Below are 236,137 nucleotides of genomic sequence, written 5' to 3'. Positions count from 1 at the left end.
ATTATTGTTATTATTAATAATAAAATTAAGATCAGTAAATATGCAATAATAATAATAAAAATATTATTTACAGATTATATTTGGTTTTTTTAATATTATATAGTGTTTAAGTATATCATAACTACTCGGTTCTTTCAATATAATATGTACAATACAATTTTTTTAATGAAAATTCTAATTTAAATATTGATTATTTAACATTGATTTGCCTAGAAATTTAAGAGATACCTAACTAATAGTTGAAAATATATAATATTGGAACGAATACAGTTTAACTACTAAGCGATTTTTGTGATTTTTTTTGTTAATTTGATTTTTTTTCCTTTAAATCATTAAATTTTGATAAAATCAGAAATTATCCATAGTATTTACTTTTTATTGTATTGTTAATAATATTGTTAGATGAAAAAACGCGCGGGAAGGAATATGCATACTTTTTTTTCTTTAATATAATCTTAAAAGGTTTCAGCACACATGGTGCTATTAAAAGTAATAATTTTTAACAAGGGATTAAAATTATACATGCATTTTTAACATAGAAACAGTTGAGTAATTAAAGTTATATATAATATGAGTGTAAGTGTATTCTTCTAATATGCATACTTGAGGACTTAAAAAGGTTATAACTTTAAAACTAAGTCCTATCTACAAATTTTAATCGTACTATAACTAATTGAAATACATAGATTTCGGAAAAAATTGTAAAAATCGCTTAGGATCTAAACTGCATTTATTCCACAACAATTGTAATTTCATACATTAAATTTTAAGAAATAACTTTTTTTAACGGGTGGCATTATATGTTGGCACGGGTGTCAAAATGTCCAAATATGACCCTGAATAAGGAATTTTATTTTGTTGTTATTATTATATTAATATATAATACATATATCAAATGAAATTCTATTATTATGAGTAGCACGTCAACAAACAACAAAATATATTGATTTTTAATTTGTATAATAATTATTTAAAATGTTTAAACATATTATATAATGATATATTTTATTATATTATCTAAAAAAAAAAAAAAAAAAAAAGATGTGTGATTATTATATACTATGTTATGTACGGTTTCGTATTTTAAAAATAAATGGCTGATATTATTACTACATAAATAATTTTCCAATTTCCTTAATCGCACTATAATAGAAGTTCTTGTCGTCCTTCATTAATTAATGTGTGCATCTATTTTCTACTTTGTTTTCCTTGTCCATCATTTTTACGAGAGTTGGTTTATTTTTCAACAATTTTTTTTTTATTATTTTGTACAATAAAAGTACAATAAGTATATATGATATTATAATAGTAACATGAATATTTTGAATTAAGAAATTGCACATTGGTGACGCTTTGCTGGGAATTAACGCTTTCTAGAGTCTAGAACTTGGTTGTTTTTTTAAATTGTTTTTATTATATTTTTATTTATAACAAGTCACGGCACCAGTTCTTTTTTAAACGACGCCCGGGGTTTCCCGATATGGTTTGAGTGTAGAGGTTCTTTATCAATGGATTTTGGTGAGTTTGTAGGTGATTATGAAAGCGTTTGTAGAAATCTACAACTTCTTCTGTCACATTTTACATTGTGAGGTCTTTATGTGGGGTATAATTAGACACAAAAGGTGGAGCATTTGTAATTTTTTTAAGAGCAATATTCTGGAACTATTGGCTTTGTTGTTTAATTGTTATTTATTGATTTTCATCAATTTAAAATATTCAGCCATACCTAATACCTATGTGGTATAATTCTGAGATAGAGAAGGATTTCATACATCTTAGAATATGCATCAACTTACAAGTGTTGAATGAAATTTGAGTATCTGCAAATAGGGTTCATTATTTCGTAAAATTAAAAAGGTTACATTAAGCTAGGGAACTTAATATGAAAAATAACTATTCTCAAAATAAAACAAAAAAAATAATTTCACTAGAATACACGATAGATACATGTGATACATACTTTAAATTGATAATATAACATATTAAGCCGTTTAGGATATGAAAATTATATTTTTGTTTGATAAAAAAATATAATATAAGATCGTGATTTTCTTTTATTGATTGTTTACGGCATCAACAACGAGGTTATTAGCCGGGTTGTTAAATTTTTTTGAATTTACATTAATTGCTTACATACATTGCTTAATTGCTACTTATTATCTATATTTACGTATGTAAATTTTTACCTTAAGTTCTAATTATTTAAATCAGTTGACTCAGTTCTGTTGAGTTGACAAAATTAAAAAGCCTTTTGCCCGTTTTGGAAGTGGGTGCTTCTCGTGATCGGGGATTTTATATAATATAACATGTAATACTGATCAAAAGAATAAATATTAGTTTATTAGTTAAGTAAAAAATCACATTTTAAATTTAAATTAAATGTTCTTGTACTATCGTCATATACTCATATTGTGCTAAATCCTATAAAGATTATATATCTTACGAAAAAAAATTATGTAATACAATATATTTTTTAGCGATCTCTAATTATTTTGTTTTTCCTTTGGTAAGCATACGAACATTTTAATCTACTACCTATTTCAAATTAACTTATTGGTACAATATCAAAAATTGTGTACATTGATTATAATTACCTACATAATATATTATGTTATTGATTCTACGTAAGTATTTTAAGGTATTTATTAGGTTAAATTGAGATAGGTACGCCGTCAATGGTTTATAAATCATGATAAACGCTAACAACTTTGGCAAATTTATAATTTATTGAAGAACAAGCAACAAAATAAATGTGTATCTATATTCTTTACAGCAGTGTGTAGTTGAATTTGAAATTGTTTATGAACAAAATTGAATAAAATATCATAAACCAGTTCAATTGTTAATTTGTGTTTTTTAATGGTATTTTACAATTCAAATTGGAATACACAAATTTACTGCTCAACATAAATAGATACGTTAAAACAGTTATGCCATAATAATAAAATAACATGTTTGCCCTTAAAACTTTTAAATACATAAAAAAGCTATAATATTTTATAAATTGAAAACAAATAATATTATATAAAAATAATATATTTGTATCTACGTCTTTTTAAAGATTGATAATATGTAAAATATAACAACTCTAATTATACGTTTTTGATTAGATTTATGATTGAATAAAAAATAAGTAATTATTTTTATCATTGAAAATGTTTAGTAAATGTTACACAGTAATTATAAAACTAAGTGTCAAACAATTATAGTAACTGCAGCTATTAGTAAAAAATGTATGTTACATAATTTTACATTACTGTATCATCTTGTATTTTATTTTTTTAAATATAAATTTTAAAAGGGTTTTAAATTTAATCGAAAACTGCAGATTTTCAAATAAAATATATAAAAAATATTGATGCAATTAAGTGTCAAATATAAAAGTTATATTGCAAATTATAAGATTCACTGTGCACTTGTTCGACACGATAGGGTATTTTGTTGCTTTTATAAATAACAATAAAACCTTTTGTTTTTGTGATATAAAAATCGCAATAACACAAACACTACAGTGCACACAGATTAAATCTATATACAATTCGGTGGTAATAATATTTTATTTACGAGTTCAGTGTTTTATGATTCTAGTATATTTATTTTGTCAAAATGGTCGGCCTCAGTGTTCATCTCAGTGGGACTCAAAGCGATATTTCATAAGGCAATAACAATATTATAATAATATATAATTTATTTTTTGTTATTTGATTACTGGAATATATTAAAATGAAAAATCTTTTCATAAAAACCCCGTCCTAATTATTATTATTTAACAACGTGACACGTCCATTGAGAAAAACCGGCATTATAGATGGACTGTGAATTATAATGGCGTTGTGTATGTAAATATAATTTAATAATTAATAATAAATCACGATGCAGACGATGCAGTAAACGGTCGATATTCGTCCGCTGCACCATATGTATATAATATATTGTTTATCACTCGGCTGGAGGTTATACAATAATGTCTTAGACCACAATCGTTTAAATACACCCACTGCCTCGGCAATTGCTGTTATTCATCTGCACACGTCGGTCAAGTCGAGTTCAGCGATTCAACTTTACTGCATCCCGTACCCAAGGCGATTCACACTGCACCGCACGATGGCTTTTCATGTGCTTTTCGCTACCACAGTTCTGTGTCTAACAGCACTGTTCATTTCTGGTGACGCCTGTAAGTACAGACTATGGTATTATTAATAATTTCCATTATAGTTATTTTTTTTTATTATTATTATTATTAAAATATTCACGTCATTAGGTACGGCTTATAATACTTAAGACGTATAATAATAATTTATAATAATCAACGACAGTGGTCTTGTGTGAAAATCACGACTCGTCTGCAGTTAAATTATACTTACGCGTTTTTGCACGAAATGATATATCGACATTATTAATTTTTACTCGACCCGTTTACGATTATTATAACACTTTCGAGGCTTTAGTCGAAATCTCTACAATAACCGATTTGTCATGGTATGATGTTGAACAAAGTTAGATTTTTTTTACTTATGACTAAGACTTACGTCTTAAGATAGTTAAAATAAAATACGACCATTATTTTTATCATTGTAAATAGAGGTTATAGAAATTAATATGATAGCATTTCGGATTTTGTTTAACAATTAACTATTTTTACTATTTTTTGAAGGAAAATAAAATATTTTGTACATTACGAATCTTTGGCAATATTGTAAAATAATTAAATTTTTTCTAATGTTTTATTAGAATATTATTACTAACTATTATTTACTTTTGAATAAAAATAAAATTATAATATTAAATATTTATTTAATTATTTAATTTAATTTAATTATTTATTAGGTAAATATAAATTTGGAATGAAATTAAAATTAATTTTTGCTATATTATAATTTACATTACATATTTTAAGCACATAATAGGTATTTTTCGAGTCTTAAAATTATTTCCTCTGTGAAATAGTCAACTAGTTAAAAAATATGAAGAAAAAAATTTGAATATTAAAAAAACGTACTTTAGTAATTTTTTTTTCAAATAAATAACACAACAAACAGTTGATTATAATAATTACGATATGATATGTACATAATACATATAATATATTAAGTTAAATTGAAACATGCATAATATTTTTATAACTACCTATTTGGGCATACTCGCTATGATTTGTATTTTAAACGTTAAATCTGATGATAAATAAGTCGTTTAGTCGACAAGTCGGTTTTGAATAGTGCTTGTTGGTTACTACTCAAAAAAATTACCAAGGTAATAGTAAAACCACTCGTTAAAAAATATTCATAAGATATAGTTTTTCTTTTTAATTTTTCACTGTTTTCTCCAAAACCACTCGGAATAACATGCATGAAACTTTAAGAGCTTTTTTTTAGAACCCAAAAACCATGCAGTAACACACATCATTGTAAAATCAATATCTAAGTCCTTTGTTCCGGTCTGAGTCTAATAGGATTTAATAATACTACAAAGTAAATTTGAAAAAAGCGCGCGAAGTGATACCGTATTGGTTATTTTTCTTATTCATTCAAGCAATTCAGGGAACGAGTACAGACAAAATTATTCATACATTATCAATCGGTACTATTGTAAATGTAGGTATTTCACCATAACGTATTTTGTCGTGTATACGATGTTAATATGCTAATGAAAATAACACAAACATGTTTTATAAAAATATATCGTGAAACTCGATCGCATTAATTGTGTTGTGTTATTTTTCTTTCTTTTGCATCGAATAAAGTCGATTGTAATACGGACGTCGTAAAATAATAAAATTATATTTACAAATATTAAATTATTTTGCAGCTTCTCAACATGGTGTTCAAATGCATCAGGTGACCGAGGCTTGTTTGGGATGCCTTTGCGAATCCATCGGCGAGTGTTCGCCGCACATTAAGTGTAGCGGAGAGGTTTGCGGTATGTTCGGTATCACATGGCCATATTGGTCTGATTCTGGAAAACCGGTTATACAAGGAAGTCATCCAAACGACTCAGACGGTAAGACATCAGATTAGGAGTCCTATACGTTTCTATTTTTATGGGTGATCTATTATTATGTACACGCCGCAGATTACACTTTTTTACGACCACGAAATGATTATTGGACGTACATTCTCAACTGTTCATATTTTTTTTCTAATAATGAATTCCGTTGAATAAGTAGAAAATATTGCATTGCATCATAGGTAATGGCAGGGCAGGATTGGTTAGGCGAGCTACCGAGAAAATCTCGGTGGGCCGCTTAAAGTTAGGGCCGGTAGTGTCAGAGTGTGGGTGAAAATAAATACATGTTAAGATAAGTAAATAAGTTCGTAACGATTTTAGACGTAATAAACCAATACAAAATAATAGACCCAAATTCCGGGCCAGTGAATATGTAAACGGGCCGCTTAGAAGTGAAAATCTCGATGGGCTGATATATACCAATCCGGCCCTGGGTAATGGTCATACAATGTGCTTATATATACGACGTCAGAACTCACGAATAGGTTTTTTTTCGCACATCGACATGGGAATTATCCTTGTATTTATTTTCATTGGGTTTCTGTACACTTTTGTCAGATTTTATAGAATATTGTGTCCTGCTCACAATATTATAAAATCACAATAATTGTTAGAGGACCTATAAAATGATACGAGTCGAGACCCTGCAAAATGCTGACAGTGCCGGACACTATTACCAAACAGAATATTATAGCCGTGTCCCAAATTATTTTGGGTAGGTACCTACGACGATATGTAGAAAATAATGATCTAGGTATGCATATTATATTTACATCATATCGCAACATTAAGATTTAATTCAATTGAATTAATCTTGACAATTAAATATAAACACTAAAATAATTAATTTAATTAAATAAATACTTATATGATATAGTATGATATTATGCATATTAATTCAAAACGTCACGTTTGTAGATTTAAGAAGACTAAAATTAATCATAAACTCTTAGCTATTAAATATGATCACTTACTAAATCAATCATTGAAGATAAGTATGATGAAAACTTTAATAAAAATACCTATGCAATCACTACGCCAATAATTATTGAAATTGTATAACATCTAGAGTCTATACTATAAAATATTCTATAGCTGGTAATCCATCCCGCACAACAAACAAACAGCGCTCAGTCTACCATGCACTGTCATACTTTTTAAATATGTACGATGCATCTAATGATATATTCAGAATAGATATTGGAATCCTTGAAAAATTACTTTTAGAATATAATATATTGTTCTTGCTTGTTTACGCCTGCAGTCTTAGAATGGTGGGGAATTACCGTGTTTAAACAGTAAAGTTAATACATCAACATATCAAATAAATACTGTAATAATGATATTGAAACAATAGGGAGCTAGGGACTATAATTAAAACTGGATTGTACTTAAAATATTCACATTTGAACTATGTAATAAACTGTCATAAACTAAATATGATAAATAAATAATTATTATTACATATACATTATGGAAAATCAACAATTAGAAAAATAATAAATTGTTGACTGAGAATACGAGTATTGTTAAATTAATTTTTATTTAATACCCGAAGGACGACAATATCGTAGTAAAAATTTTTATATAAGTACACAAATGAAAAAAAAAATATTTAATATATTATATTATTAATTACTAAAAATCAAAGTTTAAACACGAAATTAAAAGTTACAGATTTATTAATAATTATTTTGTTATTCTCATTAATAAGTACAAACTTGCATGTAAACAAGGTAATCATAGAATGATATTTAATAATTAATTAATTATGTTAACATTTAAGTAATTAGTATATTATAAAATAATATTAAGTGTTTTTACCCTAAACCGTTAATATTATGATGTGCCAACTTAATATTTTTCACTGATTAATAAATTTAAAATTAGTAGACTAGACTCCTACAAACAAGCATTGCTTCAATGGCATTGAACCCATAAGATGTATGCCGTATGGTATCAACTCTGGTATATTTTTTACGTAATACATATAATATATTGTAGTAAGAAATTTCACTAAATTATTCTGTGTTAAATAAATATAATAACACAAATACAAACAAGCATTTTTATAATGCAATGAAAATAATTATTATTATGGCAACCAATTATATACAAATGATTAACTGATTTAAAAAATTCCTATAAAAAACCTAATTGGTGCACTGCGGAATGATTATTATCACGAACTGAGTTCATGATTATTATATATATCGTCACAATTATTATGATGTTATAAGTTACTCATTTAATAGTTATGTTTTAATATTATTTGATAAAGCACCTAATTTTTTTGTGTCACACGTCTTCCTATGCGGTCATTATTTCTATATGTAAATCTTTGTGGCACCTACACAAATCGCATTTTAAAGTGTAAAACAACTTTCGGAATAGTTAAAAATAAAAAATAACTATTGTCATTGCTAGTATAATATACGAACACATAATACTCCAGTAATGGCTTTCATTGTATTTTAAAATGCCTTAAGCATTTCGCATTTATCGTGTATGGTACAAAAATTAAAACATATAGTTTCAGAGTTGACATTTACGTATATTAAATATCGTACACGAAGGATAGTCGCAACACATGAAGATATACTTTATAACATTTTTGAAAATAATATATGATTCGGCAATTTGTTGTTTTTTTTTTACATGTAGCGTTTAAAAGTAGTGCTATGGATACCAAGCGCCGCATTATACTCTAAAAACGACGGTATTAAAAGAAACCAAAGTCAATTCTGCAACTGTCACGCACAGGATATTATTATTATTATGTGTCCGATGCGGTTGAATGATATTTTCGTTAACTACTAAAGTTTTGTTTGATAAATCGGCTTTTCTATGTACCTATTCATTGACATCCCTAGGGATGTGAATCGTTTTCGTTGCAGCATAATATATAATAATATATTATAGCATTATTCATATTATTAATATAGTAACGTCGATTAATATAAGGACCCAAGTTCGTTTGGTCGAAAACAGTCATTAATAATATAATAATATCGTTAATGGGTACTTCTGCAGGACGTACGATGTAAAAAATATACATACGCCGTGTGATAACTGCAAATATGATGATTAAAATATTATTTTACGTATATACTAACCACAACAAAGTTTTCGTCGTTTGATAATGATATTGTTATTGTTGTTTGTTTTCAGCATACCAAAAATGTGCCAACGACCCTACGTGCGCCAAACAGTCAGTAATAAGTTACATGCACAGATTCGCTCAGGTAAACCGTTAGATTAACCGTAATAATTATTTGTTGTATTTACGCCGTGGGTGTGATATCAGATTTTCCATTTACGGTGGCGTCTGTCAGCAGTTAAATTTTTTTTACTTTTTACGTATTTATGTTTTATTATTTTGATCTTATTCCCATTATTGACTATGTATACAGGACTGCAACAACGACGGAGTCATTGATTGCTACGATTTCGCAGCCATCCACAAGCTTGGAGGTTTCGGATGCAAAGGAAACCTGCCCCATGATTTCAAAACACGATTCTTGTCTTGTCAAAATACTGTTAAAAATCTATCGGGATAGGCTGTCGTCACAATAATAAATATTATTATGATTTCTGCCGACGATCCACAATCCAGACTTGTCATATTATATATGCTCAACAGCGAGAAGCTGAACTGCAGTGATGGGACGAAATCCCGCCTATACCTACACTATCTCCAATATTCTTGTGAAACGTATTTATAATATTTACCACTATTATAATAATAGTTGGATTGTATGTTTTTAAAAATAATAAAAACTTAGTTTAACTATTTTGAATTTTTGTGTTTTCAAAATGTTGGTATAATAATTATAATACTCGTAAATAAATAATTTGTTAATAACATAAGAATAACGGGTGTTTGAGGATTATTATTAATTCTTTGGGACACATTGATACAACTCGTTGATCAACTTTATATTATTATCTTAACCCTAAGTCATGGTTAGCATTTAGAACACTAACTTAACCTAAAAAAAGTCTCGTACGCCTGCAACAATTTTTTTTTTTAATCCAAACAAATCTAATGCGAGTCTGGGAGCATAATGAGGCCTATGAGGAAACCTTGTTTAATAATAATTTTCTGCAACGATAAATTTAATTTTATAATATTTTCTTAATACGTTATTTTGTATTTTAATAACTTTATAATATTATCATATTTTATAATTATTCGGTACTGGAAATATTTGTAAGGCTTAAACCTTTATAATCTCCCATTATTGTATAATCTTGTTTGTTTATTAATCTCACCGATTGAACAAAAACTTGACACGCCTTGTGTACCTGTAACGTAATATTAGAATATGTGTAAAACAATGACAGCAGAACTAAAGGCTCTGATAAATCCTTGATTGCATTTGCTGTCGATAACTAATGTGAAGAGTGTTATTGTGTGAGCTGTGAGCACTATATCCTTTTGTCTTATTTCATTCAGTCCTTGCATCATGATGTTTTTTTTACAATTGTAATTGATTGCGTATACAGGTCAACATGACCTACAAAATATAGATAATAATAATATTCTATTTGCAACCGGAAAAATATACGGTCATCATGCGGCTGATGATGATTTTATTTTTCTAGTTTAGCATCTTTAATTTTAATTTTTAAGACCAAGTAATTTCACTGAAGGACAAAACGAATAACGATATGTAACAGTATTATGGTCATAATATTTTTAAAATCTTAAAAATGGTTGTTGAAAACCATCCGGTGTTTGATAAACGCTATAATCATGTAACACTAACGGTTATCGTTTTATCTTTTTAAATTTATATTTTTGAACTATAGCTTGAGCTACTGAAACTTGTTGTTATTAATAGACCACATAATATTAAGATCATACATACAATAAATCAATGTTTGTCATTTTATTTTTTTATTGATTCATTATATTTCTATGGAAGCAATATTGAACGTTTTTAAGAGTCCTATAAACTCTACTCGTACAGTATACCACGAGTTCAACTAGAAATAGTTTTTCGTATGCGATTATATATCATTGCTGCCGTCATTTACAATGACACAATATATATATATATATATATATATATATATATATATATACTTATTATATGTATAATGTATATAATACCTATATAAACAACACTACATTGCGCCAAACCGAGTGAAAGAAAAGGACTTAAGGATACGAGTACCATATACTACCATACCCCATCTCTGTATCCTGTTCGTCTTTTATTTCGTTTCATTATCTGTTACAAACATAATATTTTGTTTGTACGTTTAAGTATTGTCAGTATCATACTATGATGCAAAAGATTATATATTGTAAACATTTTCTGTTGACGGATGCGACCACGGTCACTGAAACATAACTATTATACTGTTTATAAAGATCATAAATATATTTATATTTTATGTTTAAATACAAACAATATTACAAATAATATAAATAATAATAGTACACATAATGTTTATATTTGATTTTTTAAATACTAGTTGTTATCGGATATTCTTTTAGGGGATGATTTTTCCAAATACTACTTTTCCCTCGAAAATTTGAACGTACAATAGTTCCAGCACAATATATCCGTTTTAATAAATATATATTATTACCTACTACATAATAATGATAAATAATATAAAGATCATTCGACATATTTTCTTCAAAATATTTAGACCACAATAATAGTATTATTGTTTAAATCAGAATAATTATCAACTAATCGTCGTCTTGTTTGTCGGACAATTGTTTTCATTTTTTGTGCGTGATTTTACAAAAGGTCTACCATACGCTCTTAAATAAGGCTTGTAAGATCCGATGGATAATCGATAACGAGGCCAATTAATTTTCAAAATACATAGTATTACCAACAGTTTCTTTAGTATTATTTCTAAATCAATAATTGAAATACTAGACACAACAATAGTATGTCGTTTAAGTACTATATTGAAACCTGTTGTGGCTGTGGCTGGATCATTTCAGTGAATAATTAATACCACATTTTTCACCGTGGAAATCGAATTTTTTTCGTAGGACTTAGAAAAAACTTAAATACCTAATACCTTTTAAAGGCGAATGACTAAGTGGATTTAGTAGAAAAAATAAGCCAACAACACATCATACACATAATAATATAACATATGTTATAACTTACAAAGATCCGTGAAATTTAAATATTTAAGGTTATGACGTGTCCAAACATGTATTCTCTTTTTGCCTACTGTAAAAACATAATAATTATGCAACAGCAGTATAATATGTATAAGGAGACGGACAATGAGTCAAATGTAATGCTCATTATTTATACGCGGGTTTTTGTGTATAAAAAATAAACCACAGGAGGCCCTAGAAATGATTTGAGTATTGTAAAGGTGGGGACATTTTGAGAACACCTAGGCCAGGCCACTTTAGTATCAACTTGCGAGCAATAGCCGCTATAGCTATCTTCTACCCCGTGTGATCTATACGACACTCATTGTGCAAAAATCCGTCGAACCAGTTAGATGTCATGGGCGCGCTACTTCAATTTCTGTTAACGACTGTGTTCGTTGCGTTGGTTTTCTCTCAAAACGATTTACAAGGTAATTGTGGTGTTTTGTTATACATAAAAAATTATTTTCGCCTGTATTACTATAACTTTAAAACCTATTCATACCAAAATATTAAAAGGATTAATAATAATAATACTCATTATAATAAAAAACGAAATGTTCCTTTTGAATTTATTTGTTCATAAGCGTAGGTAACTTATTTATTATATTTATGTATTACATAGGTATTACCTATTGTTTTAATTTATTTTAAACTATACTTAACTTCCTGTACACATATGTTTTATTTTATATTTTAACTTAAATAAGTATTGTAAAGTTTCGTTTGCACAGTTTCGCGATAATTATTTAAACTTAAAAACTGTAATATTACAAAGACATGATATTAATATGTTCAACAAATTATCTATAAAAATTAAACAACTTATGTAATATCAGTAAAAAAATGTGAGATTCAAGGATTTGGATGACTGGTATATTTATGTCCTGTTTTTAAACAATATAATTTGTTATTTGGTACTAGTAAAATTAATACGAAGCAAATATAAGACGGCAACAACGAATTCCGGGAAGTATAGACTATAGATATCGACTTAGAAACGAATATTAAAATATCCATCTGAAAATTCGTAACATGAAAATAATAATGAATAATATACTGTAAAACTATTGATCAAAATTAGTAACATTTTTTATGCATTAGTTTCCAGTTTCGCCCATACACATAATTTATACCATTCATCAGTTCTGATACATGTTAAAATATGTATTATTAATAGCACAAAAATAAATGGAATTTGTTTTATTTTAAAAATTTCTACATATTTGTGTTATAATTATTTCAAATTTGGTTAAATATAAATCGTGAAATTCAAACATATACCTCTACTATATTTCGACTCAATACTATTATTATTGAAATTTTTAGATTTTTGGATCAGGTACGTCTATATGCATACGTATTTATTACTCATTTATCCATAATATTATACATGGGCTATAATTATATGTATTGTTGTATTATAATAACTTTGATTGACGGTCATAAAATGAATTGCATAAGTTTGGAATACCGTAAAATATTAAGTAATGACAAAATTATTAGTTGTCACAAAAGTTGCTCTAGTATAATAATAATACAGCAATAATCATAATAATAATATGATATAAATTATAATATACCCCACGCTACAATTTTCAAAGTATATTCATTTTTTAATTGCATTAACTTTAAATTATTTAGTTTAAAAAATGTGAATAATTAATTATGTTTTGCTCCAATAAATATTTTAAGCGTTGATAGACAGGGACTGAATAATATTTACAACTATTAAGTGTATATAATATAGACTATAGTAAAATTTAATAATATATGAATCAACAGTGTATGGAAATTCATTTTCACCATTATTTTTAAGGAAATATTTATAAAACTATGGTACAAAAACTTTTAAAAATATGTCCACGTATGAGACATTAAAGGTACCTACATCGCTTAGTTTTAATTATACATTTGAAGCGATAGGTATATATATATATTATTTTGTTTTAAAAATTATCAGAAATTATTCAAAAACTATTTGTGACCGATTTCGTAATGTTACGGTTAAACTCTGCGTCTGTTTTTTGTCAACTATTCGTACCTAATTGGAATATATTATTATTCCATTAAATACAATTATAATATATGCGGGTTTCATTAATGGTCAAGTCGTTATAGATACCTACGTACGCCTATGCGATTCAAGTAAACAACAACTGTGTAATACCTTCGATAATACTGGCACCGGCATTCAATAATTAATGTAATAACACGTCGTGGGACGCTTTCGATTATAAAACAACATTACACTCGAATTATGGTCTTCATATTTTGACATAAAAAATGAGCATAACAATTTCATACACCCGCAGAAAATTTATATTAATATATTGTATACCTAGTGCTTCTGTCTAGGTAACCACTATACCTACCACGCCGGTATAGGCGTGTATCGAAACAGCGATATCGAATCCGACATTGACGTGCGTGTACCGAATAAAAAAAAATGGGTAAGCAATATTTGTTAACTCCACAAATGTGTGCACCCAAGACCTGCAACGCTTATTCGCTGATTTTGTATTCAATCTCTGTGCCATTTACTTAGAGTCGTACTACAAAGCATATCATTATAATGTAACAAAGTTGGCAATGATATAGTTTGTCCACTTCTACCGTTTGTTCGGTATGTTGTTCTCGCGCGTTGGGTATTTCCATCCAGTCAAGAGCGTAGGCTGGGTTTTGGTCACTCAATACCTTTTAAGTTCAGTTGTAATGATTCGATGGCCTCGATTTCTCGGTAGGTAACACACATCGCATTAAAACAGTGTCCAGGTAATTTATTTTAAACAATTTTACTGTTATTTGGCGTAGTTAATGTGGTTGTTGAGCGTACGGTGTTTTTTTCTTGTTAATTTGAATTAATATTATCATCAATGCATAAATTATGTTTATCGAAAATTATCGGTCTCGTTATGATCATTGCAAAGTTATGCGACTTCGATAAGATGGCCAGGTAGAGACAATTTTGATAACAAGTCCAACTAAAATGACACTATAAAGAGATAAGTAGGTAGATGTAATGTTATAAAATATTATGTTTAATCGTTTTTCAGTTTCAGTGTTTTCTTGTTATATTTTTTTAGAGATTAAAAACATTTTGTATTAATCTCATTTTTATTTGAAATTAAGACAATAATAAATAACAATGATAAAGACATAAAAAAATAACTTTTTCCACTTAGAATCAAAAACTCATTAGGATTTACATAATGTAAATAACTTTACGAAATAAAATTAAAAATAGACATCATAAATAATGCAATTACAGTAACAGTATAATATATATTTAAAAAATAAATTATGCATCAAATGTTTTTCATGTATATAACAACTATACCTAGGTATAAAAACAACTTTATAGGTATAATTTTTTAACAATAACTCAAGACATTCAACTATTGTATAAATGATTTTAAAACTTAAACCATTAAAAAAAAACACATAAAATGTGTCATAGGTACATGTTATCATGATTCAAATTAACTTACGCCCGAAGCATTATAAAAAAAAGTGCAGTAAAAAAAAAAACAAAAAATTTCTGAGATATACCACACTATAAATAAAAACAATAAAAAAAATTCTAACAATTTATATCGAATTCATACCAACATTTTATTGTATTTAATTAATTGTATTATATCGAGAACATAATACAGGTCATCTTTTCAAAATCTAAATTGACGATAAATATTATTATAATAAACAATTACAAATCACCATCCATATTATCACTACAGAAATAATATAATCTTATAGTTATCACCTTCCTTAGAACTTCCAAGGAATGTTAATAATAGTTTCAAGAACTAGTATTTTATTTGCTAAATTAGTAAACTGTAATAAAATATATAAATTATATTCTATATTTTCAAAAATCAAATAATACACACTTATAGGTATTAACTTTTATCAACGCAGTAAGTTGTTGTTCGATAATCTATTTTCTTTATTATAAAATAGCATGCTTGTTAACATTTATTTTGGATTTTTTAACGTGACTTTTAAGTATCTATGTTAATTCCACGAATTACATTATCAGATTATAATATCACTATAATAGTTGTGTTCACGCAAAGAACTGATTGCCTTTTACAAATTAATAGTATTCAGTTTATTTAAACAATTTAAAGCGCTTAATATAATTACCTAATCAACATTCATAATGAAATTAAACGATGGATTTATACAGTAAGTGAGAAACAAGCAAAGTTGGATGGGTGCCTGGAACAGGTGTGCCTAGCTTTTAAATTTGAAAGCGAAGATCAATCGATTAATAATTTTTAAAAAAATGTTACGTGTGATCGTTTCAAATTTTCTTAAAAAAAAACAAATGAAAATACATATTAGGGAATTAGAAATATTGCCTCTTTTAACTTTAATTTTTATAGAGTACTACCCACGGTATTAAATTACATGATCATAGAGGTAGAACTATTTAAAAATGTTTAAAAACAAAAAAAAATCATGTACTGTTATGTTAAATTTGATCTGAATCTCTAGTCTATACTATATTATATTCAAAACACAAACAAACTATAATATAATGATGATTGATGAATAATAAAATGTAAATTATGGATTTATTTATGAATTATGAAAATATGAAAAGTAAGTTATATTGTTTGATAATCTAAATTCTGAATATATTATTTATTTTTTATTTTTACATTTATAATTTTTATTTGATATTATAATTTTATATTGAAGTTTCAAGAGATGTTTTTGTCAATAATAGATTAACTTCAACGCACTTCAGAAATTCAATGCAAGTGGCTTCCGGGCTCAAATTTATAGTATACCATTAAGTTAACGACATCATACAACCCTCTACCTTTTATTCGTAGTTTATTGATTGGTCCCAACTAACTCAAAAGGTAGCAGTTTCTTTTACTTCATATGAAAATGTCCTAGTAGCATTCATAGTATATATTACATATAAAAGAGGCTCTGAAAAAAAAGCCAAATTGTATAGGTTCTTGGTTGTAATATATACATTCTAAGTGTTGAATTATTATTATTATAGTATTCGATAAAATATAATTTTAACGGTATATAAAAAGAGTTCAATATGAATTATTAAAATTTTAATAATAATGAATTATAAACGTGAATCTTTTCAACTTTTACCGATAAGTGCATATATGTTTAATATACTATAAGTATGTAATAAAATCATAATGTCTATCTAACCTAATGTTGTTTCGTGTATACAGTGTAAGTGCACGTGTATTAATTGAAAAATAATGTCACTTGCAGAAGAATTTCCACCCGGATGGACGGAAAAATGTATTGGATGCATGTGCGAAGCGTCTTCTGGGTGCAATCAAACACTCGAATGCATAGAACAAAATGATGTTAAATATTGCGGTGTGTTCTTGTTGAGTGATATTTATTGGCAAGATGCTGGTACGCCCGTGCTTCAAGGAGATGATCCTAACCGAATTGGAGGTACTGTGTCGTATACTAATCAATGTTTTAAAAAACAATATGATGCATATATTTTTTAAGCGATTATTTATCCTATTGACACACTATATATAATTATTTACGTGTCATTACATGTTGGGAAACTTTTCGTTTCAGCGTTCGAAAGATGTGTCAGAGATCCGTATTGCGCAGCGAGAGCCGTAAATCAGTACATTCAAAGATACGCAAAGGTATTGGATTTTATGAGATGAGAGCAACATAATAACTGTTTTATGTAAAAATACAATTTTTTAATAATTTTTTCGTCCTGCTCGAGTTACAAATCTATAATACACAACTATATTTTTAATACGCGTGCGATATTCGATCAACAGACCTATCATAGAGAAAGACCCACACGTGGTCTAACGCATTAATTATACTTTTCAGAACCATTATACCCAATATCATTATGATATTATCGTTTTTATTATAGGTATCTCGTCCCACTCATACTATATTTATCATTGTTCAAACATTTTTCGGTTCAATTTTTGTAGTTGAGTTATTGTGTTGTTTTGAAACGCCCAATTATAAAAAAAAAAACATTGTCAATATACCTTTTAATCGTATAAATAATGAGTATAACATATATTTTCTGGTGTATAACAGTGTATTAGCATTTTCTATAATATCTACAACATAACAGTTGTATAACGTATTATTAAGTGCGTTTAATTAAAATTATTTCCTTAGACGTTGTTCCTCAATTTATCCGCAATTCGCACAACATATACACATTCTATATCAGATGCTTGTGTATATATTGCAGACTTATATTTATATCAGGCAATGTTTTTAAAAGAGCTTCCTGTTTATAAAAACGTTGATTTTTATTAATAGAAATGTAGTGTGCGTATTTATAATACAATATTAAAATACAATTTCATTCAAAATACTTATAATATTACAGATGAAATTATTTAAAATTGTAAATCGTGTTTAATGCATATTTTGCTTCTCAGTTTTAGGTGTGCTTTTCAAACGCGCAATGTCTAAACCTAGACACTGTCTGCTAAAATTATATTTCTATATATTGTCACGTACTCACTCTGATAGTGGATATACTCACAATTTCGTCAATATTTTCAAATAATCGATAATCACACTTTTATATCCACTACAGGGTATATTATATTGTCACAGCTTATGAGGTACCTAAATAACTTCCTATCAAATGAAACGTTTGCACAAAATATAACTTTTTATGTGTTTCTTTAATTATTATTATAATTATATTTATTGCATGGAATGCTACGCTTTATAATTAACATAATCATTAAATTGTGTACAGATTAATATAAATAATTCTTAAATATTATTTCTAATCTGTCATAAAAAAAACACGTAGTTACATGATTATATCTAAATATATGATTTAATTACAAATTCTTGTTAATTAACACAATTTAAGAATTTTAATTTAACTTAACGCTGTGAGATATTTATCAAAAAAATTATCTACATACCTACTTAAGTATTTAGTGTAACCTTATTTTATAAGTCACGTTATCGTTTTTCTTACTAGAAATTCTTTTTAAATGTATTAATTGTTTTAACTCATATTATACTCAGAGACAACTTAATAGCATTCACCTATATAATAAAATATAAGTACGTATATATTTTCGATTCGCATAAATTTATAAGTAAATTAAAATTTGGTACATAAAAAAAATCATAATACTTAAAAAAAAAATTACCCAACTAAATTTTGTTCATTGAATTTTGTCAAATGAAATAAAATAAACTAAATTAAAATAAATTAAAATGATTACATTTAACTATTAAATTATCATCGTATCTGTCAACATCGAGTCCTTGCCACTTATTCATTCTCTAATATTTTATCTCAAAGGAAGTTGTGCATCTTGCATTCAACACTTACCTTATATCCCGCTATTTTCTTCATAATATTTCATTCACAATTATTAGTTACTTTTCCAAATTATCCTGTTTCGATCGTTAAAATCTTATAATTTTAAAATTAATATTATGTTTACTATAATACATATCAACAAATTCATAAATAAATATTAAATATAAATAATTACAGATATTAAAAAACGCAAAACTAATAATTATGTTCTGTTCGTAAAGAAATTAACGACTAATAACTCTTCAATTATTTATACCTACTGAATATTGAATATTTTCAGGATTGCAATAATGATCGCATCCTGTCATGTGATGATTATGTCCGATTACATTATTTCGGAGAGGCAAATTGTGAAAGACCGATCACATCACTTCCATACTATAGAGTTTTTAGAAATTGTATTTCGTCTTAGTTTAAATATTATTAAAACACTGTTTTATTTTATATAGAATATATTTTTAAATAAATATTTAGCAATAAGAATATTATATTGTATTTGTATTATATTATTATCAATTGATACATGTGATTTATTAAAAATTTCTTTTTATTTTAATATTATGTTAAATAATCGCCTAGAAACAATTTCGTAGTCATCAATAAATAATGTTCAAAGTAACTATAAAATATTCAATAAACAAATGTGATTTACTTATTAATACTAATCATATATAGTTAATATCAGTATTTTAAATTGTGCAAAAAAATAATGTCATACCACTATGACGAAAATGAGTTTCTTAGAGCCCTAGGGGTATCTTCAGATGGTCTGGTAAATCCATCAAGATTTTGATATTTCATTCATTTGAGTATAATTTAATTTGCAAATATATATAATATTTTGAATTTTCTTAGCAAGAAAAATTTTCTAATCCAAACCTATGTAAAAAAAAGAAGACAGCAACGGCACATGAAAATTGCATTAAAATGTGTCGAAGAATTCGTTTAGAATTGTTGAGTAGACCTATATGTCGGAAATTGCGACCATGGCCAAATCCAAAATTCGAGGTCGATTATGATTACCTAATAAATAAAACTGTAAATATCTTTATAATGGAATGTGTAGGGACCTTTTGTGATTTCTCGTGCCGCTCTTAAAGCCAAACTTACAGATAGATTGAAATATTTAGCAAAACCTAAAATAGAAAATGATAGTTGTAAAAGCTATTACTCTCCAACTAAGTCACCAGGAAACAAAATAAAAATAATTAGCGATCGATTAATGACACTGTCCCAGCCAAGACCGTTCATAGATGATATGTAATATAAGTATAAGACAAATAATTATGAATATTATATTTTTGTTTTATGATTCAAAGGGATGAAAAAATTGTCTCAACACGTTTTAAAAGCGAAATTGAGTGGCTCACTTATTTGAAAAAACTCAAAATATTTGGTGCACCCAGACGACCACCACCAAGCCCCCTGGCTCCAGTAATATATATGTAGACTGATTAATAGGTTTGTAAACTATGATTTATCTTATAATATGCTTAGAAAAGAGAGAAAAAACCATTAAAAACAATTATGGCACATATAGAACCGTTGTCACAACCCGCCAATCGTCCCCCAAACATGAATGAAAAGACATTCGAAGAATTATACACGGTAACATATACCAGACATGTTGTCTGTCGTGTGACTTATTTAATTGTATTTAGTAACGAAATGGTTTTAGATTAAAAGTGCAGTTCTGAAATGTAAGGCCAGCGAAAGAACTAAAAATTTGGCTGTTGCTAAGCAATTAAATGAACAAACTTTGATGGACATAAATTACGATCCACGAGATAAACTTATTAATGCGAAAAAATACATTGGTAATTAATGTCATGATATGAAAATCTCGAAAGTATAATTATTTATGTAAAATAGGTTAAAAAGTTAACATGACAGATAAGTAGTTATTTACTTTTATGTATTTCACTTAATACAATTTTTTTTTAAGTTGTTTTTTTATAAAATTAAACATAATTTAAGTATTGATTTCGAACGAAACTTATTTAGTACGTTAAAGCATAAACTAACAATAAAACAAAATATTATATATTACAATGAAATAATATTATTATTTTATATTTTTATTTGTTTTTTATTTCATATTATAATATATACATTTATAAACGTCTGTACAATAGTAAGTGAGAAGACAATATTTTTTAAATTAAATAAAATACATTTGATAGGATAAAAATATATAAATCTAAAAATTATGATACTATGTATTTAAAATATTATGGACCAGTGAGTGGTTTTTTTTTTTTTTTTGTAAAGAATATATTATTCATATTATGTATATCAATTATGTGTATACAAACCCGTATTTAACTATTAAAAATCAAAATTTAAACATTTAATAATAGCAATTGAAACCGGTAGCTATTTTTTATTCAAATTACGTCAGCCTTGAATTAGATCTCATACAATATATAGTGACTATTTATAGTTATTACTGTTCTCAATATTCCTTTCTTTATACTTGTTCCAAAGTTTAATGTTTCCTTGAAAAATCTTTTAATTTCAAATACAGTAGAAATACAGAAATGCCTACTTCTTATTCCCTCTTGCCGTTATAATTCCCTAAATATCAAATGTCTTTACTTAAAAGATAATGTTAATTAGTTAAGATTAACATTTGTCAAAAGCTACCTACACTTTAAAGTTTTTTATTACTTCGGAAATCATGAGATCACTAAAACTCTAGACGCATAAGTTTAGTAGTATTTTTTTTCATAACTCTGTGTCAGATATTCAAAATATTATTATACATATTGTATGTCTTATAATATGGTTTTATACACATAATGCACGTGTGTATATTGTGTAACATAGCAATACTGAGCAAGTGTTCTTTTTCGGCTGCTAATACCGATATTGATAAATATATATATATATATTATATATTAATACATTAGTTTAACGTAAATATACAGTATTATTATACACCTAAAAAAGTATTATTTCTAAGCTCAAAAAGATCTTTAGTAGACATCTGACAATAAACTGTATAAAAATATCTTTTATTTTTTTCTATTTATATGTTCAGCTACCGATAGGATCAAAGAATTGTCAACACCAAAAATCAGAGAAACTCCAAAAACGACTGATGTTAAAGCAAACGCCTTTACAGTCAATCCGAAAGCATTAAAAGCTTGGTGCTCGCCGAGAATAAAACAACTAGCCAAACCCATCGTAAGAGATTAAGAAACTAAACAAGTATATAGGTACAGCTAATGTTTTTTCTTCTAATATAATAAATTACACAAACACAAGACTTTGTTAGTATCTCAATATTATTCCTATTGCCTTGCAAAATGTAAAGAAATAGTTCATAAAATAATATTTTAAAATTACATAAAGGTTGTAACAAAAATAACTAATAACTTTAATTAAATTATTATATATGTGACTATAATATGATAACATGATTACCTATATTAGTAATAATATTGTATTAACAAAAGAAATTAATAGTACTGTAAGAACAAAAGTAATCACATAGTTAGTAAATTACATAATAAATATCTGTTATTTCTAACATTTTGTATAGATACATGTGTTAAAAATGTAGATGTTGTATTATGTATATATGCTACATTTGTCGATACTCCACAATATTTTATGCTACTTATATTAAACCGATAACCAATATATATATTATATATAAATTTAAAAAAATTATTTCTTACTTAAAACCATTACCGAGACACTATAATAGCAGCATTGATTATTATTTAATTACTTAAAACAGTTATAAACTATAATAACTAAAATAGTTTTTGAGTAAAAAATTCAAAGTAAATGAAATTAAAAAAAAAAAAAACTATTAAGACCAATACAATTGAAAATTAAAAACTGTTTAAAATTGAAACATAATTTTCTGGGTATTTAAAGAAAAATTTCCAAACTACTAAACACCAAAGTGATAATAAATGTGTTTAGGTACCGTATCCATTTTATCTATTAGCATTGATTATAAACAGTATTGTAATAGTGTTTAAATGTTAGGCAATGCTATTAGCCTAATAATATTAGGTATAACATGCTATATTAATATTTATGTTAAAATAAATATTATTATAATGAGTATATGTATGTGTGTGTGTGTATTATAATATACAAAGTACCTATGTACGTGTATAATATAATGACTTGGAATTACATTTATTTTAGTTTATTACTATTATCGATTGTATGACAAAATATATGACAATCACATATGAAATATTGTGGCAAATTCAAACTGTCGTGCCATACACTGCTCTCAGCCTTTTCAATAAACTATTGGATCTGTTGGTTTTTTACGATATCGGTTATTAAATTAAAAAAATTCGACACCAATAAGTCCGATACCTGCACCCTGATATTATTGAGAGTTGTAGTGTTGAATCGCCCGTATTGTGGAAATCGTACCCAGTCACGTTAAAATCGATCGATCATAAATCATAGATCGTAAGTAGTTACTTGAAAAGCGACAAAAAAGAAGTATGATAAATAATTTTTAACGTCTAGATAAAATGTTGTGTGCATATTCTCTCGATTGTCCACCCTCATAGGTCATAACACTTTAAGTTAGGATAATCGTTTTGTTAAGGGTGAACATGTTCCTTAGGGTCCTCGCAATCTGTAACCGACGGATAAATACGGGTAAACCAAAGTTGTCACACTTGACCCAAATACAGTATTCTGCTGGTCTTGGCATTAGATGCGCTTAAATCCGATTGTATTCCCGAGTGGCACAGTGGCCATATCATATTGGCCTCGAATACAGTAAAGCTGGAATGGCTACATAGTTACATTATAACTATAAAATGTATCAATGTGCTTTATATAGATAACAATTTATTATCAATATACGTCAATCATAAATGGATTACCAATGCTTCTCTACTTTTTGTAACACGATAATGGCTATAAGATATAATCTTTCTCAAATTCATATTATTTATTAATCAACCGATTTGGAGATTTCCGTTGGTTTTGATCCAATTGGAAGTAATGGCAACGTATTTCTAAAACACCGTCGATTTATTCTAATAAATAATAATATATTATTATTATATTTTATGATTGCCTATCTAATAGATTTTAATATTTATGTGAAATTGAAATGTTTTCCTAGACTTACATTAGTTTTTGAAAGTTACTTTTGATTTGAAACTGTTTAACGAAAATTAAACACAGACATTACTGAATTGTGAAATTTTAAGTTTTAAGGCAATCAGTCAATGTCAACCGAGTGTCAGTGCATTTTACAACCCAAACCCAAAACTATGGTTGTTACTAGAAGTGATACATCATTAAAAATAAATAAATTGTATTTATCTTCCATAGAGTCAGAAAAACTGTTGTATGGTTTAAATTTTAAATTTTTACAAAAGTTCGAAAAGTTAAATATTAATTTACGGTCAAAAGTTTATTTATGTATTTCAGAATGTAATGGATACCGTACATAATATATATTTTGATTTTTTTACGATAGGTATTTTATTTTTTTATACGGTTTGTGAAAATTATTAAATTTAGTTTAATCAAATTTGAACGAAGTATACAGATACACGTATTAAAATTAAAAAAAAAAGTTATTGTTACAAAACATTTTAATGAATTGATTTTTCAATTGCCAATGTTAATGTACACATATTTATTTCACACATGTGATTCAAATACAGTTTAGTTTAACATACAAAGTGGAATTTCAAGAATGAAATACGTACATTAATCGGACACTGAATATTTTTTAATTGTACAAACATAAAAATATACTATTTTATTTTATATATTTTTAAATCTTTAATCATACCTATTACGTTCAAAATATCATGAATAAATATTAATTATTGTAGGTAATATCATAATAATATAGTGTTATGGTATTTTTTACAATAACGATTTTAAATTGAATAACATGTTCACACTTGATATTATTGTGTTCATTCTATTGTGAACTTTTGGAATCTGTTGCGTCAAGATATATATGGTCAACACTTAATTTTGGTAAATGGACTTAAGTTATAATTTTTGTATAGTATTATTAAAATAATCAATCAAATAACAAAAGCTTATTATATCTTAACATTAAATTTTGAAAGAGCATCAGCTCTAAATCGTTGAATTGATCAGACATTCCTGTGCATTATTCAGTATTACATTTATTGTAGTTCACTAATATTATAAATAATTTTGAAAATCATGAAATATATTTCTACCAATAGCTTACATTGAACCGAATCATATTCAATTTAGTTATATTTTTCATAGTCCAAATTGTTCAAATGTCCAATTAGTACTCCAGAAAACGAAATTCAAATTTTAAGACTTAAATATTAAATTAAAATGTTCAATAACGTAGTTTAAAAACAAAAAACAAACTTTACTTTTTAATAGGCTAATTATCTCCAATGATGACAATCCATTTAAAGTATTTTAAACACTATTTTGTATAGGTACGTCTTAAACTTTCATCAGTCTTCATTCAAATTACTTGTTAAAATATTTTCGATTCATACATATTTTAAAACCATGTGATTCATATATTGGTTGTACTTCTAAATCAAAATGTAAGTCATTTTTTCAAAAAGTTTAGAATTCTCAACTACAAAACATTGTAGACGTAGGAAATACTGGTACAAATAATATGTATTTATTTATTTAATTAAAAGATTATGAAAGTCACACGTTTCTGTGTATAATTATATAACTTTTTGTTCGAGGTCTTGAAAGCTGTGTGTTAATTATTTCATACTAAAAGCTTGACATAGACTCTTCTGCGGTTTGGTTTTCATCTCTGATATCAGCTTGAATCAACAACCACTTACCTAGGTATTTGAATGGGTCATGACGGTACCTCTTTGACACAATGTACAAACCCTCAACCAAAAGTTTTCCCAGTGATGCTTTGGTTTCTTCGAATAACAGATCCATGACTTCTGTGAATGCCGACTCGTTACTCATTTGCTTTTTAGTCATGTAGTTACCTAGATAATTCACGACGACGATAAACATTTGTTAATACTAATAATATGAGAGTGTAATATGTACGTGATTTGTTTTGACGAATTATTCGAGTCATGACATTAGTGTTTAATGACCCCGTGGGCGACTGATCAACTATTTCAGAGCCGTCTATAAAACACAATATTAAATTCATCGACTGTACAAATATTGAAATGTTGTAACTTATTACAGCTGTCACTAAAATTATCAAAATTAAAATACTGCATCAAAGCCTCGTCTTCAAGTGTTTCATCAGATGAAAAGTTGGGAGTGGGCACCATGTATTTATGTTTCGGTGAAGTTTCTTGTTCTTCACAACATTCTCTGTATCCAAATCAAATTAAATAATATTATTAATGTTTAAGAACGGCTTTCATCACAATATATATTTTTTTTCCTACTAATAATATAACTTTATAGGTATACCTAATATTAAATTAAATAAAATTATTATTATTGATAATAATATAATTTTTTTATTATTATATTATTGAGTAATATTTTGAATAATCCATCCTGCTAAGCTTATTTAAAATCAAATAATAATAAATTAATTTAAAAAAATAACAAGGAAAGTACGATTTTGTTAATTATTATTAGTACAATATTATGTCGTTTGTACCTATAAGAATAGCATTCATGCTCGACGCCAGTTTGATTTTCATATATGTCATCTTCATTGGAAACGCAGTAGCTCTTATCAACTACTTCTTTTAATGATTTTTCAGATGTTTTGACATTAGGGGCTATATACGATGGCTGCAATTCGGAACCGTTGGCTTTATTATTATCAGGTGTTTGAAAAGATAAGTCATATTCGTGCTCAACAATTTTACTATTTAAACTGGATACCTCGAACGATTCTATACTATTTCGATTCTCTGCTACTGTGCTTTCAGTTATACTTTCCTGTATATTACTGTTTTCTAATTCTTTCTCTTCTGTTTCTTCAATTTGTCGGACACTTTTGAACGATTCGTTTGCTGAAAGGAGTACGGTTCTTTTTTCTTCAACGTAATCGTCCTCTTCGGTTTCATGGTCGGTAATTTCTTGGATAGTATCTAGATATCCCATCGATTCTGCTTCATTATAAGTCTTACTCAATACTTTTTCCAACTCCGTATGAACTGACGGAATGTGATCATCGTTAACCATTGAGTTAACAATAGTATTAGACGATTTATGAAATGTTTTTCCCAACCATTCCGGTGATGTAAAAATTTTCATTATTTCTAAGTCCTGCCTTGAATGATTTCTATTGTTTATAATATTCTCGTGTTCTTTTTTCTTTGTTATTTCAGCGGGATTTTGTGGTGATGTTGTAGCAGACATAATCTTTTTGTGCTCTTTAGTACTTAATTCTTTGTAATCATTTGGTACTTTCTTCGAACCCGATGTCGAGTAGTATACGTTTTTGTTGATTTTTTTCTGATTCGAACGATCTCGTTCGAAATTATTATCTGGATTTGATAATGTAGATTTATATAATAGGTGTTTTCGTATTGTTTTTTGAGACATGGTTTGTTCAAATTACAAATTTTACCTCAGCAAAATATTATGTAGAAAACAAAGCTGAAAATGTAGTGTTCAATACAAATACGAGAGTATCCTAGCAATAAAATATTATGTTGCTTTTTAGTTAGTTTTTAATATTACGTATAGGTAGTTTTAATCAACATAATACCAAACATATCCCGCCATATTGTTTCTCTGACATGAACAATTACTTTCAGGTCGATTATCATTCATTGAACGTCTTTAAGTCCGGCGCGTATGAGGTTTGCATTCGATATTATTTTAATGCATTTCTTTCGTCAAAAAAGTGAAAGTTATAAAAGTGTATACATATTTCGGATATAAAATATGTATTATTCAGCTGTGTAAATCCTACATTTTATTCACATATTATTACATATGAATTATAGTTACTTTGAGCTTGGGGTATATTACGCCATCCGGATAATCAAAAGATGTGGAGAATCATAATATTATGTAAGTTAGACACTATAATTCAATATCCAAACGATTACAATATTTATAAAATAATCATGTCAGGGGATATCTACACCTATAGCTAGGAATGAAATAGATATTCATATTGATAATAATACTTCAAAACAACTATTTTACACCATATAATAATAATTAATGATCTAAATATGATAAACTGAAATCTAGACGTTTCCTGTATGCCTTAATAAAATTATAATTCTGTAATCCAATCACTTTAGTTTCAATCTTCAACAAAATTTGCATTACATTTTAATTGGAATTCAATAATATTCATAAAAAAAACTAGACAATAACCTTGGTTGTTGTCATAAATACGATATATTTGTGAAAAATTTAATATAATATATATTATATTGTATAACATACTCGTACGTATGAAATAGTTTATTTCATCTATCATAATTAATCATTAAGGTACATTTAAAGTGTACATATTATTATTATACATTAATACTACATACCTATTACATTGGTAAAATGGTTAACGTATTACAGTTGTAGTTATCTGTAAAATATTTAAGTTAAGAAAAAAAAAAACTATTTCAGTTTATAAGTTTACGTGTAAGAATAGAATTCAAATATATAACTGTTTTAAAATTATTCTTATTATAATGAAAATAAATATATTATTTAGAATTATCTATTATTGTGTTTATTTATTGAATTACGATTAACGAGAAAATATTATAACCTGAAGTAATCTCCATATTTGTGGTTAAATCGAAATAGAATTGTTTTATTCATGAAAGTAAATTACTTGAATTTCAAAAACATAAATTACCACATTTTTTTCTTCGCATAATTTAGTATTAAATTTATAGCTGTAAACTTTAAACAAACATATTTAAATCTATTTATATAAGTCGAATTTATATTTATACGAATTAATTTCAAATAAATGATCGGTTAGTAGACGAAAATATCGTTTTTAATGTTTATTTATGCCGTGGAACAGTTCATGACTTATATAATATTAAATACTCTTTGGTAGTTTAATTATTATTATGGAAAAATATAATGCATTGAAGAAGCGTTGAAAACTGTGTGCATCCAACTCTCCATTGGGCACGTAATTCGTTATAGTCATTATTTATTTTATATTCGTTTTGTAAGATACCTATATTATTTGAAACAGAATCTTTGTGCTCATACCTATTATAAATAGTGCAAGTAACGTATACTCTTATACAAATAATTAATTATTAATTATATAACACACGCTCATTCTTGGTGTACATTTGTTTTTAATTCGCTCAAGGCTAACGTAAACTCGAGTATAGATTAATGAAATACCTCCCTCGTGTCTACCTACGTCCACTACGTGTTACGACGTCATTTTTAACAACAAAAAATAATAATAATAATAATGATAAAAAAACGAGTTAGTGTTCGATCGATAGAGGTCGTATCATATTTTTTTGCGATGGACAATGGGTGGAGAAAACGTACGGTAGCTATTTAACCACGAATCAATTCCGTTCCATTGCCGATGAAGACGTTCAACTTGGTCGTACGCACATCAAATATACGAAGAGACACGACCACAACGATGAACCACTTCAGAGTATTCACTGTGAGTATATAAATATATATATATATAATATATATATTATATAAGCATATTTTAGACCATATAGTAACCGATTTATACCTCACTCGCCGAGTAAATAGAACGAATTTATTGTTTTTTTGATAATAATATGATTTATTAAAAACAACGAAAATATCAATTTGATTCCGTCTCATTTAAATGTATATCGAACGAACACTTTTTTTTTAAGTGCACCTTGTGTCAAGGCTTTTGAACTTTCTTCGTTTCGAAGGTTACTTATATTACATGAATATTTTTAGTGACTCTTAATCTTAATATGTATTATTCATATTAAATCTCTGCGGTATTTATTGTTCTCAGTCCTCAGACGTTGTTAGTGGGTACCTATATATAGAAATACATATTTTGTTACGAGTATTGTATATGTAACGAGATCGTTATATATTTGATATGATACCTCTTAATATTAAAATATTCGACGTTTTTATTTTGCGTAGGTACTAGTATTTTTATTCAATTTCTGTAGATTTTGAATATTTAAGCACAAAATATATAAGTAGGTACCTATAATATTTACGTAAGTACGAGTTTATATACTTATTATGCACCAATACACAGTGTTATAAGTCGTAGAAAAATAATATCGATGAATGATGATACCTACTATATCAATAATTACAACTATCGATTTATTTATCTCGTTTGCGATTTTTACATCGGTCGTCCGCGTCGCGAATAAACAGATGAGACTTATCTTAACACAGACGACACTGCGATAGTCGTAGGCCTATTTCGATTACTCTAAACACCATACGCGTTTTTTATTTTCGTCATTTTTCATATACACTTTTGGGTTCAGTACATCAAACACCCAGTGGACTTTTTAATTCGTATGCAATAATATGATCGTACACAATATAATAACATAATATGTATGACCAGCAGATATCAACGTCGAAACCATCAACTGCATATAATAACATTATTGTCGCATCATCGAAAAAGTCTAAGCTTTGATCAAATTTTTAAAATATTATTCATGTGAAGTATCGAATTTAAAAAAAAAATTACAAAAATTGTAGTATCGAAATTTCGCGATAAATTGAAACAATTTTACCGTCGTGTTTAAGTCTTATGTTTCGGGATCGTATTTAGGAATTTTCTGACTATAGGGGTAGCAAACAGTTTATGATAAAATTAACTCAGAATATGCTCAAAATGTACATTCGTGATAATTTATGGTTCCAGTTAGATCACTTTTGATGTTCAATAAGGCATTTTACACTTGACATAGGTAACGATAATAGTATACATTATGGCCAAAAAATAAAATATAAAAATATAACATTAATATTTTAGGAAATAAATGAATGGAGTTATATGAGAGGAATGACAAAATTAGCCACCCCCTCGAAATCAGCCACCCGGAGTTGTTGTCTACCTGAATACGTCGTTGATTATGATTACGAATTCGCATTTCATACTAACAACCCGGCCTATAACGAACTGCGTATTGCACGCACGAAAATAGAACCACAACACACGCACAACCGTGGTTACGATAATAATTAATACTCCACGTGTTTTTTTTTTTTTTTTTGAAATAAATCGTTTGGTATTGCGACGAGACCCGTCATCGTTTTTATACGTCATGACGATATATAACAAAAAATAAAAGAACGAACTATTTCTGAGGAGAATTTTTTTTTTATCGCGAGGTTTTCATTAATTTTGATTTTATTTTTTGATTTCACCTTTACCCCCCATACGCTTGGATAAACATGAATACATTCAATTATGATGCGGTGCCCTCGGAAAACTATTTTTGAATTATTCCTCGTTGCCATCCAAAAACATTGATTAGGTTTGCCCGCAAACACACCTACGTGCGTATAGTCACACCCACATTATGATCTCATTTTTTCATTCTTCTAACCACCCTATACGCGGTAGCACATCACCACCCACACTGCAGCACATCCATTTCACGTGTTTGATTTTGATGTGTTCACAGGCACTAGCGGCATTCTGCGCGTGCGGCGCCCTGGCCGCACCGGCCGGTCAGCAGCACACGATCGTACCGATTCTAAAACAGGTGAACCGACAGAACGAGGACGGTTCGTACAGTTACGGTTACGAGAACGCTGACGGAACATACAAGATCGAGACCAAGTACCCGTCGGGCGAGGTGTACGGCAAGTACGGTTACGTGGACGAGAGTGGCAAACTGAGGACGGTCGAGTACGGCGCGTCAGCTCGCGGCTTCGAGCCTGTTGGCACCGACATCACTGTTCCTCCACCTGTTCTCGGTGTGGACACCAACGACCTGCACAGGGAACAGTCTTCGAGGTCGCAGGACGACTACGATGACGGACAGTACCGCGAGGACCCGAGCATATACTACAAGACGTCATCGTCTTCTTCGTCGTCGTCGTCGTCGTCAGACAACCATCACCAGCAGCAACTGAACCACCACCAGCAGCAACTCCAGCACCACCAGCAGCTTCAGCAACAGCAATTGCGATCGCTGCAACAGCAGGCACCCGTAGCCGCCAGACAACAGCAGTGGTTCTCCGCGGGCCCGCAACAGAAGATCAGGCCCGACCTCGACCAGTTCCAATCTCATCCTGCGGTGCACAACTTCGACCCCGCGTCCGGATCGTTCTCCATCTCGTACACGGGGAAGTGACCGATAACGTCAAATAGAGTATCATAATCATTTGTACTCATTTTTACTATTATTAATTTTTGTACGATTTTTTCCCTTTGCTATTATAATATTGTATTGTAAGTTTTATCTTTTATAAATCAATAAAAAAAATCTCTGTTTTCTTATTTGCGAGCTTCATATTTTATTATACTTGCAGTGTGCCCGATCGTCTTACCGTACATTACCATGGTAACTCGACGGCCATTTAGTCCGCGGTATGCGACGACCTAGGTACTATTATTGTACTACTACTACGAAATCGCGCATAATATTATACGCAACGAAATAAAAATGATTACCAAGCCGGGGTTATATATAATGTACCTGCACGTATTGTATGCGCCTGGACACGCGTAGTTAGTTCAAACAAAATGTCGGTAACGCGTCGAATAATTTTAAATTTGTTCATTCACTCTACACGCGGTGGCGTTTACCTACCCGACTTAACTATCTGCGCGCGCACAATCCTACAGCTCAGACACATCCACATTGCGCTCGCTGGCTCGACCAGGAACTGATGCGGGCGCGCGCATTAAAGGCGTAGTCGATTTTCGATCCGTTTAGTCGTTTGCCTTGGTAAGCCTTGTTCGGCGAATTAAGCATATCGATATCAATAGAACAAAATATGCAAAAAACCAAATAAATAAATATCTTTAATCACATCATGAACCGAATGCCATTTTCCCCAGGGCGTGTTTCGGCATTGAAACTAAAGCGCGGACAACACCCATCTCCTTGACATTCGCCTCGAACGATTTAAAACTCCATCTGGCATATTATGCTATATTATTATTATCATATCATCATCATCATCATCATTATTATATATATATATTTTTTTTTTAATCGATTGGATTTCAAGCGGCATTCATACAATATTATAATTGTGTTGTAATTGAATTTTCGCGTTAAACGTTATACATATAGGTAGTCGTTCTCGGAGAAGACGATAAAAACTCGTTTGGTTGGGGGGTTGCATCGGTGAAAGGCGAAAAACAAAAAATCACCACATTAACTACATTATTATGCGACGACGTCCGTCGTCGGCCTTGGCGTTACCCTTTCGTTACCATGGAGGGGTTTTACGATTTTAAGGCCTTTTAAGTGCAGACAAAATATTTATTCGTCAGTTTATTGTCTGAGAACAACCAGAACCATGATGCTAGTCAGATCAGCGGTAAGTACCATATGTAAATATTATACTTCACAGTGTACTGCAAATGCCGAGTAACATTAAATCGATTTATAACTACTTGTTTTATTCACACATATACCTGCACGTGATATTGATTTTAATATTTTTTACAGTATGAAACGACATAATTGTATTATCTAAATTTAATAATATTACAAAGGTAGTCCATACGTGACGTATACCCACAAATCGTCGTTTCGTTTATTATTTTCGACGGTTCGTAACGGATCACAAAGAAAAAACAACTAATCCCATTTATATTGTATTTTTGAAATTTTTATATATAGGTAGGTATTGTTTGCGAAGTTTTTTTCCACATTCGCTTCAGCGGCACCGGTGTGCCATCGATGCACGTTTTACTGATATTTCAGTTTGTGCTCATACTTTTGATCTTTACGTGTATGCGTGTTTGTGTGTGTACTATGATGGATTCAAATCGGGAAAAAGAAAAGCCGCGACCACCTAAACGTATATATAGCGGCACGTGATTATAAACAAAATCGTGAGACAGAATAAACCTATCAATCATCAAATAAAAATCTAACAATTTCGTGAGCGTTACTGGAAAACTCGGAAAAGTCATCGTTATATCGATGGTGATTACTGTATTATAATATATTAATATGTTACAGTAGATAGGTAGGCACTAATGCTTTTCCGACACGCGTCTCGAGATCGAATTTGACAAAAAAAAAAATATTTCGTCCTAAGGCCCTGGTCGTGGGTTATCTACCTCGGTAGTCATTGTTTTGAAAATCCCAGCGGTGTGTGACCTCGCCATCATCCAATTCTCACGATCAGACAATTGTGAAATTAATCAACAGGTGTGTGGACGCGCACGGGAGGTCCGATCTGGCGCCTGTCAACGGCTGCAGTCGCCGTATTATGATAATATTATTATAATAATGATAATATAATATAGATGCACATCGCATCCTTTTGTATAGGAAATAATGAACGCGCACTTGCTATAGTATTTTTTTATTTTTTTTTTTAAACTAATTTTTTTCTCGACTTGCAGATTGTTGTGCTGTTGGGCTTATGCACATGCTACGGCCAAAATGCCGAAGACTACAACGAGAGTAATAACTACAAATCAGCGGTAGTGTCGGCGCGAAAAAATCAAGACGTATCTATACTCAAACAAATCCACAGGTAATCGCGTGTGCTTAACATGATTTTATTAAAATATACAAATTAGCGATTACGGGTGTGATGTTTTTTTTTTTTTTTTTTTTTTTTTTAATTACGTACAGGGAAATAAGATATAATTCAAATTTAAACGTGCGACGATGCGTAATTTTTATTATTCGTATTATTGCGTAATAATATATATTGTATATTATATATGTCAATGAAAATAATAATATTTTGAATTAACACACACAATATATTACATAGGCATATAAGAACTCGTTTCCCGCGTAGCTTACGTAGATATTTCACTTGGTGTGAAATAAGATGAATAATTATAATTTAACGTTTTTCAACGATTTTTCTCTTCTAACAATCAGATTTTTTCATACATAAATTTTATTCGTTCGGTATTCCGAGGAAAAAGAATTATATAACAATAATTGGTTTTATATACTGTGTAAATGAGCAAAGTTGCGTTTTAATTGTTAAAAACTGAATTTAAAAAAAAACTACGAACGAGATGTCTATTCGACTGTAAAATGATATATTTTTTAGTAGTTACGATAAAATAACTGTCTACTTTTGTAAATGTTTTTAAATACAATTTTATTACTTGGATTTAAATTATATATAAAACTATCTACCTATATCATAGGCTATATGTGTCTGTTTTGACAGAAAACTAGGGCGTTGTAATAAATATATTCGTATTTTTCATTATAATTTCTACAAATATGATAAGTATAGTTTATAATTTATAAAGTAAAAGGTTTTAAAATCTTTAACATACTGTCTATGGATTACATAAATTAATATAATTTTTAACCTTGTATTTAATTTAATGGTGCAGTATACAATTTTTATAACTCTACAAGGTGATAACTTATTACTACCTACCTTCTACTTGCATGCATCGTTATTTATTTCACTTAAACACTCTAATCACTATTTAAAACATGACATTTGTTATATGACGTTCATTATACAAAGTAATTGGCTTACTTATTTATTACATAATAATTAGTTTAACTTTCCTAAGTTTTCTAAACGAAGCAGAAATCGTGAGTTTTCGTTTACGGCAATAGTAATATTCATGACTTGTTTTGTTTTGGATAAGTAACGAAGAAGACAACTTCGTCGCCTATTAAAGTGCATTTATATCATGAAATAATTATTTTTTTTTTTTAAATAACACCATTCATTATCACATAACGGAAAAATTTTCAGATCTCAACTTTTTTTTGTTCATCGAGGTCAAGTTTTTGGAAACATTATGCATGAATCAATTCTCATAATGTATCAAATAATTCAAATATTATGGTCAATTACGTTTTGTTAAAATCTAAATTACTAAATATGCAATATCCAGATATTTATATTCTGAAGATTCCATATTTTCCCATATTTTTTAGTTTACAATATTATGTATTAAACAAAAGTAAATAAATAAATAAAAGCCGAATTTATAGAGCACACAACAATTAGAGAAAAATAAAGCAAATCACCGAAAACCAAACTATTTTTGCTCGTTATCATTATAAAAATACTACCATCATTCCTTGACGTTATAACCGAGGTTAAATGCACCGCAAATCGCAATAATAATCTGTTTATTCACAGTGCTTGTTGTGTCGTTAAAATAATAATATTTTTATTGCGTTAATACATTTTTCTTCTCGAGATTAACCATAATATTATCATAAATTACACCACGTCCTCCTTACAGGACGATGACGTAATACGTATTATTATTATTTTGTTAATATTTCAAAGTATAAATAAGTACCTACATATTTATATAAAACCGTTGGCAACTAATTTTCGATTTTCATCTGAGACTTCACGTCAATACGATCGTTATAGACGCCGACGTTAAGTCTCACGATCCAAATAGCAATGACCTATTGGATATTATTATCGTCCAAAACCGTCACTGTATAGACACACTCGATAGGTACCCGCGAAATTGCGCAACGCAAAAACGGATCACATACGTCCACATAATACACGAAACGATTTAAAACGTTTCCTGTACGGAAATGATAACCCAGCTGGGAATCCCAGAACAATGCGATTTTTATGTAAAAGTTATGGGACGAGTGGCGGCGACGGTCGTAGACAAAGTTTCACCGCACACACGCAAATACTGCTACAAACACGCAATAACAATATATAATAATACAATGATAAATAATAATGATGATTATACAACAAATTAATTATTATGTCGTGTGTTTTTCTGTCTAATTTTATGATCACCGCGAGATCTACTCACCAGAATAAAATAATTAAACTATGGATACTATAATCTAGAGCTAGCTATTATGTTAGTATTTGTTTTTGGTTCAAGCGTAAATTTAAAAATATTAATTAGAGGCTAACATCACACGTACCTACAGCATCATGATAATTTGCCTAAATATATTTAGGACGAGACGGGTATTAAGTGCAGTTGTGGATAAAACGTGAAAAACCTCAACCCCCCCCCCCTCAAAAAAAAAAATTTGACTCATGATTCACCGCAAACCTTAACAACAACCAATGATTTTGTTTATTTGATTACGCTTGCAGACACAATGAAGACGGATCGTACACTTACGGGTACGAAGGATCCGACGGATCTTTCAAGATCGAAACCAAGACGGTGACGGGTGAGGTGAGTGGAAAATATGGTTACGTGGACGACTCGGGCAAGTTGCGCGTCGTCGAGTACGGCGCCAACAAGTACGGGTTCCAGCCGTCAGGCGAGGGTATAACCGTACCGTCGCCCACGCTGGTGGAGTTGCGGCCGGAAGAGAACGAACAGGACGAGGAACCTGCACCAGTACCGGTCAAAAGACCGTCACCCTCGAAACCGACGAAACCACTTTTCAAGAACAACAACAACAGGCCTGAATCGGTCGTCTCCGATTTTGATGACGGTGAATGGACAGCACAGCCAGCGAGCCGACCACAACAGCCCGTGCCGTCTCACCGAACGGCGCCACGTCTGAACAAGTTGACTCCACCGGTTTCCGGCTCGTTCAGGGCGGTTCCGGTAGAACAGTCATCGGACTCGGGTCCCTCCGCGTCGTTCGAATCGATCCAGGACTTTGGCGGTAGGCGGTCGACCGAAAACGAACGTGCGAACCATGCTGCTTCCGTAGACCACTCGTACCAAACGTTCGAAGAACACCAAGAACCACTGACCGAACCACCGACGTTTTACCAGCCGGTCGCCAAACCCAAGGCCAGGCGTACCGGATCCGCATCGTACGCATCCAGACCCGCAGCCGCTCAGCTGTCTGCCAACTACCGCACGGTGCCCAGACAGATGCGCACCAGCGGAGTTCTCGACCAACTGGCCGAACAGTACGCGCTGCCCGAATCTCGATCACCTGTGTCCCACGACTTTTCGTTTGGATCCGACTCTTGAGTGTGACTGATTTCCGTTTAGTTAGGCTTGTGTAAATATTTGTGTATATTTAATATGACATTTTTTTTTTTTTTTTTTTAATTGAAAATAAATGACGTTTTTGAGTATATAATGTATATCATAATTATTATTGGTTGCAGTACCTATGAATTATGGGTTTTGGGTCTGAAAAAATATTCAAGTTTCTGTTATCATCGTGACTTGACACAAAGGAATATTATATTACATTTCAAGTCTTATATAAAATATACAACCACAATATAATGTGCATACATTTGCCGAACAATGTAGTACAGTATAGTATATTAATGTACATTATCATTGCAAATGCAAATTATATATGCAATATAAAAAATCAACTCATAAAAACTTTGTATATAATCGTATTAAAAATTTTAATTAACGACGACCATAATAGAATGATAATTTTATTACCTTTAAGATTATTATAGAATTATCTAATTTAAAAAGTTATTTTAATATTCATAGTAATCAAAAGTTTCAACTTGCACGTTGTGCATATTTACATATATATAAGTGTGCTTAATTTAACTTACTTATTTATGTTACTGGTCTGCAGATTAAATCATTTATGAATAATATAATATATTATTATATCAATGATTTTGCAGTTGGGAAATATTAAATTATGGTTAATCAATTTATGATTGTCATTTATTATAATACGAATCCATTGTTGTAATGTTGTTATTAACTGCGTGTTTATTTAAAACTAAATTTAAAAAAAAAAGTATTTTTAAGAATCATATTACTAAAGGCCGCGTTATTATTATTATCGCGAAATGCGTTTTGTTTGACATATATGTTGTCCTATGTCCTGTCTCATCTTACATAAAGGTTTTGCACAATTTATTAGCTCTGGAGTTCGTTTCAGAGGGATTTCGAAATTACTGATGGACAAATGTCCAGTGTCCGAACTAATGCCGGATATTGGCTTGCCTTATCCGTTCTTTGGGTTGAAATGTGTAGGTACTTCAATTCTATCCGAAAACACCCGGAGGCAATTCGAGTAAAAAAGGTCACCTACTTAGATTTAGAAGGCAATTTGAGAGTGCTTGCCAAACTGTATCATCCGGATTCTATACACCTCAATTCCATTATCGATGTGGGTTGGATATCAAATAAATCAAACATTTTTTTTTTTTATTCCTATCACATTTTTTTAATTTATTTATAATATAGTATGTAATGTTATGATATAGTTTAGTTGTAATAGTTTAAAGTGGACATGTGGTTATTTCTTTATCTTTATACAACGGTTGGTAGTAATTTTCTGATATTAGAACCTGCGATTGGTTGTTACACTATAATATTACTTATAAACATATTTTTTATATTTCATTAATAATACATTTATTCTAGTTCTTGGATTCCTTTTAAAAGCTATCCTAGTTCATTAACAATTAGCAATCAATTAATTAGGAGGTAAAATAGGTTCCAGAATTAATTCCATACCATTGACTTGATTTTAAATCTATAATTTTATTTTATAACTGCACAAGTTTAAGTTACGAATGGAATACCCGAATATCAAACGTATATACTACGTAAATATAATATTATTAATAACGATGAATTAATACGTTGGATAATGAAGGATTTTAAATATGTCATACAATTGACAATTTATGTTTTCATTAATTTAATAACGACAATTAGTGTTAGATAGTTACATATCACTTATACAAAACAATTCTACAATAATATTACAATACTATATTGTATTATTGTTCTTACAATTTGAATAAAACAGTGAGACTCGAAATCAAAATATGATTGTCTATAATTGGGAAGAGAATACTATTGATTATTCGATGGAATAATTTAATATTTAGAAAATGTTTAAAAAATATAACAATTAATGTTGATAGCAGCTCTGTTATAACGTATAATATGGTAGATATAATTCAAGGTATAATCAATTTGTACAGCTGAATAATATCTGGTTATTTTTCGTCGATTAAAACAATAGATTATGTAGGTGTAAATTAAATAATAATAATTTGAAAAATTGTATCCCATTTTTTAACTAGTTTCAATTTTGCTCGCTTCTGCAATCATATTTTTATTTATCGCTATTATTGTTATTATGAATGTAGGCATATAGCCATTATTCCATATAGGTAAGTTATAACAATGTACATAATAGATCATACAGTAATTATTGCTTTACGGTAAATACTATACTTGAATGATGAATGACATAATCGTAAGATTAGAGTTGTTAAATGTGTAAAATAAATATAACTTACTATAGGTAATGCACCTGCAACGAACATACTTTTCGTAATATTAATAATTATCATATTAACTTCAACCACATTATATTATATTATACTTGCGTAGAACATACCTACACCTTTGTCCAATAATAAAATAATGATCGTATAAATTAAATTATATACTATTTACAACGGAAAAGTTTTATTATATTCTTATTTACATTTAATAAGTGTACATAATTTTTTTACACTTATCTATAAAATCTTTTTTGTTTTCCATAAAATTAATAAATGGTTTAATAATTTAATATATTATTCAAATACATATTGTATATATAATATATATTAGTTATTATTCATGAGAAAATGTTTGTAAAATATTTTTATATCAAAAGCAACATAATAATATGATGATATTGCGTGATAACAATAAAATTTTACACTATGTATTTTTATATAATTATAATTATTATTTATTCCTCTTTCGCTACCTAATTGCGAACGATCTTAATTATATAATTTGATTAACTTAATTAAAAATGAGTTTTTCAATTATCTACCAGCTTTATGAGAAATTTTAGATTAGTAAATTAAAAATGGACTATCCAATAATTGCCATAACTGTGAGATCATAGCGTCATAAAGAAAAAAATTAAACACAATTAATAATAATTTTAAAAAATATTTTTCATTTTACAATTCAGTGGTCGCAAATGTAAGTGGATTGGTATGTATAATATTAGGTCAATCAACCTAAAAGGCTATTAAAACTATTCATCTCAAAATATTAATATATTTGTAATATCTGCAATATCATGTAATACACTCAGGTTTAAATATTTAAATAGACATGTTTAAAATAGATAAATTTTTTAAATTATTTATCCATTTATGCATCATACTGTTTGTAAAATTCATTTTTAAAAGTTGAATATCAAACATTGAATTTATATTATATTATAATCCATTGATGTGAAAATTAACTGGGAAGGAATGAGATAATTAGTAAAAAATATCATATTTAAATTATTTTGTATGCGAGTTTTTTAATTAGTTTTAGTTTTTTTTAACCTTTGTTTTGATTTCTAATCATTAATTATTAACCTTATAATATTAAAAGCTTTAGTCATTATAACTTTTCTCTAAGTATTATTTTTCATTTTTTTTAAAGATTGTATTTACTTGTATTATACACGTCATTTATTATAAGCTAAACATGTATATATTTATAATTATAGATTAAAAAGAAATATTTACGCATACCGACTCACTCATCCTTGAAAGTCATAACTTCAGACATATAGTGTACATTTTTATCTGTTTACCTAGCTTCTCTATTTACAATATTGTAACTGTTTGTTAATTTATAATTATTAACATCGTGATTATCTATCGTTCTCGGCCTCACTTTAGAGTGACTGCTGATAAAACATCAAATAAATAATACTAAAATATAAAAATAGTACTTTTAAAAACTCTGTTTAAATAGATGTATATCAACATTATATTAAGAATTATCAATTAAATTATATGATTAAACATGATATAGTTAAAATAATTTTTATCGTTATTATTATTATTGATATTGATATGTTGATCCACGCATTTCATACATAAAATATAATGTAATAATATAATTTTAATTAACTAATTGCAACAAACGAAATATATACGTTTAAGTAGGTAAAACAATTAATGTTTTCACCTAACATCCCCTACGTCTACATCTGCAGACATCAATAGTGATGTACATAGGCGTGTCTACTGGTCATGCCTGTCATTTGTAAGTTACTGATTTCGTATTAAGTTTTTTAATTTTTATCACGTGAACTGCTTGATGATAATTTATACTTTCCTTGTTACAATTGATGATAGAATTAAGTAATTACTAACAAAAATACGGGGGTGCAGTAACCCCTTTCCTAGATATGCCACTGTTTTGCATGACCTGAGGATGGGGTCTGGACACGCCTATGGTGATGTATGTTCAGCAACTATTGTTGTAAATAAACGAAATAATAATAATTCACATAATATTACATACAGTATCGGTGTTGGCGTGTGTGCGTACGAAATCTTCTATATAATAACAATATTTATGTATATCGTATCAATAAAACGAATCGATCGTTGTCGAGTAAATATTATAAATTATAATTACATTAAATTTATATTAGTATAGCTATCCCGCCCACCGCAGCCCATGTCAAAGATGATTATTATTATTATTTTTTTTTTTAATATATTTGTAAGTATGTATGTATTAATATATCTGTTAGTTTTACTAGTCATAATAATAGAATTATTTATTTATTGTTATTATTATTATTATATATATTAGTTACCTATGTGGGTTTAAAAAATAAAATATTGCAAGTTTCGTGAAATAACTTTTTATTGAAAGCGGTCCAGTAGTTGTCGAGTATTTAACTTCAGATAAACCAACGTGACAAAAACAATAGTGACCAAATATCAAAATTTTACTGTAAGTTAAAACTATTAAATACGATCAATTATATTATATTATTATGCAACTTGTGGCAATCATTTATATAGAAAAAATAACATTTCTACTGATTCGCTACTACTATTTCTACTACCATATTATCAAATTACAATAATATATTATTAATATGTAAATTATTTCCAATGGCATCCATTTAAATACAAAAATATCATGGAAAAAAGACCTTCTAGTTTTTTTCTCTCTGTAAAAACCTCATATAAACTATTACAAATATATGTATATAAATATTTTAAATAAATGAACAAATCTGTCCAACCATTCTCAAATTATGTGGTTAATAATAACGGCAGCATTTAATTGTTATTATATATGTAGATTACACGTGCATCATATTATGATCCGCAGTACTTTGCGTATACAAACATGTGTTTTTACGGCGACTAAAATACTACTTCAATGATAATAATAATTATTATTATTAATAATTAATAAATCGTTGGCTGTGCGTGTGATTCCAATTCGTAACGCCTGAATCGACGAGATACCGCAGCCAACTCGACTCGCATTCGACACAAACGGCGCACTACAATAATAAATTATTATTATATGATTAGTGATTACGGATGTTTGATTATCGGGGCTGATGATATTATTAAATTTTTTTCGCGGTCTCTGACCTCTCGTGTCTACATAATAATAATACTATAGGTACTTATATCATACTGCGTATAACAATATGCGTGATTCAACAAATTATTTCCCAACGATTTGTAACAATGTGACTAAGTCGCTATTGCAGGTTTGCCATATAATAACATTTGAATAAGTTTTTCTTCGGGACTCGTAACATAGTTTTCGTCGTTTTCAGAATCACTATATTTGATATAATATTCTATTTTAAAGTTTAAACTCACAATTTCGTCAGCGATAAACTGCAGTGGTCCACTAACTACTTAGGTAATCACGACGTCCAAGCAATCATTCTTTTCTAAACATCATATCAATTTATCTATTACTCTAAAATACTCAAATATTATAATTTATTTTGACTTTCAAATGTTACGGGAGTTTTGTTTTGAGAGGAATATAAAAATTCTAGTTTTTAAGTTTTTCGAGATATTGCGACTCGACTTTAATGTGTTGAGTGTGAATTCTAGGTATGCTACAGATGAGAGATGGACGAACACCATCGTGGAATTTTATTCGCTCCCCTCCCCCCTGAAAAATACCAACTGTCAACGAAATGTATTTATTTTACTAATCGTAAAATGTTATACGAGTACCCTTCAATTAGTTGCATGCATACTAATTGTCTCTGTCATGGTTAAATGCAATGATTCAGTGTACTTAATCGAATTATGTCAATACTTCAGAATAGAATGGAACCAGACACATTGATATATAAAATAGAATAAGTTTCGGAAACGAAAAGACCCATCTCAAGAGTTCATCAAAGATGCAATCGATTTTTACATAATAAAAAATTTAGTCTCGTTAGATTAATTTAAAAAAAATGTATAAGTATTATAATAATAATAATCTGTAAAACATAAATAACATTTTTTAGTTAAAATATGTATATTATGATATAATATGACACATTTTATGTATTAAATGTCAGATGTACTCAATCAATTTTAATAAATACGTAGTAAATAAAATTTACATTATAGTACTAAAATGAACGACAGTTGAAAAAACACAACTAGCCTGCCAGAAAAATTTCCTGAATCCAACAATGAACATAATATGGTGGTGCATGTATAATATTGGCTAATTAATAATAATACTATTTGAAAAAAAAATTATGTAGTTTTTCAAAAAGTATTTGGAGAAAGTGCTTCAGTAACATACGAACTATGTTTACTCTTAATACTGTTAAATATTGTGTGTAGTATTTGTATTTTAAGCTTTCAAATTATTCATCAATTTTTTTAAACATTTTAATAAAATTTGATATTTTGAATTTTTGATATTTCAAACGAAATTCCTCTTCCGCTTGAGAAATAACGAAAATCTATTATTAATAATATATATAGGCTAATAATTTCAGCTTGCAGATTTACGGTCTGACGTTAGGCCGCGCGGCTCCAACATCGTTGTTGTGAAATATATTACCGACACGATGACTTGACTGCGTATTTCCCTCCGACTCAATGTGTGTGTGCCTTGTTGGATGATATATGAATAAACATGATAATATATTATTATTATCGCGTATATGTCGTGGTGCAACAGTTTGAAAACGGCCCGCGATCGGTGAAAACCGAAACAATGCGAACATTAACCATTCCGGCCCCGCTGCAATCGTGATGTCTAAACTGCCTGATGAAATCGCGACCACGGCCAGTCGTGTCCAGAGTTACCCATCAGTATTCCCAAACGGTATAGATTATTATTAGTATTATTGTTGTTGTTGTTATTATTATTATTATTATATTTTGATAAGCGACGTCCAAATCTTCGCGTGTTCACCTGAAAAAATTGTGACGAAGTTCAAGGCCGCGCCAATTGGCACTGACGATGCTTGACGTTGTGTAGCGATTCCTCACCGGATCTGGGCTTCGCTTTTTTTAGAAATCGTTTTAAATTTCTTTAATACGTTTTGCGCAAGTAATTTCTACGCACGATATGTCAGTCAAATAACTGAAATAACGATCGAGCAGAACCCAAAACTACGGGGAATAATCATTTTATGTAATAACAAAAAACACTGTATAATAATACTATAAGTAGGTACCTTTTTTTTTACTTTTGTATCGAGAGCCATAGAAGGAACTGCGTTAGCATTACTTCTCCTCTGACTCTCATCGTTTATTTATTACAATAACATCAACAATTATTAGCGGTGGGACATATAAGTAAGGTACCTAATTTACTGCCTTTTGAATTATATTCATGATCGAATTTCAATATAACCATAGGTATAGTTTACACTATACGTGATCAACACGCTAATTAATTATTATTCCGACCGATTTATATTATAAGATCTCATACCTATTAAATATATTGTGCTTGAGTAAAGGTTAAACATGTATAACTTCAATAATAAACATAATAATTCACAACTAAAAAAAATAAAACCTAGGTAGCTGTCAGTATACCTAATGATTAATGAATATATCAAGATGCGATGGTAGGTACCTACTAAAAACCAAACAATTAGCCAATTAGCATACTGCATACCGTTTGTTATTGACAAACTCAAACTTGACAAATATACTTATACAAATTATTGTAATAATAATTATTGTATTAACATAACATTATTGCCAATTAAATTTAATAAATAATATATTAATATCTATCGTCCTAAACGAATACTAATTATATTATACACCTTAACTATGTTGACTCATCTTAATAATATACCTACTATCTACCAATCCATAATATTATAAATTTCCTAAAAAAATTATATCATAATATCCATAGAAATTATGTCGCATACACCTTTATAAGAGTTTCGTAATATTTTTAAACTCGAAAATCGACACTGTCGTTTTCAATACAAATAATGATAATATATGTATAATGCTGATAAACGTATATTTTATTTCTCACGCCCAAATGGTGCGAGATTTAAAAATAAATTATTGCGAAATATACGAATTACAGTTGACAGATTAGTGAAGTTAACTGAAGACAAATTTTCAGGTTCACGAAATGCAATTGGGTCAACAATTCCTGTTGAAACAACCAAGGCCAAAAATAAATCACAAACAACCCGTATAACCTTTGTTTAATACAATGAGATTCTGACTGAAAAAGAACAGAAAGGTGTAGAGTAAAGTATCTAGTCATTTAGTAGAAGTTTATTTCTTACGCTAAAAGTATTGCACGCGTAATGGAACGAATAAAATGTGTTACAGAACAATTTAAACGAAGTGGTGTAAAGATGCATGAGAAAAAAGAATTTTTTTTTTAAATTAAAATTAAATATGTTCACATTATAAAAAACATTAACAACTTACAGTTTTCTTAAGCGTGAAAGATTATTGTTATTTAAAAAGTATACAGTGAATGTATTACGTAAAATCTTTAGAACTGCTCTCTTATACATTTTCTCAGAATATTAAACTAACATCATTAATATTAGTATTAAAATATGTATTGTTTGTTTAATTTTTAATTTTAATTAATTATTTTAAATAAAAAGTTTTACTTTTTTACGATATTATGACACAGTTAATTAGGTACCTACTTTTGATTATCATGATGATACACATGAATATTATTGCATATTACATATTATCATTCTGCGTAGGTGTAAATTTAAATTAAGTACAGTTGACAATGTTATAATAACGATTGTTTAGTTTTAGTAGGTAGGTGCCTACTTATATATCATTGATGCCTATCATAACGATAACGCGATATTACTTTTCATGTAATGAAAATAGATAAATCAAACGTTTAATCTAATCCTCGTGTTATATAATAAATATCATAATATGTAATATATACCGTGTAGGTAATAAATCGTTATCTTTCATTGTGTTAAAGTTTCTAATGCTAAACTAACGGCGGACGTCTCATATTTTTTTATCCAATGTTCATCATTGGGTATTTAATTTCTCTGAAGTGAAAATTTATAAAATTTTAATTTCACCCATGAGACGCTGCAGTTCAATAATATAGTGGAAATCAAAGTACCTATTCGAATCCGTGCAACTGACAATAATATTATTGTAATAATTTATGAGTAGGTATTAAGCACAAATGTTTCGTTATATCTAGCTCATAAGCAATAATGGACATCTGAAAATTATTATAATCGGTAATTTGTTTATTTTGTTCTATTAAAAGGATATTTAATACCAATTTAATGCCTACAAGTTGCCTATAAATGCCTCAGACTACCTATATAATATAAGCTATGATGTTATGGTCTGCACTAATCTAATCGTTATTAATTTTTCGAGTTTTATATAATACTCGTGAACAATGACTAAACGGTGGTTCGTGTAATGAATAATTCGAAAAATTAGTCACCGTTTTAACATTAAAATTTTACTGACTAGTTGGTGTAACGTTATAAACATATTATAAGACATTAATTATTTATTTAACTTAAACATAATTTTAATAGGTTAGTCTTATTATTATGTGAGTTGGTTGTAAATAGTAATAGTATTAAAATACGTTTATATACATTTAGATACTTTCATTAATGGCCAAGCATTTTAGGTATACCTACCTCAACCAATTTACGAATGGAAATGATAAATATTATTTTAGCTCAAAATTTTGTATTGTCATTAAAAATCCATTGAAAAATAAAATATGTAATTACACAATATGTACTTATAATGTCAACAAATCAACGGTATTTTGAACAACAAAATTGCTCAACGCCCAAACCGCTCTATTCTGAATAAAATGTAAACGTAAAAACTTACGGGTGACTTAATAAGTTTATAATATTCGTATTGTTATAAAAGTTATGTAATTTGGCGTGGTATAAGTGAAATACCATAATGGTATTTTCCAATGAGCTTATAAGTAATATTACCACATTTTAAACGGCCATTAATTGTATTTTTGATTTTAAAATAGTTTTTCCATAATAATATATTATGTTATTATAGGACAATTTTCTATATATATTATATTAAAATTTAAAATGGGAACATTGTAAAGGTGATAAATGTGATTAGACGTTTTATAATCAAAATATTTTCGAACTTGGATGGGTACCTAGCTATAGAATTAAAATACACGCATTTATAACTAAGTATTTCAGATACTGTTACAATACCTATACTTAGTGTGGATCAGTGGCGTGGCAAACTTCATTATGTTATAAGGCACAGTTATATTGTCAGACCAACCACTCACTCCACCCATCACAAAAAACATTAAAAAAATTTTTTAAGATGAAATATATTTAATCATAATAATGCTTTTTTAACACATCAGATGATCTTTGAGGACACCCACCACCCCTCAAACTGAGGCACGTGCTTCAAATATAGTCCTTCGTCACGCCACTGGTGTAGATAATATTCAGTAATACGTAATATTGCATAACAAATAAATATTGTTATGTAGATCGCCATCCGGATGAGATAGGTAGGTACGACCAGCCATAATATTCGCCGCATTCGTGTTAAGACCCTCGGGGCAGTGCCGGAGTGCCGCAACCGCAACCATAATATTACTCGTATTTCTATAGACTCAATGATTATAATTATTGACCGGTGCGTCATAACTCAATTTAGCCTTTTCCTGTATTATTTTCCGTCCAACAGACCATAAATCGGCGTGGGACCTTTATAATATTTTTTCGCGCGACAGTTTTACTATATGCGTGATAGGTAGTAAATATATAAAACGGCGTTGTCTATCTCTGGTATATCTGCGTTGTATATTGTATATACATACTTGTATCAGTGAGGCAGTGACAAATTAACACCAAACGGGAGTTGAATATTTTAGACATGATACCAAGAGTTATATCGAGTACAATGATTATTATTTTTTAACGGATATCGAAATAAAATGATATAATTATGTAATATATTAATTTACAATGTACTCTATCGATTACCTGTGGTAGCAATATACACATATGATGAAACGAGGCGATTTGTGCATACGTATGTGTAGCAGGTCGAATAATAAATTCATTATTATTACCTATGCATTTTTAAATTTTGTAAAGTAATCACAAATAGTTTTATCCATACTGTATATAGCGTGGGACTCTGCAATATTACAAACCGAACGCGCAAGGTGACACATATGTAAGTCTGCAGGGATTATCTACATAAAAATTAATGTTTGTTTGTTTGTTTGTTCCCGATAGACTCAATAACTACTGGACTGTTTTCAATAAAAATTATATCGATATACATAGGTTCCTTGAGACTCGGAGGATGTTTATAGCTTATTGTTTCAACCCCTATATTGGTTGCTATAAGATGGCTTTAGTTATAGATGGATTTAATTTTGTATAACGACATTCAAATATTTTATTTTTTTAATTAAAAGGTTATTGAAAATTATAATTATTAATTACACCATTGTACGGTGAAACCTCTAGATACCGGACACTGGGTAGGTAAAGTTTTTCCTGTTATTCTGCAGAGGGTTCAGTTTGTTCATATAGTATTTTGTAATTTTTTCCCAAAAAACCATCCGCTATTCAGAGGTGTTCATTATTGAAGGTTTTACTGTAAATTGCGCATATTATTATATACTTATTCTATCAAAAAATCATCATAAGTATATAAAATCTGCATTGTTTAAGTATTCTTATATTTCAACAAGTTACATTTAAAACTGGTATATATTTAATTATATAACTATGTGTCTCCTCCTCTCTTCCTCAATTTTTGCATTTTGAATACGCATCATCATTTCAAATTTATATTGTTATATTTATTTCATTGTTTGTGAAAATAATAATTGTATTACTAATATAAGTACGCGTAATTATCTGCTAGAACTCGACTTTTACCGTAAAATATCGACTTCAAACAAACGATTTTTCAACTTACAACCTATATATGTACGCCAACGGTGCGTTATAACAGAATGATTTAATATTCTATATTATAATAAATTATATTATTATAGAGAATGTTTCATCGTCACACAAGACCTAAAATCGTAGGTTTTGTACGGCACTATGACAGCAAGAACTATCCAAATTATTACAATAATTTCCTAAGTCCATCGTGATAGTATATTTTTAAATTATACCATCTTGGACTGCGTCATCGGGCCTAATGATATTTCTATAATATAATAATATTATTATATTATCGTCTGCAGCAGACAAATTCGGTCGCTCACATAATATCAATTCAGCTGCAGCGACTTGGTGCAACGTGTAAATTATATTTTTGATATTTATTGTGGTGAAGTTGAACAATGCGTATAAGAGGTTCACTATACTCATGTGTAAAATAAAAACGACGAAAACAATGTATCTTATTGATGCGGACAAAAGACTGCGAGCAACAATAAATCGACGTTAAATGAACTTTAAAATGTTCGAACCCGTTACTGGGTCTAAACGTCATCCCGCGGGCAATCGGTATTATTCACCTATAACATACTGCCTGTAAGATATTATATTATATTATTATAGTCATTAGGTATGTGTATGAGCCCAGCACAGTACAATAAAAATAATAATCAAAGGTGCGGTAAATAATAAGCGATGATGCGTTTTCGCCTGATACATTATGATATTATTATTTAGTATTATTAGGTATATATTATTCTAATATTATTTTGTTTCAGAGATCAGTTATATATGAGTGGAGTCAGTGGAGATTTTAACAAATATTAATTGGAAGACTTAATGCTTAAATATTTGATAATAGGGCTCCATGTCCAAAACAATTTACCTGATAATCATATTATTGATAAATAACAGTTCCTAATGGATACAATTTGGATTTTGTTTATAAAGACTGTATATCGATATATCGATGTGTAACGTATACCTAAAATTATACAGCATTTGAGATTATTTAAAAATAGATATATTTATATAGCCAAATCAGCAAAAAACTAAAATTGACAAACATTTTTTAGCTTATGTTTCTTTTGGTGGAAACAGGAATCGTATATCTTGAGGGGAAACAGTCAATATTATTCTTTCAATTTTCAGGTTTATGTGTCACGAAAAGATTACCTATTATATACTATCGTGATCTAATGATGGTCAAAGGATATATATATAATATACAACGTTTTATCTAACTACCGGTTTCGGTCGTACAATATATCAATTAATCTGTACGGCATCGCATTACAAACGTTCGACATTTATATATAAGTAAGTAGGTATATACACATCTAATGTCCGTGTTGCGCAAACAACTTCAGACACGTATTGCGACTGTTACGCGACTCGGAGGAGGTGCTCTATCTAAATGTGGCTCAGGAGAGATTCGCTGGATCTACAGGAGATTCGGCAGTAGTAGTACCCGTACACAATAAATGACGTACCCACGACATCGATGACGATGACGACGATGATATTGCGGTTGCGATGTCGACGATGTGTGCGAGAGAGGCGCGGATTCGGCCCCGAGACTACGCGGCGGCGGCGGGGGAAAGTTATAAAACCCACTCTGCACCCGCTCGGCCGGTCAGTGTACGCCACTGAATAAGACGATCGTTTAAGGACCATTCGCGGACCTCTTGCCGCAGTGTCTTCCACAGTGCTGCAACGCGCGTATTATTTGCTCCAGAGTTGGTTGGTTTTTAAAAATTATTTTTTCTTTTTGATTTTTTGACACAGTTTTAAAGACAAAAATAATTTTACAGCGTTTTCACTCGAAGCGAATAAGTATATACTATTTAACGAGCTACACGGTGCCGCCGACACGATGAAGTACACGACCTACCTCTTGGTGAGTAAACCCATCTTATAATATAAGAATAACATAACATATGTGTGTTTTATCATCAACTGAAAATCGTTTCGGCATCATACAAACTATAATAATATTTTTATCAGTTACTTTTTTTGAGTAGAGTGTATCACCAATATATTAAAAATAAACGATCAGTTATTATTTCAATTTTTACATCGGTTAAACTCTATTACAATATTTTGACGCACGTCTTTGTAAAATATATAAATATTTTTTTCTGAAAGAAACGAACACGTCTGTGTTGAACATTGGTATTTTAATTTCACATTAAATCACTTTATTGTACCTATGAGATGCAACTTTCCTTCCAATGGGATTACGGATGCATGACGACGTATGATATTATATCTGCTTACTACTTTTTTCGGGTGATTTGGTATTCTGTATACGTCATACTTCTCGGTGTAATGCTTTTTCTCAACTCTATTCTCAAGCGATGTTATCGTATCCAGTGTAAATATTATACACGTTATATTTAACTTGTCACTCGGTATACGTTTTGGTGTAGTTGTACGGATGATAAGAACTTACGAGGTAGGCTGAAAGAGACACAGTAATACAGCAATAATAAAAATATATAACATTGCACCGGAGTTTACGTACGAGATAACAATAAAAACAAATGGTTTTGTTTTCGATTCGAAGCAAAGATCGATATGACTTGCATTAGCTAGGCTATTCCTTAGACGTCATAATATTATCTTATACTGACATGTAAGACCTTGATACATCATCATCCACGTGTATCGCGTTCCATGGGTTCAGATTACCCTGCCAGGTTGTCAATTAGGTACATAATATTATCTGACCAGATAGTTACTCAGCATGTTCCTTTCATGCCGTTTATCTTCGAAGCAAAGAATAATAATAATACCATCGTTACAAACCTTGAGATGAAAACGAAAATCTATTTTATTTTTATTATTTTCCCAACCGCGGAGAAATACAAGTACGTGCTTTATTATACACACACGATCGTATGTTTATTATGATTATTATTATTATAAAATATTTTTTTTCGAATACTCGTCGACAGCCCATTTTAAATTGTTCGGGGGTCATTGCGCAATTACCGACCTAGACACCCGTAGGTACAATAATATAATAACGTTATAGTATTACGCGGAACTCTATAATAATAATAATATACATGTATATTGTACAATAACATAATAACATATAGATGTATTTAGCATTCCTTTTTTTTCGAAATTTATTTTATAATATCTCAACTCATAATAAATAATAATGATTTCGGAGTAGTAGTGCGCCTATTCTGTGCAGTTATGGGTATACCGCTTCTATACCTATCCAGCGGGGGGAGGGGAATTATTGAATAATGTATAACACAATTATTTTTTCGAAAATCGAATTAACATAATATCGAACGTTTAATTGTCGACGGACCGGAACACAATAATAATAAGTACAGTGCATAAAGTGTGTGCAACTTTCACTAATCGTTATCTAGGCTTATATTATGTTGTTTTTTTTTTCATTTTACGTTTGCTACTATCTACGTTCGTCATCTCGCACATATAAGAAACACATAGAGTTATACAACACCATCGATAATAATAATAATAACGATAGCGGTAATTGTAATACGATAACAATAATTATTATTATATTACAAAACAACGGTCCGTGACGTTACTGGCGCTACTCTGTCAAGCGGTCGACGGAAACGTCTTTGTGACTATCCGTTTTTTTTACATGCATTAGAGATGCATATTGTATTATTTTTTTTTACCAGTAAAATTTTACTATTGTAAATACAATATACATATATAGTTAATTTTTCCGACTTTTTCATACCACTCTAAACAGTGTTACGTAGTTACGTTACCAATTTAAAATTAAAATATTTTAATCGATTATGGCTTATAAAGTTATAACAATCGAAAATGAACTATATAGCCCGAAAATCGTTCGATGTTCAATGCACTTTTATAAAGATTAATTTCTTCTGTAATAATTACCATCATACGTATTATTATTGCACCCTTCCACAATATTACTAATATTTGTTATTTGTGATAAAGGTATATTTCGGACATTCCGATGACAGTTTTTACCTTTTCTGTTCTTATATTGTTATACACCGAGGAAATAGTAAGACGAGTTATAACACGTCAATAGCCACAGCTAATCCACCGCATTTGTTTACCAATATACTGCGATTTATTTTTACGCAAATATACTACAATATACGCATGTATAATACGTGTGAGGGATTTTCGTGAAACCGATTTCGTCATAATACCGTCCGATCGTTTGACCTGTGGCCCTCAGCGTATTTCTCAAAATACACAAGTCTGACACCTATGTACACATTATAATAGATCGTGACATCTATAATACCGTATATACGGCGTCCTTGACGTTTCGCGTACACGGGTCACACGCGGTTCACCGTGGGAATAATGTTCTCGTGGTTCGAACCGCCACCGTTGGTTTTCCGACACATATAATATAATATTGTGTTAGTACTCGCGTTATATATATATATATATATATATATATATAAATGACGTGATTTATAGCCTGCGAGCGTTATTATTATTATTACTATTACAAGTAGGTTTTTTTTTATTTACGTCCTCTCGGGAGACGTTGCGACACGAATATAATAATAATATCATTATTGCAGCGAGCTGCAGTGGTCCTCACATCTGTGATGGTCGCGGACGTGAAAAGACTTGTAAGTCATACCCTTGACTAATTCAAAAATAAAGTAAACGAAAACTCGCGTTCGACATTGGTCGCACCGGGAACTATATAGGCAGACGATTATAATCAAGACTTATAATATATGATATTATTAAGTTATTATCGTAAGACCTCGCCGTAAAACTTTTTATGTTTAGTTAATTTTGATCGTATTTTTGCGTATCTGACGAAATACGGTTGTATATCATTGAAATTCGAAAAAATGTCAGACGTGTTTTTTAGGGTGGAGGGGGTGGACTGTATACCTATGAAATATTACGTTATAAATATTTTATAACCATGCTTTTGACTACTCGCCCCTTGGCATCCATTTATTAACTTTACACACAGTTCTTAAATTCCAAAAATTCTTGCGCTATAAACAATTTAAATACTATCTCTAGCTCGGAAACCAGATCAAAGTAAGTAAATGGCCACCTAAAGAGGTACTAAATTCTCTTAGAGAGTAAAATACATAATAAATCCGTCTTTTCTATAGAAATAAAAAAATCGTCCCGTGTTACGTATCTCATATTATTACAATAAAAATATGCGTTATTCCTATCATCGTATTGATTTTTAATCGATTGGAAAATATTCTGTTTCTAAAATAATAACGTTGTTCTTTGGTGTTCGCAGGCCGCGTTATTATTGGTAACGCTGTGGTCAACAGATGTAGACAGCAGACGAGTGAACCTGAAACCGGCGGCTGCTGACGAAGGTGAACAAGAAGACGCGCAGGCCTCTGCCGACGATGAGGTGCGCCAGCAACAGTTCAAGCCAGTGTTGATCGCACGCAGGCCTTTGCAACAAAGGCCACAGACGGATGTCGAAACCGAACGGCAACCAGTGGTTGTGATCAGACAATCTCCCAGGGTGTTGCAGCAGCGAGCCCGCGAACAGCAACAAGAAGCTGCCGCCGATGAAGAAGACGAACAGCCGGAGGTGATCATCAGACAGCAGCCAACGAGAGCAGGTCCGAGGTCACAGTCACCACAGGCCCAGCATATCGTCCAGCAGCGACTCAAGCAACAGGAACAGCCGCAGCAGCAAAAGGAACCGACCGCGCAGACCATCCGAAACTTCAACAAACTGAACGATGACGGTTCGTTCACGTTCGGTTACGAGGCTGACGATGGTAGCTTTAAAGAGGAGACCAGGGGAACGGACTGTGTGGTCAGGGGCAAGTACGGTTACGTAGACCCGGACGGTAACAAACGGGAGTTCACGTACGTGCAAGGCAACCCGTGCGACCCGAACGCGGTTGCGGCGGAAGAAGACGATGACCAACCAGGGAAACCGGGTGAAGAGGAGAACGTTCCCTCCAACAATCCCGTGAACGCTGGCAAGCCCAAGCCCAAGAAGAACCGTCCGACCACCACACTGTTCCAGCAGACGTTCGGCGATTTCGAACCACAGCCGCAATCACAGCCGTCCACGACTCCACGCCCACCGGGTAGACAGCAGCTACAGCCGATGTTCCAGGAAAGTCCCAGAAGACCACCCCCACAGATATTGTCACCAACCACGGCAGCGCCGCCACCATCACCACAATTCCTATCAGCCGCCGGAAACTTGGAGTCGGCCATCCGAAACTTGCCGCAACCATCATCGCCATCGGGCAAGGTGCAGCTTCAATCGCCCGCCGGGCCCAACTCTCCACTGTACACGACCGAACTGGTTTTCGACCCGGCCACCGGTCAATACAACACGGTAATATTCCAACAGGTACCCAAACAGGAGGCCGCCATCAACATCAACCAGCGTCTGCCCTTGCAGGGAGCAACGGCTCCGACTAGACAACAGCCCCTACTGCAACAGCAGTTCCGACCCCAAGCCCCACCACAATTCCAACAACCACAACCACAATTCCGACCGGCGATCCAACCGTTCCAGTCGCCGTTCCAGCCTCAGAGACCGGTCGAATTTGACTTCCAGCGGCCTTCCGCAGGATTCCCTGGAGCTCCGGGGCCACAACAGCAATTGGTGCAGCAGCAGCAAGCCACGGCTTTCCAACAGTCCCAAAACCTATTCAGACAACAGCAGCAGAAACAGCAACAGCAACAGCAATCGTTCCAACCGCAATCATCGCCGCAGTTCTTCCCTCCGCCATCACAGCGTTTTGAACCGGCGTCGCAGTTCACGCCAAAACAGCCACAGCGATTCGAACAGCAACCGGATGCGCACCAACAGCAATTCGTACTCGTCCAACCTGGCCGAACACCCGGACAACAAAGCTTGGCCGCCGGCCAGATCGACGCGTTTCTAAGAGGCCATAACGTGCAATTCTAGACGGAATAATTCAATAATATTTCCATTTGTAAATAACATATTAATAATAATAATAGTATAGACATTGCGTACAGCGACTCATACTATACATTTTCGCTATACGCCATTCATTATATAGGTGTGATAACTATATAATATACATACATTATACATAATATTATATTTTGTATATTTTAAGTAATATTAATGATAAAAATAATTTTTTTTTTAAACTAAATTAATGATGTGCAACACGTTATAAAGGTATAATATACATATATACATATGTAATTATAATATTTTTTCTATGAATTTTTTACGTAGAAACTATATAAATATATGTATATATTTATAGTCACACCCGTTTGACCAAGAGGTTTCACCTGACGGAGGTGAAAGCCATATATAACTTACTGTATGTTTAGCACTTTGCTAAATGCTAGTTTTTATAATTTTTTTTTTTTTTTGTAACATTAAATACTCGTAAACTATTATTATATATTTTAATGTTCCAAAAAACAATATGTGCTCAAAATATACCAACTCCCAATGTTTGTAAATAAATAAACTTTATATATTACCTACATGTTGTGTTATTATTATGTATAATTATATTTTTAATAATTATTATAAGTTGTCCAAGAAAAAAACGACAGTTTGTTTTCACTTTCCGTTATTATAATATATACCTACTACATAATATTATACAAAAATATATGTATCACTTTCCTGTACATATGTGTATCACTTCCGCACCGAACCCGGTTTGCTCTATATCATGATGTAACCGGCGTGGTTTCTTCACGTCTTTAATTATTGATATCTGACCCAAATCGTAGCTGCATTCCATAAGAAATGCTATAACAGACGAAAATGAGTTCGGACACAACTGCAGGCGTGGTGGCCGTAGGTCGCAGTAACTTATTGCAACAATACCCATTGGGCATCGGGTAAGAACTAAAATAATGTTATTAATTATTATTTTAACATTATTATGACACAATAACCCGTAGGCTCCTCCTACACGGTAAAAGCATTAGACAAGTTTGATATTTTACTTTTTTCAATTTTTTTTTTTTTTTACCGATAAATACCCGGCCTTACGGTGCCTTCTAAACAGAACAAAGATGTCATGATTATAGAATAAATAATAATAATAAGACGACTTGTGATGGTGTGAAGGTTAAAGAAAAAAATAATACACCTAACATGGCTAGCACATTATGACAGTCATGAATATGGCTATCAATTTATATAATAATGATAATAATAATATTATTATTATATATCTACCATACGCCTACCATATATGTAGGTATTACGTTCGTCTGGTCGTGTGCTGTTGAACGGAGTTACTCAGCCGGAGCAATAAAATAACAATGAAAGCAAAGCTATTGGAATAAGAGTATGTACTGACACGCTTTGCTTCTTGGCTATAATGAAATGGCCGTCACCATGAATATGATGGTGAACGTGGGCTGCAATATTAAATGTAAAAACAAATCCATTATTACAGCTGATACCGCATCAATTGATTTATATTTTTATTTCACGTAGGTAAGAGAGATTTTTAGTGGGTGAATAGAAATATTATTTTAAATTAGAAAATTTAAGTTTTGCACAATATTAAATTAATTATTAATGTCCATTATACATTATAATAATTTAATAATAATTTTCTGGGTGCTATCATTAGGTACAATTTTTTATAAAATTTTATTTTAAACTTTAATTATTAAGAAAATCACATTTTAAATCAAAAGTATTCCCTGACAGTAGGTAATCATTGAATGCAAATAAATAACAGTCGTAAAAAAGGAGGTAAGTCGTGGGATGTCTTTCTGTTGTACAATAGGTTACAAGTGGGTTACTGTAATGGATGGAATTATATTTGAATCCAATGATATAATATATCATTGTATACAAAAAACGATTCTGAGCGGAGACGGTTTTTTATATTGATTATTAAAAATTTTTAAATCTTAGATATAAAAGGAAAAATTTCTATGAATTTCTAACTTAAAAGAATTTACGAATTTTCGTGATTTTTACGTATGTTGTCAAAATTCAAACTTTGAATGCTTGTAAAAAAAATTGTGATTATGTATTTATTTTATTTTTCAACTACTATTGTAACAATATGTTAGGAGCCTTGTATTAAATTTCCAAGCTTTTCTACTAAACAAATAAATTTAAAAACTAATAATGCATATGCCTATAAATACTTCAACTTAATTCGAAATTGCATGGTGTATAGAAAATTCTTATATAACCTTTCGTTGAAAATTTCATGTATCGATGGTTAGGTTACATCAAAAACCAAAATCGATTTTGTCAAAAATTGATTGTGCGTAAAAATTCCCGTTTTTTCCTTAGTGTTTAGATTATTTATCCCAATTATTAAGAAAAATATTGGGAATTTTTATCTTTTGACTTCCCAAAGTACCAACTAGATTCACTTTCTGATCGAACGAGGTACTGAAGTCGAAAATCGAAGCATTTTTACTGCCCCAAAACATGATGACAGACACAAAAAGAAACACACACACATCATGGTAAAATCAATACATTCCTTGCTCTGCTCAGAATCTAAAATAAATGTATTTTATATTTTCATCATAAATAATATTATTTTAATCCCTGATGAGTCGATAACAATGAAATACTAAATATGTAATGAAAAATGTTAAAACAGGATACCGAGACGTTTGAGAATTATCTCACTTAGCATGATTTCAATAAAATAGCTATACTGTTATTACCTGCTGTTTTTAAATATTTAGATATATACGTAATAAAAACGTTCTTATTTATATAGATAAAGCAATATATATATTAAATATATAAACATCACATTGTAAACCGATTTTGAGTGAGAACTCAGTTAACGTTTATTTTATATTACTCTCATCATGTGTTCATAAAAACAAAGTACCGCAATGACACTTAGTTTTAATACTGTAGTGAACCTGGTATAGATCAATATGCGGAGAGTCCATAAAAATCCTATTTAAAATATAAAAGCGCTGTTTCCGTTTTATTATTAAAAAAATTGTGTTGATACATTTTACGTAAAAATACAAATAAAAAAACAGAATTTAAAATCGGGGACATAATACATAATATTATATCCATCCGTTTTTCGAAAGATGCAATCGTCTTATTTTATATCTATGACAACTGGTATTCCCAAATAAGTTTACAATCTCACTATCTATTCTGACGAACATGGAATAATAATATATTTGTTGAAATGTCATTTTCTATAAGCTATTTGGATGTAACATAATTTTACCATTTCTTCTATCCTAGTTCCATGTAGTACAACGCGTATGGGTATATCATAAATTCAGAACAATAAATAATGGAAATAATAGATATTGAATGTTTTTTTAACTCAAAATATAATCAAATAATACAAAAATCAATACCTAAAAATTGTGTTTTTATATTTATTTGAGTAAAAAAAAAAAAAATTAATTATTTGAACAGTAAATGTAGTAAATGGTTAATTTTTCTAAAATATATTTTATACTATTATAATAGCTTACTAATATATTTTACTAGGTAGGTATACAATATTAGTTAAATGATACTAAAAACAATAATTTAATATTTAAAAAATCCGACTTTAAAATTTTTTACATCAAATTATTGATAAATAAGTTTGATGTACGCTAAAAAAAACTAAATTTACTAGGCTCTACATATAGGTTTTTTCCAGAAATTCATTTTTTTCATGCATTCAGTTTTATTTAGTCAAAAATTTTCGATTAAAATATTAATTTAAACTTTCTAAACCATTAGGTAAGTAAGATTTTTAAAGCGTGAAAAAATTATATTTTAATAGAATTAAAATTTAACCCACATACTGTATATTACTTTGCTAAAATAACTTTACAACAATTAAACATAACTAGAATGTTTTAATATTGTTTTATATACAGACATACAGTTGATTATTTTTAACATCACATCAAACACTAATTAAATTGAAAATTTTCTAAACATTTTTGAAATATTCTTATTGAAAATACATAATATAATAATAAAATCTCCAATTATAATACATTTATTTTTATGTTGTTTATGTGGTTAGGTTATTTATGTCCTTTTTTCATATATATTTTTATTTTATTTGTTATGAAACTGCTATCAATATTTACGAAAGTGTCATCGGTGGGAGGCTTCTTCATTCAAAATTTTCAATTTTCCTTTTGTCAATTAGCTTAATATACTCTTATTGTTCCGATTGTGTATATTATTAATAAAGAAAAAAACTATTAATATTCAAATATTATAAGATGACAACCTATAATAAGTTATTTTTATTTTTGTATAGCGCAATATTAACTATTATATTGATGTATCAGATATTAAGGAGAAGTGTTTGATAAAATGGATTAAAAGTTTACATGAGTTGTGACCCCGAATTGGAAAGATGTAACCCTTGTCACTTGTCAATATAGACTAACTTAAAAACTTTAAAATAAGAACAATATAATATATATACAAAAATATATTCAAAACAAAAACGAGAGTACGATATTTGTTATATCAAGAAAATCACCCTTCATTCTTTACATCGAGTTTTTGGTATTTACTTATTTAACTTTTTCAGCTGATGAACTTTTCATTATTATTATTATTATTATTATTATGCTTGTAAAAAAAAACTGAGATTGAGTAGAGCGACAGTGAGTGATGAGTGATTATGACGACCCCACAGCGTAATTCTGCAATTTCCTTGTCGACACAATAATTGTTATATTCTATAATTAAAAAAAACTCTTCGCAATGTTCATAATTATAAAAATTGTTTAACAATTAAATTCGAAAATGAAAAAAGTTGTGTGATGGATGAAAACATAATTTTTGATATTACCAATTCTTTCACATCAGACACAAGCTATTTATAAGTAGGTACATGGCAAATCCCAAATTTCTAAATCAACTAAATAATATTATCATGTGCAGTTAATTGCAGCTCATCGATCGTTCCTAAATAAGTTTAATAAATGAATACAAATATTTAGATTAATTAAATAATTATTACGAATTGAATTGACGATATTATACTGACTGTTATAGTGTATGAGTATGTCGAGTATTTATAATTTTTTATTGAAAACGTATTTTATTATTATTTTTGTTTCAACTATAGTGGATCGCTGAATAACATTATTTTCTATATTAATAATAATTATTAACCTAAAATATAGACAAAACTTAGTTTTATTTTTGTACCAAACAACAATAATATTATGTAAGAAGGTACCTAAATGTATTTATTAAAATTTATTTTCTGGTAGGTAGTAATTCTAAGCGTGGTAGTAATCTCAACAACATATTTGTATGTATACATGTTTTCTAAACAACTATATTTTAAAGAACAAACGTTAACTTAAACATTGTTTTGAATTCAAATAAGTAGGTATACATAATTATGCAAATAAATTAAAATTATTACCAATAGCAGAGAAAAAACACAATTTTACAATATAAGTCGATAAAAAACATTAAGATATTTAAATCATTGGAGTTCGCAATTTTTTTATATATTATAAATATATATTTTTCATATTATAATATAACCTAAACCTCAATAATTGTATTCTAAAGTACATTTTTTCTTATCTCACTTTCAATGAAAATCGATTTATTATTTATCAATCGCATTTTTATTTTTGATACCGCTAATTATTACTTTAATTGATATTCGTAGATTATTCTCATAGATTGCCTGCAGAATATTAGTCTCTATTTATTCGCAGTTGCCGGCGTACCATAAAAGTTGCGTAAATAAATGTGTTATATATATTTATATCACTTAGATGTAATATTGTATGTATAATAATTGAACCAGTTTTCAATACCTGGGTAAGCAAGACACACCCATTTGTACGTGGAATGAGGATATTCGATAACCGCTCTACTGGGTATCTCAGCTTTCTCCGTCTCGTGCTTCGGAAGTTGACAGAATGCGACCAAATATTAAAATCTGGTATGGTCACTTCGATAACATCATAGTGTAGACGAAATCGATCCATCGCGTGCAGATTGCATCATACCAAAATGTAGTTCGGAATTTGGACTAATACCACACTGCAACACATTCAACTTATGACGTATTATAATAATATAGATATAACCAATTTGATATTAAATCCTATGCGTTAGGTTACATATATTATAATTCCTTATAATAGCACATGAAATAACTTAAAAATAACTTATTTTTCAATTGTTATATATATACTGTATAATATATTATAGGTACGAAATGGCTTGACGAGATATTTTTAGGGAATTCGAATTATAAGCTGTTATTATAACGATTTTATAAATAATATATCATTATTATATTATTATATATTATTTAAAATTAACTTTCATCAAAATTAACCAATGTTCATTTATAAATGTAAAAAAAGATACTATACACAACCCTTGTGAAGAAAACTTTCAGTGAACTCTTATTCTGTCCCTCGAGATTTTTTTTCAAATTAATTTGTAGAAGTCTTCTCTACCCTATACAAGTTAAACTTACCGAAAAAAGATTTCCAATAATAACATAGTAAAATAATACAATTTATCCCGATGTAGTAAATATTTGTAATATAAAATACCTTAAATGAAAATATTTTATTATTTTATTAAAAAAAAAAAAAAATGCGCATATAACTGTACACGGTTATGTCAAAGTATTTATAATTTATTATAATGAAATTTATTATTTATCACAATTTCATAAACCTATGGTGAAATTATTAAAATACATAATGCATATAAATAAAATATAGCAAACGCCATAAAAAATATTTGTATGAGAGAAACGTAATCTTCATGAAAAAAATAAATAAAACAGATACCAAGGTTTTATCACTATAGAAATAATAATATGAGAATTGTCTAAACAATTTTGTCATATTGAGGGCTGCGTTTCAAATTTAAACTAGTTTAGTCCTTGATAAGCTAATGATGTATTCAATATGGATCTATACTTAATTTATCGCAGTTCGATTACTTCAGTATATTATATTTTACTTAAGTAGATATAGGTATATGTATGGAGGGAAGGGTATACATCGAGGTTTTGTTTTAACAATATCTTCTTAGCGACAAAGAGGCGAGTTTATTAGATTGTTAATTTTTTTAAGCAGAATATCAATAGTTATTTTTTTAAATCTATTGTTTTTTGTGTATGTTTTTTTTAAGAGGTAATATGAACTCATTGTGTGCCTTTTGAGTACAATATTGCGAGGTTGTCAGCAAACTCCCTAAGACGCTATTTTGATTAATGATAGTGAATAATTTTAAAACTTTATTAGTTATTACATACTACGCGGGTATATAATAATATGTATGAAATTTTCAAGTTAATGCAACAAACTATCACAGAATGTCAACTAAATTATTATATTCACTTAATATTATATCTTGATGCTATAGCTAATATTTATATTATTTAATGACGAATAACCACTAGCTAATCGTTAATACTTATCACAAATAATTCATAATCACAACAATAATTGGAATAGGTATAAATTAATAAAAATCAATTTAACTACCTTACAAGAAAATAATATGTGGATAACTGTAGGTGTTAAATAAAATAATACAATCGTTACAATATCAAATATTTTTTAAACGTTCCACCATGACTTTCTAATGTATGTAATATTCTTTCGAAATCTAATACCTAATTTTCTCAAGCGCCCTTCGTTATCGTACCATATTGTTTCATACTTAATCAAGTGTTTGTTTTATTATTGAAATACTAATCATATATTACGATATATATTATAATATGTAAATTATTCTGTAATGTAATTAGCACAATGAAAAGATACTTTTTAGGAATAATATAATACGTGTATTTGAATATAATATAGTATGTATAATCAGAATTGGGTAGTATTTGGAATAAAATTACATTTTAAAAAGACAATACAAGTTTAACAAGTACCTAATATGAAATAAATTATTTCACATTTATTAACAATATAACTTATTTTGTATATAAATATACATATCTTAAAGATAATGACTATAACAATACAAGTTACTTTTATATTATATTGTATAAAATAGTTAAATTATTTAATGCTTTTTCATTTATTAATAATTAATAATTAAAATTTGTAAGACAATTTAATAATTTATTAAATTTAAATAAGAACTATGTACATCTAAAATCTAAATGTAACTTAAGACCAAATTGTAACATTCCTGTTATTTAAATTTAAAAATCTTCTATGATATCTAGTTAAAAAATGTAATCTATATGTAACTAATACATTATTATTATATTTAGACGTTATGTAAAATACAATTTTGGAAACTTTGATCATTTATATTTAAAATATGAATCACTACGAAACTTACGATTATGACTAAGTCCTAGAATTATTATAGTTTGTAATCATAAATTCTTATAACTTTTGAGGTTAAAATATTATTATAAACAACAAATAACCGACCAATTTGTATCAGTCATCGAATTTTCAATTGCTATGTTTTAAAAATATATCATGATACATTCATTTTATTTATGAAAGTATAAAATATTATTATTGAGTCTGAACAAACTATCTATTCATATTATACATCGTAATTAAATAAAAAAAAATTCTATAGAAATATTCATAAACATGTTTTAGTTTATCATGAGGTATAGAAATATCAGCTTATTTTGTTCATATATTTTATTGTTTCATCGTATTTAAATTTGTATATATTTTTTACCACTTTAATTACTTAATCATAACTATATAATTATATAATTTTATATTCATTAAAAAATCAATATTATCATTTTTATACTATAAAATAATTCATAAATACCAATAATAATACGCATGCTATCTAATTTATTAAATCAAAAAATAAAAATGTTTATAAAAAAGTTTTTCCGAGATAATACATTCTAAATCATTAAAAATCGGAAAAAAATCTCAAATTCCTGAAGGAGATCTGAAGTATATCCACACAGTTGAATTCAATGAAATTACTGAAGTATGAGAAAATATAATTGCTCCGTACAAAAATCAAACATTAAGTATACAATAATAAATCAGAGAAAACTATATAGAGCATCTTTGACGCTACTTCCTGTAATTATTTAAGTGCAATTTAAAGTGAAATCTACGGGTTATATAATAATAATTAATATACATAACATCATGATTTTAGCACAAATGAAACGCATGAAATACCTAAATATTATGTTTTTTCTCTGTGAATGATACGTATGGTTCGGCGTATGTGATATGCAATAACAAGACACACATGATTAATACATTTCGCGAATCGTTCACATACGGCACTTTTTAATTTTATATATTAAATTAAAATATGAACGCATATTATGTTTCCACTGTAGATCCATCTAAAATAAAAATTTACTTAAAAGACAATTTTTTCTTGTAAATATCACGCAGTACGCATACATTTTCAAGCTAAGTTTCAAAATTTTCGAAGCACTTCTTTTTACCTCAAAATTAAAATGACATGTAGGGGACAAGGGCACTTCTTTCCATAATTTCTTTGTAAAAATGTATATTTCCGAATTTTTTTATGAATCCTTACCATACCATTCCTTGTAAACTTCCAAGCTAAATTTTGGAATTCGGTGTGCATTCATTTTCCACAAAATCAAAAGTACATAAACTAAAAAGCGAGTATTAAGACACATGCTGACCCGTCGAAAGTAAAAATTAACCTTTTTGAAAAAAAAATGTTTGTAAATATTTACTTCGTCGTATTCATAAATTTTCAAGCTATGCCTTAAAATTCTCTCAATAATTCTTCCCCCCCCCCCCCATAAAAATCAAAAATACGTAAGCTATACGGAGTGGCACATCAACTCACTCTTTATCAAAAATTAATAATTTTTTTAAAATTTTTTTTATCGCTAATATTTAATATATTTATTACCATACATGTAAATTTAATAACAATAATAATTAAATATAGGTACATCATTTGAGTATCAATATTATATCTTAACTATATAAAATATTCTTAAAAATAACAGAGCCTCTGCAGTTTTTAATAGAGTACCTATCGTTTATCATAATACGAGTATATGAAACTAATTTATAGTTGAAAGTACTTGAAACACAAAATTGTATAACATCCATTAGAGTGATCAGTGATTTACTCGATGAAGAAATACCTAGACTCAAAGCTTACTACACAGCAGTGTAATTTTCACGTTTTTTTTACTTATAATGTTATGTATCTTCGTAAATCGTTATTGGTTCTCAAAAAAATAATACAAAATATAATATTTATTATACGTTTGCTTATATATACGTATTTTAACTTAATAAGAATAACATTTTTTACGTAATACTTTGTTTATTGCTATAGAAATTTAAATCAAAAAAAAAAAAATGTGACACACTTTGTCGCGCGGATAATATTTATGAACACCTTTAGTAGGGTAGTAAAAGGCACGGGTCATCAGTCAACGTCGCGTCGGAAACAATTCAATAATTACCGCGTTGTAAAATAATATACTGATACAGTGATACCTAATCACATCAGTGTATTATTCAATGTTTAATTTCCATCAATTAAATAAATATATATTCAATATACAGTCCACTGTTATTTTTTTGAATTTGTTCAAATTATAAACTGAGCCGAAACACTACTATAGAAGATATTTGTTCACAACAATATACCCACTAACATATCTATAATTCATAAATAATAATTTTTCCTAGAAGAGGAAAAATATCCAGTAGCATACTATTTCGTATAATATAATAATATATGAACGGCATTTATTTATTTTAAACTTATTTTGGTTATATTCATGAACACACACAAGGGAGTGCTAGGGGAGGTGACATGGCCCTTCCACTATTTAATTTTTATTTTATTTTTATCCCTAAATAAATAAATAGTATGTGCAATATTATCAAAAATTGTTGATTTTGCCTTCCCACGAGGTTTATATTTCTGCGGGCGCCCTTGGTTATATTAAACTATACACACAAGTGTACTTATGATGTGTATGTACAAATACTAAGCGGAGAATTCATATACCAACAAGGTACATGTATTATTCTGATAAAAATTAAACATACTAATTAATACTTTATAGAGTGTCATAGTGGCCAGGTACTTACCTATAAATTTGTACTTACTTCATAATATAAAGATTTATTTTTAATTAAAATATATATTCATATATAATAAGTTTAACTAAAAGTATTATTATAATATAATTGCTATTATAATATAATATTTTATATACATAGTAAAATATAATCCACAACAAATAGTTGACCACTTACATTAATAAAAATAAATATTTATTTTTGTTATTTAGAATTTGATAATTTTTAACTCCAGCTGCTTTCCCTTAAATACATACCATACACAAATAATTTTCTCGAAAGAAAACAATTTTCTTTCTCTTTCAAACAATACAGTTCTGAATAATAATGTAATAATGCCGTGAATTTTTCACATACCATCCTATAATGTGTGCTGTTATTGTAATATTAAATTAACGTACCTATGTATTGGGCAAAAAAATGACGTAATTTCACCACAGTTAAATTTATAACCGTCGATTTCATTAATAAATTATATGGTTAAAATATATAATAATTATTTGTAATTTAGTAAAAAATAGTTATTAATTCATATCTTAATATTTATAATAATTTAATAGTAATAAATAAATAAATAAAAACGGTATTTTTGGTGCAATGTATTTCATCTATATTATATTGTTATATTTATACTATTGATGTACTGCAAGGTTATTGTATTGAAAGTAAACACTAGAAAAGTTTTGACGTTTTTAGAAATATATTATTTTTATAATATTAGGTAATTATAAAAAAACATTTTGTATCATTACCATTTTATATTGTTTTATTATATAGGGTTGATAAATGGAGTGAAATTATCCTACAAAAGTTTAGTCCACTACACCACTCATTTGCATATCAAATACTATTATAACTAATTAATTTTATATAATAAAAACTTATTAAATATATAATCATAAATTTAAATTTTTCTGCTTCAGAGTAGGAAATAAAAATGTATGATTTCATTTTAAATAAGTATAAACTTGATATATTAACTTGATAACTCGATAAATGATAACGATAAAAATTATAAGTAATTTTAAATTTTAAAAATCATTTTGTTATTACGTACATATCAGCTACTTCAAATTATCTAGTCAAAACTTTTAAACAAAATGAGTGTTAAAAACAATCACTGCTAAACTTTTTTTTTTTTAATTACCCTGTTCATTGTATCTTTTTAATAACTATAAATCAAAGCATCATGTTGATGCAATAAATCGAATTTGAACAAACAACGATACATTATCATGCGTAATATTTTGTTGTATGTACCTATCATAATATTATGTACAATGAAAACCACTTAACCACTAACCAGACATGCACTTTCATTTTCCCCCCTAAATTATACATCTGTTCTTACGTTTTGTTTACATATATTTCGGACATAAATTCAAGTGCAGGGTCAATGAGTATAAATAATCCAAACACAACGATTATGAAGTAATACTCTACTACCTATATACTATGTGTTTGCATACTTTAAAATAAAAAATAGAAGCAAATATCACTGTGGATTTTTTTTTAATTTTACTCAAATTATATTTTATAGTATTAACGCTTATACTAAATACATTTACATTAAGGCTATAAAATAATTATACGATTTTATTGAAATACACTTCTTATCGGTTTTGTATACCTTGATTATGTAATGAATCAATTTTAATAATATATTAGGAACAATATATATTATTTAATTACGCATCAACTATATTTTATGAAAATTTATAATCATGATGACGTTTTTGTTTAGAATAATATTTTATATAGATAATAATATTATGTACCAATAATACAAAAATAGCTACATGTTCTGACTCATTGAGGGCCTTGACTAATCTGTAATCTAAAATACTAACTGAGCCATTGGCTCTAAAAATTAGTTATTTTCTCTCCTCATCAAACAAAGACATTAGAATCATTTGGACCCCAGGTCATTACAACATAAAAGGAAATGAGGAGGAAGATAAAGCAGTAAGAAATGCATTAAATAGTCCCACCAGTGAAATAATTACTTTTTCATCACTTGTTGATATAAAAAGAAATTTAAACAAATATTGCATTGATTTTTGGAACACCAAATGGCACACTACGACGGAAAATAAGTTAAGAGAAATTGAAGGGTCCAGTGCAACAACCTGGTATGTCCACTTTTTCAAAAAAAATTTTTACCGTGGTTTCTTTATGAAGAAATAAATCTATACAATTCGGTGTAACAAACCGGTATGTCCGATTATTAGTTACGGAGATATAAGCAAAATGGACTTACCAGGTTATTTCATTTCAGAGCAAGAACCTGGTATGTCCGGACATACAAGGTTTTTGCTCCGAAATTAATTATGTTGGTTATACTGATAAATGATAAAAATCAATTTTATGAGCAAGAACCTGGTAAGTCCATAAATTTATCCTATTATAAGGTCATAACTTTTTTTGTGTTATTATAATTGTAATTTTAATTCATATTATTGATTCATAATAATGAATGCTATATGTTTTCAAAATAAATATAAAAAATACCACACATATTAACGATATAATAAATTGTATATCTTACTAAAAATGAAAAAAACCTAATTTCAGAGCAAGAAACCTGGTAAGTCCATAAATTTATCTTATTTATAAGTCATAACATTTTTTTGTGTTAATATAATTATAATTTGAATACATAATATCAATAAAGAAAAAGTGTTTTCTATATAAACATAAAGTGTATGACAAATATTAAAGAATTTAAATGTTTTTTTCTTCTCCTGAACAATTTCCAAAAGTGGACATACCAGGTTGTTGCACTGGACCCTTCAATTAAGCACTCTGTTGAACTCTGGTCTAAATATACTGACTTTAAAAGAAAAAAATGAGGTAATTCTTAATCCACTTAGAATAGGCTACACACAATTCACACATGGACATCTTATTTCTTATGACAAAGACAGGTCCACTCCTATACCCAACATTCAATGAAAACTACTCCATCAAACACATCTCGTCCACTGCCCAAACTTCAATGAAGCTAGGAAAAATTTCAACATCTCTGACAACCTGTACAAAGCAATCGGTCTATTTTCGAACTATCAAAACATAATTTTATATCTAAAAAAAATTGAATTGTACAATAACATATAATAATAATAATATGATACGTTTGTTAAAGCTAATAACCTATGTAGTTGATGCTTAATCAATTAAAAATAAATAAAAATATTATATAGTTTAATCATATCTAAAAGGCAATGTTTTTCAATTTAATATTGTTTAGCCATTATTTTCAATTATTATTATTATTATTTTTTTAAATAATTTATAAATATATAAGTTGTATCATCTGTTATGTTGATATGTAAATAAGTTTGGTTTTAACATTTGATAAAATTAAAATGACCTTTCAATGATTTTAACAAGCCCAAACAAAATATGAAAACCTCAAATTTCAAAACAAAAATATATATGTGACTCCGTTGCTGTTCGCTTAAAATATTCAGTCAGTTACCTATAACAAATAGAAAAATACTGTACTTTATTGGTATTCTAATCTTATTTTTCTAATCAAACCGAGATTTTAGAACTAGCGGAGATCTGCGTCAATGCAATATAACACCGGACAGTTTAGCAATTTTTTGAAATGAACAGAGTGGCCTGTGAACAGTATAGTATTGTATAATGAATAGGTACACATTTATTTAGAATTATTATAGACATAAATCGTCAGCATTTACCGAAATATTTGTTACCTACCATTGGGCAACCGGATGACTGTTTAATGAAACCTAATAATAATTTTCCCACAGATATTCGTATGATATATACTTTTATAATGTAAGTATAAAAATATAATATTACAATAAAATTATAAAACAATATCGCGGTTAACACGCGCAAGAACGGGGTCACGAAGCTGCCATTCTCACTGTTGTGGCCCAACTACTGTTGTTTATAATATTATATACCTAGTGTACCTACGCGCTCGTTTGCCGTTCGTAAACATATTCGTCCGAGTGCAAAGTATTATATGATTTATATATACATATGTGTGTAGAATATTATTATAGTTTCTTTTGCAGCATAATAATTGCACACGACACACGCGACATTGTGTTCGACGGGTCATTGCTCGGACTGGCACAGGTGGTTGTTAACTATATTGTATTTTCATTTTTTACACAAACATAGTATTATGTTACCTATCCACAACTTACTGTCACATTGCAAATAATCAAATACAGTTGTTTGTTGTTTCACTTTCGCACTCGGTGCGACCTGTACATCCGTCGTCGCCCGTCGGGTGCACTAATGGAACATATTATTATTATTGTTTTCAATAAAACACGATACTTAAACGTAGCTACGAATTATGTGCACGATTCATTATTATAATATTTGTATTGATACAGGTTCAGCGTGTTGTTAATATACCGAATATTAATATAATTATATAAGGCATATTATATTGTGGCACTAGTTGACTGCGTCAACAGACGTCGAAGATATTATAATTATTATAAACCTTGGCGGCTGGTCGATTTGTCTATTTACGTCGATTGTCGTCTGAAACGCCATGTTTACGTTGGTGTATAATATATATGTAGGAAGCCGCCAGGTACCTATACCTAGCTACCGGTAGCACAAGCACTACGAGTCTATACCTCGATGATTATTCATGAGTCATGACATTGGTAGTAAATAGTAATATTATTATCGTGGTTCTGCGAGATGATAGGCGAAGCATTATAGGTATACTATATGGTTAATTAATATCTTAGTATTGAGAGGAATTTATTGATTTAATGATTTATAATATACCTTACAAAATCATACATCACATACTTATATCATCATAATATTAGATTAAAACTCATTAGATGTATACACATTTTATATATTACAGTAAAAGCAAGAAAAATCGCAATATTGTTGACGTATTCATAATATTATGCGCATTTGTTAATTTATATACGAATTTAAAATCCATATTAACTACTTTTCAGGAAGAACAAAATATATCTCATTCGTTAAACAACATTATTTTTGATTTTAGATACAAACAATATTATTATATTTCATTTTATATCAAAAATTCATAATATTTTAACATTTTTTGATAAATAATATTTTATCAAAATATATCGAAAACGACAGTACTTTTTTCTTTCTGAAATCAGGGTCTAAAGTAACCAACGGTAATTGCAAATTTGAAATTAGGCCCACAATATAATATAATATATATTAAAAATATCAATATTGATTTCTGTATGTAATTTATTGTTATCGAAAACAGATGAACTATGCATACTAGACGTATGCGTTTCGTCAAAATCCTATAGCGAGCCGATACTATATAATCTTACTCGTTTTTATTTGACGGCAGATAAATATTATGCAATAAACAAATACATTCTATTCGCGCGAAGGTCGATCGAATATTCACGTTACGGAAACGCAGTACTTAAATCGTTCTGCTATATTTATGTACATAATTATATTTTTACGTTAATGGAATCTGTGTATATATAAAAACAATAAAAATATAACGATAATACATATTATCATCAGTACCAAAATATTATTGTAATAATATGCGCTGCGGACTAGTCTTTTAATACTATGGTAAAATGACAAAATACGTACAAGCTTAGAAAAGAAAGTTAACCTTCGTCGACCTTGGTCATTTTGACTTCACAGCGTTGAGGTCTATTTGACTTACCAGGGCTCCAATTTTTGACGGAAAAATCTGTCGAAACTTGCAATATGCGATTCTCACACGCGGTTACTTCATACACCGTGAGAATTTTCCATCACTTTCGCACGCGGACTCACCGCCTGACCGAAGTCTATTTAGTAGACCCACAACGCACCAGCAATTGTCAATACACCCGGAGCAATGGTCTCGTTCACAACCGTCTTGCAGGTATCTATCTATCTATCGGCCTGTCCGTGAGTATGTCTGTCTGTCTGTCCACCTACCCGTATTTCTGTATTTTCTATCTGTCAGTCTGTCTGTCCGCGTGCATATCTGTTTGTGTCTATTAATCTCTGTATAACTACGTTACATGTTCCTAGGTACTGTTTCTGGCGTGTGTCGTGGCGTCCGGCGTACCGCCGGGAGCGGAAACCGACGCCAAGCGATCCGAACCAGTGTCGGTGGCCGCCACTGATGACGGCTCCGGTCAACGCGTAACCACGCCAACTCCGCCGGTCACACAGCCCAAAGACGTAACTATCCTCAAACAGATAAATAAGGTGAACGACGATGGTTCGTACACGTTTGGATACGAAGCCTCGGACGGCAGCTTCAAAGTGGAGACCCGTGACGTGGCGGGCAACGTTAAGGGAATGTTTGGGTTCATGGATGACTCTGGGCGGCTGAAGCGAGTGTCGTATTCAGCCAGCAACTCGTCCGGTTTCCAAGCGGCCGGAAGTGAATCTCCGAGGCCGTCACCGGACCCGACGGCCCCTTCCGGGGTGCAGACGATCGACGGTCGAAAAAATAAAAAGGACGACGGCGGCAACGAGTCGGACGGCGTCAAGTCGACAGCAGTTGGAGTGAAAAAAGTATTGGTGTCCAAGCGACCCGTCGTGGTGGCCACAGTTCCAGATTTGAGGACGGAGACGGAGAATGACGTGGACGATCGGCACCGGCGTGGTGGAAACGACCTGCGCAGACAGTTGCCCAGGAACGACGACGGAGATGCGCCCGACGTGTACGGCGTGCACGGCCGGTCCAGCATGCAGGAGTCGGGACCTGTGTCTCCCGTTGTGTCGGCGCTCATGTCCGAGCTGATGCCAGTCAGATCGTACGGTCGTCCGACAGGGCCACCGCCGCCACCAACACCCATCGGACACGATGATGTCGTCAGCAGCAGACGAGCAGCGCAAGAGCTCCAAGAAGATGAATACGAAGACGGACAACAATACGGTGGCCCAACAACGGGTCAGTACCGCGGTAGGCGTCCCTCCACCGCGCTGTACCAGCAGCGAGCCTCGTACCCGACGATGGCTGCGGCGGCAGCGTACCAACAACAGCGGCCGGTCGCGTACCTCGCACCACTGCCTCAACGTGGTCCCAGTCTGGTGGCTCTACGGGACGAACTCATGGAGCTCATACTGTCGTTCGTGCAGGCGCGCGTTTCTCAACTCGTTTCTGTCGCTTCTTACCCCGCGCCCGTTCCATACCCAATGCCTTATCAGCAACCCAACTACTACGTTCCCAATTACTATCAGGGGCCCCGGATGCCCAGTCCAACGACGGAACAGTCCCAAGAATCGTCGCCGATAGTCACGCAAACGCTTAAGGACGGACTAATCCGGATGCTATTGTCCACCAGCCCACGATACGATTCAGATAGGATCAGCGAGCGTTCGACGACTAGGCTGGCGTACCGTAGTACTACCACGCAACCAACGCCCATCAGGAGCGTGCAGATCATTAGTAGTGGCAGTGGTGACGACGACGACGATCGGGTGACGGATAACAGACCGGTGACAACCGAAACTCCAGACTAGGCTGCTGCCTTATTATTAAAGTAATTGCTAGCGAATTGAAGTGAAAAAAATACAGTTAATTATTATAATATTTTATAGTGTTGTTATCATTATCATTACTATTATTATTATTATTATTATTATTATTAGGTACTTAGGTATAATTTCTACTATGAGCATTATTATTACTATTATAAATGTTTTATTTATAAATTAAATCACTTTAAAAACCATTTAGAAATGAACAGAGTTGTTCTATCATGATATTAAGATAATTAGATATTGTTTTAATAACAACTTGAAGGCCAGTCTGCTACAACTATCTACAAATCCAATGGGGTATGATATGGCATTTATCTCAATAGACTATGATACTAGAATACTTAGGGAGGTAATAAAATGAATAATGTGCGTGAAGAATAAATTGTTTACTGAACAATCAAATTATGTTTTTGTATTTTGATTCTAAAGAAACGATAAGAACATTTTTTTGTTAGAAAAAAGATTTGTACATTTAATGTATTATGGATTTATTTATTTTAGTGTAATTCCTTCGTTTATAACGATCTTATTCTTAAGCTACAAACTAAATGACTCCAAACACAAATAACGCTCCAACCTATATTGTAAGAATAGGTACTGACATTTCGGGTGGCCATGCATTCATATAGCCATGCACCTTAGGCCGCCACTGTTCTCGGCTCCACTGGATTCCATCTTGCTTACCTATATTGTAAAATACATTTATATCTAACACCTAAACCTATACGAGACTCGGGTGATTTACCCTGCCAAAATTTAATCAGTTAAACCGTATCTGCTTAGCAACGAATACTGCAATGGACATTGTTTAACCTAATAAATGTGTATAAATCGTACAAAAATGTGTAATTAAAATTAAACCTTAAATCATTTATTTGTACATTCCAAAACGGTCTGTGTATTTCATTTTTTTCAACAATAATTAAACACGAATCGTACTCAATTATGTATCTAATATCTATACACTGTTTGAATTTAATTAATTCAAAGAAAATTAATGATTTGACCATTATTACTGCATATAGTTATTAAAATTAATCACAGAGATGGCAATATTATATTAATGAAATGAATGCGAATAAATTTCAATTTCTGTTGTGTTTTGTTCAAAAATAAAATATTTTTATTATATACATTAATATATTCATGTACCACACATAATATTATAGCATAATAAATTGTTCTGTATTAAATGTAATATATAACTGAATATTATATAAAATATAGGTACCTAGTTAATTTATTTAGTATATATAATGTGAGTATACCCATAGCTACATGATATATAATTAATATTTAGTTAATCAATTTTCTAGTTTCTGGTTATTAATTATATATAATATATTATATTGATATGGTCAAATAATTATACAATAATAATAAAAACATTAAAAATGTTGGTATTTATATTGTGTACAAAAACAATTTGTCAAACGCACATCGTACATGAACAATAAAAATCGTACAATTACAATACTTCACTTGCTCTATGCGTATTATATATTAAATATTGGACAAAATATGATTTGATTTTACATTTTCCTCAAAAACTGGAACATTCGAGACGTTTTAATAAATTTTAATAATTTGTTATAAATAATGTGTTTTCGCATCACAATTAACCTAACTTGACCTTACAATATATGCTTAACCGAAATGAAGAAATATAGTATTTTTTAATAAATATACAATACACTTTATATAATATGATGTATCATGTTTGCAGATTGTAACCATACTACGTAGCACTTAAAGTGTGTGTTTTTTTTATTTGATGATTACCTTTTCAATAAGTTTATGATTTTAGTTTGATAGGTCATTACAATTTATTTTAATAGATGATTTAGTAGATGTTAATTGATGGATAGGGTTAAAAAATTTTGTATTTAATGGTATTTATGATGTTAAATTTTGAGTAAAAGTATTTGATGATTAATAACTACCTATCTACATAACTTTAAATGAAATTAACAATACAGTAAATCTTGTGTTTAAATGTTGATTCCCATATTTTCTTTGATTTTTATTAAAAATATTTGAACATAAAAAGTCTTAAATTACATAAAAATTTGAGATGAATACGGATCACCAGTCGGAAACTACTATTAGTTCGACCAACTGCCAAGCATTAAATTGCGTAGCTCTTTTTGTTTTATAATTTAATGTACGAGTATATATTTCATTGGCGTGCGCCGAACATTTTTGCTGAGGGTGCACAGTACAAACAGATTGAACATTTTAGTATGTTACCTAGCCACATAACAAGGCAGGACAGGATTAATAAAAAAAAAAAATTAATAATCATTTTAATAATTGTATTTCTCTTAAAACCCCCCGTGTGCCACCTATCGCAATAATTATAGGTATCTCTTCATTAAAAAATCACCAAAAAAAAAAATTCAACGTATTATTAACCAAAACTGTATTCTATAAATTAAGATATATTTATCGCATACATATTATATTGTGAAGAAAATGTGTACTAACTAAACGCGTGTCAATATTATTTATATAATATTTGCTATATAATTATATTTGAGGTAGGATCATTAATTGTTGTCTATTATATTATAGCTGAATTATAAATTATTTACTTTGGTAATTATTGTTGTAATTAGTATGATCTAACTTTGATAATGTAATTACCCATTTTAATAAACAAGATGACAAGGTCAACATGTCAAATAATATATTAGAAAAATTATAAATAAATAACGAAGATAATTCTATCATTAAATATGTATACCTAACTAGTAAGTCTTACAGTCATTACAGATATCATGATATGTGAAACTCTTAGAATCTATCTTATATTTTTCTATATAAGAAAGTATTATAAATACTTACTACTAAATATATGATTCAAAAATCATAAACCAATACATTTTTCGTTAGTCATTTAGTTTAGAATCTTAATAATAATTGATATAATTATGATAAAAATAAAAAAATAAAAAGCAACAGTATCTACTTAATTTTTTTTTTGTTTAAGACAAATGTATTTGTTTTTGTAAATAAATGTATAAACATACATGTAGTTCATCAATGTTTAGTAGTCAAATATATGGTGTATTAAAAAATACTGTTTCGTATCAAAGTGATTTTAAAGTATCATAATATTTAGTTATGCCAGATACATTGACACCTAAAAGCTACTGTAAAGCTAAAAAGGTACATAAAAAGTAAACTACTTCTCTCCCCCCTCCCCCCAAAAAAAAACTTGCACCGCTCTCGATTCGATATTATGTAATCTAAAATATTAGGAGCATGCTGAAGATACATTTGTAATATGGGATAAATTACTATTTTATACGATATAAAAAAATATGGTCCTAACTCCTAAGTGATTAATGAGTATATTATAGAAAAATCTCCATCACCATCACTGTGTGTATAATAATCGTTATTTACCATTAAACACTATGAATGACGTTTAGAAGGGAGAAATGTGATTAGTTACTATACATATAAATTAGGTACTATATATTAGGTACTATATCTATTCGTATTAAGATATGACCTCGCGAAACGATTTATTGGGCATCGTTATACTCGTGCAGTTATGTTCAAACATAAATATATACCTGGATTTCTAGTTGCCCATCTCATTTCAGTAAAACAAAATTAACCAAGATATATCATAATAAGACGTATAATTGGTTCACGGAAGGAAAAAAATCTCAACTTCGTAGATATCGTAAAACCATAATTATAGATATACGTAGTATTTTACCGGTGATTCTTTAATATTTGCAAAATTCTTATTATTTAAAAAAAATTATGGATGTTTTTGAAAAAATAAAATTTACTTGGTTTTCTATCGTCGTTGAAAAACAGTATTTTTATGTTTTTATAGTTTTTACTTTTTTTAATGACAACATACTGTTATAATAAATAAATTAAATTTTATAATTTAAACAATTATTTATAATTATATAAATTATTATAATTTTAATTTTAAACTTTTTCGTGTGTATACTAATAAATTATCTGCAGTATAAAAATAAATACCTATTATATTAAAAATTAAATTCCCTTGTTAAATTATTTCAAACATAATATGACACACAAGTAAATAATATTCAAGAATATTTAAATATGTATTGAAATTTAAATTTACTTGTTGAAATTAGTTACAAACGTATGATCCACCTTCACGGATTTTGAGTTACAACTGTCATGGTAAAAATGCTTCTGAACAAAAATTATTTATTTAATTTTTATCGATTTATGATACTCGTTTTAACTCAATATTAGTAAAAAATTGATATTATTATTATTTATTATTATTAACAAAAACCAGTAGCAGCCAGCAGGTCGCATAATGTTTGCTTACATTATAAATTACTTACCTGCACTTTTATTATAATTTATCATAAAAATGTAAAGCCTTATGAACTATATTGATAAATCGTTATTAGTTAAAAAAAATATATTATCACTATAGTGTACCTACGTAGTAGATACTTACAAAAATATACATATATATATATATATATATATATACCATTATACCTGCAATATTCTAACTAACCGCTTACCACTATACATATCCCCACTAAAATTTCACATTGGATTATGTTTTGTGAAACGTATAGGAAAACCGCTCAGTCGCCGATTTCGTTGACGTTCAACTACATACGTGCAAATACTCGCTAATCCTACAGTGGTTTAAAAATAAATCGTAGTGTTTAAAGTCACGTGAATTCGTTAGCATGGACAAGGAACAGTCAAAAAAGCTTCACATACCTTATCCTACAGGTGTGATTTTTTTACTATAATTTATGTTTTATTTCTAATAACATAGATACAATCATTAGTTGGAAAATTATTTCAAATGAGCTATGTATTTCCAATCACTAGGATAATTATTATTATGTTGGTTTGAATTAAACCACTGGATTATGACAAAAATAATCACTGTGGGTCATTGTAAGTTTTATTTAGATACTCACAGAGTAATAAAATACTTATAATATTTTGTTGCGGAATCGTAAAAAACAATCGTTCAAATTTCTAATGTTTACAATTTTATACTTTTATGATTGATTCATAAAATATATAAACTATGTTAATTTTAAATTTATATGTAATGAATTAATTTTTAAATATTTATTCAATGTAATTATACTAATTTATATATTCAATATATTTTCCGCTTTGACACCGATATCATTAATTCATAATGTATAAAGTATAAACAATTGAAATTGAAAAAACATTTAATAAACATAATATTTTCTTTTAATAGGTAATATAATTTATTAATTCATCTTGTATATTTCTAAAAGTTGGAAAAAACTTTTGAATTTGTAAAGCTGGTTTTATTTATTTTTTAACGTCGAGTAATTATTAACAGATAAGTATAACTATAAACCCTAGTTCAAAATGAATAAATGCACCCCAGAAATAGGTAGTATCAATGATACTACTTAGCTAGTGGAATAAATAAAACATACAACATAATGAAACACATGATGCTTAAGATATCGTATACGAAATACAAATAAATAATATGGGAAAAAATGGTACGAAAATAGTTATTCACAAGATATACTCATCCAATTAACTATAAAATACTTCATAAGTTATAAACTCATCAACTTCACGATTCAACAATATTTCTTCTTACATTTTTAGCTTAAGTAACTACTTAATTATTACGTGTACAAAAAACAATTATATTTTGTTTTAGTTAATTTATCAAATTTTCCCCTCTCTTGTTGGTATTCTTAAATCACCTAATCTCATAAAAGTTACAAAAAAGTCATACTTAAGCACTTCCACTATTTTCATTATTTAAAATTGACATTTTTTATCCATTCTAAAAACAACCTTGATACCTCACTAAATTCAATATTAATATAATTTAAATCTTAGTTTATATTATGGCAATGTAAATTTAATACAAAATTTTAAAGTTTTTTTATTTCCGTGTATATATTTTCCGCACTGTTGAACGTGTTTCAATCGTAAACACTACTACAATGAGTAGGCATATAACATTATACTTATATAATGCATTGTGTAATACTATACTTACATATTTTATATTTAAAACATTATTTTTACATCAGGCAGTAGATTAAAAAAAATGTAATCCTTTGTTTCATGTATGTACATTTAGTATATTGTTATCTATCTATATGCATGGAGTAAGCTAGTTTTAGTCGAACGTTTAAAATATTTAATCATCACATTATTTTATTTTTTTTATCACAAAACTCTCATCTTTTGTACAAATTAAAATTTAAGCTTAAAAATAGGAAATTCCATGATTTTTCCAACATTTTTCCAAATGCAAATGAAATACTGAGTGTTATTATAATACAGCCCGATAAATGAAAATATTAAACCCATTAGTATACGGGTTGTTTTTACTTTTTCATATACTTAGCCTATAATAATAGCTACAATTGGCTTACAATGTATATCTGTTATAAACACATTTATTTTAAACATTTAATAGCTTTCAAATGATACACGCACTGTATGGTAACTTCATAAGTGCATTCTTTTTTTAAAGCAAAAATAGTTTACTGATCGCATTTCTTACCTTTAGTAACCAAGGTCAATAATAAATAAACCCGATACAATATCTGGTTTGACGAGTTCTTATGCTTCCGTAAACCATTATCGTCAATTTGCAATTTGCATAAAAAAATTTACACAAACAAATATATATATACATTGGTAATTACATTATATTCAACGAACATTATTAATTTCTGTTTTTCCCTAAATTAGTGAAAAAATATTATTAAGTGCATAAAATGTATCAAAATAGTTTTTAAAATAATTTCAGAAATAGATAAATTGCTTAGGTTTCTATGAGTTGAATTAATTTTGACGCATTTTTATCGGTCATATCCTTAATTAATTTTCATGTTTGCCTAGTAATTTTTAAAAGTCTTAATGTATCTGCAAATAGTTTTGACCTAAAGTTTTCTATAAAAGATAATTATTTTTTTAAATTTAATTATAGGGTTGTGTTTAATTAGTTTCGATAATTTTATTTGTAAATAATTGAAACAGCAAAACCACTGGTTACCATAGTATTATTAAAAGTAATATACATTTAATTCATTTTTGGAAAAAAGAATGTGTGTATTAATTTTTTTTATGGAGGGAGGTAGTAATTATTGATAAATGATAAAATATACGATTGTAAATTTATTTATCATATTATATTAACTATGACATAACTTACACTGTTCTAGGTCCACATGCAACAGGATGTATGGAATTGATGACAGAATATTCCAAAGAAGGATGTTTTGCAAGGGTATTTTACCCGACTAATATTCCATCTGATCAATTGGATGTAAGTATACATTTTTAATTTCTTTTAAATACCATATTACTATAATATAATATACCTAACATACATTTCACATTATATTTATATAACAATAACATCATTAAATATTTATTAAATATAACAGTGTTTTTTATTCACTTTTACTGCAACATAAATTAGACAGTCCATTGACATACTTAATGGGGGCTTCGTTTAATCATATTAAACTATCTGTAATTATAGTACCTAAATCAGTGTCAAAGCTCAAAGGTATCTCGGTCATCTTTTGATATACTTTAATCAGTATATAAACAATGTTTAGTGTTTATTAAACATTAAACGAATAATATGCGATACATTAAACATACTTACTTAATTCCTAATTTCATGCAAAAAATAATATGTTATTAAAATGTGTTAGAACTTATATAGGACTTTGAATTTGGTATGCTGCGTGCCGAATGCCTGATGTACATTTAATAAACGAGATTAAAAAGCACTATTTTGAAATATATCATAATAAAAGTAAATATTGCATACAATTATTATTTGATATCAATAAAATGTATCCATCCAATCTAATCATGAAAATCAAACCAATCAATATTTAATATCTATGTATTTAAATTCAATGTCAGTTTATTTAATAGGTATCTATTATACTACAAAGTACAAACATGTTCAATTGAACTATTGAACTACTGAACTAGATACTAGTTAAAACTAAACACAATTATTATTATAATTTTTAATGAATAGGTATACTGTATCTTATTAGTTACTAACAATTATCAACTTCACGCTATCATTTAATTAGATAATCAACTTTAGATGAATTAAATACATGTAGGTAACTTGACTTACTAACACAGTTTGAATTTAAATTAAAAAATCTAATTTTGTTATTGTTAAATTTCTACGTTTTAGACATTTTATACTTTCAATACTTGTAATTTATTATTTAACTTCATATTTAACATTCCGATATTACATAGTTTTGTGTATAGATTATTGTGATTCAGTTATTATTGACGTAAAGCTAATATTATTAAGGCGTATCCTAAATATCATAAATGGACGTGACAAAATAATTATGTTGTTTCTATAACAGTTGTGCAATGAATAAAAATTTATTACGTTTCAGTCAACCTAATCTGAGGTCTGTGGGTTCTACACTAATGCTTGAACAATATTTATAATTTATTGAGCTATTATCAAACCAAGCAATTCAAATATACCTACTATTCGCATAAGGAAACTTATTTAATCGATTTTTTTAATTTTAAACAGTATGTACACATTTCAAATGTTGTCAATTTTTTTACTGTATAGGTACCACTGTGTGAATTACAAAAATAACTACTGATTTTACCTACATTAATTTTATAACTAAAACAATCATGTTAAGAGAAATGCCCACATACAGACATACAATATTGCCTTGCAAACTTATAATTTACTAAATTAAACAGAATCTATTTTGTGTTTTTAGTCTCTATTTAAAGATGACAATATATTTTTGCGAACCTACTTTCGTTAGTTTAAAAAAAAAATATATATTTTTTTTTTTTTATTGGAATGTATAACAATATAAACACTTTATATCTCGCTTTATACAGTTAAAATATAATATAAAAACTATGAACAGAAAACACAAATAATATTCTGACCTTTAAATTTGTTAGTTAATCAATTAACAGTGTTGTCCACCACACTGCACTGACTGCACCAATGCTTATTTTTATGTTCCTTCGCAAGTTAATGAGCACTGAGTGAACTTTTTTATGTTTCACCTAAATGCACTACGCCTGTTTTTTGAAACCCAGTGCAACGATAAGTATCATTAGCATGATAAGTACCACAATACCCATTAAATATTTTATTATCTTTATACATCAGTGGTAACTGGTAAGTATAGATTTTATGTTTCATCGACACTAATTGCACCACTCTGCATTAAAACGATTATCAGTGAACTGTATCAGAGCCATCTTGTTACAATAGTGTGGTATAGTGGAAAACGCTATAACACGAATACAAAAAATAAAAAACAATAAAATATAGACTCTCGAACGCAAACTTATCCACGCTATGCAATGGTAAAACAAAATCAACAAACAAGGCTACGACGTCATCTTAGCTAAAAATATAATATATTTTTCAGCTTAAAAATGACTGTATTAGTTGTATTAATCAAAACCTTATGTTTTATCCATACTATTCTATTGTTTATTACAGAAATATTCCGATAAATGGGTTCCGTGGATTCCAAATGAAATGTATTTAAAAGCATTTGCCAATTGTCTTCGTTTACCTTATTTCATATTCAAATATTTTCCACCACTCATTGGCCAAGGTAATTATTTACATTTAAATGTCTATAATTATAATTGTATTACCTAATAAATGATGAAATAAAAATTTACTAATTTCAAACTAAAATAATTATAATAACTAATAACTATATTGAAATATCAACTTACATGTAGGTACCTATTTCTTTTAATTTTTTTAATCGTTAATAATTACTTTTTTACAATCTGTGTATGCTACAAGTCAATTTGATATCTATTACTCAAATGATAATCAAACGCTGGGTATATTACCAAGTCATATATAATAATATGTTGCTACGGTTTAGGAGCCGGCTAGGATTATATAATCGAAGAATAGTTAAAAAGTTGGGTAAGCCTATTATACCTCTCCTAAATTGTATATTTATTGTATAATATATTTCTATCTATTATAATTTATAATGTTATTAATCATAGGTAATAGATATTAATATTTTATATACTCGTGTAATATACGAGAAAAATACAATAAAGACGGATGTAGATATGCGTGATATGTAAAATCCAAAAACTATTAATAAGTAGCAACTAGTGTATATACCTATAGATTACCATTTGAAGATGTATTCTCATGTTTCATGTAGGTGCCTACCTAATGTACAATTGCTAATGGTATTCTTAAAAATTTCACCACTAATTTGTTTCATAATTATGAGTTACAAAATATTACAGTCAAATCCAATTTATTTACATGCGTTAACTACGTATTTGTCAAAGTATAGGTATCTAAGTATCATGGCGTACGATAAGTACGTGTATATTGTAATATGTAACATAAGGTAATACTCTAATACGCAATATTCTCAAGATTATTATTTAATACAGTCGATTAAGTACCTATTTAGAGGAAGTCTAGGGAAGAAAATAGGTAGGCCAACATTTTTTTTTATGCCATGCCATTATTACCTGACTCTGCCCGGGGTACCAATTGATTCTTTTATAATAACGTCGTTGAATTATGTTTGTTCTTCAATATTAAGTATTTTAAAATTCGTTTACATGTAAAGTGATAAATATACCTAACCTAACCGACAGCACTAATTTCAAATTGAACTTGTTCATGCATGTAATATATTATTACATTATATCGAGGCCCTCCTGTAAATAACTACTGTCGAATTGTAAAAATCTACCATACAGTTACATTCTAACAGTTCCATATTGTCTTGTAAATATATAAAATAATATTTCTATTTATTCATCGCTAGATTTTTTTTCTGATAAAAATATTCTTAGAACCTGGCCCTTGTATTATAATCTAACCTTTTAATATTATAATAAAGTGAGTGATTTCATACGAAAAAAATTTAAAAACATTGCTTTAAACACAGCCACATGACAGGACATAGTTTCATAGATATAAATATAAAAAAAGATTTAAAAACATAGCGCCACTGATAAATTCCTATTTTACCGCAGTTTTCCAGGAACAAGAATTGGAGATAGCTTTGGTACCCCTTAGTCCTTCTTTGAAAAATGATCTGCCATAAACAAAAACCTTATGTTAAGTAGTTTTGGGGATAACCACGATGTATTCACACACACACACACACACACACACACATACAGAGAGAGAGAGAGAGAATCTAATAATTATTTATCACTTTTATCCTAGCTAGTTCATTTTAATATTGGTAGAGTTAAAGCGTATAATACAGAGAACCTTAAAACTATATTGTAAATAATTGCTAAACATATCTTAATATCTTAATATCTTACCATGACCTGCTCCCTTGGCTGGAAATGATGATGCTTGTAATAACTAATAACAAAATTCATATCTTTCATCGCACTTCACATCTACGCGCCATTCTATATTAAGACGCACTCACAGACTATACGAAAATAGTTTGATCGATAAATTAATGGCAAGATGAACACGGAGTAAAAGGTTGGAAAAATGGCAATAACCATATTTTTAAAAACTTACTGACAAAAGACGGAAAATATTTCAGTTATCCGCTCGTGAATGTACCATAAACAACATAGACCGTGGTCGAAATGTTAGTATTTATACCGTGGTCTAAACAACCACTGCCCAGAGGTACTTGAAACCGCGATATATTCTCTGTTGGTATAACTGCCAACGGCTACCGTTTATTCGGCATCAGCATCCAGTGTGCAGTCTGCTCCTCAACTTCTCAAAGGTTAAGCATAATTAACCTAAACCGTCATTTCGTTACTGTTTGCCGGTGCGAAAAGTGTTATGGTTATACATTGTATAATATACATTGGTATAATTTAAGCGATTGCGACATTCCAATAGAACAAGTCTTGTATAAATGTTATGAACATTTTCACTTCTTGTATAACGAAACGCGTGACGCGTTTCCCAAGGATTACAAGCCGAGGGTAATGCTCTAGTGCGTCAAGGTAGGATGCACATCAGTCACCTATAAATATTATTAACAAAGTGCAAGAACACTTCTAACTACCGATATTAAGAATTTATTTTAATTGCACAAATATAGTTTAAAGGTTTTTAGTCCTGATTTATCAAAATGCAGTTGTCAGTTTCGCAATACAAAATATGGATTTAACAAGTGATGATAAGTTGTACAAATATTTTAATTGTAGTAGCAAATTATATATCAATAATGTTACTAGTGTGGTTTTTGAGATAAATGTCAAACATGCACCGGTGTTCAACTATTGTTGACTATTTCAAAAAATCATGTTAAAATAATATTATTACTTTTGACTTTACAGCACCCTATTACATACCAACCATTAGTGATGCACCATTATCGGATAAAGAGGAATCGTATCCCTTTATGATATTTTCACACGGTTATGCAGCGACAAGATTCGTTTGCTCGGAATTTTGTAACACTTTAGCGTCGTACGGATTTATAGTCGCTGCCATTGAACACAGGTTAGTTATAATAATTTTAATAACGTATTGTTTATATGAAAAATAACTTAGTCATACGCAATATGAAAAAACGGGTAAGTGGATGTCGTTCAGCTGTACAGTAAGTACAAGTGGGTCACTGTACCTAATTGATGGTATTTAATTTGAATTCAATGACATAATATCATTTTATACGAAAAACGATTCTGAGTGGAGACAATTTGTCAGTTTAGAATATATTATACTACATATATAAATTAAATTGTTATTATTAAAAAAATATATAAATAGGTTTTGCGTGAAAATTCTGGTTTTTCTTCAATTTTTTTTTTTTTGTTTTTCCGGGTGCTTTTGAAATCCACTGGGAATTTAAAAATTTGACCTCTCCAATGCACCAACTAGATTCACTTTCCAACCAGAAAAGCTACTAAATTTGAAAATCTAAACACTATTTCAATAACTTATCATGTACACAGTCACACAAAAAAAACTATATATATAAAACAAATATCATTATAAAATCAATCCATTCATCGCTCCGCTCAGAATCTAAAAATTGGTAAATAGGTATTCAATTTAATATCCAGTAGCGCTCTCAAGCGTCAATAACATTCTTCACAAGTGAGATCCTTCGGTTTTTGTGGAGATTTATTTAACAGTTTTTTAAGTATAAAAAGTCAAGAGCACCGATATTTTTATATATTATCTTTAATTTTTTTCAAAATTGCTTGTTATAACATATTGTATTTAACATTGTTATATTTTATTTTGGGTTAGAGACAAATCATCACCTATTACGTATTACTATGATTCTCCTGAAAACGCAGAGAAAGACAATCCCACGTGGGTCAACCATCGACATTTCCATAAAACCTACAACACGGATAATTATCTTCTAAAAAATAGCCAAGTAATATTATATTATAAAATTTAAATCTAGTGCATTTCAATAATGTAAAAACAACCCCGTCGATGTGTTAATTTAGTTGAAAGTTCGGCATAGAGAATGCACCAAACTTCTGGATACATTTTTAGACATAAATTCAGGCGGTTCAGTGAAGAACGTACTCAAGTCATCGTTTGATCTGAATCAATTCAATGTAAGTACTTTATTATTAGGCCACGGGTACCTACTCGCCATCGCTAACCTATGGTACACACAGTACATTTCTATCTAACAGATTTATAACAGCAGAAGCTATATGTATGCCCATAGCGTAACTAAGAGGAGGCTAAGAAGGCTCAGCCTCCCTGTATTGGCATTTATACCCCCTATAAAGTTTAAAGTTTTACTTTTTAGCAAATTTTCGGCCTCATCGTTATTAAAATCAAAATCCTTACAAACCAAAAATATATGTAAAAGTATAACTATTAGTTAATAGAATATTATATCGATATTGTGGATGTACCTGCAAGTGTAAATATATCATATATAATTATTTTGGTATTGGTTCTAGTTTTTGCAGAAGAAATGTATTGTATGGATACATTACAATAAAAATTATTAGATTGGTATTGGTTTACATATGACTGAAAGTGGAATATTGAATAATATTAATTTAATATTGCTTATCAATTCATAGGCAAATATTACACAAAGTATTCATGTTTGTATCGTGTATTTGTGTTGATACTAGTTTTTCCGAGTAGTTAATTTCAATAAAAAATGTATTGATGTGTATGCTTAGGCTTCAGGACTGAGTCCCGAACGCATCTATATTATGGGTTATTAATATTTTATTTTCATGTATGAGAAAAATTATAATATTAGATTTATAGCGTTTTCCACCACATTGCAATGATTGCACCAGTGCATATTTTTATGTTCCATCGGCAAATTAATGTGCACTGAGCGGACTTTTTTATGTTTCACCTAAATGCACTACTCCAGTTTTTTGTACCCAGTGTAATGATAATCGCACGATCATTATCATGATAAGTACCACAATACCCATTAAATATTATATTATCTTTATATATCAGTGATAAGTATAGATTTTATATTTCATCTACACTTGCACCAGCCCTCACTAGGACAATTATTATCAGTGAAGTATACCAGTGCCACCTTGGTGCAATAGTGCGGTATAATGAAAACGCTATTAAATCCAAAATAAATTTTAGTGATCTATCTAAAATTATTGATACAATATACACTTATTCTATAATTAACATTTTGTTTTTGATTACAAGGCCATACTTTGGTTGTATGGTTTATTATTAATTTTGATTTTGACGCTAAAACGGGGGATGTGGAGATTATTTAGTACTTAGGTTTTCTAAGACTCTAGTCCCTGTAACCTTTCAATCCTAGTTACGCCTACTATTATAGTACCTATCTGGCTATCTAGGTGCAGAATAATGCATTTATAAACACAAATTTATACCTAAATAATTATTTTTATTTTAAGTGTGTATATAATTTTTTATTATCTAACTGTCATTTTTGTGTAATTAGGGGAAGATTAACGTTAACAAAATAATAACATCTGGATTTTCATTTGGTGGAGCAACCGCCATGTATAATGCATGTTATGACAATCGTTATCAGTAAGTGTATTATTTTATACTATCTATTTTACTTACTACTGTAGTAAATACCTATTATATGAGTATACATTACTACACAAAGAAAATCATCATTCAATTTTATTTATTTATGAATATTATTATTATATTATTATTAAAATAATTTATAATCGTCATAATATATAATATAGGTATATAGGTACACACGGGCCCGTCGCTAGGACCCAAGCAAGTTATGCGTTGCTTTAGGGAAGCACACAATTTTAATGAATTTGAAGGTGGTTACATTAAATGCATATCGGCAAAGAACAGCGACATTAAAATTTTCGCTGTAAGTTAAATAATTCATTTTACTCCGACAATGGCGCGTTTCCCTCGCCAGTATGACGCGTATGAATTTAACTACCTATAATGTAAACTGAAAACGGGCACGTACAATACGTTGCGTATAATACATGTCCAGATGAAACGGGCCTTAGGGTGGAAAATATCTAACGGCTGGGCCAACAGGGTCATACTTAAAAAATTAATATTTATTAATAAGTTGAGTTCTCATTAGTTCTTACTTCTCAAAACAATTATAGTGGTAAACTGGTAACTAAACTAACTCAAACAAATTATGAAGTATAAAAATGATCAATATTATAGCAATAAACATTTTTAAATCCTAATACCTATATTATACCATAATATTATAAAGTAAATTAAATTATAATTTATTTAAAACATTTTAGACATAACTCAAAATTAGGTTTAGGTAGGTATATGCACTATGCACTATATGCACCTATATATTCCACTTAATTACGTATAGTGTTATTTTAGTTTCACAAATATAAGTCTAAATTACTTGTTTAAATATAGTGTTGCAATAATTATCGACGGTTGGATGTTTCCATTAAAATCAGAGCCATTTATGAACATTCAACAACCAATGTTGTTCATCAACACACACACATTCCACTTACCAGCCAATTTAAGATTGATTCGCCAATACTTCTGTTCCAAAGGTATTCGGAAAATATACACATTGAAGCATACCACTCATGAAAGTCCGACAGATACAGCATACATACATGGTTATTGGTTAGACTTGCAGATGCTTAAGAAGTTGGATGCTAAAACTGCATTAAATCTACAGAGTAGTCTAGTAGTGCATTTTTTACGAGACACAATCGGTGCGTGTATTCACGTGCATAGCTATTTAAAATATTTTTTATTTATACGTATGTACCTAGCCTATATATTTTGTTTTGTGCAGGTTTCCCGACAAATACTGACAATGCAAAAATATTTATAAAGGATCATTCCGATGACTTAGTAGAAGACGTAATCACTTATACAAAAAGAGTTAAACGAAAGATTGGAATTTATCCATGGTGAAAATTATAAGTTTATAGAAGAAAGATACAAATTAACTGTACAAAATAAAAATCACATTTTTTCAACAAATTTCCTAAATACCTATAATAAATAATATATTACCAAATTGTATACAATTAAATTTGAATTAGATCTTGAGGTAATATTTTAATAAAATACTCTTAAAATTAAAATTGTTTGTAAGCTTTTCCTATTCGATGAATACCATTTAGATGCTATTCTCAGATATATATAGCGAGTGAACTCGACGATTCAACGTTTCCTCACAACAATCTAACGAGATCAGTTTCATTGAGAACTGATTTTCATCGGACCATAGCATGTTCTGTTGCTGAACAGAGTTTAGTTTTACATTGCAAATCTCATATATACGTAAAAAATTATAAACAGTGTATAAAACTAATATTTAAATTACCTATACACCTCTAATAATGCGAATGGTACTATTATCTTTTTTTCACTATTGTATAGGTACTATACTTTAGTTGATATCTTTAGTTTTATTTAAAATACAGTTTAGTTCATTTATATTATAAGCCAGTGTATCTTGCGATGAAATAGCCCTGCTACCAGTAAATAGTAATACTTCCAGGTATGTGTACCCGGTGATTTAGTAGGTTTTAAAATACATTTTAGACATGGTTATGAGTCATTAAAAAATGATATAAATGCATCAAGTTCCAGGCGTTAGTTGTGACCTTATGGGTTCATGCAATGGTGAAACTTCCAATCTAGAGTCATCGGTTGTCAATTTTATGTATTAATATTATGAACAGTTGTAACACACACACTTTTAATTAAATGTGACGTAATTAGGAATTTGGTTGGGGGGAAGGAGATTATAAGTGTTTAGCGAAATCTGTAATCCTTATACAGTAATCTACGTCTTACCACTCCTACCCCACCAAATATAAAACGTTAGCAGTAAAATTAAAGTTTTGAGAGTGGACTATCCCCCTCATCAACTCATTAATATTATGCCTCTGTTTCTATTAACAGGCTAGCATTGGAATGTTATATATGATGATAACTGAAACGATAGAGTTGTCACTTGTCAACCTGCAGAGACCGACACCGAATCGGGATGCCTGGATTTATTAGTATACCTTTTACATAAAAATGTATATAGGAAATAAAATAATAAAAAACATATGAGGTGATTGTTTAAAGTACTTTATAAAAAAAATTGGAGTTATAACGAAGAATAACTTCACCTTTGCGAAACAATAAAAACTTGTTGAGAACAGAAATGAAATAATAAAAGTACTTAGTCGACTACGACAAAAAGGCATTGTCATAGACTAGAGAGACTACAGTGAATAAATCAATGTATAATAAAATGCATGATATATCCACGTATTTTATTCATTAATAATAATTTTTTTTTTACTATTCTATAGTTTACTGTGTATTGTATTTGCATTTATAAACTAAAATTTAAAATGTTAACATAAAATTGGTGATTGGAGTTTATAAAGAAACAAGTTGTTATGTCTTAAATATACGTTAACGATTAACGTATCTTAACACCATATAAGTAACTGATAATAAGTATAATGACTGATTAGTATATTGTACGATACTACAGGTGCCCGACCGCCGCATTAAAATATGTTACCTATCCATAAATTATATAATATATTTAAGCATTTTCTTATAAACAGTCCATCACTAAGTACTTTAGCACGTGCAACTTATCGTGTAGAAACTCCGAACAGAAGGAGAACAGTTTGTGGACAAAATAAAAGAACCGTTATAATATACGTTCGAGTACGACAAATGGGCCTCATAACGTGCCTAACCTCGTCGATCCGAACAAAAACATGACTGACCCGGCTCAGGTCGGTGGGCACGAACGTAGTGCTCTGAGTATCGTGGTTCGTACCCTGGGGTGTATTGGAGCTGTCTAGCCGGGGACTTATCGATTCCGCCAATGTAGCATTGATTCCATCAGTATCGACTCCGCCAGTTCAGGTAGTCTAAAAACAACTTATCGATTCCACCACCTTCCAAGTTTTACCTCAGCCTAGCAAATGCTTAAAAAAAATAATTAAATAATTAATTTTAAAATAAATTAATTTAGTCAAATATATTGTTTACAATATGATGATGAAAAACTAATGCAATGTGAATTTATATATATATATATATATATATAATAATAAAATATAGTTAAATAAATAAAATGTTACAATAATAATAATATAGCTATCTACAAAATAATTCAATAATTAATTTAAATATAAATTAACTTAGTCAAATGTAGTTTTAAGTTATACAATGGTATTGTTATAATATGATGATGCAAAACTAATGCAATGTGAATTAATATAATATATATAAAATAATACATAGTTAAATAAATAAAATCGGTAGGTTGTTTTTAGATTACATGCACTGGCAGAATCAATGCTGGCGGAATCGATAAACCTTATCCCTTATAAATATAAATAATCTTATAAGTATAAAAATGTCTGGCGGAATCGATGAAACCCCGTCTCGCCGAGTCTCGCAGCTACCAACTCGGGCGGTCGGGGTTCGGGTTGAGCGGGGTGAAAGTAGGTACTCGCCTGATGGGAGTCTGAACGTGGTGCCATACTGCCATATACCAACTCTGCTGAAGCTTGTTCGATGGCTACTTTGACTGTGTTGCGCAGCGCGCATAGTACGATAAGCAGCTGGGCTGACCTGCACTGCGGCGATCTGTGCGCGTGCTGTGAAAACGTTTTACCATCTCGTTGGCTTGAGGGTGATACAGCGATGTTCGAATGTGCTGAATGCCGAAGGTGATAGAAAGTGATTTTAACAGATCCTACTCGAACTGTAGCCTGTAGGCCTTGGTCGGTGATGATGATGACGTCGGGCACACCGAACCGTGCTATCCAGTCCGTTGTTCAGAGCAGCGCGGTGAATGTGACCGAAGCGTCGCTCAGTGTGATACTGGACGTTGTGCGTTTGTGTACTTTGACGAGTTGGCACGGTAGCAATACCGCAATTTGATGAGATGAAGGGTAGCGCGGCGACCACCGTGGGCTTGGCCCGTTGGCCGATAAATTCCGGTATGAACGTGCGCGCGCTGCCCGTGCCCCGTAAAATAATCCAAATACAGCACTTCGTTTGGAGGGATGCTCACCTGCAGGCTGCAGCAACAAACTTAAGTTAGGTTATCAGCGATAATACAGCTGTGGATCGTTAGCTTGGTCGATGCCCACTTCCGTAAGTCCGGACTACATTAATATCTCAGCGATTTCAAGTGTCGACAGCGCGTCGGGGATGATATTGCCCTTGCCAAAATGTGTTCGACGTCGTGTATGTATATAAATTGAGACAGAAATTAAATTTGTCGTGCGACTGTCGGTCAATAATCTTTTTCGCATTTAGTGTAAACATGTTGGTGAGCGGTTTGTGATCCTTGTGAAACGCCATGCAAAAACGCGGCGTGAAGTTCTCCGTCATACGTGTTGTATCTTTGTTCGGCGGGAGATAACTTTTTCGATAAAATAACCCAGCAGCTACTGACCGCTGACGTTCTCTGTTCGAGGACGGATCCCACGGCGTCGGTAATGAAGCGTAGAGTGGCGCCCCGGGCTCAGGTGCTGTATCGGCGAGCGCTCGTTGACAGGCACCGAAACTGGCTTGCACGCGCGGTCGCCGTCCACAGTAGTGCACCGTCCTGTTTGTTGATCTCGGCTGCCATGTCGGGACTTGTAGTTCAGCCACGTTGGAAATAAAACAATGATAGAAGTTCAGTGAATTAAAAAAGCGTTGAATCTGCAGACGGCACTTGTATCTTTAATTTGAAAACAAAATTATAGGCTTAAAAATTACAAATCATAAAATGAGATGAAGGCGCGGGGCCCAAACAGCTGCCCCTTCTCCTTTCCCTTCCACCGGCGGTAGTATAACATGAAAATTAAATTACTTTAGCATACAAGATGACAAGACGCATTAATAATAATAATCATTATAAAATGAACATCGAATAAATTATAATATTAATTGTTATAAATAAATAATGAAGGTTGCTTATTGGGGTAGGTATGTAAATTCAATAAGGTTTCCTTAATTTTGATCCTCGGCATCAACAATTTGTTATTACAAGATATTATTACAGTTAAGTGTAAAACTTATATTTCTTTATATTTACTAAATGTATTAGGTTTTTATTTTATAGTTAGATCACAATTTATATCAAAATAAGATAAGAGATGTTTTATTGTATGTTGTAAGGTTTTCAATAAGTTTCTTTGTTTTTATATTCATGCTTGACATGCACAACTATTATAGATACCTACCTACCTAGTTGTTTTATAATCAACGACATCAACAAGTTATGGAAACTAATTAAGTAATAAAATATAGATGGATACTTAATTTTAACGATATTATTCAAATACAATCTCATTAACGAGGGTTTATATTTATTATTGCAATACATTTGAGAGAAATATTTTATTATAGTTAGGCGTGTTACCTGCAGGCTATGGAAAATAATAATTAGCCATTTAACACATATTTTATAGTTTTTATTCAGATATATATAAATAATTTTATAAGTAATAAATTATGAAAAATGTTATCAAGACTGATGCGAAGCAAATCTATAATAGAAAAATCAAGATTTGTAATATTTTAGTGATTAAATGATTTAAACAATAAATCATAAATCATAATAATACAAATAATTTATTATATGTCAATCAACATATTTAATATTTATTTATTTTACTCGATAAATAGCATTATTATTATCTCATACATCATAGAATTTTAAAATTTTTAATAAACAATGTTGTGTGAACACTTTTTTAGCATCAATAAAATAATTACATGGATAAATAAAGAAATAATGAAAATACTGTAGACGTATAAAACGAAAATAAAAAGCAATAGTTTTATTTATTTTTAAAAGAAAATAGTTTGTTTTTGTAAATACATGTATAAAAGTAAAAATGACAATAAAAAAAATTGTTTTATTGTCATATATGTGGTATGATAATATTGAACCAAACCAAATATTTAATTGCAGAGATGCAGCCCATTTAGCATAATATATACATATAGTGTAATGCAGCATGGAAGTGTGTGTATTATCTATTATGAAATTTAAATTATTTTTAGAATCTACTAATAGTTTAACTATATATTTTACTTTTTATTTCATTATTAAATACCTACTATTATAATCAATATTTAGAGTTTCATTTCCAGTAAAGATTGGTTCATTTAGATTATAAGCCACTAGCCAAAATATCTTAAGATAAACTAGCACTAACCGAGCCTTATACTTCCAAGTGTAAAATTATGAAAAATGGCAAAAAATTATAAATTATTCATATATTTAGTAAACAAACATCATACATAAAAAATAAATTATAGAATATTATTAAGAATATAAAGTAGTTTTTTAAGGATTTCTAATTATCTATTAACCGAAGTAAAATATTTGTGGCATCGAAGCATTGAAACAAATTCTAATATGCTTGCTTTCTCTCTCTCTTCATTTTTAGGTTTGCCATTAAAACACATAATAAAAATTATTTTTAAGTCCACTCTCATTAACATATAAGTAACCTGAAAAAAAAAGTGAAAATTTTCTTGTTAATAAATTATGACATAAATCAGTGTATTGATTCAATTAATGTTAAAAAGTGTAAATGCATTATAAATTTAAAAAAAAATTGATATTTATTTAGACATATAGATATTTACTTTGTGATTTTATAAAAATTATATTTTAAATTCTTATAAAAAGTAAGAAACTATTGGTATATAAATGGTATATAAATATATTTTATTTTATTGACAAATAATATATTTTATTGACTTAAACTTTTAATTGCGTATAATACTAATTGAAAATAAATTATATTTTGAACTTATCTCTTACATTTTAGGGTTAGGTGATTTATATTCACTTTAAAATGTAAAATAATAAATAATAAAACAACATTTGATTAATGTGTTTGACCTGATGATAAACATCCTATCAATTATACTTTGTAACAAAATAGTTACATGGAATAATTTATTTGACTTATTATATTAGCCATTAGGTACCTATTTATAAATCATATGTAAGGAACATTATTGAAGAACTCAAAAACTTACATTTTCATCTATAATCATTTCAATTTTATTAACTGAGTTTTCTTCATCATTAGTTCTTATCTTTTCTACAACATCAAATTTAACAGGGACCTAAAATAAATATTTAGCATTAACTAATAATTCAATTTACAATTAAACATATTAATTTTAATACCTTTGGATAACTAATTATAACTTTATACTTAAAATATGGATCCATTTTAGTTATAGCTGGAGTAGGGGAACTCTCATTACAAGAGTCATTATCAGAAGGAAAATCAGGGGTTTCGTACACTAATATTGCAGATAAAGCCTCTGCCTTCTGTTTTAGTTGTTGCATCCTATAAGCAAACATAGCATACACAAAATAGACAGTAATATCATTTATTTATTCTTAAATTTTAATTAAAATATAATTATACACAATTATTTAAATCTTGGTTAAACCAAAAATAATGAAAAAATTAGTATATTTAAAGTATACCTACTTAGTGAAAAAATTTAAATTTTTGGATTCACTTGTATTCTTCATTTCTCGCAATGATGATTGTCGTAAAAGTATTCCATAAAAATACAACATAAATTTAGAAATAGTCATGTGTTTGAATCTTTTGAACCATAAAAGCAATGGAGGTAAAGTACTTTTGCTTGTAAACAATGAGTTAAATCTCCAACGCTAAAAATCAAAATTACATGGCAAGGCTCATAAAATATTAACTATAATATGAATATAATAATTAAAATATACCTAAATGTGTTACAATAAAATAATTGTATGTAATCATTTCAAATTTTAATTTTTAATTAATGATATAAATTATTAACTATGCATCAGTGGATGGTAATGATGGTAGGCCTCAACTGATTGGTAGGTTGTGATATTCATTTAATAATTAAGATTATAAACAAGTATATATTTCATTAAATTGTATAAATACTGTAGAAGACCACTAATATATTATATTATATATATACGTTATACATGTCACCCTCACCTAGCCCATAAACACACAACTATAAATTTTAAATATATGTACATAGGCGTATGCCAACTTCACAATTTACTATTTAGTGCCTTCCCTCTAAATAGCCAAAAAAAGTGCAGTAATAAAATCAATTTATTTAAATTCATTAATATTTTTTTTTTTTGTATATACATAAAACTTTTTATGAAAAAATTAAGTCAAAATTTTACCAACATGAGATTTTTAAAATAATTGAACTAATAAGTTAAACTTGTTCAATGTCTATTTCTAAAGACAATTTATTGAAAACAAAATTTTAAATTTATTGATATTGATTTATTAAAAAAAAAAAATACATACTGTACATATATTTTACATTTCACCAATCAATTTCAACAAATCAAGTTCACAACACTTTATGATGGCGAAGCTGTATCGTTTTTAGAATCATATCGTTCATCCATTCTCGATAAAATTGGTATGATTAATCTGGTTTTAACTTATCAAAACTCAAAATTTAACAGTCAAATCAATTAAATTTGAAATCTCTTTTAAATTTTTTATTCATCTTATGCCAACTACTAAGTACTTATATTTTATTAAAATAACTGCATAGCATTAAAACTAGGCTATTTCAATGAAATAAAGAAAACTAAAATTTTTCATGAGTAACGGTTATAAAAATAGTACATTTCTATAATTCTTCTTATGACAACATTAAGAAGACACTACTCATATATTTGTTGTCTCCATCTTACAAATGAGTAACATAACAAATTTATGCTTAGCAGATCATGTTTAGCTCCATTAGTTTAAAAATTAGATTAAATTGACCTATTGTGAAACTTGATAGTAAGAACATGATCTGTTTGTATGTGGGTTTTTTATGATGATTTAGTTTTAAAATATGCATAACTTATAACAAAATTGAACTATCATAAAAAAACCCACATACAAACACAGATAATGTTCTTACCATCATGTTTCATAATAGGTTAATTTACTCTAATTTTTAAACTAACAAAGTTAAACGTGATCTGCTAAATGTAAATTTGTTATGTTACGCACTTATAAGATTAAGACAACAAATATTTGTGTAGCATCTTCTTAAGTCACTATTTTGTTCCACAGACATTATCAAATTTTACCCTAACCTACCCGAATTAAACATTTCCAATGTTAGAATTCCCTTCAAGAGCACATATATGGGCTTTCCTTACATAACCCCAGAGCACACTCTTATGCATTTGTATTATTTATGATTAATATTAGATTATTACCTCTTGGTTTTGATAACATTTTTCCCAAACAATAAATGCATCACTACTTTCCTTTAAGCTAATTAATGAATTAAAATATGACCAATCCCCTAAATGTTCATGACACTTGAATAAATGTTGAATGCAATTTAGCTCATTACTGTAAAAATATATTTTATATTAATAGATTAAGTGGTTATTCGAAGGATATTAGAAGTTAGAACAATATATTTATAGTCAAATATTTCTATTAAAGTTGTTTATATACATAATATATATATATATATAATATATATATATATATATATATAACAGTCATTCATATTTCAGACTTTATGACAATATGGTTAAATTGTAATCATTATCATAATATAAATAGAATACTTATATAATATGTTGAGCTGATATCTGCTCAACTTTATCCCTATATTTATCATTAAATGTTTATTTACCGTACAATTCTTAAAACTTGATCAACAGGTGAAAAACTGCTTAGATCATTCTGAATATTTTCAACAGTTTCAGATAGCTCACTAAAATTAATCCAACTGTTCGAAGTTCCGATTTCATACAATTTATCATATAGTTCAAGAAGTTGGAGTCTCACAGATATAAATTGTAGAAGCGAAGTCATAAATTTTATAACATAATTATCATCAACCTCAGTTTGGAGTTTTTCAAGGTCTTGAAACAAGGTCTTATACACAAAGTCCAGATAGTTCTGCAATAAAAAAGAGATGAAAAACTCAATAAGTCAATCATCATGTCATATTATTGCAAATAGGTACCTCGTCTTCTTTTCGCTCAAGCATTTTAATTCTTGAAGGCTCAAAATTGGTATCATAGTAATTCTTTTCAGCCAAAGCAAAATCACATAGAATATCAAACATTGACTTGGGCCAAGCATTTTTCAAATAAACTAAACGTTGTTTTTCCTAAAAAATAAATTATTAAGAAGTATTTATAGTAAACCTAACAAAAAATTATTTTTATTGCAAAATTACCATAAACACTTTAGCATCATCATAACTAGATTTTGATAGATAATTAAAAAATATCCGAACAATTTCTTCTTGAGACTTAGCCATGTTTATGTAATTATTATAATATAATAGTGAGTTTTATTACATGTGATGTTTAAAATGTCTTACTATCATTAAATAAATAATTGAGCTCCAATATTAATCGTAATAATAAAACGTTCATCAGGTTAAAAAAAATAATTTAGGTACATTTAAACAAACAGGTAATCAATATTCATGTCATCATGAAATCATTACAATTAAATTTGATTTGCATTTTTTATTAGTTTATTACAGTATCACATATGTTTTTGGAACTGTTAAGTGATTATATAATCTGATAACCTGTGCTAAGCTCATTTCTATGGTTCTAGATCACGATCTCAGATACTATCTTAAATCGTGGTCCATATCATGCCCATTTAAAAATTTAACCTTGAATCACAGAATATTTAGATATATAATATATATAATCTGTGTTTAGATCATCTAGAAAAAAATTATACTATTATCACAGATTATATAATTAAAATATATAATAATAATTATAATATTATAATTTTATATAATCTGTGCTATTATTATAAATTATTTAGGTATTTATTTGTTATCTATATCTGTGCCTAGATGATAAGCAATGATAATACATTAATTTTTGATAACATTGTCCATGATTAGAGTGTGCTTAATGTGCTTGGATTTTCGATTTTTACAACAAATTAATAATCCACCTATTTCTTATTGTTTTCATGAGTGGTTATATAGTTTTTAAATTTTAGAAAGATTTTTAATTCAGCACTAAATACTTTGATGTGATTGTTTAATATAAATGTATTAAAACTATGTTTTTTAGACGCTTAAAACTATCCCATACGCGATGTTTTTTACCGGCGTTTTTCTTGAATAAAAATGAACACGATGTAGAAGGAACTGGAGTATTAGGTTTAAAAAAAGTTGGTGGTTGGCAAGGTGTTGTGAACGCGTTTTCCACCGAGTAGGAATACATTTCTAATAAATTATAATTGGATCATTTAGTTTTATTACAATTTTATAATTGTTTTCAGCGAAGATGGTAATCCCTCTCCAGATGTAAGAGCTATATTTTCAACAATATGTTACAGCAGTTTAATGGGTGGTGTGTATGGAAGTATATCATACAGTAAACGGGCTTATGAGGATTTTTTTCTTAAGAACCAATCAACACTGTTTCAAAATCAGTTTGAAGCCAAAGTATAAAATTCAAAGTCATATTATATACTATCATCTAAATCCATTCTGTGAAATCAAATATTTATTTCCATTAAATTTTTAGGCTAAACTACAATCTCAAGTAACACTGGCAATGGCAAGAGGCGTCTTTAAATGGGGAACCAGGATAGCACTATTCTGTGGATCATTTACGTATGTTTTTAATTTAAATAATATTATACTATATCTTAAAATTATTGGGAAAAAAAATGTCTGAACTTGTCCTACTTTTTCATGTGTTTGAATTGTATTACTTGAATAGTAAGAAAAGATGATAATAAGACATTTTCCAAACATGATAAATTTTTTTTTTAAATAATGCCGAGTGTATTCTACCTTAAACATAATTTTTATTTTATACTAGCTAAACTAGTAGCTTAACTTAACTAAACTTCATAGCCTGTTAAAATCCTACCTCTTATATGCCTCAAACTGTTTGTTAAATTTGTTACCTGTTTTTATACATATAGCTAGATCACGGTTAGAATATACCAAGTAATAACTAATAATCTTACAACAATATTCAATTTAGTTTATCATTATGTAATTTTATTTGTTTTATCGAATACATATTTTATATAAAAGTAATATTTTGATACACTTGTGATGCCTAATACCAATGTTCATAATGGTTCAGGTGATATATGTAATTCTGTAATTTTACTTTCCGCCAGAACTGCATATACCTGATGCCTCATTCTCAAATTTGAATACTCTACAATATATACATAATTTATCCATTTTTCCAATAACTTCACTTGGATGAATGCTGTAATTATAATTAATATTGAAATAGAATGCACTGAGATTCAAATCTGTGTGAATGATTGGTACTTGTTTGTTATCGCCCCGCCAGTACACCGTATAAAATTTATCGCCCCGCCACTCTTGTTTGTTATCGCCCCTCCATAAATAAAAAAAAATATTTCAATGTATAATATTATGTTATTTTATTTTAATAGTGTTAAATATATAAATGTATAGTATAAAATTTAAATTCAAAAATGTAGAAAATATAAAATATGTAGAAAAATGTAGAAAATATATTATGAATATATAGTTATAATGGAGGCCAGAATTTGGAAATATCTTTGAGGATAGTTTCAAATGCGTATTGTTTTCCGAGACGTGTTCTCCACATAAACTCTGCCAAATATGATTCTAGAAAATTTCTGTTAGTCCCACGACGATTTTTATTGCCCCATTTAGCAAAACCCCACAACCTCTCAATATGTTGGGTGTGAGCCCCTGTGTCCGGATCGACAAAATTATACGTGTGGTTTACAGTATTATGTTTGAATCCCACTTGTTGCAAATTATTGTAACGAACTAATCGAAAATTATCATAAAAATGATAAAATTTAGTTTTCTCATTTTCTAAAATATATCACAAACGATTAGCAATAGCGATAAATTGTATGCGATGTACTGGAGGGGCGATAACAAACAAGAGTGGCGGGGCAATAAATTTTATTCGGTGTATTGGCGGGGCGATAACAAACAAGTACCGAATGATTTGTCCGTAACAAGCTTAAAATTGTCTATCGATTTTCAATTATGCATCTCGTTGCTCAGGTTGTTTCAGATAAACGCACTTGTGCGTGAAGTTGCTGTCCGTTTCCAACCTTGCAAATCTTTGCTCGATTGTTTCTGAAGCTCGTATTGCCATTTTCTTTCGTGCTAACCAATCAATCCTTTTTTGGAAGGCATAATTTTAGAGGTAGAATTTTTTACGGACTATGAAGTGCAAAGTTAACGATAATTCAGGGATATATGTTATAAGCTTATAACAATAATTTAATAATAATAAACAACCATCACTAATAGCAAGTATCTATAAATAAACAAAAATTTTCATAATATACCTCTGTACTAAATTCCGTCGCAATTGGTGCAGCCATTTAGGAATGCATAAAGGACAAACAGACAGAAATCCATTTTTATATATTATATAAATATATTAATCGTTATAAATGTTTAAAATATATTTATACTATTATATTTTATTACTGAAATACAAATTAATATTATAAATAATTATTACGTTTATACATTTTGTTGTTTAGATAGTGTAAAAACAAAAAAACAAAAAAATATAATTATATTTGTACATTTTTTCATTATTTTCATTTTTAGAACTGTAGTAACTGTCGTAAATGCCTATACACAAAAGGTTACTGTATTTAGTTATGCTGCAGCTGGTCTTGTAGTTGGTGGAATTGCAAGAATAAGTTTTGGTTTGAAAGGTTTTATTGTTGGATCCACATTGGGTATGTATTAATAATATGAATACAAATACATATAAAACATTTAGGACTTTGCTTGTTACATGCACCTCTAGTCTATATATTTGTAACACAATTTTATTAAGAGGATGTCAGCACAATATTTGTTTTCTCTCTATACTACACACAACATAACAGGTTTATGTTCTACAGAAACCAACTCTGTGTTGTTATTTTGGATTTGTATGATACTTTAATTTTTTTTTAAATTTATAAGCATGTTTAAATTGTAATAATTTACACGCTCAAAATTTACATAAAAATAAAATAACATAAAAACTAAAAAAACTTAGTTTATATTTTGTATAAATAAAAAAATCTATATTAAACTTTTTGTATTTTATACGTAAAGCCAAATCAATTAATTTTTTTAATTAAATATTTAAAGTTCAAAAAAATATTTCACCCTAAATCTATATATGTTTATATTTTCAGGAGCTTTCTTAGGTGTTATTGTTGGATGTTGTACATTATTAATATTAAAGTTTTCTTCATTCACTATGGATGAAGTAAAAGAATGGCAGAACCAAAGTCAAATAGAGAGAGATTTGTAAGTATAAATAAATAAATATAAATATAAATTTAAAAAAATGTTAGTCAACCAAATTTGTATTCGTTATAGATATTTTGTGAAGGAACAAAAAACATCTCGGATATTCAAGTATGATAAACCACCTGAACTAGAAGAACATGAAAAAAGATTACAAAAATCAGAACAATTTCCGAATAAAGAATAACTGTTATGATTTATGGTAAACATCTATTTTATTAATGTTCATGTTACAATACGTCATGTGTTATTATTTTTCACAACAATTAAAATAATTTAACAAAGAATTATATTTTATTATCACTATAATATGGCTAATGACACTGTATTGGTTGGCCTCCATATGGTATATTGGACTACAATGATCCGTGTCACAATGAAAACCCTTGTATCAGTACTGTTAACAGATTCCACGGTCTCGCTGTCGTTTAACACACTATTCCTATTAATCTTACAAAATATCAGTAGATATATTATTATTCATATAACATTATTCTGAAGTTCGTAACACACAAGACGGTAAGCTAAAAGTTTAAATATCATATATTATGTTATATCTAATTCTGATACAGTGAAACTGTCGATGAAATCTTATCTTTTTTCAGCGCCATCAATTGCTTTAACTATTGTTTCATGAAATTAGAAACAAACTATAAATAATATTTTTTAACTGTGCATTATATTTATAATTTCAGAATGAAGTGTATTGTCATGTATTCAGGGTACTTGGGTTACTTGTTAGTTGTTACTAACTTAGTCATACGGCAAAATTGATTCTTCATATGCATTGCGCCCTTGCTGCCTTGGTGAACCATTCATTGCAGTCCAATAATCCTCTAAATTGCATTCAATTATTTCCAACATTAATTGTTGCTTCTTCCACAGAATTTCAATGTTCACTAGCATAACTTACAAATTAATCAACCAGTAACATGTAAATATTGTTAGTAATTTGTGTTGAAGTATATAGTGTTATTATTTTAGTATATCATATTACATGTAACTTAATTATTCCCTTACTACTGATTGACCATTGTATCCATCTGTTACAACGTTCATATGAATGATTCATATCATCACTTAATTCATATTGGACGATTTAGAAAACCAGAGTTAATCTACCTTAATCTGTATTGTTTACCTGGATAAAAAAAACCTGATTTTAGTATTGTTACATGGTAGTAACTACAAAATGTTGTCTATCTCTGATGCAATGTATCAGGAGCATAATTTAGTATACTATATTACTTTGCCAATATAGAGTAACCAATAGAATGAATGCAGTTTAGTTCTCAAGTGATAATTGAAAATTTTTTTAATATATATGTATGTCTACCTTGATTAACATTATGATGCTTACTTTCAAAAAAAGTCGGTCAAATTTTCTGAAAGATATGTTCAAATAATTTAAAAATTGTGTTTTTAAGTTAAAAATACCAAAAATAATATTTTAATAAACGTGAGTATTTTACCCTCGACATTTTTGGTGAAATCAAAAATGTCTTATCGTACTTGCTATAATAACATAAATTTTAATAGAGTAATTACTATTTATTTCTCTCTCGATGGTGTGTCGGACGGATGGGAAATGGTAATACGCAAAACGCAAACTTTAAAAAGTTATAACTTTGAAACTAATTCCGATCGACAAATTCTGATTGCTCAATAATTGTTCTTAACTCGTTGAAATATAGAAAAAAAAAATCGTTTTAGCAGCTACTTAATACACTGCATTTATGCTTCAGCGTTAAATCGAGAATGATGCCCTATGCCCTACGGTTATTGAGGTCTTGGTGAAGTTAAAACAAATTAGTGATGACTCGTATGCCATTTATACGCTTCATTTAAATCAGTAGCGCGACATTCAGTTAACAATGAAGATCAATATCTATAAGATATGTAGGTTTGATTAAAACTGGACAATTCATAATTCAATTATATAATAACAAAATGAATCTGAAAATAATTTTACGTAAGTACCCTATATGTTGTTCAGAACAGTGTAAAGAATACAACAATAGAAGAGAAGTAAGTGTAGATAGTAATAAGTTTAATGTAATCCCCTAACAATCGGTTTTAAATAGTTTCCCGAATGAAGCGAAAGATGTTGAAATGATAATGCGATAGCCGATAGACTAAAATACTCATACAATTTAAAATGCTAAATGCTCTGTATTAGAGAAACATATTATCTATATAATATACTTATATTACATTATTTGGGGTGGGGAATTTACAGATCTTTAGTTAGAAAGAAAGAAACACAACTAATACACTAATAGGTATCCAGGATCTTGTAAATTTGGAAATATCTGATTCCAGCAAAGAATAAATATCCTAAAATAATTGTAGGTACACACCCACAACTGAATACAGATACGGAAGAGTTCAAAATTGAAAATATCCTCATGGCCCAACAAAAATATTGACGAATACTTAGCTCCATTGTTATTCAACATTTTTATATTAGATACTATAATACTATAATCAAGGTGGATTTTTAAAATCTACCTTGGATTATCCAAGGTGGATATCAATAATATTGTGCACAGTAATTTTATTATGCATTACCTATCACCTATCGGCTTTCAATATGTGTACAATCAAGTATAGATACAAACAATATGAAAACAAATTGATCACTCGGTGAGTACCTATCTATTTTGTATTCGTAGCTCATACAATAGATTAATGATTATAGTAGGTACCTAGATATATTATGCTGTATGTATGTGTGCCTATAAGCTATGTATGACATATTATCACAAATCTACTTTACTACGTCGGTATAATATAGGTATTAGATAGCTAGGTAGCCAAGCAAGTATTGACTTTAAGTTAATAACAGTTATTAATATTATTTGAAGTAATATTAAAATAATTGTATCATATAGATAGGTATCCTATGATTCCTATGCGATTAGTTTTGGCCAAAATTTAGTTGAACCATGTGTAGGTACTAATAAAAAATAAATAAGGTTTAACAATATACCTACTATAGAAAAATATGAATTGACAGACTATTTTCACTCAGAATCGTTTTTCATTGTACACTACAGTGTTTTGATTCAAATTAAACTCATTAATTATATTGACTACACCTACTCAATAAAGAGATATAGGTACTACACTCTACAGTCAGTACCTACTATTAACAGCAAAGTGAGGATTTACCTTCTCACTGTAACCGCCACAGTGTAGCCTGTACGGCTGTACTGCCTGTAGGTAGACACCTACACATGTACCTACCTAAAAGACAAAATTTAATGTATACTAATTTGATTCCATTGGTATTGTAGGACAGCAGGTATAACTGCAGATGAAAAAATATAAATTGAAAAATCATCTTAATATTGTTCAGGTAATTTATTTTACAGCCAATTTAATATTTATTAATGAAAAAATGTTATCAGTTATGAAACCAAATTCGCAAATGTTTTGAGAATTAAGTAGGCAGATATACCTAGTAGGAGCTAATTATAGCAACTAATCAATATAATAATCGGCTATCTCAAATAAATAAAGGCTACATTTTTGATATCAGCAATTATTTACGTTAGATTTTCAACAATAGAACATAATACTATATAGGTATATTTTAAAAACTCGTTCACTTAAATAGGTACAAATTAACATTCTTAAAAAATAATGTTAGAAATTCATTGGTACATAAAAATTTCACGAATCACTCAATTTTTAAATACAATACTACTTATTATAACGTTATAGCTAGTTATATTGTTGGGCATGGACTTGACACCATACAATCTCGACAGAATTAAAATTCGAATAGGTTCTATACTTGCGTATAAGTAAAGGACTACTAAAGATACTAAGAATGATAAAAAAATTTTAGTACCCATGTTTCTTTTTATTATGGATTTAAACTTCTATCATATATTTATAATCAATTTATGTTCCTAAATCAAAATTCTAATATGAAATATCAGTGGCGTAGCCAGGGGGAGGGCTGAGGGGGCTGCAGCCCCCCCCCCCCGAAATGTTAATACAATTTAAAAATTATTTCAATGGTCTACAATATTCACTCAAAAAGTCTTAAATTGTATTTTACTAATTTTAAATTGTCATCTTTATTTTGTTAGTTTTCTATAGCTTTGGCCGTGCTAATAGGTATTTAATGCACCGCTGTGTAAAAAATTGATTAGCCCCCCCCCCCCCCCCCCGAAAAAAAATCCTGGCTACGCCAATGTGAAATATTTATTTTAAGAACTATTGTTAATATGGACGATAGTTGGAATTTTAACGTTATTAAACTGTAAAAAAACGTATAAACGAGAAACGACTTTTCATATTGTAATTAGAAGGTACCTACCTACCAATCAAACTTGAATAAGAAATCATAATTATCAAAGCAAACATTTATTTTATTCATAATATTATAATATAATATGTACATATCACAATTCACAATACATTTATTAAATATACAATTATAACTATAAATTTTATAATACACAATTCAATAAACAATGAGCGTAGGTATTATTTATTTTAACTATATACGTCATTCAATAACTAAAAAGCTTATCACAATACACAATAAAATTGAGAAGTACGATGAGTTGATACTAGCAGCAGATGCTACATAAGGATGCGCACCTCCGACGAACGGCCACCATTTACCTAATGTAGATATCATATTAGTACGACTTTCGATATCTACGTCATCAAAATCATCATGCTGCCTAGATCCATTAATGATCGGGTACACCGAATCCATGTCTTCTGGATTCAGTATTGACACTAATCCTTTTCCGTTATAGTTTCCACATTTCGGAAAACCCGGAGGTGATGGTGGCATTTCCCAGTCTTCACCGATTTTGAACACAGTTGCCATGCCCACTTCAACGTGGAATTCAATATGACAATGAAATAACCAATAACCTATTATATAAATTCATTAGATATTTAGGTATTTTCGATTTTTGAAGTTTTCAAAAAGTAATCTATCTTGCATTAATAACTTACCAGGATTGTCGGCTAAGAATCTTAATATTGTAAATCCACCATCTGGTACTGTCACGGTGTCTTTAAGAGGTGCAGTCCGTAGATTTCTAACAATGCGCCCATCTCTGTCCATTTGCTCTATCTCCTCTACAGTAGTATGGTTTCCAACTCTTTCCATCGCTACTACTCTAAACGGATGTCCGTGCAAATGGAATGGATGATTTGCGTTGTAGGTCACACCTTAAAATTAATAGTTAAGTATTTAGTTAATTACTTGTACCCTTACGTTCTAATTTTTCTCCAATATTTTTATTTACCTTTGTCAATAAGAAATAGTTCAACGATTGACCCCAGAGGAACTCTTATAATGTTTGTACACTCACAAAATTCGTTTGAGCAATCCTTCTTTATATGATCACAACTCATCCAAGGTTCTATCATATTCCTTTGAGATAATAATGGAAATGATGGAAGCTTGAAAGACATTTTGTTAATTTGTGGTGTGTACACACGTTCAGACCTGTGAGTCACTATAACATATAAATACAAAAATATTTAATCATTAAATCGATTTCACTAAAGCAATCGTGTTTTATTAATTCTTAAAACTTAATTATTATTATTAACCTTGTTTGAATCCATATAACATAGGTTTGTGGAAATGTGGATTATCTAAAGAATAAAAATCATATGACATAAATAATGTTACATCTGGTTTCTTCTCTAAACGAAGGTCGTTTTTCGGTGGTGTTGCGTCTTCTAATTCTGATACAGTGGCCGTGTCCATTAACCCAGATCCTTTATTCAGTGCATTCAATTGCTGTAACCATTGTGCATTTAAACGCATTAGTAACACATATAATTCAATAAAACATTTAGAAAAAACTATTGACATTATCTTATAATTGTGCAATATATTTACAATTCCGGAATGAAGTGTATTGTCATATGTTGGTGTGCCCTCTGGTTCCTCGTCAGCAGCTCCGCCATAATGCAAAATCGCTACTTCAAAGGCCTTGGTAAACCGTTCATCGCAGTCCATCAATCCTCTAAAACGCATCCAATAATTGGCAACATTAGCTGTTGCTTCCACTACAAAATCCCAGCGTTCACCAGCATAACTTACAAATGAATCGACTGTAAACGTGTAGGTATGTCATATTATTATCGGTGTCTTGGTTATTTGAGCGAATCGAATAGCGTTATTGTTTTAAAACATTTTTTAAGTCTAACTAGATTATTCACCTACTACTGGTTGAATGTTATATCCATCTGTTGCAATCATCGTAACTGTATGATTATCGATACTCATAGAAATTGGACAATTTAGGAATCCAGCATTGATCAGTCTAAACCTATATCGTTTCCCCTAAACAAGATAAAAATATTAAGACATTTAACATTGAAGTTAATTTCAATTGATTTCTATTTTTCTATAGTACCTAAAGTTTAAACATCGATTTACGATTTAATATATCGTATACTTGTATTTAATACCATTATATATTAAACTACCAACTTAGTGTTTTATGCAAAATAGAGAATCATACTAATTGCTAATTATTAAAAAATACACGTATAATAATATGCTATACCCACAAATCGTGTTTATATTGATTATAATATAGTTATTACACGTCTGCAAGTAGAAGAACCTACCTAATCAGATTTTGGTGAAATAAAATTATAATATACTATAATATACTAATATACTGTTTATACCTACATATTTTAACTAATTCACATACTTTATCAAACATCAATTTATTATAAGTGCGATATCAATCCCTATCATTGCGAGTAAGCACTTGATTTTTCGGGACGCAGACATTCTTTATTATATTTTATTGACATTTAATCTGAATGTGTGCATTAAATCAAATTTTTTGAGATTCAAGTACTCGATATTTATTATGAGCGATGATGGGATGACGGAACAATGGGTTAAGTAACATATAGCAAAACAAATAAATCTACCGATTTAGAGTTACATGTGAACTTAAATACATAAACTCATATATTATACAATACAATATTGATAAAATGCGTGCAACCCTCCCAAGAGACTGCAGTCAATAAACGTGATCGCTCGATAAACATAGGCGTAGAATGGTGGGACTAAGGGGGTTACTGACCCCTCCCTCCCCGAAAATATGTTTATCCCCTTGTGTAAAATTTTACTGTTTTGTACGTCCATATATGAAAGCTGAAAACATTTTCTATCATTTATTTTGATATCCGAAGAAAATTTTAGTTGATAATTCAAATTTTAAATTATTCATTTATTTTTATACATTACATCATATTATTGTTCTGTACCTCTGCATCTGAATCATTATACCTTTTATGCGATGTAATTCGCAGAAGTTGTGGTATCGTCGTAGATACCACAAAAAAGGTTATCGCCCCCTACCTCCTCCCACCACAAAAAAAAAATCATAACGCTACACTTGTGTTGATTAAGTTCATACTGCATAGTGATTATAGCGATGTTTATATTTATAAAATATAGCAGCAAGTGGTCAGTTTGATACTCACTCTGGTCACGTTGAACTGAGTCAGAGGCGTTCGGTAACCACCGTCAAAGACTTTGTAACGGCCACGGCCATTGACCAGAATGGACTCGGGCTTATTGTTGCCCGAACCGTGGTAATGGGCGAGGAACTTGCGGATGCCCAGTTCATGCAGCCAATCGGTGACCGTGATGATGTGAACGTCCTCGTCGTACATGTCGCGGTGCACGTCCCGTGACTTCGGGGACCGCACGATGAACGAACCGAACGCTCCGTCACCCCGCTGGCAGCCAGAATGCGAGTGCCAGAAGTGCGTGCCTTCGTTGTCGGCCAAGTACACGTACCTAAAAGAACTGTGGGGTGGAACCGGACACTGCGTCACGTACGGCACGCCGTCCATGTACGGTGAGTTGCGTTGGTGGTGCCCGTGCCAGTGGACGGACGTCGACTCCTCCATCATGGCGTTCTCCACGTCCACCATGACTGTATCGCCCAAGCACACCTGTGGAACGTGTCACGCTATCGTCAGTATTGGTTCAACAGACAAGAGTTGGAGATATAGAGTTTTACTATGTGGATTGTGCAATAGTATTTAAAGGGATAAGTAACTGCAATTTAGTTCGAGACATAGAGTCATGATATTGTAATATACTAATATGTATTAAAGGGACACGCGGTATCTGCATTATGGTTCGAGATGTCGTAAAATTCGAGATTTTGGCAATTGACATACTAAAAATGTGTATTGTATCTTTAGTCACATGTATTATGAAACATACAAATTGATTTATATTCCTTATACGTTGTGTGGTATATATAAGGGGTAACAGAACTGATCTTTGGAATAACTTTTGTTGACATACGCTACGTGTATAGGCTGTGTACGAGTTGATTCCCGGGTACCTGTTTACCTGTACCGATACCGTTGAGTTGATTCACAGGTGATTGAGAAATGAGAGGTAAGTACGAGAGTTGATTCCCGGATCATTATATATTTTTTTCAATGTTTAATAAAATATTTAGCCTATTAGCATAACTCAAGAAACACTATCACGAAGAGGTTGGCTGACAAGTTTCTCAAAAATTATGTTTTTTTTTTGTTTTTTCGTTTTTTGAAAATCATTCAAATTTATTTATAAATTATCTTTTGTATATTATATTTATTATTTATTAAAAAAATTATTAAAAACATTTAGTAATTACTAATTAGGTAAAAAAAAAATACAAAAAATTTAGTAATTTTGTAAAAATGTCTATCGCATTGTTTTTATAAATTGCAGGTATCTGCAGGTAATGCGAGGTTATACAACAATAGGGAATCAATCCATACCTACCTCTTAATGACCCGGGAATTAACTAATACATAAAATAGGTTCACCTATCGTGCATATTGTACAACACATTTTTTATGTTTATTTTTTAGTATTGAAAATAAAAAAATTTAATTTAGTAAAAAAAAATTTAGATAAATTCAAAATAGCCTATTATTTGTGAATCTAATCATAAGAAAAATGTTGATGGTAAAAATATGTATCTAAGTCAAGAAGTTAATTTTAGAATTTTTTTAAATTCAATATTTTTTTGGTTAAATTAATTTGGAACGTAATAACTTTTTTTAAAAACATGATTTTTGAGAATTTGCTGACATGAGTATATTTCTGAAATTATTTACTTATCATATAATATTAACAATTTTTATCATACGTTTAATTAGCAATTTTTTTTTGTCAGGTCTTTCTGTTACATCCTGTGCGCTGGAATAATATTTTTTATCTTATCGACGCCCATATTTCACCTATATAGTGAAGTAAATTGGGTAGGTACTCGTTTTCACGAATTTTTTAACGAATACGTAGGTTACCTATATGTTTTTTCTTGGGGAAGAAATTTAATTTCTATAGATACATACCAATTTTTATTTAACTCCTCTTTGAGAACTTTTTTTCGATTCAACAAAAACATATTCAAAATTGAGTTTTAAAAAAAAAGTTTAACCATAGATAACTGTTTAAACGTAACTAAAAATTTTCAAACATTATGCCATGTCTGGTCTCCATTTAATTTATTCTGATTTCTTGCGAGTCTAATTTTATTATTGTTTGTATAGAAATGGGCATGTATGCCTAATATTAAAACTGTATTTTCGCAAATAAAAGAAAATCAACGATTACATATTAATATATTATTGTGTATTTAAAGAAAACAGTTTTATATTACTTTTTTAATTACATTGTAAATATTATACAGCGGTGATTGAAGAGAGATAGTGATTAATAGAGATCATACTCAAGAGTAATTCTACAGCTGATGTCTGGTCAGTATAGCATGATGTGGAATGTGCTTTAAATTGCAATAATTTATTATTCATCATTGGGAAAAAGCGTTTCGTTTTGTTTTCCCCATTCGTGAAATACGGAATTTGTGTCTATGCTCTATGTTCTCGGTAGGTATATATATACATATATAGTTACCTGCGTCACTTGTCTCATATTTCTACACAAGTTAAGTCAATACATCGCTGTTTCGTTAACATGACTTTACTTTACTAGCCTATATGGTACACAATATATCGTTGTACCTGTAATAAAGTGTACATAAAACATATATAAATATAATTGTGCAAACGAACGGCGTAGGTAGATACACGTGTATTTAATTACAAACATAATGTGTTATATATATAATATTATGTTGCAATAGTATTGGAAATCGTAAATGAAAATTAAAAATAATCACTATTTCGTCATCACAATTCTCGAATAGCCATCCGTGTAAATCGGTTTGTAAGTATTCAGAAATAATAATATGTTAAATATTATATGGTTTCGATATTTTGCTACTTAAATCGTTTGAAATTATTAAATGTTTTTTCCATATTTAAACATATAAATAGTAAAATACATGTTTAAAATAGTAATTTTTGAGCAAATCGTCCATGCACAAATAGTAATACCTAATAATACAGTGCAATACAATGATTAACGCTAAAAAATATAATTTTAAATATGCATGGATTATTTGGCCATTAGTCGCTTCCAAGAACTAGTGCGCGTCTCTGTACATAATATATATTATAATAATACAGGTATATAACTGTAGTTTGGAAATCAAATATCGACAGTGCACAATTAACGAGCACCTATCAAGTATATTATGATTGGTAAAATGTTACAACGTTGACCTAGAAAACACGATTAAATTGTTTATCTAAATATTATTAATTATAATACGTAAATGACGATCTGCAGTTATAACGAGAACCAATATTTTTTACTATACATTGTTAGGCAAATTATTATTTTTGAAAATATTGATCTATAAGATTTGAATATTAGTTTCTCGGATTTGTTAAAATGTACCTATATATTACGGATAATAATAATAATAATAACAATAAAAATAATAGCCTTTAAAATGGTTTTACAAAAATATAAAATATATATAATATTGGTCATTGGATAATGTATTTGGAATATTTATAATTTTAATGATGCTAAGAAAATATTTTAAAAATCATAAAACGTTGATAGATATAACAAAGGCAAAAAGGTAAAAAGGAGAATTTTTATCTAGGACTAAGAGGAACATTCTTGGTAAATACATTATAATGACTCGGAAAGTCATAAATCACTAATCTATTTAGACCATCGTTTCTTAAACTTTTTTATCCATGGAACCTTTTTTGATGTCCACTTTTATCGTGGATCCCCTACTTTTTTAGCTTTCTACCTTTTTTTAGGATTATTTGCAAATTAATTATAATATTAAGTAGAAAAGTATAGATTATTGAATATAGAGTTAGTTGATAAATTATTCCATATGGCTTATATATTATTCTTTAATATACAAGTATTATTTTCCACAATGGATATTTTAAAGTAATTTTCTCGAACATTTAAAAAAAATTACTTAAGCTTCACGGAACCCCGAAGTGATGTACGCGGAACACAGTTTAAGAAACACTGATTTAGACCAATTTTTTGCTTAACAGCTTACACTCTTACAGTATAGTTACAGTAATAAAGAACGGTTTTTGTTTGAAAAAACGAAGTTTGTGTCGCCGCTAGTCACTACACTACGTAAATGATATAAAAGTTCAAAATATTTATTATGTAAGGAATCCTAGTATGGAATGTGCGAAAATAAAACGCGTTTAAAATATAATTTTCTTCAACTCCATTGCAGACTCCTCGCGTAGGTATAATATATAATAATGGTTTTTTTGACCGACAGTAATATGATTATATCGCGTATATGCCTACTCATAACAATCGGAAAATATAATATCATAATTATTTATAATACTACTTTTATGACCAGCCTGCTCGACATAATGTAATATAACAATATTATATATCTGCAGGCGGCGGCGGCCCAAGGACGCGTACTCGTAAATCTTTTCTTCTCTCGTCGTTTTTTCCGCTAGATGTGACGACGAGGTCCCCGAAAGAAAAAAATTCCCCATTACTACATCCATTGTGAAAATTGAAAACAGCGGACGACTGCCAACTACGACTGTTGTACATCGTGCGTCGTGCACGCAGCACGTTTTTGGCCGCGCGAATTCACCTAACCCACAACCGTATACTATATACTTTTCTGCCGCTTATTGGAGGGCGAGCGCGTGAACAATATAAAAAACGTATACCTTTATTATAATATGTCTTCTGTACATAATGATAATATCATTTCAAGTACGGCGCGGGCCGGGAAAGTAAGTTCGGGAGGGTACTCAATGCATAATCATTGAATAACGACATTATCATTATTATATATTATGCGCATAATGTAATTTTGATAATGGCGCAGGTCAGGTTTACTATATTTTTATATCGGATTATAATATGACATTATTATTATTATTATTATCATTACTTGTATGGAAGGTCCCGGCAGACTTCTATTGATGACGATAATGGGCTTCGCTACGCCGTCGGCCGGCACACAGTCTGGTCTGTAACAATCGGTAATGTTGTACGGACAGTCGTAGCACGCCTTGCTCATTGTGTAGTACCATTCCACTTTGAAACGGTACTCGCACGTTTTGGGCGGTTCGCCTACGTGACATTCTCTCTGGCAAGGATGGACGGCGTAGTCCTGTGCGCGTTCGTGATGCGCTTTTGCGGCGCTCGTCAGACGCAGGACCGCGGTCGTAAAGCACCAGTAGTAAAACAGTACGATGGTGGTGCACTGTGCTCTCATTTTTCTTCCGTTTTCATCTCATGTGCAAAAAAAAATATTTCACCGGTAAAACGGCGACGTATGAACGATAAACTCCTCAGGATAGGATTTTATGCGTCTGAAAAACATAAACATACATATATTATTATTATTTACACTGCATATATGAGTAGGCGGGTCATTATGATATTATATATAGGGACACGGATATTAGTTTATAATATATATTATTATTTATTTATTTACAGTCAGTATAGGTACTTGTGTATAATAATAATAATATTATATAGGTACATAGACATATACAGTACCTATTGACATAGTCATGCGACTGTGTGCTGCTGTTTCAGCGGTGTCGAGAATAACATTGTATTGTATTTTTGTTTAGCCAAGTGGGAACTGGATTTTTAAAATGCCAACATTTACCACCGTAGAAGTTGCAGTTTTCCCCCACCCTCTCACACATTGTTGGGCACTAGAACTTCAAACCACGGGTATTGGAATAAATTTCGGGGGATTTACCCTTGACTGTTTAATTTTTTCTCGACATTATTTAATGGCATTGTAATCGTTTAGAGTTCATATACCAAAACTCAAAGCACTTAGCAGATACAATAACAACATAATATATCAATACAATTAATCAGCTTTATATGTAATATACATATATATATATCAAATATAATCTTCAATGATGCAGTACGCATTCAGAAGTACGCCTATTGAATTTTTTTATTTTTTTTTCAACGAAATCTATGATCTATACAATGTACAAAAAGTAGACAATAATAAGGGTGATACAAAATAATGTACGACAGTGGATTACTTAAATATTGGGAGATAGCCCACTAGCTCAGTGGTAACACGCGTGTTATGTATTAAAACATGCTGAAGTAGAAGTACTACTACCTGAACCATTTTTTTTTAAATATTGAATTAACTAATTATATTGATACTTTTAAAAAACACACAATTCTTACGTATGATGCATAATTTATACGACATTTTAATTATAATTTACATTTTACTCATTTCAATTTTATAGGAAATACAATGTCGACGTATGCAAAAAATTATAGTAGTACCTAATCCGCATACAATCATATGCAAACAGGTTCTACAAACACGAATTTTACGGAAATCAACCTATTGTTGCAATTATAGTTACATACTTAAATAGAAATTAATTTAAACAAGGAACCATCGTCATTAGCTACATTTATTTTTTTTATTTTTTTCGTAAAAAAGGGCTTCTAATTTTTTTAATTGGATCTAGTGTGTGCTCAATAGTATATATTATATCACATTATATGTAGACTGCACTATACATGGCTATAGGTGCAATTTGAAACGCTTGTAAATATACTTTGCTTCACTAAAAAGTGACCTGAACATTTTATACATGAATAATGAAGTACTTAAGTTTAGAAAATAAATCGATGATTGTGCAATCGATCAAGTAATTTTAAAATTAAAATTCCATTGAATCACCATTGGAATTTTATATTTTTTGGAGCTACATTATAATTATAAGATATTATTTATGCATATCGTTATCAAAGTAGTTATATTATAATTATTGATAAAGGTAATGCAATTATAGTAACTTATAGGTAAAAAATGTCTATGTGTAAAACCGCACATCTGTCCATCGCATCGTAGCCATTTTTATAGTTGAAAATACATTAACTCTAGCACGGATTTCAATTATCTAACTTGTCTTATTAAATATTAATTTTCCTTTGTTTATTTAATAATTTTAAAAATTACGTGTTTTTTCAATTTATACTCCTTAAATAATTAGGTATATATATTATAAATTATTATACTATCTTGGTCTATCAAAAAGTTTTTTCTATTACCTACAATCGTTGAAAATTTTAATGAAAAAAAAAATACACGAAGAAGGACGTAAGGTCATAATATTTTATAAACAAAAAATAGTTATGACCTACGAATATGTTTAATTTATCTTTATGGTTGAACTATCTAACAAATTAGTAAATTATAATAACGAGTACCTAGTTAAAACCTAGGTAGTTAAAATAAAATTATACAATTTTCACTCAAGTACAATGGATGTTCAATATATGACCTCTCAAATAAAATGTTTTTCTCATTAGAATCTGACTGTAACTTAAATATACCGACCTATTAAATGTTAGTTACATTGAGGTCGAAACAAACCCATGTTTTTTAATATCTTCTATAGTAAACGTTATATTTCCATACATAGGAATTTAAAACTTAACATACCTTTTAATCAGATAATTAAAGTTGATTAAATATACTTAAAAAATATTTCTAAATTAGATACAGATACAAATTAATCTTAAGTTTAATACCACCCGGCACCCACAATATTTCGATCAAATAAACCACTATAATACGCGATAATACACAACAGGTACGCGTTTGTAAGACCTGACTGCCTTAAATTATCATTTAATTTTTTTTCAATAGGTTTTATATACATACAATATGGTATTAAATATTAAATTGTTTTATCATAATAAATTTACAATTATGAATAAAATAATGTGTTTGAAATTGCACCAAAGCAGTCGGTATGACCAAAATGCGACAATTGGTGTATTAAGTACCTACATAATTAAATATTTAGTTCTGGAAATTAATTAATGATTAGTTTAAGCACTATGAATTTTCCTAAACTAGATTAAGGGCGAGAAGGAAAACTCTGATTTTTCATATAAAATAATTATAGGAAAACAAACTTAGGTATAGGTGCCGTTAAAAGGTTTGAGCAATTTTCACCTCGCATACGACCAAGAGACTTATATACAGATGTTATATTCAATTTGCACCAATAATTATTTATTAACGATCATCCTTGAATTATTCGAGTAAAGATTCCTGTTCACTTTTCGATAGTATTAGTAATAATAATATTATAAATAACAATAAATGGATGTTTTATTTCACTAAAGCTATATAGAGCTTGAAGGTCTTTGAAATTAATCAACGATCCCGTGAGCACGCATATAAGGTCTCGAAGTACATATTTTGAGAGGTTAATAATAAAATTATCGTAACGTATGGCAGCGGTACACTGCTATAAAGTGTGGCATCCCATTATAATAACACGGGAATAGCCTATCTAAATATATAGCTACCTATATAATATTAACTATGTGATATGCTTTAGAATGAGCAATTAATTTTAATGGACTATTGATGAAACAAAAAACGACGAAATAATAATATTAAATGCGTATACTTTCGGACTGTACAAATATTATCTCTCCACAATACTGCAGATCGAAAACGAACGAGCGTTAATTATAATATTATTTTGTAACTATAATAATTCAGTATCGAATATATAAGAATTATAATAATATTATTATTATCGCGTATTTCGTAATTATGAAATTGCTCTTTGTAAATAAAAAAATTGTCGTCGACACGAAAATACCTACCTACCCTAAGGGCTACTATACTATAGGAAGGCATGCGGATCATCGTTAAAATAATGATAACATAATTGGTGACTGGTGTTGCAAAGTTGCGTAATAATGATATTTATATTTATTATAATCACTATAACTGTATAATATTGTTATTATTGTTGTGATTTACCTGCCACCTGTTGCTGTGCGATAAAGGTGCGTGCGGTCGTCCTGCGGCGGTTATCCGGCGAAGTCGAACTTTCAAAAACACGCGGCGCACACGGCGTAGTGTATGCTATTATTGATACACGCGGACGGAGGACCAAGCGATGTACCTCACGACGACGAGCCGGTCAACGATCAACGATTATCGTTTTCGGAATACGCGATACGCGCACGGTCTCGCCAGATACTATATGCTGTTATAGGGATGCCCTTGACGCAAGTGTACCTGTTAAATGAGAAAAAAACCAAACATAATATATAGGTAGGTGGTACATGTACACGCACACACACACACGCACACACACACATACACACACACACACACACACATATATATATATGAATGTATACAGTACCTATAGGTTATTGAAACGTCCCCGTCTCCCCGTGTGTGTATACGTGTTTTACTATAATTTTTGTTATTTTTAGGGGAAGGGGAAATCATTATACATTACTACAGTCTCGGGTGGGTATAAATACGGTCTTGTGACGTAGGCACACGTTGAAATTAGCATAATATCTAACGTGCCATTATATTGTTATTAATATTATATTATCTTCTGTAAAGATAAATCACTATATACTCCGCGTTATTACTGTATAGGTAGATGTATCTGGTGTACATGCATACTATATTTTTATACTACCACAAAATGTACACACACACTCACACATATATGTATATACGCGCCCGGTCTACGTGCAAACTATATCATTATTATGTACCTATTATATTATTTCAACGTCATCATATGAAGAAGACAATCCTTATGGCCCACAATAAGTCGACAGTGTTGATGTTTATAAAATCGTAGTATGTAATACCTATACTGAAATAATTGATTTTCAGTCCATCACATCTTATATTCCTTTGCATAGTTATGATAACATATAATAGTATAATCTATTATATTCTTATGTACTCACTATCGTTAGGAAATCACATTCCTCGCGCGTGTTACGACTAATAACTTGCAAAACTATAAAAACAATATCATTTTAATAATGATTTGAAATAAAATATGACTAATACCTATATAGATATTGTATAATTATTACACTTGTTATGAAATTTAAAAATAAACTCAATATTAATTTGAACAGTTAATTAGACATAACTTTACTACCTACATGTTTCTGAATTTGAAACATTTTCTGTCGTTTTTAATAAACACGATTAATGTATTTTTAACGAGTGCCGGGTAAAATGTATTAAATATTTTTAAATAATACTTTGGATACCAACTTTTAAAAATTTATTATTATTATTATTTATTATTTATTATTTGTTATTGTTATTTATTAGACGTTTTCTTTATTTCAATATTTACTATTTTTTCTTTTTGAGATAGCTACATAGCCATGTAGGTCTTAAGTAGTTCCTATGTATATTAACTATTAACTTAACACAAAAAATGTTATATCGTATTTCATTTTCATACATAAATCGGCATTCAAATCGTAACAATATCATAATAATATCAACTATTAAATATTGATTGAAAATAATATTATCGTTGTTATCATTTATATTATTATATATTTTTTATGATATAAATTATGTTATAATTGGTAATTTGTGTCGATTTTTAATTTTCAATACTCGAGGATACCCCCTAATTACAAGCTTAACCTTAATGAGCTCACGTATTCTGTTTTCAAACTGTGTTGCATCTAACAATATTACATAAATTGACATAAGTAGGTACTGCGTTCTTAGTTTATTAATATTACTAATAAGAAGAAACAGAAGAATAAATTGAATATAGTATTAATCATTATAATATAGGGCATAGGTAGTAGATACCTATTTTAGTAGGTGACACATTAAGTAAATTATCATTTTTCATTAAAACCCAAACACGGCTAGACAAGTATATAATTGTAAAAACGTCATTATACATGAGTAGTTAATACTTATACCTACTTATATAGTCATTATATAAAATTGTGAATCTTTTCCCTTTCACTGCTATTTTATTTTGTCAACTGTTTGTGAATATAGAAATATGATTGGTATATATTATTCTACGTATTAAATTACAATTATAACAGTCTTACAATGATGGACGAAACAAAACGTGTTTTTATACACTGCAGTTTCATAGTTTCGAGATTCTGTCATTAAACAAAGATACATAATATTCACGACCACGCTAAAATTATTGAGACCATGACATTTTTTTAACGTTTATTATTAATTATAATGTTTTTTATACTTTTTTTTAAATATTTTTCCGAATGGATTTTGAAAATACTCGAGGACGTCAACAACCGAGCTTCAAATGAACTCTTCGACGAGTATAATAAAATTCCCTGTAAACTATGATGAATAAAACACACACATGCACTACGGGTGTTATAAACATCATAAATAAAAAATGCAATACTATATACATAATATACCAACAAAACCTGATGTCAACGCGTGTCGGAACAACGGCAATGAGAGTCTGTCTTGGGTTTTTCAAGGGTAATCGTTACATTCCCCGTGCAGTTAGTCACGTGGTTCTGTTTGGCCATTAATAATAATAATAATAATACCTATTTGATATATATATATATATATATATTACGTATGAGTATGTGTGAATATGTATAAATATTATAATCGGATAGACGAGAGTATTTACACGAATATAATATGAATTGACTATATTGAATGTAATTATTTTGACGCCAAACAATTAGCAGCTGGTAAACGATAATTACAGACTATAATATTATATCCCATAGACTCTATATACGTATTGTTGTGTTTGCGCATTGATTTATTAAGTTTTCGTCTATAGCGCGCGATGTAAATTAATTATATTGTTCCGCATTTAAACGGCAGTGCAGGAAGTGTATAATATTAATGTGAATAGCCATAGATTCTGAGAATTACTGCAGTTTACTGTTTAGAGTATAAAATATGAATCATTGCGATTTGGCCACTGCGGCAGTATCGGAACATACTTTATTCTGCGCTTCCTACCTTTCGATACTAATTTTTAGAAATACGTTTGCCTGGAGCAATATTATATTATATACAACTTGAATAGATCAACAGAGAAACTTCAACATACCGTTCAATATAATTATCATTCTTGAGTATAAAAAATATTTAACGATTAATTAATTTATGCATATTATTATTATAATATTACTAGAACACAATAACTTCAGTTCAATAATTATCACGCGTCTAGATAACCTAACCTGAACCAATTTATTATTCATCTTAAATGGTATAAGTACAATATGTACATCATAGAAACATTATTCGTTTTAATTTATGAATCAAATCGAAATAATCAGATAATATACGTTTAGGTATAGTAACTATGGTCGCATATAAGGAACTTGGTAATTCAAAATCTTGAAAGCGCCATGGTGGTACCCAATGGCCGACACAACATCTCTCCATCTTTCTTTATCGAAAAATAGCTCTTAAAAACGGAATTCATTTGATTAATACTGCTTAATGGTTATTGATTCCCGGTAATCCACGTATGTCGTAGACACCTAAAGCGTATAAATGGATTCGTGATCTCTTACAATAATAAATATATACATAATAGAAAGTGTCATCAATGGATGTGCTTCTTTCATCACACTTTTCTAAATTTTTTCCTGTCATGATTTTTTATTTACTTATCACATAATATATTATGCTCATAATGTAAATTTGTTACATAGACTGCGTATAATTATGTATACATATATATATATATATATATATATATATATATATATATATATATATATATATATTAAATCATTAAGCTTTGTATTCTAAGATAATAGTGCATAATATACCAACTAGGTACATAATAATTATTTTACATAAAATATAAAAATAATATTATAGGTATTTAATCGATTAGTTATTATTTTAACACATTTTTAACAAAATATAGGAGTACTAATATATTTGTATTAGTTATTAGAACTATAATTTTAAAACCATCATGATGTGCATTTTATTTAAACCTGTATCATAGACAATACTTTAGTATATAAAGTATAATAATTTAGTAACTACTCGTTTTTTAATTTAAACAAATCAAAATCACTTAAAAAATAAACCATTAATTATTAATGATATAACAAAGAACTGTTTTGAAAAAGGTAAGTATAATTTAAAAAAAATAAGTTTGTGTCGCCAAAGACTGCACTCCTTACGTTATACATAAAAAATTGTAAACACTAAAATATTAAAACATGTTCTTTAAGATGGTATACTAAAAATCAGAATTTGAATAAAGTCATTATTAAAGAGAACATATCTGGTAATATTGGTAAATCACCAATAATCATTCACTATACAAATAAATAAATATACATACATATTAAAAAAAAATATATTTCTATTTTTTTTTCAAAATTTTTAATTTTTAAATTATGTTTAGCCCTTTCATTATTAAAAGATATTTCAATTATTAGATTTAAAGTTACGACATTGATGGCCATTTATCTATTCGACCAATAATTACATTGCATCACATGCAGAAATGATATTATCTTTAAAATATATACCAGCAAATTACCCATATAGATATTGTTATATACCTATCTAGTTTAAATAGTATAATAAAAGTTTACTCAGAATCGGTGAGTATTATAATTGAAACGATTGGAAATTTAAACAGAATTTAGATTTTAATCAGTTTTTTTTTAATTTCACAACGTACAATATATATTATATACAATCTCTAATAAATAATTCAAGACACATCTATCTGTATAGATATACCCTGCGTACATTTTGTAATGAACATTTATTTTAGTTTAGTTCAGGGACATTTGTTGTTCTAGTGGGCTATAAACAATAATATGTGAGCGTTTTAAACATGTTATTATTGTAAACATTATTGTTTTGAGACCAATAAATCCAATTAAAAAAAATAAAACATTTTAATTAATTCTTAAAATCTGATAGCCATCACACGTATAATATGTAGGTAATAATGGTAATATAACTAACTGTGCTTTTATATAGGCAAGTCACTAGATATTACAAGTTATTAAATTATTTGCATATATTATTACAGAATTGGTGAAATTACATCTATTCACTGACATTATAGTAATAAAATAATACTGTCTAATATACACTAGGTAATATACACTAGGTATTCAGAAAATTTGATAGAACGATTAACTGTTGTTAAAAAAAATATAAAATCATTTAATCCTAGCGAATTTCTGTATAATTTAACAATTCTTTAAATCCTGTAAACATGATCTCTATATTATTATATAAAAATAATTTTATATCATAATTGAAAACTATTAAAACATCAGTTGAGTTTATAAATATGAAAATGAATACAGTTATATTTAAAAAAATATGAAAACCATTTCAGATAAACCATCCTTGGGGGTTGTCAAAATGTATTAGGGGTTGGCGAGTAGAAAGATCAGAATTAGTTATTGAAAGTTACGGGTATTGCCTTATTATTGTATTTAGCATTTAGAAAACATATTAGAATATGACGTTAAAGGTAGTACTTGTACTATATAGTACACATTTGTTAAAAATACGCTGTAAAAACTGAGGGTAATAAAAGTCCATAAAACCTACGTAATATATCGTTTTTCGTAATTTATAATAATGCAGCACGTCGATTTCCTTCAAAGAACGACGTTCATGGCGGTTAAGTTTTTATCGGTTCTATAAAATTTAAATAATAATATGTTCAAACATGCTTAGCGTATTCTCGTAGCTCATCAAACGATGCGATTTTTTTTTAAATACTAATAATATTAATACTATCACATAATATCTATCTATCTATATATATATATATATATAGGTTAGGTTATATGTATACAATATACACTAATAAAGCGTATACTATATACGCGAAGATAGTACAAAATAATAATAATATATTATAATGTATTAATGTAGTCTGTCAGTTTACCTAATACCTATTCGTTAATAGGAAAGGAATGAAAAAAGCATAAAAAAAACCCAAAAACTCGGATTATCCAAATACGTAGGTAGGTAGACTTGTACACGAATCGTCGCTGTCTCTATAAGTAATAACAAACTGGTAACACGGTAAATATCCGCTTAGTATTTACACCGTATTACTGCACTCATACTCGGTCGCATCGCACCGATTTGAGTAAATAATCGACGTCGGCAAACATAGATTGGCACTACATAACATAATATTATACGTGACATACCTAGCTACACATTATATAGGAAATGCCGTTTGAATAAATTAATATTATATCGTTTTGACTTTTGGCAGCGAACGTTATTATTGCAGTATATTGGTAATCATCGCGTGTATTTATAATGGTATAAAATGTTATAAACCACTACCGCGGTAATAAACTTATTATGATATATTCACACGGATATATTATTTTAGCGAAAATATTAATAATAGTACACAACCGCGAAGGTTAATGCGCTCAAATAACTATAGGTACGTGATTCACAATCGGTCCGTCGACGATGACCGGCGAGTATCTACATATAAAGTACCCGTCCCGATAATAATAATAATATAATAATTGTTATTATATAATAATATTTAATATATAGAAAACAATAACGGTACTGACGAATATAATGTCATAATGAAAATAATAATATTATTAGTATATTACATTACAAAAACAATAATTCCATTGAATGACTATATATGTTATTACAACAGAACAGCACAAGGTGATCCATCGAAGTGCCTGCATTCATTATTTCAAATATATTTTAAACTTAAATTTGTAGAGTATAATGACACAAGGGTGTATGTATAATATCCCGCAAAATGTTGGTCAATTACTCCGCCCATCTCACTTCAGTCTGACAGTCTTGAACCTACTAATAAATTATAACTAATATTAACTACTCGTTCAAAATTCCATTCGTATGTGTCTTAAAGTACTCCGTAAATATTCTGATTCAACTTGTCATGAAATGCGTTGTCATTGAAAAGAGTAAAAGCTCAATAAATTATAACGATGAACAATTATTATTATAAAAATGATAATTTTTTTTTTTTTTAATGTTGTTTTACTTGTACATCGAACCAGGCAAAGATAATATTTTGCGAAAAGTAAAAACTTTTGAAATAAGGAATTTAGTTAATATAGATCACCTTGTATAGTCCTAAATTCTATATTATAAGAATCTCGTTATACAACAAAAATAATAAAATAATTTTTTTATTGAATTTGCGTTAGATAGGGTAGGTACATATATTTAATTACATTTTTTCCCTATTCGGTGTGTACAAATTATAAAAATAGTATGAAAACATTGTTGATTATAGTTTTAATATTTATAAATGCAATTGGTTGATTTTAAAGTAATAAATTATTTTATAGCAATGTAGTAAAAGACAGTTAAATTTTCTTTTGAATGTTAATGGGGCTTTGGACCCAATCATGAACTAGACCAGATCATGGAAGTATAGATAGTTCCTACATATTTCGCAATAATAAAGAACTATTTTATCAGCTATGAAAATTTAAAATTATTAAAACAAATGTGCCTTTCCCCCTTCAAAAATGATAATATTATTTATATTATAATAATATGATGATGATAAATTGATAACCAACATCTATACTCAATGCTAACACATTTAAATTATAATTTAGGTCGATATTATTCTAATATGTTACATATTAACAATATTTGCTTACGCAAACCCGCGAGCGGCTCGATAATGTTATTATTATACAAATTCATTATTTATAAAAGTTTGTTGAATTTGTAAACAATCAGTAGATTATGATATTGTTATTTTATTATGCGATTCGTCGCGTAAAACAATATTAGTTATTATTATACGCCTAGTGCGGATTCATTATATAATACGATAAATAGTAATAATAATAATTCAACAATCGTGCGATACATCATCATCGCGTTATATGACGTGCCGCCGCGGACGCCCCCGCCGCTGAAGAATACTCGTCACTGTCTACCAGCCGCGGTGGTTCGACGACGTCACGGCGATGACGGCGTTCGGTAACGCCGCCGTCGACGACGACGGCCGATTACTACAACTCTCGTACGTCACCGAGTTGGACGGCGGCACGTTCGGCACCGTTTACCAGGCGGTGTTGACGGCCGGCGGCGGGACTGCACGAGTGGTGGCCGTCAAGTGCATTCGGTCGCCGGGCGGCGGCCGTCACGAACTGGACGCGCACAGACGGCTCCGGCACCCGAACGTCGTCAGACTGCTGTTCCACTTTTATTCCGGTAACGAAAAATTGTATAGGTACTGTGGTGATGTGCGCGCGCTCGTCATTTTATCACGCACCGTGTAGGCACAGGCGCGAATAGGCTTATCTCTTCAAGGTGGACTTGGGATACTCAATAAATAGATTTTCAAAAACACTACTAGAACCTCCTCACCTCCTCACCAAACTAAACGGTCATGAGTGCAAAAAAAAAAACCTTTAGAGGGAGCAACGATTGGGTTTAGTGAGGGCAACACCTCCTCTTGCCCCCCTCTCAATAGCTACGATCCTGTACCTACTATGACTTATCCTATACCTACCTATATTTGTGGTAACATATATGTAATAGCGTCTGTTTGTATATTATTCTCTTACCCCTAATTTTCTATAGAAAAAAAAACAATTCTTATATAGTCCTCCGTATTAATTGCACTCATCGAAAATACTGAGCAAAAACAAAATTTTATTATTTATTATCTTTAATTTTTTTTTTCAATAATCACATTTACAGCGTGTCCGAATTCAAAATTTTAGAAAATATTCAAAACAATGATTCTCACTTGGTACCTATTCAAACATTTTGTAAAATCTTTACGTAAGAATAAATAACTATGACGTCTATAGTTATTATCCATCTATTAGTGACGTTATCGGACCGACGCTTATCGATTAATATAATATAATATAAATATTAAATAACGCATAAACAACGTATATATATATATATATATATATATATATATATATATATATATGTATAAAATTCCTACATCACCACGAGAAACGTTTTAAATCGACCAAAAACAATGCATATATGCTTTTTACATAATATAATATGTAACTCTAACTATATATTATTTTTAGTTAGCGCCGTTAAAAAGTATTAATTACAATACGCGCATGACAATAAAAATATAATATTAATAAGTTACTATAAGTTATATCCAACACGAGATTATCGCTTATTCGATTTGGTGCGTTCAATTCGCCTGCTGTTTTTATTCGCGTTTATTAGCTGTATATCCGTACACCGATTTACATCAAAAATGACAGGCACTGGTTTTAAGAACCATTTTCGAAACGAGTTAAATTAAAGATGAAGTCCGGCGTTGTGGAAACAATCGGTTGTTAGTCTCCTGCACTTAATATATTAATATCATACTAATGAGAGTATATGAAACGTACAATCGACCGTCACTCAAAATTCCTCAACACAAACAATATAAAAGCAATACTTTCACGAATCAATAATCACCGTTCAATTCGTTTACAAAATGATCTAAAAAAATATCTAAACTCAAATAGGAATATGTGTTGTGTTGTAATGAAATGTATGTATAGGTATAATATGTAATGTAAATAACATTTTCCTTGACTTTGAAAATACTTACTAAATAATATGTTTGATTTGTGTAATATTGTTAAAATAATTGTATATGATTCACCAAACATGGACCGAGATCATGACACTGAATGTTTGTAAAGGAATTCGTGCAATTTGCAAACTAGCTTATAAGATACTGTTAAAAAATATGTACAGGTAATATAATATCGTGTAGCAAAATGCGTACTATAACCTTAAACGGAATGACTGTATGCTAAGTATCAACCCAATTACAGTTAATACAAAAAAAAAAAAAAAAAATAGTAATAATAATAAATAGCAGCACGCAACCTATTACAATATAATACGTAACATAATCTAACGTAGAATCGATGAACGAAAAATCGAAATACACATAGCTTAATAAATATGCGTACCCTCGAGGCGTGTTGACTCCGGATTACCAACGCATAAAATACTCATGCAGTGAATTTTGCGTTAAGGAGAATAATTAATTTTACTCTGTTATTTTTATAATATTACAAAATATCATTGCACTAAGTCAGTATTTTATGAATTTTAAAATCGTCTAATATAATACCTATATATGGTTTAAAAACTCAATAAATTATATGTACCTATTGAAAATCAATTATTATTCAATTTATTATTATTCCATTCTTAACGTAAAGTTGCTACGCGTTATCTGTCAGGGAAAAGGGAATAACTACACGACACCAGGGTCTAATTGGTGGGGGGGGGTGCTTAGGGCTGTCACTGTCCCCCGTATTATTAATAATAGAAAATTAGGTATAGTTTATGGTTAAGCCTCCAGTGGGCCGTGGATGTGATGGCGTAGCATTTATGAGGTACACTTGTTAACGGGTTTACCGCGATTTCGCGTTATAATAACTATATAGGTATATAACAGGAGTGGCCACTAACCTTAACTTTGGGAGCCGCAAATTTATAAAGTTAATTCGAGATGAGCCACACATTGTAAAGCAATGTTTATAAAATAAAGATACGATTTTCAATTTTCATTTTAAAATAAATGAAGGAATATTTATTTACTTTTAATTTTAGTCTAAGTTTGGTTCAAGAGGCTCACGAAATTGATTTAAGAGCCGCATGTGGCTCGCGAGCCTCGTTGTGGCCACCCCTGGTATATAATAAACACCTTAGGACCATTATACACAAACTATAGCATCCACAGATCCACCATGAAAAAAACCCTAGATCCGCCATTGCACGACACGTTCGAGATTTTCAAGAAGAAAAATTCGTTTCGTATCGATACGGAGTATGTATAGTTATGGTAGTCTTATCGGAGTTGGTGTCCTAAGGGGGTCGCGATACGTCTCTCTACGTATACCAAACACACACACACTGCACGTCATGTAACTATTTTCGAACGCCCAACGTTCAACCGATACGTAGCGATACATTCCGATAATTTCCTTCTCGGTGACGGCGCCACAACGTATACAGTTTTATGTGTGCGGTGCAGGGTGGAACGGCATCACAGACGAAGACGGCGGCGCCGGTCGGCTGAACTTGGTAATGGAATTGGCGCCGACCAACTTGGACCGCGCGATCCGGCGACTGGCCGCGGCCGGCCGGACGGCGAGCACGGGTCATGGCAAGCTGTACGCATACCAGATGTTCAGGGGCTTGGGGTACGTGCACGAGACGGCCGGGCTGTGCCATCGAGACGTGAAGCCCAGTAACCTTTTGCTGTACCCGGTCACGGGCGTGCTCAAACTGTGCGACTTCGGCAGCGCCAAGGACCTGTTGGACGGCCGGCCGAACACCCGGTACGCCTGTTCCCGCCGCTACCGAGCGCCAGAGCTGTTGTTCGACCAACCACCGGACGCGCCCGACTACACAGCCGCGGTGGACGTGTGGAGCGCCGGTTGCGTGTACGCCGAACTAATGGCGGGCGCTCCCCTGTTCCCGGGTACCAGCGTAACGCACCAGCGAGCGTTGGTCGCGCGCCCTCCGTCGTTTCCGAGATGGGCCCCGTCCGACGCGATCCGGCTGGTAGCGGCCACGCTCAGGTTCGACCCAGCCGCCAGGCCGACGGCGTCGGAAGCGTGCGATCACGGGTGTTTTGACGCGATCAGACGACCGGGTGGCCATCGTCTGCCACCGCTGTTCGAGTTCGACGACCACGACTATGCCGATGACAATGACAACTATTATGACGACTACGACGGATACACATCATCACGAGTCTGAGGATATTTTGAGGAAAATAACGAGTGTGGGTTATAGACACGTCTGGTTTTTAATAAAAAAAAACTTTAATATTAGGTATCATTTAAGTTTCATATAAATATTATTTTTTCATTTATGGCAAATGACGATGCGTAAACAACTTTTGCGGCTGCACTGCTGCAGAGTTCCCTACTAAAATGTTCTAAGTTAAATAAAATATAATGTATTGTAATTTATTTATTAATTATTCACCAAGTTTTTTTTTTTTTTTTAAATAACACAACATCTGAACTTGAATTGAAATTTAATATTTGGGTCAAGGTTGATTTGGTTGTTTCAATCACGTGTATCTGTGGCAAGGATATGCCACTAACAACCCGGGTGGTTACCCATCGAGAAAATAGTGGCACCGACTGGTGCTGTCACCCAGAAAATATCAATGACAGAATAAGCCAGACGCCGACACATACTAAGTCAAAATTATAATATTATCAGTGCCATGGCGTGCAGAAACTTTGTGCCGCAAACACAAAAATTAAATTATTAAATAGTGACTGTAAAAAAGATTTGAATGCTATTTAAATCTAATAAAATTAAATAACAATTAAAAACATATTTAAAACAACTAAATTGGGTAGTTACTTAAAAAGGTGGCCAAGTGGTTAATGCTCTACTATATAATATAAGGCATATGTATGAATTACAGTCTCTGTAATGGATGTGTTAAATTTGATTTCAATGATGGGGTATACGAAAATAAACGATTCAGAGTGAAGACGGTCTATATTACTAAAAGTATATTTCATTATATAATTTCTATTAAATCATTTATTTTACTATTAGTATTATATTAGGTAGTATTAAAATACGTTAACTTGAATATTTGTTATTTGCCAAAAATATTTCATTTCAATATGTCAATGCGTGTAAAAAATATAATGATATTAAAAATATTAAAAGAAAAACTGTGTTTACCTAGCTATACATATTTATATTTTTTAGAACTTATTATGAGTAACATTCCAATTTCAAATATCCACATATATTATATAGCTTAAAAATGATCAAACTATTTTGAAAACGTTATTATAAACATCAAAAGATTATAGAAACATTCCATATAGGTTATGGTTTATTTGTTTTTTTTTTTAAATTACATCAACAATTTGGCAAGATTTGCCACAAGTTATGTTGCATAAACATTCCCGTTTTATCTCATTTTTTCTTTTAATTTTCCGGGTGATTAAAAAAATTATTTAATGAAAATTTTTCAATTTTAACCTCTTTAATGTATCAACTAGATCCAACTTCTTATCACTAACCATCTTCTAATCGAAACATTTCTCGTAGTATTTTTTTTTTTATTCGTGTATGAAGACACAAATAAAAATTAATAAAAACACGCACATCGACCTTGTAAAAATAAATCACTTAGCTCAGAATCTAAAACTATCATAATGATAAAAGCACCCTTTCAATACAGATACACCTGAGGGCCTGTTCCAAATACACCCTGAATATCGTCGTAATAAGTATTATTATAATAAACTCCAGTGAGTAGATATACACATGACACATAATATAATATAACACTTGACTTACCTCAACAAATTGACTGCGACGGTGTGTGATGATAGTATTAAAAGTGTTTGTTGTGCATGAACGTAGTCTGTGCAGTAAACTAAACGTTTCAGACCGATGTCGGTGAATAAACGGCGTGCAAATGTGCGAAAAGGACCTATTTATATGCGTGCCGTCGGATATGACGTAAACGAGGCATTTTTCGGAGCTATACCGCGATTATTATCGCAAAATATTATTTAATTGAATCGCGTGTTAAGTGCTATTAGTTAACACATATTATTATTATGGCGTTGATTATGTTGTTATAAATATTTTCTAACACAATTCGGTAGTCTATATGATAATAATATTACCATAACTCATAAGTATATTAGGTAAAATTGTTGTCTGTTTTTGACTTAATCGATGACGCTTCAATCGACGAACCCGCCCGAGATATCGCAGAACTAATGCGTCACAATAAGCGACGTCGAGGTCCTCTACATAATATTATAATGTTATTATTGGTCCGAGTGTAATAACTAATAGTATTAACAATAATCATTATTCATTATTGTTGGCCGGATATTGTGCATGATATATTATATTATAAAACGTCGTACATATATATATATATATATCAATATATGGGCTATAATATGGGTAACCTTCAAAGGGCGATCTCCCGCAGGTGTACCGGAGAACACTCTTGACAATAAAACGATAATTCTTAGCACTTTCGATTGATTAATAATGCGTTTAATTTCCGTTTTAAAAACAAAACATATCATTACAACCATAATATAAATTAGCCTAGTTATTTCCTATAACATTTTTCCTATAATATTTGCATTAATATAATACCTAAACTCGTTTATTAATAATTTTAAACAAATAAAAAAAGAAATTCATCAGTTTATTGCTTGATAAACATCTTCTTGATAAGTAGATTATAATAGCATTTAAATATGCTTTAGTGGCTTAGTCCTAGGTGGTGGCGGTACAGGTGGTATAGGTATTTGTAAATGGAATTTCAGATTTCTAAATGTTCTTTGATCGTTTTCTATACAACTCGAGTACTTTAAAACCTACATAACTTTCTAATTACAGTTATAAGTACCTATGATTATTTGAAAATCGTTTAAGCCAAAAAATCATCTAAAACAATATTCTACATATTATCGCATACACATGAAATTCTATTATAAGTATAAAATACAATGTTAGTAATTTACTTAATAATTGTTATTTATATTGTTCACCGTACTGATTCCATTATTTTATATTCTATTATGTTTACAAAATGTTTAATTAAATTGTTGAGTTTTGTACGATTCGGTATCTCAGTGTGATATACTGATATGTATAAGATGAAATTAAAAATATTAAATGATTGATACAAATATTTTAAAATATAACGTTAGTTAATGGTTATATCTTACTGACATACATTAAACAAATAATTTTATAATTAATTAGATTGGCTAATACGGAAAATAGGCAAGTACTAGTTTAAAAAAAAAACCAGTGAGGAACAATATTAATAGATAATATTATGTAGATAGGTAGGTATATCTCCTAATAATGATTTAAATGTGCTAATGAGCATCTAACTCTGATATTATGACAGTATAATAATATAATATGTAGGTATTACGTTTGTAGCTAGACGTACGTATATAAGTTTTTTAATACAATAATCATGAACCAATAACAATGATCAATAATAATTTTTCATACGAATACAATATAATGTTTTGTATTTATTGTAATATTCACGACTATTCGTGTTCAAAATGCGATTTTTGAGCCATAATTACCATATTATACCTAGTTAAATTATAAATTACACATTTTATCGGGTAGATTAACCTATAATTGAGCAATATTAATTGATATGTGTCTAATAAGTATTGAAATGCACTAATAAGCATTTACATTTTTAACCCCGATATGGCATTATGTTATACATACAACCATACATGATACATATTATATGATATAAGATGTCTTTAAATTAAAATGAAATCAAAGTATAATAACTAATAATAGTATAATACAATGATAAACAATAATTTTTCATACGACCAATGTATTATAATATTATGTATTAATTACGATGTTAACGACTCTTGTTGTAAAAAGTGTTTTTTAAGTGATAATTTATTATATATTGTGTTCAAAATCATAATGCTAGTGCAGTTGAATAGGTATAACGTGATTTTTAATTAATAATTAGTAATTACTTTAAAGTAAAATTGTAAATTGAAATATTCTATTCTATTGGGTATAGACTTAGTTTAAAGTCCACACTGTCGATCAATTATCATCGATAATCTATATTTAGATTGTATAATAATGTATATGCTTATTTTGTTTAGAGAGAAATGTATTCGTACTATTATTGCTATATTATTTATCAATTATAATGCTGTATAATAAAAATTATAAGAGATACACACATCTATTCTACTCGTCATTAAAACGTTTCAGCTTATCAAGCTTTATAATTAGACGCCGCGCGCCGTGTAGAAAAAGGAGTCGTCTCTTATTATTGGTTAAATAAAAATAAAATATATCTGATTAACAATAATTAATGAATATCCAGGAGAATCACTTGATATACAATACGATAGACGTCGATGTCTACGGCACGGCGTTCTTGTATTATTATATTATGATCTTTTGTCGTAGAGATTTTTTTCTCAGATTAAATAACTATTATTATTCGATTCAAGGTCGACGTCTTCCAACGGCGGTTATTTTCAAATCATGAATTATGTCCGTTCTTTTGCAGCTAATTTCTCAATGCTAATATTATATATTATATGTTTAACACACGCCGGACCTTGTATACGTCATCGCCGTATTATTATGTTATCGGTCCTCGTAATATTTAAGCATCGCATAGGTAATTACGGCGACACGATCGTTCCAATATTACATATTTTTTTCGTAGACGATGGGCCCCTCGCATCGTTTTCGACGGCCGATCAATAGAATATTGAATATTATCATACGAATGCCTGCTGTGCGAATCTATTTTTATCAGGCATAGGCGTAATAATAACAATAATAATAATAATAATAATAATATGTAAATATCAATATATCATTGCAATCTGGTCATTGTGATCACTGATCATACTATTTGCCTACCTATGTGCGTATACTTACAACGATTCTATAGGGTCATCGTCGGAGTATAACACGCGCACAGAGTTCGGCGGCAACGATTTATTCCGGTTTTTGGTTCACGGTTGCTGAACATTGAGGACAGTACAGAACCTACATTGCGTATCAAAAGTAATAACAGCGATGGTAAAGAGAAAAAATATGTGCATAATGTATTATAATAAATAAAATAGACACAAGGCTGTGTACTTCTATCTGATGACCCTACCTAACGTAACTTTAATAAATAAATGATAATAATAACATAAAAAAAAAAAATTAAAAAAAACTTTAAAAGAACATATTAACGTTTATATACGTCTACAATAGAGCACACAAGGTTCGAATTTAATTGTTGCGTTTCTTTTTTCGTAAAATTAGGTTAGTTGGTAAATTGCACTTAAAACATCCGTTTTCAAAGTTTTTATACGGACAAAGTGATGTTAGGTATATAGTTATATAAATATGGACAACTGCGCTATAGCTACCAACACGCATAGGATATCAAATTTCAAATGCTTTCCAATGTAAATATGTCACCACACATGACGTGTACGACTTACAAATTACCCTATGTTAATAATAAAAATAATAATATATTATACATGTTTTATCCGAACATGATTGTTTTGTGTGAATAAATAATAAGGTCAAAATGGATAAAATCGTACCTATGTGGAAATTCTCGAGTGATTCTGCTAAAACGTCTGTTTTATATTATTTGCAATTTAAAATTTAAAAAATGCGTATATATATATATATATATATATATATATATATATATATATATATATATATCAATATAATTGAATTATTAATTTACTCGTGTTTGAAAAAAAAAAAATTATATTAATAACAGGCAGTCGTTCGGTATAGGTACACACAATATTATAATACAACAACATCCGTTATTAGAAAATCGAAGTTAGAGTTTCTTGACTCGGTTAATTAGGTAAACCATGAATTTATAATATTATCGGCTCTAACAACCTGTTGATGTAAAATATCAAAGTACGTGCGATATATTATTTAAATTTAAATCAACGCATCCAATTATAATAATAATTATTACGCTGTACAAATTATGTATTATACTGTACTGTATGACCGGCGGTAGATAGTCTGTAAGGTTGTATGTATACTTATCCGTCCAATCTAACTTCGTTATAAATTTATAATATATATTAAAATGATATGTGTACGCACTACGCATAATATGATATGTCTAGAGTATCAAAAGTACATATTTTGAAACTATAGTGTGAAACATTTGAGATTTCCCGTGCGTTTTCGGCAGTTGAAATATTACGTATTATTAATTATTATTAATTTTTTTTTGTTTTAATTTGTCAGTTATAGACTAATTGCTCTATGAACGGTTCATAAAAAGTAAAGTTCAAGTTCTTAATTACCAAACCATGAAGGTTTCTAATTAAATTTAATATCTCTGCATATTTGTGTACGATGTGCAAATTTAAAAATGGCGATTAACATAATAACAGCATAACATTTTATTATTATCGCACCAGGTGTAGTATACATCTAATTAAGCTAATTAACGTCCGATGTTATCAAATCGACTACGGATATTCCGATAACGCGATATTATACAAAAATGTAATTAGAGTTATACATTTATATTACAATTAATAGTTAATAATGAATGGCATTATATTTTTATTTTTTTTTTTTTTTTACTTAAAATTAATTATATTAAGGTTAAGTAAGTATTATAAAACAATTTAGTGTAAATGATTAGGTCTTAATTTTTTTTTTCAAACTATATCTTTCTTTTTTATTCTTACCGATCTTCTATTTCACAGTTTAGAATATCTATAATTGTAATTTTTATATTTATTGCATCAAAACAAATAATCAATAAAGTATTTTAATAATTTAACCTTCCGTTATCTCCTTCATCTTTAATATTTTATCGTAAACACATTATGCTTCTCAATATAAGCTATCCACTATAATACATATTTTGTTATTTCCTAGATTTTGTCAATATTAATTAAGTTACAGGTAGCTTGAAGAATTTTGTGTGAGTACATCAATAATTTGATAGACTAAGCATAGATAAATGAACTGCAATATAATAAAAGCTGTATAAAGAAAAAAACTCGAAAAGCCAATAAACTATGGTGTTAAAAAAAAATATATGTTTATGATTATGAAAATAGTTTTGTAACGTATTACCTATATTCATTTTAATAATATTATATATTTAACATTGCTATATGAATAGTTCTGTATATCTATGTCGCAATGGGTGTAACAATTATTAAACGATGTTTAATTCGTATGCTGTACCTGTTTATTTAAAACATTGAAGACGCAATTTTGTCATAAAATAAATCATGGGCACTTAATTCGTATTCAATGAATTTTATATAGGTTACCCTTGAAATAAATATATAATTAACAATCAAAAAAGAAATTACTTGTTTTTTTATATATACTGAATTGATAAATGAACTATACAAAAAAATAATAACATGCATATTGTATTAAATGTGTTTATCATACTTAGATTTATCGTATATGTAATGACTAATGATATGCATAAAACATCACATTCTTAGTTTAATACAGTAATATTACAATAATATAATATTCACTCATATTAGAGTATACCTACATCTTTCAATTATTATAGCCACCATCATTGTTATCTACATCATTATTATTGTCAGAATCGTTCAATAAGAGGTACAATATTGTTTTGCACTTCAAAGCACATTGGGAAAACAATTAACAAAAAAATAAAAACAAATGATTTTTACCGTTAAGAATAAAGACCAATCCTATATACAATTATTAAAATAATCAATTTCATAATCATAATCTACTTAATCATAAACTGGTTGAATTATTAATCTTGTCAGTGGTACCGGATTACAGAAGTACAATATTTAATCACGTATCGATTTGTTTGCAGTGTATTGAGTGCATAAATAAATTAAATATTTTATTACATGGACGCAAATCGTCTATAAACCTCCAGTGGCGTAACGTCCCTATATAAGCACTGTACTGCTGATCAACGTACAGCCATCAAACACTTACGCCTATATTTATTTAAATGATATATTGCTTTCGATTTTCGAGGAAATTGAAGTAAGTAAATACCTATTAATTAATTTTATTCAAAACGTTTACGGTCAACTAGTGGCGCCGAAGCATATAAACAACAATATTAATATTGTGGTAGGAGGTGAAAGTCACTTCCGAAAACAAAAATTTAACATTTTTACTAGAGTATAATTAATCCTCCTTATTTCTTTTGTAAAGTTTGTACAATCATAATAAAAATGTATAAACGTATTTACTTTGAAACCTTTTTTTAATGATGACAATTTTTTATTGTAAATTAGTCATTTTTGTTACGACAGGCCAGTTTCCAAAGTTTTGATAGTATGCATCCCCAACAGCGATACATTTTTTTAAAAACTTTCTTTAGGTTTATATTTTCACAATGATTATTTTTTTAAATAAGATACAAAATTGCTCTCAAAACAGTTTGTTAATGAATTTAAAAATATTTTTAATATTATTGCGGCATTTTCTTAGGTCATTAAATTATATTATTTTCTTTTAGGACATTTTTATTATTATTTTTATGGCATTAATGTCCTTGCTTTAGAAACAGCTAGAATATTAATTATTGATATTGTAAGTGGTTTTTTTTTAAGTTTTAGTTTTATCATGTCTTAAATCCAAAAAAAAATTCTCCTTAAATATCTTGTTATACCTATACCTTTACCTATGCCTTTTTTGTTTCCAGCTAGTGTTCCTTCCATAACTTTTTGATGATTCAATGAATAGCCTAAACAATTTCAACCAAGTATATAATATAATACAATGTATATAATACGTGTGCATATACCTACTATAATTTATCCTGTGATAATAATTATTGATTGAGACATAAATTATTATATGTCTATAGGGTATTTACTTGTATTTATATAGCTCACATAGTACAATATAGGTTTAGGAACTGTATAATATTATGAATAATGGTAGGTAGAGTTACTGGGTAGGTACATACAAATATAAAAACAAAAACAAAAGAATGGTAATATTATTTGTATACCTATATTGGTTTTTTGAATTCGATATTAGTTTTGGGTATGCATCTGATTTGTTTTGAAGGTCACGGATATTCATTCATCCGCGTTTGCACACGATACTCCGACAAAAACAGTATCAACATTTTTCATATGTTAATTATAATTTCTTACATATTCGATAATTTCAATGCCATGACTATTATATTATTGTATACACGAATGGAAATAAGTGATGCAATAAATATTGCAAGTATTATTTTTTTCTTACGTAAGTTTTTCAGAGATCATCCTACAGCTACAAGCAAGTTTAAGGTCTAGGTTATTATTGTTATAATTTTTTTTCTCCAGGTTTACGAATCCAATCCAATTTATTGAAGGCAATCGCGTTTCGATCGAACTGCCGTCCATACCGTTGATCTATTGTATCCCCTCTCGACATATCATCATTACTATTATAATATTATATAGACGGTATTTTTAAAAATAACATAAAAAATAAAACCATTTACGTTGCAATTAATAATTAGCTAAGCTCATTTATAAACGTAAAACGCATTCACACTGTGTAATACTTTAATAATAATACATATACGTTTATTATTTATAATATTTAATAACTTAAGTAACTGAGAAGTGAACTAATTATTATTATTATTATTATTATTATTATAGCCTCTACTGCGTATACCAATATACACCTTGTAAAGTTGTACAGTATAACAACAAAATAAAATTAAAATTTACAAATCACGACTAAAAACTTAATGGATAAAAATGAAAATAAAAATAATCTGTAGTTAAGTAACTAACAACCTAACCTACCTATAATATTATATTTAAAATAATTTAATTCGTAAATAAAAACGCAGAGATATCATACATAACGTTCATAAAATACGTTATCATCACAATGTGTTGATTATTGATGTATTGACAATATTTAGCTGCAAAAACTATAAATTATTGCATCACACTGCAAATAATTCACAACTTAACATATTGTATTTTGAATTTTTTTTATCATGCGTTCGTTTTGAGATTTTATTTCGAATTCATAAATTTATAGTTTACAATACCTATAATAATATAATAGAATATCTATACACGTATAGCTGATGTAGACATAACATAATATAATATATAATATAGGATAATATCGTCAAACCTATAATGTTAACATTTGTGAAACTTAACTAAAATAAGATTTAATTGAGTTTGATTGCGTAACATTTAACTCTTTTATAACTACAAGAACTTTTCAATAAGCATATTCAGTCCTTAACCTAAAATAGCTTTGCACGTAACGTAAATGCATTCAACACGGTGTTGATATATTATTATAATTACCTTCCGCGATTTTCTCATAGAATAGTATAATGTAGTCAGTGATTCCGTTTTAGCAATAATGTTTAAATTGGTCCTCGTTACGAACGGTTTGTTATGTTATTTGAAAAATTTAAATGCTATTTATTATTATAACTCAAATGGTCAAAATCAAAATATTTCACAATGTTCGAGTAGCAATTGTAATTTTTAGGTACCTCTATTTATAATACTGAAACCTAATTATACGGGAATCGAAGAAAGCACGTGCGATACAATTCGTAATTGGAAATATTTCTAAAGGATCTTATAATTTTGTAACATAATATATGCATATATAGATATTTAAAACCGGACTAAAAAGGCCTTGGGAATTAAAATACCACAAAAATATCGTACACGTGTATAAATAATTTGTAGTTTTATAATTTTTAATTTGTTTTTTTTAATCTTTTTTATTATTATTAACCTCTTGACGACGGTGTACTAATAGAGCAATCCACCACTCGAATGCGAAACGGAATGTAAAACTTTCACAGTTCCCGGCAGAAGTACCAGCTGACAAGTCCAACCCCCCGTGTATGCATATATAACAGTGTGCTCGCTGACCGCTTGGCATATTATAATATAATATCTTGTGCAACTATATATGAAGAATAAAATAAATAATTATTATTATTGTATATATATATACATAAATACGTTTAGGTATATTACCCACCCATAACATATTTTTGCAGTGCACATATTATGTAGGCAGGTATATCGGTTCGCCTGAAAGCTTATATTATATATTCCGAGTTTGCGATCGTGTTTATCTCACAATACGTGACTAGGGGTCATGTGCCGGGCAATGCGCAGAGTATATTTAATTTTTAATGGACATTATTTTATTGTGATCGCGATTATGCAACGGCGTTGGCAACTGGACGTACGACGTCCTTGGAGGTCATTTTATTATTATTATTGTTGTTGTAACTATTATTTGTGTTTTTTTTTTTTTTTAAAGATGTTTCACTTTCACTATCAACGATGACCATCAACCATGACCGAACAAACTGGAGCTTTGTCAGGCTATTCACGAAAAGCCGCCGCAATTAAGAAACGCAATTACCGTGTAAACCACCAGTAGGTACTTGATGTTTTGGTTATTATTCCCATTGATGGGTACCTGCAGCGCGGTAAACTCGTTATGCGTGAGAATACCTAATAATAGTATAATATATTAAGATATAAAACCGAATAAATCGTTGCCTATTATTTTCCATAAGACGGCGTTTCGTGTATGCAATTTTAAGGTAACGTTAAAGTCGTCACAAAAAAAACTAAACAACAACAATAATAATGTAGTTTTTATTTAGTTTAATAAATATGTTATTAATGTGTGGCTACAATAACATTGCAGTATAGCAGCAGTTTGAGTGCTCAATTAAAATTGTAGATTAAAAAACATATTTTTTTTTTGACAGATTCGCACTATATACTATACGTAATACTTATATGTATTAAAATACTATAATATGAACGATATATTATGTTTGTATTTAAAACCTGTTCGATACGATCGAACTTCAAATATAATAACGCTTGACACCTATACATTCTAAATTAAACCCAATTGCATTATTACATGCATGTATAATTATAAAACTAGAAACCTTGAAATCCTATAGTTACGAATTTGACAGTCGTAACAACTAGTGTTGACCGCCTAGCACAGTAGTATAATACAGTAAACACGCATTAACAAATATTTGTGTAATAGTGATAAAGACATGTTGGTTTAACGGGCACTTGATTCGTATTAATTAGAAAAGAGGTATTTTTATAAACATATAATGTCATATGAAATAGGTTGTTGCCTCGGATTATTGCGAAGGACGATGTTGTTTATTAAAATGTATTCCTCAAATCGTAAATCATTTTCCACGTTTATAATGTTTCAAATTTCAATGAGTACTTGTTTATGAATATTTACATATGTAACGACTATGAAGAGAGTATAATTGTTTTGATAAAATTTTTTGAAAACAAATTAGTACCTCGTCTAATTCGTAAGTAAATTAAAAAAAGTCAATATCAAATTCAACGTGTACAACAATTTGATTGAATAATATAAATACATTTATATCTTAAAAATAAAGAAGTTATATGTTGCATAGTGTATGCAATAAATATTACGTGAGCAAAACATATAAATGTGGAATAGGTACCTATAACAATAATTAAAGAATCTAGTCTTGTTCGAATACCTCTACTGAAAATGGCAATTTAAAATTCTAGACATCAAAATAATATTGGCCTAAACATAAATTATACGTACAAGTGCATAACTATCCAGATTTCACTTATTGCTCAATTTTTATTTTTAAAATCATACCCAGGATTGGTATATTGTGTTTATAATTATTTTAATATTGTTTTAATATCTATTTTAAAATTTAAATAAGTATTTGGTACCATACGGGTGCGTATAAGAGAAAATTCTCTCGAATAAAAACAAAATATTTAAAAATTCACTTACCCTTAATGAAAATGTCACTATTTCTGATGACTTCTGCAAACTCGCGCTGATACCGTCGGTACACTAATATAGTAATAAACATGTTGGGTGCTTCTATACTTTCGTCAAGGTTGTTTTGCCCTACCTCTCTCATCCCTATACTAAGATCATACAGTTACGTAAAGATATCTCGTTGGACAATGATTGTCCTTGGATAAATTATAATATCTAGTTCGGTATGATGAACAATTAATAACGTTATATTTAAAAAGATCCTCCGATTGTTTTACCGTTTGACATCACTGGTCTAAGATATCCTGATCGAGAAATATTATAAGAAACATATATATAGCTTGTTTTATAAACAATAAATAAAAATATATACATAATTGTTTAATAGAAAATAATCGTACACAAAAATTAAGAAAAATATATCGAAATATTAATATTGGGGTTTTTAAATAATGTTTATGTTCATAAATATGTTTCATAAATTATTTGTAAGTTTTTATAATCTATACTTATGATACAATAATAATAATATTATATGTTTAGATACGTTATAGACGAACCAAAAAACATTTGAAAATACCCCCCTCCCCATGAACACAAAAAAATATGGGCAATTTCATACATTAATTTCAAACTGTTCTACATTATTTAGGTATATTACCAGATAGTTGACACTTCAATAAAAACAGTTTTGAGGTCATATTGAATTAATATTAAATAAACCAATGAGCAATTCATTTTAAAATTTAATCGTACAAAATATACACATGTAATTTTCTATATTTTAATAATTAACTATTAATCTTAAATGTTAAATTACATTAATTACAACAACTCTTTTAAATAATAATAATATGTTTTAAGCATTACTTATATGTATAAACAGAATGTAAAAATTAAGTTAACGGTCAATGAAATCATGAGGAATATAAAAAAATATGTATAAAATCCTAATATGATATTCTGAATTGACATACAAGAAAAATGCAAAAATAATTAAAATCTTGTTTTCAATAATATTGCATAGATTATATTATTATTTTTATAAATTTAATTATAACAAAACAAATTCAATACATCAACTAATTGGCAGGAAAAAATATTTTAGTGTACCTATATAAATTATAAAACTATCAACATAAATATACTCGTTCATGATAAATGCAACGATTCCAAAACTATCTTCGCTAAAAAGACTTATTATCAAAATACTATATTTTTTATAGGTGGTGTTTGATCTAAAAAAATATGACTGTATATTTCACGAGGTCGTTGGGAAATCAGCCCATTTGTTCAGGTTTAATGAAGGAATAATTCCGCTACGACATGGTACCCGAGGATTTCTGTAAAAGACACGTTAATTAAAATAATGTTTACATATTTATTATTTAATGAAACGATATACAGATTATAAACTGATCAAGTATTAAATTGTATTTACTTGCGCATATTATTATGTTATTCGAAATTTGTTTCAAAAATAAATTTGTGTTGCAAAATCGATTAAATCCGATTATTTGTTAATAATTTTGATTTAACTATAGTTGATATAATTTTAAAGTGGTCAAGTACTTTAATTTTTTCAACTGAACAGGATTACATAATTTTTAAATATTTGCAAACTGAGAGGAATCAGAGAAATATTTCTAGTTTAACTTTTATTTAAATTTAAATTATTAATGTGTTAAACTAATTAATAACAGTATTGAAGGTCACTTTTACAATAATTTTTCTAACATAAAGTTAAAAACATACAGATATCAAATAATACCTAATGTTTTCAACACTAAACGAATAACTTGTTGATATTTTTTTTTATACTTTAAAATGTAAATATAGATATTCATCACGTATAAATTTATTTGTTATCCTTATCACAGAATAAAAAATTTCAAACCTTATGTAACTTAATTTCTAAATGAAATATTTAATTATACCTACAATGTTATTCAATTTAAAAACAAAACATTTTATTTGTAATGCACAATAATGAAGTTAATTTTTTTTAAATATATTTATTTAAATCGTTTAAGACCAAATTATGTTATATGCTTTTTGTATAAAATGTTTTTAAAAAGTTGCATTAAACTTTATCTTAATATAAATAACTTAATATTATGGATGATAACAAGAAAATTTAAAATATGAGGGTAGGGTATTGAAATATTTCTTACATTTCATGATCAGGAAGAACAATTGGCCACAGTTGAATAGTGTCGATCAAATCGGTATTATCACATAAAACTCTGGCTAATCTTGTTTTTCTGATTTCGTGTAGTTGATCTAAACATTATTTAAAATTACATTTTTACTCTTTGATTGTTTATATATTATAATATGTATTGTTTGACTTGAGTACCTGGAGTAAAAGAAGATGGTTGATTAGGTAGTTCGTACCAAAAACGATCACCTCTTTTGGCATAGCTAAATTGGGTAGCCAAAATACACGAAAATACCGGACCTGCCATACTTCCTGGTAATGGTTTTTCGGATACACCACCAGACCAGAGATCTACATCTTCTGGAGAGCTGTAAGAATAAAATTTAACTAAAATAATTATGATCTTAAGCTTCTGGATTCTAACTTACTCGTATATGGTCGAATATCGATGAATAGTGGAGTTGTGCATGTCTCCGGATAAATCTTGAAATAAGTCTGACGATGGTAAGCCGCAAAACTTTCTAAAAGAAATAACATTTTCATCATTAATTACAATAAAAATTGTAAATACTTCTTACAGCATAAAAGTTAAGTGTAAAACTAAATTTAGTAGCCCAATTAGTACTCGTATAATTGAAAACAATTATTAAGTTACAAACAAAAAATATGACAGTAAAACTCCACATAACATAATATATAATAAAGGAAACACTACAATCAAACCTACAATATAGTATAAACATTATTAACATCTTAAGAGAAAAAATAATATACGCCTTAATTTAAGTTGTATATTTTGTATATTATATTGCAAATAAATTGTAAACAATATAACGCAATTATATAACTAATGCCATAAAGTTGCATTATAAATTGATTAACTTAATGTTTCATTAATGAACTAATATATAATATGGACTATTAAATCATGTTTATAAGGGACGAATTATGACGATGTTGTCATGTTGTATACATTATGATTTGCGATTACCAATCAGAGCTGCACTGCTATAACTATATTTAATAAGGTATATAATCAACTACAACGATCTCCCACTCTTGCTGTTAGGGCCTACTTGATATAGGTTCGAGTTGTGTAATGACACAAAGCCCCACGCATTGAAAGGCCACGGAGGGGCAAAAAAAATGTATCGAATCCTTAGTTCATACATTCATCTAACAATTCAAATTTATTGATAGGCTTACAATCTTACACTGTCTTCCTGGCCCCAAGTTAATATCTAACACACACTGAATAGGTTATGTAAAACATTTTTACATAGTCCTGATATTCACAAAACCATGTTTTTAAACTGAATGATATGATTTTAAACAGTTATCGTTCAGACGTCAGACTTATGTAAGAGAACAATATTAATTAACTCATTATTATTTAAAAATAAGATAATACCCAAATAATTTTATTTTTAATTAATGAAGTATTATAACACATTATATTATAATTATTTGTAAAAATAAATAATATTACACTAATCGTCAAACAATATTTTACCTGTATTCCATGTATCCGGGTAATCCAAAATCTCTGCCTCTTTGGATATTAAATGACACTAAATCCACTCCAAACCTATGGCCCGGTTTTTTCAACAACATGTTCGTAACCTCCTGTGTTACTGAATCGTCCATAGCCTGAGCAACTTGATTAGTCAAACCCATTATATACTCATCGAGAACTCCAGCTCTATATAAATCATATGGACGGCGGATAAGGTCGGATAATTTTTTAGAAGCTAAATGAACATTAATGTAAAATTATTTAATAATTGTACTTATATTTTAATGTACTATTAAAACTATTTATGTATTAGTGTTGATTCATTATTATTTACCTATAAATTTATGAGCTTTGCTCCATCTCTCAATCGAAGTAGGCAAAAATGTGTGACCAATCCTAAAAGCTGCTGCAGAAAACTCCGAGAGAATGTTGGGGTTAACATTCGGGTCATAACCGTCCCAATAGCTCTAAATAATATCTTACGTATATTAACATGTTTTGTTACATATTTTATAAATATTAATTATGATGATAAATTATGGTTCAATGAGTTTTGTTTTTATATAAGCTAGGTAAAATAACTGGTCATTCATTTTAAAATATAAAAATATTTAAAATTAAATATAATTACAGTAATTGTACAGAGATTTTTATAAATATAAAAATCATTTATAAAAACAACAAAAATATTTACCAAAGATAAATACTCAAATTGAATAAAAATATCAATAAGAATGTTAGAACGAGTACATTTACATAATATTATTACCGCTAGATAGATGTACAAAATGTAATACATTTTTACAATATAGGGATAACGGTTTATTTTTTAATATTTTAAAATTTAAAATTTATGTGATAAATATAGTTTTTTTTTTTTTGATCAAATTTTAAGTTTTTAAGGGATATTAAATATATTAACGCTTACAGTTTCATTTAAAATATATTATTTTTATTATGTGTACAGTACTTTAATATGATAATCCATCGTGATTTTAGTGAAAATCATGTATCATAATACATTATAAACTGTTTGTATTACTTCTTTTTGTAATAGCAGTCCAAATTTTTCCATCACTCCTTTCCCAAGCAATGTTGGCAAAAACTCGTTATAAGCTATGTGCTGAATTTCTGCTATAACGATCCGCCTTGCTTCTTGGAAAAGAATTTCATCATCCCAATGTGGATTGATTTTACCAAATTCTTTCGCTATTCTATTATGTTCTCTTGCCCATATAGTATGCATAGTAGCAAGTACGAGTTGTTCATTTACTCGAACTTCTCCTGCAAATAAATAAAATATATAGGTATAATTATATGCAGTAAATATAAATATAATTTAAAATACCGGCATCAAAACAATACTGTGAACGATTTAGTCTAGTACATCCTTCGTCGGGATCTTTAAGTCTCAAAGGCAACAAATCTTTTAGTCCGTAATCCATAAACGCAGGGTTCATGCGAAGTAAACCAGCATAGCCAGTTCTTAAATGTCTATATATAAAAAAAAAAGATGGTTATAAATTATTTAATAATAATAGCTTATACTTTTTTAGGGTATAACTTATGAAGTACAAACGAATTAAACTTTGTCTTAAAATGTTGGATAATATTTTTATTGTTTTATTAAATTAAATTTTTCTATGGTCCTTATCTTTATTCTTCGGATTCCTCTATAGGATAAATCGTCTTTTTAAACAATAAAAGTAGTTAAAAGTATGTATAAATTATTCATTAACTTATCTATTTTTATAAAAACTTCATATTTTTATTTTTATTCTGTATATTTTTCATAGTTTAATCTTTTTTTTTTTTATGAATAAGCAATTTTGTCTAGTATTTATATATTATATTATTATTTAGGTGTTGATTGAGATTTCCGCTTAATACACTTATTAGTTATTTGTTTTAAAATCTTTTTAGAATTTAAATAGTTTAACTTTTCACAATTTATAATAATATTTTAAATTTATAACAAATTAACTCTTTTGGAAAAAATCTATATTATTATAAGTCATAAACTTATACCTAATACCTATTATTACGAGTCGTACCTAAATATTCAAAATTTAAATAAAACTATAGTTAAATTAAATCAAGATATATTTAATTTTTTGGTATAGACAGACACATTTTCTCCTCCAGGATAAGGTTTTAATTTAATAAATGAATAAATAAAAATTAAAAAAAAAAAAAGTGTAACGTTTATTTCAAAATCCTAAAAAATTTGTGAAAAATATCTATACCTAGCGTAATCTTCTGTCACACCGTAAACTGTATTCGCGTCTATTACTCCTGTCAACGTGTTGAACGGTACTCTTGAACCTAAAAAATCACAAAATATATTTTTAAATTTGGTAATTGTTTAAGTATGATTAACCATTTATTTTATGCAGAAATAATAAAACATAATAACTCAGTAGAATTCAATAAGCATAATGAATTAAAATGTTAAATGTCTAATTACCGTCGCGCTTATTTATTATTTGACTAATCAAATATTATGTTAGATTCTATACAAACCAAAAAAATGTATAGCTTTTATTATTTTTTAGTAGGTACCTGTAGAAAAAGTACTACGAAAGATTAAATTATTCAATTTTTTACTGCCTGACTATATATAAATATACCTACTTGATGTGCTATTTATATGTACTGCACAAGTAAAACTGTAAACAATCCCTCTTACCTAAGCGACATCCTGGTCTAACTGATGGAAAAGCTCTTACGAAATCTATACATTTAACATTGAATTTACTATAAAAGTAATCATCATCAGGAACAGGTATTTCGTTGCAGTAAGGATTTTTTAAATTTGGAGGTCGACTGCAGCATTCTTCTGGTTCATTCTTGGTTATTGGGTCTGTAAAAACACAGTTTTCGTTCAAATTTGGCTATTTATTATAACATTATTTAAAAAAAAAATGTTGTCCTTGTTGTTAAGTATTATACGATATACTTAAGATATGCCTAATCAGGTTGTACTCAAATTTAATATAATTTTAAAAAAAAACCTAAAATTATTATTAATTATATGGTAAGCCAAGCAAGACTTACCGGCAGGCGTTCCCATAAGTGTGAAATCGTGGTCCATAAATTGACCAAATGCAACTAACAACATAGTAGCCGCGTGTTCGTGGTACCCCTCGTCGGGATGCATCGTTCTGGAGACCACTCTGGCTAAAGGTAGTTCTCGATCGTTGAGGCTGCTTACTTTTGGTGCACTAATGCCGTCAGAAAATAACGGTCCGACCAACCTGGAAAAAGGCGTATTGGCACCGCCCCATGTCGGATGCTTGACATTGTTACACAGACCATCATATCTTCTGTACTTGCCCGGTCTGCACTCGACGTTGGACAAGAAAGCCGGACATACCTCTCTGATCAAAGTTTTCGAAGTATCTATCTGAGGCAATCCTTTCTCTACTTCTTCGTACGAAAGTCCATAACTGTAATTTGTATAAGCGTAATTATTATGATTACATTAATCCACTGCAATGCATGTTCGAACACATTTTTTCGGTACACCTTACTTTTTAGTTAACTGTATGGATATGTCCAACAATAGTTCCCCGACGGATGCCAACTCCTGGGGCGTCCACTTGTCAGTATTTGCTTGTGCCACATCTGAAATAATCAGATGTTTATATAAATCGTCCTTCCAAATAACTAATTTATAACACAATTGACTGTGATTTATGATTATTAATATTTGAGAGGCTAGACGTTTATCTGGCTAAAAGAAAATCAAAGCTCACGTATAACAACTTTGGAGACAACATCTTTGAAGGAAAACTGACCACATTTTTTTTCTGATGATGTAACACTCGTTTAGCACAATAGTATTTAAACATGTATATAAACGCGTAGTATACATATACAATTTTTATTTAAGTTATTGATGATTAGACAAGTTAAAATCGTAAGTTTTGAGCATGAATAAAAATTATAAAACCGAGAGCGCGTTATGTTGAAAATGATAACAATAAACCGGAATTCGAAATCAAGGAAATAAAATTTGACTTAAAATTGTTTCAATTATAATACATATTATTTATATTATCATATTAATAATTATTATAAAAATATTAGCGTAATACGTTTCTCGCGTATTTTAATTCATTTATATGTGTATGTAATATAATATAATATTCTATATAATATGTGTTACATGTAGAATAATGAATAATACTTAGTCATATATGGTTTGTATAGATACTTATTCTTAATAAATGGTGAGTATAATATACTTCTAAACTTCTTTAATTTTAATTTCCATACGTCGTGTCTTGTATTATGGACATCTACAGTCTTTAAATTCCTAAATGTTGCGTATGAATATTGAACAGTTAAAAATGCCCAACAGTGTCCGCTGATTTTAAAAACTTGAACAATAAGTAACTATATATTTTTTCAAGTTTTAAAAATGCAGTATTTTTTATTTCTCCTACATAGTTTAATGAATAATTGTATAATTATTAAGACTTAGAATATTTTGTTGTTTCGTTCGACATGTTTCTTACCAATGGCCAATGGGAGAGTTTATTCAAGGTTGAATTGAATTATTCTAAAAATGTTACTGCATTTCCGTCTATTTTTGGCTATGGGTTAAACACCTATTTATCGGGCCGTACCAATGTACCATATTGCAATATTTAAGCCTAAGCGAATGTAAATAAATAAATAATAATCAGATTCCTCAACTGTAAATATCCACAGTCGAGTCAAACCGGTTGTGAAAACTGCATGCACCTTTCACTAGCAATGCTGGCAATGGTGAATAGAGTTCATACACGTATATTCTGCTCAGAGAATTTTACTATAATCTGAAGTTTTCTAACAATATATTCCTGTAAAAAACTTTAACTGTATTAATCAAATTTGCCAAAGAAAAAAAATTATGAATTAAAAAATATGCAACATTCATATTTCGATTTGAGTGTAATCACTTCATGGGCCAATTGGTTTAACAATTTTAGGTGTACATGCGCCGTCTCAAATGAACTTAACCTTACAACAAATTTAAATTACACTAATTTTCACCACGGTCTATATTTAGTGGAACATTGTAATCTTTTTTTTCTAAATATCACTGAAAAACAGAAAAGATTTTTTTCTTCTGTATAACCAACGACAACCATATTATTAAGTGAGCAAAAAAATTAAATTAATCGTTTGTATTTTAAGGACAATATTTATATGTGCATCGAAATTTAGGTGTTGGATGTTGGATTTCAGGATAAAAATTAGTTACTATAATACTATATTATGTTACTGGTTGCAGAATCTTCTACCTGTCAGTTAAAACCACGTAAAACCACCCATTACGAATATTATTCCGTACAGACAGAAAAATTACAGTATTTCATAAATATTGGATAGGACAAAAATTAAACTAATATTTGTGGTCTTTAAGGTTAAGTTATTATTGTTGACTTAGTTGTATCATATTTATTTATTTTTTTTTTTTTTAACTTGTCAGTTTTGAATCTATTTATAACGTATTAGTATACACCATACTGAGTTTTAGTAGTTTGTTTCTTAATACATTTTTTAAATTCAATTACTTACTAATTCTTTTTCTTGCATCTACGTATGCTTGGTTGACTGCTTCATAAGTTATACATTGACCCGTTTGACCCATACCTCTATCAAATAAAAAATAATAAATATGCAATAATACAATAATACAATATTAGCATGCCTTTAACCATGTTAATATTATAATACATGTAGTTAATTTTTCTGTGTCTATAAATACCCACGGTAGGTATAGTTTTTATACATTACTATTACAGTACAATAAGTAACAACACATTCATAATTTTTAATACAATTAGCATTTAATAAATGTTTTGTTCTTTTGTCTTTGAATTTGTATCATAATAATTATGAATAATATTTAAAAACTTACAAAAATACAAATTATGAAAAATGTAAAATGAAAAACGTAGATACTTACAGTGGACCACCTCTCAAAGTGTTACTATTAAAATCAAAAAAACTAGTCCTCCCTGGACCAGTTAGATGTAATGCACATTCGCCATCTAAAGATTGAGCTGTTCCAAAAATAGATATTGCCAGTACTGAGCTGACAGTTAGAAATATTCGGTAGCAAATCATCATGACAATTTCAAGTACTAAAACATGTTTAAAATATTAAATGATTAAAAATGTATTAGTAACATATTAATAAACGATATATTTAACTTGATAGTATATCCCAAAAATGTTTTAACGTTATTTTTCACAAGAACAATTTATTAAGAATAACATCTTTATGAATAGTTAATTATTATTCTAAATACTCTTGAGGATACCTGCGCATAATATAATCTAGGCTAATCCATAACGCAATATTATATAGGACTCTCTAAGAATATTTTAAGGCGATAAAACCACAATCAAGTATTGATTAATTCGCTTTTATTTTTCAAATAATTTACAGTAGCTTCGATGTGTAATAAATATATGTTAAAAGGTATATTTTAATAACGATGTTTATATCTTTAACATACTTCATCTGCACTTATAAACACAATTTATTACATAGGTACCTTGTTATTCTGATAACTTTCATTTATTCTATAATTATAATGATTACTGTATTTGTATAGTGGAATTTGTAAGTAATACATTTTTAATTTACGTATGTATATAATTACGTATTTTTTAGTATCCTAGTATAATTTTTATTTATAAATTAAATTTTATAATATTCATATTTCATTTATTTATTTGGATGCGTATATACAAAATGCAGTATTAGATTTTCATAATTAAAAAAATAACTCAATATACAATGACAAGCTTATAACAACCACGATATTGTCTAAAATATAAAAGTATGAATTTAATTTCAAACATTTTTTTAACAAACTATAGAAGATTATACAACAAAGAATATTTTTGGTATCAAAAAATAACAATTTTAAATAGTTTTCTAAAATACTTAAATAAATTAAATCATAAATTATACATAATTTAAATTTCCATATTATATGTTGTATGTATTCATCTAATTTATACACCGTAATGATGTTAAGTTTAACAATTTTTTAGTAAGAATCTATAGCTTGAATAGAAACCCAAGTGCGGATCTTCAAATTAACTTTATTAAAGCATATGTAACAACATATGTATAATACTTATACATGTATGTACACAATAATACATATTATATTTTTTTTTAATCACCTTATATTTTCTGCGTATCAACTACCAAGAACTCATATTATTACAAACCTATTACATGCTGAATTATTCAGAATATCAACATCTAGTAAGTACCAGATGAACTCTATGACCTATTCTTTGTTAACAATCTCATAGTAATCGGTAATTTTACGAACATTCGTGTTATAATTAATATACATGTATACACATTTTCAGTAACTATACTAATGGTATAACAAAAACTACGCTTCATATAATTCATCGATACAAAAACAAAGCTAATTTTCGGGCATAATATACATATACAGACATTTTAAATTAATATCATGATTCATGGCGCATAATATTATACAATCGATGGCATATTTTACTTCTACCATTAATAAAATATGTATTTATTAGTAATTTAATAAGTTTTTAATATTTTTTTCACAAATTATCAATACGTAAATATTTTTATGTTGCATCCTTGTCTATGTCTTAATCTATAAGAATGTTTCATCTATTATAAGTACCTACCGTGATTTAGGCTCACTCACACGTTCACCAACATCCTTATCAGAAAAACATCATAGGTATTATGATTGTAATTACTTTATTTAAATACCATAGCCTCAAATCATTTTAATCGGTTACATAGCTTAAGTTTCCTTAGATATTTCTAATTTCCTTGGAATTTATCCTACAAATTTCGAAATGTTGAACTGGGTAAAACTATAATTTAGCTAAGGGGACGCCACATTCGCATGTGCTGTATCCATCTTACAAACGTACCTACAGCATAGCAAACACTATTGCGAAGGATAAGACTTAAGTTAGATAGATTTAAGCTATAGTCTAAGCTAAACAACCACATTTCACATTATAACAAAGAGAACATTTACTGTGCAACATTGTTTTTATTTTTTTAACATCACAAATAAGCGAAAAAAGTTATTTAAGATTGAAATAATTAATTTTTTAAGTATGAGAACTTTTTTTGGCATTTGTGATATTGAAAAAATAAAAACGATGCCACACAGTAAATATTCTCTTCTTTATAGTATGAAAATTAGGTTGCTTTGTATGGACTATAGTCTGAGTGGTTCTATTCCACGCAAAACAGTTTTTGCTATGTTGCACAATTGTAAGATGGAGATAACACATACTGCAGGTGTAGCGTGTAGCATAGAGTATTAATCTATGGGATGTAGCGTCCTCTTAAGTACGTATAGGTATTGGATAGTAGTTAGGTTAGGTTTCTTAGATGTTCAAGGTTACGATGGATGTGGATTAATAACTCAATATTGTTAATTATTATTAAGTCATTATATATAGATATAAAGTATACCAGCACAGTTTCACATATTTAAATACTAAAGTATAATGCAGTTTATAATGCTTAATGTTTAACCTGGCTAAAATTAAATTAACTTGGCGTTAGTTAAAAAATAATGAAATTCACTAAAACATACTCTACATTATCCTTAAAATAATTACATAATTTTGGTGACTTCTAATGAATAAACAAAGCATAAGTACCTACATGTCTTTTGATTTAAAAATTAATATTATACTATATTATGAAATGAAACGCCTGTATAAAATTAGTGATATAATAGGTTGTTTTATTTGGATCACTTATTCTATAACATATGTTATAATTGTAAAATTGTTTTATTTATATTTTTGGCCTTTCGTTTAGTTCCGTACATATGAGAAGTAATGAATGATTAATTATGTATCCACAAATAATGTCTGTAGTTCTGTAGATAGCAGAAGTTTTTTTTTTTTTTTTTATTAGCTTTCAGTCTAACTATTACAGCTCAACAATTATATGAAAGACATAACAAGATACAGTACTATAGAATACAATATTAAAAAAAAAAAAAAAAAGAAAGAAAATGTATAGATGATTGATAACAATAGCAGAAGTTATAGTGCTAAAAAGAGATTAATAGGAAGTAATAATATGAATTTCATTAATTGGGCATTCACATTACATAACACGAATAACGAAAAATCAAATGCAAAAATATCAGTTTAGCAAATAATTCATTAAGTATACGACATGTGTACCAAAATTAAAGTATTATTACTGAAATATTTTTTAAAACTATTTTATGCGTAAACGCGCGGTACATAATTGAATACTGAGATACGGGTTACAACATATAAAAATTATGCACTATGATAAACACTTCATAGTGTTATCTGAATCACTGGGAGGAGTAAATTTAGTTAGGTAGGTGGCAGATAAAACCTTTGACAAGATCAGTTTGTAATTAACTCCAATGCCACTGCTAATTAATATTTAATAATATTGTAATGATGACTTTAAATGTTTTAAAGAGAATTGTATTTAAATTTTGAGTGTGGAGTGTTAACGAAAAAAAAAATAAAAACTAAAAGGTTGTTAATTTTCAAAATAATGAATTAATTAATTATTACATAACAAATAAAACAATCCAGAACAGAAAATAATATTTAAATATTTTGATTCTTATAAGCTATCTCTTCTAAACAATGATATAATACCTAACTAGTATAATGTATTTCCATTGTCCTTTCAATTTTTTTTAATACTCACAAACTTGGGCTGTCTTAAATCTTGTATTTTTAAAAATGTTATTACCATTCTAAATTTATACGCGACTAAAATTACACAATCTACAATACACATAAAAATATAATTCTAAGAATATGTCTGTATAGGAGATGCCATATACCAGAAATTACCATTATTCTAAATTTCAATTTAATTTTCAAATATAATAATATAATATTGTTATAATATACGTAAGTAATTGATCATCTCCAGAGAAAGTAGGCACCAATAAAGAAATAATAATGTTTACCATTATATATACTGGGTATAAATAATCACACAGTAATGGTGAATTATGTTTTTCTATTATACCTATTACTGTAATTCCTTTTATAAACTTAAATGTTTATTAAAAAAGTAACACAATTTGTTGAGAAAAAATAATAATGATAAAAGTAAACAAGTGTCCATTAATTATAATTTATAACGACACTTTACTTTCAGTATATTAATAATTTTCTAAAACTAGTCACGACTCATGACACCAATTGGCAATAATTATGCTTTAACGTATAGCAGGAATTGTCTGGAAAACGTTTTGATAGAACACTATGTGATGATGACAACTCCTTTCTTCCTCCTGTATTGCATTAGAGAAAGACCATTATGGAGCATGACATTCGAAATTCAATAATAAAATGTGTAGTTTCTGTGTAATGCAATATCCTAACAATGTGAATTTTAAATTTTATTTAACCAGATAATTTAACTTAAGTATAATAATATGCAGCTTTGAAAAATGAAAATCAATTCCTTATAGATGAGTTTACGAGTATAAATGGTTTATAAGTAATAAGTATACAATATAATATAAATAAATATTTATATAATGATTATAATGTCATAGTTATCAAATGGATTTTTTTACATCTAAATCGTACAACGATTATTTATGAAAATAACTTATGAGATAAATATAAATTCGAAATACAATTTTGGCAATGATTGTCTGCACATAAAAGACAACATTTTAATCATCTTAATAGTTTTTATAAAATGATTTTAATTCGGTGGTATACACATACGCCAGTTAATAATCTGTATCGGTGAATAGCACAAACAAGTAGTGTATCGATAGCAATGGTGGGCATTAACTTAACTAGTTAATTATTTTTGTTTTCAACTTATTAACTTATTCAGTTAAATTTTTATCGTTTTAAATTAACTTTTTAAAGTTAATTATCATTATGGTGCAGTTAAGTTAATTTTAATTTTTTTTTTATATATCACGTGGAACCAACAGAAAACTTATTCTTTCGATTTTGGTAATTTATTTTTCTGATGTTATAATATTATCAATTCATAATAATCAGATTATATTTTAATCTTCACTAGGAAATAGTATTAATATTAGAATACTGATAAGCGTCTTGGTAAATATTTGTATAAATTTAAATACTAGGGCAATTTATGACTTATGATTATTGTGACTTGAAGAAAAAAAAATTATTTTTTTTTAAACTGATTTAAGTTAATTTTATTTTCTATCTTAACTTTTAACTTATCTAGTTAATTTTTTTTTAGTAACTTTTAACTTAACTGAAGGCAATTTTATTGAATTAACTTACCAAAGTTAATTTTTTCCATTAATTTGCCCACCTTTGATCGATATAGTGTGTGCAATAAAAAAAAAAAATAAAAATAAAAATAAAAGAATTGCATGAGAATTATATACACTTATATTTCAAAAAATTATATAAAATACTCCCTACTTCATAAATTCTATCTGGTCGATCAAAGCAGGACATTTTTATGATTTGTGCCTCTTGTTAATTTATTATTTTTGATTTGATTTTTAATATTTTTGTATAAGATATTAAACATTATTACTCTCGCGTAGAATTTGTAATATTATACTATTAGTAAAAAATTATAGCCAAAACTTACCTGTCCATCAAAGTCTTCACATACATCACACAACAAACGCGAATGTATTCACTGTAGTTGTCTGTTACGTTTCAGATAACCGTGTGCGCGGACAAAGAGACAATCTCAAAGACCAACATCTTTCCTACGAAAATCTTCCACCACCTGTTTTTTTTATATGACAAAAAAATAAAATGCCTTTCACTATTCGCCAAGAACAACTCGGAAAATGAATGACATAAAATCAGCAGTGTGTACTAGTATACATAATCCGAGAGAAAATATACAACCCAAATAGTATTATTAAAATTAGTACCTTTATAAATGATAACATATTAATTATATTCAAGATTATCGTTATTTCAAATAACCGGTATGGAACACTACCCGTATACTTTGTATTGTTAATTTAATTAGTATACCAAAACAAAATAATTAATTCATATAATAATAAATTGTGATAATTCTAAGGGAGACATGCTAAGGGTATGGTTTGAACATTCACTATGTACAGTAATATAAATAAAGTGGTACAATTCAATAAATATAATGATTCAATATGGTGTTTGAAAATAAAATTATTGCTTGTTGAGAACTGTTATTACTCGTTTCGTTGAAATAATAATACCTATGTTTTAAATTATTTTCTGAATGATATTAAAAACGTATAATACGATATAATTAGCAATCTGTGAAAAACATGTTCACGTTATGTGCGTTTTATTATACTTTGTCAAAATATTTAAATTACAAAAATTAACGTCCAGCTCATTGTATACATTTTTGGGTCCGTGTGACAACTCTAAGAGCTCATTAAAAGCCGTCTCAGTATTTGCGTTTTGGTTTAACGATATCAATATTCAATAATGCACTAATTGTATATGATATTATAAAAGTTACGTATACCTACCTCTAATACTCGTGTAAAATATTGATATTTAAAATTGGTATTATCTAAGAGTATAAAATACTATTATTTATTGTAAAGAGTTGTAGATTATGATTTCAGTTAAAAAAAAAATTAAAATTCTGTTCATCCTAATATTGTGGATATATTTTTAAATATTTTAAAAGTATGAAGATAGTAAATAATTGACAAAATAATGTAAAATATATTTTCTGTACTAAAATGATGATAACACGGCGTTCAGGATAGGCTATTTCGCTACATTTCTGTCATGAGTCTATTTTTTCGTCCTCTCATAAATTTTAATATGAACATCTATAGTATTTGTCAAAATACATAAGTAGGGACAGGAAACATAGGTGTATTCTGCTATTATAAGTAAAAAGTGAAATAAGACGTATATTGCGCGATGATTCTGATAAACAATTTTAAACTAACTTACTTGTACATTTTTTATGCAGTTTGCGTGTTTTATTTTTTCCAGGTGCTCTTTCATTTATCAGATCCTGTTAGAAATTTGAATTCAGGCATTTTAAATGACTGTTTACGATAGATTAAATATCGGTTATATTTTTAGACACGATATTTTGTTATTTTATTTTTATAATGTAAAGAAACTAAACAAAGTTGTCTTGTGTGTACGTTTCATTTTTAATGTAGTTAAGCTAAAAAAAAAATATATCAAATGAAAATAATAAATATCAATTATTAGGTATTTTATTTTATCACATACATTTTTGACTTTTTCATTATAACTTACTATTTTTTTTTTCATTTGTACACACTAAATGCATAATAATATAAAATTTCTTAGAAATATAATCTGCAATAAATAATCATTTTAAATAAAATATATATCATATTTAATTGTAAGAAAACAATTGTACAAAAATAAAAAACAATGGTATTTACACTTCGCGCTTTGATTGGTTAACTTATTATCAGTGAAGTTAACATGGAGTGAAAAAAAACAAGGAACTCGACAGTTAAAAATTTATTAAAATACTTGTTAAGTACTTTTTAAATAATGTAGCGCTCGAATTAAGTTTAGTTAAAATGAATTCTTTCGGATTTAACACTTATTTATGTAGTAAAAAATAACAACAATATTATAGAAAAAAATGATTGATTGTGTGTTTATAAAATTACCAATATATTATACAGTAAATGAATCACTGTAATCGGTGTAATTTGACATACAATTTTAAAAATCAATCATTAGTAACATTCTGTTTATAATATAATAGGTAGAATTTGATCAGAAGTGAACGAACTCATGTTTTATGACGTCGGAAAATCAGCCCATTTGTGTAGATTTAGTGATGGAATAATTCCACTGCGGCATGGTACTCGAGGGTTTCTAAACAAACAATGTTCTTAATTTAATTAAAATAATTGTTATTTTCTATGTATAGTGTACATGATAATATTCATCAAACATTCTTCAATAAATCATTCATCTAAAAGCTTCATTAATGAATTACAGTACATTAATTTATGTTTAAACAATTTGTAGTGAACGTCAGATACCTAAACTAATAAAAGTATTTATCTTATAATATAATGTATACTGCATTTCTTACATTTCATGATCTGGAAGAACAATTGGCCACAATTGAATAGTGTCGATCAAATCGGTATTGTCACATAACACTCGAGCTAATCTAGTTTTTCGGATTTCACGAAGTTGATCTAAATAATATTAATCCATGTCTTAAAAGATGATTTTTTAAATTCTTAATCGACTACATCATTTATTATATAGATTTTTTTAAATACCTGGAGTAAACGAAGATGGTTGATTTGGCAGTTCGTACCAAAACCGATCACCTCTTCTTGCATAACTAAATTGAGTAGCTAAAATACAAGAGAATACTGGACCTGCCATACTTCCGGGTAAAGGTTTTTCGGATACACCACCAGACCATAAATCTACATCTTCTGGAGAGCTGTAAAAACAAATTTAATTTAATAAATTATAACGTTAAACTTCTTTTTTAGATTCACGCTTACTCATAAATGGTCGAATATCGGTGAATAGTGGAGTTAGGCATATCTCCGGATAAACTTTGAAATAAGTCTGATGAAGGAAGTCCACAGAATTTTCTAATACAAACATATAATTGCAATGGTTAGTGTTTAAAAAAAAAAAAACCGAAGACTTCACTCTGCTGTATATAATTATTTTTGAAGTACTTTCTCATTGATAAGGACACCTAGTCTGATATTATATTATTTATATTGAATTTGAATTAAATAATAAATCATTGTACACATAACAAGGTTTTAAGTATAGAACTAAGACTATACTTCTAAAGATATTTTATAATTTATATATGGGTCTATTAAGTACCTAGCTGCATAATAAAGAAACTTAGTTGAACTAATTTGTGAAAAATTCTTAGAAAGTGTTGTAAAGTAATTAAAAAATTATTGTAATTGACAACAATCAATGATGTATCCGTATTTTTAGAACATTTAGTAATATTATATCAACTACCACTGACCTAATAATCAAATATTTGTTCAAATAAAATTTTAAATGGCATAAATTAAAGTTATTTTAAAATAAATACAGTGTTAATATAACTTTAATGTAAGATCTCACCTGTACTCCATTAACCCGGGTAATCCAAAATCTCTGCCTCTTTGGATATTAAATGATACTAAATCCACTCCAAACCTATGGCCCGGTTTTTTTAACAACATGTTCGTAACCTCCTGTGTTACTGAATCGTCCATAGCCTGAGCAACTTGATTAGTCAAACCCATTATATACTCATCGAGAACTCCAGCTCTATATAAATCATATGGACGGCGGATAAGGTCGGATAATTTTTTAGAAGCTAAATGAACATTAATTAAAAATTATTTAATAATTGTACTTATATTTTAATGTACTATTAAAACTATTTATGTATTAATGTTGATTCATTATTATTTACCTATAAATTTATGAGCTTTGCTCCATCTCTCAATCGAAGTAGGCAAAAATGTGTGACCAATCCTAAAAGCTGCTGCAGAAAACTCCGAGAGAATGTTGGGGTTAACATTCGGGTCATAACCGTCCCAATAACCCTAAATAATAATTAATATTCCCATTTTTAATCGCTTAAAAACTATAGGTACATTGTATTTAAATTATAGTTATTGATAAATTATTAAAATATGTAAATAATATTTTAATGAATTACATATTCATATTATTAACTACTGATAAAGCAGTAACTTAATTTTCTACTAGAAACACTCAATGAAGTATAAACATATCTAAAACTAAATATTATTACAATAAATTAAATAAGTAATAAACATATAAATAAATATCAACCTAATATTAATACATATAATTAATAGGTTTTCCAAGCATTTGGATGCTGAGCAAAATGCTGCATTATATAGAGTATCAATAAGATAACTCAACTTTCAAGTTCAACTTTATAGAATATTTTAATTACTTCTTTTTGTAAAAGCAATCCAAATTTTTCCATCACTCCTTTCCCAAGTAATGTCGGTAGAAACTCGTTGTAAGTTACGTGCTGGATTTCTGCTATAACGATCCGTCTTGCTTCTTGGAAAAGAGTTTCGTCATCCCAATGCGGATTTATTTTACCTAATTCTTTCGCTATTCTATTATGTTCTCTTGCCCATATAGTATGCATAGTAGCAAGTACGAGTTGTTCATTTACTCGAACTTCTCCTGCAAATAAATAAAATATATAGGTATAATAGTATATAGTAAATATTAATATAATTTAAAATACCGGCATCAAAACAATATTGTGAACGGTTCACTCTAGTACATCCTTCATCGGGGTCTTTAAGTCTCAAAGGCAACAAATCTTTTAATCCTTGATCGATAAATGCTGGGTTCATGCGAAGTAAACCAGCATAACCAGTTCTTAAATGTCTATACGTAATCAAATATTATATAGTTAGAGATATTTGTCAAAAATAATCAAATTTAAAATATAGTGTTTCAATATTATAATATTGTAATTTTACATTAGTTTTTATAGCTGTATAAATACTAACAAATTTTTTCCTAAATGGAAACAAAATGTGTGTGTCAATATTTAAAATTGTTTATGTTATTTTTTAACTTTTTATTATTTTTAAATACCTGGCATAATCTTCAGTTACGCTGTAAACCGTATTTGCATCAATTACACCTGTCAGCGTGTTAAATGGTACTCTTGAACCTAAAATAATATAATACATAATTATATGATTATAATCAGTAACTGAACCAACAAAATTATGTGAAAAAAGAAGTTATTAATTTAGAAAATTGTCTTAAACACAATAAAATAAGTATTGTTTTTGTAAAATATTTCTTATGAATGTATGAGCATATTGCGATTTTATTCCCAACTGAAGTTATTTTTTAAAAATAGCATAGATTATTCTAATTATTTTTTAAATAATTTATTAGTTATTATTAATACATTTTGGTTTTTTTTTTATTTAAACCTAAAATAACATAGATATCAATAAAATTGTAATGACTCAATAACTACCATACCTAAGCGACATCCTGGTCTTACAGATGGAAAAGCTCTTACAAAATCGATACATTTCACATTGAATTTACTGTAGAAGTAATCATCGTCAGGAACAGGAATTTCGTTACAGTACGGATGTTTTAAGTGTGGAGGTCGATTACAGCATTCTTCTGGTTCATTCTTGGAAATTGGATCTAAAAAAATAATGTTTTATTTTAATAAGCCTTCATTTTGAAATTCCAGTAAATTCATCATAATATGTTAAACTCTGCCCAAAACTTCCAATTCATATGTATAAAAATCATTAGATTCACTTATAATGCTACCTTTCCAGCTTTCCAACGCTGTTTTAATACTGGTGGCTGTCGATTTTATTTTATTTTAAAATTTCACTCATAGACTAATCATAAAATTAAATTTATAATTATTATTATTATAAAATTATGTAGGTATAATTTATAATTATTATTATCATTATTCATTATTTTACCACAATATTAGAGCCAGTGACGTCGATGCCGCCGAAGTCCTAAAAATCTAGTTGGGCGAATAATATTTCAAGAGGCCCAATATCTTAACATCGGAAAAAATAGCATACCGTGGAGAGGAAATTTGTTAATATGAAGCGGCCCTATCTTAAATTTTCAAAATATGTCGGGCCATGGCCCGACCTTAACATAGAGTTGGGCGCCACTATATTAGCCTATACTATTATTATAATTAGTAAAACATATAATTATTTTTGTGTAACTTAAATTATTATGTCCATAATTTTTTACTAAATTAAAAAAAAAATTAAAGTTAAATCGATAGTTGATGACTAATATAAATCATGAATATCTGGTTTTAAACGATCCGAACATTTAGGTAAATATACCAATACCACAACCCAATATCTTTGTAAAATATACCACATAACTACTTTAGTTCAATTTTATCATAATTGAATATCCTTTATCTAAAATATTTTTAAGCCAAGATTTACCTGCGGGCGTTCCCATGAGTGTGAAATCATGGTCCATAAACTGACCAAAAGCCACCAACATCACTGTAGCCGCGTGTTCGTGGTACCCTTCGTCGGGATGCATCGTCCTAGAGACCACTCTGGCTAATGGTAGTTCTCGGTTGTTGAGGCTGCTCACTTTTGGTGCGCTCATACCATCGGAAAATAATGGTCCTACTAGTCTGGAAAAGGGTGTATTGGTAGCACCCCATGTAGGATGCTTGACATTGTTACACAGACCATCATATCTTCTGTACTTGCCCGGTCTGCACTCGACGTTGGACAAGAAAGCCGGACATACTTCTCTGATCAAAGTTCTCGAAGTATCTATCTGAGGCAATCCTTTCTCTACTTCTTCGTACGAAAGTCCATAACTGTAATTTGTAAGCGTAATGATTATAATATTACATTAGTCTACTGAAATCAGTAGCGGATCTGAAGATTATTCGAAGAAGGGGTTAGTATCATAGATTGATAGTTACTAACACAGAATTAACTGAATACACATCTCCAACTTTCATATTAAAAAAAAAAAATACCCTTTTTATATTATTTGTTTATAAGTTTGAAGTTGTAGTTATGACTTATGAATTTTATACTCATTTTATCATAAGGCGCATAATTCAAGTAAAAAAAGCCCTAGTGAATAGTGATGGGTAATTGTCACGCCCCCCCCCCCCCCCATCAAATCTGCCACTGGCTGCAATGCATGTTCACGTACTTTTTATAAGTATACCTTACTTTTTAGTTAACTGTATGGAAATGTCCAACAATAATTCCCCGACAGATGCCAACTCTTGAGCCGTCCACTTCTCTTTATTTGTTTGTGCCACATCTGAAATAATCAAATGTTTATTTAATTCGTCCTTCGGAATGATTGTAATTATATTGAAATGTAATTTGTGATTGTATTTATATTAGAGGTTACGGAACGCAAACATTATTTATCTATTATTTTATCTCCTTTCTACAATCAATACCTAGTATATATTTACTATTTTGCAATATTTAAATGGATACAAAAAGTATTCGGATCCTCCGACAACAATGATCCAGTAAAACCGGTTGTGAAAACTGTAAATCCTTTCACCGATACTGATTATCATCTATCTGCATTGGTAAATTATTTCAGTTTTTTTTGCATTTTTACTTAAATTAATATTTACGAATAGTACATTTTTTTTTTTTTTTTTATAAGAAATTTACAATATGTTCTTAACTAGAACAATAAGCAAATGTGCATAGGGTATTTACATATGAATTTTTTGAGGAAAGAAGCCACCCATTGGTGACACTACCTATTTTGTGTTCTTAAATTTTTAAGTTACTGTTGTTATTCTTAGATCGTTATGGAGCGTAACATTGGATACAAAGGTAGGGGCATTTGTGATTTTTCTTAGGGCAATGTTTTAAAAAGCTTGAATTTTTTGTATATTTGATTTTTTTGCAATCGTACATTTAAAATATATTAAACCAATTCACATGACACCTGGTAAAATTAAATACAAATTGAGTTTCATACGTTTTTAGGAACTTCTAAACAATTATTGTTTTGAAAATATAATTTATCGCACTAATATAAATCAATATTCCGATTATCCGATTAAAGGTATTTAAACTGAGTTTAGACATTGATTGTGTTTATACTTACTTATTCTTTTTCTCGCATCTATATATGCTTGGTTTACTGCTTCGTACGTGATACATTGACCTGGTAGACCAAAACCACTTGAATATTAAAAAAACAAAAGTGGATTTAAAATCATTAATTTGTGTTCAATTTTATATTTCGTACTTATATTATAATAAATTTATAATGTTCATTTTTTTTTATTATTATTTAAATTTTTCTTGACATAATGCATTGATGAAAACTTTAAGAACACGTTAGCTTTTTGATTTTTCATATGACTTTTGAAACTATATTGTTTTTATCGTTGATTTATTTTAATCATTTTTATTAAATGATTATTAATTAATTGTAAATTTATGAACGGAATTTGTGATACAGCGGCTATATGTTATCTTAAATTGTATTAATTGTTTGTAATAATATATGCACTATATACATTATACCCTAAAATATAGGTGCTTCGTACAAACATAATTCTTTCGATGAGTACTTATTATATTTATTTTAAATATACATGGTATTAATTATTACCAATTAATAGAAATCATCATTATTTAAAATTTAATATATGTTTTAGTTATACATTTAATATTTAGTATCTATACGACATACATATACCTACTTTATATTTTATATATTAAGACCATAATCATTTTTTTCGTTCTTTGATGTTTGTAACATAATATAAATAATGATGGTGTAATTAAATTATATAATTGTACACAATATTCTAACTTTTAGGTGAGTTACACAAGTATTCAGATTTATATTGATTCTAATTTCCTTATGGAATATAAAATAGGCAGAATACATAATATTATGTAGATTTAACTTGACTAATAATTGATTAACATATTTTAATATTTAAAAAGTCATAAATAATTTTTACACTTACAGTGGACCACCCCTCAAAGTGTTAGTATTAAAATCAAAGAAACTAGTCCTTCCTGAACCAGTTAATTGAAGTGCGCATTCGCCATCCACAGATTGAGTTTTTCCGAAAGTGCATATTGTCAGTATTGAACTGACAATTATAAATACTCTGAAATAAATTTGAAAAATTAAAATTGTTTTACTATCATTCCTGTACAATAAAAATAACTACTTTTATATGTGTACCAATTTTACATATTATGGAATATGGAATATACATGTTTATAATTTAAAATATAGAACTGTTTATAGTCTTATAAGTCATTTTAATTTTTATGTAATTAATACTAATTTATTAAAATAATTTATACTCTAAAAGTAAGATTGACAAACATGTTTGAAATCCAAAATGTCACAATTGAGAGTTGCCTGAATATTAAATTTTTATAATTCAAAGAATGACCAGTGACCTTTACGGTTTATAATTAAAAAGATAATATAATAATAATATAATATGTTATATTATATTCATGGTTCAGTATAATTGTACTTTCAACTAATGTAATCCTAATTATTTTATTTGAACCAGCCATTTTAATTTTCTTCGATGGCGTAAGTTACATAACCATAGTGAATGAGAGAAAATTTTTTTTTGAAATTAATACATCTTGTTTTATTCATTTTCTAAAATATTCAGCTTATTTTTAGCTAAAAATTAATTATAGGTATATTAAACATAAAATTCCTACATACTCATACGTGATACTCCATATCTTAGTATTTAATTAATTCATCCGAATAACCAATACAATAATTAAAATTATACATTAAAACTTCTAAAAAATGTTCATTATATAAGTATAGAAATAACATTTAATAATTATAGAAATAATTGTATAGTTCATTATTATTTTTATATGATGCATATTTGTGTTATATTGTATATTATTACTTACATGCCTATTTTTTTTTTATTTCTAGTGTATCAATTAGTTTCGTCCGCAATTTGTCTTTAATTTATAACACAATTCAACTATATGTATAATGTATATATGTAACTGCTAATCTTTGACAGTTAGTTTTCACCAATTCAAGATTTCACAAAAATAGATAAAATAGGCGTTTAAAAATTATCGAATAGTTTAATTTAAAAATATTTATTAAAATATTTCAAAGGTTTTCAATATGAAGAAAATGTTTTCATAGATTTTAATCCATTGACACTTGTCGTGCTAACGTGCCTTAATAGATAATGTTATATTTATTATATTAATTAATTGGTATACCTTACACGTTTTCCGGTACTAATTAGGTATGTACGTCGTCATCCAAAAGGTTAGGTTAGATGTTTTAGATTTTAATCGTCTAACGGTAGATATACCTAGTTTGAATAAATGGTTTTAGAGAAAACTTCAAGCCAAGAATTACATAAATGATTAGATTAAATTTTCTATCAAGATTTTATACAACCGATTTACGTAGCAAGAATATATTATTAACGCGAACCATTATATTGTGTTTTTGGCTCACCCACACTTTCACTGACATCTGAACAATATTAATATTATATTTGCCATCATGCGGGGCTTCATTTAAATATCATGGTCACAATTTCTATAGTGTATAATTTCATGTGCATTAAGCATTTAATGAGGAGTAATTTAATAATAAATAATTTAAATGTTTTACATCAAATAATATACAAACAAATTGAATATTGAAATGTTAGGTGCTAGATTTAGCAAAAATACAATTCTAATGCAGTGAATGTGATTATGTATATACCTACTAAAAAACCATTAAAGCATTATCAATATTAATTTCCATAAAAAATGATTACACTAAATACTTATTACATAATAGTAAAAAATAAATATGAAGAAATGATTGACAAAAGGATTTCTTAATTATTACTAGAAAAATCACGACATAGGTAGGTACATTATATGTTTCTGATAATTTGTAATGATTCGTTAAATTATTAATAATACACCTTCACATTTTTTACGGCATTGGTGAAACATTAAAAAAAAAATTGCTAAAAAATAACGATCTTGTATACTATTATAAGTCTTGAGTGTTTAAATATTTGAATCAATAGATAAATACAGATTTTAAATGTATTAGTATAAAAATAATAACACACAATGCCATGCCAAATATAATTGACCATCAGCAGAGAAAGTAGACACCCAATAGAAATTATGTTTTTTTATTATCAAAGAGTCATATGGTGAAATACTTTATTCTATATCATATTGTCAGGTATGTATATTCTTTTAATAATATACCTTCTTTTAGCTTTCCTGAAATTCGTTTTCACACGAAATCCCATCGTATTATGTCAATTGGTAAATGATTATAACATAATATTACTTACTAACATAATTCTCCCAAACATTTCAATTTTTTAACTTTATAATATTATATTAATACATTCTGGTACTTAATACTCACACATTTAATTACTGAATTTTGTCAATTAATACAGATATCCCTATTGAAAAATGTGCTCATAACAGGTAAATGTTTTTCAAACCAAAAATAACTGTTACTCTTTTTGGTATATTTTCTATTTCATAGTAAATTAACTTTTAAATAATAGTGTTCAAGGTAATATAGAGTACTCAATAAACATGAGGTAGAGGTAGTAGGATGGTTTGCTAATATTAAACAAAATACGTAAAGGCTGTAATAACAATAATAATAACATACCTACCTAATGTTTATAATTTCAAATATTCAATTTTTTTTTTTAAATAAGTGCACAAAAATACAATTTGAAGCTTTCTTGATTCCCCGTAATGTATTTATAACATTTGGCATTTAATTTCATTGAATAAATAATAATTTTAAATCACATAAACACGATTATCGTAGTATTATCATTATATTTTATCTAAATTGTATTGAGTTCAGCATTAAGATTGTAAGTTTTATTGGAAATCGTCTGATACTCGTAACTGCGATATAAATACAAATTTAAGTATAGGTACTAAACGAATTAACATAGATGAGGAGAATAGTGACGTATTTTAAATTATATTATAGGTAAACTTAAATCTAGGTTTTTTTCAATTCATGGTATATCTTCAACTGCTAAGGTTATTAGCTTGCAACAAAAATGAAGGTATTTAATTACATATAAATGATATAACAGTTTCTTAAATTAATTTTACATATAAATTAATCTAGGTTTTACAATAATTTTTTATAAACATTTCTAACTATATTTTTACTTCAATTTACACATTAGTAAAAAATCACGTACGATTAATTTTTTTTTTTAAATTTAATTTAAACAACCTAGTTAACAAACAAATTTATCCAAAAATAAGTTTACTTTAAAACCGAAGAAGTGATTAAGAAAAATTAACTTCAAAAATTTCAAAAATAATCGTTATACAATTATCTGATTTTATTTTATAAAAATTAAATACTTTAATTACTTTAATTTTGAACTGTATGTTCCACGGTGTTTCATTATTGTTTTATTATTACAAATTTAGCACTTAAATAACTTACCTATCCATTAAAGCGATTTCCTACTGCACTGTGCACGTGTATTTACTATTACGCATAAGAAACATGTGAGTACAGTACTAGAAACAGTCTCGATGACCCCTTTTTTCACAAAAATTCCCCCTACCCAATTTACATATAAGACGGTAAAAATACAAGATGCCTTTCACTATAGTCAAGGACAATTCGGAAAATGTATGGCGTCACACCGGTAAAGTGCATAATCTGAGTAAAAAAATCACACTCGGAAATCGCATCAGCCTAGCAGATTGTTCCATATACACCCATTATATAGGTACACGTCTTATTTCAAACCATAGATTGGCACTAACACAAAACATAAATCTTATAATTGCTATTCTTTAAATATGGACAGATGGTATACTAGATCATCTATTATAAAATATGGTTTTGAAATAAAGTCTAACTGCAAATATTATCGTACTCGAATTTATATTTGGAGAAAAACATAACTTGATGTGATAAATCACACATACTTAACGAATGTTACGACTTTACGAGGTTTTAATTACCTATTAATAATTAGTACCTATCGTTTAAAAACATATTCTCACATCACTCAAATATTGGAAAACAAATATACCAATATATTATATATTATATAGATACTAGATAGGTACTTAATTATATTTTTAACAATAAAAATAGGTTCATTGTTCGATGGGTGCATAGTAATATAGAATAATATTATATTGCTATTCAATTAGTAGTCAGTGGAGAAAGTAAATAATTTTTTTCTTCTTCTGGTTATCCAGTTATATAGCGAATAACGTTATTATACTATTACACAATACACTCTCTTAACCTCTACTAAAATCTCTGAAACCATATTTAGCAGCGATATAAATATATTGTTTATGACTAAAAATAAAAGATGCCTTTCACAGTATGCACTGCGGTCGGAGACGATATTCTGAAAATGTATGATTTAGCGCATCATCAGTACACTGTTTAAGTAGGTATAAGTAATATTATAATTCCTGATGAAAAATATTCAAAAAAAGTGATGCGTAACACGTGGCATGTGATGGGATCAGTATTTAAGTATATATTTTATTATAAACATATATACTCGGTGAAAAAATCACTATGATGTTTGTTGTGTATTATAGTAAATAACGATTAGTAATTTTTCCACAAAAAAAAAAACAATATGCAACTATAAATTATTGCAATAATATTAAAAGGATAGTAAGTTTTCAATAATTAATAATTATTATATAAAATATTGATACTATAGATTTAATATTTAAACATATTATGTTTCGAAAAAAAATGTATGTAACATTTTACAGTAATTAATATTATTTAAAACTTAGAAGCTTATGAACTATTATTTTTGTGTACAAATATAATATTTTGCTGGTATGGCTTTGACAATAATATAAAATATAAATCAAAACATGACAGACGGATCGTTAATGATTAAACTATAAAAAACGAATTTTAAAATAATTTAATGTTAAACTCGTAATTTACTAAAATAACAATTTTTTTTTTTTGGTCATTTGATTTATATAAACTATTTCAACTTTCTCCGCATATTACATAATATTATAATAATATAATATTTAAGTACATCGTGCATTATGAGTTTTTCTATTGTTTCAAAGATGTATCAATTAAAATACTATGTAACAGTGCTTACCAAATTTTCATGAAAAATAAATGCAATTACTTATATTATGAATACGAAATATGCATAAATGCAACTGTAGATATGAAAATGTAAAAGTGATGCTAAAACTATGACGTATAACTAGACTTTGCTGCATTCACGCCAAACAATCGCCATATACACGTGCTGTTATTAATGTATATGCATATTGACTTACAGTGGGCTTTTTCGAAAGGAAGGGGATATTCAGATTTGACTTGTCACAGACCCGTGGGGGACTTCGCCCTCCATACACCCTTCCACTGGATTTATATTTTAATTTACGTTATCCCCCTGAACAACTTAGAATAAACATTTTAATCTTCAACTTTAAACTTCAAACTTTTTAATAAATTTAGACTTTCAAATTGAAATATTAATCAATAAATGTTTCCCATTCGTAAATACATAATGTATGTACATGTAAGTTTAATATATTATTTTAACTATATAATATTTACTGTATACCTATTAACTATATCATTTTTATTAACTAAAGGAAAATTTCTATTTTCCTTGGCTTCTTGGCCATCTCATCTAACACTCCGTTTAGGAATTAGGAATGGGTAATGAGGTACAAATCACAATGTTATATTTTATAAATAATACAGGTAACATATTATTCAAAATTAACATTTTATAAAATGTTACTTAACATAATTATACAATAATAGACCTTATACTAGTGCCTTAGTATATACTAGTATCTAGGTCTATGAATTATACATACTTTATAATAATATGCATGACAAAATAATTGTTTATTTTGTCATGATAATATGTATGATAATATTTAACATCACTAAAAAATTTAATTAAATTAAAACTAATTATGTAGGTACACATTACACACTACATTTTTTTTCTGAGTAAACCAAAACTATCGAAGAACTATAAATTACGCATAAAAATAGTTCATGGGGGGGATATGACACCCTTATCCCCCCCACCCTATGATTGAATATAATAAGAATATGTCGTATTTTATGTCGGATGATTATGAAGCGATGGACAAAACCAGTTAATATATTATATATGACGTGTATATAATAATATAATTACATTATAACGAATTCTTTATCATTTTACTGTCAATATATTAATATATTAAATAATCAAGTATAATAATTCACCTGTATTGCGTTCTGTCATTCGAATCTCAATAGACAAATATCTATGTACGAAAAAGGACTGTTGATAAATTGGGGTGGTAATTACCAACTTAAGAAGATTTACTTGGGTAGGATGCTCTATAGAGCGCTAAAGCACTAACTAATACCATGTAATAAACTTTTATTGTTAGATTAATTTAGTCAATTTAAACATTATAATATGATTATTTTTAACTATAGTATATATATTATATTTAAATGTATATTTATAAGAACAAAAACCTACATGTTTTATCAATTACACTTGTCAGCCATTTCGGTTACACCAATAAGGCAATACATTTTATATAGACGTAGCTGGCACAATCGACGGTAGGGGAATGTCTGTACCTTTTACCTTATCGTGATATATTACGAAGAAGTTTAGAAGTAATTTCGTTTTATAAAATGTAATAAACTATAGCTTAGAACTTAAAAGTAAATTTTACTTCAGTATTCATGATAACTACTAATGATTTTACTGGTTAATAATATATTTTGTTCATAAACATTAAACATAATATTATTACCTATATTGTGATTATAAGTACTAAATTCTATAACTAAACTGAATTTTATATCAGTTATTTGCATATTATTGTAATTCATAAGTGCTACAGTGAAGTCTTTAATTAGGTAGGTATTTATTATTTACATATTTAAAGATATTGTAGCCAATTAATGATTGATGAAAGAATTTATAAATTTATCAGAACTTTTATGAAAAACAAATAAAGAAAAGTTAAAAATCAGTTGTGAATAAAAAAAACTTTATCACGCTACTCGATATTTTTCATCTACAATGAAAATCTATGAACCATAAATATATATTTGCTAATAAGTAACCACGACAACTAAAATCTTACGAAAAATCGGTCAGAAATAAAAATCTTCTATCCAGTCCAAAAACAGAATATTTATGTTAAAAATTAGCTTATAGCATATTTTAATTAATCCTAAAATGTTATTAATATTTGTTTAATGACGTATTAAATGGTTATCCTATTTATGTTTACAGATAACAAAACATGCCTATTTGTGTTCCTCTGTCATAAACCTATTATGTGTTTGTGAATTTCATAAAATTGATTTATCTATAGACTACAGTTTCGCCTATTTCAAATTATTCGATTAAAAATGTATAAATTTGTCATTTAAAAGTTCAAAGTTGAGATTGCGATTTGCAAATAACGTGGTTAAACGGTTTAACCATGATAAAAATATACGCTTTAAAATCAAAACAGTTTAAATTTATTACTAACTTTAGTAACTTCGATACTTAAACATAGACCTTATCGAACTAGAAAAGAACTGTGTCTGTGTAGTATGTAATGTGTATTACCTACTAAAAAACAATAAAATTAACAACGAAAACATCTCGCAGTGATGTAGGCTATCTTATCGAAAAAATACAGTAATGTAGCCTGTCTTGACGACAAAATACAATAATCTATAAATATAAAATAATAAGTATTAAGTATTATAAGGTCTATGGTTTCTAATATTTACCAATTAGAGAGCCTAGATGATAATTATTATCTGGTTCTCAAATACGAACTTACCAGATGTCCAAATACTTAGGTAATGTAATTTAATCATAACATAAAATTGGTGACAAGAAACCCATTTCAACTAAGGTTACCACGACCTGTACTGGGCAATCCTATAATAAAGTTCGTATAGGTATAATTTTGTCAACATTATCCATCAAAATCGGTCAATAGTATAATTTCCGGGCAATGTACCTACACATTATGCCTACTTATCCATCGAAAGATCCGTTACCACATTTATGCCTACCAAAGTACCAACTCACACAAAACACATTATCTATAAAAAAAAAAAAAAAAAACGAAATATCTTCAATTAGTTCTGGATAATTGTTGAAAAAATACATGATGTGTCTATACATATTAAGTATAACTAATTTTGTTATTCACGTATTCAAAGCAGTAGGTAGTATACCGTTTGTTAAAAAGAAAAAAAGAATCTGATCGAACATTATTAACGGGTTCTAGACAAATTGCTTATACGAAAATAATTCTCATTATTTTTTAGTGATCGTACCTACATGTCAACTAGCAATGATGAATGAATAAAGTGTTCAAAAAACTGTACTGTAGTATTATAGTATTTGATATGCTGATGTTCGATATAATATATATATATACGATAGGTAACTATGAACTTACGCATTTAATTAATTTAATCTTTAAATAGTATAGGTATTGATTGGATAGGATAACTTTAAAATCGAAATAATATTTTCTTGTGTCGATTTATTTTAAGATTAATTATTTTACCCAACAATAAAGATTCATAGAAAAAGCATATCGAACTTTGTTCGAAAAATTAAAAAGCGTTTCCCAGCCTTTTTCCCTCGCGGCACCCTAATCCCAACCCATCATATTTAGCCGCGGCACACTTGTCACTGACTTATAATATAATATTTATACATATTTTTTTATACCAGACTTTCATAGATATTAAATATTATTACCAAAGTTGTTGTATATCACTATATCAGTATAATATTACTAGATAACAGTTTAAAATGGAAAAAATATTAATATAATTATCCTAAATATTTAATTTATTGAAATGTAAAAACAAGATACATTACAATCACACTCATCACAGCAGACAACAAACGACTAACTGACTAATATTTTAAATTATTTAATAAGAAATAGTGAACATATCCCCGATAAGAGAATCATTAAAACTATTTTAACCAATTACTGAAATGTTACGTAAACGTTTATTAATAGTCATGAAATTTCGCGGCACACCAATATGGGCCTCGCGGCACACCGGTTGGGAAACCCTGAATTATAAACCAATAACCGTAGACCAACACCAACGCATAAAATAATTTAATTTCAATCTTTAAAAATACCTTCCCGAATCCCGATTCCCAGGTAAACCATTAACTGGATTGTCTGGATCACTATAAGTTGACTTAAGTTTTAAGCCTATGTATTATTTTTTTTTACGACACTTGACTTATTCATGATGACATGACGTAATGTCGATAAGGTATATTGTGATTTTTTGAATATTAAGTCACGATAATGGACCTAAATTGCCTACCTAACGCGCCGTGGTAAATATTGATGAAAGCATTAATTTATTAATTGTTCTTAATTGTTTTTGTTTTGAATAATTTTTATTCGTGGTTTTATTCTGTGATGTAAATCCTATGATTTACTTGCAAATTTTAATTATTTATGTTCGTTATGGCGTACATCTTACTAATTCTTTTTTCTTACACAATACATTTGATTTCTCTTTGCTCAGCGCAGTGTGCACATTAAAATATTTTATTTAGTAGATAAATTACTCTCAAAAACAGAAATTGTAGAAAAGTTGCGAGCCTAACTGCAGTCAATGAACACATTTAATATTTTCCACGTTAATTTGAATGCCGAACATTTGTTATCATCTATATTTGTACGTAGTGTCAGTCTGTGTATGTGGTATATTAGAAATTTAGAACCACCGCTGTTCATCGGATTATATAATATAATATATATTAAATTAATTACTAATTATTCAATAATAAATTTGATCCTTAAAAATTAATGTGTTGTACCTACTACTTATACACCAGATTTTATAAAGGAACCTCAATTAAATCATAATTCTTACATCACTATCCTCGTATTTTCAAGTTTAATGAAAAGCTCATATAAACAGTCAGTTCAAACTCGGACAAGATAAAAATGTATTACTTTAGAATTTATTACGATACATTACTAATAAATAAAATATATTTTGAGTAATTCATTAGGTAGATGATAAGTATTACCTTTAATAAATTAATTTTATTAAAATGGATTAACTTCGACATCATAAAATATCCATGAAGTTGATTGACTAGATTTTAAATATTATGAACTGTTACTAAATTAAGTAAGTTCAATATGTTATGTACAGAATAACATAATATGGGTTTTGAAAATAATGAAATCATAAAAAAGGAATTGCAAGTTTTTTTATTGTATGCAATATCAGTATAATTATGTTATAAATAGCCTTATTACTATATATGCCATAAAGCACAAATTACAAACATTTTTTTAATAAAACAATCAAAATAAATGATTAATTTAATAGTTTTGATTCTTGCAGTAGGTATAAATGGGAAACAAAATTTAGATATTACTATTCAATAATAATTATTAATTTCAAGAAATAAAAAATCATGAATTATTGAGAATTGTTTTAATTTTAAGACCATTAAACAATAAAATATATATGTTTATGTACAATATATTATATTTTGTGTATGGATAAATTAACAAAATAATTTTTGAATATAATTAATTGTACAAAAATTGTTGTTTATTTTGTTATTAAAAATAAATAAAAAACAAACACGGGATGATTAGTTATAAAAAAAATTGACAAACGTAAAACAGTAAGGAAGAAATGTATAAAATAAATATAAACTTAAAAACATATTGAGCCATTTCTTCATATATTAGTGAGTAAATTGTCAAACAACACATCTCTAGTCTTTGGTCTAGGATTATCTTTCAACTTTGTTTTCACAGCACCAGTTTGACCCAACATCCACTCAAACTCTGAAATGAATAAAATGCAATTCAATAAAAAAAAAATATTATATTATCTAGGATTAATATGAGAAAATTATTATAAAATATAAATACATTTTTATTTACAAGTAAATAATTTTTTTTTATTATTATTATTAATTACACAATATAATTGAGTGCATTAAATGGACAAAACTAGTTTGGTTAGTAAAAATATGATTAATTAATTATTCTGTTAATGTCTACACAAGTATATAATTGGAATGATCAATTAACGAAGTATTTAAACATGCACATAATATTACTTAAACTTCATAAAATAAATAGAAAAATGGCATTAATAACATATTAGTCCAAAAAAGGTATGAAACAATTGATAATTCACCACATACTTAGTGTCCTATTATCATAGGGTAATGCAATTATTAATTCTGAATCGTTGTATTATTTTAATACTTTAGTATACATAATACATATTGAATTTTTTTAGAATGGTTAGGGGGGCAATTAATGTAAGCCAAACTTTTTAAGAATTCTAGGGTTTATAATAATATGTATCAAAATTGTACATTGTAAAATTCAATCTGGATTGCTAAATTTGAACCCGGGTAATCTTAATTATTTTATCGTTTTGTTAACACTAGTATACATCTTTATAACAATTAAGAAGTAGATGGCGAAGGAAGGGACAAAATAATATAAAAGCCTCACCTAATCCTAAATAAGTATCAATAATATTTAACATGTTGTACACATACAAATACGCATAAATAAATAATAATTTAATGACAATTTATTTTTTTGACTATTTAATGGTCAATATATGATGTCATTCAATGAGTAATTTAGATATCAAACAAATTAATTTTTAAACAGCTAAGTATTGTTTGCCTTAGTAGTTTAACCTACTCTACACAAGTACTGCATATGAAACAGCCAGACAGGTCTACAATATTGTTTTGCTTTAGTTGATATAAGGGAATAATGTTATGAGAAGACACAATATAAACTTGATTATAGGCTATAAATTTAAAATACTTAGTTTATAATGCCTGCAGTTATTTTTTTATTATTTATTTGTTTCTCAATTTTTATTTTTATCGAAATGTATCTACTATAAAATATTTGAATTATGCATATTTAAATATAGGTTTATTAATCTTATGCCTTCATTAATGAATACTAAATTAATTCATTATTGTTAAAAGTATAACACTTACCATCTTGAGTAGTTGTTAATGAAAATATTCTTGGTCCCACAAATTGTTGTTTTAGGTCTCCTTCATAATAAATGAAAATAGTTGGCAAATTACTATCAGGATAATTTGGAATACAAGTTGTTGAAATGCTTTTAACAAATTTTGTAGCAGGAAATTTTCTTGCTAAATGATTTAAATATTCACTCAGCAATGCACAAATTGGAATGCTGTAAAAAGAAATAAATAGCATAAATAGTTAATAAAATTAAAGAAAAAAAACCTAAATAAATAATTTATATCATTACCCTGATTTATGTAATAATAAGACCACCCATATTCCAGACCCTGCTTTATTGATTTGACTCACAAAATCTTGACCACTTATTTCTATCACTTCACCAAAAACATCTTTTCGTGCTTGTTCTTTTAACTCTGCTATTCTTCGTCTACGATAATCTTCTAGAACTCTTTCATCTTCATCATCTTCTAACTCATCCAGTTCATCCAATGACATATCAACCATATCTTTTTTTTCTCCTGAGTAGAGTAAAAAAAAATTAAAATCATTGATGAACATATTGTATTTTAATAAAATTAATAATAATTTAAATGAATTTAAATATTAGCTTATGATAATATTAAAAGGTGATGAATTTCTACCATATAAGAGGATTGGGAACGCATTGACCCACATACAATTTATACGGTTAAATATAATAGCTCAATTTTGAAATAGATATTATTTTACATAATAAAATTCCAAGATTAATTTTAAGGTCAAAATCTATGAATTTTAAAGACACTTACATATATTATACATAAATATATAAGAACATTAAAAACCTCTAAAAACATAATATTTAAAATTTTAAAATTTAAAAAGCAGACGGTGTACTCTGACTATTGTTTATTAATATATAATAAAATTGAAATAACTCAAATTATAAATTTTAATAAATAGTAATAAATAATTATTTACTACTAAATCAAATATTATAAAATCTAAAGATCTAAATGTCAAAAATAAAATTTAAGGAATTAATTTCAAATTCACCATTTTGTTTTTCGCGGACTGTCTGTTCTACAAGATTAATGACATCTTCTTCTGTTATTTCTTTTTCTTTTTTAGGTGGAAGTATTCCTTTTGAACGCAATATATCGTTCCATTCAGTGTCTTCATTGGGGTTCTGAAATCAGTAACAAGTAGTATCAATTTGAAAACATATTTAGTTTTCTGAAAATAAGAAATAATAACATCCTTTTTACCTGCATTTTTTATTTCGAGTTCGGTAGGCTGCAACAATTTCAAGTAAACTAGTAGGCTATTGCTGTTTGCTACTTATTCCATAAAAGGGGTGAAAGACTAAAAGATTTAAGTATTATCTTAACTACGAAAATACTATTTACTATTTAGGTATGGGAAATGAAAATAGTAGTATCAAATTATAGATGTTTGAGGTTATAATGTTAACTTTTCTGGATATCAAATATCCTGTGATAATAACATAGACATATCAATCTGTAGATAACCGTGATTTAAATTTCTAAGTATTATTTAAATAATTATTTGGTTACGCATTGTTGCATTACGCTTGAAGTCTCGTATTGAAGTACTGAAGTACATACTAAGTATATATATAGTATATATATATATATATATATATATAAGTATATACTTCATTAAATATTTGGCCATGTGCTTCATGCGATGTACTTTATTGTTATTATTGTTAATATAGTTTTAAAAAATTTAATTTAATTTTCTTTTTTTACTTGTCATTTGAAAACCGCAAGCTATAAAATGATCTTACAGACTTTATTTATTCGTCAAACAAATCTAAAAAAAATCATCAACTGTCGACTTTTTAGCTATTATATGAAAAGACCAGATCCATGTTCATCACTTTGTAGTAAACATAACACCTATATTCTACATTCATCAAATAGAAGTGTCGCATCAGACTCCTCAGTCACATTTCCTTCGTGGTTTATGGCATTATCAAACAGTACACCGGTAGCTTATGCACAACAATTTATAATATCATTTCATGAATTTACTGGCACTCCTTGGTGGGCTACAATAATGCTAAGTGCAGTAGCTCTGAGATTAGTCATTACTCTACCATTGACAGTGTTCCAAGTAGGCAAAATTCCGTTAAATCTTATTCCTAAAAATTTAAGAGATTTATTTACACACAAACTTGAATATTATTAAATCAATGTTTTAATACAAATCGTACCTATAAAAAGTGTTGAAAAACTCAGTATTTAAGTGATAATACATCTTTGTATGGCCAAATTTATTAATCATTAATATTTCAATATTAGTATAAATAATATCAGCTTTGTGTTTAAAAATAAAAATCAATTTTTAAATTGAAATATTATATATTTTATGATAAGTGATATTTACCTAAAAAATATTTTTATTTTCAATTCAGCATTATAATAATTCAAAATTGGAAAATCTTTCTATTGAATTTCAACCAACAGTAGTAGAGATACAAAAAGAAGTAGTGAAGGCAGTCAAATTGAATAGATGGCCTGAAAATAAAGCTAAACGTGTTTATAACAAAGCTGTAAGTGTATACATATTGTAATTTTTTTTTTTTTAAATAAGCAGTTAGGTTATTCTTGCTAGAATACAATTAATAGTTCTATAAATAATATGTTTATTATTTAATGTAGGTAAAAAAGTATTGGAATGAATTGATAGTAAATGAAAACTGTCATCCTGCAAAGTCATCAATAGTTGTATGGGTGCAATTACCATTATGGATTTGTATGTCGGTAGCAACTCGTAATCTCACATTAATGTTGCCTCCAAGTGAAGATGGTAATATTTATGAATTTAATAATATGCCATAATTCATGTTTTGTTATATAAGATATACACTTTCAAAAGCTGTTATTAGGTTTTACGAACTAACTGAAGGTGGAATTTTGTGGTTTACAAACTTAACTGCCATAGACTCAACTATGTGTTTACCTATAATTATGTGTCTATCAAATCTTTTAATTATTGAGGTAATTTAATTTAAATAAGTAAATTAGTACTGTTTGTTTATATTTATAAAAAATGTATTTGTTTAAGTATTAACTATATACATTTTATTTAATATTTGTAGGTTCAAACTCAATCACGAAACAAAGAACCAACCCGTAATCAAAAAATCATAGCAAACGTCTTCCGAGGTCTTACTATTATCATGATGCCACTTTCATGTTTTCTGCCATCAGTATGTATAATATTTTGTTATAAAAGGTAATCAAACTAAATTTTTTATTTTTTTTTTTTTTTAGGGTGTGAGCTTATATTGGACTGCATCAAGTATTTATGGTCTATCTCAAAACTTATTCTTATTGTCTCCACATGTACGTAAATGTTTTGGTATACCAAAAACACCTTACAATAATGAATATCCATACAAATATATATTGGATAAGACTAAATCTAAGTTAAGAATTTCTTGATTGCTGTTATTGTAATTATTTTCTGGAAATAAAATTGTTATTTATTAGTAATTATTATTGTTTTAATGTAAATAAATATTTTCTATTGTGAATTGTGGATCAAGAAAGGGTTATCTAACCGGATACTTTAGCAAGGTGATATTTTACTTGTATTGTATACAGATAAGCCTATAGAATAGCCTTGTTTTTCTGTAAATGTTTTTTTGACCTTTGATCTCTTGGACCTTAGATAAGTATCAAAAAAATCAAGTAAAATGATAATATTTTCAGTTTAAATGTACACATCAACATGAAAGGTTGCACCATTTTTGTAATTCTACTATTTTTGCATAATGAAGCATTGTGTGTAAGTATTTTAGATTTAAAATAAGTAGTTAAAATTAGCTGATCATTTTTGTAAATTTGATTATCAGATTATTCGCTACACGGATGCAGTTACTAGACCATCACTTACCGAGGAGCAATTGAATTGGAATGCATTTAATGGAAATACTAACACTGGAGTAAAAAATGGCGGTCTCAGAGAAAACAAAGGATCTGAAAACAAACCTATTGCTTCATCAATTTATAAACCACAGACAAAGAGTCCCCAAGATATAAATAATGAGGTAAGAAATTTATTTATATTTATAACTTCATGCAACAAAGATGACGTTTTCATTTTTTATTTTCTTGGTGTAGAATAATGTAATTTTATCCGATGGAAAAAATTGTCCAACGAAAACAACTGGCTTATTCCCTATTCAATCAGATTGTCAAAAATTTTTAAATTGCTTTAAAGGACGTGGGTATGTCCAGTCATGTGGACCAGGGACTTTATTTAATCCCAATAGTTTGGAATGTGATTTTCCCGCTAAAGTACAATGTCTAGATGGAAATCCATCAAAAATCGATTCATCATTCATAAATAGAAATCCTATTCAGAATTTTGATTTAAATGCTGAGACTTCTAATCAAGATCGTGTATTTATTAGCAACACCAATAAGTACCAAGATCAACCTCAATCTACTAATCAATATCATCCTCCTTCAACTAACCAATTCCAGCCTCAATCAACCAATCAATACCAACCTCAATCTACTAATCAATATCAGCCTCAATCAACCAATCAATATCAGCCTCAATCAACCAATCAATATCAGCCTCAATCAAATAATCCTTTAGTTGGATCACAATTTATTGTTGAAGGTCAAAATTTCAACACCGATACTTCTCAAAATTTTGGTTCAGCCGTAACAACTGATTATGGTTTACAAACTGGAGAGTCTAAACCACTTTATGGATCTAGTTTAGTAGTCAATGGATATTCACAACAAAACACTGAAGTACAATCACAGCAGTTTTATCCAGATGAACAAAATCATAATTTTGCACCACAAAATACACTAGGGGGACAAGAATTTATACCGAGGCACCCTCCAAAATCAGAACCAGCTAATAGTAACACAAATTATCCAGGACAAATTCAACAGCAATTCCCTAACAGGCAAAATTTTGTTCAAAGCCCACCATCAAAATCTCAGCCAATTAATAGCAATACAAATTTTTTCGGATCTAATCAACAACAATTTCCTATTCAACAAAATTTCAATCAAAATCCATCATCAAAACCTCAGCCAATTAATAGTAATACAAATTATCCTGAATCTGCTCAGCAACAGTTTCCTATTCAACAAAATTTTAATAAAAATCCACCAAGGACTAATCTCAATGGATATGTAAATCCAGAACAAGGAACTATACCATTTTCAAATGGTCAGTCAATTGCTGAAGGTCATCAATTTTTACCAAATACAAATAACTATGATAATGTTCAAGAAACCCAAAATACTTATTTATCTGGACAAGAACAAATAAATCAACAAAATATAAAAGTACGATTTCCATCCCCGTATCCTTATCCTCAAAACAGATATAATGGAAATCAAAAACCAGTTTCACAAAATCCTTCTAATATTAATCCAAATTCTTGGATTCGAGGACAACTTAAGGGGAAGCAAGGTTCTAGTCTAAGCTCTAATTCTAATACAAATGAACAATCTGAATATGAAGAATTTCAAACATCTAATAACCAATTCAACAAACCTGCATCAGCCTTTGATTTAGGTAATAGACAACAAATAGAACATAAACCAAATAATTATGATTCATCAAGAAATGCAAATCCAACTTACATAGATTATGGGCAACAATCTCCTATGCCAAATGGTCATGGTTATAACTCAAAATCTTCACCAGATTATTCAGCTCACTCCATGATTAGTGAACATGAACAACCGCAATATTTGAATCCAATACCACAAGATAGACGAACTAATGGAGACTCGAAAATGAATAAACAATTTAAAATAGTTGTTCCTAATATTTCCAAACCCGTTGATGACATACAACAGTCAAAGCCAAACACAGAATTAAGTTTTAACAGAGATTCTGCTGGTAGAAAATTATCAAATAATTATAATGGTTTACAATTTCCTAAACAAAAAGAAAAGTTAGATAAAATTCAAAAACCTGGTTACACAGATAATATTCAATCTCCTTCACAAGAATCTTCAGTATACTCACCATCAAGTATTAATTCTAAATGTCCAAATGGCTTTAATGGTATCAAACCACATCCTACAGAATGTTCCAAATTTCTAAGTTGTGCAAATGGAAGAGCATTTGAAATGGATTGTGGTCCTGGAACATTATTCAACCCTGCTATATCTGTATGTGATCACCCGTATAATGTGGAATGCAATCAATTAGTAAGAACTACATCAACCACAATCGAAGAAGATTATTTTTATAGTACACCAACAACAATTCAAGAAGATTATACTGCACTCATTGATGTGAGACAAGAGTTTGATCATGAAACTAGTAATAGTGATCTGGTAACTGAATCTGAACCACTAGAATATCATAATCAAGCAGTGTTAGAAACATTGCCAAGCGAAAATAAACAGTCAAAAATCTTAAGAAATCCAACATCTATTGATTTAACAGATAACTTTTTGCAAAACTCTTCCATTATATATACACCCCCTAAAATTATCAATAACAAAGTCAACAACAACATAGCAGTGAGAATTGATTTAAAACCAAATAGTACTCAGTCTATTCGGTTACGCGGAGGTCCTAAAAGCTCCGAAGGATTTTTACAAGTTCAAGTAAAGCCTTTTCAATGGGGTGTAGTTTGTGATGAACTCAACTCATGGACAATCGAGAAAGCAGATATTGTTTGTAAACAACTTGGATTTAAGAGGTACTAATCATTAAGAAATTTGTATACAATAACTATGCAATACATTTTTAATTTTCATACCTAATGCTAGTAAATTTAATATATAATATTTTATTTACATTTTGAGCTTCATGAAATTACACAATTTTTTGAAGGGAATAATTAATAATTATGAAACTAATTTATTGTTAAATTTAATTAGAGGAGCAGAACAAACATGGCAAGGTTTAACTGTGACTACTGATAACCCTTCTAGGTTGTTAAGAAATATAGGGGTTACTAAAGTATCATGTAATGGCCAAGAAAGTGTATTTCATAATTGTAAACTCCAAAACGGTAAGTTTGGTACCTGTACTTTAAAATAATCAAATTTTATTTATTTAACATTTCTATCAATGCTTTTTTATATAAAATAACAAAATTATACATTTATGATCATTGAGCTAAAAATCATTTAAATATCTTTATTATACATGTTGTTAAGACTGAAGAAATATATTTGATTTCAAAAAGTATAATATATTTTATTATGTTTTTGAAAATTTAATTCTGCTAAATTATTATTACTATCTTACCAAATACAATTTCAACCCATAAATTAAATCATAATTCAAGTCTGAAATATTGATTAGTTATAAATTATAACATACTACATCACTATATTTCAAAGGGTCGCCAAAATAGCAGCCTGCGGACTTCTTGCGGCCTGCGAATGAACTTTATTTAGCTCATAAACAAGATGTAGTTTATACATTATTTTTTTATTTTTCAATGAACTTAGTGAGAATTTTCATTTGATTTTTGATAAACTTATACATTCAATTTGAATGACCCCCAGAAACTTCATGATTTCCAATACTGGCCCTTAAAAAATATTAATTGATTATTTCTGCTTTGAATATAATATAATAATAATAATAATAATAATATAATATAATATTTGTATTACTGTTGCTATTATTATTATCCATTGATCAAAATGAATCCAATCTGCCAAAAATGTATACAATGCTATTATTTATAACTTATTAGATCCAATAGATGCATATTATAATTGAATTTAAAGAATAAGTAATTTTTTTTTATGAGTTAAATTTAAAACCAATTTAGTTTTTGAATTTATAAATTTATAATTCATAATCTTACTCATTTTTTAATTGTGATTGGTCAGTGATATTTCACTTATTACGTATTTGAATATCTCACAACTTATAACCAGTTGGCCTATAATTTAATTTTAAAATAGTTCTATAATTTTAGTTTAAGAATATTTTATTATTGAAATATAAAAATTACCAAATAATTATGATTTTAATATATCACAATATATTTATAATAGTGTTTTTTTTTTAAATTATACTATACTATAAACATGTAAACAGTTAAAATATATAATTTTATATTACATTAATCTATTGCTTTATATTTTCTTTAAATTGCAGATAAGACTTGTAATGTTGAAAGAGATGCTGTCTGGGTAAAATGTCGATCAAATTCAGGCTCTGAATGTCAACCAGAAGAAGTATCATATGAGGGAAGATGTTACAAATTATTTGTCCCTGTACTAGAAAAACAAAGTAAAGTTCAAGACATTGGATATAGTAAAGCTGAAGCATTGGAACACTGTTTTAAACGAGGAGGAAAACTTTTAGATATTAGCTCACAGGTAAAATATTTATGATAAAAATTAAAAAGTAAAAATATGAATTTTAAAAAATCACTTATTTTTATTAAATTTCAGTTTTTTATTTATTATCTTACAAAGTAACTCCCTAAACGTATTTATTGTCAGTAGTCTTAGTGCATACCAGTAAATGCACATTTATCCTCAACTGTTCTATAATTATAGTAGAATATTTTATTTGTTTTAGAAAGAAAATGATTTCATATCTGAATGGCTATCTAGACAGAAAACCGAAGGCCCAATCCTGACGTCGGGAGTTGGTGTATCATTATTAGGAAGTCCTATATGGATTTGGGAAGGCACTGAAAATCCATTTGTGTACCAGAATTGGTGGCCAGGTGATAACAATTATTAAATTATGTAGTATAATATACAATGCTAATTATATAGTTTGCTTATAGGCTGGGAATTCAGAAAAGCTGTTTCACCCAATATCCAAACAAACCGTGCTCTATGTATTGTCTTACAAAAATCATTCCCTTGTCCTTCAAATCCAAACAGCACAAAATTATGTGACTCTGAGTACTATCACTGGGAAGCAATTGATTGTGGAACAAAGACTGATAGACTACCTTATGTTTGCGAACGAGATATTGATGACATTGGTAAGATTTTCCTCTAAAAATTTTGACCTAATAATATTCATATGAATGCATATAGATATAGTATTAATTTAAAAATCAAAATTGCAAGGTTGTGTGAATGGGGCTGGTTCAGATTACATTGGTTCAGCAAATACAACTTCCTCAGGAAATGCTTGTTTAATGTGGGAAGATCAACAAGTTTTAGTTGCTATGAAGTACAGAGTATCAGAAAAAACACGAAGATCCTTATTAAGCAAACACAACAAGTGTAGGAACCCTGATGGTACGGATTTGCAGCCATGGTGTTATGTACAAACTTCAGATGGAATAGTGCGAAGTGAATTTTGTGACATACCAGTTTGTAATGCTGCCTCTAAATCACCAAAAGGTCATATAGAAATTATTTTCAAATTACTTAAAATACTTATAATAATATATGTTTCAAATTTTAGTCAGTCGAATGATTGAAGAGCCAAAATGTGACGCAGGATTTTTTGAATGTCAACCTAATGAATGTATTACTCAAGCCTGGGTTTGTGACAATCAAGCAGTAAGTTGAATTAACAATATTATAATTGTTATCAATTGTTATTGATTATATTAATTAAATAATATAGTTGTATTAAAGTTACTAAAATTATTTTTTTTAATTAAAATATCTCTAAAATTTAAATGATGAATATAATTTATGTTGTGTCCAGAAAAGTAACACACTAAATCTACACATTCTCTCTTGATACCCTATCATCAAGACGAGACTGGTTCCACAGGGTGTTATGTAGATGTGCACAGTAGAACTTATGTTTTTTTACTGGAAAGAGTGGACATTATATCTTCTAAGTTCTAATAAAATTGGCTGATATCTTATATTCATATATTTTATTTTACTGAAGGTATTTTTCAAGTAATTATTTAATTGTATTTATATTTATTAGGATTGTAGTAACGGTATGGATGAAAGAAATTGTTCTAATATTCTGGATAATTTCATTAAAACTCCTGAAGCTCTATTAACAAATCATGAAGCTGAAAAATGGCTTCACACTTCTGTTAACACTTGTGCTAACCGTTGCATACAAGCAGATGGTTTTGTTTGTCAATCATTTTCTCATAAGTTAGTTAAATTTATATAATTGTATACTATTTTAATAATTTCTTATTCATTCATATTGCATTATTTTCAGTAAAAATGATCAAACTTGTATATTGAATGAAAAAACAAAAACTGATAACACAACAATTTTAGAATCTGATAAAGATTGGGATTACTACGAAACCGATAAAGCTCTTTGTATTGGAAAATTTATTTGTGAAAATGGTAATTGTGTTGATAAATCAAAGGTACATTTAAATTTGTTTTTATTACTCTTAAGATACAACAATATTAGTAGGCATGATATAATGATTATTTAAACATTTTGTTAGGAATGTGATGGACATAACGATTGTGGAGATCGTAGCGATGAAACTAAATGTACCAAAGATATGATGGGATATGAGATTAGATTGATGGGTGGCAATACTACTAATGAAGGACGTGTTGAAGTCAAAGGTAATACATATAAGTATAAAAGGTTATGAGATAAGTACCTATTTAAATATTTTAATTTATGGTTTTAGTCCTTGGTGAATGGGGAGTTATATGTGATGATAAATTTGATTTACGAGAAGCTAATGTCATTTGTCGAGAACTTGGTTTTCTAAGTTCTGTTGCTGTAAAACCAAATTCTTATTATGGAATGCCAAATAAAACAAGATTTGTGTTGGATGATCTAGATTGCAATGGAACTGAAAATTCATTATATTCTTGTCAATTCAAAGAGTGGGGAGTTCATGATTGCAATGCTCAAGAAGTAATTGTTTTAATTACATATTGATTTTTATTGTAAAATATATATTTATATTTAATATTAATTAATTTTTTATTATTTTCTGTATTGCAGTCGGCTGGTGTGGTGTGTAGAGTTGCAGGTGGAAAAGCTTGTTCTAATGACGAATTTGAGTGTAAATCTGGAGAATGTGTTCCAGTACGTTTCTTGTGTGATTCATTTGCAGATTGTACTGATGGATCAGACGAAACACCAGAACGTTGTAATGTGAGTGTCGCTACTACACCAATAATTTCAACTACTAGTACAACAACTAAGGCTCCAAAAAAATTTATTCAGAAAATAGCTCCAAAGAAAAAAGGATAATTTTGTGCCTTAATATATTTTGTAGCTCTATTAATTATTTTTGTATATTATGTTAATTCATTTGCCAGAGTTTTATGTATTTATTTGTATTAATTTTTTTAATCAAATATTTTTTTTTTTTTTTATAAACTGTTACACATAAAAATTAGATAATAAATGAATGTGAATATGTGATACAATGATACATAGATTAGTAGCTTGAGTAATGAAATTGAAAGACACTCACTAGTGCAGAAACTTTTTTAAATATAAATAATTTATTTAAATGTGTTTTTTTTTTTTTTTCGTAAATTAATAGACCAAGTTAAAACGCTGGCATTTGAATTGACAATAAATAAATAATTATTAATGCCAGCATTTTAATGTGGAATCTTAACAATCGAAAAAAAATATGTTCAGTTGTTTGTAAACAAATATGCTGAGTTTTGACATTCAATTCCTTTTTATCATTTTGTCTAATCTTCTTCCACTCAAATTATTGTTTTTCATCTATACTAACCTACTTTATTGTTGATTTTCTATGGTACAGTTGCCTTTAGAGGTCCGTTTAGTTGGTGGCAATGAACGTCGAGCAGGTATGGAAGGCAGAGTGGAAGTACGTCAGTTTGGTGTATGGGGAACAGTGTGTGATGATGATTTTGGTACGAACGAGGCACTAGTCATTTGTAACAATCTAGGTTTTAAGGGAACAGCTGAAGTGAGCGTTATATTTAAATTAATTTATACTGTTCAAGGATGTGTAGCATTTATTATTGTTACTTTTTTCTGTGTAAAATATATATAGTTTAAAAAAGAAGCAGCTTTTGGTCCCGGAACTGGACTGATCTGGTTAGATCAATTGCGGTGCACAGGCAACGAAACATCTTTGGAAGATTGTTTACATGAGAAATGGGGATACCACAACTGTAAACACAGCGAAGACGTATCTGTTGTTTGCCATTTGGATATTAAAAAAGTAATAATATTTAAAATTTATATTTCCAAAAGCGTCGCTGAAAACGTATTAAGGGTTTTAAATTTAAAATTATGAACATGACAAGTCAGGAGAAATTCTAGACGAGAAAAACTTCCGCATATATAATATATTTACTATTAAATGCAAATAAGAATTTTAGTATTTAGACGTAATACCATGCATACGGTGATATTTTGATTTCTATAATATTTACGTACAAAAGTAGCCAAGCTAAGTAGTCATCGGACGTTTACATTAGATCTTTTTAGACCACTCCCCTAAAAAAAAACCCTGATACTTAGGTATAGCTCCAATTATCCATTTGCATGGGTGTAACCATGACAAATTAAATGTAACACTGTGATTATTCTGAAGCAGAAACTCAGACTAGTCGGAGTATACTACTTACTACTAAATACTAATAATACTACTATAGGTCAATATTGCTGTTAAATTTTGATGTCGATTAAAAGGTATATTAGCTTTAATTAGTAATTGTTGTTTTTGGCTCAAATTACATATGCTCTCAGAGGGACGTTGTAGTCGTAGACCAACATTTTGTGGAATAGATATCGCGACATCCGGTATCGCTATATCGAACTATTTCACTCACATAATCTTTATATATACTTATAAATTTACAAGTTACAACTATAGTTATAAGGACTAAGTATGTAGTTCCTTATACAGCTATCATACTCATCAGTCATCACTGTCAATAGAGTATAACCTAATGTCCTAATGTAGAAAATGATTTGTTTGCAAAAAATATTATATCAATAACAAATAACAAAATTACATAATATTACTATATTATATAGAATATAGATACACCTACTCCTAATCACAACCTTGAGGGTGCGGGCTTGCCCCCAAAATATTTTCATTTCCCATACTCTTTCAAAATGAAAAAAATAATGAAATTCAGAATTCTGTATTTGGTAGTTTTAGCCCTCCCTGCCCTCTCCCTACAAAAAACAAAAAAATAAATAAAGCTCTACCATTGCTTTAATGCATCAACTCATCTCAAATCGAAATTATCAGAAAAAAATCTTGCTTTGGAATATAAAAATAATAATTTATATACTATTGTTCAACTTCAAATGATAAAAAAATATTTAAAACAACGATAAAATAATTTATAAATTTTTTGCAAACGTTTTTTAAATTATCTAAGCAATTTATTTCCAAAAATGTTTTTAAACGTTTTCAGTAGAATTAGTATTTACCTATATAAAACAGGGGCGTAATTGTGAGCATTATATAGAGAATCTCCTACTTACATTATTTTAACTAAGAACTCATGGTATATAACAATATAATAACTACTATTGTCTATTGTCCTATTGGTTCCTTTTTTAAGATTCAATAGGTAACAAATTGAGAACTAAGAACAATAGTGTGATAGTTTGTACTTTGTACTCAAAGTTGCGAAAAAACAATTAACATTGCGTGCGTTATTCATAGTTAGTAATTGTACAGCGTACATATAATTATATCAATGCAACAAGTAAAAATAAACCATAGTCTCATTTTTATTATAACATTATATTCTTGGAATTGTGGTTATATACTTTATCTACTTTATAAATTATATTTATCACTTTAAAATCATAGGTGAAATATTTCAACCATGACTAATAATTATTCATAAAGTAATAAATCCATGCTCTAATTATGTTCAGACGTACTGCGTCTGCGTGTGGCGGGATTCCCCATGTGTATGAATAATTATTGAAGATTTTAATATAACGATAAAAATGAAATTGATAATTTATTTTACATCATGCTTATTGCTTACAAAGCATTTAACGAACTAATAATATATTAATAAAATATGAGAATTTAAAATTTTTCATAATATTTATTTATACACTTTTATTTTAACTACCGATTTGTATCAAACAATAATACATCATGGAGTCCATCAATACACATCTATATCTATATTCCTCCTTAATTACGTCTCAGTTAGGTATATGTTATATTATGTTATATATCTTAAATTCTTAACTGTGCATTGCAGTTTGAATTGCCACGTTTTGAATTTTATTTAAACTAGATACTTACAAAAATATACCAACATGGAACGTTTTTTGTTAAATCTTTAATCGCAGACGAACGATACACCGGAAACGACGGCGAAAAGTTCATTTCCGAAAAAAAGGAACCTAAAAGAACTGCTGCCCAATCAGTGTGGAAAGCGGTTGGTGACAGTGCCGAAATCGATGAGTATGGTGCAACAGAGAATCGCTTCGGGATTTAAGACTGAGAGAGGGGATCATCCTTGGCAGGTCAGTGAATTATGTAAAATAGTATAACATATGTCATATATATATATAAATCACGAGTCCCAAAAAACAGGGGCCACTTTACCACTCATTATCCTGTAAATATTTTTGAATTCTATTTGCATGACATTAAACTAGACTAATGGAACGTACATTTTCATGACTCACAATTTTTTTAAATCATATATCTTGTACATGCACAACAAAACATAATTTTTTTTAAATGGCATCCCCTGTTTTGAATACCATATTTAGATTTTTCAAGTCAGATCTTGTGTTTTAAATATAAACCCAAAATTAACTTATTGTACCAACCAGTGGAGGCAGTACATTAAGAGAATTCATACTTTTTAGACTCTTCTGAAAATTTACTTGGATTTTATTTAACCCGCTGCTTTAATATTATTGTCGTTAACTTATCCTTGATAACCGGTTTTTGTTTTATAGGCAAGTATTAGATCGACGACACCGGCTGGTCAAACGGAACACGTCTGCGGAGCGGTAATCATTTCCAAGTACCACGTAATGACTGCGGCGCATTGCGTACGTGATTTGGATAAAGACTTCTACTACGTTAGGATCGGCGACTACAACATGGGGGTTAGTATACTTACCTGATTTACCTTCACGAGGTTATATCATTGATTATAATAAATACTATTTATATAGTCAATAAATGGTAGTATATTGTAGTTATTAGTATATTACCTATATTTTAAAACAGTGGCGTTGTACCGGGGAGGGATGAAAAACTTTATAAGGAATAAGCTCATCCCCATAGTTGTAACCTGGGAGGGGACAACCTTAGATATTTAACTGAGTAGGAAATAGTGTAATTTTCCTTGAGATTTGAGCGGAGCGATGAATGTATTGATTTTACCATGATGTGTGTTTTTTTTTTTTTTTTTTTGTGTCTGTCATCACGTTTTGGGGCAGTAAAAATGCTTCGATTTTTTACTTAGTACCTCGTTCGATCAGAAAGTGAATCTAGTTGGTACTTTGGGGGGTCAAAAGTAAAAATTCTTAATACTTTTCTAAATAATCGAGAAAAACAAACTAAAAATTAAGGGGAAAACGGGAAATTTTACGCACACTCATTTTTCGACAAAATCGATTTTGGTTTTTGATGTAACATTAAAACGAATGACCATAGACATATGAAATTTTCACCGAATGTTTATATAAGTATATTATATCCACCATGCAATTTTCAAAAAATTTCGACTTAAGTTGAACTATTCATAGGAATTTGAAATTTTCGATCATTATTAGTTTTTTTTAAAATTAATATCGTTAAAAATTTATTTGTTAGGCAGAAAAGCTTGAAAATTTAATACAAGACTCTTAACACATTGTTACAATAGCAGTTGAAAAATAAAATAAATTCATAGTCACAATTTTTTTTATAAGCATTCAAAGTTTGAATTTTGACAAAATACGTAAAAATCACAAACTATTTTAAGCTAGAAATTCATGAAAAAACCCGCTTTTTTAGTTTTTAATTTTGCCACTCCTCCAAGAATTTACCTTGGATTACGTTTATGCCCACCACAATGTGATTTGTCAATTAATAGTTCTGATTTTGAATTATTTTGTATGTATATTATAACAATAATATTAATTATATTAAAATAGAAATGTTTTGGTCTTCATTATGTATAGAAGTGCTGTGCATAAATCGGTTAATCCCAAGTAGAAATTACGCCACTGGCCTAGCCGTAGGTATAAGGAATAATTACTATAACTGCATTAATTGTGGTAATTACTGCTGCATATTACTAAACGAATTTGTGTGTTTTATTTTAGACGCTCGAAGACTCCGAACAAGATATTTATATCGACGAAATATATATCCACGACAATTTCGAGGAAAGCATTAAATTGAACAACGATATAGCCATAATAAAACTGAAAACTAGCGGCACGGGAGTCAAGTTCAATCAATACGTGCAGCCAATTTGTTTGCCTTCGGAAATCATAAAACTAAAATCAAATATGAACTGCACTATTACCGGTTGGGGATCAGACGGTTCAATCAGTTCGAGTATGTATAACCTATGAATAATAAATAATAATGGGCATTGCATTGTATAAAATCAATCGATGATCTACTTTCGGTGTTTATTTTGGTCAATTTAATAGGTTTCGCTAACACTATGAGATCAGCATCAGTGCCGATAATAGACATGAAAATTTGTAAAGCTGCTTATGTGTACGGTAAAACAACAATAAGTAACGGGATGTTTTGTGCGGGAAACCTAGACGGTGGAGCCGACGCTTGTCAAGGCGATTCCGGCGGCCCTATGGTCTGCTCTACAGAATTAGGTAAAAACATAAAACAAATGTAGATATACCTTACATTTGTTTAAATGAGTTTGAAACTTTTTTTAAAATTAATATCTGATGTATTGCTAAGTCAAATTGCGTATCGTTTTGTAACCATATTTGTCTATAGTCCCCAATTGGCAATTTGTGAGTTCACTGTCCACTACGATAAAAATACATAATAATTATACAACTAATCTTAAATATGAGTATAGTGTTGACACATAGTGTCAACAATTTTAAATCACCTAAAAAAGTGTTTGAGGGACATGCTTTATCTAATAAATTTGGCTCATGTACATACAGACAACGTGGCAAAACGATTTTTTCAAACATTAGGACTAGACGTATTTCCTACTTTTAACATAAAAATTAAGAATTGCTTAACACGTGTACATTATCGGTAGCTCAAGACACCGTGAATTTCATTTATTTTAATAAATTATTTATTAGCCAATTTGTATAAATTTTATTAATAAATTATTAAATTATTACTATTTTTATATTTTATAAATCAATTAAATGTGAAACTATAATGCACATGTATATGTGCCTGGAGCCTATGTTGTTGCGTGGCGTATGCATTGGATGTCTATGTTACGAAACAGAGTATCATATTATTTATTAATATATTATATATTGCATATGTATACTTCAGGTATTTTTAATTTTCTATTCAGGTGAAACTGTTATGGGTATAACGAGTTGGGGTTATGGCTGCGGACGAGCAAACAAACCAGGAGTGTATACCAATGTCCAGTATTATGGAGAATGGCTGTCAAAAACATTATTGAAATAAGCTCGGAGCTCAAGTATCGAAAATAAAATAAAACAATACCAAATATTAATCGTATCGCCATAATTTCATACCCTTGGGCTTTAGCCTATTTTTTTATAAAGATATTGAATACCATATAATAATAATAATATACCTATACATTATGTTAGAAAACAATAACAATTTACAATATAATAAGTTATGACAGTAATATTTTAATTTAATTTAACTTGATGTTTGATAATACCAACAATTATATTAATAATTAACAAATAGCTATAATGACTTTTTGCTTCGTAACAATAAAATAAAAAATATTATTTTGTTTTCTTGAAGAGTACACTGTTTCGAAAAAACTTTATTTTAAAGTAAAACATGCTATTATAATATCCACTTTTTTTTTCCTTTATGTTCTAATACTGTATACAATTTCACAATAATTTAAACGCGATTTAAAATATAATATTAATTCAGCTTTCGGAAATCGCTAACATTGTTCAAAAGTTTAAAACATTTATTAACTTGGCTGCTCTGGGATGAGTAAAGAAAAAACAGTACCTAAGTTTGTTGTACTGCAAGGTAACGAATACGGAATAAGTATATTTGTAATATTTTACTATTTTATTTTTTTATTTAAATAAATAAGCCTCGGAGTCTATGACCATTGGCATACAAGGCATTTAAGGTTAACAATATCGACTATTGTACTATATTGTGATGTGTAATATTTATAAAATATATTATTATAAATGTAAACATGATCAAGGAGTATCAGTAAATTACATTATATCGCGATATTGAAGCCCCTCCCTCACACACACACTTAAAATTATAGCCCGACCCTTGTGGAGGAGGTCCTATATATTGATATATCTGTATAGCTTAGGTTAGGTCATACCTTTTACCTATAGAATAATATGCATACCTCTATTGGACACTACGATTTAAGATGGTATCTTAAATCGTGATGGACGCTTATCATTACACATAATATAGTAATACCACTGATTAAATATACAATATATTTAATCAATGGTAATACTAGACTCGGGAGATAATTATTGAAAATATTATTTTGTATAATCATCATATTATGACGATACTTTTCTATATAATTAGTTATTATTTTTTTATTGAAGACACTATCCGCGGCATCTGTAGCATTAGACGTAACAACACATTTTACAATATTCATAATTATTAACATAATATTATTAATATTAAGTTGTGAGAAAAAAAAAGAAACAAATATTGAAATTATTGGAATAATAGGACATGTTATATGCAATTACAATTTATTAATGATGAGTTGCGTTTCTGTTAAATATTACATAATTCTGAAGACGTTGAGTGATTCAGCGAGGTGTTCGGAGATTTTGAATTGTCTTCTTTCATTGTCATAAGTTAGGTTAAAATATTTTTGACCGAGAGGGGTACCCAATAACAAGTACAGGTAGGGGGTCTTCTTTCTTCATTAAATAGGAGTGAGTGAGCCGGGTGTGTCCTATTCTTAGACGGTTGATGGTGGTTTCTTGTGGTGTTGGGGGGAGAAATGAAACGGTTGAATGGATTATGGATTTCTTGATTTCGTTTAGTTTATTGGTGGACGTTTCATTCCACGCCATAGTTAGTTATTAGTTAAAACTCTAGTTATAAATTACTTGTCAAATTTCATATTATCATGATAATAACGGATAATTGTGATAATTAAATATTAGTGAAATTATAATTCATATAGTCATTAATATAATATACTGATTAATACATTATTATTTATTATTATAATATCAAAATGTATAAAAATATGTATTATGTCTATAATATTGTATAATGTTTAAGGTGCGGTCAAACACAGAGCGGGATGTCGTGATGGACTGGTACGTGGAACAGCTATTTGGTTAGGTATAATGTTTTACAGAGACCGCATAGTCAGCTCGCTTTTTGTTGAATGACTGATATATTTCGAGCAATGTGAACTTAAAAAAAAAAAAAAGCGGGAAAGTGGATATCGGTCTGCTGTACAGTAGGTTACAAGTGGGTTACTGTAATGGAAGGAATTAAATTTGAATCCAATGATATTATATATCATTGTATACGAAAAACGATTCTGAGCGGAGACGGCTTATCTATCTAGGATATGTTATAAATTATTATTACTTATTATTAATACTCATCAAAATATTTGACTCTCCGGTGGACATTTTATTTTTGATAGAGGTAGACAAACTTATAAGAGAATTTAAATTAAATTTACAAATCTTAGATTAAAAAATAAAAATTGTTATGAATTTCTATCCAAGATAATTTGAACATTGCCGTAATTTTTACGTATTTAGTCAAAATTTGAACGTTAGCATGCTTATAAAAAAAAATCGTGACTATATGTAGTTTTAAATTTTTTAACTGCTATTGAAACAATATGTTGGAAGCCTTATACTAAATTTTGAAGCTTTTTGACCAAACCAATAACATTTTATTGACATTTATAGAAAAAAAAAAAACTAAAAAGTTGAAAAATTAAAATGTCAGTAAACAACTCGAAACTAATCAAAATATTTTGAAAATTTTATCAAATATAAATAAAAAAATTAATAAAAACTTAATTTGACTTTCTGGTGGATATTATTTTTATGATAAATGTTGTCAAACTTGTAAGAAATCTTGTATTAAATTTATAAATCTTAGATTTGAAAATAACATTTTTTATGAATTTCTAGCTTAAAATAATTTGCGAATTTTCGTGATTTGTACGTATTTTGCCTTTTATTCAAACTTTGAATGTTTATAAAAAAAAAAGTATTACTATGTATTTATTTTATTTTTCAACTGCTATTGTAACAATATGTTAGGAGTTTTGTATTAAATATTCAAGATTTTCTACCCAACAAATAAATTTTTATCGATATTAATTTAAAAAAAAAACTAATTATGATCAAAATTTGCATATGCTTATAATTAGTTCAACTTAAGTCAACATTTTTTGAAAATTACATGATGGATAGAATATACTTATATAAACATTCGGCGAATTCATCAAAAACCAAAATCAATTTTGTCAAAAACCGATCGTGCGTAAAAATTCCCGCTTTTCCCTTAATTTTTAGGTTGTTTATCCTGATTATTTAAAGTCAATAATCGAAGCATTTTTACTGCCCCAAAACGTGATGACAGACACAAAAAAAACACACATCATGGTAAAATCAATACATTCCTCGTCGCTCCTTTCAGAATCTATAAAATTAATTTATAGATATTAGCTGGTAATCGTACAGATTGCAGATAAAATATGTTGTTAAGTTGTGCGAAAATTAAAAACTATAGTTGTTATAATAAAATATTCGTTATTAATTAATAATTGTCTCTTTTAGTCAATTGATTATTATAAGTGTAACTGGTGTAAATAAACCACTACTAATTAGATCAAGTAACACATACTGCATAGTTATGCTCATGAACGATAGTTGCGTTGTTTTTGATTATATAACTATCAAGATTGGTATTAAAGATTGTGATTACATTCGATAATTATTATTATTCACATAAAAATAATATAATAATCTCTATTTTTATAGCCAAGGCCTTGATATTTCCAAATTTCTAAGATAAAAATTGTTATTTTCGATTTATATACCTAGCACTGGTAGCACTTATCTTAGGTAGTTTGGTACATACTATAATTTATTATCTACTGACTACATCAGTACAATTAGTTTCTCGTGCCACGTTTATAATTATCTAAAAGTACCTACCTACTACAATTAAATATTATGTATCTACTATGATTCCATAATGAATAATTAGATATAAATATTAAACAAATTGCAATACTTCTGTATGACTGTTTGTATACTAAAACGTCAAAGTCGACAAGTTGAGTCTCCCCAAGGCCCAAATCATGTCTTTATTAAGTGGGTTGAACTTCATCCATAAATTTAATACAAAATTAATAGTTTTATTATTAAGAGGACGCTACACCTGCATGTGTTGTCTCCGTCTTACAAGTAAGTAACATTGCAAAAACTGTTTCACGCGGGAAAGAACCGAGAAGGCTACAGTCATAACTAAGAAACGAAATTCTCACAACAGATAAAAGGGAATTTCAACTGTGCAACGTTGTTTTTATTTTTTTGATATTAGAACTGAAAAAAAAGTTATTCGATTTTGAAAAACGCAAAAATAATGAATTTTGAAACAATAAGAACTTTTTTTCTATTTGTGATATCGAAAAATTGAAAACAACGTTGCACAGTAAATGTTCTCCTTATTATGTGGTGAAAATTTTGTTTCTTAGTTATAACTGTAGCCTTCTCGGTTCTTTCCCGCGCGAAACAGTTTTTGCAATGTTACGCACTTGTAAGACGGAGACAACACATGCGGGTGTTGTATCCGTAAATGTAAAATATGTTAAAAACTGTTTTATCATCTCTTTGTAAGACGGAGACAACACATATGCGGGTATAGCGTTATCTTAAAATTTGATTTTCGTGATACTGTATTTTTGATTTCGATGAATAGGTATATTATTATAAGCTATAAAGTTATTAAATAATTCTCTTCCAATATGAGTCCTATAATACTTTAAAAATTAAATAATTGAAACCACTATTTTTTTTTATTTTTTTTATAGTTTTTACGTCATAATAATATTATGAGCCGCGTTTCTAGTTTCGTGATCATATTATTATTTTGGTTAGTTTTTCATGTGGGAGTAGCGTAGAATTCATAAATTTTAGTTGGGTAGATCATTTTTGGCAGTTTGGTACATGCAACATCTACTATGGTATTCTAAATTCGGTATATGTCATTGCAGTTTCCGGTCAAGTTAACACCTGTATAATTTATATACGACATTACCGATCCACTTTCGGATATTACAGCGATATCGTTTTAGTCCATGATCCTACCAGTAAAGTAGCATTAAAGTTTGGTACAGGACAAAATTCTATTTCGGATAATGAAAATGATTTCATATTTAATTCACATATATTATTGCTCATCATCTGCTAGTTGCTGTATAAATAATTCCAGAGTAGACTGTGCGGTTCGTATTGGATTAAACATTTTTTTCTGGTAATGCCTACAAACTTAATGATTCAAAATTTGAATCAATTTGATGAAAACAAAATAGTACCTTAAATATCTAGTACCGCAGAACAATAATACTTACCAGCCGTCACCGACTACCGCTCAACCGCTGATACAATGCACTGCCATACACGTGTAAGTGCGTAACAATAATATATAATATGTGATATGTCAATACTTAAATATAAAAATAACCCATATTAATGTTATATTATACATATACAGCCTTATAGGTACTGCCGTTGTACTAACGACGTTTTATGAAACATAATATATCATAATATGATAAATAATTATTAACTTCCAAATCAGTCTGCCACAGCTTGTTTCCCCGTTGCGTCTTCAGTATTTACACACCATTTTGACATTTTCGAATACTATTTTAAATTACAGTATAATATATTATACAGTCGATGTGAGAGTGACACTTATAACTTTTTATTAATTATTATTTTGTTTATTTGATAAATATTCCATACATTATATTATATTATATTTGTTTTACATTTACATAACGTCAGTGGCGTACGCAGAATTCTTTAACGGGGGGGGGGGATCATATGTTATATACTTACATATTATATATATCTATAAAAAAAATGTTTATACAATTGTATTCTTTTTATATTTAAAGACATGCACAATAAATTTTTTTTAAATTTATATTTTATGGTCTAAAAACACTAACCTATTATGTTATAACTTAATATTAATTCGTCTCGATGATTTTGATAATTCATCTAGTACTGCGTCTAACGTCAGCTGTTAAGATTTCAATATCCCGATGAATATTTAGCTTTGTTAATCACTTGGTGGGAGGGGGGGTTAAACCACTGTATCACGTGCTTAGTGTGTGTGCAACTGTTGGCAAAACTAACTATATAGCAATATAGTCTATACTCCTATAGGTTATACAAAACATGTTATACAATTTATAGAACAGCGTTGGCCCATATACCTACAACATATAATATTATATGTATATAAATATATATATTTATATTTTATACTATACTTGTCCAAGATTTGATTTTTATAAATCGACGTGCGCATGTAATAATATTTCTAGTAAAAACTAAAAATAAATTTTTTTAATAAATTAAAATTGGGTTCACATTTTGACCGTCGAGTTTTTGAAACTCCCGCGGTAGGTATCATATTATTATATTTCGATTTACGCGTAGGTAGTAGGCAGATAATAAATACTAATAATTTTCATATTAAATAGCCTGAAATGGACTGTGTTAATGAAATATTAATGTATTATAGGAAACAGTAGTATATTATTACATAGACGACGTATACGTTGGTGGTCAATGATCAACTCACCATCATCAAACAGTTTCATGAAATTCATTTCCATAAATTATATTATGCATTACATATTTTAATAGGTATAATAAATTATGATATTATTTCAGAACCTTATCAAAACTGTACTTGGTTTATTCTTAATTGATCGTCTTTGAATATTTTATTAGTTAACGAAAATAATTGTAATAAAATATGATATTCCATATATTTTTATAGTATCATAGGCATTAAACACGGTGATAAAAACGCAATCCGTATAATCTGTATCTAAAAATACTACGTTATAATGCGGAGAATGGAGATTAGAGACATGTCGATCATGACCAAACCATATTATAAATTATCTAACGCGTCTATATTATAGTCATAGATTAGATAAAATGTAGGTTGTAATTATTATTTATAATAACCTAGCTATACCTACATGCAAAAATGTGAAATAATAATTACATACTTTATTGTATATATCGCATGACAATGTATATTATTGTAAGTATTAAGTGCATTGTATATAAAAAGTAATAACATATAAATGTCAACGATTTAGATGTTGTTAATATTAATGACTATTGACTACGTTTAATATATTTTTCATACATTATTTGAGATAAGTCAAACATCCATATATCGTATATTTTATAGTTTATAATTTCAATGTATTTAATTTATTAACTATAATATATAATATATACAGGGTTATAATTCACCAATCATACTCACTCACTTTTTGTCAAATATATAAAGTTATTAAGAATCTGATTTTTGAAATTGTTGAATCAATATTCGTATGAGTAGCTTTTTCTATTTAACATTGTGTTCTAAGGATAAAATGTCTATGATAATGGGTTTGTTCTTATATGAGAGTTATAGTGATTCGAAAATTTAAGTGATTAATATCAATCCATCATCAACATAAATAATTTATAAAAATGGTCAAACATAATAAACAGATCCAATATTGTATATTTGTATGTATTTTATAGTTTTGCAAGACCATTTTTAAGGCATATTATTCTTAGTATAAATATTTTAATAACCGAGATACTATACTAGTTCGAATTTTCATCAAATTTTTCAAAATAATGATCCAATTAATAATTAGTAGTGCGTTTTCATTTGAAAAACAGAAATTTTTATCACTACACTAAGGGTACTCCTTAAGTAGTACAAAAAATTCAAAAATTTGAATCAATGCATTAGGGTGCATTAGGGTGACTGATTCATATAGATTATATAATTTCTAAGGTATTTTGAATAAATCATTTAATCATTATAATATATTAATAGATTTATTATTTGTAATAAGGATAATATTTTTCTATTGAATTTATTTATTTATTTTTTATTAAGGAAAAAGCCTCGGTAACGTGACCATTGGCTTGTTTTTACAGTATTGAATTTATATTTAACCAGATAACTCACGAATTTATTACTTTAATATCATAAAATAAAAAAAAGTTTAGGGAACGCCAAAAACATATACAATTTTTTCAAAAACACAGGCATAACAAAACTAATTTATAAAAATAACCAAATGTACATATTTCTATAAACTCCCTCTATTGTTAAACATTATGTATCCCCATAGTTTTAAGACCTATTACCACTATTTTATAATTGTTACAGGCTAATAACCTCAGGAGTTGAAGCCTTATTTAAATTTAAAAAAAAAGTTTAAAGAATAAATTATACTTTATTTGCATCTCCACAGAATAGATAAATGGCATCTCATTCGTCATTATAATTCTATGCAAGTAATTTTTCACTTCATTCAACTCGTACTCAGATTAAAAAAAATCCTTTAAAATTATAGAAATATTAAAATATATTATAATAATGTAGATAATAATTATATAATAGTTATATATGCAGGTAAGAGGTAACAAATTTGATGTTTTTTGTCAACTAAAAATTCTCGAGATAATTATAATTTTTTTTGTTAATTTACTTTATATGAGTTGAATTTATATATTATGCAGTAATATAAAAATAATAATTAAGGTTTATATAGGTAGGTGCCATATTATGGAAACTATGGTGGAAAGTTGTAAATTGTTAGCTTATAACTTAATTTTAGAGTTTTAATATATATTTTCAACATTACAATAGTATAAATAGTAGGTAAATAACAAAACATTTTTTTTTTAATTTTCAGAATATACTAAACAATCATAGTTTGCATTTTATTAAAAATTTTGCAGATATAATATACGTTCATTTTTTGATAAAAAAATATTAACTACACTCTATAAATATTGTAAAACTGTTCAATTACCATTCTAATCTAATACGACTAGTATTATATTGTTATACAAACAAATTAAAACTACAGCCCATTTTTAATTAAACGTTTTATTAATTATTATTTATAATAACAATAGTTGGATACTTAGTGCACAAGAGAGTACTGCATAATATAAACGAGGAATAAATTCATAATTTTGAACCCTGAGGTTTAGGAATTAGAATTGACCTTCTATAGTTCTATCACGGGTCTATTTCAAAGCGATTCATATCACCTATCCAGTACATCCAAATTTAAGAGCACTGATAGTTCGTATTTATTGGTAACTCTTAATCCAGGGTGCACGAGACTGAAATTCATATCGAGCAAACCGTGCAGTATAAAATTACACTGCTGTAATAATATTACATCAACAATACAAACAACAGGCCAATAAGACATTCAAAACAAATAGTGTTTTTGTGATGTCGTCTGCAGTCAGTCGATGAAAATTACGAAACTGAAAATTGTAGGGAATAAAACGCCAAATTAATTAATAGGTAATAATAATAATAATATTTTTCTATAACACGCAACTGTTAGTCATTTGCAACCAACTCTTGATCTTCGTGACTGTCATGACTACATGGACTATGAAGTATGAGGTTAGTATTCACTATTCAAAGATTGTGCTAATAATATAAGTTAACAAGATAAGACATGTATCACCATGATAGTTCGCTGATTAAAACTTATTTCGCTTTTAAGTAATAGCTAGTTAGTAAACTATAGCGAGCTAGTCTCAAGTCACGAGATAAAAATAATTAATAATTAATACGATTTGTGGACATGTGGTTATATTTTTCGAGTTTGTAGTGCTCCCCCTCCCCATTGAATTAAAATTCATAGCATAATGTAAATCACTCTAGATTGTACCAAGAAAGGAAATACTGACAAATTTATGAATACTATTGTTCATAACAATCATAACCTAATATCTATATCTATATATATATAAATATGGCCATCTATAATATAACTATACTTGTAGATAATATGTTATTAAGGTTATAGGTGATCGTTCACTGCAATTTGTTTATATTCATGATAACGTACATCCGGACATATTATCGAGTATCAAATTATTTAAATTTACTTTTTAACTGTATTATATTAATTTTATATAGCTTTATCATCAATACTCAATTATCATATAATAGGCTCACGTAAGCTGCAGGAGTGTTTATATTGTTCAAACACTTCCAAAAATTATATAGCTATACGGACTAATCTGCTATTTAGTATATAAGAAGTGTGGTGCTCGTGTTTTAACTTATTGTAATATATTGTATTTTTTTTTTTTAATATGAAAACTTATATTCATGGACGTTGGGTGTATTAATAAAATATATTATTATTTGATGGGTACAAAAATAATTGTGCGTTTGTTAATATTTAGTAATATATCGGAAACCACAAAAGCTATCGAAGCCATACTCAAATATATATTATTAGGTTCAGTTCGCTCTCCCTATTGGTTTTTGTTTTATTTAGATATATTACCAGGACGTGGTGGTCCAGTACTCCAGTGTAAGATCACAGAATAATATTCTGTCATTCTATGTGGTAAGGTCAAAAATTCGTATTTACAGTAAGAGGACTTGAAATTAACGAGCACATTATAATATTATATAGGTACAACACGTCAAGATACATTACATGCAACGATTGTCGTGGATGTCAATTGTCAAAAACAGACAATCGCTGAATTAATCACTGTACTGAAGATTGAGCGGTGTTTTTTGTTTTTAATTATTTGGTTACCAAAGCATGCGACGCACGTATAGTCGTGGCATAAAAACAACAACGTTAAAATTAAAATATAACTAATAATTAACACATGGGTACTATAGGAAAAACGCTACAATTATTGATTTCCATGCTATTTGCAATATGAGCGATTGATTTACAGTGCTGGTGTGTGATGGAATTTGTGCGCATCATTGCAATATAATATCCCTTTGCATTAGGGAAATCAATGAATTTCTATTACAGTAATATCATCATCTTCATGACGAAGTGTCCACATATTCAAAGCTAATAATAAAAATAAGCGAATAACTTTAAAATAATTTGTGTACTAAATATGGATCAATTTTCAAAACAACTATTGTTAAGTAGGAATGGAAAAACGACTATTAAGGGCGGTTTTAGTACTAAAATATGTCTTATCGAAAAAACTCTCACACCCTGTAAAATAGTCGGATTTGGTTAATTTAAACGAAGAGAACATATTTTAAGCATAGAATTAAAGGCCTATTTTTAAAATTATAACTATAGAAATTCAAATATGCTGCACAATATTTTTTGTTGTTTTTTAAACATATTATTTTTCTAGCACTATTTAAGGTAAAATTAAAATTCAGACATTAGTCCGACCTCCAAAAAGTCTTCGTTTTTCAGTTTAAAAAATAAATTAACACAATTTGTTATATCAAAAAGGCATGAGGCTTATGTTGATAAACCTCGCTATTACACTAGCTGTATCAAACAAAATATTAAACTTAAAGTTAACATTTTATGCAATTGGGAAAGATTTTAAAAACCTTAATAGTATGCATGTGTGTCGTCTCCGTCTTATAAATAACGTACAAAATGACAAAAACTTTTTTTCGCAGTTAAGAACTAGGTACCTATATATGAAAATAAATAAGAAACGAAATTTTCGATGTTGCACGGTGAAAGTTCTCCTCTTTAATAGTAAAAATTTAATAACAATTTCGTTTCTTAGTAATGACTGCAACCTTTTGGTTCTAAGCTGCATTAAATAGTTTTTGATAAAGTATGCTTGTAAGACGGAGACAACATGTCATGCGGATGGGAGGAAAAAAAATCATGTGAAACGCCATCAAATCAACAATCGTAAATGCTTAATTTAAAGAGAACCATATTACATTTTAAATAAACCAAATAAATATTTAACGAAATAAACATTACTAAAACGCATGAAGAATAAACATTTTCAGGTAGTTTATATCATTTGCATGCTTATTGGAACCTTTTTTTTCATAATTCTCAAAATCTAATTTAAAAAAAAGTAAAAACACCCTCCCCCACCTAAAGCTTTTCCGTGTCATCGTTGGATAGTTTTCATATTATTATTTGTAAAGTTATACATTTTAAATCACGTAGGCACTAACTTACTATTTGTTATGTATGAGTCGCCGTCCACCGCATTGTCTAAAATATCGATTATTGTTATTACGATAGTGATACCATGACTAATAACCATAAACCAGGTATGATCGCTAGCCTAGATTGTTTCACGCAGATATTCCTCATCAGACGTAGAAGATTTACTATTTATAACGGGTCGAAAAAGAATATTTAGAAAATGTAGAGAAAACGTTTTCATTTCCCATACAAATTGGTCACAGACTTTTTTATAGACTACATATAGATAGGTGCCTACGAGTATTGAGTGGTTTTTAATAAAATAAGCGCCTTGGATCTACAAATAAAACATGGCCATCTGCTGCTGGTAACGTCCAAAATACATAATGCGTTTCATGAGCGCGTAAACGGCAATAATAATTACAGATGACTCGTTTTGGTTATCACAATACCGTTACCTCGTAACACATAAGAACACAATCGAAGATACTACTACTAGTCGCTACTGGTCACAACAAAACACTACTACTAAAATACCATTACTACTGAACGTACTACGTACAGGTTACTACAAGATACTACTACTATTACTATTTACTACCACTACTTTATTTACTACAATACTACTACTATATTATAGCCCGCGGCGCGGTGACGCGCAACGGTATATTATTCGTTTTGTTGTCACGTCGGCTTGGCAACACTGCGCGCGGCGTGCCTAATAAAATATTATGAATAAATCGGGTATTCGCGTTGTTCGTTACGCGCGCGTCGTTACGAGTACACATACGCACACGGTCGTCGTAGAATGTAATAGTAATAATAATACGGTCGCGCGTATTCCCCTCACCCTGCACCGCGATTGTACGTAGATGAATTACGGGAGCGGTGGTCCGTCGACGTCACCCGTGGCGCGAGGCCGCGGGTGGTATTGCGGACGGACAGCAGCTGGCCCGCGGCGGCGTAAACGTAAAGCCGTAAAGGCAGTTTGTTATGCTACGCTGATAACGACGTATATCGGAAAAATAATTTCCCGAAAACAAACAATGCAGACGACGAGCGCGCAAACTGCATACGCAGATACGTTACACTATTAACTAATAACTATAGTACACTACGCGGGCGGCGTAAAAAATTTTTACTAAAAAATAACTGTAGAAAACGCGCCTTTTTTTGTATGCTACTGTCGGTTTGGGGAAGGGGATAGGGTTGGTCTTCGGACGAGTGTGGTGGGGGGAGCGCGCGCAATCGACGATGACGTCCGGTGTGGTGCGCGCGCGCCGCGGTAGCGGGCCGAGCGCGGCGTGGCGGGGGTACACCGAGTACGCATGCGCACATCAGTCTGCGATCCGAATCGGTCAGAAAATGGCGTCAGTCAAGTTTCTGGAGGAAGTACTCAGTAAGGACGTGGACGAAAACGCGTTCAGTGCAATCGTGGTGTCGCTGGAAAGCGAGCTGGTCACCAACACGTCGGTCGTGTCCACCGGTAACAGGAGTCACCACCACAGCAACACCAACACTAACAATAGCACCAGCAGCAGCAGCAGCAATAATGCTGTCGCAGCTACAGCGGCCGTGCCGCAAAAACAACAGCAGCACGTCTTGGTCAACGGTGCCCGGGCCACCGCCTCCTCGATGAACAAATGCATAACCGCCGTCGCTGCCAACAACAACAACAATAGTCTAATAAGGTTCGTTAGTTTCGGGGGGTGTCACGGTCGTTTTCGCGCACTCGAAGGGTAAGACGAAGACGTTTTTTGGCGCGTGCCCTCCGGACAGGGATCTCCTGCCTCCGCCATCCCGTTGGCCTGACGACGATCGCACGGCGTAAGTGAGTACGCGACCGGGGGGGATCGTCGTGAGCGAGAGTGGCACGGTGCAAGGGTTCGCGACATAACTTCGGATCGGCGTGCCGTGTGTGGCCAATATCGAGAGAGCGCGAGCTATTTGACCGATACGAATTGACGACACGCACTCTGGCCGTCGAGATCACAACTACGGCTGCGGCACGAATTACGGACAACGAAAATATTATTAATATTAAATATTTAATAATACATTTTAATGTTGACGGTAGGTGACTGCTGCGGGGACGTACATCACCGAGACGACTGACGGTTGAGGACGTCTCTCCGTCGTCAGTTGTCGTCTACGACCCTGCCGGCTAACGGTAATTGTGGGTGGTTACCTAAGGCGACTTGGGTATACGAAAATCGAGATAACTTGTAAACAGCTTTAAGTAGCGATGTCCGAATTTTTTTCTTGATAACAAAACAATAATATTTACCTTTCACTTGTTCGCGTACTTATAAAACGGTCGACAACACAAAACATTGGCGAACTTACAAGTCTGATCATTCCGCGATCGTACCGCAATGCCCACTGAATGATAGCGCTTCGTAACCCTGTCTCCCGCGATATGACGTTTTGAGGTTAGACCACTACCGAGGTGCTCCGCCGAGTGGGCACGTCGTTACGAAATGATTGTGGATAATAATAATTTGGCGTACGCCACGGACTTGGATACGTTATGTTAGCGTTTATCTCAGTCCGTGGTGAACGCGCTCCAGCGATGAACCTGTGCTGATTGATTTGTTATTTTTGTTTTTGCTTTTTACGTGTGTTCAGTCACTGCGATAGTTTAATGCCGGGCATCAGTCAGGCGGATTTTGTTGGCCAACAGCAGCAACAACAACAACAACAACAACAACAGCAGCAGCAGCAACAGCAACACCATCATCATGTTGTCAATCCAACGCTGGCGCACAACTACGCGGCACCGCAACCCATGAAATCGCTGGACCAGGTCAAAGTGGTGTACTCGAATTCGGCCAACAGCCGAAATTACGTGCCAGTCACCTCGCTGTCAAACGGCACGATTAATTCTACCAGTACAGGTTAGAGTTTGTTTCGTTGTTGCCCTATGCGTTACACCACTTGACGTCGTTACTTCCTGACCACTGATTGCCCGGATGCTGAACACATTACCTACACTATATCATATAATATAGGAATTATACTTACTATATGCCCTACATGACTTCTGTTCGGACCGTAAATGTTTTCTATGAGTAGACTACGATCACTACAATTTAGTGCACTGCCGCTAACAGTTTCCGGTATTGTTTACCGACCCGACTCCGTTCTTTATACACCTGTCGCACTATGGAACTAAAAATCATGATCAATAACTACCCGATGATTTGCATTGTCGATGTTGTGTTATTCTGTATTGCTCGTACGCTGCCAGTTAGCGGTAGTAGCTCATTAAGACATATTTACGATAAGCCTAAACATGAAATGTTTGAATTTCATGAAAACAAATAATCATCATTTCATAGGTAGGTGTAATCCATTATTTCATTAATATTTTAACGTTTTAAAATGTATACCATAAAATCTCCATCAATGCTATTTTAGAGAATTCTGATTCAAATGCTGGTGATTTATTCATTGAATCAGATTTAAATAAATTCACTTTCAATTTGTAACCCCTTAGACTAATTCTCTCTTAATATTTTATATTAAGCCCAGTGATAAGTTTGAAGCTTCTAGTTAATTTTTGAAACTTTTTGTAGTAAACTACCTAGTACAATCTCTTATGATTAATACAAAATTACTTAGGAAATTACTTTTATCTTGCATCACTCCAACAAGTTATTGATGTGTGTTGTTAACAAATTGTTTTCTTACAGGTACTGGAACTGCTGTTGTAATTAAGTCAACATCTCAACAGCATCATCATAATTCACCTCCAGTTTCCACAATGACTTTACCTGGGCAAGTATCATCCAATCAATCCTCTGTATCATCTAATGTTATAACTGTTTCCAAACAAATGGCACAAGGTGTAGTTACTGGTAACTCTCCTCAAACAATTTTGCCAGCTAATGTACAAATACTAAATGTCAATGCACTGCGGCCGCAAAATTCTCAAGGCGGAGTTAATAAAAATATGTCAAGAGTAATGATACCTCAAGTAGTTGGATCCCGTCCCGGTGCACCTGGGGTTAGTTAAACAATTTTAAACACTGTACAATCATTTTTATTTGTATTAAATATAACTTCTGTTTAATAACTAATAGGTAAGTAATGACAAATGTTCCCTTGCTAAAGTTATTAATACAAAGTTAATATAGTAGAAACTCAATAGTCTTTATTAATTCATATCAAGTGTTGTTCTAAGAACTGGAGGGTTGTTCAATAATCAAGAGTACTCAAATAACTAAGTCATATTGTTTCGTCTGCTTTATTTATCTGTTCTTACTACAAGTTAAAAATACATATATATATACAGTGAAACCTCAATAATTTAAATCAGTTTGGGCGAAAAAAAAATTTGAGTTATTGAAAATTCAACTTGCTAAAAATCTCGATACATATATTGTAAGGCAGGGCTAAGGCATTCCTTTGAGGTATCGAAAATTCGACTTATAGTGGTTCAAGTTATTGAGGTTCCACTATATTTCCAGACTTATAAAGGCCTGAAGCTAAACTATTGATGTTCTACTGGATATAAACTTGAAATACTTAATTATAATTCACTGTTTCAAGCATTATATTTTATTGATATTTTTCAATTGTGTTTTTTAGCTTACTTTACAAACACTCCAACAAGCACAAGGTGGACATATATTATTAAAGACTGAAAATGGCCAGTATCAGTTATTACGTGTTGGCCCAGCACCTAGTCAAGGGAATGCTATTACTCAAAATAATTCAAATTTTAGAGTACAATCTGTTCCTTCAGTTGCAACTGTAAGTTATATTTAAATTTGTTATTTATTCTATTTTAAAAACAGTGATTGAGTATTTAAGATAACATAAATTGTCAACATTTGTGTAACAATATATTAGGATATCTAGGAATGTAAATAATTTAAAAAATAAATATTTTGCAATCTATTTTTCTTATTTGGATTGGCGAGGTAGTATTCACTTATAATCATGATACAAAATTATTTAATATGTATAATTAGGTATTTTATGACACATTTAAGTGGAAATTGTCTCATTACAATAAATTAAGTTATTATAATTATAATTGAATACAGGTCATTGACCTCAATTATTTGTTACCAAGACAATGTCAGAATTGGGGGTTTGTAAGAGTTTGTAAATATAAAAAAATGGGTCGACATTTATAAAAAATTGAAAATCGGGACTTTTGTACCCCTCCTTTGTACATTCTCCAAAATTTTCAATAGTATTTTTTTTTTTTTTTTGTATTTAAAGTTTAATATTTTTATCATACTAATAAATTAAAAATATAAAAGTGTAATAATATAATAATAGCACAAGTAAGTTTTTTCATTAAATAATAATTGCGAATAAGATTTCCTGTGTATACGTGTTAAAGTTATGATCATGCATAATAGTATAAAAAGCTATGGTTATTTCTTTAGCTTCTAATTTATATGATTCGTTTTTAGCTTTTAATGGTGATAAATTATTTACTTTGCTATGTATCAATGTAGCCATTTGTGCTATTTATGTTTATTAGATTTAATTTGATAAATTAATCAGTACTTCCATCAGCTATCTGAAAATTTACTCAAATGTAGGGTATATTGGACGTAAAAATTATTATTGAGTTTTACCTTTTTAATGAATGAAAATTCATTTTTGACTTCGTCAGTGAAGCTGAAACAATATCTGCAGTGTGTAGTGAAAACTGGTAGTGACTCGATGAAATCGAGACACATGGAAAACCTATACCAAAAAATCCAAAAACAAATGCTTTAAAATCCGACCCCTAATCATTGTTTATATTGTAATTTTAGTTAGTCAAAAATAATTTATATTATTTTTCATGATCAATAACTATTATTATTTTATAAATCTATTTTGATGAGACAATGACCTGTTATTAAACTTCTCTTTCTATTTTATTTTTTAAATAGAAAGCTATAAAAATACTTTATAAAAAGTTTTAGATAAATTGTAAATCTATTGGTGCGTAAATTAATCGAAGAAATACTATTTCAGAACAATGTTTCCATTGCTGGTACACCAACTACAACACCGACCCAAACAATAGCTCAACCTCAACAGGTATTGTTAAACAATTTATCCAATTTAATTTGAGTTATAAGTGATATTTATAGTTAATTTATTTTTAAGGCGCATCAAAAAATTCAACAAGACAATACTAAAGAAAAATGCCGCAAATTTTTAGCCAATTTGCTTGAATTGTCAAGTAAAGAACCAAAACCTGTAGAAAGAAGTGTGCGAACCCTTATTCAAGAACTGGTTGATGCAAAGGTGGAGCCAGAGCAGTTTTGTGATCGACTAGAGAAACTTCTTAATGCTTCACCACAACCGTGCCTTATTGGTTTCCTCAAGGTATCATTTATTTTATGTAATAAACTTTAAATGAGTATATAGAAATTGAAGACATGCAATCTAATTGCTTTCTTATACTTGTAAAGTTGTAAAAGTTACTTGCTTCATACTATAATTTATTTACTTATAAGAGACTTTTATCCACCAAAGATGTTAGTGATACCAACCACTGTATTTTGTCTTCAGTTTTAAGGTTTTTCAAACATTAAAAATTTTAATAACTATTTTGTTACATACAATAACTGTTATTGCAGTATTCACTTATCGCGATACAAATAGTCACAATTGTCCATTATCTATTTTAATATTTAATAAAACTTAACATTTTATTTAAATTCTGATACTTTTTCATTTTTTTCAAACAAATCATCAAAAATAAAATTTTTAGATTTGTAAATCATTGTATAAAATTAGAAAATTTAACCCATATAAATTAGGCAGTTATTTCAGTTTGACCCATTGTCATCATATGTCTGTTCTAAATACAGCAAATTTTGTCTTTACAGATATCTGTATATAACGGACACAAAATAATAGGGTTTTGATAAAAACACAGGCATGACCAGAAACCTTAATATAATGCATAACTATTTATAATAGATACTTTTGATGGTTCTTTATAGTCAGGTTTATTTGTATAGTAATTTATCCTTAAGAGGATGTGATACCCGCATGAGTTTTCTCCGTCTTACGTAGCATAAGTGCGTATATATCAATTTTTACACTCAGCAGAACACATATAGCTCTGTTAGTTCAACATTTAGAGTGAATTGACTTCTTATAAAATTTAAAGGTAAGATAATTATCTTGACGACTTCATAGGCTTTTTATCATATTTTAATTTTGGAGCAAGTTATGAGTATTTTAAAATTGTAAATAGTTTTTACATCTTAAAATACTCATAACTTACTTTAAAATTAAAATGTGATAAAAAGCCAATGAGGTCATCTGATAATAATCTTACCTTAAAATTTTATTAGAGGTAAATTCACTATAAATTTTAAACTAACAGAGTTACAGTGTTCTGCTGAGCGTAAAAATTGCTATGTTATGCACTTATAAGACGGAGACAACACTGATATCACATCCTCTTAAATAAGATTTTTTTACATTGAATCTTGATCAAATTAGTTTTTAACGGTTCTAATTAGTAAATACAATAATTTAATACTAAATAAAATTTGAGGAAAATATTATTTTTGTGTTGTGTACTCTTTAAATTATTTTACCTTTGAATATTTGACATTAATAATTCAAATAATATTTTGTTACAGAAAAGCCTACCGCTTTTGAGGCAATCGCTTATGTTAAAAGAGATGGTGATTGATGGAATTCGACCACCACAACTTAGTGCTCAACCTACTGTTGTTTTAGCTAATCAGCAGCAAGCAACGGTAAAGATAAATTTATTTCTTTTACGTCAAAATTTAAAAATTTGGTTTTTGTTAATTGTTATAAACTATTTTGGTATGATAATATTAATGTTTCCGTCCAAACTATTTTATATTGGATTAAATTTATAATAGAATTATATTAAAAATTGATTAAATAGTTTAAATTCTTAAATTGTGGATATAAAGTTTAAATTATAATCATTTAAAACATTCTTATTTTTTTTAAATGTATTCTACTCGTATATTCATTACGTGAGATGTATAAATCAATGCTCAGTTTATCTACACATTTGTTTTGATGAAATTAAATTCTTGTTCTTTATTTTATTTATTTGATGTTTGAAAAATTCATATAAAATAAAATAAATTTGGAGAGATTATTATAAATAGTAATAATTTCTATGCAATATATCCTTATCCCATTACTTTTCACAGCATTTTGGCAGCAATTAAATAAATAAACAATAATTTTTATTTATTTTTCAGTGTGTCTTATATGATACACTATATATTTTTGTGGAACGACCTAATACTTAAATTTGGCAATCTCCACGAGGTACTATGTCCTAGTACACAGTCTGGGAATAAATGTATTCAATTAATACTCTAAAACAATTTTTTATTATTTTTATTTTCAGTATAACGTTTTACTGAACAATTTTATTAGGTTATTCAATTTATATTTCAAATAATTCTATTAAATATTTTAAGAATTATATAGTATGATACTATAGTATACTTTTTATTTTCAGTATAACTTTTTACTGAACAATTTTATTAGGTTATTCAATTTATATTTCAAATAATTCTATTAAATATTTTAAGAATTATATAGTATGATACTATAGTATACTTTTCTTCAAATTTTTAAAAAGTTTTTTATGAATCCAATTATTTTATTGTGATATGGCTTAAAAATATTGTGATTTTCATATTTTGTAATCTAAAATTTGTGTTGAAGTTCAACATAATGCCATATATTAGATATTATTGTGTTCTAATTTTTTCAGAACAGTTTATTGTTATAAATGTTTTTTTTAGGACTAAATTAATTTTTTTAAATTAAGTTTGTGCCTTAAAAAAACCATCCAAATTAAATTTTTTTTAAGCATACAATTTTTTTAGAAACCTTTAAATAATGGAACCTATTTGTTTTATATTCTAACATTATTTGTTTAAGAGAAGGCCATACTCACATGTGTTGTCTTCGCCTTACACGTGCGTAACATAGCAAATTTTATGCTCTGCAGTTCCAATTTAGGTCTCTTAGTTTACAATTTTGAGTGAATTGACCTTTTTTAAAAATTAAAGATAAGATTATTATCTAGGTTATCACTGAGGCTTTTTATCATATTTTAATTTTAAATTGAGTTATGAGTAAATTGGAACTGCTGATTGTAAAATTTGCTGTGTAATGCACTTGTAAGACCTATCAATTTTTTGTTCTCCAGTTTCTGTAGTGTGCTGTTAGTTTTGATATTTGATTAATTTGATCTATTAAAAAAAATGTAAAGGCTAGATTATTATTTAGAGGGAGGTATATAGGTTTTTATTGATATTATTTCAAGTGAATTATGACCTTTTTTAATCTATACATTTTAAAATGATCTTAATTTAAAAATAATATCAACAAAAGCTTATGTAGAGCCCTAATAATAACCTTACCTTAAAATTGTATAGTAAGTATTTTCTCAAATATCTAAACAACAACACATATTGAAATGTATAAGCAAAAATTTAATTTGCTAAATATCAAATATAAAGACAATACATGTGGTTGCAATGTCCTATTAAATGATTATTTCCAGAAAAATGTTTGATTTGAATCTATAAAATCAATATTCTGATGGTTTAAATTGAAGCTTAGCATATTTAACATTTAATAGATATTAGATATTGATCTATTTTAGATTATCTATGCAAATTAGTAAAATGTTAAGTTATAACACTAGTGAAGATTGCTTAAGAGCTGTATTTGATTTATACAATTATATAAGTATATCTTTGTTCATTATCAGATCTCACTGTTCATGCTTCAGATCTAAAGCTGTAGATTGTTAAGAAGTTCCCTTTACGTTTTTTGAACTGTTAAGTAATGTTATAATATTTTGATTTTACTTAACAAGATGTATAGTTGAAATCAAAATAATAATTATGTGTGTTAGTGTTTGTATAACTCATTCAAATGTTTTTGGTGACACTTAAATTATTTATTTAATACAATATTATTATACTTTTGATAGAATACACAAGTAATGGGAAATATCTTAAGTAATGCAGTATCTAACCAACAAACGGTTAGAATAATGACTTCCCAACCAGCCTTAACACCAGCAAGGACAATAAATTCTCAACAACAACATAGAATTGTTTCTGTAAGTTGTCTCTTTTTTTTACCTTCCAAATTTCATTGTGCCCATCAATCTAAAGTGTACAAGGCAGGCAAAATTACTCTTGTATTAATTCTATTCTGGTTGCTTGAAAAAAAAAAAAAAAATACTTTATAAAAATAAATTAAGGTTTTATTCATTTTTTTTTTTAGCAGAATATATTTTTAATATTTCATCTTCTAAATGAAAATATTTAGAGAGAAACATTAAATAGCAAAAATCAATAGTTAACTATTCCTTCAAAATTTAATTTTCAACAACTGATCAAATCATCATTAATCACCAATTACTGTTTATTTCTTAATTTGTTGTAATTTTAAATTACAGCAACAAGTCAGGGTACAAACCCCACAAGGTCTCACAGCTGTTAATAAAATGGGTTCAATTCGTATTCAACCTCCAGTAGCTTCTTCTCAAACTGCTACACTTCCTCCACCACTTACATCAACATCATCCCCACGACCACCAGTGGGTGGTGGTCGGCCGGTGGTTGTTAAAGCAGTACCTCTTAAGACACCAGCTGGATCACATATTAAGATTAGTACTCCTATAGCATCAACACCACTACAAACTAATAGTATAACAATGCCTCAACCTCGGATACCACCATCTCCAAATATTATAGCACAGCCAACAACGATGAACAAAGTTCCAACGCCAATTACTGTTGCTCCACCAATAGTTCCGTTGTCTAAACCACCATCCAAGGAAAAAGAAAAAAAATCTTTTTCATCATCAGCAGCATATGTGTAAATATTTTTTTTTTTTATTTTAACATAAATTAATAAGTGATTGCCAAGTGGGATTTAAACATAATATTTTGATTTTTTAATTAGTGGTGATGATGATATTAATGATGTCGCTGCTATGGGTGGTGTCAACTTAGCAGAAGAAACCCAAAGAATTTTAGGTTCCACCGAATTTGTTGGAACACAAATTAGATCATGTAAAGATGAAATACTTTTACCGCAAAATCCATTAGTAGCAAAAATTAAACAAATTGGTAAATATAAATTCATATATGTTATATTTAAATTGATTTAACAGTATAAATACGCTCCTTATATATTTAAAAAAAAATTCTTTGTATCAAAAACAATTTTGATAAAATTTCAACTAAATAATGTGATCGAAATTTTCGTTTTCCCTTTATTATTATACACAATCTGTACCTCATGGGTTCAATTAAGAGTATTAGCTGAGATAAATAAAATACATGAATATGCTTGATAAAAGCAGCCACCCAGTGATGACACTTATAAATTGAGGTTATACATTAATTTATATATGTATGAATTAATTAATTTGTTTTTTTTTTTAAATTAAAATATTAAGTTAGCATATCTCTACACCAGTTGCGTTTTAAACGCCTTAGAGGATTAACCATAATAACATTTGCTGTAAAATCTGATCAAAATTTAAAAAGAACTTAAATTGAACAATGCCTAATCTTGTACTATCAAAAAAGAATTCTATTTTTTATAACAATAATTGCAATTATCACTAATAATTCATACTGACCATCATTGGCGTAATTCCATTAAATTTCAGCAGGTACAAAATGTTATCGGTTCAATAATTGTAATGATAAATTAAGTCATATTATTCATACTTAATGCTAATTGCAATGCTCACGTGTACTATAGATATCTTTTTATATTTGTTAACAATATAACATAAACAAATATCAAAATCTGTATGTACCTATATTTTGAATACTATATGTGCTGAGTCTGTACTATATGATACATTATACATATAAAAATATAATATTTATATGAAATTAATTAAAGTGATAACAAAATTTTTAAATGAGTTAAAAAGAAAATCAACAAATCAATTAAATTTAGTTGGTATTGTATTTCAATAGGTATAAAGTTCAGCATCTTCAGGTGCAAAAGCATATCTTTGCACCTGCTACATAATACCAGGAGGTGCAAGTGCACCGTCATGCATCCCCGTGATTACGCCACTGCTGACCATTAGTTACAATTTTTGATGAAATTTAACTATATTTTCAAACGCTTTCAATTTTTTCTTTTTTACATTGTGTATTTGATTATTGTTCATTCTAATTTAAAATTATTTTTCGTTAATATATCGGATTTTTCCTTATCTTAATATGATTAATACATTGACTGAAATTTATCATTTTTGTTAATTCTCAGAAGGCTTAATCAGAATATACTTTTTTATTACTTATATAGAAAAATAGCAATATATTAATATTTTTTTTCCTAAAAAATTATGTTTTAAATTTTCTAAGGTAACACAATGCTACAGGCTGATGTCTTCTGTCATTTGATACCTTTAGAATTAGTACTTCCGTAGCTGTTATGCTATTTTATGAATTATCTTATATTACTGTTACAGCAATAGTATTCGTCAGTATGGTTATTTTGTTTTATAATTTAAAGTTAGTTGTTTAATTTCTTCAGTTTATGTATTTTTAGTTTTAATCTCCTTTGATATGTCATATTATTAAATAATATAGCCATTTCTATAAAATCGGTCATTTTCAGCCTGTCATAAAAATAATTATTTAATTGTACAACATATTAAAGCTGGAGTTCCCTAGAGTAGTGACCTCTTTCCTATACTTAATAATAATATTTACCTACAACAAACCAAACTCTTCTCGTCTTATTTGTTGATGAGTGATGACATAGCAATACTTATGTCAAATATAAACTCTGATATCGCATTTCAAAATTTACAGTTACATCTAAATAAAATAGAATCCTATGCCAAAAACTGGAAAATTTAAATCAACGACGAATAATTCACTCGGGTGCTCCCCTCCCTATAAAAGTTTCCACTCTAAATTAATTAACCATATAAACCATTTTGTTAAAAACATCTCTACTCTCACATTGCCATAATTTCCCATTGTTCAAAAAGAAAAGATTCTGTTAATAGATGGTCTTCTCTTCATGTAGATCATGATTTTGCGTATACTCACCCTGTTATCCTTAATACTTTTCGTTTTTATTTATATAAACCTATTTTGAAATATTGTTTTTAGTAATTAGAGAAGGCTTAGAAGATGCTGCAACTGATGTACCAGCATTAGTATCTCATGCAGTTGCTGAACGTTTAAAAGATCTTTTAGAAAAATTTGCCGTTGTAGCTGAGCATCGTTTAGATTTTAATAAAGTAAGATTTAAATTATAATCAGGTTAAATAAGTGTTAAACATAATATTATATTTTAATGTTTAGGCGGATAAACGCTATGAAGTTACTAGAAATGTTAGAGGTCAAATCAAATGTCTTGAAGAAATTGACAAGGTAGAACGTAAAAAGCAAGATGAAATGGAGCGAGAGCTTTTGTTACGGGCAGCTAAAAGCAGATCTAAAAACGAAGATCCAGAACAAGCAAAATTAAAAGCTAAAGCCAAAGAGGTAATATTGATCATTTTTGTTGATATAGAAATTATTTTTAATCAACAACTCAATTTTTTCTTCAATTTCAAGATGCAAAGGGTAGAAATGGAAGAACTACGACAGCGAGAAGCCAATTTGACTGCCTTAAATGCAATTGGGCCTAGGAAAAAACCAAAATTAGAACCAGGAATAAGTCCTAGTTTACAGGTAAAGTTAATTTTTTTTTACTTAAATTTATCTATTGAGTTAAATTTGTTTTATGTAGGTATACTATAAAATGTTTGTTATTTTATTATTGATATTTAATTTATCTTTTAAATTTGTCAAACTACACAGTGCGAGTGTTTTAACTTTCAAACTTTTTATAAAATGTAAACTGTTTTAATGCCATCATATAAACGTAGTAATTATTATTTATTACTAGGGGTCGGAATTATATTCTTTTAAAATAGCCAAAATAAGAAATTAAGAAGATAATATTTTCTAAAAAAGTTGAAAATATTCTTGCAATATTCTTTAAAATATGTGAAAAATATGCTTTTTTATTAATAATATGTTCTCTTAAAATATAAATATCCATTTATATGCAAAATAATACAAAAAAAAACTGAAATAAATAAGTATATGATAAAAAATAAGTTGATCAATTTTTTTTTTATGATCTCCGGGTATTTTTTGAAGTTGACCAAATGTATTTTCAATTAAATTTATCAAATCAACAAGAGACACATTAGACTTTTCCAAACTTTTGATGGACGTTACGAGAGCAAGAAAATGGGTCTTATAAATATTAGATCGTTTTATATGATTTCTATGTCAACAACTGTTTAATTCTTCAATAACTTTTTTTAACCCTTGGAAATTATTACAGTTAAAATAGCAGTTTCCAACCATGTTCCCCATCTGGTTAGTACTGCTTCAGGGGATAACGGAATATCTGGTTATATTTCTTTATACACTTGTACATAGTATGGGGATTTTAGAAATACTTTTTTTTATGTTATTAATTGATTAATTTATGTCTGGGTACATTTCTCTAACCCTTTCTGCAACCATATTAAACATGTGAACTACACATGTAACATGAATTAAGTTGGGATAGAAAACTGCTAGTGACTGTCCCGTTTTCACCATATACGGCGCAGCATCTGAGAGTATTAACAATACTTTTTCATCATTTCCGCCCAAGGGCCACAGTAATTTTAACCCATCATTCACAAATCGAGCCATAGTAAAATGATTAGTCTTTTCTAAAACTTTAAATGTTAAGAGAAAAGAACGAGTCTGATGATTTGACTTAAATGTCCCAATCAATTAATTCGCCACATAACAGCCATTTATATCCGTTGTCTCATTAACAGCAAACCAAATATTATTATTGCTTATTTCATTTTTTGTATTGGATTAAGTCTTATTATAGCAATTTGATAGATAATTTTTTCTTAACAGACTTTCATCAGGTATATGTTTGCCAGTATATTTTTCTAAAAATGCCCGAAATTGTTGATTTTGCAATTTATACCACGGAATATTTGCGGCAAAAAGACTCAAACATAAATCTTCTTAAAATTCATTTACATTTTTTTAGTAGTCGATTCTGATAAAAACAATTGTTTTGAAGTGTTTAACTTACACTTTTGAGCTTCTTAGTGTGAAAACATGTTGTGATAACTGAAACATTTTAATGCACGCTACATTTTTATTACACACTTGACTAAAAAGAGTTGTGCCATCAGTTGTAAAATTTATATTGTTTTTATTTAATGGTCAAATCTTCTGTGAAATTAAATCTTTTAATTTTGTTGATAGTGTTTTCGGCCTAGCCTCAAAAAAAATATGCAAAAGAATTTAATTTGACCCCTATTTATTACATATATTTCAATAGATAATTTACATTTAATATAAATTTAATTAATATGTTTTTGTTATTTTGACTATTGAGTAAATTTACATAATTTGGTTTTGTGGTATAACTCTTAACAACTGTTTAAGAACTCATGATGTTTAATATTTTTTTATTTTATTTTGTTTAGAACCAAAATTCTAGTATTAGTACCAGCTTAACAAATAGACAAACAGTAAGTATAACCATGGTTATGAAATAGCTTTGTGAAATAAACAATAAATATGTATTTATTTATATTAACAGATACCTAGACAAAGGATAAAACGTGTTACTATGCGAGATACATTATTTGTACTAGAACAAGAAAAAGATATTCGTAGGAAGGCAAATTTCATGTTCAAACCATTTTTGAAGTGATATTTACCATCAGATTGTCATTGTAGCCGTTCCTTATTGCGGCTGCTGGCTAGTTGACTATGACGTTGACTATGTTTTCTGCCGCATTGTCGAACTAATTCAAATTGTTGTTAAAAATCATTTCATGCATATTCTAGATTAATTTTATATACAAAATTGTTAATTTTTGTTATATTGTTTTTTTCAATCGCTGTTAATTTTTCTCTTTCTTTGTTAATCACAACTTAAAACAAGAAAAGAAGTTATAGACCATGTTCGTATTAGTTATAAATTGAATGCAGTGAAAAAAAATTGTGCGATGTATCAAATATGGATATAAATAAATATATATATATATATATATATATTTATAAATAAATATATATACACGGATATAAATATATATAAATATATATATATATATATATATACATACATACACGCATGATATCACTCATCAAGCCTATGTTAAAAATAATGTATTTTTTTATTGTAAATAACACTAATGTATTGTATGTATGTTAAAAGATTATTTTGTTAATGTAAAACAAGGGAGTTACTCAATACTTATTCTGTAAGTTATGAACCGATATAAGTGAGCACTCATTATATTATTTTGTATAATGTATATATTTTTTTATTATGATTAATAAAATTAATAGGGTTCAGTGATTTTCACACACACAAAAAAAAAAAAACTGTTACCTCAATTTTCAATAATATTTATTTTTATCGTTCAATGTATGGTAGTATAATGTAAAAGTATATTTTTAAAGAGAATATTTACAATTTGAATGACAGCTGTCAGCCGGAATTTTACTAACAATGTTGAAGAGAGCATCTATTTGTCTCAGTTACAAAAGGTTAAAATATATGTTCTGTGTACCATATTTTTCTATACTACTGGTTAGAAAGTTAGAAATGGTATACGCATTTAAATATGAAGGTAATTTCAAATTTCAAATTAAAATATATCTACCTATAATTATTATTTATTATATTATTTCAATAATAGGTACTATTGTTAATTGAATGTTATTACACTGCCAATATTTCTTTAATTATTGTATCATTTTTTTAAACTACATTCTTATTAATTCTCCATTTATCGATCAACTAACAACATTAAATACTGTTGTGTGGTATGCCATCAAAGTACTCTGCAACACTGTAAGTAATAGTTTAGTGGGAAAAATATTATTTTATAATTATTACCAAAACTCATTGGGTGTATAATTAAAGTTATATTTATTTTTTTTTTTTAAATTATTTTTTTTATATTTTAAATTTAATGGTTTAGTATGAAATTACATTTTTTAACAGATTTTGTGTTTTACATATGTATTTAATTGATTCCTATTCAATAACAATCTAGTGTGCCAGCTCTATTAGACAAATTAAATTGTTTTTAACTACATAAATAATTATAATGGAAGTTACATTGTTTATGAAAAATAAGCTAGTATTGCCATATTGGTCAATATGTTTGATAAATTATTTTCTATCAAAAACGGTCATAAAAATTAAATCACTTTAAACTTTGATCACTCATCTTTAGTGGTGTGGGAGGACTTTGGCCTACTTCATATATTATGATATATTGTTGGCCCAACTGCCCAAGACCATTTATTGAGAGTTAGATATATATTATGCATTATAGTATATTGTATAATGAAGTATCCTATTTATTTATGACACGTGGTTAAAATATAATTGCACTTTGTTTATGACTTAAAATATTGATATTATTCAGTAGAGAATTTTCAATAGACTTTTCTTGTGGGTAGGGGGAGGGATCATAATCACAGTATATAGAATAATCATAAAATAATTTTAGATTCTGAATAGGAAGGAAGGAATAGGAAGGAATATATTGATTTTACTATGATGTGTGTGTTTTTATTTTTTTGCGTCTCATCACGTTTTGGGGCAGTAAAAGTGCTTCGATTTTGGTACTTTGAAGGGTCAAAAGTAAAAATTCTCAATAATTTTCTTAATAATTGGGATGAACAAACTAAAAATTAAGGAAAAAACAGGAATTTTTAGGTACAATCAGTTTTCGACAAAATCTGATTTTGGTTTTTGATGTAACTTTAAAACAAATGACCATAGATACATGAAATCTTCACCGACTGTTTATATAAGTATATTAAACTTACCGTGCAATTTTCGATCATTATTAGTTTTTTTTTAAATTAATATCGATAAAAATTTATTTGTTGGGTACCTAGAAAAGCTTGAAAATTTAATTCGAAACACCTAACATATACTTACAATAGCAGTTGAAAAATATTAAAAATACAAAAGAACGATTTTTTTTTATAAGCATTTAAAGTTTGAATTTTGACAACATAACTACGTAAAAATCACGAAAATTTTTAATAATCTATAATATATCCTAGACAGATAAACCGCCTCAGCTCAGAATCGTTTTTTCGTATACCTACAATGATATATAATATCATTCATTTTTTAAAACGAATTTATGGTTTTATACGCGACGATCGTAGACATTAATCTATAAGTTTAAAAAATATACGTTTCTACCTATGGAATCCTATTGAATAATATATCGTAGCACGCAGGCACAGATCCATTACTTAAGCGATAGCTGGAGGGTTCAGGATCATTGTCCAGGAGTTCAAAGCAGAATAATCTTAATAGTAAATATTGTTCATTAACAATTTTATTGTATTAAGAATAAATTGAGACTTTCGTTAAAGCTGCATCAGTATCACTAACGACGAAAATTGAGTTTAATCATATTTTGATCGTAAAAATGAATATCCAGAAATCCAGTATCCATATAAAAAAATGTTTTGACCCTCAAAATTTGTTTTTGATTAGGTACAGCCTTGAATATAACTATCTACCTATTATTTAGTTTAGATTGCATTCCGAAGACATAATTATTTACAAATTTAATATTTTTGATAAAAGCTTTAATCTGGAAGCATTAGATTTAAAAAACATAAAAGAATACATTACCTACTGCAGAAAAGCCGTTCAATATGATATACCTATGTCATAAAGGTTTTTCTTGATAGGAAATTTAAGTGTGCATAAAATTATACATACAGGAAATAGACCATTTAAATGTGATATTTGTGATAAAGGGTTTACTCAAACAAGTCAAACAGAACATTTGAGAAAGCATATAAGGACACATAATACTGTTAAAAAGCCTTAAAATGCAACATATATTTTTGCAGGGTTTGTGTACATAATCATGTTTTGACCCTCAATTTAAATCCTATGTTAGTAATGTCTAATATTACTGTTAAACAAATGATTACGTTACCTACCTATTTAACATTAGCTATTAATATAAAACTTGCATTCTAATGTCTGATACAGAGGTTAAAGTAGGAAAAAATTCCAGAGGGGACTAATGTCTCCATATAGTTTTAAGCGTTCCATGTAGAATTTTATGTATAATGTCTAATGTATAAAATCCTAATTTGTTAAAGGGGACGCTTCTTAACCGCTGTCAGAGGTAGGGGACTAAGTCCTCCTGCGTCCCCCTCACTTTAACCCCTGGTCTGATAATGTACAACTTTTTCATGTATAATTTTTTTTCTTACATGCCTACATATATTTGTAAATTTAACGGTATCCATTTCATTCATAATTCGTGTTTCTGTCTTAGAAAAATTATGGAAAATTTGTATTCCAATATATTTTTATGAAAAGTTTGAGTTAAAAAAATTAACTTAACTTCAACTTTTTATTTAGTTAATGATTACCTTTGGCAAAAAGTAATATTGTTCTCTTTTGAAACAGAATATAATATACCTAATTATACTATTAAACTCATGTCTATATCGTTAAAAATAAACTGTTTATGCATTACTTTTTTTATTACTATTTATATTTATAATAATATTATAAAAGCTACCTAATCATGTTTTATGTTATAATAATAAAATAATATAATACAATTACTTTAATTTAAGGAATACATATTAATATATAATATAATATGTACATTGTGTTGTGTATAAGTGAATTATTATCATTACTTTTTTATTTTTTGTTTAATTTAATCTTGTGCCTTTTTAGTTGATTTAAAATTATACTGTATCTTTCACTCCAATGGGTATTTATATTACTATATTTTATTCTAGTAATATCCAAATTCGTAGTAATTGTGTTTAGCATAAAATTTATTTTTAAAGAACTCTAAAATGGTGCATGATCTAATAACACGGACCATGGATCTTTTTACCCAAGTTGGTTTTACACGACAAGTCGAGTTTTAGATTTTAAAGACTGGGTATGAATTGTTATTTGAATAATTACTAAAATAAGTATTTATCACTGTCTCTCATTTATAGTATATTAACACAAAAATGTTTTTGGATCTTATATTAAGTCTGTAATTTAAACACTATTGACTATTATGACAGTATGGAGTACCCATGCAGAACACAGCGTACTGAATTCAAAAACGGCATTTATAATTGATATACAACTAGGTATATATCTATTATAGCTGAACAAATAAATATATAATAATAACGATGAGTATTTTGATGTAGATTGAATAATACTGTTCACGCCACGCGGGGTCGTGTTGTTCCCCAGGTAATATTATCAAATACAGTTTCTTTTATTAAATATATGAATGTTATTTGTACGGGGCCGTTGGGCGTTGGGGCCAAAATACGATTGCATAATAGCATGAGATTCGGAATACAGTCGGTCGGCACTCTGACTGTCGATCGTCGCGAATAAACGCTGCAACGGCGGGCACGTTTGACGCCGGGAGGCGTACATGAGCTACCAACCTCCCGCCGACTGTACCGGCCGGATCTATGTATTATGTAGAGCACGGGTCAGACTGGTCCACAGAGCACCGGTCGCAATAAGGTACACGATAGCCACGGATAATAGATATATATATATTATATATATTATATATATATATATCTATTATCCGTGCACGATAGCTACAAACTTGCCCAATTGAACTGTTCTTGGTGACCCGTGTGTATTCTGCGAAGAGTATTTATGTATAATGTCATAAATGCTCATTCCACTGGTAACAGTATGAGGGCTCACGGTGAGCAAAGACGAAGCGTTCGGCAACCCGCGCGCTCTGCAGGAGCCCGGGTCTCAGAGCCCAACTTAGGGGGGGGGGGGCTAGGGGGGCTGCAGCCCCGGGCCCCGAACCTCTGTTGATATTTAATTATTAAAGTGGCATTTTGAAATAATTGTATGATATTATTGGTTACGTAGTTTCGTTAGTCACGTAGGTATCGTAATGGAATTTATGATAAATTATTTTCTAATCGATAACATAAGCTAATAAGTTTTAAGATAAAGTTGGTCAAAAGCACTTTATATCGTTATGATTACTATTTATGTACTGACATTTCTTTATTTATATTCATATTTTTAATTTCATCGTTTCATTTTTATTAATATTTATTAAATAATTAAGGTACGTTTTCCTTACAGCGTCCGGACGCGGCGTTCGGACCTTGCGGTTAGTCGACACTAGACGCGGCATTCAAACGCTGCGTCAAAACGGTTTTACAAACAGCGTCTAAACGTCGCGACCGTTCCAAATTTTTTACAAATATTCAATCGAAAATAACCAAAACCAAATTTATTGTCAACTTTTTTTCTAAATTGTTAAAAAACTTTTACAAATCAAAATCAGGAATTAAGAAGCGTCACCAATCAGTCGATCTTTATAGGACTGTAGGTCGATCGCAATAAAAATGTAGTATACACGATACATTATATTGTATAAACTTTATGTTCTAGTATAAAAAAATGCAAATAAATAAATATATGTCGATCTTCAGTTTTAAAATTAGGAATATATTATTATTATGGTATAATTGATTTATAATCTTAAATAAATTGAATATAACCAATCTATATAGCATAAAGACTACATTTATAATTTAAGTTGATTATTTAAAATTTAGATAATAATTAATTTTGGGGCCCCATTAAAAAATTTGACCCGGGCCCCAAAATTCCTAAATTGGGCTCTGCCGGGTCTGCACGCCGGCTACGGTGCCACAACATGCAAACGGCCGGTCCCGTGTTCTGTAACGGAACGGACGCGCCAGCGCGCCTTAGCGAATCCCTGGCCGGCGTTTGCATATCTTCAAGCGCTTTAACGAATCACAAGATCACGGTAGGCGTGGCTACGACAGCAACAACCAGCCACCGACTACCATTTAGGCAACTACAGCAACAACACCGTTATACACACAACGGCATTATAATCGGACTGCTGTGGGCGTGGTTTCGAAGGTGGCAACAACCAATGCATTGGCCAGCGCCGTCACGTGACCGTACGCAATAACCAACCACAGACAATCATGGGCGGTTCATGTTAGTACACAGCGCCGCAGCAGGCGAGACCAAGATTATAAAAGGGAGTGCGGAGCACAAAATCAGTCAGTAGTCAGTCCTACCTCACCGTAGCAAGACCTACCCAGGCAGACTTGCGCGGTTCGGGACCTTCTGACACGACACATCTACGCCGTAGCAAGACCCACCACGGGCAGACTTGCGCGGTATAGAACACTCACGACACATCTACACCGTAGCAAGACCCACCACGGGCGACTTGCGCGGTATAAAACACACGGTACAGATACTCCGTAACAATCCTCTAAACAACTGAACCAGCATCAATACAGTCCACTCAAACAATTCCTGTACGGAACAAATACATTATTGAAATCAGTTGAGGGACATTTAGATACCATAGATAAGAATAAAACAACAAGTGTTTTCATTTAGGTACCTACATAGGTACAGATATTAAAATAATACACATTAATTATTGCATTATTTTCATCATTTTAGTAATTATTATTATTTTTTATCTTAAATATAACATTATAATATATTATTAATACATCTACACTTTATGTTGTCTTATTTCTAATATTTTAATGGTAACAATAAAGATTGACTATAATATTATGATAATATATTTATAATAAAGTATATTATTATTAAATAACCAAAAATTTATTTTCAATCGCATAAAGATTATTCTTATCATCATAAAGGTGATGGAGATGGATAAACTTTTTTCTGACAAATATATTTAAATAAATATTATTTTCAATATACTATAATATATATACAAATAAATAACTTTAGGAAATAACTTATTATTGGTACAATATAATATTCAAATATTAATAATAAGCAATTTTTAACACATTAATATTTTGAGTAAAATTATAAATATATATATATTGGATTATGAAATCAGAAAATGTGCATTTTTGTGTAGTTTGTGCTTGATTAATTTGTAGCATATTAACTTTTAAGTTTCCTGATTTAAATGTTTGTAGTAGGTACGTGTTAAAAATAATAAATTTACAAATAATGAAAAAAAAGTTATAGATTTAATTATTGCTTTATACGATAGTTATTATAATTAACGTGACACAAATGTAAAGCTTATTAATATTAAAATATTAAAACATTAAATCATACAATATAAAATATAATATAATAGTACAGATGAGAACATTTTTACGATGGCGTTAAAATAATAACAACAACATTAACAACAACAATAACAACAATAAGTGATTCTGATAAGAAAAAACTAGGTAGGAAGGTATTCATGCAATATTTTATTAATTCAGTTAAATAATAATAACAAAAGAATCAATATCATACAATTGATGGTAGGTATAATAACTAGAATAGTATTTATAAAGAATGTAAAAACTAAATAATGATTTATAAACTCTAGGTACGCTCCACCACAATCCTAGGCTAAAAATGAGTAGATACCTATTATTCTTTATCTCCTGATTATATTTACGTTTTAATGTATTTGTTAAGCCGTAATGAAACTATTCAATTAAAATTAAAATAAACGATCTGACAAAACGAGAGGCTTAGGTATTAAAAATAATGCTAATAATGCTAAGGTGTGTAGTTTTAAAT

The 236,137-nt window shown here is 28.8% G+C and overlaps 18 protein-coding genes, 1 long non-coding RNA gene and 2 pseudogenes across 25 annotated transcripts; 14 read left to right on the top strand and 7 right to left on the bottom strand.

Annotated features, from left to right (window-relative positions):
- The first annotated feature begins 4,003 nt into the window (after positions 1 to 4,003).
- LOC107167012 (invertebrate-type lysozyme 3-like) lies at positions 4,004 to 9,803 on the top strand. The gene is made up of 4 exons (XM_089229242.1): positions 4,004 to 4,174; positions 5,806 to 5,997; positions 9,175 to 9,248; positions 9,417 to 9,803. Exons 1-4 carry the CDS (start codon positions 4,105 to 4,107, stop codon positions 9,561 to 9,563), a joined length of 483 nt encoding a protein of 160 aa, XP_089085368.1. The 5' UTR covers positions 4,004 to 4,104; the 3' UTR covers positions 9,564 to 9,803.
- A 2,612-nt stretch (positions 9,804 to 12,415) lies between these two features.
- On the top strand, positions 12,416 to 20,049 carry LOC107166405 (lysozyme-like). Its single transcript, XM_089229425.1, has 4 exons — positions 12,416 to 12,576; positions 17,405 to 17,596; positions 17,732 to 17,805; positions 19,774 to 20,049. The coding sequence occupies exons 1-4, from the start codon at positions 12,504 to 12,506 to the stop codon at positions 19,903 to 19,905; spliced, it is 471 nt and encodes a 156-aa protein (XP_089085551.1). The 5' UTR covers positions 12,416 to 12,503; the 3' UTR covers positions 19,906 to 20,049.
- Positions 20,050 to 20,194: 145 nt separating this feature from the next.
- On the top strand, positions 20,195 to 22,694 carry LOC107167015 (sperm microtubule associated protein 2-like). Its single transcript, XM_015515898.2, has 7 exons — positions 20,195 to 20,265; positions 20,349 to 20,501; positions 20,560 to 20,753; positions 20,813 to 20,927; positions 20,991 to 21,101; positions 21,172 to 21,310; positions 22,537 to 22,694. The coding sequence occupies exons 1-7, from the start codon at positions 20,203 to 20,205 to the stop codon at positions 22,692 to 22,694; spliced, it is 933 nt and encodes a 310-aa protein (XP_015371384.2). The 5' UTR covers positions 20,195 to 20,202.
- Positions 22,695 to 26,234: 3,540 nt separating this feature from the next.
- Positions 26,235 to 28,004, bottom strand: LOC107166399 (uncharacterized). Its single transcript, XM_015515052.2, has 4 exons — positions 27,109 to 28,004; positions 26,677 to 26,810; positions 26,532 to 26,615; positions 26,235 to 26,467 (listed from the first exon to the last, which is right to left on the bottom strand). The coding sequence occupies exons 1-4, from the start codon at positions 28,002 to 28,004 to the stop codon at positions 26,235 to 26,237; spliced, it is 1,347 nt and encodes a 448-aa protein (XP_015370538.2).
- Positions 28,005 to 29,911: 1,907 nt separating this feature from the next.
- Positions 29,912 to 32,886, top strand: LOC107166402 (uncharacterized). The gene is made up of 2 exons (XM_089229440.1): positions 29,912 to 30,072; positions 32,066 to 32,886. The coding sequence occupies exons 1-2, from the start codon at positions 29,989 to 29,991 to the stop codon at positions 32,738 to 32,740; spliced, it is 759 nt and encodes a 252-aa protein (XP_089085566.1). The 5' UTR covers positions 29,912 to 29,988; the 3' UTR covers positions 32,741 to 32,886.
- Positions 32,887 to 33,793: 907 nt separating this feature from the next.
- On the top strand, positions 33,794 to 38,620 carry Cpr97Ea (cuticular protein 97Ea). The gene is made up of 3 exons (XM_089228345.1): positions 33,794 to 33,938; positions 34,978 to 35,111; positions 37,665 to 38,620. Exons 1-3 carry the CDS (start codon positions 33,918 to 33,920, stop codon positions 38,506 to 38,508), a joined length of 999 nt encoding a protein of 332 aa, XP_089084471.1. The 5' UTR covers positions 33,794 to 33,917; the 3' UTR covers positions 38,509 to 38,620.
- A 13,665-nt stretch (positions 38,621 to 52,285) lies between these two features.
- Positions 52,286 to 58,189, top strand: LOC107166414 (uncharacterized). Its single transcript, XM_015515069.2, has 3 exons — positions 52,286 to 52,441; positions 52,513 to 52,598; positions 55,974 to 58,189. The coding sequence occupies exons 2-3, from the start codon at positions 52,575 to 52,577 to the stop codon at positions 57,624 to 57,626; spliced, it is 1,677 nt and encodes a 558-aa protein (XP_015370555.2). The 5' UTR covers positions 52,286 to 52,441; positions 52,513 to 52,574; the 3' UTR covers positions 57,627 to 58,189.
- Positions 58,190 to 74,339: 16,150 nt separating this feature from the next.
- Positions 74,340 to 76,657, top strand: LOC107166401 (uncharacterized). The gene is made up of 2 exons (XM_015515054.2): positions 74,340 to 74,639; positions 74,792 to 76,657. Exons 1-2 carry the CDS (start codon positions 74,613 to 74,615, stop codon positions 76,232 to 76,234), a joined length of 1,470 nt encoding a protein of 489 aa, XP_015370540.2. The 5' UTR covers positions 74,340 to 74,612; the 3' UTR covers positions 76,235 to 76,657.
- Positions 76,658 to 80,864: 4,207 nt separating this feature from the next.
- LOC107166415 (platelet-activating factor acetylhydrolase-like) lies at positions 80,865 to 92,848 on the top strand. Its single transcript, XM_015515072.2, has 9 exons — positions 80,865 to 81,016; positions 83,476 to 83,579; positions 85,794 to 85,911; positions 88,619 to 88,784; positions 89,541 to 89,673; positions 89,750 to 89,863; positions 91,222 to 91,313; positions 92,157 to 92,470; positions 92,554 to 92,848. The coding sequence occupies exons 1-9, from the start codon at positions 80,971 to 80,973 to the stop codon at positions 92,673 to 92,675; spliced, it is 1,209 nt and encodes a 402-aa protein (XP_015370558.2). The 5' UTR covers positions 80,865 to 80,970; the 3' UTR covers positions 92,676 to 92,848.
- Positions 92,849 to 97,997: 5,149 nt separating this feature from the next.
- Positions 97,998 to 102,269, bottom strand: LOC107166404 (KICSTOR subunit 2-like). The gene is made up of 8 exons (XM_089229625.1): positions 101,994 to 102,269; positions 101,778 to 101,924; positions 101,442 to 101,710; positions 101,011 to 101,149; positions 99,254 to 99,441; positions 98,941 to 99,106; positions 98,787 to 98,876; positions 97,998 to 98,249 (listed from the first exon to the last, which is right to left on the bottom strand). Exons 1-8 carry the CDS (start codon positions 102,075 to 102,077, stop codon positions 98,097 to 98,099), a joined length of 1,236 nt encoding a protein of 411 aa, XP_089085751.1. The 5' UTR covers positions 102,078 to 102,269; the 3' UTR covers positions 97,998 to 98,096.
- Positions 102,270 to 102,694: 425 nt separating this feature from the next.
- 140up (RPII140-upstream gene protein) lies at positions 102,695 to 107,080 on the top strand. The gene is made up of 7 exons (XM_015515065.2): positions 102,695 to 103,005; positions 103,076 to 103,241; positions 103,324 to 103,412; positions 105,396 to 105,529; positions 105,980 to 106,094; positions 106,167 to 106,296; positions 106,790 to 107,080. The coding sequence occupies exons 1-6, from the start codon at positions 102,854 to 102,856 to the stop codon at positions 106,279 to 106,281; spliced, it is 771 nt and encodes a 256-aa protein (XP_015370551.1). The 5' UTR covers positions 102,695 to 102,853; the 3' UTR covers positions 106,282 to 106,296; positions 106,790 to 107,080.
- A 3,378-nt stretch (positions 107,081 to 110,458) lies between these two features.
- On the bottom strand, positions 110,459 to 146,815 carry LOC107166410 (multicopper oxidase 3). Of its 4 annotated transcripts, none has more exons than XM_089229859.1 (10): positions 146,795 to 146,810; positions 122,357 to 122,617; positions 118,451 to 118,874; positions 113,601 to 114,077; positions 112,308 to 112,431; positions 111,985 to 112,199; positions 111,690 to 111,882; positions 111,380 to 111,592; positions 111,084 to 111,302; positions 110,459 to 110,999 (listed from the first exon to the last, which is right to left on the bottom strand). In XM_089229859.1, exons 3-10 carry the CDS (start codon positions 118,775 to 118,777, stop codon positions 110,620 to 110,622), a joined length of 2,148 nt encoding a protein of 715 aa, XP_089085985.1. In that variant the 5' UTR covers positions 118,778 to 118,874; positions 122,357 to 122,617; positions 146,795 to 146,810; the 3' UTR covers positions 110,459 to 110,619. The 4 variants fall into 4 exon arrangements, with proteins under 4 accessions (XP_089085985.1, XP_089085984.1, XP_089085987.1 ...); XM_089229858.1 differs by lacking the exon at positions 146,795 to 146,810 and adding an exon at positions 135,737 to 135,862; XM_089229861.1 differs by lacking the exon at positions 122,357 to 122,617 and having other exon boundaries at positions 146,795 to 146,815.
- On the top strand, positions 133,372 to 134,910 carry LOC107166398 (uncharacterized; annotated as a pseudogene).
- Positions 141,814 to 148,216, top strand: LOC149055396 (uncharacterized). The gene is made up of 3 exons (XR_016192197.1): positions 141,814 to 141,991; positions 145,280 to 145,398; positions 148,012 to 148,216. It is a non-coding gene; the product is annotated as an uncharacterized LOC149055396 (long non-coding RNA).
- LOC107166397 (chorion peroxidase-like) lies at positions 147,989 to 163,577 on the bottom strand. 2 transcript variants are annotated; one of them, XM_089229856.1, is made up of 16 exons: positions 163,441 to 163,577; positions 162,113 to 162,256; positions 156,425 to 156,602; positions 156,034 to 156,110; positions 153,996 to 154,089; positions 153,520 to 153,911; positions 153,152 to 153,325; positions 152,709 to 152,787; positions 151,811 to 151,956; positions 151,505 to 151,746; positions 150,797 to 150,929; positions 150,460 to 150,697; positions 149,375 to 149,467; positions 149,145 to 149,314; positions 148,960 to 149,068; positions 147,989 to 148,128 (listed from the first exon to the last, which is right to left on the bottom strand). In XM_089229856.1, exons 3-16 carry the CDS (start codon positions 156,586 to 156,588, stop codon positions 148,047 to 148,049), a joined length of 2,193 nt encoding a protein of 730 aa, XP_089085982.1. In that variant the 5' UTR covers positions 156,589 to 156,602; positions 162,113 to 162,256; positions 163,441 to 163,577; the 3' UTR covers positions 147,989 to 148,046. The 2 variants fall into 2 exon arrangements, with proteins under 2 accessions (XP_089085982.1, XP_089085983.1); XM_089229857.1 differs by lacking the exons at positions 162,113 to 162,256; positions 163,441 to 163,577 and having other exon boundaries at positions 156,034 to 156,108; positions 156,425 to 156,559.
- A 122-nt stretch (positions 163,578 to 163,699) lies between these two features.
- On the bottom strand, positions 163,700 to 174,603 carry LOC107171582 (chorion peroxidase-like). 2 transcript variants are annotated; one of them, XM_089229855.1, is made up of 15 exons: positions 174,538 to 174,603; positions 171,035 to 171,181; positions 170,158 to 170,234; positions 169,248 to 169,341; positions 168,489 to 168,880; positions 167,524 to 167,697; positions 167,122 to 167,200; positions 166,763 to 166,908; positions 166,457 to 166,698; positions 165,944 to 166,076; positions 165,607 to 165,844; positions 165,012 to 165,104; positions 164,778 to 164,947; positions 164,582 to 164,690; positions 163,700 to 164,358 (listed from the first exon to the last, which is right to left on the bottom strand). In XM_089229855.1, exons 1-15 carry the CDS (start codon positions 174,543 to 174,545, stop codon positions 164,280 to 164,282), a joined length of 2,181 nt encoding a protein of 726 aa, XP_089085981.1. In that variant the 5' UTR covers positions 174,546 to 174,603; the 3' UTR covers positions 163,700 to 164,279. The 2 variants fall into 2 exon arrangements, with proteins under 2 accessions (XP_089085981.1, XP_089085980.1); XM_089229854.1 differs by having other exon boundaries at positions 174,462 to 174,573.
- A 6,739-nt stretch (positions 174,604 to 181,342) lies between these two features.
- Positions 181,343 to 184,554, bottom strand: viaf (viral IAP-associated factor). The gene is made up of 5 exons (XM_015515057.2): positions 184,391 to 184,554; positions 184,179 to 184,311; positions 183,430 to 183,661; positions 183,146 to 183,351; positions 181,343 to 181,952 (listed from the first exon to the last, which is right to left on the bottom strand). Exons 1-5 carry the CDS (start codon positions 184,394 to 184,396, stop codon positions 181,843 to 181,845), a joined length of 687 nt encoding a protein of 228 aa, XP_015370543.2. The 5' UTR covers positions 184,397 to 184,554; the 3' UTR covers positions 181,343 to 181,842.
- Positions 184,555 to 184,664: 110 nt separating this feature from the next.
- On the top strand, positions 184,665 to 186,649 carry LOC107166409 (cytochrome c oxidase assembly protein COX18, mitochondrial). The gene is made up of 6 exons (XM_015515063.2): positions 184,665 to 185,264; positions 185,566 to 185,703; positions 185,813 to 185,960; positions 186,030 to 186,151; positions 186,253 to 186,363; positions 186,428 to 186,649. Exons 1-6 carry the CDS (start codon positions 184,926 to 184,928, stop codon positions 186,596 to 186,598), a joined length of 1,029 nt encoding a protein of 342 aa, XP_015370549.1. The 5' UTR covers positions 184,665 to 184,925; the 3' UTR covers positions 186,599 to 186,649.
- A 57-nt stretch (positions 186,650 to 186,706) lies between these two features.
- Positions 186,707 to 201,333, top strand: LOC107166408 (uncharacterized). The gene is made up of 21 exons (XM_015515062.2): positions 186,707 to 186,944; positions 187,012 to 187,206; positions 187,280 to 189,849; positions 190,031 to 190,164; positions 191,271 to 191,494; positions 191,700 to 191,850; positions 191,914 to 192,117; positions 192,206 to 192,484; positions 192,549 to 192,646; positions 193,032 to 193,210; positions 193,281 to 193,437; positions 193,522 to 193,648; positions 193,717 to 193,949; positions 194,040 to 194,192; positions 194,821 to 194,988; positions 195,076 to 195,246; positions 197,364 to 197,540; positions 197,985 to 198,137; positions 199,344 to 199,581; positions 199,680 to 199,862; positions 200,543 to 201,333. Exons 1-21 carry the CDS (start codon positions 186,888 to 186,890, stop codon positions 200,659 to 200,661), a joined length of 5,970 nt encoding a protein of 1,989 aa, XP_015370548.2. The 5' UTR covers positions 186,707 to 186,887; the 3' UTR covers positions 200,662 to 201,333.
- Positions 201,334 to 213,773: 12,440 nt separating this feature from the next.
- Taf4 (TBP-associated factor 4) lies at positions 213,774 to 229,517 on the top strand. Of its 2 annotated transcripts, none has more exons than XM_015515067.2 (15): positions 213,774 to 214,128; positions 215,066 to 215,334; positions 216,133 to 216,446; positions 217,031 to 217,195; positions 218,426 to 218,491; positions 218,561 to 218,782; positions 220,057 to 220,176; positions 222,420 to 222,551; positions 222,894 to 223,315; positions 223,403 to 223,569; positions 225,592 to 225,722; positions 225,787 to 225,969; positions 226,042 to 226,158; positions 227,985 to 228,029; positions 228,101 to 229,517. In XM_015515067.2, exons 1-15 carry the CDS (start codon positions 213,803 to 213,805, stop codon positions 228,212 to 228,214), a joined length of 2,793 nt encoding a protein of 930 aa, XP_015370553.1. In that variant the 5' UTR covers positions 213,774 to 213,802; the 3' UTR covers positions 228,215 to 229,517. The 2 variants fall into 2 exon arrangements, with proteins under 2 accessions (XP_015370553.1, XP_015370554.1); XM_015515068.2 differs by lacking the exon at positions 213,774 to 214,128 and adding an exon at positions 214,521 to 214,869.
- LOC149055395 (uncharacterized) lies at positions 226,386 to 227,781 on the bottom strand (annotated as a pseudogene).
- Positions 229,518 to 236,137: the final 6,620 nt, after the last annotated feature.

The sequence above is a fragment of the Diuraphis noxia genome, unplaced genomic scaffold (assembly GCF_037042655.1).
Source record: "Diuraphis noxia isolate RWA-SAM2 unplaced genomic scaffold, SU_Dnox_SAM2 contig0005, whole genome shotgun sequence".
Taxonomy (NCBI): domain Eukaryota; kingdom Metazoa; phylum Arthropoda; class Insecta; order Hemiptera; family Aphididae; genus Diuraphis; species Diuraphis noxia.
This window is presented reverse-complemented; position numbering and strand designations above follow the sequence as displayed.

What these genes read in the sequence shown, in the direction of transcription:
- LOC107167012 (XM_089229242.1), top strand. Translation starts at nt 4,105, where the DNA reads ATGGCTTTTCATGTGCTTTTCGCTACCACAGTTCTGTGTCTAACAGCA. An exon ending in GTTCATTTCTGGTGACGCCT is followed by an intron (nt 4,175 to 5,805) that starts GTAAGTACAGAC and finishes ATTATTTTGCAG; the next exon opens with CTTCTCAACATGGTGTTCAA. An exon ending in ACATGCACAGATTCGCTCAG is followed by an intron (nt 9,249 to 9,416) that starts GTAAACCGTTAG and finishes CTATGTATACAG; the next exon opens with GACTGCAACAACGACGGAGT.
- LOC107166405 (XM_089229425.1), top strand. Translation starts at nt 12,504, where the DNA reads ATGGGCGCGCTACTTCAATTTCTGTTAACGACTGTGTTCGTTGCGTTG. An exon ending in CTCTCAAAACGATTTACAAG is followed by an intron (nt 12,577 to 17,404) that starts GTAATTGTGGTG and finishes TGTCACTTGCAG; the next exon opens with AAGAATTTCCACCCGGATGG. An exon ending in ACATTCAAAGATACGCAAAG is followed by an intron (nt 17,806 to 19,773) that starts GTATTGGATTTT and finishes GAATATTTTCAG; the next exon opens with GATTGCAATAATGATCGCAT.
- LOC107167015 (XM_015515898.2), top strand. Translation starts at nt 20,203, where the DNA reads ATGTCATACCACTATGACGAAAATGAGTTTCTTAGAGCCCTAGGGGTA. An exon ending in CATTCGAAGAATTATACACG is followed by an intron (nt 21,102 to 21,171) that starts GTAACATATACC and finishes AAATGGTTTTAG; the next exon opens with ATTAAAAGTGCAGTTCTGAA. An exon ending in TAATGCGAAAAAATACATTG is followed by an intron (nt 21,311 to 22,536) that starts GTAATTAATGTC and finishes TTATATGTTCAG; the next exon opens with CTACCGATAGGATCAAAGAA.
- LOC107166399 (XM_015515052.2), bottom strand. Translation starts at nt 28,004, where the DNA reads ATGTCTCAAAAAACAATACGAAAACACCTATTATATAAATCTACATTA. An exon ending in TGATAATTTTAGTGACAGCT is followed by an intron (nt 26,616 to 26,676) that starts GTAATAAGTTAC and finishes TGTGTTTTATAG; the next exon opens with ACGGCTCTGAAATAGTTGAT. An exon ending in AATTCGTCAAAACAAATCAC is followed by an intron (nt 26,468 to 26,531) that starts GTACATATTACA and finishes TGAATTATCTAG; the next exon opens with GTAACTACATGACTAAAAAG.
- LOC107166402 (XM_089229440.1), top strand. Translation starts at nt 29,989, where the DNA reads ATGAAGACGTTCAACTTGGTCGTACGCACATCAAATATACGAAGAGAC. An exon ending in ACCACTTCAGAGTATTCACT is followed by an intron (nt 30,073 to 32,065) that starts GTGAGTATATAA and finishes ATGTGTTCACAG; the next exon opens with GCACTAGCGGCATTCTGCGC.
- Cpr97Ea (XM_089228345.1), top strand. Translation starts at nt 33,918, where the DNA reads ATGATGCTAGTCAGATCAGCG. An exon ending in TGATGCTAGTCAGATCAGCG is followed by an intron (nt 33,939 to 34,977) that starts GTAAGTACCATA and finishes CTCGACTTGCAG; the next exon opens with ATTGTTGTGCTGTTGGGCTT. An exon ending in ATACTCAAACAAATCCACAG is followed by an intron (nt 35,112 to 37,664) that starts GTAATCGCGTGT and finishes TTACGCTTGCAG; the next exon opens with ACACAATGAAGACGGATCGT.
- LOC107166414 (XM_015515069.2), top strand. Translation starts at nt 52,575, where the DNA reads ATGAAGTACACGACCTACCTCTTG. An exon ending in AGTACACGACCTACCTCTTG is followed by an intron (nt 52,599 to 55,973) that starts GTGAGTAAACCC and finishes TGGTGTTCGCAG; the next exon opens with GCCGCGTTATTATTGGTAAC.
- LOC107166401 (XM_015515054.2), top strand. Translation starts at nt 74,613, where the DNA reads ATGGTCTCGTTCACAACCGTCTTGCAG. An exon ending in CGTTCACAACCGTCTTGCAG is followed by an intron (nt 74,640 to 74,791) that starts GTATCTATCTAT and finishes ACATGTTCCTAG; the next exon opens with GTACTGTTTCTGGCGTGTGT.
- LOC107166415 (XM_015515072.2), top strand. Translation starts at nt 80,971, where the DNA reads ATGGACAAGGAACAGTCAAAAAAGCTTCACATACCTTATCCTACAG. An exon ending in TCACATACCTTATCCTACAG is followed by an intron (nt 81,017 to 83,475) that starts GTGTGATTTTTT and finishes ACACTGTTCTAG; the next exon opens with GTCCACATGCAACAGGATGT. An exon ending in TTGATCTGAATCAATTCAAT is followed by an intron (nt 89,864 to 91,221) that starts GTAAGTACTTTA and finishes TTGTGTAATTAG; the next exon opens with GGGAAGATTAACGTTAACAA.
- LOC107166404 (XM_089229625.1), bottom strand. Translation starts at nt 102,077, where the DNA reads ATGGCTAAGTCTCAAGAAGAAATTGTTCGGATATTTTTTAATTATCTA. An exon ending in ATGATGCTAAAGTGTTTATG is followed by an intron (nt 101,925 to 101,993) that starts GTAATTTTGCAA and finishes TTTATTTTTTAG; the next exon opens with GAAAAACAACGTTTAGTTTA. An exon ending in AATGTTATCAAAACCAAGAG is followed by an intron (nt 99,442 to 101,010) that starts GTAATAATCTAA and finishes TTTGATTTTTAG; the next exon opens with CGTTGGAGATTTAACTCATT.
- 140up (XM_015515065.2), top strand. Translation starts at nt 102,854, where the DNA reads ATGTTTTTTAGACGCTTAAAACTATCCCATACGCGATGTTTTTTACCG. An exon ending in CTATTCTGTGGATCATTTAC is followed by an intron (nt 103,413 to 105,395) that starts GTATGTTTTTAA and finishes TTTCATTTTTAG; the next exon opens with AACTGTAGTAACTGTCGTAA. An exon ending in TATTGTTGGATCCACATTGG is followed by an intron (nt 105,530 to 105,979) that starts GTATGTATTAAT and finishes TTATATTTTCAG; the next exon opens with GAGCTTTCTTAGGTGTTATT.
- LOC107166410 (XM_089229861.1), bottom strand. Translation starts at nt 118,777, where the DNA reads ATGAGAGCACAGTGCACCACCATCGTACTGTTTTACTACTGGTGCTTT. An exon ending in TAACATTCAACCAGTAGTAG is followed by an intron (nt 112,200 to 112,307) that starts GTGAATAATCTA and finishes ACACGTTTACAG; the next exon opens with TCGATTCATTTGTAAGTTAT. An exon ending in GTTATATGGATTCAAACAAG is followed by an intron (nt 111,593 to 111,689) that starts GTTAATAATAAT and finishes TATATGTTATAG; the next exon opens with TGACTCACAGGTCTGAACGT.
- LOC107166397 (XM_089229856.1), bottom strand. Translation starts at nt 156,588, where the DNA reads ATGATGATTTGCTACCGAATATTTCTAACTGTCAGCTCAGTACTGGCA. An exon ending in AGATGCAAGAAAAAGAATTA is followed by an intron (nt 154,090 to 156,033) that starts GTAAGTAATTGA and finishes TGATTATTTCAG; the next exon opens with ATGTGGCACAAGCAAATACT. An exon ending in CGATATTCGACCATATACGA is followed by an intron (nt 149,315 to 149,374) that starts GTAAGTTAGAAT and finishes TTATTCTTACAG; the next exon opens with CTCTCCAGAAGATGTAGATC.
- LOC107171582 (XM_089229854.1), bottom strand. Translation starts at nt 174,496, where the DNA reads ATGAAACACCGTGGAACATACAGTTCAAAATTAAA. An exon ending in CAAAGCTCATAAATTTATAG is followed by an intron (nt 165,845 to 165,943) that starts GTAAATAATAAT and finishes ATGTTCATTTAG; the next exon opens with CTTCTAAAAAATTATCCGAC. An exon ending in ACCATCTTCGTTTACTCCAG is followed by an intron (nt 164,691 to 164,777) that starts GTATTTAAAAAA and finishes AATATTATTTAG; the next exon opens with ATCAACTTCGTGAAATCCGA.
- viaf (XM_015515057.2), bottom strand. An exon ending in AGTCCGCGAAAAACAAAATG is followed by an intron (nt 183,662 to 184,178) that starts GTGAATTTGAAA and finishes TACTCTACTCAG; the next exon opens with GAGAAAAAAAAGATATGGTT. An exon ending in ATTAACAACTACTCAAGATG is followed by an intron (nt 181,953 to 183,145) that starts GTAAGTGTTATA and finishes TATTCATTTCAG; the next exon opens with AGTTTGAGTGGATGTTGGGT.
- LOC107166409 (XM_015515063.2), top strand. Translation starts at nt 184,926, where the DNA reads ATGATCTTACAGACTTTATTTATTCGTCAAACAAATCTAAAAAAAATC. An exon ending in CAAATCTTTTAATTATTGAG is followed by an intron (nt 186,152 to 186,252) that starts GTAATTTAATTT and finishes TAATATTTGTAG; the next exon opens with GTTCAAACTCAATCACGAAA. An exon ending in TTTCATGTTTTCTGCCATCA is followed by an intron (nt 186,364 to 186,427) that starts GTATGTATAATA and finishes TTTTTTTTTTAG; the next exon opens with GGTGTGAGCTTATATTGGAC.
- LOC107166408 (XM_015515062.2), top strand. Translation starts at nt 186,888, where the DNA reads ATGAAAGGTTGCACCATTTTTGTAATTCTACTATTTTTGCATAATGAA. An exon ending in AGGACGTGTTGAAGTCAAAG is followed by an intron (nt 193,649 to 193,716) that starts GTAATACATATA and finishes TTATGGTTTTAG; the next exon opens with TCCTTGGTGAATGGGGAGTT. An exon ending in AAACACCAGAACGTTGTAAT is followed by an intron (nt 194,193 to 194,820) that starts GTGAGTGTCGCT and finishes TCTATGGTACAG; the next exon opens with TTGCCTTTAGAGGTCCGTTT.
- Taf4 (XM_015515067.2), top strand. Translation starts at nt 213,803, where the DNA reads ATGGCGTCAGTCAAGTTTCTGGAGGAAGTACTCAGTAAGGACGTGGAC. An exon ending in AACAACAATAGTCTAATAAG is followed by an intron (nt 214,129 to 215,065) that starts GTTCGTTAGTTT and finishes ACGTGTGTTCAG; the next exon opens with TCACTGCGATAGTTTAATGC. An exon ending in TCATCATCAGCAGCATATGT is followed by an intron (nt 223,316 to 223,402) that starts GTAAATATTTTT and finishes TTTTTTAATTAG; the next exon opens with TGGTGATGATGATATTAATG.